The sequence below is a fragment of the Muscardinus avellanarius genome (genome assembly GCF_963383645.1).
Source record: "Muscardinus avellanarius genome assembly, chromosome: 13".
Taxonomy (NCBI): domain Eukaryota; kingdom Metazoa; phylum Chordata; class Mammalia; order Rodentia; family Gliridae; genus Muscardinus; species Muscardinus avellanarius.
This window is the reverse complement of record NC_137799.1, coordinates 6324927-6604954: the sequence shown is the minus strand read 5'-3', so window position 1 is coordinate 6604954 and position 280028 is coordinate 6324927. Positions and strand designations below refer to the sequence as shown.

General features: G+C 56.8%; 3 protein-coding genes across 3 annotated transcripts in view; all 3 read left to right on the top strand.

The window, feature by feature from the left end:
* Positions 1–35379, top strand: part of NCS1 (neuronal calcium sensor 1) — a gene marked incomplete at both ends in the record, with an annotated part of 42504 nt that extends 7125 nt beyond the window's left edge. Inside the window, 6 exons of the mRNA XM_080708681.1 lie at positions 20875–20899; positions 31304–31442; positions 33143–33221; positions 34797–34885; positions 35094–35171; positions 35281–35379. Coding sequence (XP_080564807.1) covers positions 20875–20899; positions 31304–31442; positions 33143–33221; positions 34797–34885; positions 35094–35171; positions 35281–35379 — 509 coding nt within the window. The remainder of the gene's footprint in view (positions 1–20874; positions 20900–31303; positions 31443–33142; positions 33222–34796; positions 34886–35093; positions 35172–35280) is intronic.
* A 36135-nt stretch (positions 35380–71514) lies between these two features.
* Positions 71515–210424, top strand: HMCN2 (hemicentin 2; the record flags this gene model as incomplete). Its single annotated transcript, XM_080708870.1, has 98 exons — positions 71515–71752; positions 88294–88364; positions 89990–90148; positions 90850–90972; positions 101439–101610; positions 101888–101994; positions 102851–102971; positions 105534–105797; positions 109552–109696; positions 110115–110236; positions 111978–112250; positions 113131–113272; positions 113572–113699; positions 114086–114199; positions 115425–115574; positions 120573–120761; positions 121310–121405; positions 121648–121775; positions 124829–124973; positions 127607–127719; positions 127836–127995; positions 129090–129255; positions 138218–138345; positions 140742–140996; positions 141399–141485; positions 142992–143186; positions 143324–143454; positions 143707–143854; positions 144081–144207; positions 145083–145237; positions 146479–146757; positions 148261–148542; positions 149881–149989; positions 150097–150266; positions 151335–151489; positions 151856–151952; positions 152430–152525; positions 153055–153231; positions 156894–157051; positions 158269–158392; positions 160934–161109; positions 161480–161576; positions 161717–161836; positions 162078–162239; positions 163063–163344; positions 163783–163950; positions 164332–164445; positions 164971–165057; positions 166790–166981; positions 168726–168899; positions 169037–169150; positions 169575–169717; positions 170690–170840; positions 172166–172399; positions 173404–173517; positions 173760–173947; positions 174840–174936; positions 175603–175764; positions 175918–176031; positions 176572–176774; positions 177340–177421; positions 179121–179252; positions 180151–180294; positions 180384–180543; positions 180622–180746; positions 180900–181083; positions 181916–182013; positions 182455–182721; positions 183612–183796; positions 184196–184277; positions 184361–184497; positions 184690–184831; positions 184910–185054; positions 186074–186201; positions 187039–187195; positions 188248–188369; positions 188591–188755; positions 189918–190025; positions 190286–190420; positions 190779–190913; positions 192460–192650; positions 193396–193609; positions 194280–194414; positions 195453–195643; positions 196420–196501; positions 198041–198310; positions 202219–202368; positions 204135–204272; positions 204349–204470; positions 204994–205231; positions 206204–206266; positions 206383–206505; positions 207029–207163; positions 207348–207476; positions 207919–208239; positions 208733–208852; positions 209401–209527; positions 210082–210424. The coding sequence occupies 98 exons, from the start codon at positions 71515–71517 to the stop codon at positions 210422–210424; spliced, it is 15216 nt and encodes a 5071-aa protein (XP_080564996.1).
* A 14339-nt stretch (positions 210425–224763) lies between these two features.
* On the top strand, positions 224764–268598 carry ASS1 (argininosuccinate synthase 1; the record flags this gene model as incomplete). The annotated part of the gene is made up of 14 exons (XM_080709662.1): positions 224764–224868; positions 226306–226374; positions 228672–228860; positions 233503–233559; positions 234826–234900; positions 238144–238214; positions 238582–238612; positions 244082–244172; positions 246834–246918; positions 247399–247463; positions 257400–257531; positions 262723–262879; positions 267671–267736; positions 268553–268598. 14 exons carry the CDS (start codon positions 224764–224766, stop codon positions 268596–268598), a joined length of 1239 nt encoding a protein of 412 aa, XP_080565788.1.
* Between the last annotated feature and the right edge of the window lie 11430 nt (positions 268599–280028).

Here is a 280028-nt window from a genome sequence, read left to right as displayed (position 1 = left end):
TGGGGGTCAGATCTTGGCAGAGGAAGGGATCCCAGAGAATTAGGGGCTCCAAGGCGGACTCTGCCATTTGTCAGCTCCGTCATCCTGGAGGGGCGCTCTTGTCTCCGAGGCGAGATGGGGATGGACGGGAGTCCTTGCGCAGGCAGCTGCAGGCCGGGCACACAGTAAGTGCTCACTGCATGTTCTCCCAGGAAGCCGGATGCTGGCTGGCTGCATCATCAGACAGGATCACGTGGCCACCCTGCTGGGCAGTCCCGGGGCGCCCAGGCCTTCAGCTCGTTTGGGGGTGAGTGTAGACAGACATGGAGTGTTTCTGCACTTGGACCTGCGGGGTCAGTGGCTTGGTCCTGCTGCATCAGACTTGAGGAGTGGAACCCCAAAACACTGGGCTTGGGATCCTGTGCATCTGGGCTCAGAGGGGGAGAACAGCCTGCCTGGGCTTCAACCCCAGGTCCATCAGAGCCTGGACAGCGACTGACTCTGGAGTCTCTGCCCCCTCTGGGACTTGTGTCTCTCTCTCTCTTCTTGTACAGTGTTCAGATTGGCAGAGGGCGAGCCTCCATGGGGAAGGTACACCAGGGCCCAGCCCGAGTGTGCTTGGGCCCCGTGTCGGATGACCTGGGCCCTCCCAGCCTCAGACAGAGTTCATAACATCTCGGTTTGCTCATCTCTGAGTTGGGGATAATAACAGCCTTGTAACGCAAGGTCGATGTGAGGTTAGAAATAACAGACCCGAAGCCTGGCATGGCGGCGCACGCTCGGAATCCCCGCGCATGGGAGGCGGAGACAGGAGGGCTGTGTAGGTTTGAAATCAGCCTCGGCTACTTAGTAGGCTCTCAGGAGCTTAGTGAGACCCTGTTTCCAAATACAATATAAAATAGGTCTGAGAGGCGGGGCGTGGTGGGCACGCTTGTAATCCCAGCATTCGGGAGGCGGAGACCAGAGGATCGCGGTTCGCAGACAGCCTCAGCTACTTAGTGAGGCGCTCCGCAACTCAGTGAGACCCTGTTTCAAAATAAAGACTTAAAAATTGGGCAGGGGGTGTAGCTCGGAGGCCAAATGCCCCTGGGTTCCATCCCCAGACCCGCAAGAAAAAATAATAATAATAAATAAGTAAAATAGGTCTGAAAGTGTAGCCTGGAGGTAGAAAGCCCCTGGGTTCCACCCCTGGTATCACATACACACAATAATAATAATAAATAATATTATTACTAATAATAAACCCGAGGGCCAAGTGCAGTGGCACATACCTGTCATCCCAGTACTTGGGAGGCTGAGAAAGGAGGATCACAGGTTGGAGGGCAGCCTCAACAACTTAGCAGACTTTGTTTTAAAATAAAAATAAAAACTAAAAGGGGCTAGGGGTGTAGCTCAGGAGTAGAGTGCCTTGTACCACATACACACAAAGAAAGAAAGAATCGGCGTGGAGCTGGGTGGGGCCTCGTGCTGCTTCTGAGCGGTGACGAAGGGTCCCATATCACCATGCTCTGTGACCCAGGCCCGTCCATGCTTGGGTTTAGGAACTCATGTCACCGACCTTGCCCAGGAACCCCCTGTGGTCCCTGGGTTACGGATGAACCCCGGGAGGCTCCGAGGGGCCAGGGGAGTGGCCCCGCGGGGTTTGAGCCCTGGTCTGTCCGGCCCTGGCCTGGGCAAGGGGCCCTTGCCAGACACCTCTGTGGAGGCATGTGGGTGTCTCGGGCAGGGTGGGCCACGTGTGCACGCTCCAAGGGGAGGGACGGGGTCATGGCATGTGTCAGCAGCAGAAGAGGCGGTACGTCTGGGCATGCACGCACGGCGGTGTGTGAGCAGCTCTGTGCGGGTTGTAGTGTGGATGCCCTGGGGGTGTGGGTGCTGGGAGGGGAACCGGGTGGCACTGGGGCTCGGCACCAGTTCTGGGGCTGGCTGCCACCTCTCAGCTCCTACCCCCTGGCCGCAGTGGTCCCCAGGAGCCCAGGGATGTGGAAGGCCACTAGTGTAAGGAATGAGTGACAGAGACCTCAGTCTGCTAAGTCAGTACTTGGTGCCAGGAGTGCTGAGTACAGGTGCCGTGCCTGTGCGGTCTCCCTGTGGCTGGGAACAGGGTCTCAGGCCCATTTTATTTATTTATTCATTTATTCATTTATTTATTTATTACAGTACTGGGGAGGGAACCCAGGGGCATCCTACCTCTGAGCTACACCCCCTGGCCTATTTTTTATTCTATATTTGGAAACAGGTCTCGCTGAGTTGCAGAGGGCCTCACTAAGTAGCTGAGTCTGTCCGCGAACCGCGATCCTCCTGTCTCCGCCTCCTGAATGCTGGGATGATGAGCGCGCCCACCGCGCCTGGCTAGGCCCATTCTATAGATGCTGCAGAGGAGGCCCCAGCAGGGACACGGCCAGGCCTCCCGGCCGACCAGGCTCAGGGACCAGCATGGGGACACGGCCAGGCCTCCCGGCCGACCAGGCTCAGGGACCAGCATGGGGGCACGGCCAGGCCTCCCGGCCGACCAGGCTCAGGGACCAGCATGGGGGCACGGCCAGGCCTCCCGGCCGACCAGGCTCAGGGACCAGCATGGGGGCACGGCCAGGCCTCCCGGCTGACCAGGAGTCAATGTGGAGCTCGGGCTCTGGTCTTTGAGTGGCCAGAGCCATGCCCTTCCTGCTGAGCCCACCCGCCATGACCTCTGGGAGCCTCCGGACCCTAGAGCTGCCTGAGTGGGGTAGTGAGTGTGCCGCCAGTAGAGGCATGCAAGCAGCTGCCGGAGTGCCAGATGCAGGCCCGGGATGGCTGCACTGAGGTTGGACATGGGTAGGATCCTAGTAGCTGTGATGCGGGCACTCATGTTCTGTCTTCCATGGGGAGCTGTGGAAACCTTTGCCTCCTGGCACGAGGTGGAGCTGGGGCACCATGGGGAGGTGGCCGCAGGGCGGGTATTGGAGGCGTCCCAGGAGCCTTTCCCAGAGGCACTTGGGGTGCTGGCTCTTGTCCCTGTCATCAGAGGCCTTCTCAGGCCCCGCCCATCCCCGCGGGGGCTCAGGTGAGGACCCTGCACTCAGCACCCTCGGCAGCAGTGGGCACAATGGCACAGTGTCACTCTGCCCCTGCTTTGGGGCGCCTGTAGGCTCGGGCTGGGAGGGGTCTGTGCCCCAGGTGGGGGGGTACGAGTGCCCCTGCCCTGCCTGGTGCACCTCAGAAGTATCTGTTTGAAAGCCGAGGCGTGGTGGGCACGCTTGTAATCCCAGCATTCAGGAGGCTGAGACAGGAGGATTACGGTTTGCGGACAGCCTTACCTACTTAGTGAGACCCTGTTTCAAAATAAAGAATAAGTTAGCCTGGCATGGTGGCGTGTGCTTGTAATCCCAGCATTTGGGAGGCTGAGACAGGAGGATCATGGTTTGTGGACAGCCTCAGCTACTTAGTGAGGCCCTTTGCAACTCAGTGAGACTCTGTTTCAAAAAATAAAAAAGAATTTAAAAAATAGGGCAGGGGGTGTAGCTCAAAGGTAAAATGCCTTTGGGTTCCATCAGTACTGCAAAAAGAAAGAAAGAAAGAAAGAAAGAAAGAAAGAAAGAAAGAAAGAAAGAAAGAAAGAAAGAGAGAAAAAAATAGGGCTGGGGTGTAGCTCGGAGGTAGAATGCCTCTGGGTTCCATCCCTAGTACCGCCATAAAATTAAAAAAAAAAAAAAAAAGAAGTGTCAGTTGGACAAGGAGGAGGCCTAGTCTTCCTGGGCACCACGACAGAGGGCCCAGAGTGACTTGTCTTTGAGGTCGGTCACATCCTGTGGCCCTTGGTGGCTGTGTGAGAGCCCAGAGCCACCCCAGGGGCCATCTCCTCCTCCATAGGATGCCTGGAGCTTTCCCAAGTGCCGTCCCAGTCTCTGCCCCCGGGCTTCGCCTCCTCCGCTATGGGGCTACACTTCCCGCACTGACCAGCTTTCCCCGGGGCCACGGCCAGGAGCCTGGAGTCAGGGCCCTGGTCCAGCCGTGCTTGACACCTTAGGATGCTCCTGAAGTCTGGGCCCCCCTTTCTGTAAGGTGGGGTGTCACATTTCCAGCTCTGGGTGCCCCAAGCCAGGCCCGGGGCGCTGGCTGCCACTCCCAGGAGCGCCCAGGCGGGCTCCGTGAGGGCGCAAGGCTGCCCTGGCTCGGCACGCTGGGCTCCCAGGTGGCTCTGGGAAGCTGGCGGGCGGTCCAGCCCCGGAGGAGGGGGAGGGCGGCAGGAATGTGGCTTTGAGGAATGTTTAACCCAAGCAGAAATAGCTCTTGGCTTTTAAATTTCAGCTGGGGTTTTTAGCAGGGTTGCTGCGGGTGCAGGCTCCTCTCTCTCCAGACTGCGGGCCACGGCCACCGGCTCCCCACAGCTCTGGCCTATTGGGGACAGAAAGTGGCCCTTTTTTTTCTTTTTTAAACTAGAACCTGCTGTGTGAACCAGAAAAAGGTCTGGCTTCCAGCGCAGAAGCCTGGAACCTCGCTCCTTCCTCTCTGCATCCCAGTCTCCGATTTCTCTTCTGTGGAACTGGAAGAGGGGCGTTGTTGCACTGAGATGGTCTGTCTGGCTGTCAGTGTCAGAAGCGCCTGGGGCCTCCGGGCCTGGGTTCAAATCCAGCTCTTCTACTTGTGAGCTCAGGGACCTCGGCGGGAGGTGGCCTGGAGTCTTTCCCCGGCTGAGTGGCAGCAACGTGCGTGTTCGTTTATTTATTTTATTATTATTATTTTTTGCTACTTGAGATAGAATCCAGGGCATTTTACCCATGAACTACATCCCTAGCTTCTTGTCACCTATCTATTTTTATTTTTTGTAGTACTGGGGATTGAACTCAGGTGCATTCTGCCTCAAACCTACACCCTCACACCTTATTTTTTTTTTTAATTTTTGCAGCACTGGGGATGGAACCCAGGGGCATTCTACCTCTGAGTTATATACTACCAGCCCTATTTTTTATTCTTTATTTTGAAAGTGTCTCACTAAGTTGCGGAGAGCCTCACTAAGTAGCTGAGGCTGGTTGCAAACCTGCGATCCTCCTGTCTCAGCCTCCCAAATACTGGGATTATACCCAACCCTATTTTTTGTTCCTTATTTTAAAACAGGACCTCACTTAAGTAGCTGAGACTGGCTGTGAACCTGCAGTTCTCCTGTCTCAGCCTCCCAAGGACTGGGTTTACCAATCTACATCACCACACCTGGCTTATTTATTTTTAAATTAAATTTAATTTTTTTAAAACTGGACGTTAAACCCAGGGGCAAAGCTGGGCGTGGTGGCGCACACTTGTAATCCCTGCGCTTGGGAGGCGGAGACAGGAGGATCGCACAGGTTCGAAGCCAGCCTCAGCTACTTAGTGAGGCTCTCAGCAACTTAGTGAGACCCTGTTTCCAAATAAAATAGAAAATAGGTCTGGGAGTATAGCCCAGAGGTAGAAAGCCCCTGGGTTCCACCCCCAGTACCACCAAAAAATAAAAAAATAAAAATAAATAAACCCAGGGGCATTCTACCTCCGAGCTATACCCCCACCCCATTTTTATTTTTAATTTTCAATTTTTAAGATTTTTAAATTTTATTGGTGGTACTGGGGATGGAACCCAGGGGCATTCTACCTCCAAGCTACACCCCCAGTCCTATTTTTTATTCTTTATTTTGAAACAGGGTCTCACTGAGTCGCATAGGGTCCCATTAAGTAGGAGCCGAGGCTGGCCGCGAACGCAGATCCTCCTTATCTGAGCTTCCCAAATGCTGGGATTACAAGCGTGCACCACCGTGCCTGGCTTTATTTTTTATTTTGAAACACAGAGAGTCTTGCTGAGTTGCTGAGGGCCTCTCTGAGGCTGGCTGACAAGCTGGGATCCTCCTGTCTCAGCCTGCGCACCGGGCCAGCCGAGACTCCCTCTCCCCTCGGCCGTGGCGTGGTAAAGACGAGCTTCAGTTCTTGAGAGTCCACTGCTGTGGTCCTGGCTCCTAAGCTAGAGCCCTGGCATGTCTGAAGGACACATGCGTAGCTGGTCAGGCTGCTGACCGGCTGAGTTTCCCTCCCCAGCCCTCGCTTTCTGACCTGCCCAGCCCCTGCTGCCATCTGGGCGGGGGCTGGGTGTTTCTGTGTCTGGGGGATCCTGGGCTTCAGCAGGATCTAGTGGGGAGCTCAGACCCCTTCCACCTGCTGGGGCTGGGGAGACGGGGCCCAGGCGTCCAGCCAGCCAGCAAGGCCCCCTTCCCACTCGGCTTGCACCTACCTCTAGAAGCCAAAGAATCCTGCTCAAAGGCAGGAGATCGGGCTATTTTTGGCACTGTGGGGGAAACGTGAATGCTTTCCTTCTGTTCAAAAATATATGGTGTGTGTGCTGGACCGAGAGGAGCTCCAGAGCGCTCAAAGGCCGGGCCCGCACCGGCTCCTGCCCCGTAGATGGGTGAACACGGTCCCGCTCCCTCTGGGCTCTGCAGCCCACACGGCCACGTGGGGAGACTATTGTCTCCAGACTGCTTGTGACAAGCCCTTGCTGGGCCTGAGCGGAACATGATCTTAATTAAAACTATCAGCAGCCGTCAAAATAAAAGTAGGAACTTGCTTCAGGTGCCCTGGCCTGCATCCCCGTCTCCTCCGCACCCGCCACGGAGCCGGAGGGGCCATGAGAGGCGGTTTGCGTGCATCTGAGAGGAGGGCTGCAGGGGTGGGGAGGCAGTTCTGGCTGAGGGGGTCCCTGGGCTGCCTTGCCACCCCTCACTGTCTGATTCAGAAAGCAGTTCTGGGACGGCTGCCTTGGGCTCGGCCCTGAACCGCTGGAGACACTAGCAGGTTGGACCCTGGATTTCTGGGCCTCCAGGCGTTCACACTGTGATGGGAAGCAGCGGGCGGCAGTGGAAACATCCGGGCAGTGTAATCCCAGTACTCGGGAGGCTGAGACGGGAAGATCACAGGTTCAAGGACAGCCTTGGCATGTAGAGAGGCTCTCAGCGACTTAACAAGACTCTATTTTAAAATAAAAAATAGCCTGGCGTGGTGGCACACGCTTGTAATCCCCGCGCTTGGGAGGCGGAGACAGGAGGATCGCGCAGGTTTGAAGCCAGCCGCGCTGGCTTAAGAGACCCTGTTTCCAAAAATAAAATAGGTCTGGGAGTGTAGCCCGGAGGTAGAAGGGCTTCCAGGAACCCCAGTACCACCAAATAAATAAATAAATAAATAAATATAAAAGTTAAAATAGGGCTGGGGTGTAGCTGAGAGGTAGAATGCCCCTGGGTCCACCCACAAGACGAGGCACTGCGGGATGTAATGGGTGACCCACCTGGGCTGGGCTGTATCTGGAGGGCTTCTGGGAAGCCGTGACCTCAGAGGCTAGAATTACTAAGCACACATTGCTTGTTTTTCTGCAGTTTGAATTTTTTTTTAAGGTGGTATCAGGGATTGAACCCAGGGGTATTCTATACCCCTAGCAGCATATTTTCATTTCTTATTTTGAAACAGGGTCTCACTACGCTGCTGAGGGCCTTACTGAGTTGCTGAGACTAAAGTCTCACACCTGGGATCTTCCTATCTGAGCCTCCCAAGCACAGGGATCACAGGCGTGTGCCAGCGTGCCCAGCTATAATTTGAGTGTCTTGTTTACTAACCTTGACAGCCCCGAGGGAGGAGCAAGCGATAAGAAGGCTGGAAGCCGGGGTGGGAGGGTCTGCGTGGGAAGCTGCGTGTCTCAGGCACAGGGAACTCTCTAGAGCTGGAGGCATCAGTGTGGTCACTCTTGAGAACTTGGACGTTGGGTATAGCGGCCCTGAACCGCTGGAGACACTAGCAGGTTGGACCCTGGATTTCTGGGTCTCCAGGCGTTCACACTGTGAATGCGGGGCTGTGGTCAGGAAGGAGTGCTGATGGTAGAGGAGGTGAGCTGCTCGGGTTAGAATCACGTTCATCCTGCCTCCCCGGGCCCCGCAAGACCGTGGCCTCTCTGAGTGGCAGCCCCTGGCCCACGTGGCGGAGGCTGTGGTCACTGTCTCGGGAGACGCCTGCCTGACAGGGGTGCAGCGGTCAGCAAGGGGGGCACCTGGAGGGCGGCTTGGGGACCAGGTGGTGCCAGGAGGCCACAGGACAGACTCCAGGAGCCGGGGCCTGCAGGCGTCCCTGTCAAGGTCACAGTCCAGCTCTGGCAGCTCCAGCCAGGCTGATGGGCACAAGCCCGGGCCTCTCGGTGCCTGCGACCCTGGGGCAGCCCACCCTCCTGTTGAGCCAGCTCGGGCCCTCCTACGCTGAGTACCATAGCGAGTGGGCGATGAGTCACATCTGTGCCTCCCCCGTGGCGGGCAGGTTGGGGCTGCGCCTCCACCGTCCGCTCTTAGAGAGCTGGAGCTGCACTGCTGGTCTAGGCACCTGGGCTCCCACCCTCCTGGCCGGATGCCCTGGAATCCAGGCCCCAAAACCTTCCGGGGTCCCTGCGGAGCTGTTTCTGTGGTGCGGCTCAGGGACAGGACCTCGGCTGTGCAGGTTCATAGCGCCCTGCGCAGGAGGGGCAGGAGAAGCCCTGGCAGGGGGCGGGGGGGGTCCCTTTGGTCCTGGCTGGGCACCGTGCCTGCTTCCCTGGGGCTCTGGCTCCCTCACCCTCTAATCTGTTGTCTGGGGTTATCTCTCCCTGCTCCTGCCGGGAAGTCTCCATGCTCTGCTAGTCGTGACACTGGGAACCCTGATTGATCGGGCTTCTGGCCCAGCTGTGATGGAGACCAGCCCGGCACCTCCCACCGCCACTGCCTCCCGGGTGGGGGAAGCCGAGGACACAAGCCGGAAGGTGAGGGCTGGGCGGGCCAGAGGGAGGCAGCCAGGCACGACCTGCTTCCCATCGAACACCCATCCTGGGTGCCCGTGGTGCTGGCCCTGGTTATAAGCCTCCCCCTCTGGCTATGGTGACACCTTTATTAATAAAAGCAGCAGCCGGGCGTGGTGGCACATGCTTGTGATCCCAGTACTCTGAGGGAGTGACCAGAGGACCACGGATGGCGGGTGGAGGCCAGCCTTACCTACTGAGGCCCTCTGCAACTCAGTGAGTCTGTTTCAAAATAAAGAAGAAAAAGTAGGGCTGGGGGAGCCGGGTGTGGTAGCGCAGACTTGTAACCCCAGCATTGGGGAGGCTGAAACAGGAGGATCACAGTTCGCAGACAGCCTCAGCTACTTAGTGAGGCCCTTCACAACTCAGTGAGACCCTGTTTCAAAAAAATAAAATAATAATAATAAGGCTGGGGTGTAGCTCGGAGGTACAATACCCTGGGTTCCATCCCCAGTACTGCAAATAAATAAATAATAAAATTAAATAAATAAATAATACAAAATTGGGCTGGGGATGTAGCTCAGAGGTAGAATGTCCCTGGGTTAAATCCCTAGTACCACAAAAACAAAACAAAACAAACAAAATAATAGCAGCAATCATTAACCTTTGGGACCCGCCGCCTCCGGGAGCGCTTTGTTCTGGGGAGATGGGGCCTGAAACTCACACTGCGTGTGGCTCGAGCCAGGGACCCTCTCTCTCCTTTTTTTCTGGGGCAGCCTCTCTGGCCCTTCCCAGGAGGCCGCAGACCCCAGGCCAGGGTGGGTCCTGGCTGAGCTTGCCCTTCCTATGAGGGCGATCGGACACTCTGTGGTCGTCCACCCGATGTCTGTCTTCCCTGTTACAGCGGCGAGCACAAGGACGCATCTGGGTCCCTGCTACGCTGCCAGACCGCCACTGTCCACAGGGCTGACCAGTGAACAGCACTCAGAATTATTTGTTGGCTGGATGAAGGGCTGAAAACTTCCGGTGTCTCCTAACTACCCCACCCGGAAGGTGTCAGCACCCCCATTCTGTAGAAAAGGAAACGGAGGCTCAGGGAGGTCCCATTGCCCCAGGCCACACGGGCCAAAGAATGCTGCCGTGTCTGATGTGGGCAGTATTGGGGAAATCCTTGTGGAATCGGGCTGGAGCCGATCCCCGAGCACCCGGCTGGGCTGTGAGGTGTTGGAGATGGTCCCCAGGCGTCTCTAGGGCATCTCCCTAAGGAGATGGCCCTAAGGAGGCAGAAGATGGGGCACCCTCCCCCCAGCTTCACGACCAGCTCAGGATTCTCTTGGGAGATTCTGAAGTCCACGCATTAAAAGGAATGACTATGCGTTTTTAGAAAATGAGAGGAGAGCCGGGCGTGGTGCGCACGCTTGTCATCCCCGCGCTTGGGAGGCGGAGACAGGAGGATCGCACGGGTTCGAAGCCAGCCTCAGCAGCTTAGTGAGGCTCTCAGCAACTTAGTGAGACGTGTTTCCAAATAAAATATAAAATAGGTCTGGGAGTGTAGCCCGGAGGTAGAAAGCCCCTGGGTTCCACCCCCAGTACCACAAAAAAAAAAAAAAAGAAAAGAAAGAAAGAAAGAAAGGAAGGAAGAAAGGAAGAAGAAAATGAGAGGAACCTATCTACTTTCCAAGTCACCCCCTAAAGCAAACTCAGTCCCCAAATGTGCACATGTTGAGCACCTGCTGTGTACAGTCGTCGCAGCTTAGCTGCGATCGTGTCTGCGGTTCTGCCTCCTGAGCCCAGAGTGGAGGAGGATGGGGTTGGACATTCAGGCGGACACAGAGACGAGGACCTGGCCCTGGCTCCTGCCGCCTCCCGAGGCCACTGTCCCCTGGCGACCCCACCAGGAGGGTGTCACCACCCCATTTCATGTTGTTCCCAGCCACCTGCAGTCTGGGTAACGGGGACAATCAGAGACCTCGTCGCAGTGTCCTCGAGGCACGGGGTGAGATTAGTGCGGGCTAGCAACTTCTTGTTATTCTTGGAAGCCACGAGGCAAAGTACATTTTCCTGCAGTTTTACCTGGGGATGTTTTGGGGAAAGCTATGTAACTTACAGAAAAATGAAATCAATATATTTTATATCTTTCTATATTTATTTTGGTTCTGGGGATTGAACCCAGAAACATTGTACCTCTGCACTACGCACCAAGCCCCATTTTATTTTGTGTTGGGGATTCAATCCAGGGGCATTCTACCTCCAACCCTATTTTATTTTTATTTATTTATTTATTTATTTTTTGGTGGTACTGGGGGTGGAACCCAGAGGTTTTCTACCTCCGGGCTATACTCCCAGACCTATTTTATATTTTATTTGGAAACAGGGTCTCACTAGGTTGCTGAGAGCCTCACTAAGTAGCTGAGGCTGGCTTCGAACCTGTGCAATCCTCCTGTCTCAGCCTCCCAAGCGCGGGGATTACAAGCGTGCGCCACCACGCCCGGCTTTTATTTTTATTTTGAAACAGAGTCTCACTAGGTTGATGAGAGTCAACTTGCTGAGACGCTCCTTGAACCCGAGCTCCTCTGACCTGTCTGAGATTACAGATGTGCGCCACTGTACTTGTCTGAGATTACAGATGTGCGCCACTGTACCTGGCTACTTTTTAAATCTTGAAACAGGGTCTTACTAAGTTGCTGGGGCCTCAGTTGCTGAGCTGGCATTAGACCTGCGACCTCCTGCCTCAGCCTCCCAAATGCTGGGGTCACAGATGTGTAGCACCCCAGCCCAGCTCCTAACTTGATTCTTGGAGTAAAATAAACACTTTATAAATGTTGAGGCTGAATGCAAAACTTACAGAAGGGTTTGAGCCGGCGGGCGGCGGGCACGCTTGTCATCCCGCGCTGGGAGGCGGAAATGGGAGGATGGCGCAGGTTCAGAGCCAGCCACGTGGGCTTAGGAGACCCTGTTTCCAAATAAAAATGTAAAAATAGGTCTGGGAGTATAGCCTGGAGGTAGAAGGGCTTCCAGGAACCCCAGTACCACAAAAAGAAGAAGAAGAAGAAGAAAAAGGAGGAGGAGGAGGAGGAGGAGAGAAGAAGAAGAAGAAGAAGAAGAAGAAGAAGAAGAAGAAGAAGAAGAAGAAGAAGAAGAAGAAGAAGAAGAAGAAATAATAATGTTTGAGCACAAGATTCAAACTAAACCTTGCTTTTGGTGGCTGCTTGGGACACTGCGCCCCAATCCTGGGCGGCAGCACCAGCCCTCTCCCTCGGGGCTCTGTGGCTGCACCTTTCGGGAGGCCTTGAATTCTCTCAGCCACAGGGCCTTCCTCCAGGGATGTCACCTACTTGAGTCAGAAAATAGTACTTCAAAGCCGGGCGTGGTGGGCACGCTTGTCATCCCAGCATTCGGGAGGGTGAGACAGGAGGATCGCGGTTCGCGGACAGCCCCAGCTACTTAGGCCCTCTGCAACTCAGTGAGACCCGGTTTCAAAATATAGAATAAAAATTAGGGCAGGGGGTGTAGCTTGGAGGTTGAATGCCCCTGGATTCCATCCCCAGACCTGCAAAAGAAAGAAAGAAAGAAAGAAAGAAAGAAAGAAAGAAAGAAAGAAAGGAAGAAAGGAAGAAAGAAGGAAGGAAGGAAGGAAGGAGGGAAAAGGAAAGGAAAGGAAAGAAGGAAGGAAGGAAGGAAGGAAATAGTACTTCAAGCCAGGCATGGTGGTGATGTTTATAATCCCAGCATTTGGGAAGCCAAGACAGGAGGATCACGGTTTGAGGCCAGCCTCAACTACTTAGTGAGGCCATTTGCAACTCAGTGAGATCCTATTTCAAAATAAAGAATAAAAAATAAGGTTGGGAGTATAGCTTGGAGGTAGAATGCCCCTGTCTCCTTGGGCTCCATCCCCAGTACCACACACACAAGAAAAGGTAGTACTTTAATGACTCTAAAAGCAGGACGGGGTCAGAGTTTGCAGGAGAAGGGCCCTGGCTCTCCCCAGAAGAGCGTGGCACCCAGCGGGTACTCAGCCGCTCTGGGGCCTCCTTGGTTCTGACTTTCTCTACGTGAAAGCCTTTGAGCCTGGGCTCCCAGTCAGATGAAGCTGCCTCTGATCTCAGCTGCTCCGCCGCTGACCACGTGGTCTCATTGAGCCAATAGGAAACCAGGCCTGGATTTGCAGGCTGAGCAGCTCTGAGTAGCGGCTCCCTCCCTCCCGCCCGGCCTCTTGCAGACAGCAGCAGGAAGCGTCCCCCCCCCCTTGGCATCCGCGACCCCCACAGCCCTGCCAGCTGCACCTCCCACCCGGAGGCTGCCGGGCCCTGGGCATTCTATTCCATCACTGCCGCTCACCAGCGTGACGGCAGCAGGAGCTCCCAGTCTCATATGTGCCAGGCAGGTGCCAGCTCTCTGCCATCTGCACCCGCCCCCCTGGCCCTGATGGCAGCTGGGCAGCAGAACAGGAAAACCAGACCCAGGGGGGGCATGGTACCCGGCCTCGCAGTGGCCAGGTGGCCAGGTTGCAGGCGGCCTGCAGGCCTCCGCGGGGACGGAGAGCGTGGCTTCTGGGGCCCTAGTTGTTCCCCAAGAGCCCAGGCCTGTGGCTGCCCCTGAGGTCAAGGCTTCATCACCCCTCCCCCACCAGGCTGTCGCCTTCCTGCAGCACCAACGCTCAGTCCCTCACCACGGAGGTCAGCAGAGTGTAGGGAGGAGGCAGGGAGGCTGGGGCAGAATGGAGGCCTGGGAGCCAGGTGGCCACGCTTGTCATCCCAGCATTTGGGAGGCTAAGACAGGAGGATCACGGTTCGCAGACAGCCTCAGCTACTTAGTGAGGCCCTTTGCAATTTAGTGAGATCTTGTTTCAAAATAAATAATAAAAAATAGGGCTGGGGGTGTTGCTCGGACATAGAATGCCCCTGGGTTCCATTCCCAGTGCTGCAAAAAACGAAAAAAAATAAAAATAAAAATCAAAGGTCACGTGGGCGGCCTTGGGGCTCCTCCTGACAGCAAAGGCCTGTGACTCCCTGAACTGGAGATGAAATTCCGCAGCTGCAGTGTGGCGGCCTGGGGTCCCCAGCAGGGCAGGTCCCGGCCTTCCTGTTCTCAGGGCAGGCTGGGCTGGCAGGAGACTTGGTGGAGGCCTCTGCCCAGGAGTGTGTGTGGCGGGGGAGGAGCCTGGAGCCCAAAGGGGGCCCCCAGCTCCGTCTTGTGCGTGCTCTCCACCCGGGCAATCGTGGGGCTGGGGTGGGGCAGGTGTTGGTGGCTCCCCCACCCTGGCAGCAGCGTGGGATAATAATCCCCGGTGCCGGGAGCAGGGTGCTGCCGCTTCATGCCCGGCGTCTCGCGGGGGCGTCTGCGAGCTCTGGGCGCTCGGGTTTAGGGGGAGCCAGCCGCCCTGCAGGGACGCAGCCCCGGTTCTCTGGCTTGGATCCGTGCCACCTTCCCATCCCCGGCACCCTCCCGCTGCCCCTCCCGGGTCTGTGGGCTCGGCCTCCCCCGCGGGACTGAACTGGCAGTCCCTGGGGTCCTCCAGGGGCCGGGAGGGTGAGGCCAAGGAGCCGCGCGAGGTCGGGCTCTGAGGGTGACTGTCCGTCCACCCCCAGCAGGAGGAGCCCCTTCCTCTTCACAAACAGGGAAACTGAGGCCCCGGCAGGGGAATGGACTGGCAGACCCCTGCGCTGCAGCCCCAGGGAGACTACCGCTGCCATCTCTGCAGGAGACTGTCCGTCCTTGAAGGACGGGCCTGTCCCCAGGGCAGGGGCAGGGCCAGGGCCAGGCTCTCCTGGGGGCTGGAGTGCATGTGGCACGCCAGTCATCCCCCACCCCTGGGGAGGCGAGGATGAGGCTGGGGGCTTCTGCTGCCTTGATCTTTAGCCCAGGATGGAGGAGCCGCCGAGGAGGCCACCTCTGGAAGGCAGGGGACTGAGGAGCAGTGGCGGGGAGGTGTTGGGGGCATAGTCCCTAGGCCAGCTGTGGCAGGTGTGGTGCTGGAGAGCTTTCCAGGAAGCCAGGGTGGGCAGGTCTTGTTTGCAGCTGGTGTAGGATGGGGGGCAGGACGAGGAGCATTTGGGGACGGGACCCTGGAGGAGGAGGGCAGGGTCCCAGGGCTGGGAGGAGCCAAGGCCCCTGGGCTGTGTCTGAGGAGCACGGAAAGTGGCCAGGTCTGGCGGAGGCGCCTGGGTGCGGGTCCTCCCCTGGGGGGCGGCGGGGCCTGCGTGGAGCCCAGCACTGGGGGCTTGAGTGCAGGGGAGACCCTGGAGTCTCCCTCTGGGGGACAGCGAAGGTGGAGGGCGCCAGGGTGGAAGGGGCTACTTGGTTTAGTGAGGGGGTCACTGGTGGCCACCCACAGATGCCCGATTCCTCCCTCTGTATTTCACAAACCCAGGACTCCTTGATCATGGGGTTTCCCTTCCGCTGCAGTGGGGACCGGATGGGGCAGGCACTGGGTGTCTGGACACTGAGGGCCAAGGGAAGCGGGCCTGCTGGCCATCCACTGGTCATCCCGCTGCGGCAGCTGAGCGCCCGAGCCTCCGCGGGGCTGCCAGCCCGGTGCTCTGTGTCTGAGCTGAGCTTCAATCAGGAGAGAGGTATTTTGCTTTAGGGAAATGAAAATCAGACTCAACGTTGATCCTGGGCTCCTGGGACTGGCTCTGTGTTCCCTCAGGCAGTCAGTCGGGGCTGTGTGCGGGGAGGAGGGCTGGGGAGGAGCCTTGGGAGCCATTGGGGGGCTGGGCTCTCCACTTCTGCAGCCCGGGTTCTCAGTGGCTCCGTGGGGGGGCGTGGCTCTGCCCTTGGGTTCTCAGTGGCTCCGTGGAGGGGCGTGGCTCTGCCCCCACCCCAGGGCTGTCCTGGTAGGAGTTTTACCCTGTCCTGGAGAGGACTCTGAGGTTCAGAGAGGTTGGGTAACTTGACTGGGGCACCCCAGCCTTGCCAGGCCTGCAGGCCTGGGCCGGGTGGAGCGCTATCCTAGTGTGAGAGACCAGTTCGGAAGGTTCTAGCCCCAGCCCAGCGGCTGGCGGAGGGGGAGGGAGCCACAGGGCCCAGTCTCTGCGTCTGCCTGGGGCTCTGGGGACTTGGTTCTCCACTAGACACGCTCCAGGTGCTGAGCACGGAGTCACACGCATCAGGCGTGACTCCTGATAGAGACCTGGAGGATCCGGGCTGTGTCCGTGTATAGCTGAGTACGCCAAGGCTCAGAGGCGTAGGGTCATTTGTCCAAGTGCAAGGATTACAAGCGTGCGCCACCCTGCCCGGCTACTATGTTCTTGTTTGAAACAGGGTCTCATTAAATTGCTGAGGCTGGCCACAAACCTGCGATCCTCCTGTCTCAGCCTCCCAAGTACTGGGATTGCAGGTGTGTGCCACCGCCCAGCTGATAGTTCTGTCTTTATTGTCTATCAAGGAGTAAAGGAGTGGCACAGCCGCGGGCAAAGCTAGATTAGGAAGTAATGAAAACCAAATGCAGCCGGGCATGGTGGGCACGCTTGTGATCCCCGTGCTTGGGAGGCTGAGACAGGAGGATCGCACGGGTTCGAAGCCAGCCTCAGCTGCTTAGTGAGGCTCTCAGCAACTTAGTGAGACCCTGTTTCCAAATAAAATAGAAAATAGGTCTGGGAGTATAGCCCGGAGGTAGAAAAGCCCCTGGGTTCCACCCCCAGTACCACAAAAAAACCCCAAAACAAAACAAAACAAAAAAACCAAATGCAATGATGAGCAACGAAGTTCTCAGTGAGCTGGGTACGGTGGGAGGCTGAGACAGGAGGATCACAGGTTCAAGGCCAGCCTTGGCCACTTAGTGAGGCCCTCTGCAACTTAGGGAAACCCTGTTCCAAAATAAAAAATAAAATAGGACCCGGGCCTGGTGGCGCACGCTTGTAATCCCAGCATGTGGGCGGCTGAGACAGGAGGATCGCAGTTTGAAAACAGCCTCAGCTACTTAGGCCCTCTGCAACCCAGTGATACCCTGTTTCAAAACAAAGAAGAAAAAATAGGGCTGGGGGTGTCCCTCGGAGGTAGAATGCCCCTGGGTTCCATCCCCAGTACCTCAAAATTTAATTAATTACATAAAATAAAATAGGGCTGGTGATGTAGCTCGGAGGTAGAATGCTCCTGGGTACAATCACCAGTACTGTAAAAAACCCAAAAACCCAGCCATCTCCTGCGTGAATCTTAGACAGGTGTGTGTGGGGGAATCTCACAGGTGGTGCAGGAATCGCTTAGACGGGCCACCGTTTGGCAGTCACCTTGGGCCTGCGTCAGGGGTCACCTCCGCTGGGCTCACGCAGCACCGGTCCAGGTGGGCCGGATCGTGAGCCGGGCGGGGCTGCGCGCGGGCCTTCCTGGCTCCCCGAGCTCCCTGGCTGGCAGAAGGCTTGGGGCAGGCAGCCAGGCGGCCGGGCTGGCACCAGGGGTGTCCCTGCCTGTCGCCTCCCAGGCTCCAGGAGAGAAGCAGGTGGGCTTGCTGGCTTGGCGTGCGGCCAGGGGACACCTGAAGGGCGTGGCCAGAGCCTAGCTCCCCCACCCCAGATCCTGAGACTTTCACCGCCTGCTGACCACCCTGTGTTGGGGACCATCTCAGGGGCCAGGGCTGCTGAGGCTCGATGGGGGTGAGGGAGGATGGGGAGACTTGGGGGCAAGAAGGGGACCGCAGGGAGCGCCTCCATGAGCCTCAGCCCAGGCGCTGCTATTTATGTTATACAAGGCCAGCCCTTGCCAAGGTCGTACAAGGTCATGCGTTCATTGGGCAGCTTGAGGTGGGTGGGAGGGCGCCCTACCAGCATCCTTCCTGGGCCCTGGAGGGGCCGTCCCAGGCTGCCCATTTTGGCCCCGCTCTAGAACAAGCAAGCGGACCCAGCAGAACCTCAGTTTCCTGGTTGGAAAACCAGGCTCCACCTACGTGAGGGATTCCTGTGAACGTGGCCAGCAGCCCGCGTTCCTGTCTTCCAGCCAGCCCGAGGGGAAGCCGCCTGCCCGAGGACACACAGCTAGTGAGTTTGAGCTCGGTGACCGAGCGTGGCTCCGGAGCTGGTGGCCCTCAGCTCCCGGCTCCGGTGCAGAGGCGTCGGCATCAGCCCTGGGCCCCAGCGGCCTTCACAGCCGGAGCGGGCAGTGGGTCCAGGACGGCCCAGCCCGGGTTAGACCAGGAACTCCTGCTCTCTCCTCCCCCATCCCCCCCCCCACCCTTTGCCAGAACATTCTCTTGGGAAATCATTCTTTCACGCCAGGTCTGGCCTTCCAGGAAACCAGCATCTCCCAGCATATCTATTTCTCTCTCTATATATATTTGTATTCTTTTTTGTTGTTGTTTTTTGCAGTACTAGGGGTGGAACCCAAGGGCATTCTACCTCCGAGCTACACCCCCAGCCCTATTTTTTTATTCTTTATTTTGAAACAGGGTCTCACTGGGTTGCAAGGAGCCTCACTAAGTAGTAGCTGAGGCTGTTCGCGAACTGCGATCCTCCTGTCTCAGCCTCCTGAATTCTGGGGTTATAAGCGTGCGCCACTGTGCCTGGCTCTTTCTTTTCTTTTTCTTTTCTTTTTCTTTTTTTTTTTTTGGCACTGGAGATTGAACCCAGGGGCATTCAACCTAGGGCCTCACTAAGTAGCTGAGGCTGTCCACAATCGTCCTGTCTCAGCCTCCCAAGTACTGGGATTACATGTGTGCGCCGCCACGCCCGGCCCTATCATGGCTGTAACATGCTCCCCATAGTTCTCTTCCCCTCTCTCTGACGTGGGCTTGTGGGAGGAGGATGGTGCCAATTAGGAGCGGAGCAGAGGCGGACACCCACTCCACGGTCGGACTGTGGGTCTGAGCCCCTGGCCTGGGCTCAGATCCTCTTCTTGGCCCTGCCTGGCTCGTGGGCCCCGGTTTCCTCGGTAATGCCGTCCTCTCTGGGTGCTGCCAAAGGGGCTACTGAGCCGGAGCCCAGAGGTGCCCTGGGCACACACCCAGCTCACAGTGGGTGCTTGGCATTTGGTAAGCAGGCACCTGCTTGCTCTGAGCAGTTATTGTTTTTGTTTTGATACTGGGGATTGAACCTCAGAGCATTCTGCCTCCGAGCTACACTCCCAGCTCGCTCACCCACTCATTTATTTATTTATTTACTTATTTATTTATATTATTTATTTATTTATTTTGCTGTACTAAGGATGGAACCCAAGGAAATTCTGTCTCCGAGATACACCCCTCGCTAGCTTTATTTTTAATTCTTTATTTGAAACAAGGTCTCACTCAGTTGCAAAGGGCCTCACTAAGTAGCCGAGGCTGTCTGCAAACCCGTGATCCTCCTGTCTCAGCCTCCCAAGTACTGGGATTACAAGTGTGCGCCACCATGCCCGGCTTTAATTATTTAATTAATTATTTTGAAACAGGGTCTTGCTAGGTTTCTGAGGCTGGCTTCAAACCGGTGATCTTTTGCTCTCAGCCTCCCAAGTACTGGGATTACTTGCTGAGTGGCTGAGGGCCGTACTAGGTTACCGAGGCTGGCTTTGAACCTGTGATCTCCCCATCTCAGCCTCCTAAGTACTGGGATTACAGGTGTAACTGTAGGATTTCAGCAGTTTCTGTGAAGTGGTCTCCCCAGGTCTGAGCAGGGACAAAGGAATCAGAGACAGCCCTGGGAAGAGTCCAGCTCATTGCTTGGCTGACATCACCTTTTTGTTTGTTTGTTTTTTGGTGGTACTGGGGTTCCTGGAAGCCCTTCTACCTCCGGGCTATACTCCCAGACCTATTTTATATTTTTATTTGTAAACAGAGTCTCTTAAGCCAGCGCAGCTGGCTTCAAACCTGTGCAATCCTCCTGTCTCCGCCTCCCAAGAGCGGGGATTACAAACGTGCGCCACCACGCCCAGCCTGACATCACCTTTCTGTCCCCTCATCCGTTCCTTCTTTCGTTCACCCATTCATCCCGCAGGACTCTCTGAGCTTTCTCTCGTGCCCGGCCCCGCACCTGCGGGCCAGGAGCTTCTGTACCTATTAGGACTGGATTCCTAGACAGCTCTGTGTGACAGGGACTATGCCTGTGCGCCTGCTGTACAAATGGGGAAGTTGAGGCACAGGGAACTCTCCCAAGGCACACAGGCAGGGCAGTGTGGCCCTGGGGTGTTTGCATGTTCTTGTTTGGTGACTTTTAGAGAGAACCTTGGTTTGGTTTCAGCTTGAATGGAGGCAATACTTTTTTTTTTTTTTTGGTGGTTCTGGGGTTCCTGGAAGCCCTTCTACCTCCGGGCTACACTCCCAGACCTGTTTTTACATTTTTATTTGGAAACAGGGTCTCCTAAGCCAGCGCGCGCGGCTGGCTTCGAACCTACGCGATCCTCCTGTCTCCGCCTCCCAAGCGCGGGGATTACAAGCGTGCCCACCACGCCCGGCCTGAGTCAATACTTTTGAGAAAAAAACCCTTGTCTTGTTTATTTCCCGGTTCAGCAAAGAAGAGCTGTTTGTATTTGACTCAAAGTCCAGCCTTGAATGTGGCGTCTCCTAGGTTTGGGTTTAGCGTTCTCATGGTGTCTTGCCACTGAAGGGACCCGGCTGTCCCCGGCGAGGGCCTGGAGGGCAGTGTGGGGCGCTGCTGCGGCAGGCGGCGGTGGCTGAGTGCCAGGAGCCAGCGCCCTCTCCCACCATCCTGTCCACAGGACTGAGGTGTGGAACAGAACGTGTCTAAATGCGGGCTTCAGCCGGGCGTGGTGGCGCACGCTTGCCATCCCAGAACTTAGGAGGCTGGGACAGGAGGATCGCAGTTCAAGCCCAGCCTCAGCTACTTAGTGAGGCCCTTTGCAACTCAGTGAGACCCTGTTTCAAAATAAAGAATAAAAACTAGGGCTGGGGGTGTAGCTCGGAGGTAGAATGCCCCTGGGTTCCATCCCCAGCAACACACACACACAAACACACCAAACAAATAAATGTGGCTTCCAGGGGAAGTGAACCCGGGTGCCTGAGAGCGTCTTGGGGGCCAGCAGCAGCTCATGGGGTGTCATGAGGGGACAGGTGCATGCTGTCCCCCGCCGGGGTGACCAGGCCCTGGCTGGGACTGCTCCGCGGGTGCGCTGTCCCGTGGGAGCGAGCCTGTGGCGTGGGGCGGGCGGGCGCAGGGCGGGGCAGGTGGGGGCCCCCCCCGCAATGTCTGCCTGTGGGGCGCTGAACTCATGACCGCTTTTCTGTTCTCTTGCAGTCACTGAGAAGGAGGTACAGCAGTGGTGAGTAGCTGCTCCCCACTCGGTGGCTGGGGTTCGGCTTCGTGTTGGTGGGGCAACCGCCGGGGGTCCCGGGAGCCCGGGGAGGGGCTCGGAGGACGCCTGTCCGCACCAGGTCGGGCGGCCCTTGCTCAGCGTCTGCCGGTCATGGCGGCCGATGCAGTTTCAGTAGAACCGGGTAGGGGTGGGGGTGCTGGTGACTCTGTGCCTAGCCTGGGCCGCGTCTTTAAGGCCCTCCAGGCCCTGAAGGGTTAAGTCCAGACCCTGCTCACCCAAGGGAGGGGTTAAGTGAGAAACAGGTCAGGAGAGGGCCCCGTTCTGGCTTTGGTCTCCAGTCTCCGCAGCTCTGAGGCCCCGTCACCCTGACTGCTGGCTCAGGAAGGTGAAGAGCTTCCTCTTGGATGCCAGCTCCAGTCAAGCTCTTAGGCTGCCTGGGGTGCTGTGTTAAGAAGGATTCTGAGGTTCTATGTCATGGAGCAAGCAGAAAGTACTCCAGTGAGGGCTCTGGAGGTCGGTGGTGGCCTGGCCTGGGGGGGATTGTGCCGTGTTGTCTGTCCCTGTGCAGTATGGAACAGACGGGAGGCTCCTATATTAGTGAGCTCTTTTTCTTTTATTTGTGGCACTGGGGGTGGAACCCAGGGGCTTTCTGCCTCCGGGCATATCCCCAGCCCTGTTGCCTAATTTACTTGGAAACAAGGTCTCATTAAGTTGCTGAGAGCCTCGCTCAGTAGCTGAGGCTTGCTTCGAACCTGTGATCTTCCCCTCTCAGCCTCCCGAGCGCGGGGACCACGAGCCTGCGCCACCACGGCCTAGTGAGCTCTTGTGTCGCTGCGTCTACAGTGCCTTGCAAGAGCGACTTGAGAAGGAACGTGTGTGTAACTCCTGGGTTTCAGAGGTTCAGTCCAGGGCTGAAGCATCATGGCAGCGGCGTGCGGCGGGGGGAGCCGCTCCGCTTCTGGCAGCCTGAAGCTCGTACTGAGAGTGCAGGAGGGGCCGGGAGAGCGGGTCCCCAGGCCGCCCACCTCAGCCCCAGCCTTCCTGCACCTGGGCTGCGCTCCCAGCCTCCCACCGCTTCAGCTTCCTGGGGAGTGAGGGCGAGCCTGGAGGCCTGCTGGTGCGGCAGGGCACCCGCCCTCCGCCATGCCCCGCGCTGCTGGCTACGGCCGGGTGCCAGGTGGGCAGAGCCTGAGCGAGCGGGGAACACGGCCAGGGAATGGGATGTGGGGTGCAGCCAGCCCACCCCCATCCCAGGACTGAGCCCCGGGCCTCTGCCCCAACCTCATTTCCTGCTCCCACGCCCCCAGGTGGGCGTTGCAGAACATTCTGCCTCTGAGACTCTGTTCCCGCGTCTCTTCCTTCCTGGGACGCCAACCTTTCCTGCCCGGGCTGTCTGAGTTTCACAGCTCCTCCATGAATCTTCCTGGGTTGCCCATGGCTGCCTGGTCCCCGGGCACTGGTCAGTGAGAGGGCGGGACGGGGGCCCAGCACAGAGGTCACCTGGGAGCACCAGAGGCCCAGCGCCTGCGGAGGAGGCCAGGGCGGGGCAGTGCCCAGTCATGGCGGTTGTTAAGACTTAGTTGTAACCTGCTGTGCCCACCGCTGCCCAGGTGTGATAGTGGCTCCTCTCACGGGGGGCCACTGGAGGGGCCCCAGGCCAGAAAGAGGGCAACATGTCCTCAGCGCGCGCTCAGACACAGCCTCAGGCCCCAGGGGAGAAGACCGTCGCACGCCTCATGGACAAGGACACTGGCACCTACCTGCCCGAGCTCCGCGGTTCCCTCCTGCCCATCCTGGAGGGGCCGATGGCCGGGCGAGGGCCCCAGAGCCAGGCGAGCCGGGTGGCATCCCGACTTGCCCACGTCCTGCTGAGCCCCGGACCAAGCAGCTGGAGTTGCTGGGGGCCTCAGTTTCCCCATCTGGAAAGGGAGGGTGATGGTCGCCCTTGATAGTCACGTTATGAGGACGAGTGCTCGGCTTCACGGGAGACGTGGGGAATGGCGCCCAGCCAGTTTCCCCTCAGCGTCCCCTCTGTCAGTCTTCCCGGCAACCGTGCTGGCCTCGGTCTCCTCGCCAGTACAACCGGTAGAGTAAGGCTGAGGTTGAGGATTCCCTCCTGACTGTGTCGACGGGCGGACTGAGACCTAGGGCCACGAAACCAGGATGGCGGCGGGGAGCCGCAGGGAGGCTGGTCCGGGGAGTGCCTGGGGCCCAGGCCTGAGACACCCGTTTGCTGCAGTGGCACTTTTTAAAGCTTATAAAGGAATTAGGTAGCCGGGTGTGGTGGCGCACGCTTGTAATCCCAGCATTTGGGAGGCTGAGACCGGAGGATCGGGAGGATCGCAGTTCAAGGACGGCCTCAGTTACGACTTTAGTGAGGCCCTCTGCAGCTCAGGGAAACCCTGTTTCATAATAATAAAAAAAAAGAATAAAAAATAGGGCTGGGGGTGTAGCTCAGAGGTAAAATGCCCCTGGATTCCAGCCCCAGTACTGAAAAAACAAATTAAGTGATATATATTTTTTTACTAGAAAGTTCCGTGGACTTCCAGTAAGTAGTCTAGGAAGGCCACACTCCATCACAGTGATGCTGGACTCGGTGTTAAACAGTGGCTATCCCCTACCCTGTGTCCGTGGCAGACATGAGTAATGGATCACAGAGCATGGTGCGACCCTCCTAAAGCCCCTTCATGGCCTCCCTTTCCTCTCCTACCGCTCTGGCCCTGGCGGCCCCTTCCTCAGCCTCTCCCTGCTCAGCTGGCATCAGCCACACTTGCTGTCTCACCCAGGCTGAGCTCATTTCCACCTCCAAGCCCTTGGTCACACCCGCGCCCAGGTTCTCTGCACACAGAGGAGGCCCGTCTTTCTTGCGGGCCCTCTTGTTTTGTGTTGGATTTTGGCAGGACCTTGGGCCCTGGGCCGGCCAGGCCCAGGCCAAGTGGGCCCCCTCGGACAACACCTGGCTCCCTGCGGCCCCGCAGCGTCTCTCTCTGCTCCTCTGGCTTGGGGCGCCCGGTGTCGCTGTCTGTGTGTAGCAGAGGGAGAAGCTGTTGGCTTGAGCGGGGGAGCCAGCGTGGGGCCTGGAGCCAGCGTGGGGGACGGGAGGCAGCCGCTCCTGGCCCTCCCCCTTCATCCAGCTGAGGTGGGGAAGCGCAGTGCCGCCTGGCAAGAAACTCCAGGCCTCTAGAGGGGACTGTGGGCATTATAGACAGCTGGCAAGGGGCCAGGGCCATCCTGGGTGGAAGCACAGGCCCACACATCCCACGATGGCCAAGCGTGTGCGCTGAAGAAAGAGGAAAAGAGAGTTGGCCGGGTGCTGGGAGCAGAGTCTTGGGTGCGGATTTTCCTTTTCTCTTTTCTATTTTCCATGTTCTTTTATTTGTTTTATTATTTTTGTTACAATAACCAAATATCCCAGCCGTTGTAACAGAGGCAGTGGGTGGAGGCAGGAGGGATTCTGCCTGTCTCAGCAGGGCCAGGTGGCCGTCCCCGGCGTGGGTGGGGAGCAGCCCCCGCTGTCATCCCCCGGTCCTCGTGGGCTGCACAGGGCTGAGTCTCAGTGCCAGGAGGCGAGGCCCAGCAGTGGCCTTGTTTATGTCTTTATTTGGTACTGGGGATTGAACCCAGGGGTATTCTTTCTCCTGAGCTGCACCCCCAGCCCTTTATTTAAACTTTGAAACAGGGTCTCCCTAAGTTGCTGAGGCTGACCTCGAACCTGCAATCCTCCTGTCTCCACCTCCCAAGTACTGGGCCCACAGGCTTCTGTTTTACAGATGAGTAAACAGAGGCTCGGAGAGGTGGGGGCGCTCGCCCGGGTCACTCAGCTCTGTGTGTGCGTGGAGTGGGAGCCAGCTCACCCCTCCTCCGATGGACGCAGGCGTGGTGGAGGGTCATCCTTGGGAGCGGTCCAGCTCTCCAGGAGTCCGGGAGGGAGGTGCTCTGGGAATCGAGTGAATTCTTTGAAAAGATAATAGAATGTTCAGAGGCTGCAGCGGCCCCTCCCAGCTGCGCGGCTGGTTGCAGTGGGTTGTGCTCTGTGATTTCTCCACCTCAGAGCAGCGGCCTGCTTTCCTGGCGGGGAGGGAGGCGCAGGCTTCCTCTCCTGCCGGCGCTGGGAGACCAGAACCCAGCAGGGCCCGGGGAGGACCGCAGGCCAATCCGGAGCTGGTCCATGTGTCCTGGCAAGTGTGGGCTCATTCATTCATTCATTCATTCCATCTTTGCTGAGCACCTCCTATGTTTTGGGGGCCAGTGCCAACAGCTGGGGCAGCAGGGACCAAGGGGTGAGGTGTTTGGAGCCCCAGGGGGATGCAGGCCTTCGCCCGGGATGGCTGCTGGGAAGGCCCAGCCACGGTGTAATCACACAGGACACACTCAGCCTTTAGTGTTTTTGTTTTTGTTTTGGTTTTTTTTGGTACTGGGGATTGAACCCAGGGGCCTTCTACCTCTGATCCTCCGGTCTCAGCCTCCCGGGCGCTGTGATGACGAGCGTGCGCCACCACGCCCAGCTGGCCTTTAGTAATTTTATACAGCGGCAGGTTTCTTTTCCCCTCGGCCCTTCGGCAGATGTGTAAGCCCACAGTTGTCAGATTGGGGATTTTCTCTCCGCATCCTGACCGGGTGGCAGAGAGCTGGTTCCCAAACTCACGCAGCCGGCTGAGCCCCTGTCCCAGCCATCCGTGTGCCCGTGGCCTGTGGCCTGGCTTGCAACGTGTCCACCCACGGGGTCCCTGGTCCCAGAGACTTCAGAAGCCTGTCCTTGTACAAGGCTTGAGACCTGTGGCCCCTCTTTCACGCCCGGCCCATGTCTGCGGGCCTGGCGTTCCCTGCGAGCTCCTCTTGCCGTAGACCAGGAGGTCAGGCCTCAGGACGGCCCCTGGGCCTCCATGCTGGCATAGGGGAGGTCCTGGGCCCGGGTGTGGCCGGCGCTCGGCTCCCATGTGTCCAGGCTCCCGCTGGATCAGAGGGCAAGCTTCCTCTTTCAGCTGGAATGTCCTTTTTAAAAAATTTTTTGTTTTGATTGACCCCAGAGGCGTCCCATGCTACACCGCCAGCCCTATTTTTTATTTGGAAACAGGGTCTCTCTGAGGTGCTGAGGCTAGCCTCGAACCTGTAATCCCCCTGTCTCAGCCTTCCAAGTACTGGGATTATATAGGTGTGCCATCACTTGAAAGCCCCCCCCCCTTTTTTTGCACTACTGGGGATGGAACTCAGGGGCATCCTACCTCCGAGCTATATACCCAGCCCTATTTTTTATTCTTTCTTTTGAAACAGGGCCTCACTAAGTTTCAGAGACCTTTACCAAGTCGGTGAGACTGGCTGTGAACCTGCAATCCTCCTGTCTCAGCCTCCCAAGTACTGAGATTACCAGCTGCGCCCCACGGCCGGCTCCCAGCCCTCTGAGATATTATGGAATTCTTTCCTGCTTGATGCAACAGTGAGACAGGAAGCCTTCCCCGGCCACCCCGGTGAGACAGGGAGACGGTGAGGGTGACGGTATTACCGAGGCCCCTCTGCTCCTTTCCGCTGTGCGCCAACCGTCAGAAGTGCGGCCTGCGTGGTGGACCCGGGGGACCCTGCTCTGGTGCCTGGAGATTTGGGGCTGGGCCAAGGGCCTGCCCTGGAGTCCTGCCCGGGCCAGTCCCTGCCAGGTGCCTATCTGCAGTGAGCCTGTGATAACAGATGCCCATCTCTGCCCCTCCTCTGCGCCCAACCTGAGCCAGCAGTGGCACCAGGACTCCTGTGCCTCCTGAGTCCAGAACCAAGCAGCAGGAGCTGAAGGAAGCAGGTTTTCAGGGCCTCGGCCCCCGCTGCTCCTGGGCAGGACGTGGGAGGCCCGGCTTCTCTCCCAGCCCAGCCCCATTCTGCAATCTGGGCTCCCGTCCCAGCCACCCTATTTGCTAACCAGGGGACTCTATCCAACATTAACCGAAGCCGGGCATGGTGGTGCATGCCTGTAATCCCAGTAGTTGAGAGGCTGAGACAGGAGGATCGCAGGTTCCAGGCCAGCCTCAGTAACTTAGTGAGGGCCTCAGCAATTTAGCAAGACTCTGTTTCAAAATAAAAAAGTAAAAAGGGCCAGGGGGCCTGGCATGGTGGTGCATGCCTGTAATCCCAGTACTTGGGAGGCTGAGACAGGCGGTTCAAAGACAGCCTTAGAAACTTAACAAGACTCTGTTTACAAATAAAAAGGGCTGGGCGTAGTGGTGCACACTTGTAATCCCAGTACTCAGACGACTGAGACAGGAGGATCATGGGTTCACGGCCAGTCTCAGCTACTTAGGTCCTCTGCAATTTAGTGAGACCCTGTTTCAAAAATAAAAAATAAAGCCAGGTGTGGTGGCGCACGCTTGTAATCCCAGCACTCAGGAGGCTGAGACAGGAGGACCACGGTTTGCAGACAGCCTCAGCTACTTAGTGAGGCCCTTTGCAACTCAGTGAGACCCTGTTTCAAAACAAATAATAGAAAATAGGTGTAGCTCGGAGGTAGAATGCCCCTGGGTTCCACCCTCAGTACTGAAAAAAAAAAAAAAAGGGGGGGTTGGGGCTGGGGTATAGCTCAGGGTATGATGCCCCTGGGTTTCATTGGCAGTACCAGCAATAACAATGATGATAATAATAGCAACAATAATAATTAGCAATGACTCTGCCACGGGCACACACACTGGAGGGCCCTGCAGACTTGGGTTAACCAGGATGGTGCGGCCTCGACCCGTACGGCGGCCTGGCTCGCCATCGCAAGATCCGGGCCCAGCCGGGGCTCGGGTGGCGGAGAGTGTGTGTCCCGGGGTGAGACCCGGGCCAGGAGGGTCCTCCCCAGGAGACGTGCTGCAGCAGGAAGCGGCCGGGGAAGGAGAGGAGACAGCCTCAGGCTTCCTGAGCCGCTGTTTCTTCATCTGTCAGGTGGGCGCCCTGTGGGGATGGAGGATTCCTGCTGGCTCCCCGCAGGTGCTCCCAGGGCACTCACAGGGAGCACGGAGAGGCAGGCACTGGCGGGCAGATCCCTGAGCGGGCTCCCCAGAGCCGCCAGGGCAGCAGTTCTATACTCCCTTCCCCTGTGGTTCCGCCCAGGGGTGTTTGCGTGGAGTGGCTGGGGAGGGGGCACCGCTGCCCCTGTGGGCCAGAGGCTGGATGCAGCTCTCCGCCCTACAAGCGGGCAGGACAGGACAGCCCCAGCACAGAGCCTGCGGGTGGACGATGGTTTTCCCACGGGGTCCCAGGGAGGCATTGCGGGGAAGGGGTTTGCACCAGGGTCCCCTCCCACAGGGTGACAGGTAGGGCCTGGCCACGTGCCCGGGCGCCTGGCAGATGAGGGAGGAGGCCCGGCCTGTTGGAACCTGCCCGGGCCAGGGGTAGGGGTGGGGCCCTGCTCAGTCCTTCCGGGGCTTGATGGGGCTCTCTGGGGGGCCTGGGTGTGGGATGCCCCCTCCTGGCTAGACAGCGGCCCCTGGGCTGCTCCTTAGATTACTCCACACATGGCATGAAGTCTTGGAGCTGAGACCGCAGGGTGACTCAGAGGCCCCGGGAAGGCTCAGCCCGCCCCCATCTCTGCTGTAGCCGAGGCAGGTGCCCTCCTCCACCTCGGAAGATGAACAATGGGTTACATAATGTTTGGGTAGCAGCCGTGCTCCCCATGCGCCGCCTCCCGCTTCCCGGGGCGGGGGCGGCACAGCCTGGCTGGCAGGAGGCACCAGGGAGCGGGGAGGCGGCAGCTGGCGTCTGAGCCGTGGTGCCGCTGGCTTGCTGTGTGACCTTGGGCCGGTCTCTCCCACTCTCTGGGCCCCCCAGGGCTCCATCAACACCCAGAAGTGGGCTTCTCACCCTCCGGGGGCTCTGAGGATCTGGCCAGGGCCTCTGGAGGAGCCGGTCTCTGGGCTCAGGAAGGAGCAGCTGGGTTCTGGGTTCTTGCCTGCCTGGCGGCTTTTATATTCATTCATTTGTTCCACGTCCTGGACAGGCCTTTGCCGGGCCCACATTATGCACCAAGCTACGCACGGCACGGCAGGGTGTGGTGGTGCCGGCGTTGTGTTCCTGCAGAGGTAAAATACAGTCTGGCATGGTCCGCGCCGTGCTGAGGACCCGTGAGGAACATGGGGGAAGAGGCCAGCCCGGCGCAGCTCTGGGGCAGCGCCGACCCACCTGCCTGGCACCGGGGAGGTCGGCTAGCACTGAAGACGTTATCCCAGCCAGGTTCAGTGGCGCATGCCTGTAATCCCAGTCTATGGGAGACTGAGAAAGGAGGATTGCAGATTTAAGGCCAGCCTCAGCAACGTAGCGAGATTTTTAGCAACCTATAGAGACTGTTTCCAAATAGAAAATAAAATAGGGCTGGGAGTGTAGCTCAGATGGAACCCAAGTACCAAAAAACCAAAACACCAATAACAACAACAACAAAAACAACAACAAAAAAGTGATCTAGATATTGTTAAAACTGAAAAAGGGCTTCATTTGGGCCCTGTAGGTGTCAAGACTGTCCTAACAGGAGGCTGACGCTGGCCGGGTCTCAGGACAGCGCGGAGCGGTGTGGATTCCCAGCGGGCGGTGGGGACTCGAGGCTGGGAAATGACCAGGAGGAGCCTTCCAGAAACCCACTTACTCTGGGCGTGGTGGCGCACGCTTGTCATCCCCGTGCTTGGGAGGCTGAGACAGGAGGATCACATGGGTTCGAAACCAGCCTCAGCTACTTAGTGAGGCTCTCGGCAACTTAGTGAGACCCTGTTTCCAAATAAAATATAAAAAAAGGGAGTACAGCCCAGAGGTAGAAAGCCTCTGGGTTCCGCCCCCAGTACCAAAAAAAAAAAAACAAAAAAAAAAACCCCACTTACCAGGACCCCCTGGCCCCAGGCTGGCGAGGCGCTGGGCTGGGCAGGCTGCAGATGGCACAGGTCGAGGCCCAGGGGGTCCGGGGCTCCCGGAGGCGGCCGGCGTGTGGATGTGTGTCGGGCACTGGTGAGGGAAGCTGGAGCCGAGCTGGCATCGCCGTCGTGGGCACCACCTCGTGGGGTGCGCCTCCTGTGCCCGTGGGCGGGCCCCAGCGGCAGGCCCCGAAGGCCCCCACCGAGGCGCGTCCGCCAGCCCCGCAGCGGCTCCCTCCCGACGACCTGCACCGGCTGCAGGGGCAGCTCCCCAGGCGCCGCCGAGCAGCTTTTGTTTTCATCTTCTTATTGTTGTTTATTTTTGTATTTGGGGAACTGGGGATTGAACCTGGGGACTTGGGAACTGAACCCTACCTCAAAGCTATACCCCCAACACTTTTTAAAAAACAGGGTCTAGATAAGTTGCCAAGGGTCTTACTAAATTGTTCAGACTGGCCTTGAGTCTGCGATCCTCCTGTCTCAGCCTCCCCAGTACTGGGATTACAGGTGTGAAACACCATGCCTGGCTCATGCTGGCGACTTATTTTTGGTACTGGTGGTGGAGCCCAGGGGCGTTCTACCTCAAAGCTACACTCCCAGCCCTGTTTTTTATTCTTTTTTTTTTTTTTTTTTTTTTTGGTGGTCCTGGGGTTCCTGGAAGCCCTTCTACCTCCGGGCTACACTCCCAGACCTATTTTTACATTTTTATTTGGAAACAGGGTCTTCTAAGCCAGTGCGCACGGCTGGCTTCGAACCTGCGCGATCCTCCTGTCTGTGCCTCCCAAGCGCGGGGATGACAAGCGTGCGCCACCACACCCGGCCCTGTTTTTTATTCTTTATTTTGAAACAGGGTCTCCCTAAGTTGCAGAGAGCCTCACTAAGAAGCTGGGGCTGGCCACGAATCTGCAATCCTCCTGTCTCAGTCTCCCCAGTACTGGGATTACAGGTGTGCGCCACCACGCCTGGCATGTAGTAACTTCTTGAGTGCCTCGTCCTGGGTGTTTTTGCACCACCTCACCTGATTTCATTGAGAGGAGCGGGCTAACCACAGCTTTTCAGGAGCAGGAAGCCGGGTCTCAGGGAGGTTTGCCCCTACGACATTTTCCCTCGCCGCACAGCAGCGGTTTGGACTGGGCCTCAGACTGCCAGGCTGCACCCTCTGGTGTCTGGAGGGTCGGGCGCCGGGCACGGGGACAAGGGCGGATGAGCCCAGCTGGAGCAAACCAGGGTCCCCTGAGCTGGCCGCACTGCCCCAGCGCCCCCACCCTCCCGTGAGCAGACGCTGGGGGGCTGTGCGCGGGCGCTCTGGGTGCCAGGAGGGAGGGTGGGGCGGGGTGGGGGTGCCCTCGTGCAAGAGCGCCCTGCTGGAGGGTGTCCGTGGCTCTGGAAGCTCGCAGTGGCCCCTCAGTATCTGGGTAATTCCCGTGTCTCCGCTTATCCACCTGTACGGAGGCCATGAGCCTTGCGGGGCGGAGGCGGGAGGGCGTCGGCGCTCCTTCCACCCTGGGGACCCCGAGTGTCACGGGACACAGCCGGGGCCCCCCTGTCCGCCGTCCAGGTACAAGGGCTTCATCAAGGACTGCCCCAGCGGGCAGCTGGACGCCGCGGGCTTCCAGAAGATCTACAAGCAGTTCTTCCCGTTCGGAGACCCCACCAAGTTCGCCACGTTTGTGTTCAACGTCTTCGACGAAAACAAGGTGAGCGGCCCTCTGCGCAGGCGCGCTGGCCGCGGGAGGTGCGGGCAGGTGAAGCACGCCTGTGCACACAGATGCAAGCACACATACACGCCTGCACAGCACACGCAGGTGCACAGATGTGCGCATAATGCACAGGCTCACACAGTGACACCTGTATACATGTAGGTGGAAACTGCATACACACGTGTACACATATACATGTACACACATACATGTGTACACATATGCATGTACACATATACATGTGCACACATATATTTGTATACATATACCTGTACACATACATGTACACACACATGTGTACACATATACACGTACAATATACGTGTACACATATATGTGTACACATATACATGTGTACATGTATATGTATACAAATATATGTGTGTACACATATACGTGTACACATATACGTGTACACATATACATGTGTACATACTCATAAGCCCCAGTACAAGACGTAGGTGCCTCTGCAGAAGATGACAGGTTGATGCCGGCGTGGGGGCACGCGCTTGCTTTCATCCCAGCACCTGGGAGGCTGAGACAGGAGGACCCCGGTGCGTGGTACAGCTACTTACTGAAGCCCTTTGCAACTCATTGAGACCCTGTTTCAAAATAAAGAATAAAGAATAAAAAAAAGGCCGGGCATGGTGGCGCACGCTTGTAGAGGCAGAGACAGGAGGATCGCGCAGGTTCACAGCCGCGCGCGCTGGCTTAGGAGACCCTGTTTCCAAATATAAAATGTAAAAATAGGTCTGGGAGTGTAGCCCGGAGGTAGAAGGGCTTCCGGGAACCCCAGTACCACCAAAAAAAAAAAAAAAAAAAAAAGAATAAAAAAAATAGGGCTGGGGGTATAGCTTGGAGGTTGAATGCCTCTGGGTTCCACCCCCAGTATGGCAAAAAAGGCCAGGCATGGTGGCGCACACTTGTAATCTCAGCATTTGGGAGCCTGAGACAGGAGGCTCGCTCAGGTTCGAAGCCAGCCTCGGCTACTTAGTGAGACCCTGTTTCCAAATAAAGTATAAAATAGTCTGGGAGCATAGCCCAGAGGTAGAAAAGCCCCTGGGTTCCACCCCCAGTAAAACACACACACACACACACACACACACACACACACACACACAAAAGAAAACAAAAGCTGCTGTTTACAAACGACAAGCCCTTGGCAGGGATTATCATTAATGGGCCTTACCAGCCTGGGGGGTGGTCGTTTTGCGGGTGGGGGAGCTGAGGCTCTGGGGTCCATCATGGACCCTTCATGTCTGGCTCATATGTAGCCCCCCACGGTGGCTGTGCCCACAGCTGGGGCGTGTGCAGTGGGGTCCAGTCTCCCAGGTCCCCTCCTGGGCAGCGTGTCCGGGCAGATTCACCGTGGCCCTGGTCCCCGCACTGCCTGCTCCGGGGCACCCCAGTTTTCCCCCAGGCCAGAGTCCCACTCCCTGGCCTCAGTCTCCTCACGTGTGCAGTAGGTCGGCAGAATGGGCTGGGAGAGCGCCCCCTCCAAAAGGCTCCTGCGGGCAGTGGCTGGGTGGGGGCTTGCATCAGCTCCTGGGGTCCCGGCTGCTCCTCCCGCCGCTCCTGCCCACCCCAGCCTCACCCTCTCTTCCCCCGGCCTTCACTCCCACCATGGCTGCGGGTGGAGAGTGCCCCGTCCAGCCTGGAGGTGGCCGGTGCTGACCGAGGCCACCCCTCTCCCGCAGGACGGGCGGATCGAGTTCTCAGAGTTCATCCAGGCGCTGTCCGTGACCTCGCGGGGAACCCTGGACGAGAAGCTTCGGTGTAAGTGGGTACCCCTGCCCTCGGGTAGCCCCCGGCCCAGCCAGAGGGAGGCAGACGGGGGCGCCAGCTGCTGCAGCGACCACAGGAGGTGGCCTGCTCTGGAGGGGAGGGCAGGGCAGGTGGCCACGCATGGCCTCCTCACCAGGCCGGGCCATCCGTGCAAGCCGAGGGCGGCAGACCCTGCCCGGCCGGCCCGGAGGAGATTCCTGGAGGTGGCCGTGTGGATTCCCCTAGGCAGGGTGGACACGGGCGGAGGGGCCGCAGGTGGCTTTGGGACAAGTCTAGCCCCGGGCGGCGGGCAGTGTGGGGTCACCAGGCCCAGCGCTCCATCTCATTCAAACACGGGGTCACTTGTCACTCAACAGATAGGGCCCAACGGGACCGTGTGTTGGTGCCAGGTGGGAAGTCGGGAAGCCGCGGGGGCGGAGACAGACGGGAGTCTGCCCCCAGGGCCGGCAGTCTTACACAGGGACTGGCTCCAAGCTCCCCGATTGCTGCCGCGTGGGGAGGAGCTGGAGCTGGTCGAGGGGCGTGGCCGAGGGCGTGGCCGGCCGAGGGGCGGGGCTCCAGGCAGGGATCCAGGGCGCAGGGAGGCAGAAGCTGTATGTCCTGGGCTCCTAGCGGATGGGGTATGGGGAAGGGTCCGAGGGAGAGGCGAGGGGGCCTCCCTAAGACAGCTTCCATGCACGCGGCGCCTGCTTTCTTCTTTTAGAAATAAAAAAGGATTTTATTCATGCAGAAATTCTTTTCCCCTATGATTATTCTGTTTCCTGATTTTATTTTCCTGCCACTGTGGAAGGGCCCCAGACAGAGGAGATGAGAGTTTGGGGGTGTGGGAGAGGCTGGGGTGGCCCGAGAGCCGTCCTGGGGACCAGATCCCCACACCCCACGCCCACCGCAGCCTGGCTGGCTGACGCCCTCCTTATTTCTTACTTATTTTTAACTCCAGTGATAATGGTGTGTATGTGTCTGTCCTGACGTCCGTGGTTGTCGGGAGCTGTGATGCCGCCTGTAATCCTAGCACTTGGGAGGCTGAGACTAGAGGATCGCAGGTTCGAGGTCGGCCTCAGCAATGTAGCAAGGCCCTCTGCAACTTAGGAAGACCCTGTTTCAAAATACAAAATAAAAGAGCCAGTGTGGTGGCGCATGCTTGTCATCCCAGCATTCGGGAGGCTGAGACAGGAGGACCACGGTTTGCAGACAGCCTCAGCTACTTAGTGAGGCCCCTTGCAACTCAGTGAGACCCTGTTTCAAAATAAAGAATAAAAAATAGGACAGGGGTGTAGCTCGGAGGTGGAATGCCCCTGGGTTCCATCCCCAGTACTGCAAAAATTATAAAAATAAAAGAGGGCTGAGGGTGTATCTCAGATGTAGGACGCCCCTAGGTTCAATCCCCAGCACCACACACACACACACACACACACACACACACATACACACACACACGGCACATACATACTCATGTACAAGTAGTTGGGGCCACGCACCCCCGGGCTTGGTGTTGAGGGGCACAGAGGAGGGGACCCCAGTCTCCTGCTGCCCAGGCTGGGGACTCAGCCGGGCCGGTCGTCACAGGGGCCTTCAAGCTGTACGACCTGGACAACGACGGCTACATCACCAGGAATGAGATGCTGGACATCGTGGACGCCATTTACCAGATGGTGGTGAGGCTGCGGCGGGGCGGGTGCCGGGGGCCACCCTCCCACCCCGGGGCCTCCTGGGGGGCTGGGCAGGGGCCGGTAGACAGCTGGCCAGGTGGGCCGGCAGCGTGGAATGGAGGCCGAGGAGAGGGGGGTCCCTGCCGGAGGGGGGTCCCAGCCCCATCTACTAAGCCCAGAGCCCCGGCCAGCCCCGCGTGCCCGCCCCCCGCAGGGAAACACCGTGGAGCTGCCCGAGGAGGAGAACACGCCCGAGAAGAGGGTTGACCGGATCTTCGCCATGATGGATAAGGTGAGGCTGGGGCCGGGCCTGGGAGACGGAGGGCGGAGGGGGTGATGGCCGGGCGAGTTCGGGGGTCCAGCCTCCCTCCCCGGCTTCAGCCTCCTCTTCCCGCCTCCAGAACGCCGACGGGAAGCTGACGCTGCAGGAATTCCAGGAGGGCTCCAAGGCCGACCCCTCCATCGTACAAGCTCTGTCCCTCTACGACGGGCTGGTATAGTCCCGGCGAGCCGAGGTGAGCGGAGGGACGGGCACGCAGCCCGGGCACGAGCGTGGCCAGCCACCGACCTGGCCGCGGGGTGCTGGGGTCTGCCCGGGGCGGATGGCTGGAGGGGACCTAGGAGGAGATGGGGCTTTGAATCGCACTGAGCCCGGTTTTTATCTGTTTGTTTGTTTGATGGTACCGTGGACTGAATCCAGGGCCTCAGACATGCTGGGCAAACCACTATCACTGAGCTACATTCTCAGCTCAGTTTTGTTATATTTTACCTTATTTTTTGTGGTGCTGGGGATGGAGCCCAGGGGCATTCTACCTCCGAGCTACACCCCTGGCCCAATTTTTATTTCTTTTTGTGTGTGTGTGGTACTGGGGGTGGAACCCAGGGGCTTTCTACCCCTGGGCTATACTCCCAGACCTATTTTATATTTTATTTGGAGACAGGGTCTCGCTAAGTTGCTGAGAGCCTCACTAAGTAGCTGAGGCTGGCCTTGAACCTGCGCGATCCTCCTGTCTCAGCCTCCCAAGTACTGGGATTACAAGCGTGCGCCACCATGCCCAGCTCATTATTTTTTTTATTTTTTGTGGTACTGGGGGTGGAACCCAGGGGCTTTTCTACCTCCGGGCTATACTCCCAGACCTATTTTATACTTTATTTGGAAACAGGGTCTCACTAAGTTGCTGAGAGCCTCACTAAGTACTTGAGGCTGGCTTTGAACCTGTGCGATCCTCCAGGTCTCAGCCTCCCAAGCGCGGGGATTACAAGCGTGCGCCCCCACACCCAGCTCTCATTTTTATTTTTAATAATATTATCTTAGGGCACTCAACCTCCAAGCTATAGCCCCAACCCCTTTTTAATTTTTTTTTTTGTGTGTGTTTGTATGGTACTGGGGATGGAACCCAGGGGCATTCTACCTCCAAGCTATGCCCCGAGCCCTATTTTTTAGTCTTTATTTTGAAACAGGGTCTCACTGAGTTGCAAAGGGCCTCACTAAATAGATGAGGCTAGCTGTGAACCCAGATCCTCCTGTCTCAGCCTCCAGTTGCTGGGATTACAAGCATGTGCCACCATGCCCGGCTCCCTTTTAAAATTTATTATTATTATTATTATTATTATTATTATTATTATTATTATTATTATTATAGACAGGGACTTGCTCAGTTGCCTAGACTCACCTTGGACTTGAGATCCTCCCGCCTCAGTTTCCGAGTTACTGGGATTATAGTTCTGCGATGTGTAGTTGTGCTGCTGTGCCCAACTTTACCTTTTCTGAACTACACCCTCAGCACTCTCAGGAGGTTGCCGAGGCCGGCCTCGAACCTGCGTCCGTCCTGTCTCAGCCTCCCAAGTGCTGGGGTTACAGGTGTGCGCCACCACGCCCGGCTCAGACGTGGACGTTCTGTTGGTGGCTAACAGAAGAATGTCTGGGACAGAGAGTACGTGTATGTTCAGGTCTGATGGGTACTACAGACAGTTTTCGACGTGACTCTGCCATGCACACGCCCACGAGGAGCGTGTGGGGGTCCAGACGCACCCCGTCCTTGCCAGCCTTAGCTATATTTTCACTCTTGGGTTTTTGCATTTTTGGCGGACATGTAGTGATGGCTCATTATATTTTTTTTCTTTGGTTTTTTTTTTTGATACTGGGAATTGAATCTAGGGGCACTCTTGTTTCTGAGCTACACGCCCAGCCCTTTAAAAATTTTTAATATTTATTTATTTTATTTATTTTATAGGACTGGGCGTGGAACCCAGGAGCATCTACCTCCGAGCTATACCCCGAGCCCTATTTTTTATTCTTTATTATTATTATTTTTTTTTTTGGTGGTACTCGGGTTCCTGGAAGCCCTTCTACCTCCGGGCTACACTCCCAGACCTATTTTTACATTTTTATTTGGAAACAGGGTCTCCTAAGCCAGCGCGCGCGGCTGGCTTCGAACCTGCGCGATCCTCCTGTCTCAGCCTCCCAAGCGCGAGGATTACAAGCGTGCACCACCACGCCCGGCTTATTCTTTATTTTGAAACAGGGTCTCACTAAGTTTTGGAGGGCCTCACTAAGTAGCCGAGGCTGGCCGCAAACCTGCGATCCTCCTGTCTCAGCCTCCCCGTCCTAGGATTACAGGTGTGCGCACCACGCCCGGCTACAGCATGACGCTGATACTTGTCTCACTCTGTGATGACCAGGATGACTGGTGTATCCATCACCTTAAACATTTATTATTTCTTTTGTGTTGGGAGAATTTAAAATTTTTACTAGGTACGTGGTGTGTGTGTGTGTGTGTGTGTGTGTGTGTGTGTGTGTTACTGGAGATTGAACTCGGGGGTGTTCTACCTCTGAGCTCCACCCTAGGTCTTTTTTATGTTTTCTTTTGTTTTTAAATAGTTTTATCATAAAGTAGCTCGTTACGCTGACTGGGCGAGCTTGTTTTGCTTGGAAACCAGGTCTTGTTAGGTGCTGCGGGCCTCGCTCAGTTGCCGAGGCCGGCCTCACACTTGTGGTCCTCCTGTCTCAGCCTCCCAAATACTGGGGTTACAGCGTGTGCCGCCAGGGCTGACTGCTGAACGTCTTATCACGAGTGTACCGGTCCCCCCACGCGTTGTACTCAGTGGTTGTAAACGATTTTACCGTGGGGTACATCCTAACTTATTCAACCACTCTCCTGATATCAGGCCCGTGGCTTTCCTTTTTTCCTTTGCTATCAGGGTCCTACTGTGCTGAACTTGTCCTTTATCTTAGGGATAAACATGCAGAATACAGAGAGGCCGGGCGCGGCGGGCGCGTGCTTGTCATCCCAGCCTTGGGGAGGCTGAGACGGGAGGATCGCGGTTCGCGGACAGCCTCAGCTACTTGGCAAGGCCCTCTGCAACCCAGTGAGACCCTGTTTCAAAAATAAGAAAGACTAAAAAATGTGGCTAGGGCTGTAGCTCAGAGGTAGAGTGCCCCTGGGTTCCATAAAAAAAGTAATAATAATAAATAAAAACAAATAAATAAGCCGGGCGTGGTGGCGCACGCTTGTAATCCCCGCTCTTGGGAGGCTGAGACAGGAGGATCGCACGGGTTCGAAGCCAGCCTCAGCTACTTAGTGAGGCTCTCAGCAACTTAGTGAGACCCTGTTTACAAATAAAGTATAAAATAGGTCTGGGGATATAGCCCGGAGGTAGAAAGCCTCTGGGTTCCACCCCCAGTACCACCAAAAAAAAAAAAACAAATAAATAAAATTTAAAAATAAAGGACTAAAAAATAGGGCTGGGGGTGTAGCTCAGAGGTCGAATGCCCCTGGGTTTCATCCCCAGACCTGCAAAAAAAAAAAAAAAAAAAAAAAAAGAAAGAAAGAAAGAAAGAAAGAAAGGAAGAAAAGAAAAGGAAGAATGCAGCGGGGGTGTTCCAGGGCCTGGTACCGCATGCCGCTGCCCTCCCGCTGAGCCTCCGTCCTTGGTCTTCCAGATGCCTGGGAGCCCCCTGCCTCCTCCTGTGCCATGAGGCCACTCAGCCCGACAGCACCCTGTGCCCGCCCGCCCTCCTCTGGCCCCGGGGCCCGAGGCCCGCCGTCCTCGCCCCTGCCCTGCACCCACCGCCGCCTGAACCCCCGGCTCTGATCGCCAGCCACCTCTGCTTGTCCGGAAAACGACACCGCGACACGGAACCGTCCGCAGCCCTCCGCAAAGCCAAGGACTCCGCGCCCGCCGCGGGCGGCCTCCCTTCCTCCTCCGCTCCCCCCGCGCGCTTTGGGTTTTTCTTTCCAACAGACATTTAAGATCAAACACAAAAACACCACCTTCTGCTCTAGAAGGTGCCGATGGCTGGGGAGGCTTCGGGGACTCGGAGGGCGTGGGGTCCCTCGGCGGGTGGCTGGGGTGCGGGCCGCCCGCCTCCCCGCGCCGTCCAGGGCGTCCATCCCGGCGCGGCGGCGTGGTCCACCAGGCTGACGATGATTTTTTTGTGATAACGGTATTGTGCGTTCTGTGAGGACAGTGAGGTGTTTTTATATTCCTAGATAATGATCTCCTTTATTTATTTATTGGTTGTTAACTGCTGCTGCCGCCTTGAGTGCCCGAAGCTTCCAGGCACGCGGGGCTCACGTTTACATGTGCCAGCCCTCAGCCCTGCCCGCCGCGCGGGAGGATGGCGGCCAGCAGTGGCCCAGAAGCCAAAAACGTTTTCCTGTCTTGTTTTTTTTTTTTTCTGGAAACCGTGCTCTATGTGTGGGGAAGGGCGGGGTGGAAATCGCTGACTGGCTCCCGCACCGCGCCCTCCGGCCTCCTCCTTCCCTGGCCTCCTTCCCTGGCCTCGCGCCTGCTGCCTCTCCAGCGTCACCCTTCTCTGTCCTCTGGCTCCATGAATTTATTTTTATTTTTGAGGACAAACAGGGGACATTTTTTTCTTTCTTTTTTGGTGTTGGCAGCAGCGGGAACACGGGGAGCCTGAACTGAGGGCGGAGGCGGGAAGGGCCGGGCGCAGGCCGGGAGCCGGCAGGGGTGGGCCAGGGGACCGCCTGCGTGTGGACGGGGCAGTGGCGGCTTCTTCTGCCGGACACCACCCAGCACCCGCTCTGCTCAGATGTCACCAGTCTCACAGGTCTGCGTGTGCCGGGTCAGGGATGGCCTCGGGACGGTCGCCAGGCCGGCAGGCAGGCCAGAGGTCAGGCGCCCGAGAGCGGGCTGGTTTTGCTCTGTGGCCGCAGGCAGCTGCTGCCCACTCTGGGCCTTGGCTGCTCCGCTTAGCAGAGGCCGGGGACGGTTCATTTTGAAGGCCCTTCTGTGCTAACATTGGGTGGTTGGAAGCCTGGGATTCGGTTCCCGGTGTTTGGGTTTCTGTGGCCAGGTTTGCCAGGACGGCTTGGTTTTGTTGCTTGGCACGAGTCTTCAGACACGCAGGGGTCGCTGGCGCCTGGGGTCAGGTCCAGCGCATCCAACGGCACCCGACATTCCCACCGGAGTCTCGGCTGTGTCTGTACCAAGGGCAAGCTCGGGTGAGAAGCAGCCTCGCATGTGGGCCTGTCCTCGGGAAAGCTCTGTCTGGTTTCTGCTTTGTAAAGGGCACCAGCACATTAGCCAGCCCTCGGCCCGCTCCCGATCGTCCTCGGTGTCTGTCTCACTTCCAGGAGGCCAGAGTCTGCTCTGGAGACCAGAGAGAGGGTGGACACTGCCACGGGCCGCACCGTGTGTCCGCACCTGTCGGGTGAGACACTCGGCCCCCGGGTCCCCTTCTTGCGCGGGCAGAGCTGGGCTGCACTGTGACCCCCGCCCCCCGCAGATCGACAGGGACAGGGCGCATGGTTCCCCACCCAAGGCAGCCTTGAAGGTGGATGTCCAGGGCTCCTGTGGGGCCGCGGGCCCGGCGCTGGGCTCACCCTGGTCTCCGCAGCCGGCCCTCGCCGGGGCCCTCGGTAGGCGATGGGCTTGGGCACTGGTGTGGAAAGTCCGGGAGTGGGGCCTCTCTCGGGCCCCTGCCAGAGCCTCCGGTGGCTTCTGGGTTTGCAGTGGGCTGAGCGTGCGGACGCCTCCAGCGCCTGCCAGAGCAGCCAGAAGGGTCGCCCTCCTTCCCCGCAGGGCCCTGGACGCGGGCTGCTATTGCTCAGGGTCGCCACATAGAGGCAATTCCTCCGTCCTCCCCAGGCCTCCAGCCCCGGAGGCCAGGCCCCCTGAGCGGCCCCAGGGCCGGGGCCTCTCCCAGGGACATTTCCCAGCCCAGGCCCTCCCCACCCCTTGCTGCTGTCTTTGGGGGGTCAGCCCCGAGGCCAGGCCCCTGCTCCCTCTGCAGAGCCACCCTCCGGGGGCCGGGGACGAGCCCCAGCCCCTCACTTCGTGTTGATGGTGACTTTAGAATGTTTCCCAGGGTTTAACAGGCCACGTTTAGGATAACAGCGAGGCGACCGTGTGTCGTCTGTTGACATCGCTCCCCTTAAACGGCTCGGCGGTTTGGTGGCTGATTTCCTAGACAGGAGGGGCGGGGCTTCTGGGTCTCTTCGCTGGAGCTGGGGGTTTGAAAGGCTTGGGGGTTCCTGGCGGTTCTCCAGAGAAATCCCCTGCTGCCCCCTAAACAGAAAGACGCCCTGTTCCTTCCCAAGCGTGCGTCTCAATGCTGGGATCCCGGAGGTATCAGAGCGCCCCCTGGCGGTGAGGATCCACAGAGGCGTCCGTGGCCCCCAGTGCCCACAGCGGGTGGGGGGTGGCTGGAGGCCGGAGCCCGGGAGGCCGGAGCCCGGGAGGCCAGGAGGGGCTGTGACTGCGGAGGCCGTGGGTCGCTGGCCCCACATTTTTGGCGTGTCTCCCAGATGCCCCTCTGCCCGGTTAGAAGTTAATCAGCATAAGGACACCGTCGAGAAGCCCTGGCCTCCTTTATTTTTTTTTTTTTTAAATATCTGCAGAATCAACCCAATGGTTAATTTTTGAATGAATAAAAAGCTTTTGTTGAATAAACAGCTGGTCCCATCTTCTGTCTTGGCACTTTGGCACCGGGGCTCTGACTCCGCCTGGCCCCCTCCCCCCAGGACCGGGGCGCCCCAGCCCCCAGTTACCTGCTCCCTCCAGGACCTGGGTCTCAGCGTGGCCATCGCAGAGATGGGGGCCGGGCTCCCCGCGGGCCACCACGAGGACTGAAGGACACAGGGCAGGGAGCGCCCGCGGCCCCCCGGAACCTGCTTGGGGCAAGGGTCTGCGCTGTTTGTGTTCCCCGCTTGCCTTCCCAGCCCACCGGGGCCTCTCCTGGGCCGCCCTGTCTGTGTCTCTGGGGGCGCGGCCGCAGCATGCCAGGCAGCTCAGGCCCCCACTGTATGTCGTCTGCGTCACGCCAATTAAACGCGCTTCCTGGGCCTGTCCCGCACCCCTGTGTGGCCTGGTGCTTCGTCCGTTTCTGTTTCTCCTCCAGCTTTTCTTCCTTCTCCTCCTGTGACACCTCTGTTCTCCGCTTCTGGCATCACCTGCCCGCCCTGCCCCCTGCAAAGCCAGCGATCAAGCCGCAGGGCAGCCCGCTGCGCACCTGCAGCCTCTCCTGCTCCATACCATGGGCGGGCCTTGAAAGGACCACGCCTGCTCTCAGAGGAGGCCCAGTCAGGAGGATGGCAGGTTCAAGGTCAGCCTCAACAAGTTAGCAAGTTTCAAAATACTAAGTCAAAAGGAGCCAGGCATGGCGGCACAGGCCCGTAGTCCCAGTCCTTGGGAGGCTAAGATAGGATTGCAGGTTTGAGGCCAGCCTCAGCAACTTAGTGAGACCCTGTTTCCAAATAAAATATAAAGGGGTTTAGCTTGGAAGTAGAATTTCCCTGGGTTCAATCCCTAGTACCATAACAAAATAAAACTAAGCCGGGCGTGGTGGCGCACGCTTGTAATCCCAGCATTTGGGAGGCTGAGACGGGAGGATCGCGGTTCGCGGACAGCCTCAGCTACAAGTTAGTGAGGCCCTCTGCAACTCAGTGAGACCCTGTTTCAAAAATTAAGAATAAAAAATAGGGCTGGGGGTGTCGCTTGGAGGTAGAATGCCCCTGGGTTGATCCCCAGTACTGCAAAAAAAAAAAAAAAAAATTAAAAATGGGCTAGAAGCCAGGCGTGATGGGCACGCTTGTAATCCCCGCACTTGGGAGGCGGAGACAGGAGGATCGCGCAGGTTTGAAGCCAGCCGCGCTGGCTTAGGAGACCCTGTTTCAAAAAAAAAAAAAAGTATAAAATAGGTCTGGGAGTGTAGCCCGGAGGTAGAAGGGCTTCCAGGAACCCCAGAACCACCAAAAAAAATGGACTAGGGGTTCAACTTGGAGTTAGAGTTGCCCTTGGGCTGGACCCCCAGTTCCAGAAAGAAAAAAAGGGCTGGGGTACAGTTCCGTGGAAGAGCACCCCTGGGCTCCACCTCCAGAACCCGCCCCCCACACCACCACACGTCCACTGCTCTTTACAGAAGCACTCGAGACAGGCCAGGTTGGGTTGGCCAGGTCAGATTCCCGCAGGACCGCTTTGTGAGAGGGACCATCGACCGCGGCCGCTCGCAGGCCAGCGTCAGCCCGACGGCGCGGAGGGTGGGAGCCCCGGAGGAGGCGCAGCGGCGGCGTCCTCCCAGCGGCGTCCTCCGGCATCGGGCCTCGCTGTTCCAGGGCTGCAGTGAAGATGCCACGGTTTGTCCAGACACGTGGGAGTGACTCCACGGCCATGGGGGCGAGCGGTGAGTGGCTCCGGGTTCCCGCCGCTTGGCTGCAGGTCTGTGTTCTGACCGACAAGGTCTTTGGTAGAAATGTGGGCGCCGAGGCAGGCGTGTTGGCGCACGCTTGTAATTCCAGTACTTGGGAGGCTGAGACGGGAGGATCGCAAGTTCAAAGCCAGCCTCAGCTACTTAGGCCCTCTGCAACTCAGTGAGACCCTGTTTCAAAATAAAGAATGAAAAATAGGGCTGGGGGTGCAGCTCGGAGGTGGAATGCCCCTGGGTTCCATCCCCAGTACCACAAAGAAAGAAGGAAGGAAGGAAGAAGAAAGGAAGAAAGAAGAAAGAAAGGAAGAAAGAAGAAAGAAAGGAAGAAAGAAAGAAAAGGAAGAAAAGAAAAGAGGACCCCAGAGACAGGCAGGGATGGCTCTGCGGCCCCTCCCCACCGCCTCACCACCTGGTGAAATTTTGCAACAAAATTTGCCCTAACATCAAATTCTGCCAAACGCCCAGGGGTTCCCCAGTGAGCAGGTGCAGAAACATCCCAGCACCGAGCCTGTCTGTGCAGGGATGGGGTCCAGGGCCCTGCCCAGAGCACAGCCCAGGCAGCCTCCTGCCCCTGCGGCTGCTTCCCTGAGGGAGGGGAACCTGGGGGTCTTTGCTGCAAAAAAAATTTTTTTTGTTTTTTTTTTGGTGGTACTGGGGTTCCTGGAAGCCCTTCTACCTCCGGGCTACACTCCCAGACTTATTTTATACTTTTTATTTGGAAACGGGGTCTCTTAAGCCAGCGCGATCCTCCTGTCTCCGCCTCCCAAGCGAGGGGGTTACAAGCGTGCCCACCACGCCTGGCTTTTAGTTTTATTTTGAAGCAGTCTCACTGGGTTGATGAGAGTCTCACTACTTGCTGAGGCTGTCCTTGAACCTGCGATCCTCCTGTCTCAGCCTCTCAAGTACTGGGATCATAGGCGTGGGCCACCATGCTGGGGTTTTGGTGTAGATATTAATGCAGATCATACTTAAAGTCCTGCTGGAGTGCCTTCCGGAGAGCTGGTCCTGGGGGGGTGTTTCTGCACCCAGGGATGGTCCCCAGGCGGGGACTGGGGGCCGTTTGCACCACCACCCAACTCTGTTCCATGAGAGCACTGGAAGTAAATCCACAGCGGGCCACGGTGGCACACACCTGTAATCTCAGTACTTGGGAGGCTGAGACAGGAGGATCGCTGGTTTGAGGCTGGCCTCAGCAATATAATGGGACTTTGTTTCAAAATTAAAAAACAACAACAAACTTGAAGAGCTGGGAGCATAGCTTGGAGGTAGAATGCTTCTGGGTTCAATCCCCAGTATCCAACAAAACAAAACAAAACAAAGCAACAACAACAACAAAAAACAAACCAATAAATCTGTGCCTGGTATTTTCTCTGACAGTGCCAGGATCAGCTCGAAGGGCCCCCACGGGGAGCTTGGGTGATGTTTGTAGCATGTGGCCGGGCTCGCCGTGGGGGCTGTCCGTGGCTGGACGCCCCACCGTGACCCCTCCTCCCACCACCTTCCTGGACGGCCGTGGCCACAGTCTCTGGCCCGCATCCATCCCGTCCTCTCCTCTCCCTTCTCGGGAGATTCAAAGGCTGAAACTTTTATTTTATTTTTGTACTGGGAATTGAACCCAGGGACACATTACCACCGAGCTATACCCTTGGCCCTTTCTACATTTTATTTTACTGAATGAATAAATTAATTAGTTTTGCGGTACTGAGGATGGAACACGGGGCCATTCTACCTATGAGCTATATCCCCAGTACCCCCAGCCCTAGCTTGTGATAGGTCGGGTCCCTCCCTTCCCCCACGGTCCCGCAGTGGCTACAGGAGGCGGAACCCAGGAAGCCAGAGCAGAGATGTCGCAAGACTCCAGACATCGCGAGACAGACGTCAGACATCGCGAGACAGACGTCAGATGCCACGAGACTCTGGGTGTCGCGAGAGAACGGCATTCCCACGCTCCTAGCCCCACTCAAGACCCCGCTGTAAATATATGCGTACCTCCTTCCTCTGCTGTGTGACTCTGCGGACCGCGTGGCTCATCGGTCCCTCCCCACAGCCGGCAGATATCGCCTGAAGGTGCCAGTATTTGACTAAAGGGGCCTTTGTTTGTTTGTCTGTTTGTTTGTTTGTTTGTTTGTTTTGTGTGTGGTACTAGGGATGGAACCCAGGGGCATTCTTATCTCTGAGCTACACCCCGGCTCTATTTTTTAGTCTTTTTTTATTTTATTTTTATGGTACTGGGGGTGGAACCCAGGGGCTTTTCTACCTCCGGGCTATACTCCCAGACCTATTTTACACTTTATTTGGAAACAGGGTCTCACTAAGTTGCTGAGAGCCTCACTAAGTAGCTGAGGCTGGCTTCGAACCTGTGCGATCCTCCTGTCTCAGCCTCCCAAGCGCGGGGATTACAAGCGTGCCCACCATGCCCGGCTGCATTCTTTATTTTGAAACAGAGTCTTAATGAGTCGCAAAGGGCCTCACTAAGTAGCCGAGGCTGGCTGCAAACCATGATCCTCCTGTCTCAGCCTCCCAAATGCTGGGGTTACAAGTGTGCGCCACCACGCCCGGCTCTATTTTATTTTGAAACAGGGTCTTGCTAGGGTCCTGTTAGCTTGCTGGCCTGGAACCTGCAATCCTCTTGTCTCGGCCTCTCAAATCCTGGGCTTACAGGAGGTATCACCATGTCTGGCTCAGGGCCGACACTTCTCCCGGTTTTCTGGTCTTGAGTACCTGGTCAGGGAAGTGGGTGTGAGAAGGGCTTTGAAGGCCACTTGAGTTTAGGTCAAGCGAGCTCCTGTAAGTACAACAGAGCCTTCCACTTCTCCCTGGCATCTTTTAGCCTGGTAAGAAGCCAAGCGCAATGGAGGACTACATTTCCCAGCCTCCCTTGGGGCTGAGTGTGGTCATGTGACCAAGTTCTGACCAATGGTGTATGAGGATGAGCACAGTCCCTTCCCTTTCCGGCTGACTGGACCCAGGAATCCAACACCAGCCTTCCTAGAACTGGGTTCCCAAGCCCTGGAAGCCACCACCAGGCCAGTCCTGGGCTGTTTACGCCGGGACTGACAAGAAAGAAAGGCTTCTGGTCTCTGCCAGTAGCTCAGTTTATATTCTCTTAATGGTCTGAGTGACGCTCTGGATCACTCTAAAGAATCTAGCCGGGCGTTGGTGGCACACACTTGTAATCCCAGTACTTGGAAGACTGAAACAGAGGATCGCAGGTTCAAAGCCAGCCTCAGCAGGTAGTGAGCCCCTCCACAATTTAGAGAGACCCTGTTTCTTTCTTTCTGTGTGTGTGTGTGTTTCTGGGGACGGAACCCAGGGGCTTTTCTACCTCCAGGCTATTCTCCCAGACCTATTTTATATTTTTTTTGGGAACAGGGTCACACTAAGTTGCTGAGAGCCTCACTAAGTAGCTGAGGCTGGCTCCGAACCTGCGCGATCCTCCTGTCTCAGCCTCCCAAGCGCGGGGATTACAAATGTGCGTCACCATGCCCGGCTGTGAGACCCTGTTTCAAAATAAAAAATGAAATAGGACTGGGGGTGTAGCTCAGAGGTAGAAGGCCCCTGGGTAGTTCAACCCTCAGTACCAGGGAAAAAAATAAAAAATCTGATGTTGTCACAGGAAGTGCTGATTCCAAGAGGGGTCCGAGGAGTCCCTAAGAGGGAGGCCCGTCTCAGGGCCAGTGGAGCCCTTGCTTGGCACACACCAGTCATAGACATAGGTGAGGCTGTCCTCAAACCTGCTGCAATCCTCCGGTCTCAGCCTCCCAAATACCGGGATTACACGTGTGTGCCGCCACGCCCGGCCTCATTCAGATTCTTTCTGCAAACAAGGGTCCCGCCTCATCACCCCCGAGCCCCCCAGCAGCGCCCCCTTGAGACGACACGAGTATCACACCTTACACTTTACACACATTTCGCAGTAGGCTCCCCAGGCCCGGGGGCAAGGGGCTGGTCCTGTCTCAAGTTCAGTGGAATTGATTTTGGTCAGAGGCAGGGCGTGGGAGGAGGCCACTTCTCTTAAGTCCAAATCTGGGCAGCAGCTGTTTGTCCCCGGCCTCTCCAGATGTCTGTGGGTGGAGGGGCCGAGAGCTGTGCGGGCAGCCCCATCTGTGGGGGCCCGTGTCTGGAGGGCTGGGTGCGGGAAGGAGGGTCCTGCCAGCACCTGCTGGGCACTGGATTCTGACAGTGCTGGAGCCCTAAAGCTCCGTCCCAGCCGGCAGCTGTTCAGGTCTGCGGTGGGGGGCCGAGGGTCTCTGGGCTCACGAGTGGCAGGCGCAGGACTTGAGGTCAGGTCTGCTGGACACGGAGCCCTGACGGCCACTGCGATTCATCACCTTTGGCTTCAGGTCCTCTCCCTCGGGTCTCCTGGAACCGGTACTTCCCATCCTTGGGAATTTCCCACCAGGCCTTGGGGTTGAGTCCTCAGAGGTGAATTCACTATCCTGACGTGGAGACAAGGTGGCCCTCAGCCAGGCACAGGGGCAGCTGGGCATCCCTGGGTACTCGCTGCCCCCCGAGGAGCGCAGGAAGAAGATGGCCAGCCCTCCCCAGCCCTGTGAGATTCAGCCCCGTCCTCCTGCTGTCCTGGGACTGGGCTTCTCCTGCGGGAAGCGAGTCCAGGGGGCACTGGGCAGAATGGGGGCTGGAGCCCCAGGGGCGGGGGGGGGGTCCGGGGTCCACTGGCTTCTTTCTTTGTGTGTGTGCGGTACTGGGATGGAACCCAGGGACATTCTACCTTCGAGCTATACTTCCAGACCTATTTTTTATTCTTTATTTGGAAACAGGGTCTCACTAAGTTGCTGAGAGCCTCACTAAGTAGCTGAGGCTGGCTTCGAACCCGCGCGATCCTCCTGTCTCGGCCTCCCAAGCGCGGGGATGACAAGCGTGCGCCACCACGCCCGGCCCTCTTGGTCTCTCTGGCTGAACCATTTAGCTGTGAATTAAACTGCAGGCCGAGCAAGGGGAGCTGTTTCCCTCTTCCCTCACGGTTTCTTGGTTTCTCGTCTCGCCAGCCGACCTGGTGGTTAGTGTTCCTCCCCTGGGTGCCAGCCGTGGGCTCTGGGGTAATGCTGAGTAGGAACCCCCTGAGCCTCCGTTTCCTCTTCCGCGCAGTGGGTGAGGGGCCCGCTTCTCCCAGGGGTGTTGACAGGTCTCAGTGCAAAGCTGTCTGAAGGCCTTTCAAGCCCAGAGGTTGAAACATCACCACTGCCCATGTCCTCCATCCCAAGGTCACAGCCCTCTGTGCGGTCCAGCTCCGGCCCCTCAGCGTGGCCCCGGCTTCACGTCTCCCCGCTGGCGAGGGTGCATGAGAGACCTTGGTCCAAGTCTATTTCTAGAGAAGAAAATGCCCTGAATCAGAAGCCCACCTGAGCCAGCTAATTGCCAAGGAGGCTCCTTCTTCACCAACGCCCCTGGGCACCCCAAACCTGCCCAGGGAGCTGTCTCCGGAGCGTGCAAAACACTTAGAATTCTCAAGGTGCACAAACAATACTTGTTGCAAGGAAGAGAGAAATTTCCTGCCTCCGGCTCGGGCGTGGTCCAGGGGGTGTGGGGTCTCTGTCCTCACAGGCGGAGAGGCTAAGTGCATTGAGGGGTGTGTTTAGAATTCACCTTGCCGAGGCAGGGTGGTGCTACACGCCTGTAACCCCAGTACTTGGGAGGCTGAGACGGGAGGATTACAAGTTTGAGGCCAGCCTCAGCAGCTTAGTGAGACCCAGTTTCAAAATAAAGAATAAAAAATAGGGCCGGGGTGTCGCTTGGAGGTAGAATGGCCTTGGGTTTCATCCCCAGTACTGCAAAAAGAAAAAAAAAAATAGGCCTAGGGTTGGGGTTCAACCCCCAGTCTGTCTGCCTGTCTGTCTCTCTCCCTGAAGACCCAGACAGCTAGATGAGGGGGAGGGGGACCGCAGCCCCCAGGCCGGGCTGCATACAGTCTCTGCTACTGAGCTATCTGGAATTCCCAGATACAAACCCTGCGCAGAGTGGGCTGAACGTTGCTCAGCACCGGCAGCCACAGAGAGCTTAGGAAGACGCGGGGACGGAGAAGGAAGTTAGGACGGGCTTCACGTACGCTGAGGCGGAATGGTTTGCGGCCGGTCCCTCCATTTCCTCACCAGCGGCTCCTCCAGGCCGCTCAGCTCCTCCGCAGCTCGGGGTCTCTATACCGCCCCGTCTTGATTTCTGGTTCCCCAGAAGCAGGACCTGAGTCAAGGGCAAGGGCCTATCTCAGAGGTAATCCTGGGGAGACTACTGCAGTGAGCAGGAGACGGGCACTGCGCTAGTCAGCCGTCCGTCGCTGTGACAGAATACTCGAGGATATCAGCTTATAAAGAAGAAAGGTTGATTTGTCTCCCAGGTTCAGAGCTCTCAGCCCACGGCCACTTGTCCTATTGCTCTGACCCTGTGGCGGCGCAGCGGGCTGTGGTGAGAGCGTGTGGTAGAGGAGGCTGCCGGTCTCACAGCGGCTGGGGAGGAGGCACAGGAGGGGCTCAGGACCCCCGTCAGGGCCCTCACCGAGCCCCACTCGCCAGAGGTTCCTCCACCTCCCATAGTACCACAGGCCGGGAATAAAACTTGAACACGGAGGCCTTGGGGAACATTCCAGATCAAAAAATATATCACCCTACGGCGAGTCCCGGTTTTGGTATATCCTTGTTAGTAATGTCAGAGTGTGTGAGTGTGTGTGTGTGTGTGTGTTTTCTTAAAATATTTGGTAAAATTCAGCAATAAGACATCTGGGCCTGTCTTCTTTTTGGAAGATTTTTGAAGCTACGAATCCAGTTTTTAAAATAGTAATAGGATGATTCAGATTATTTATTGCGTCTTGGACGAATGTTAGTACTTTGTAGTTTTGAAGGAATTTTCCCACTGCATCTAGATTCTTGGGTGCGCGCAGCGCTGCCGCCCTGGGGCCCCTCGGGAACCCCTCTCGGTTTTGCTAATCTGTCTCTTTTTCTCTTTGTCCGTCTTGCTGAACGTTTATCAGTTTCATCCACAAAGAACCGGCCTGTGCGTCCGTGACTTTCCTCTCTTCCTTCTTCTGACTTCCGTGTTATCAAATGCCGTTATTTTCTTCCTTATTTGGGATCGTTTCGTGCTTCTTTTTCTCTTAAAGTAGAATCTTATATCATGTATTCGAGGCCTTTCTTCTTTTCTAATAGAAGCGCTTTAATGCTATGAATTTCCCGTCAGGGGCCACTTTCCCTCCACCCTTCAGTATATACATTGATTTGGTATTGGGGTCCATCAAGCCCAGGAGCGTTCTACCTCTGCGCTACACCTGCAGCCCTATTTTATGGTATTTATTTATTTATTTATTTTTGCGGGTCTGGGGATGGAACCCAGGGGCATTCGACCTCTGAGCTACACCCTCTGCCCTATTTTTTATTCTTTATTTTGAAACCGGGTCTCACTGAGTTGCGGAGGGCCTCACTAAGTAGCTGAGGCTGGCCGTGAACCGCGATCCTCCAATCTCAGCCTCCCAAATGCTGGGATTACAAGCGTGCGCCACCACGCCGGCTGTCACAGCGCCCCTTCTGAAGACAGACTGCTGGAAACTGAGACGCCGAGACGCCCGGGCAGACGCTGGGTCCTCAGGGTGTCGCTGGCCCCGTTACTCACACGGTCTCAATTGGCAGAAACACATGGGATTCATTTTTTTTGTGTGTGGTACTGGGATGGAACCCAAGGGCATACTACCTCCAATCTATACCTGGGTTTCGTTATTATAATTTATTATTATTATTTATTATAATATTATTAGCGCATTCATAATCTAAATATTCACTGTCTTGCCCTCTCCTGGCTTCCTGATGAGTATTTTGTTATTTTCCCTGAAGCTTTGTGTGTTGATGAGGGGCAATGGGTGAAGGAATTGGACCACGTTTAAGCCGGGCCTGGTGGTCCATGCCTGCAATCCTAGTATTCGGGAGGCTGAGACAGGAGGGTGGAAAGTTTGAGGCCAGCCTCAGCAATTTAGCGGGACCCTCAGTGACCTAGTGCGAAGCAGTTTCAAAATAAGAAATAAAATAGGTCTGGGGCTATAGCTCAGAGGCAGAGTACCCTGAGTTCCACTTCCATTACCCCAAAGCAAAACCAAATGAAAAGAGAACAAGAAGAAAACTGAAAGAAAAGAAGAAAGAAAAGAAGAAAAAGAAACAAGTCGCCAGGCGTGGTGGCGCACGCCTGTAATCCCAGCATTTGGGAGGCTGTGACCGGAGGATCGTGGTTCGCGGACAGCCTCAGCTACTTAATGGGGCCCTCAGCAATTTAGCAAGGCCTTGTTTCAAAATAAAGAATAAAGCAATTGGGTTGGGGGTGTTAGCTCAGAGGTAGAATGCCCCTGGGTTCATTTTGTCCCCAGCACCACACACACACACACACACACACACACACACACACGCACGCACGAAATAGGACTGGGCGTGTAGCTTGGAGGTAGAATGCTCCTGGGCTCAATCTCTAGTACCACAAAAGAAAACAGAGGAGACAGAGAGACAGAGACAGAGAGAGAGAGAGAGGGGGGGGGGGAGCCCTTAATGGACTTGGAAGGGATGCGGAGGCAGCGGGAGGGCTCTGAGGGAGGCGCAGCTGTGAAGAGCCCAGGCCTCCAGGGAGCGGTGTTGAAAGGGGACTCTGGGGAGGGAAGGCTGTGAGATGTAATTCCTCCTTCCCTGCCGATCAGGAGTCTTCAGTGAGACCTGTTTCTTTTGGCGGCGACCCCGCACCGAGGGGGCCTGAGGACACCCTGGGCGCCGGGCCTCCCTCTCTCCCGGGCCTGGCAGCTCAGGGCTGTTCCCACGCCAGGCGGGGTGACTGGGCAAGAACCGTACAAGTTGGAATTAGAGCGCTCTTTAATTATGAAAGGGCTGTATTTAAAGTGAATTGTTTCCTCCAGCAGCCGGTCATCAACTCCCTCAGTGAGCGCTGTTTTCTGATTACATAAAAAATTTTTTTTTTTTTAAATTCTCTTTTTCCAGTTCACAGACCTAGGAGGCGCCACGCCGGGTGGGGCCTTCCTCTGAGCTATTTGGAAAGAAAGGGGACAGAGCCCATCCCGACTCCTGAGCCCCCACGCTGTGAAAGGGAAGGCGCTGTTGGGACGGATGATGACGTGGCTTGCTCTTCCCAGCAATTATGGAGCGCCTGCTGCATGCATCGCAGGGAGCCGAGGCTGGGGCCAGGGCCTCGCAGGAGGGGGGCGTCCACTTCGTGTGTTTTCCTCATGGACCCACGCTAGTGCCGCGGCTCCTCACCTCCCGCTCAGAGCGCGACCTCTGGGTGTCAGTAGCAGGCCTGGGGAGACGGGAGGGGGAGGGGGAACAAGGGCAAAAGTGGGGGGTTTGCGTAGCCCACAGTCTCACCGGACAGCAGGGCCGTAAGTTTGAGGCCAGCTGCGGCAACTTAGCGAGACTCTGTTTCAAAACAACAAATAAAAGAGGGCCGGGTGTGTAGCTCAGAGAGAGAATGTCCCTGGGTTCCATCTCCACTACCAACAACACAAAACAACATCAGCAAAAAAGAAAAAAGGAAAGAAAACCTGCAAAAGTTCAGAGAGAGACAGAAAATGGAGCCAGTCAGGTTAATAAATTAACTTATTTATTTTTGCGGGCCTATGGGTGGAACCCAGGAGCATTCAACCTCTGAGCACCCCTGCCCCTATTTTTTCTTTCTTTTTTTTTTTTTTTTGCGGGTCTGGGGATGGAACCCACGATCATTCGACCCCCGAGCTACACCCCCCTGCCCTATTTTTAAGTCTTTATTTTGAAGCCGGGTCTCACTGAGTTGCAAAGGGCCTCACTAAGTAGCTGAGGCTGTCTACGAACCACGATCCTCCAGTCTCAGCCTCCCAAATGCTGGGATGACAAGCGTGCCCACCATGCCTGGCTGCCAGTCAGGTTAATAACAGTCCCCTTTCACAGAGTGAGTGGCAGACAGCTCCCTCCCCTCCTCTCCCCTCCCCTCCTCCCCCTCCTCCCCCTCCTCCCCCTCCTCCTCCTCCTCCTTCTCCCCCTCCCCTCCTCCTTCTCCCCCTCCTCCCCCTCCTCCCCCTCCTCCTTCTCCCCCTCCCCTCCTCCCCCTCCTCCTCCTCCTCCTCCTCCCTCTCCTTCCTGTCTCTGCAGGCTTGCTTTCCTCCAACTCTCTGAGGTGGGGAGCATGGCTGTAGGCATTCCCCATTCACAGCTTTGAGGCCCAGGAACCTAGAGGTAACAGTCTTTCCTTGAAAAATATCCCAGGGAAGGATGTTGATTGGCTCCAAGTAAGTCACATGACTGTCTCTAGGCCAATCGCTGAAACTGGAGGGATGGAGCACTATGATTGGTTCACCCTGGGTCACATGCCCTTTTTGGTTGGGGAGTGTCTGAATCTATGTCCAGAAGAAATAGAGCAGCGTTCTCTATCTCTCTCGCTCCTTTTTCTCTTTCTTTCTTTCTTTCTTTCTTTCTTTCTTTCTTTCTTTCTTTTTTTCTTTCTTTTTTTCTTCTGGTACTGTGGATTGAACTCTAGGAGTGTTATTCCTCCAAGCTGCATTCCCAGAACTTTTTATTATTATTATTATTATTAAATTATTAGTATTAGTATTAGTATTATGAGTGTGTGTGTGTGTGTGTGTGTGTGTGTGTGTGTGTTACTGGAGGTGGAACCCAGGGGCTTTTCTACCTCTGGCCTACATTCCCAGAACTATTTATTATTATTTATTTATTTATTGTGGTACTGGGGTTCCTGGAAGCCCCTCTACCTCCAGGCTACACTCCCAGACCTATTTTTATATTTTTATTTGGAAACTGTTACCGACGGGCTCAGTCCTGTGGGGGCAAGTCCACTCGCGACCGGGAGCCTCAGAAAGATGGGGCAAAAGGCAGGTGGAGTTCTGCAGAAACTTATCTGCAGCAATTCTTTCCCCTCTATGAATTCCCTAAGTTTTTAGGTACGACGTTTGGGAAAGAATTTGAGGTGGACAAAGGCTTCTTGAGCCAATGACACTTTATTACAAAAACTCCAAGAAATTTATACCTTTCACCAGTAAAGTTAATAATAAGAGAAAAGGGAGGTGGGTGTAATCATTGTGAAGTAATAATGAATGACATGTAAACAAAGGTAATAAAACTAGTCCTTCAGCTGGCTGTTGATCTTCGAGAGATTGACTCCTGACTCCTGATTCTTTTCCAAGGTCTTTGCAGATAAGCAGTCCCAGGGGGCCACTTCCCAAAATAAACAAGCATGGCCAAGGCTTGGGGGTTTCTCGGGGAATCTTCTTTGGCTTTCTTGGAACTTTCCATCTTTTGGGCTCAGTTCATATAGCAAGTGTGGGGAGACGTGGTGATTCAGGTGGATGTGATAAAGTTTCTCCAGGTGTTGGCATTTTATCTCCTAAATCTGAAAGCTTAAGCAAACTCACAACACAGTTTTGCAGACAAAATACCACAAACAACACCACAAAGTTCTTGGTTTTAATTGTCAGATGTATTTCCTTAACTGCTGAACACTCTTCTTTAGACAATAAGCCTATTAAAAGTCTAACCATCTTTAATAATCCATTTCTCTGTCACAAACCCTCTGCAACCTGCTTCTAACTTTCTAATTCCTTTCTTTCCCAGTTGGGACTTTCTTATGATAAGCTCTTCTTCATGCAAAAATGCTTTTCTTACTCTTACACGGTATTTCCTTTCCTTCATACATATATATTTAGAATGTCTGTCCTTTATTTTGTCATATTCATTAACCATGCGGTCAGCCTCTCTGTCTTCAGGAATATTTACACTGGGCATAAAAGTCACCAATCTTTTTCCTTGAGTCTATTGTATTTGGGCAACTAAGTTGTTTATCAACTAAATTGCTTTAAGGTCACACACAAGGTTTTTATCTTCTCTGTCTCTAGGCAGGATCTCAAGGGTAAACAAAATTACCTTAAACTGAACTACCTTACCGGAGTTAATAGCTTAACCTAAGTTAGTGATAGTGAGGGTCAGAGACCCTTTGTGATTGCTGCAGCTGGAATGCTTATCACAGCATCTGAGTTCTGGCCAGTTTTTATTATTGAGCAGAGCCAAGGACGTTTAGGCAAATTATTAGAGATTTTATTTCCACGGACTCAGTTTCTATTTATTGTCCTAATTTCACATCACTGGAGCAATTCGTGTAGAAAGTTAAAAGGAATAATAGTGAAGGGTATCTAAAAGTGGGGGGTACTTTGGCCAGAGACGACCCTCTTTCTCGGGGCGTTCTGCCGATTAACTATGTGGAGTGGGGGGTCTCAACACATAGATGCCGAGGCAGCAGGATGTCTTGGCAGGAAACAGGGTCTCTTAAGCCAGCAAGGCTGGCTTCGAACCTGCACGATCCGCCTCCCAAGCGCAGGGATTACAAGCGTGCGCCACCACGCCCAGCGTCTTTATATTTTATTTGGAAACAGGATCTCACTAGGTTGCTGAGAGCCTCACTAAGTAGCTGAGGCTGACTTAAACCTGCGTGATCCTCCTGTCTCAGCCTCCCAAGTGCTGGGATTACAAACATGCTCCACCACACCTGGCTTTTATTTTTATTTATTTATTTATTTACTTTTTTGTGGTGCTGGGGATGTAACCCAGGGGCATTCTACCTCTGAGCTACACTCCCAGCCCTACTTTTTATTCTTTATTTTGAAATAGGGTCTCACTGAGTCACAAAGGGCCTCAGTAAGTAGTGGTTGAGGCTGGCCGCAAACCTCCATCCTCCTGTCTCAGCCTCCTGAATGCTAGAATTACAAGTGAGTGCCATCATGCCTAGCTTTTATTTTTATTTTTATTTTGTTTGTTTGTTTGTTTGTTTGTTTGTTTTTTGGTGGTACTGGGGTTCCTGGAAGCCCTTTTACCTCCGGACTACACTCCCACGGGCTACACTCCCAGACCTATTTTTTAACTTTTTTATTTGGAAACAGGTTCTCTTAAGCCTGCGTGGCTGACTCCGAACCAGCGCGATCCTCCTGTCTCCGCCTCCCAAGCGCGGGGATGACAAGCGTGCGCCACCACGCCCGGCGCTTATTTTTATTTTGAAACAGGGGCTAAGTTTCTGAGGCTGGCATCGAACCTGTGGTCCTCCCGTTCGAGCCTCCCAAGTACTGGGATTGCAGGTATGCGCCTGTGCCTGGCTGGAGCAGCGTTCTGAGTGTTGCTGATTTGAGCAGGAAGACAGACTCTGATCATACCAAACCTCATAAGGAGACTCCCCGAAGATGGTTTCTAGGCGGCCCAAACTCACAGCCAATGTGCCTCAAGCCGGGTGCGGTGGCGCACGCCTGGAATTCCTGTACTTGGGAGACTGAGACGGGAGGGTCGCAGGTTTGAGGCCAGTCTCAGCAACTTAGAGAGACCCTTGACAGCTTAGCCTGCCCTGTTTCAAAATTTAAAAAAAGGGCTGGGGGTGTAGCTCAGAGGTAAAATGCCCCTGGGTTCCATCCCTGGTACCGAAAAAGAGTACGCTACGCACGCCATGTCCGTCCAGCGTGCAGCAATCCCAGGACACCTCTGCGCTGACACTCCCGCTGACTTTCGGACGAGAGGCGATCAGGTCTCCTATGGCGGCGGCGTCTGTCCCGTCCCTCTCCGCCTGGGCGAACATCTCTCTCTGTGCAGAGGTCCTGGCTGGGTGTCTGGGCTGGAAGCGCCATTTCTCTTTTGGAGAATTTCTGCTTTTCCAAATGGGGCTTCTTGGGAAGCAGTCCCGAGCATTCTGAATCTAAACATCTTTAATCTGATTTCTTCTGCAATTCTCTGCTTTCCTTGGAGGCCAGCTGTCCCCACTGACGGCTGGGGTGGGCGGGACCTGCTCCCTTGATTGACGGTATCTTCGTACACTGAATTCTTTGGGGGAGACTTCCCGGGGGTGAGTTGAACCGGCAGGTTCTTAGAAGCCCAGCGGGGAGGGGCCGGTGGGCAAGAGAGACCCCGGAACCTGCCATCTTCCCGTCTCACCCCCCCGAGTACCGGGACTACAGGCGCGCACCACACAACCGCTGTCGTTATTTTGAAGTGTACAGATCGCGGCCTGTAGTATAGTCACAGGATTGTGCAACCACCGGCAGCTGTCCAGTTCCAGGACGTTTTCCTCACTCTGCAAGGAAACCCCATTCCCATTAAGCAGCCGCTCCCCGGCTCCCGCCCCGGCAACCGCTAATCTGTTTTCTGTCTCTATGGATCCGCCGATTCCAGAGCTGTCCAGATTCTATTTATATGATTTTGCATAAACAGAATCACACAGTACGTGGCCTTCTGTGTCCGGCTGCTCTCACTTAGTATAATGATTTTTTTTTTTGGTCCTGGGGATGGAACCCAGAGGTATTGTACCTTGGACCTATACTACCAGCCATTTTTGTTTTTTCTTTTGAAACAGGGTCTTGCTAGGTTGTTGAGAGTCTTACTAGGTTGCTGAGGCTGGCCTCAAATTTGTGATCCTCCTGTCTCAGCCTCCCAAATATTGGGATTACAGGCATGTGCCGCTATGCCTGGCCCATAAGGAACTTGTGTGTGTGTGTGTGTGTGTGTGTGTGTGTGTGTGTGTGTGGTGGTACTAGGGATGGAACCCAGGGGCATCCTACCTCTGAGCTATACCCCCAGACGTATTCTATTATTTGGAAACGGGGTCTCACTAAATTGCAGATGGCTTCACTAAGTTGCTGAGGCTGGCTTCGAACCTGCGATCCTCCTATCTCAGCCTCCCAAGTACTGGGATGACAGGCGTGCACTGCCGTCTGGCCCATGATGAGCCTTTTTAGAGGTCGCCCACATCGTAGTGAGGGTTGCTGTGTCCGTCTCTTTTATTACTGAGCAGTGTTGGATCATGTGGCAGAACTGCCTTCATCTTGCCGTTCCCTCGATGGTTTTGGGCAGCACCGCCGTGAACATTCAGAACCAGTTTGTGTTTGAACATGTTTTTAATTCTTTGGGACTATTTACCTAAGAGTAAAATTGCTGGTTATTGGGTAATTCCATGTTTAATTTTTGTTTAATATATTGGGTATGAAACTCAGGGGCATTCTACCTCCGAGCTACACCCCCCACCCAGTTCTTTTATTTATTTATTTTTATTATTGAAACAGGGCCTTGCTAAACTGCTGAGGCTGGCCTCGAACCTGTGATCCTCCCACTTAAGTACTGGGATTACAGGCGTGCACCACCACATCCAGCCATGTTAATTTTTTTTTTTTTTTTTTGGTGGTACAGGGGGTGTAACCCAGGGTCATTTCTACCTCTGGGCTATACTCCCAGACCTTTTTTATATTTTATTTGGAAACAGGGTCTCACTAAGTTGCTGAGAGCCTCAGTAAGTAGCTGAGGCTGGCTTCGAACCTGCGCGATCCTCCTGTCTCAGCCTCCCAAGCGCGGGGATTACAAGCGCGCCCACCACGCCCGGCTCTGCCATGGCAAATTTTCTGAGGCCCTGCCGCGCTTGCCGCCGGCCCATCTTGCGCTCCCACGGCCCTGTCCTCCTGACCTAGCAACTTGGAGCGGGTTAACAAGGGCCTGTGTTACCCGCTCATTCTCACGGGGACAGTCTGGGAATCTCCTGGCTGACCAGAGCTCACCCCGGAACAGTCTGCTCTAAGGTGTGAGGTCGTTTCCTGAGCCCAGCACAAGGCCACGGGGCCTCTGGAGTGAGCGCCGTCTTCTTCGCTGTTTAACCAGAGGAAGTGCTGCGCAGGGTGGGCACTTAGGCTGGGTGGGGAGTGTGGCTGCGAGGGGAGGAGCCCTGACTTGGGGCCGCTGGCCTTATGGTTTTGCTGGCTCTCGTGGTCAAGTTCCCCATCCAGGGAACGTGCAATCCTCACCACATCCTACACCCACCTGGGGAATTTATTCACCTAATGGGAGAGTATAAATTAGGAGAGGTCCTTAAAGGAACTGGGGTGCTACTTGTGGAATTGGGGGGATACTGGGGATTGAACTCTGGTGTTCTACCTCTGAGCTACACCCTAGCCCTTATTTTGAAACGGGGTCTTTCTTGCCAAGCTGCCGAGGGTCTCATTAAGTTGCCGAGGCTGGCTTCAACCTGCAATCCTCCTGTCTCAGCCTCCCATGTACTGGGATCATGGGCGTGCGCCACCACACCTGGCTCGGGAGAATTTTTAATCATAAGAAAGAATTCAAGGGGCTTGGCAGCAGACCTCAGCTCACCGTAAGCATTCACGCCAACCACCGATGTCAAAGTTAAAGATGATATCGTGGCCGTGGGTGACAGTCAGTGTCCATACACAGCCCAAAGGGCGAGCCCTGGCCCTGCCTGGCCACAGCCCGGGGCTCAGGGCGCAGGCGCTCCATCCAGGCGGGCGGGCGGCTCTGAGCGCTCAGCTCCGGTTCAAGGATTCTTTCTTTGTTCTTGAAAACAAGGGGATGGGCAGCCATCTCCGAGTCTCCAGAGCTGCTCAGCTATTTCTTGGGATGGCCTCAAGCCATTCCTCACAGCCCATGTGACTTGGAGACGGGTCCCATGGAGGGACGGGGTGAAGGAGTAAATCTCTGAAGCGCCTGGCTGCTGGGAGCCCGCGGCCGCAGACCCCGTCCTCAGTAGCCCATCCTGCCCAGGACGTGTCAGATCCTGGGGCTTCCTCTTCCCCAGGCCCCCACTTCATTCCGCCTGGAGAAAAGGAAGCAGGCTTCGGATAGGCAGCATTCGGGGGGCTCGGGTGGGAGCTGGACCCCTGCAGGGAGACAGATGTGGATGTAGGGTCCAGCCTGGACCCAGGACCCCACCTCTGAGCCGTTTCCTTGCATTGCACCACGGGGAGATGTTGGCTTAGAAGCCCCTCTAAGGGGCGGGAAGGAGGTCCTGTGTCACGAGGGTCTGGCGCTCAGGGGCACTGGGCACTTGCCGGCCCCTGGACGGCTGGCTCAGCAGGATAGAGCAGACACCTGGAAGAGGGCTGGACGCTGCCGTCGGTGCGACCTGGGCCAAGACGCATCTGGAAGTAGGGAAGGACCGAGAGGGGCCGATGGTCAAGCCCAGCCGCTCGCTGGCCTTGGGGCTGCGCAGACACGGGGCCGGGGCCGGGCCAGCTTCAGGAGCCGGGGACGCAGCGCGCGCTTCCTTTAAGTGGAGGGCTGTCGTGCGCAGTGACGACTCTTACACGATCTTCCTCAAGCAGTTTTATTACCCCAGGTTCTTGTACAGTTCCCGCAAATCTTCTTCCCGTAAATCTTCTCTTCTCTCTCTCTTTCCCCCCAGAAATCTTCCCCTTATATAGAGCCCAACAGCCAATCAGCAGACTGTTCACGTGCACAACTCATGGCAACAGCCAGTCCATTGGCTGTTGCCCTATGGCATGCGGTGTTCCCGTGTATCTCATGCTCTTGTCGTCACTTCCTGAAAGCTGTTTACCACCTAAGTGCTCTGGGGAAGATTTCCGCTCAGCGCCATCTTAGCTCTCGGACTTACTGGCTGATGGGCGGGGCCCGTCACAGTTCCCCCTTTTTTGTTTTTTCAGACAGGAGAGGACAGAGGACTCAACCCCTGTATGTTTGGAAGGGGCTTCTAGGCCCACCACCTTTTGCCAGGGACGGGACAAGAATCAGTGGCAACCCGTATGCAGTTGAGCATGCCCTCCTCGGGATGCACCCTCCCGGGGTCCCGAGTGCAGTCCTAGCTGGCATCCTGTCATTAAGACTTTCCCATCGCCGCAAGCCATATTTGAGGGGATTGTCCCAACTCCATGGCTGCAAATGCCTGAGCTATGAGCACTTGATCTGTAGCGCGCTGACGGATTAGTTTTCTAAGACAGTAGAGACATAAGATACACAGTAAGACCAGACAAAGACCAAGAGCACCCAGTCCAGCCCACTCTTTTAAATGACGAGCTGCTTGTTGGATCCAGGACATCAAGGTGCGGGCCATCACCGGGTCAACTTGAGTAGTATTGGTTTTGATGATCTCCAACCGCAACCGTCTTGTCAAATTGTCAAATTTCGATGACCGGTTATCTGTAGGATATGCAGAAAGCTCGCAAGAAAGATTAGCGGCAATAAACGCATTATCATTAATCATGACAAGGGGAGCTAAATCCGTGCAACTGCCATTTATCCCACAAAGAAGCCACAGATCAAATAGGTTAGAATGAAAGGCCATGGTCAGGCTCTAATAAGTAAAATTATAACCTGCAAAAGTAGAATTTGCTCCTGTGCCAATTTTAAGGGGAAAAGGTAAAAGGATTAAGCGGGGAAGAACTTGGGCAGAATGACTCAAAGGCAATAGAAAAGAAAAAGCAGTCAAAAGCCCCCATTGTGGATCACTTCCTATCCTTGGAATTCCACAGTATCATGGTCCCCAAAAGAATCAGTCGATGGCTCATCATCCTTTTGTTTCACCAGACGAGTCAGCCGCTCTGGAACCCAGACAGGATCGGCGCCGTTCTGTGGAAACACACAAACAGAGCCTCTGGCCCATGTGAGCACTGGGTCAGGTCCCCTCCATTGCCCTGTGAGGGCATCCTTCCAACGCACGAAACCCTGGCTCGTACCCGAGGGGGCAAAATGACGATCGGCAGCAGTCTTGCCATTGACATCTAATTGCAAAAAATTCAAAGTAAAAAGGGCTAAGGATAGGCGCTGCTTCGGTTTCATATTGGTTCCAATTCCCTCTTTTTGTTTTATCAAGCATTCTTTAAGAGTACGATGGGCGCGTTCCACAATACCCTGTCCCTGAGGGTTGTACGGAAGGCCATGCTTTAGAGTTATTCCCATCTGTGAACAAAAAGATGTGAATTTTTGGGAAGTATAAGCCGGGCCATTATCAGTTTTTATTTCTTTAGGCATATTCCATGCTGCCCAGGCCTCAAGGCAATGATTGACGACGTCATGTGCCTTTTCCCCGGCATGAGCAGATGCATGAATAATTCCAGAGACAGTATCTATGGAAACATGGATATATTTCAATTTTCCAAATTCAGATATGTGAGTTACATCCATTTGCCAGAGATGTAGAGGGAGCAAGCCTCGTGGGCAAATGCCCACATGTGAGGGGTGTAAAAAAGGGGCACAGGCATTACAGGTTTTTACAATTTCCCGAGCCTGATGTCGAGGGATTTTAAATCGCTGTTGTAATGTTTTAGAATTTACATGATATTGACGGTGAAATGCCTGTGCCTGTTGCATTTGAGTAAGAGAAAAAATCATATGTATCTTGGTGAGTTTATCTACTAGATCATTTCCATATGTAATAGGGCCAGGTAATCCAGTATGTGCCCTAACGTGCTGGATAAAGAATGGTGTCTTTCTTAAATGTATATAAATCTGGATTTGGCTAGCCATAGAATGAATAGGAGTATGTAAAGAGAGTTGACCCGCGCATTCAAGCGATCTAACCAGATTAACCACATATTGTGAATCTGATAATAAATTGAAAGGAGAAGAAACTCTCTTAAAAATTTCTAAAACAATATTTAATTCAACCAGTTGTGGAGAGGTATGTGAATATTGGATGATAACAGGATCGCTTCCCTCTATTAGGTAGGCCCCCACACCAGTTTTGGATCCATCAGTAAAAATGTTAATTGCATTAGCTACAGGTTTGTTTTTAGTGACCAATGGGAAAATGAGAGGATGTTCCAGAACAAAATGTAACAATGGATCTTTGGGAAGATGATTGTCTATTTCACCACTGAAAGAGCACATAAGTATAGCCCAATCATCAATAGTGGCTACCAGCGTTTGTACTTGCAGAGCAGTGTACGGTACCACCAGCTTATCGGGCGTTCTGCCAAAGTGTTGGATGCACTGCTGAATGGCTTTAAGGGCAAGGCTTGCTACACTGGTGGGATAATATTCAACTACCTTTTGAGGGGAGACTTTGGGGTGAATCCAAAGAAGGGGTCCTTGTTGCCAAAGAACACTAGTAGGCTGTTTTTCAGTGGCCAGGATACAAGCCCATAATGGCTGTCCAGGGGTCACTCGACGGAGAGACGCTTTCGTAAGTGCTTGTTCTACTAATTGTAACGCATGGCGGGCCTCATCGGTAAGGACGCGAGGAGAATCTAATTGAGGATTGCCTACGAGCAGATTATATAAAGGTTTCAAGGCATGGTTAGGAATTTGTAAAAAGGGTCGAACCCAATTAATGTCTCCCAACAGTTTTTGGAAATCATTGAGGGTTTTTAGTTGATCAGTGCGGATGATTAATTTTTGAGGCAGGACTGCATGGGGGAGAACAATGTTGCCAAGAAAGTGTATATTTTCTCCTCTTTGTACCTTTTCTGAGGCGATGAATAATTGATGAGTTTCCAAAATCTTTACAAGGTGACAATAAGCCTCCTCAAGTATGGAGGGATTTTTTGTGGTTAACAAAATGTCATCCATGTAATGAATACACCGAATTTCTGGAAATTTGGTTTTTACGGGCTCAAGAGCACTATTTACATATAATTGACAGAGGGTAGGGCTATTGGCCATTCCTTGTGGGAGGACCACCCATTCATATCTACTGTCAATTTCCTCTTGATTAATAGAGGGAACAGTAAAAGCAAAACGAGGAGTATCCGCAGGATTTAAAGGGATGGAGAAAAAACAATCTTTTATATCTATGCTGATAAGTGGCCACTCCTTCGGAATAGCAGAGAGGAGTGGAAGCCCTCGTTGGACTGGCCCCATAATCTGCATTTGGCTATTTATGGCTCGGAGGTCGTGTAATAACCTCCATTTTCCAGATTTTTTCTTTATCACAAAAATCGGGGTATTCCAAGGAGAGGTGGATGGCCGGATATGGCCTAACTGTAATTGCTCTTGTACTAATTTCCTTGTTACTTCAAGCTTTTCACGGGAGAGAGGCCACTGAGGAACCCATACTGGATCTCCCGTCTTCCAGGTAATGGGAATTGCCTCCTCAGTGGCTACTGCACAAAACCCAGTTCCTCGCGACCACTCTTTTCTTTAGTAGGAATTGGGCTTTTACGTCCCTGGAGGTGTTTTCCCAGCCCGTAGGAAGGGTGGTAGCCCTGGCGAAGGAGAATATTATGGGCTTGGGGGAAATAAGATGTATTTTGTAAGGAATATCCCATGTCCACTAATAAATCTCTTCCCCAGAGGGAAACTGGCAGCTCCAGCACATAGGGTTCAAACTGCCCCTTATGTCCCTCCTGATCTTTCCAATGTAAAGCCCTAGCACTGAGGTCAGGGGTTTTAGCATAACCCAAACCTCTAAGTTCTCCGGTAGCCTTTTGAGTGGGCCATGAAGATGACCAATCTTTACAGGCGATGACACTTTTATCTGCCCCAGTATCTAAAAGTCCTAGGATTTGCTTGCCTTCCACGTCCAAGGTTATCAAGGGACGAGTTCCCATATCAAAGGCAAGAGATATTAACTCATTTCCTGAAGAACCGAACCCACCAATACCGCGTCGTCCCTCTGCTGAAGGAAACATACCATGTAGACTGGGAAGCAAAAGTAACTGTGCCACTCTATCCCCAGGGGAAATGGCAACGATACCCCGGGGCGCTGAAACCATCACTTTGATAATACCGGTATAATCCTCATCTATAACCCCCGGATGGACTACAAGTCCTTTCATGGTAGAGGAAGACCTTCCAAAAAGTAAGCCAACAGAATTAGGTGGCAGAGGACCTTGAAAATCTGTTTCAATAATTTGAACCCCCATTTGTGGCGTTAATACCAGCCTGGAGGTGGCACAGAGGTCCAATCCTGCCGAACCTGGAGTGGCTCGCCGGACTGTTCCGGAGGCTGTAAATTGGGCCACTGAGGTGGCTGTGTCTCCATGGCCCCATACACCTGAGGGTTCCCATATTTTTGTGGGCCCTGGGAACGAGGGCCCGCCCTCCCGTTTTTTGTCTGAGTATTTGATGATTGCTTTCCAGTATAGGGCAAGGGGTTGCCATCGATATCTTTAACCGAACGGCACTCAAAAGTAGGATGCCTTCCTTTTCTACATCGACGACAATACTCAGGAGGAGAAGGATAAGATTGGGACGCCCTACACTTAGGACAATCTCGTTTTAAGTGTCCTGTCGCTCCACAGGAAAAACAATTGCCATTTTTGGTACTATTCTTACTTTGTTGTCCGGAGGCCTGTATAATGGCTGCAGCAAGTCCTGAATTGGTTAAGGGTCCTCCGAGTTCCCTGCACACCTTCATCCACACCTCTAGGCCTTTATGTTTGTAAGGAGTGATGGCCTGTCTGCATTCTTTAGTGCATTGCTCATAGACCAATTGTTTAATGAGCGGCATGGCCGCGTCAGAATCCCCAAAAATTCTTCCCGCAGCCTCTACTAGACGGGCAACGAAGTCTGAAAAGGGTTCAGTCAATCCTTGAGTAATCTTTGTAAGGTTACCAGATACCTCTCCTTTGTTAGGGAGGGCCTTCCAGGCCTGGGTAGCGAGTCTGTTGATTTGTTCATACACCTGTTGTGGATACCCAAGCTGTTGATTAGCAAATCGTCCTTGGCCCATCAGCATGTCTATATCCCAGGCTGAATTTCCTGCTGCTCGATTACGTGCAGCTTGTTCAGTGGCATATTCTATATAATAAGCTTTCCAATCCAAATATTGGCCAGGATTTAAGGTGGCCCTAACCAAATTTTGCCAGTCTCCTGGGGTCATGGCATAGCGATGTAAACTCTCTATTATTGCTATAGTGAAAGCAGCTGACGACCCATATGTGCGAACTGACTCTGCGAGATGCTTAACTATTTTAAAGTCCAAAGGCTCATGATAACGATTTCCCCCCTCCTGCAGCTGGAAAACTGGGAAAGCTTGATTTGCTAAAAAAATTCCCGCATCTCTCCACATCTGACTACTAAAAGAGACACCTTCTCCTGCTCTGGGCGCAGAAGGGTTATACGGAGGAGGCGAAATTTCCTCTTTAATCAGTTCAAAAGCTTTCACTTGTTTACAAATGGCCTCTAATTCCTCCTCAGATTCATCCTCCCCCTCTGACTCTGAATCCTCCTCACTGGCCACTTTAGAGGAAGTTGAACGTTCCTCTTTTACACCGTCTAAAGCTGCCTGGCCCTCCTGCACAAATTTTCTAAAGCGCCTTTCTTCCAAACAGGCACGAATCAGCCGACAAAGCGGCCGAGTCCCTCCTGTGACAATACCTTGTTCTTCGGCGCGTTCTACGTCTCTTCCCAATTTATCCCAGCTTGCCAAAGAAAGATTCCCTGATACTGTAAACCATGGCGCTACCCTATCTATTTGTTCGAGAAAATCTTGTATTGTCTTGTCCCTAAGCTTTAGGCCTCTACTTTTCAACAAAGCTTTCAATGCTTTATGCAATGGGTGAGATGGACTATTTCCCATCTTGTCGAATCAGGACCAGCCCGATTCTCTAACTTACTTACACTAAAAAATATCCTCCTTAATGGAGCCCCCTTTGATCGGGGAAAATACAGCGCTGTTCCTCGCTTTTCCGCGAGCCTCGCTTATCCGCGAGCCTTATTTACTAAATATCCTCCTTAATGGAGCCCCCTTTGATCGGGGAAAATAACCCTCCGTAAACGGAGCCTCCTCCTCCCTTTTCGGAGTCAAGGAGTACTTACCAGCCGGCTGCCCTGGACTGCCGAGGTTCTGATCAAAGCGAAGGTCCCCGTACGGGCCACCACTTGTCGTGCGCAGTGACGACTCTTACACGATCTTCCTCAAGCAGTTTTATTACCCCAGGTTCTTGTACAGTTCCCGCAAATCTTCTTCCCGTAAATCTTCTCTTCTCTCTCTCTTTCCCCCCAGAAATCTTCCCCTTATATAGAGCCCAACAGCCAATCAGCAGACTGTTCACGTGCACAACTCATGGCAACAGCCAGTCCATTGGCTGTTGCCCTATGGCATGCGGTGTTCCCGTGTATCTCATGCTCTTGTCGTCACTTCCTGAAAGCTGTTTACCACCTAAGTGCTCTGGGGAAGATTTCCGCTCAGCGCCATCTTAGCTCTCGGACTTACTGGCTGATGGGCGGGGCCCGTCACAGAGGGCGACAGCGGTCTCCATAGCAAACAGTGGCATGTTGGGAAACAACCCCACTGAGACCGACCGCTCCTTCTGGAAATAGAAGAAAAATGTGGATTCTCTTGAGTTCCAAGAGGCGGGCTCCCAGGAGGCCTGGAGAAACCAAGGGCAGGTTGCAAATTGATGGGGTTGGGAGCTGGGTGAAGTGATAATGCCTGGAATCCTAGCGCTTGGGAGGCTGAGACAGGAGGATTGCAGGTTTGAAGCCAGCCTCAGCAACTTAGACTTTTTTGTGTGTGTGGGTCTGGGGACGGAACCCAGGGGCATTTGACCTCCGAGCTACATCCCCTGCCCTATTTTTTATTTATTTTTTATTATTATTATTATTATTATTAGTAGTAGTAGTAGTAGTAGTATTGGTACTGGGGTTCCTGGAAACCCTTCTACCTCTGGGCTATACTCCCAGTCCCATTTTTACATTTTTATTTGGAAACAGGGTCTTTTAAACCAGTGTAATCCTCCTGTCTCCGCCTCCCAAGCGCGGGGATTACAAGCGTGCACCACCACACCCAGATTTTCTTTCTTTCTTTCTTTCTTTCTTTCTTTCTTTCTTTCTTTCTTTCTTTTCAGGTCTGGGGATAGAACCCAGAGGCATTTGACCTCCAAGCTACACCCCCTCCCCTATTTTTTATTCTTTCTTTTGAAACCGGGTCTCACTGAGTTGCAAAAGGCCTCACTAAGTAGCTGAGGCTGTCTGCGAACCACGATCCTCCAGTCTCAGCCTCCCGAATGCTGGGATTACAAGCGTGCGCCACCACGCCCGGCTTTTTTATTCTGTATTTTGAAACAGGGTCTCACTAAGTTGTGGTTCTAGGGCTGCCAGAATCGTTAGGGGTTACCTTGTTAGCCTCCCCTTCACTCTATGAAGGGGGAAACCAGTGCCTGTGGGGGGGGGCTTTGTTCAAGGTCTCCAGGGTCTTGTGTGTGTGTGTGTGTGTGTGTGTGTGTGTGTGTGTGTGTGTGTGTGTGTGTGTTACTGGGGATGAAACCCAGAGCCCAGAGGCTTTCTACCTCCGGGCTACACTCCTAGACCTATTTTATTTGGAAACAGGGTCTCACTAAGTTGCCGAGAGCCTCACTAAGTAGCTGAGGCTGGCTTCAAACCTGCGCGATCCTCCTTTCTCAGCCTCCCAAGCTTGGCAGAAGCCTCATGCTCATTTGGGCACCATTTCTACCCCCGCCCCCTCGGTGAGCAGCTTACGGCTGCCCCGGCCTTCGGGGTTATGGCTGGTAGGAATGAAGACCGGATCCATCTCCTCCTTGCCTGACCTTCCGTAGCCCCCGCCTCGTGCCTTTGGACAAATCTCGGGCCTCTCGCCTTCGCACAGGCTGGTCCCGCTCCTCCAGGGCCCTTCCCTCTGCTCTCGGAGGCTTCTCAGGCTCGCCGCTTGGCCTCCCGTGACCCCGGAGGCTCGGCCAGTTCTTCCACCGGCGCCCAGAGCTCTTGGTGATTCCTGTTAGCACTTATCTCATTGACTTAGAATGATCTGTTGACATGTCTCCCTCCTAGGCGGCTTCTGTGTCTCTCTAGCCCCTGCCTGGTCCCAACGGTGCCGCGCAGAGCGTGGCCTGAGCCCGTGGACTGAGCGACCGAAGGACCAGTGTGTTGGCGAAGGTCTCCCGCGCCGGCTCCTACGTGTTACCACCCGGGCCCTGGCTCCCGCCGGCGCTTGCTCCCCACAGCTGGGGCCGCTCTTCCTTCTCCAACAGCTGGCCCAGCCCTGCTCAGCCCAGGGAGGTTTAAAGAAGTAGCTCTCACACGTGCAAGTGGCAGCTCCCCACGAACCCGAGTCTCAAGTCCACGCCGGGTCCCGGGACCTGGCTTCTGCCGCATCCCCCGAGACGGCGTCACAGGAGCCGCTTCCCTGGGACCCCTGCTCTGGTCTAGAGCTGAGGCCCTGAGGACGTGTGTCACTCCCCCCCCCCCAGGGCCGCACCCAGCTTCTCGGACACCTGCTGCCCTGCGTCGTGGGAACCTTCTTGGGCACCATCCACGTGCCAGGCACTGGCTGGGCGTCTGTCCGGGTGGGAGGAGAAAAATCCAGACACAACATGGTGGTACCACAGCTTAGAGAGACGTAGAAAGCAGGCTGTGGGCTGCAGCGGCCTCCTCCTGGGGCACGCCAGTGAGCGCTGAGATTGAAGGAGGGAGGGGTGCGGGTGGGGTGGGGTGGCCTCCTCCTGGCTGAGGACTGCAGGGGGTATGAAAGCCGGGCTTGGTGGCGCAGGCTTGTAATCCCAGTACTTGGGAGGCTGAGACAGGAGGATCCGGGCTCGAAGCCAGCCTCAGCTACTTAGTGCGGCCCTTTGCAACTTAGTGAGACCCTGTTTTAAAATAAAGAATAAAAAATAGGGCTGGGGATGTATCTTGGAGGTAAAACGCCCCTGGGTTCCATCCCCAGGTCCACCACCACCAAAAAAAAAAAAAAAAAAAAAAAGCCACCGCCATAGACCCAGCGCCATGTCCATGGGCTACTTCTCTCCAACTTGAGACAGTGGGTGCTCAGAGGAGGGGCTAAGGGTCTTCCACTAAGGGACTCTCAAAAATCACGCATGCTCACGAGAACTACAATTTTATTTGTTTATTCCAGAAACATTTAATGTGTTTACACCATGTGCCAGCCAGGGGCTGAGAGGGGATGGGGTGGAGAATCCAGAGCAGCCAAGACACAGCCCTGACCCCCAGGGGCTCCTAGACCAGCAGGGAGAGAAGCCAGACAGCGCAGCTGCGAATGGGCAGGAAGGGCTGTGGCCGGTTGGCAAGAGCCCCCCAACCCCCACCTGGTCAGGGAGCCAGGCTGAACCAGGCGGCAGCTTCCCAGGCCAGCCAGCAATCCACGGGGCTGGTGAGGTGGGTGGCAGAGGGGTCTGCCATCGTCTGGAGTCCCCGATGATCTGTGACAGTGTGACAGTGTCCCTTAGCCTTTGGGCAAGGCAGCAGAGCCCAGGACCTTGGAGCCAGTCCGTCTTCCTTCTCTTCTTTTCTTTTCTTTTCTTCTTTTCTTTTCTTTTCTCTTTTCTTGCAGTACTGAGGATGGACCCCAGGGGCATTCTACCTCTGAACTCCCCCAACCCTATTTTTTTTTTTATTTTGAAACAGGGTCTCACTGAGTTGCAAAGGGCCTAAGCAGCTGAGGCTGTCTGAGAACCGCCATCCTCCTGTCTCAGCCTCCAGAATGCTGGGATGACAAGCTGCACCACCACGCCCGGGCTTCATCTGGTGTCTCTCTATATCTGGCTTCCATTCCATCTGCTCCACTTGAGAGCCGAGTGACCTTGGGCAAATGACCTTGCCTCTCTGAGCCTCTGTTGCTCATCTGTAGAATGGGTTTGGTGGTAGAGCACCCCGTAGGGGTGCAAGCCCCAGCTTTCAAGGCAGTAACTGGAAACGCTGAGCGCAGGGCAGGTGCAGCTCCTGGGCTGCTGATTATAATAATAATTGCATTAACCGGGAGGCACGTGCTCGAGGAAGGGGCGTGGGAGAGGGAGACAGGTTGAGATTGATTACTGGGGAGGGGGAGCCAGTCTCAAAGGCGAGGACCAGCTTCAGCCCCATCTGGGGCTAGGCGGCGCCACCTTGGCCGGCGGGGCGCTGAGGCGCAGGTGCCTGCTCCCCACGCTCGCTTCCCCATCCCTCCATCCCTCCATCCCTCCATCCCCCGCCTCGGCGGCCCCACCTCCTGCCTCCGCCGCGTCCTCCTCTAACCTCGGGTCTGGACGGGCAGCGAGGAGCTCGCGGGGCCGGGAAAGTTTGAGTCACGCGGGGGGAGAGGAGGCGGGCCGTGACCCTGCGGTGGGCTCTAGACGCCTCTGGCTCCCAGCAGAGGGACCCCTGGGCGCGCCCGACGAGCAGACGCCGCGCGGGGCGCTGGGGCCGCGGAGCCGGGCGACCCGCGACCCCCTGACCGCAGGCGGCGGCCGCGACCCCCGGACCGCGGAGCCGGGCGACCCGCGACCCCCACCACCCCGCCGCTCGGCCCGGCCCGGCTCGGCGGCATGGCGCTCGGGCCGCTGCTGGCCGCGCTCTCCGCCCTGGCCGCGGCCGGGGCGCCCGGGACCGCGCTGCCCCCCACGGCGGGGGGCGCCACCCTGGCCTTCGTGTTCGACGTCACCGGCTCCATGTGGGACGACCTGCTGCAGGTGATGGACGGCGCCTCGCGCATCCTGGAGCGGAGCCTGGGCGGCCGCGGCCGGGCGGTCGCCAACTACGCGCTGGTGCCCTTCCACGACCCAGGTAGCGCCCGGCCCGGGAGCGCCCCAAACCCACCCGGGGAGCGTTCCAAACCCACCCGGGAGCGCCCCAAACCCACCCGGGGAGCGCCCCAAACCCACCCGGGGAGCGTTCCAAACCCACCCGGGAGCGCCCCCCAAACCCACTCAGGAGCGCCCCAAACCCGACCCGGGGAGCGCCCCAAACCCACCCGGGAGCGCCCCAAACTCACCCGGGAGCGCCCCCCAAACCCACCCGGGAGCGCCCCAAACCCACCCGGGGAGCGTTCCAAACCCACCCGGGAGCGCCCCCCAAACCCACTCGGGAGCGCCCCAAACCCGACCCGGGGAGCGCCCCAAACCCACCCGGGAGCGCCCCAAACTCACCCGGGAGCGCCCCAAACTCACCCGGGAGCGCCCCAAACCCGACCCGGGAGCGCCCCAAACCCACCCGGGAAGCGCCCCAAACCCACCCGGGAGCACCCCAAACCCACCCGGGGAGCGCCCCACACCCACCCGGGGAGCGTCCCCCAAACCGACCCGGGGAGCGCCCCAAACCGACCTAGGCGGCGCCCCCAAACCGACCCAGGGAGCGTCCCCCAAACCGACCCAGGCGGAGCCCCCAAACCCACCCGGGCAGCGCCCCCCAAACCCGACCCGGGGAGCGTCCCCCCATCCAAGCAGTGTCCCCAGACCCAGGCGGCGCCCCCAAGCCCGGACCCTGGCAGCCCCCCACTTTCCCCAGCAGCGCCCCCGCCCGCCGGGCTGTGCCCATCCGCCTGCCCTGACGCCCTTTTGCGCCCGCGCCTGGACCTCCGCGGGCCACACGGCGGCCTTGGGGCGGCCTCGGGGACACTCGCGCGGGGCGGGACACCTGGCGCAGCCTCGGGGACCCTCCCTCAAGGGAAGCTTTGCTGTGGTTGGGGGAGACGCCGCCAGGGCTGCGGGGTCCTGAACCTCTCTCCCCGATGCCAAAGATCCTTTTGAGGACCCGCTGAGATGTGCAAACGAGGCGGGGCCGCCATTGTACCGTTATTTCTTAGAATTGGGCTTTGGAGGCCAGAACAGCCCCCCTAAGGTGGGCCTGGGGGAGCTGGGCACACCGTGGAACCCACCAGGTGGCCGCAACTGGCCCGCGGAGGCTCGGCCTCTACCTCCTCCTTAGGAAAACAGCCCCTTCCTGGGAGCTGGCAGCCCAGCTGCGGTCCTCACTGTGGTCGGGCCACCCAGCTCCTTGCCCTGCGGCCGCCCCTGCCCACCTGCCCCTGCCGCCAGCTCGGTGTGAGGGTCTCCCTGCCGGGAGGTCCTTGAGGAGCACTTGTGCAGGCTCCCAGCTGATTTCCTCCTGACTGTGTGTGTTGGGGAGGGTACAGGGGTTGTAAGCAGGGAGATTCACTTCTGAATTACATCCCTAGTCCTATTTTATTTTTATTTTGAAACAAGGTCACCTTCAGTCCTCTTAGCTCAGCCTCCCAAGTACTGAGAGTGCAGACGCGTGCCACCATGCCCACCTTCCTCCTCCTCCTCCTCCTTCCTGGGGATTGAACCCGGTCCTTTCCCACTGAGCTACATCCCCACCCCTTTATTACTTTTCATCTCCAGGCAGGGTCTCACTAAGTTGCTAGACTGGCCTAGAGCTTGTGATCCTCTCGTCTCAGACCTCTGAGTGGCTGGGATTACATCAAGCCCCCCACTTTTTTTAAGGTACTGGGGATTGAACCCAGAGGCATTCTACCTCCAAGATACACCCCAGTCCTATTTTATTTTATTTTATTTTTTACTTTGAAACAGGGCCTCACTAAGTAGCTGAGGCTGGCCATGAACCTGCGAACCTCCTGTCTCAGCCTCCCAAGTACTGGATTACAAGTGTGCGCCATCACGCCCAGCTCCCTCCACCTCTTTAGTGAAAAAAATCTCAAATATACAACAAAGTAAGGGGAAAATAGTACACAATCTCTGTATGCCACCCACCTAGACCTTATGATTTATATTTGCTTTATATACCTCTTTTCCACCTCTACTCAGGAGGCTAGCTTTTTAAAAAGAGAGAGAAAATGCCACATATGTTAGCACATGCCTGGCATCCTATACTTGTACTTGGGAGGCTGAGGCAGGAGAATTGCAGATTGGAGACCAGCCGCAGCAATTTAGTGAGACCCTTAGCAACTTAAAATATATTTAAGCCAGGTGTGGTGGTGCACGTTTGTAATCCCAGTAGTTGGGAGGCTGAGACAGGAGGATCACAGGTTCGCAGCCAGCCTCAGCTACTTAGTGAGGCCTCCGCAACTTAGTGAGACCCTGTTTCCAAATAAAAAATAAAATAGGCCTGGGGGTGTAGCTTGGAGGTAGAATGCTGGGTTCAATTCCCAGTACCACACACACGCGTGTGCTGCTCACACACACACATATACACACACACACTTAAAAGGGGGAGGCTGGGGAGTGTAGCATGGAGTTAGAAAGCCCCTGGGTTCAAAACAAACAAACAAACAAACAAACAAAAAACAATCAGAGAGAGGGAGGGAGGGAAGGAGAGAAGAGAGAGAGAGAGAGAGAGAGAGAGAGAGAGAGAGAGAGAGAGAGAAGGATGCAGATCCTTTGCAAATTGCAAAATGTTTTTGTGAGAAACCACACGGTGACCTATGGCTGTATGCACTGCTAAGCCTCATAGAAAAATTTGCATTTAGCTGGTAGAAGGCCCCTGGGTTCAATCCCCAGCACACACACCCCCCTCAGATACACAGGAGGAGGAGGAGGAGGAGGAGGAGGAGGAGGAGGAGGAGGAGGAGGAGGAGGAGGAGGAGGAGGAAGAGAACAACTTGCACTGAGCCGGGCGTGGCGGCGCACGCCTGTAATCCCAGTGCTCGGGAGGCTGAGGCAGGAGAAGGGCAGGTTCGCTGCCAGCCTCAGCAATGAAGCGGAGACCCTGTTTCAAAACCAAAATATTAACAAAAACGGGCTGGAAGTGCAGCTCAGAAGTAGACAGCCCCTGGGTTCAGTCCCCAGCACCACACACACACACACACACACACACACGAATTTGCACTTATTTATGACGGTATCTGGCATCCACGTCATACGCAGTCTGAGGCGGGGAGCGCAGTCTGGGGTGTGGGGCCCCTCTGCTTTCTGGAGTTCGGGGTGTCACAGGGCTCAGCGGTTCAAAGCCCGGACACCAGGGCTCCAGACAAACTTGTGGGCACCTCAGAAGGAGAGCTGCCACCAGGGGCCTCGCGAGGAGGCGCCTGTGAACGGTGTCGCCCACCTCTCCAGCAATCTCAGTCTTTCTGGATTGTTCTTGGGCCGCAGAACATGGCGCTGGAGGACCTCAGAGACCGTCAGACCCACCGTGTTATCTTCCAGTCGAAGAAACCGAGACTCAGACGCCGATGAGAGCCCCCGGCCACCGGCCAGGGTGACCTCATCCTGCTCATAAGCCGCTGTGTCTGCACAGCGCTTGGCTTCGTGTGGGCAGGAGAGCAGAGGTCTCGAGGCCCAGGAGGGGGCTCCCGAGGGCGGTCCTCGCTGCCTCCTCCCTGGCCATCAGCTCCGGCCCCCTCCTCTCCTCTCTGGGCATGAGTGGGGGTGCGGCTTCAGCCTTGCTCAGGCTCAGCCCCCCCCCCCCATCTTCCATGGAGCAAAACTTAGATTCTCCTAACCCGATTTCCCAGATTTCCTCCCTGGAGACACCCCCAGGTTCATTAGCATCAGTTGAGGTCCGGATGGGGTTCTCGGCGGAAGGGGGCAGGGTGCTACCCAGGAGCCAGCAGCCTGGCAGGGCTGGGCGGGGCAGGAGGTGGCCCGCGGGCTCAGGGACCAGCTCCTGGCTGTGGGCGGGTCCTCGAGGAGGGCGCCCAGGAGGCCGGGTCTCCGAGGATGCTGTGGGGACGGGAACAAGGGTTAATGGGGCTCGGGCCCTTTGCCAGCACGGTGCTGGGGACACAGTAGAGATGGAGGACTTCGTGGGGTGCGCGTAGCTGGCTGGCTGGTGGCCAGAGGGACAGCGTGACGTGTAGGACAGGTGTGCGTGGGAGGAATGAGGCCGGGGTGGGAGGGGCCACACTGGACCCCGGCGCCCTGCAGCGCGGGGTGTGGACAGCTTGCATTTCCTTGTATGGCTGTGAGCAGCCGTGGCCACTGCAGAGTTCTGAGCAGGGGCCAGCGCTGAGGATTAGGGGTGTCTTTTCAACAAAAGGAATTCCCTTTAGAGAGCTGGAGAAAAGGGGGTGTAGCCGACTGGCCCCAGGTCTGCACACTGGGCGCCCCGAGCCGGGGAAGAGACTCCGTAAAAAGCAGGCGTTCTAGACGGCACAGGCTGGGCGACCACCAAGGACTTGTGCTCTGGAGATGTTTTAAATCGGTTTCTAAACCCAAAAATGCGGTGTGTTTCCTGAGTGGAAAAGTTAGAAATTTGTTAATGGTGTCATTTGGCTGGAGGTTTCGTTTTTTTTCTTTTTCTTTTTCTTTTTTTTTAAGCTTTCCTCTAGTTAAACATTACAAAAGGCTCCTGGGTCTGAATGTCTGCCTCTTTGATGGTTCCCCCCCCCCCTGCAGGATTAAGTTCCTCTGAGTGCAGTTCCTTAAGGCCATTTTTGTTTTGTTTTTTTTTTTAATTTTAACTTTATTTATTTATTTATTTTTAAATTGGTGCATTGTAGTCATATATCAATCACATTGGAGTACAAGACTTGAGAGGATATACAAGCACACATCATCCAATTAGCCCTCCTCCAGCCCCCATCCCATTCCCTCCCCCTCCCTCCATCCCACACTTCTTTGGTGATTTACTTTGATACATTTGTTTATGTACCTCCTGCGTTTTAAAGAGGCTCCGTCCTCCAGCATTACATACCCTCTGATTGGTCACATTAGTTGCTTCACTATAGGGCCCTTTCTATAGCTCAACCTCTTCCTGTTGCCCTTTTCCTCCTAGTTATTGCTGATTAAGAGAAGCGTCTGATTTATATTTTCTGCGATATTTCTCTGTGCATGCTGCGTTGCAAGTACCGATCCCACTCTTGATGGTCCCAGTAGTGGCCTGGCTACTCAGTGGACTGATCCAGACCTCGCTGGCTCAAGCAGCGGCCTTGCCTCATGGGGGCCCCAGTTCTGGTCTCGCTGGCCCCTGCACCGGTCTAACCCCTAAGCTGGCTTCGGTCCCGGCCTTGGAGGCCGCAGGAGTGGCCTTGTCTCACGGCAGGCTCCAAAGCTGGCCGTTGACCCTGCACCGGCCTAACCCCTTGGCAGGATTCCAATCTTAAGGCCATTTTGAACACACTGAGTGGGTGGGCAGCTCTTCAGATTTTTTCTAGAATGTTCCAGGAGTCCTAGTCCTCCCAGAGCGTCGAGGGTCCTCCTCCCCTCTCGGCGGGGCCACCTCCGACGTGGGAATTGGGATAGAAAACATTGTTTTCTGGAAGCCGGCACCTTCTTGTGTTTAACTGTCCTGGTTTCAGTTTGGCTTCGAGTATTCAGCAGGCCTGTGTGTGACTTTTCTTCTTTCTAAGTAGACTCTGCTGCGTTTCTTGGGGGTTGGGTGCTTTTCTGCCTTGGCGCGAGCACTCTATGCTGATGGTATCGATGATGTTTTATTATTTGGTTTCTGTTTTGCTGGGTCCTTTGCTCTTCAGTATTATTTGTGATTCCTGATCTCAGGTTTTGGATTTATTTTATTATTTTATTTTGCGAGTCTGGGGATGGAACTCAGGGGAATTAAACCTCCAAGCTACACCCTATGCCCTATTTTTTTATTCTTTATTTTTATATTTTTTATTTGGAAACAGGGTCTCTTAAGCCAGCGTGGCTGGCTTCGAACCTTCGCGATCCTCCTGTCTCCGCCTCCCAAGCGCGGGGATCACAAGCGTGCGCCACCACGCCCGGCTTTTGCATCTCTATTTTTTTTTGGTGGTACTGGGGTTGGAACCCAGAGGCTTTCTACCTCTGGGCTACACTCCCAGACCTATTTTCTATTTTATTTGGAAACAGGGTCTCACTAAGTTTCTGAGAGCCTCACTCAGTAGCTGAGGCTGGCTTCGAACCCATGCGATCCTCCTGTCTCAGCCTCCCAAGTGCGGGGATGACAAGCATGCGCCACCACGCCCGGCTAAATCTTTATTTAAAAAAAAATCTATTCGTTTTTTTTTTCTTTTGTGATTTATAGAAAGAAAAGCCATTGTATCATTTATCCTTAGGTATCTTTTATTTTATTTTATTTTTTTGTGGCACTGGAAATTGAACACAGAAGCATTTTACTTCCCAGCTACTCCCTCAGTCCAATTTTATTTTTTATTTGGAAAGAGGGTCTCCCTAAGTTGCCGAGGCTGGCTTTGAACCTGCGATCCTCTGGTCTCAGCCTCCTCAGTACTAGAATTACAAGCATGTGCCACCCTGCCCGGCTCTATCTTTTATTTTTCTGTCGCAAAAGTGGTTAGACAGAGGTTCTGGATTTTTTTGTTTCATCTTGGCACTTAATTCTTTTACCTGAAATTTTTAAAAAATTTGGTAAAATATATAAAAAAGGAATCTAAATTTTCGTATTGGGATAGTCAAATTGTTCAGGTACATTTGTATATTTTATCAAAAATTCCTTTTTATCATTTATTTTTATTTTATTTATTTTATTTTTTGTGGTTTTGGGGATGGAACCCAGGGGCATTTGACCTCTGAACTATACCCCCTGCTGTATTTTTTATTCTTTATTTTGAAACAGGGTCTCACTGAGTTGCAGAGGGCCTCACTAAGTAGCTGAGGCTGTCCGTGAACTGCGATCCTCTGGTCTCAGCCTCCCAAATGCTGGGATTACAAGCGTGCGCCACCATGCCCGGCCTAGCCCTTGTTTAAAAAATTTTTTTATTTAATTAATTAGTTTATTTTTTGTGATATTGGTAATTGAACTCAGGGGCATTTTGTCTCCAAGCTACACCCCCAGATTTATATACCTATGTATGTATGTATGTATGTATAAATACTGGGTACTGGGATGGAACCCAGGGACATTCTACCTCCAATCTACACCTCCAAGCCCTATTTTTTATTCTTTATTTTGAAACAGGGTCTCACTGAGTTGCTGAGGGTCTAGCTATGTGGCTGAGGCTGGCCTTGAACATGCGATCCTCCTGTCTCGGCCTCCTGAGCGCTGGATTACAGGCATGCACCATCCCATTCAGCCATTTCCTTTTAAATTCTGAGCGCTTCCTTACTTCCTGCCGTCTCAAGGTGCTCCAGGCTCATCCTTAATATTCCTGCCCCCGTCTTAGAATTAGTCATTTCTCCAAAGAGCCCTGGCTCCTTTGATTGGAGGAGGGAGTCGCCAGCCAGCCCTGGTGCTCTCTAACCCTGCGGCTGTGCGGGTTCACTGCCTCCTTCCCTGCCACAGCCCCAGGTTCACATATCTGTGGATATGTGAACACATATCCGTGTTGTGCACATTATCTGTGTCTATACCCCATCTGCCGGCACGTACGGATGTAACCGTCGGTGTCTATATTGAGCTAAACACAAGTTCATACCGATGTCTCCAGCCCTAAACGATTACCAGATGGACCATTCCAACCTCTTCCCACGCGTATAGACGAGCCAAACACCTGTGGCTTATCTGCACCCTCCCGTTCCGGCACGGCAGACCTGGCTCCGTCATCCTCCGTCCATTTACTTAATTGTCCGGTTCCAGGATATTTAGATAGGGCTTTAGAATTGTCAACCTGTAACCGTGGGAAACAGCCTTATTAATAGGAGCCTGGTCCTTTCAGGCTCCGTTCCTTTTCACAGTTATATTATATAGACCAGTATCTTATTCCTCTCCTCTCCTCTCTCTCCTCTCCTCTCCTCCCCTCTCCTCTCCTCTCTCTCCTCTCCTCTCTCTCCTCTCTCTCTCTCTCCTCCCTCTCCTCCCTCTCCTCTCCTCTCTCCTCCCTCTCCTCTCTCTCTCCTCTCTCTCTCCTCTCTCTCTCTCTCCTCCCTCTCCTCTCCTCTCTCCTCTCTTCTCTCTCTCTCTCTCTCTCTCTCTCTCTCTCTCTCTCTCTCCTCCCTCTCCTCCCTCTCCTCCCTCTCCTCTCCTCTGTCTTTGCTGAGAGACCAAACCCAGGGCGTCCGGCACGCTAAGCCCACACTCCACCACTGAGTGAGACACACTGCCCTTGGTCCTTGTATCGATGGATTTTATTCTCAGTATATTCTCAAGTACCTGTTCTTTCAGATTTAACATAGAAGAACCTTGTCAACATCCAAACAAAATACAAACAAACAAAACCTTGCTGCAATTTCTCTTGGAATTGTGTGAAATCTTACACGTGTGCGCACGCATATGTGTTACTGGGGACGGAGCCCCGGGCAGTCTACCTCCGAGCCATGCGCCCAACCCTATTTTACGTTTTTACTTTGAAACAGGGTCTTGCTATCTCACCATGCGCTGGCCTCAAACCTGCCATCACTTTGTCTCAGCCTCCCAAGTGCTGGGATTATGGCGAGCGCCACCACGCCCAGCTGAACTGTGTTAAATCTTGACATTGGGAAGAATTATTATTTTTTTAAAAAATTCTCTTATTCCCAAGGAGGCATGCTTCTTCCTCTTTTCACAGATTTATTTCCCTTAGTAAAGATTTATAGCTTTTTTTTTCTTACAAATTCCATCCATTTCTTTTAAAGATCATTTCTAAATTTTTCTTGTTACTATTTTGACCGGGGTATTTTTTTTTTCATTACATTTTTTGCAAATGAGTATTGCTCGTATGTTGGAAAGCAATTTAATCTCATGTGTTTATTTTCTTTCCAACTTTTTTTTTACTGAAGGTTTTGTTTTGTAACTAATCGTTTGGGTAATGTCTCGAGTTTTTTAGGCTGACGGACAGCCCAGCCTGTCCAAATGATTGGTGTCTTTTTTTCCACCCAACTGTTTCACTCATCTTAAATGTCTTCTATTATTTATCAGCTAGGACGTGTAGGGCAGTACCAAGTCACGCTGGTGACTCCTGTCATCCTGTTTCATTCTAGATTTTGCCCCATTCCTGGTGTGATGTTGGTTCTTAGTTTGAGGTCTTTGTCATCAATGAAAGATGAGACTTTTATTCACAACAGCAAAATACCAAAAAAACAGAGAGAGAGAGAGAGAGAGAGAGAGAGAGACAGAGAGACAGACAGACAGACAGACAGACAAAAAACCCACCTGGTGCAGTGGCTCACGTCTGCAATTTTGGTACTCGGGAGGCTGAGACAGGAGGATCACAGTTCACGGCTGGCCTCAGCTACTTAGTGAGGCCCTCTGCAACTCAATGAGATGCTGTTTCAAAATGACAAATAAAAAATATAGGGCCGGGGGTGTAGCTCAGAAGTAGAAGGCCCCTGGGTTCCATCCCCAGTACTGCAATAAATAAATAAACAAATAAATAAGTAAAATAAAAATAAAAAGGTCTGGATGAGCAGCTCAGAGGAATTCTATCCCCAGTACCAATAGCAACAATAATGATAATAATTATTATTTTTAAAAAGCATAAAAACCCAACATAGATGGGTGCTGAGTTTTAGCAAGCGACTTTCTGGCTTTTGTGGAGATGTTCCGAGGCCCTTTCTCCTGCTGACCTATTGACGTGACTTCCTAATCTGAAGCCGTTTCCTTGGCGCAGCCCTGCTGGGTCACGGCGGACTCTGCTGTGGTCCAGCTGTGTTCCGGTCGCAGCGGTCACCGGGGATCTCCGCGCTCCATGTCCTGCGCGGGATCGGCGGCGGCAGCTCCTCTGTGTGATTTTGGTCAGATTTTAGCACCAGCGTTCAGCTCTTCCGGTTAATAGTTTATTTGGTTCAAAAATTGCAAAATTAAAGCTGGGTCCACGGTAGAGCAGGTGCCGACCGCTGGAGGCCTTGGGTTCCATCCCAGCGCCCACAGCCACTACAAGATTAACACATATTTATAAAATACCCTAACAGGCAAGAGAAAAGCCCGAGACTCTGCCCAGGGCCGCCCGGCTGGAGGAGGGGCGTGTGCAAGTCCAGAGCTGGAGCCACAATTGGAGCCTCGCTTTTGAGAAAGAAGGGAAGGGAAGCCAGGCCCTGGGGACAGTCCTCTCTTTTTATAATTTTTAATTTTTAGTTTATTTATTTAAATTTTTGTTTTGTGGGCCTGGGGATGGAACCCAGGGGCATTCGACCTCCGAGCTACACCCCCTGCTGTATTTTTTATTCTTTATTTTGAAACAGGGTCTCACTGAGTTGCCGAGGGCCTCACTGAGTAGCTGAGGCTGGCCGCGAACCGAGATCCTCCTGTCTCAGCCTCCCGGATGCTGGGGTGACGAGCGTGCGCCGCCACGCCCGGCTGACAGCCCTCTCTTTCTGAGGCTGGACTATTTGATCGCCCGGCCGCAGTCGGCTGGGCGGGGGGCTGGCACACCCGGGCGGGGCTGGGGCTCTGCTCATGGCCCTCCCAAGTCCAAGAGCCCACAGGCTCTCCGTGTGCGCCTCTTGCCCAGTGGAAAATCCCTCCTGCAGAGAGATGGTTCTAGGCCAGGCTTCTGGGATGGTTCTAGGCCAGGCTTCTGGGGCTCACATGCCGGAGGGCAGCTTGAAGCTGAGGCCTCCGATCCCTGCGCCGCTGCCCTCACGCAGGGCTGCATGCCACAGCTGCCCAGCTGCCTGGCAAGAGATGCCCTCGGGCACACGGCCATGGGGGTGGGGAGTGAGCACTGTGCAGAGAGTCTGCAGCCTCGCACACATGGTGGACAGCTTGGATCTGGGGTCAGATGGGCCCAGAGCTGAGCCTCGTCTCCACTGCTCCCTGGCTGTAGTTCCTTGGGCAGGTCCCTTGATCTTCCTGGGCATCGATTTTCTTATCAGTACAATGGGGATAATAGATGGCGAAGTTCATAGGTTGCTGTAAGGAGTTTGTGAGCCTGTGCATGTCAGATGCTTAGAAGAAACCCTGGTACTTAATAAATCTCAAAACAGTGGTAGTTAGTTGAGCGTCGTGGCACACTCCTGGAATCCCAGTAGTTGGGAGGCTGAGATAGGAGGATCATAGGTTCGAGGCCAGCCTCAGCTACTTAGTGAGACCCTGTTTCCAAATTAAAATTAAAATATAGCCAGGCGTGGTGGCGCACGCTTGTAATCCCAGCAGTTGGGAGGCTGAGACAGGGGGATCGCGGTTTGAGGACAGCCTCAGCTACATTTAGTGAGGTCCTTTGCAACTCAGTGAGACCCTGTTTCAAAATAAAAAATAGGTCTGGGGGTATAGCTCAGAGGCAGAATGCCTCTGGGTTCCATCCCCAACACCAAAAGATAAATAAAAAACAGCGGTTTCTCAGTCTGTATGTGGGGGTCTACACAAATACCAACTGGAAACAAGCCGGTTGTAGTGGTACATGCCTGTAATTCCAGTACTTGGGAGGTTGAAACAGGAGGATCGCAGGTTTGAGGCCAGCCTCAGCAGCTGAGTGAGGTCCCTCTCCAACTTAGTGATCCCCTGTTTCAACATAAGAATAAAATAGCACTAAGGCTGTAGCTCAGAGGTAGGGGCCCTGGGTTCAACCTCCAGGACCAAAAATTAAAAATAAAAAGATTAGAAGCTAGGCGTGGTGGCGCACGCTTGTAATCCCAGCATTCCGGAGGCTGAGACCGGAGGATCGCGGTTCTCGGACAGCCTCAGCTATTTAATGAGGCCCTCTGCAACTCAGTGAGACCCTGTTTCAAAGAATATAAATAGGGCAGGGGGTATGGCTCAGAGGTCAAATGAGCTCCATCCCCAGACCCGCAGAATAAATAAATAAATAAATTAATTAATTAATTAATTAAAAATGGAAACAAAACAGCATGGGTTTGGGTTAGTACCAGATAAAACAAAATAAAACACACGTGGGGTTGGGCAGGGCCATCATTAGGTATTTGTACAAAGGAGATACTTCATAGCTCTTGAAGATGATGCTACACTGAGCCTTTAACCTAGAAACGTGTTCACATTATGTTATTCTGTGAAAAGAATCAGGTTAAAAATAGTTTGCTGTTTATACTCCAGTGAGACTTCTGCTTACAACAGCAGGCATTTTGTAAGCTCCGCTTATGCATATATTTAGATATATCTGAATGCCCATTTTGAAGGTTATATACAAAAACGCAGTGACTGTCTGCGGTTGTGGAATCAGAGTCCCTCCTCTCCCTCTCTTTCCTGTGCGTCAGGATTTTCTGTGTTCGGCCCCGGGGAGCCGTATTCAAGAAGAGCTCGGTTCCCGGTTCCCGGGGTTGTCGAGAGCCGGCTCAGTGCTCAGCTCTGTCGCTTCCCGGCCGTGTGACTCTGGACAAGGGACTGAACCTCTCTGGGTTTCTGTGCGCTCCCTGGAAAACGTAGGTAATGAAACCTTGAGAAGAAACCCGGCGTTTCCTCACCGGATTCTTGTCGGCGGTGAGCGAAGAATGACGCCCGCAGACGGCAGGAAGGGGAGCGAGAAGTTTATTGGAAACAGCAGGGAATAGGGAAAGTGGCCGAACACCCCTGAGGGCCGTCGGGGCTCTGGTGTCCGGCAGCTGCCTTCAGGTCACTACCCGAGTGTAGCCCGGGCCAAGTGCCTTCAGTTGCAGGCTGCTTTCTCCCAGAGTCCACGCGATCTGCCAGAAAGGAAGTGCGGGTCACCCCTAGGGGCCCTGGTCGGCCTTGATGTCCAGCAGAGGCTTTCAGGTCACTACCGAGCGTAGCCCGGGCCACGTGCCTCCAATTGCACCCCACCTTCTCTCAAAGCTAACGCGACCTGCGAGAGAGAGAAGCTCCCCGGCGGGGAGGGGTTCCCAGAGTGGGTACCTGGTGACTGGTCTAGGGGTTCATATATGTCTGCATGTCCTCTGTTGGTTGGAGTCTGGGAGGCAGTTCTTAATATCTGCATAGGGGATTTGATGTCCTCGAGGGGTCTCCTTTCCGTAGAGGTGTCAGGCTTGCTCCAGGGATGTCTCCTGGGTTTGTTGATTAGTAAACAGATGGTTTTGTGAAGCTTTGGTCATTCTTATCTCTGAACCTTGGAAGAGCTGGTCTCTTTTAGGAGACTTGGAAGTTAATTAGTATCGGTTGCCCCTCAGGAAATTAAGCTTCTCTACTGAGGCCTCTTCCCTACCTGCCTGCTTCTCTTCTACCTCCTCAGTAAGACTCGGACCTCCCAGGTGCCAGGGAGGCTTGAGTGAGCTAATACGCAGGGTCTGTCTCAGCACACAGCAAGACAGTCTTAGCTGGGCCTGGTGGCACACACCTGTGACCTCAGTACTTGGGAGGCTGAGACAGGAGGATAGCAGGATCGAGGCCACCCTCAGAAGCTTAGTGAGACCTTCAGCAATTTAGTGAGACCCTGTTTCAAAATAAAAAAAATAGGGTCGGGGATGTGAACTGGAGATAGCTGCCCCTGAATTTCTCCCTCCTCCTCACCTCCTACCTCTCTCCCTTGTTTGCCTGTTTGTTTATTCTTCGTGTGGTACTAAAGACCGAATCCAGAGACATTCTATCTCTGAGCTGTACCTCCATCCTTTCTTTGTTTTATTTTTAGCTTGAGACAGTCTTGCTGAGTGGCTGAGGCTGACCTCAAACCTTTGATCCTCCTGTTTCAGCCTCCTGAGTGGTGGGACTACAAATTTATGCCACCATGTCCAGCAACATTACTTTTTCTTTTTTTGGTACTAGGAATTGAGCCCAAATGCATTCTACCTCCAAGCCACGCCTATTTTATTTTAATTTGGAAACGGGGTCTCCCTACTTTGATGAGAGTCTCACTGCTTGCTGAGGCTGTCCTCGAACCCGCCATCCTCCTGTCTTAGCCTCCCAAGTGCTGGGATTGCAAGTGAGCACCACCACGCCCGGCTCTCCATTTTTTTGGTACTGAGATTGAACCCAGGGGCATTCTACCTCTGAGCTACACCCCTTGCCCTCTTTATTTTCTACTTCAAAACAGGGTCTCACTGGGTTACCGAGGCTGGCCTCGAACCCTCGATCTCCTGTCTCAGCCTTTCAAATACTGGGATTATAGGCGTGCGCCACCACATCTGGCTGATGATTATCTTACCGTCTTGAATTTTCTAGGGAAACGCGCGCGCACTGCAAATGCACAATCTTAGGTGTACACTTGTGTCAGAGTGCACGACTCTGAGCTCGCTCTCCTGTCCCGGCGTGACACACGTCTGGCCCCTCAGCCAGACAGGGTGGTCTGTCTGACCACGCCAGCCCTCCCAGCCAGGGTCCTGGGTTCAGATTCCTCCCAGAGCTTCTGTGAGCCGACCGTACGTAGCATGTGCTGTGTGTGTGTGTGTGTGTGTGAGAGAGAGAGAGAGAGAGAGAGAGAGAGAGAGAGAGAGAGAGAGAGAGAGGAGAGAGGAGAGAGGAGAGAGAGAGGAGAGAGAGAGAGAGGAGAGAGAGGAGAGAGAGGAGAGAGAGGAGAGAGGAGAGAGAGGAAGGAGAGAGGGAGGAGAGAGAGGAGAGAGAGAGGAGAGAGAGGAGAGAGAGAGGAGAGAGAGAGGAGAGAGAGGGAGAGAGAGGAGAGAGAGAGAGAGGAGAGAGAGGAAGGAGAGAGGGAGGAGAGAGAGGAGAGAGAGAGGAGAGAGAGGAGAGAGAGAGGAGAGAGAGAGGAGAGAGAGAGAGAGGGGAGAGAGAGATTGACTGAGAGGCCTGGCTGCAGCGCTGCCATCTCTGAGTGGGACCAGACTCCAGCAGTCTTCTGCAGCTCACTTTGAACAGTTGGCTGAAATAAGATCTGCAAATGTTGAGGGGAAAATCCCAGAAGAAATTCAAGAGTTTTGAGCTGCGCGCTTTTCTGAGCAGTGCAGTGATACCTCATAAGCGCCCGCGGGCCCGCGCAGGCTTCTGCAGCGTGTCCGTGCCGTATATGCCGCCTGCCCGTCAGTCACTTAATAGGGGTCTTGGGTATCGACCCCTTGGGCTATCAGCCCCGAGACCCACTGACATGATAGCGCAGGGCTTGTGTTCAAAAACAATTTTATAGCCGGGCGTGGTGGCGCACGCTTGTAATCCCAGCATTCAGGAGGCTGAGACCGGAGGTTTAAGATCTGAGGACAGCCTCAGCTACTTAGCGAGGCCCTTTGCAACTTAGCGAGACCCTGTTTCAAAATAAAGAATAAAAAATAGGGCTGGGAGCTGGGCGTGGTGGCGCCCGCTTGTAATCCCAGCATTCGGGAAGGAGAGACCGGAGGATAGCAGTTCTCAGACAGCCTCAGCTACTTAGCGAGGCCCTTCACAACTCAGTGTTTAAAAAAAAAAAGACTAAAAAATAGGGCTGGGAATGTAGCTCAGAGGTACAATGCCCTTGGGTTCCATCCCCGGTACTGCAAAAAAAAAAAAAAAAAAAAAATTGAGCTGGGGGTATAACTTGGAGGTAGAATGCCACTGGGTTCCATCCCCAGAACTGCAAAAATAACCCCCAATTTTTATTTATTATTTATTTATTTATTTATTTTTGCAGGTTTGGGGATGGAACCCAGGGGCATTCAACCTCCAAGATACAACCCCTGCCCTAATTTTTATTCTTTATTTTGAAACCGGGTCTCACTGAGTTGCAGAGGGCCAAATTTTCCCTTATTAATGGCCACACAGCAACAATTTAATTATACCACACTGTTGCTAGTGTTCAATTTTATTGTTAGATCTTGCTGTTACTTCTGTGTCTCACTTGTGAACTAAACTTTATTACAGATATGTACGTATAGGAAAATAAAGTATGTGTAGGGTTTGGTACTGTCCCTGGTTTCGGGCCCACTGGGATTGGTAGGAATCCTGCGGTAGTTCCCGGGAGCTCCTGTGTGTGACACTTTGTTTACCCACCACGAGCTGGCGGGCGTCTGGGTTGGCTCCAGTTTGGGCCCCTCGTGGAGAGGTCCGTGGTGTGGACATGTTTTCCTTTCTCTTGGGCAAATGCCCAGGGGTGGAACGCAGCGCCTACGGTAGCTTCGTGGCCTGTTTGACCTTTTAGAAACGCTGCTGTCTTCCAAAGAGGCTGAACCAGTTGGCACCTGCAGCATCCGACGCGGCCCCTGCTCCTCGCCCGCCCCGTGTGGGGCCATCTGCGGCCTCCTTCTGAACGGCCCCATACCGAGGCGGGTTCCCGGCTTCATTCTTACCCATCAGAGCGGTGCTGGACGCCCGCAGGCGTCTCGGGATGGATTATTTCATTATTTGCTTCTCTGTTCATCTTCCAGAATGGGGGTGGGTGAGATGGTAGCGGGGCCCGGGAGAGTCTTGGTCATAGAGGTTGGGCGCCATCTCTGTGTTTCCCTAAAGCTGGGTGGGACACCACCCCTTCTCCTCTCTCTCTCTCTCCCTTGTCTCTCAATCTCTCTCTCCCTGCTCTCTCTCTATCTCTCTCCCTTCTTTCTCATCTCTCTCTCAATCTCTCTCCCTTCGCTCTCCCTTCTCTCTCTCTCCCTTCTTTCTCAATCTCTCTCTCCCTTCTCTCTCTCTCTCCCTTCTCTCTCTCTACTTTTCTCTCAATCTCTCTCCCTTCTCTCCTATCTATCATCCATCTATCTATCTATCTATCTATCTATCTATCTATCTATCTATCTCCCTCTCCCTCCTCTCTCAATCTCCCTCTCCGTCTCCCACAGATATTGGCCCAGTGACCCTCACGGCAGACCCAGCGGTGTTCCAGAAGGAGCTGAGAGAACTCTCCGTGCAGGTGGCCTCACCCTGACAGCTGACCTCCCTCTGTGTGTCTCTTGATCCCCAACAAGACCCAAGTCTCTGTCCCACCCAGGGGTCAAGATGGCGGCTTCTCCTCAGCCCCCATGGCCTGCCTCCCAGCCCTGCAGGCGGCCCCGGAGAGCTGGGTTTACAGGGTTCCATCCCTCATTCAGTGAACCAAGCACCTCCCAGAGTCCCTGTGCCTGGCACATAGTAGGTGCTTATTATCAAATGAATGAATGAATGAATGGGGTAGGAGAAGTTGAGGGCATATGTGGGGGCTGGGTAGAATGGGACAGGCCGGTTCAGACCCCAGAAACAGGCCCAAGACTGGGTCACGTGCCGCACGCCCCATGGGCTCCTCGGCCACACCCAGCACAGACCACGCGCAGGCAGGGACCCCACCTAGCAATCACCCTCCCTCTCCAGCCCCCCAGCACATTCGGGGGCTCAGGAAGTGTTTGAGGGGCGAAAGGGTGGAGAAGTGTTTACGAAAGGTGCCCAGTGGGCCGCGCTGCTGGGCAGAGGGCAGGAGCGTGGGGTCCATGCCAGGCTGGGTTACAAGGAGGGCCCGGGGCTCAGAATGCCCCCACCCCACCCCATTCCTCCATCCTTTGGGCTGCCCAGTGCCTTCCTGGGGCTGTCTGCTAGATACCCCTCCCCTGCAGGGTAATTAAACACTCATAGTATCTGCCTTCCTCCTTGATTCCTTGGGGGGCACAGATTAATAAATGGATGGATGGATGGATGGATGGATGGATGGGTGGATGGGTGGGTGGATGGATGGGTGGATGGGTGGATGGATGGATGGGTGGATGGATGGATGGATGGGTGGGTGGATGGATGGATGGATGGGTGGGTGGGTGGATGGGTGGATGGATGGATGGGTGGATGGATGGATGGATGGGTGGATAGATGGATGGATGGACGGGTGGGTGGATGGGTGGATGGATGGGTGGATAGATGGGTGATGGATGGATGGATGGATGGATGGGTAGATGGATGGATGGATGGATGGATGGATGGATGGAAGGATGGGTGGGTAGATGGGTGGATGGATGGGTGGATGGATGGATGGATGAATGGGTGGGTGGATGGGTGGATGGGTGGATGGATAGGTGGATGGATGGATGGATGGATGAATGGGTGGGTGGGTAGATGGGTGGATGGATGGGTGGGTGGATGGATGTATGGATGAATGGGTGGGTGGATGGGTGGATGGATGGATGGATGGATGGATGAATGGGTGGGTGGATGGGTGGATGGATGGATGGGTGGATGGATGGATGGATGGATGGATGGATGGATGGATGGATAGATGGATGGATGAATGGATGGATGAATGGATGGGTGGATGGATGGATGGATGGATGGGTAGATGGATGGATGGATGGGTGGATGAATGGGTGGATGGATGGATGGATGGATGGGTAGATGGATGGATGGATAGATGGGTGGATGGATGGATGGTGCAGCCTCTCTGAAGTGTGAACAGGTAATTTGCTCCATGGTGCTTCTAGATGGCAGAGGCCGGGGCAGCTGGAGATGCCCCTGGCTCCTGCTGTTTGGGGAGATGCCTCTGGAGGAGGCAGGGCGGCGCTGACGCGCTCCACCCTCCAGGGGGGCGGCGACTGCCCTGAGATGAGCGTGGGCGCCATCAAGGCCGCCGTGGAGGTGGCCAACCCCGGCTCCTTCATCTACGTCTTCTCGGATGCCCGCGCCAAGGACCACCACAGGACGGAGGAGGTGCTGCGGCTCCTGCAGGTCAAGCAGTCGCAGGTGAGTGGCCGAGGGGCTGCGTGTGGGGTCTCCAGCCACCGGGGAATTCCAGCGTGCTGAGCGTTCCCGTGCGCGGGCCCTGCCGGCTTGTTCTTGGTGACCACACGCCGCCCTCCTTTCTCACCATCCAGAGCCTGCGCCATCCATGGGGGGCTGGCGTCCCCTCCACAGCTGGTCCCCAGTTTGTGTTCCCTTTCCCGTGGTCCCAGGCTTCAAGACTTTGGCGCTTTGCTTTGGCAGCCAGGGCTGGGGAAGCGACGGGGCCGGCTCTTCGGTGCTCCTGGGGAGACCTCCAGGCTAGGCCGGCTTCTCTGCTCTCTGGTCTCAGCACAGTGGGACTCTTCAGGGTCCGTGCAGTCTCCAAGCTGCTCCAGGACGGGGCAGCTTCCGTGCCCTTCTCTGTTGTAGGTTTAATCTCATTTATTGAGCGTCTGCTCTTATTTTTTGGGGGATTCTGGGGATCAAACCCAGGGCCTTGTGTACGCTAGGCGAGCGCTCTACCCCTGAGCTGCACGCCCAGCCTAAACACCCACTCCACTCCGGCCCCGTGGGCGCGCTTGCCCTGCTTCTGCTCGGGTCCCCCTCAGATGGGCACCCCCCGTAGTCCTCTCCTGTATCTGCGTCATCTGCGCTCAGGGAGAGGCAAGGGCGGCCCCCGCCGCGCACACGCAGTCAGGGCCAGGCTGCTTGTCACCTCGCAGGTGGTCTTCGTGCTGACGGGGGACTGTGGCGACCGCACCCATCCCGGCTACCTGGCCTACGAGGAGATCGCGTCCACCAGCTCCGGGCAGGTGTTCCACCTGGACAAGCAGCAGGTGGCAGAGGTGAGTCTGGGGCGGGCGCGCCTCCCTGGGCCTCTGTCCCGGCCCCGCCCGGCTCGCCGAGGACCTGGTTGGTCCCTGAGGCCCCGGGTGGCTCTGCCCGGAGGTTGACGAGCTATAGAAGGGGAACTCTGCTGGGCACTGAGGGCCAGGAGCAGGAGGCTCCGCCCTGGGGCATTAGGACGACACCCCCTCCCCGAATGTAGAACCCCGAAGGGGTTCCCAGGAAAATAAATGTCAGGTAAAGAGGCTGAGGCTTGGAGAGGGCCCCGACCCTGGATTGGGGCCCAGGTTCCAGGGTTAGGCGGGCACACAGGATGGACTTGGATATTTTTTGGCACAACTGTGGGTGTGGGGTTCCCCCTGAGCTGACCCCAGAGTCTGGCAACCACAGGCAGCTGGAAGAAAACCAGGCGGGAACTGGAGGCTGCAGCCACCAGACTTACACTGTGCTGCTGGGAGCTCGGCCCTGCCTGGGCGCCCTCAGAGCCCAGCGTTACCACTTAACCAGGCCTCTGCCCCCCGTCTGGGCTAGGTGCTGCCGCCTCTCCCACCCGGGCACCCCACCCCCTCCCCCAGCAGCAGTCCGTCCTGAGGCCTGCTGGTAAATACATGATCAGCAGCCAGGTGTGGTGTAATCCCAGTACTTGGGAGGCTGAGACAGGAGGATTGCAGGGTTTGAGGCCAGCCTCAGCAACTTAGCGAGAGCCTATTTCAAAATGAAAAATAAACTATTATCAGCCGGGCGTGGTGGCTCACGCTTGTAATCCCAGCAATCGGGAGGCTGAGACGTGGAGGACTGCGGTTTGCTGACAGCCTCAGCTACTTAGTGAGGCCCTCTGCAACTCAGTGAGACCCGGTTTCAAAATAAAGAATAAAAAATAAGGCAGGGGGTGTAGCTCAGAGGTCAAATGCCCCTGGGTTCCATCCCCAGACCCGCAAAAAAAAAATATATATATATATTATCGAGATCCTCTTTCAAAATTTAAACTAAAATGGGGTGGGGGTGTGGCTCAAAGGTAGAATGCCTCTGGGTTCAATCCCCAGTACCAAAAAGAAGAAAAGAATACACGATTATTGACCATCTCTCTGGAAAGGACAAGTATGCCTATTTCTGCAAATTCTCTGACCGTGGCTGAGTTCAAGCTGCCTCCCAGGGCCCCTGAGCAGAGCTGGGGTCGTCCTGGACCTGTCTGAACTGGCTCCACTGTCCCGGCAGAGTCTTCAGTGGCGTCTGTGGCCCCTGTCCACTGTCCCCTGCAGCGTGCCTGCCAGTCGGACCTCAGTGCCTGGGTCCTCCTGTGCCCACCACTCCGTGCCTGCTGGCCTCCTGCCTCCGCTCTGTGCCCTGCTCTTCCTGCCCCAGGGCCTTTGCTCATGCTGCAGACGCTCCAGCTCCTCTTCCCCTGGCTCCTTCTCATCTCCCGTCTTGGCTGAAAGGCTCCTTCTTTGCACGGAGGCCTTCCTTAACTTCTGTCGAGATGCAGTTTCCTTTCATGCCCTGTCCGGGCTCCCTGTGTTATTTTACATAATTGTCATTTTATGCTTGTGTGATGACATAGTGTCCCCAGGCTCTGAGCTCCCGGAGCTGGGCCGCGGGCGCCCCCGACGACCATGGAGTCAGCAGCGCTTTGTGCCCTCCCAGCGCATGGCACCTGCTGGAGAAGCAGCCAGGCAGGGGCGCTGTGGGGTCCCTGGGGTCCGCAGCCCGGGGGAGGGGGTGAGGAGCAGCGTCGGATCAAGCTGTGGCCGGGGGCCAGCCCCGCCGTCGCCTGTGCTGTGTATTTATGAACTGCGGAGGTCCGTCTCCAGGGCCGTGTTTAGATTAGCGTGCCTGAACTCCCGGTTGACAGATGGCGTGTATGTTTCTCTGCGACACCTCAGGCTTTGTTTTCTGGCTCGGCAGCCTTCCCTGGCACCGAGCCCCGTGCAGAGGCTCTGAGGGTCGGCTCGCTCCGAGCTTTTGGTGGGGACTCATCTGGACAGTTGTCTGTGGGCATCTCAGATGCGGGGTGGCCGGGCAACCTGGTCCAGATGTGCCTTTGTCAAGGCAGGGGCTTGGGCCAATCCGCTGGCTCCTGGCGGTGGCACCTGGCATCCGGCTGTGGGAGTTTGGGGGCAGCAGGTGTCTGACTCCAGGGTACCTCCGATGGCCGGGACTGGCTGTGTCCTGCTTGGGCCTGGACCCTTCTCCTTCCTGAACGCAGACAGAGCTCTGCCATTCGTCAGCCTAATTAATACCTTGGACCCAGCCCCGTCCAGATGTTCCCAGACGTTCGGCAAGCCTGAGAAAGTGGCCGGGCAGCCAAGGCTGCCTCTTGCCCCAGAGGCCTCCGGAGCCAGCGGGCTCTGGTGGGGAGGAACCTCCCCGGGAGCGGCAAAGTCCCCGCGCCGCACGTGTGGCTCGCCCTGCAGCGTCTCAGAGACTGTCCAGTGGCCGGAGCGCCCGCCACACGCTCTTCTTCTTTCTGTTTTTAGCGCTGGGGATTGAGCACTGGGGCATTCTACCTCTGAGCTACCCCCCAGTCCTTTTTTATTTTCTATTTTGAAACAGCTAAGCTGCTGTGGCTGGCCTTGAACCTGAGATCCCCCTGACTCAGCCTCCCAAGTCCTAGATTATAGGCTCTGGTCTTCTTTATTAAGCACCTGCTACGTGCCAGGTGCAGCTCTGAGTACCGGGAGGGAGGGGACAACCGAGCCAAGCGCAGGGGCCTCGGCTGCAGAGTATTTTAGCTCCCTGGTGTGGAGCTGGCCCCGGGGCCCCAGAGAGGGAGAGGGAGAGGGAGAGGGAGAGGGGGAGAGAGGGAGGGAGGGAGGGAGGGTGGGAGAGAGAGAGAGAGAGAGAGAGAGAGAGAGAGAGAGAGAGAAGGCATTGCCGAGGCGGAGGCTGGCATCGTGGGCCGTTTGTTCTGTCCCAAAGGTGTGGACTTTTTATTAAATTTGGTTAGGGCCAAATGTGATGGCCAACACCTGAAATCCTGGTACTTGGGGGGCTAAGACAGGAGAATCACAGGTTCCAGGGCAGTCTTAGCAACTTAGCAAGACCCTGTTTCAGAATAATAAAAAAGGTCTGAAGGTGTGGCTTGGAGGTAGAATGCCCTTGGGTTTAATCTCCAGTACCAAAAAAAGAAGGAGGAGGAGGAGGAGGAGGAGGGAAGGAGGAAGAGGAGGAGAAGGGGAGGAGGAGGAGAAGGGGAGGAGGAAGAAGAAGAGGAAGAAGAAGAGGAGGAGGAGGAGGAGGAGGAGGAAGATAGAATCAAGAACTCCCTCACCCCAGCCCAGCACCCTACAGCCCACACTGAACCCAGATACTGTCACTGACCCAACGATGTGGGGAGGCTGGGGAATGGAGAAGAGGCAGAAAGCTGGGTGTGCCCCATTGTCCTGCAGTTTCTCTGGGCCTGGGGAGCCCCCATCTTTTTCCAGGAGGGCACTGGGCCTCTGCTGCCCGCTCCACTTGCAAACACCCACCTTGGGGCCGGGACTGTCCCCTGTCCCGCAGCAGCCGGTAAAAATGCCAAGTTGACCTGCCTCCTGAGATGGTGAGGGCCAGGCTGGGCACGGGGGAGGTTGTGACCAGGTGGTTCTGATTAAGGGATCAGGAGGGCCCCGCCATGACCTCATCCTGGACCCTTCTCAGGGAAGGCGGAGCTTGGGGCTGACGCCTGGCTCCCCGCCGCAGCTCTGCCACCTGCCTGCAGGAGTCTTGAGCTCAGTACTGAACTCTGGGCTTCGGCGTCCCTGGGTACACGGCGGGGCTAACATGAGTTCTGGCCTGGTGTGAGGGTAAAGGATGGAAAAGAGGACCTGGCACCTGGGAGCCTTTGGTGAGACAGAGTGATGGCCGGATTCCCCATGCTTCTGTGTGGAGCCTGGAAGACAACCCCGCTTTCGTCGCTGTACCCTGAAGAGCAGGGGCTCGCTCTCTCTCTCTGAAAAAGCTTCCCAGGAGGGCAGAGCTTGAGGTGGGCGCCTGGGGTACCGGCTGGCAAGGGCAGCGCCCCGGGCTAGGACTCTCCTGGTCACTCCAGTGGACCCTCTCACACAGGGCCCAGCACCCTGCAGCTGACCCCAGTGCTCTGCTCGGGGGCTGCGGCGCGCGGGGCCTCCTGGTCCCCTTGTGCGTCTCCTCAGCCGCCCTGGCTGTCAGGGGCCCTGGGAGGGCCTCTGGGATGATCAATGTGCCACGGAGGGCCGGCCGAGCGGCAGCCATCTGGCCCGGCTAGCGGCGCCAGATCTTCTGGTTCCTTCCCCATTAGTGACAGAGAGCTGGGCCGCCGTGCATCATCGGCCCCGGCCCCTGGTCCCGCTAACATCTGGAAGCCATTGCTTTTGCCAAGTAAACAGCATGTTTGCTTAACTGAGAATCTCTGCTCAAAAGGCTCCCCATAACCCTCTGCAGTCCTGGGGGAGCTGGGGTCCTCTCACTCTTGGTCCTATGGAACATTTGGCCTGGCTGCAGACAGAAGGGCCGGGCCCTGACCCCGGCTCCTGAGTGAGGGGTCGCTGGGGCAGGTGGCCGGGTGCTGGGTCGCCGGGCTGCCATCCCAAGCCCGTCGCTCTGGGATGTCTGAGCTGCATTTTCTCTCCACCGGTTCTAGGAGCGCAGTACAGTTGCAACACAGTAGCGGGTGTGGCTTTTCTGGGTCCTTGTCACAGGCAGCTGCCACCTCCTCCGGTAGCTTTGCTTGGTTATAGGATTCCCCCCTGGCCCCCGGGGCAGGGGAAGTGGCCACGGAGCTGCTGCCAGGGAGTCGCTCAGCCCCCAGCTTCTGCTGCCCCTCCAGCCAGGAGTCCTTGGCTACCGCGTCTCCAGTCCACCCCCACACGATGGTGAGAACCTTGTCCCCATCCCCAGGCCGAGACAGGTGGGACCCTTTTGAGAGACGTGTTACTTAGAAAGCTGGGCAAAAACCAGAAGACGGAAGAAGTTCCAAGTGTGCAAACAGATGAGCTTCCAGAGTTCTGAATTCTTATCCGGTGATAAATCCAGCCACATGTGTTTTAGTTCATTCTGAACAGAACATATCCCTCCTCCAAATCTCAGGCAAATCTTCCAATTCCTTTCTTTTCCCCTTTGCTCCCACGGAAGAACACGTGGTAGGCAGAGCTGAAGGTCTGATCCAGAGCCCGCGTGGCCAATAGGTAGCACACGAACATGGTGGTTCTGCTACACCCGTGGCAGGCATCACTAAACGATCACAGAACTTTTCCCACTTGGGGCTGAATGTGACAGCATTGCAGGAAGCCGCTTCTGCCCCCGGGCTTGGCAGGCCTAGCAGGCACCTCTGTGCTTGACAGGTGTAGATTAAAGTCGGGGCACACTTGTTAGTTTTAAATGATTTTTATTTTAAAATTACTGTAAAAAAAAGTTCAAAGATCTAGAGAAGTAAAAGAGCATATTTGCCAACTAGATTCAACAATTTTTATCTGCCTATACTTTTTTTTTTTTGTACTGGGGATTGAACCCAGGAGCATTCTACCTCTGAGTTGTACCCTCAGCCCTTTTTAGTTTTTACTTTGAAACAGGGTCACACTGAGTTAGCAAGGGCCTTGCTAAGTTGCTAAGGCTGGCCTTGAACCTGATATACTCTTGTTTTAGCCTCTCAAGTAGTGGGATTGCAGGTGTGTACCACCACGCCTGGTTTCCTTTATACTTTTTGCAAATTGTAACACCTTATATATAAATAATTTTATATATTAATATTTATATATTTTTATATATTAATTTTAATATATTAAAATATATAAAATTTTTTGTGTGTGTGCGTGATACTGGGGATGGACTCCAGGGGCTTCCTACACTCCCAGACTTATATTTTATTTGGAAACAGGGTCTCACTAAGTTGCTGAGAGCCTCACTAAGTAGTTGAGGCTGGCTTCGAACCTACGCTATCTTCCTGTCTCAGCCTCCCAAGCGTGGGGATTACAAGCGTGTGCCACCACGCTCGGCATCTTTTTTTTTTTTTTTAATATGAAACTAATTTGTAGAAAAGACGTTGGTTTGTGCCATGTCCCGCGTCCTGCCGGAGTCACCTGACTGCGTCCTTAGGGTGTCAGTAGCTTTTTCCTTTGCCCCGTTATTCTCTGCCTGCTCTGGGTTCGTCTGAAGGCCGGGTCTGACCTTGGGCAGCGAGCGCTTCCACATCCAGAGCCCCGGCATGTCTGCTGTCGTGGCCCCTGATGCTCAGTCTGACTGCTGGGTGACGGTGGGGCGGCCACCCCTGCAGCTTGAGGCCAGCCTCCTCTTCCCTTCGTGACTCAAGGCTCAGGCTCCACGTCACCATCCCGCTCCCTGCCAGCCCTCCATCCCAGGCCTCAGCTCCACGCGGATGCTTGCCCGAAAGCGTCATTTCATTAGAGTTGCAAAATAATGATTTCCTACTTTCATCATCCCATCCACATTGACCAGCGGGCCTTCTGGGAGGAGTTCTGTCACGGGGCTGGCTGGCTTTCTCCGAAGTCTGACAATCCCCGCTGGGCAGGCGGAGGCTCGCTGAGTTCTCTCTTGAATTAGGAAGCCACTCGCAGCGGTGGCGAGCGAGGTTTCACCATGTGGAATTGGCTTTTTCTTTTTATGAGCACCATCAGGACACACGGATTATATAACCCCGCGTGCGGCTATTGTTATGGTTATTCTTTTTTGAGGCATAAGCTGTCCCAAATTTAGCCAGTGGGGGTGCCTGCAGGCTGGTCCCTGTGTCCTGCTCACCGTCCTCATTTGCCTATTTTGGGTACTGGGGATTGAATCCAGGGGCGTTCTACCCCCGAGCTACACCCCCAGCCCTTTTCATTTTGAAACAAGGTCTGGCTAAGTGGCTGCCGGCCTCACTAACTGCTGAGGCTGGCCTCGGACCCGCGCTCGTTGGCCTCGGACCCCCACTCCCTGGCCTCGGACCCGCGCTCGCTGGCCTCGGACCCGCGCTCCTCCTCTTGCAACCAACCAGTACTGGGATGAGAGGCGTGCCCCACGCGCCTGGCTCTCTCTTACCCTTGAGAACGTCTTTGCTTTTTGGAATAACCAATTCTCTCAGATTTACCTTATAAACTGTCTGACCCAGGCCTGAAAATATTACTCATTCTCCAAGGAATACCTAGAGTGGAATTTAGAAACCAAAATTGGGTACTGCTGGTGATCATTTATATTAGAATTTGGATTTGGGGACAACATCACCTCTGATTGATTCTGTCTGTCTGTCTGTCTGTCTAGCTATCTGGTGTGTAGTGATCTCTCTCCCCTCCCCCTTCCCTTTCTTCTCCCTCCCTCCCTCCCTCCTCTCTGTCTGTCTGTCTGTCTCTCTCTCTCTCTCTCTCTGTACTGGGGATTGAACCCAAGGGCATTCGACCTCTGAGCTACACCCCAGCCCTATTTTATTTTTTTATTTTATTTTGAAACAGTCTCTAATTAAGTTTGGGAGGGCATTGCTAAGCTGCTAAGGCTGGCTGCAAGCCTTCCATCCTCCTGTCTCAGCCCCCCAAGTACTGGGATCACACCCCACCCTGCTGATAGTGAGGTTTCATTCTCATACATTGTAGATTTTCTACTTTGACTGAATACTTGTGTCTCTCATATACATACATACATACATACAACATACACACACACATATATATAACATACATACATACATACATATATATATATATATTTTTTTGCAGTACTGGGGATGGAACCCAGGGATATTCTACCTTTGAGCCACACCCCAAACCTATTTTTTATTCTTTTTATGTTTTATTTTTTGGTGGTACTGGGGTTCCTGGAAGCCCTTCTACCTCTGGGCTATACTCCCAGACTTTTTTTTATACTCCTCATTTGGAAACAGGGTCTCTTAAGCCAGTGAGGCTGGCTTCAAACCAGTGCGATCCTTCTGTCTCCGCCTCCCAAGTGCGGGGATTACAAGCATGCGCCACCACGCCCGGCCTGTTTTTTATTCCTTATTTTGAAACAGGGTCTCACTGAGTTGCAAAGGGCCTCACTAAGTAGCTGAGGCTGTCCATGAACCACAATCCTCCTGTCTCCGCCTCCCGAATGCTGGGATTGCAAGCGTGCACCACCATGCCCGGCGTCTCTTATATTTGATGATAAGAGAAAATCTCGATTTGGAAAATGTTGGCGTCTTATTTGCTTCACCCTACAAGATACATAAAGTAGTTCCAAAACCACCACGTGAGGCCGGGCGTGGTGGCGCACGCTTGTCATCCCAGCACTTGGGAGGCTGAGACAGGCGCATCGCTGGTTCGCGGCCAGCCTCGGGAACTTAGTGAGGCCTCTGCAACTTAGTGAGACCCTGTTTCAAAGTTTGCAGCCAGCCTCAGCTACTCAGTGGGGCCTTGTTTCAAAATAAAGAATAAAAAATAGAGCTGGGGGTGTAGCTTGGAGGTAGAACGCCCCTGGGTTCCATCCCTAGTACCGCAGGGGGATGGTGGCGGGAATCATGTGGATCATCCTGCCAGAGTCAACATTCCTTTGTGGTTCCTGACCCAGGCACCTCCCACCAAGAGAGCCCAGTGGGGCGCAGGGCGGGGCCGCAGATACCGGCCTCTCCTTCCCCTCACGGTGATGACGTGGGTGATGACATGGGTCAGGCAGGCTGGTCACTTGCTGTATTTGTTTTAGCTTTAGGGCTTGCACAGCAACTTTTGGAGGTGATCGGCCTGGAAAGAGACCTCCCACCCTCGAGGTGTCCCCTCCCTTCCTCTCTCTTTTCTGGTGTCCTTGCTGGGAGCAGGGAGACTCGGAGATTGTTGGGGCGGAAGCCCGAGCTGCTTGGCGGGAGGTGACTGAGACGGCTGGAGGGTGAACCCCGTGGCTACCCGTGCGGAACGCAGGGTCCTGCCACGCTCTCACAGGTGCTCCCGGCTCGCACTGCGCCAGCCAGCGCGCGGGGAGCTCAGGCACGCACGGGCTCAGCAGAGGGACTCTGCCCCAGGGAGCTCCCAGGTCAACAGGCGAGAGAGGTGCTGTCTTGGTCTGCTCTCTGTTGCTGTAACAAAATGCCCGTGACCAGGTACTTTGCCAAGAATAGAGTCTTCTGTGGCTCATGGCTCTCGAGGCTGGTATGTCCAAGAAATCTGTGATCCTCCTGTCTCAGCATCCTAAGTACTGCAGTTATAGGTGTGTATCAAACACCGCTATTTCTCCTCCTCCTCCTCCTCCTCCTCAACTGTCATGGGGCCCCACCCTCATCCTCATGACCTCACCTAATCCTAATGGCCCAAAGGTCCCACCTGCAGATGTCATCAACCTCTGACTTCAGGGATGAAGTTCCCGACACAGGAGCTTCCGGGGACACTGAGCCGTAGCGATCCCAACTCCAATAAGTCAGAACAGCTGGGATGCAAATGGCCGCCACGAAGTATGTGCCGGGAGCAGACCTGGAGAGGCCAGGTCCAGTCGAGAGGGGGAGAGCAGCCAGGGCTGGGTGGACCAGGAGGACCTGCACTGTGGCAGAGAGAATGGCCGGTGTGTGTGTGGGCTGCCTGTGGAGGCGCAGGGCGTCTGGCGTGGCAGGTACCGGGAGAGTCAGGGACACGGTGACCTGTGTCGGGCTGGAGAGGTGGCTGGGGCCTTGAGGTCCATGGTGAAGATTTGGAGAAACTTAATTTTGTATTCAATGAGATTCTCGCTTAGACTAGACTAAGGGTTCTTGGCACAGATTCTGTGCACTTACGGGCGTGGTGGCGCACTCTTGTCATCCCAGCATTCGGGAGGCCGAGACGAGGATCATAGTTCGTGGACAGCCTCAGCTACTTAGTGAGGCCCTTTGCAACTCAGTGAGACCCTGTTTCAAAATAAAGAATTAAAAATTGGTCTGGGAGTGTAGCTTGGAGGTAGAATGCCCCTGGGTTCCATCCCCAGTATTGCAAAAAAATAATAATAATAATGAATAATAATAATGAATAATAATAATGAATAATAATAATAATAATGAGGTTCTGTGCACTGTGGGAGTTGAGTCCACTAACTCCTGCTCTGTGGACGTGGAGGAGACGTGGTGTCCTTGCAGCAGCCCCTCCGTGTCCTGCTTAGAGGACCCAGGACATGTCCGGGAGCCCAGTCTGAGGTGCTTGGGGCCATCATGGACCGCGTGGGCTGGGAGGATACTCCAGGGCTCCAGGGTCTGTCTGTGCGTCGGAGGCACCGAGAGGGGCCCTGACAGGCGATGGGTCCCATAAGTTGGCCACATGGAGCAGCTGGGGAAGAGTCTCCTTAGCAGAGGGACATGCTCTCACACCTCCCGCTGAGCCGAGTCCTCTGGACGGCTTGATTCAGGCATCACTGTTCAGGGCCTTCTATAGGACAGCGGGGAGGGAGTGGCCTTGGGTCCCTGGACACCTTGGATGCCGCCTGAAACCCATGAGGGGGTGGGGACCAGTGTCTACATACGGCCGGCGGCTGGCCAGGGACCTGCCTCCGGTGAGCCAGACCTGAGCACCTGGCGGCATCGGCTTCTCACCCTTCCTCCCAGGTGCTGAAGTGGGTGGAGTCGGCGATCCAGGCCTCCAAGGTGCACCTGCTGTCCACAGACCACGAGGAGGAAGGCGAGCACACCTGGAAAATCCCTTTTGACCCCAGCCTGAAGGAGGTCACCATCTCGCTGAGTGGGCCAGGGCCAGAGATCGAAGTCCGGGACCCATTGGGTAGGGGCACCCCTGTCGTGGCCCCCTCCTTGGACCTACAGCTGAGCTGGAAATCTAGTCTGGGACAAAGAAAGAGCCTGGGGTGACCAGGTGTTCAGATGCAAGGCTCCAGGAATAAGGATGGGGGTCCCCGAGGGAACGGAGGGTGTCCCTGGGGGCTGATCTCCATTTTGGGGAAGGCTGAGGCTGGTATTTGGTGGGCCGGGGGCTCCTGGAATGGGCTGGAGCCCCTGGCGATTGGGCTTGTGGGGCTGAGCAGCACGCGGGGCTTCCGCAGGGAGGATACTCCAGAAGGACGAGGGCCTCAACATTCTCCTCAACATTCCGGACTCGGCCAAGGTCGTGGCCTTCAAGCCCGAGCACCCTGGGCTGTGGGCCATCAAGGTACGGACCTGGGTTCCCGGGACGGAGGAGACCAGCTCCCCGGAGCCACTGCGGTCTCCCTCTTGCCTCTCTGGGGAGCTCGGGTGCGGGCAGAGAGGTTGACACAGGGTCAAGAACGGAGCAGGAGCGTTCTGTGTTGCTCCAGTCAGAGGAAGTAGAATGGTTTGGGGTGACTTTGGTTACATCTAAGACCGACTTGGGGAAGCGACTTCAGTGTTCAGAGTGGATGGCCAGGCTGCCTGTGGCTCCGAGGTCTGTCCCGTGAGGAAAGTTACAAGCAGCAAGGGTGAATTTGAGTGTGTGGGGTGGGGCTTAGAGGGGCAGGGCGGGCAGGGGACCTACTGTAACGTGCAAGGTGCTGAGAGCCAGGCCCAGGGCAGGGGGCGGGCTCGGGCCCTGGCGGAGCATCCTGGGATGGAGCAGGCTGCTGTCTCAGATGGGCATGAGCTGCCACTGTTTGCACAGACATTCACTGGGCACCTACTGGATTCTGGGCATCGGGGTAGGTAGGCGCTGACGGTAAGGGGCAGCATTGACTACCTACATTTTTGAACAGAGCTCTGTTGAGCTGGGAGCTATAGCACTGACAGGGCAGGCGGGCAGGGAGTTAGACTGCAGGGGACAGACCCGGCCACAAGCATCGGGGAGAGCTGGAAGTCAGACCAGTTACTGGAGTGAGGCTGGGGGCGGGGTGAGCTGGGGTGTCTGCTCCTGCCATTGGAGCAGTAAGTGGCCCACCTGTCTGCACAGGCAGGGGAAAGGTAGCTGCTGTCAGGGGTGGGTTGGTGGCCTCCCGCCCTGGAGCCAGGGTGCTGCGGTCAGACGCTCTGGTGACGCCCCCCGGGACCCGCGCTAGGTCTATAGCAGTGGCCGCCATTCAGTGCGAATCACGGGCATCAGCAACATCAACTTCCGAGCCGGCTTCTCCACGCAGCCCTCCTTGGACCTGAATCACACCATCGAGTGGCCCTTGCAAGGTACCTGTCCTGGCCCCTGGGGGCGCCGCTCAGCTGTCCCCTCAAGAGCTGGGGCGTGGCTTCGGGAAGTGGCGGGAGGCTGGGGCCAGGCCTGGCCACGTGCGGGCCCCCCAAGATGATCCTGGGCCGTTCTCCCAGACAGTGGGGTGTAAACTGAGCCCAGCCAGTTTATCAGAGAAGCAACCTCCCCTCAGCCCAGCCTAGGAGACATGGTAACGCTTGTTTTTACAGCATCTCCCAGCCACCAGAGGCCTCCAGGACCCTCCTGTTGTCCTCTTTCTGAGTGGGTGTCCGGGTTCACCCTTCTTGGAGGCTTACCAAAATGGAAACAGTCTTACTCCAAAGGAGGGACTGTCCTAGTGACATCTGGAGACCCCCAGGGCTGGTGGAGGCTGGAATAGCCTGGGGGACACTGAGGTGAAGACATGGTTTCCTGATCAGAAGCCCCCCCACTGGGGTCGGAGGATGCCCGTGGGTGCCATATAGACCCACACGCAGAAGCCCCGGCCCGGGGGTGATGGGGCGGCTCCTGGCTCAGGCTGCTGAGCTCTGTGCCAGAAAAAAAAAAACAACTATCTGGTGGCCAGATCAGGGCTCCCAACGTTTAGTTTAGAAAATACAGTCCCTTGCCAAGGGGCCATTCAGAGGATTCTGCTGGGGGCAGACCTGGAGCAGGTTAGACCGCTGTGGAACAGTGGCGGGAGACCCGACGTGGCGCGTGCCGGACGCGCGGGCGAGCTTCAGGTCTGCGTCTTCTCCCTGGCGTTGGTAGCTCTTGTCAGCTCTACACGGTCTCCATGCCAGGACCAGCGGGAAATGTGGGCAGAGAGGAGGGAGAAGATCCTTCCTTTTGTCCTTGATTTTCCAGTTTTAGTGGGGGATGCAGGGAAATGGAGCCCCTCCTCTGAATACAGGAGAGAGTGGAAATCCTAAATGCAGGGCTAGCACGGGGACTCAAAAATACCCATCCTCAGGGCCCGTCCCCACTAGAGGTGGGGATGGAAGCCACCCAAGCCTCCCCTTGGGTATCTGCTTTCAATAGATATGGATGCAAGCCATTTTCTTTTCTTTCTTTCTTTCTTTCTTTCTTTCTTTCTTTCTTTCTTTCTTTTTTTTTTTTTTGGTGGTACTGGGGTTCCTGGAAGCCCTTCTACCTCCAGGATACACTCTCACGGGCTACACTCCCAGACCTATTTTTTACTTTTTTTTATGTGGAAACAGGGTCTCTTAAGCCAGTGAGGCTGGCTCCGAACCAGCGTGATCCTCCTGTCTCAGCCTCCCAAGCGTGGGGATTACAAGCGTGCGCCACCACGCCTGGCTAAGCCATTTTCTAAAAGAAAAGAAACAGCAGAGCAGTTGCAAAGGCTAAGTAGTGATCGGCACGTGGCTCAGAGCTGGGGGCGTTAAGACGCTGGGGAGCCTGTGGCTAACTGGACAGTGGGTGTCAACTGGACAGTGATATCTGGGGCAAGGAGCAGCCTCCATACGCCATTGGTTGACTGCTGTGATGGGGAAATGGGTCCAGTGTTGACCTGCTCGACTTTTCAAAGGAGTCAGGACTTCTAGATTCTTATATGCCCTCTGCAGATAGTTCAGTTGAAAAAAAAATAATAAGGCATCCCATGGGCACACCAACCACACAGAAGGCCCCAGTTGATGACAACTGTCCAAAAAAGGAGACTTGACTGAAGTTCTCAAATCAGCCATGGCGATTCTGAAACCTCAGCCCAGCTCTGCATCTTCTGAGATGGTGCAGAAAGTACCACATTCCCATCAAGGTAGAAAAACAAGCCAGGTGTAGTGGCGCATGCCTGTAATTCCAGTACTTGGGAGGCTGAAATAGGAAGATTGCAGGTTTGAGGCCTCCCTCAGCAACTTGGGAAGGCCTTCAGCAACTTAGTGAGACCCTGTTTTAAAATAAAAAAGGCTGGGGATGTAGTTCAGAGATAGAAGAACCCTGAGATTAATCCCCAGAAACACACATATACAGAGAGAGAGAGAAAGAGAAGAACCCTGAGTTTAATCCCCAGAAACACACATATACAGAGAGAGAGAGAGAGAAAGAGAAGAGAGAAAAGAGGGAGGGAGGGAGAGGGAGAGAGAGGCATAGACAGAGACGCACAGAGAGATAGAGACAGAGGGGGCGGGCTAAGCAAGGGGAGAAGGTTGGGCAAGTCGGAGACGCTGAGCCAGTGACTAGTAGGCCACTTTATCTGAGGCCGTTCCCTGTAGCCTGCATGACGACGGCCGACTCCATAGTTAATGGTGTAGGGGCAAGAGATATGTCCTTTCCAGTTCTATTCCAGAAGGTCTAAGTCTGCGGAGGAGGGGATGCAGAGAGAAACGCGGGCAGGATAGCCGGTGGCATTTCAGGACCACGGACAGCAGCAAGGCCAGGGTGTCCCTCTCCCTCTCTCCAGCATGAGTTGCACAGGGGCAGGTGGGGAGCAGAGGAAGAATGGCCACACAGCTGGGTGCCTGAGTTGGGGTCCAAGAGTCCTCGCTCGGAGGGGACCATGAACCCCACCCAGACGCCGGCGTCCCTGCCCTCCTCCCCCACAGGGGTGCCCATTTCCCTGGTGATCAACTCGACTGGCCTGCAGGCACCCGGCCACCTCGACTCAGTGGAGCTCGCTCACCGCTCGGGCCAGCCCCTCCTCACCGTGCCCACGCAGCTCCTCTCCAATGGATCTGCCCACCAGCTGTGGGGCGGGCCGCCCTTCCGTGCTCCCCGGGAGCGCTTCTACCTCAAGGTGAAGGGCAAGGATCATGAAGGAAACGCCCTCCTCCGAGTCTCTGGAGTTTCCTACAGCGGGGTGGCCCCAGGTGAGTGGTCGGCTCTCTTGCCCCCCAGCTCTCTGGCTCACTCAGAGTCCCACTCCTTCCTGGATGCCTTCCTCTTCTCAGTTAGTTTAGAAAACGTTTGTCATTGAGTTTCTGTGAACAGCCTTCTCCTGCAAGGTGTTATGCTAAATACCAAGATGCGTCAGATCTGCCTCTTGGCTAGAAGATTTGGAATAGAGTCACCCATTCATCCACTTATCCACCCATCCACCCATCCATCATCCATCCATCATCCATCCACCCATCCATCATCCATCCATCATCCATCCACCCATCCATCATCTATCCATCATCCATCCATCATCCATCCACCCATCCATCATCCATCCATCATCCATCCACCCATCCATCATCCATCCATCATCCATCCACCCATCCATCATCCATCCATCATCCATCCACCCATCCATCCACCCATCCATCATCCATCCATCATCCATCCACCCATCCATCATCCATCCATCATCCATCCACCCATCCATCATCTATCCATCATCCATCCATCATCCATCCACCCATCCATCATCCATCCATCATCCATCCACCCATCCATCATCCATCCATCCACCCATCCATCATCCATCCATCATCCATCCACCCATCCATCCACCCATCCATCATCCATCCATCATCCATCCACCCATCCATCATCCATCCATCATCCATCCACCCATCCATCATCCATCCATCATCCATCCACCCATCCATCCACCCATCCATCATCCATCCATCATCCATCCACCCATCCATCATCCATCCATCATCCATCCACCCATCCATCATCCATCCATCATCCATCCACCCATCCATCATCCATCCATCATCCATCCACCCATCCATCATCCATCCATCATCCATCCACCCATCCATCATCCATCCATCATCCATCCACCCATCCATCATCCATCCATCATCCATCCACCCATCCATCCACCCATCCATCATCCATCCATCATCCATCCACCCATCCATCATCCATCCATCATCCATCCACCCATCCATCATCCATCCATCATCCATCCACCCATCCATCATCTATCCATCATCCATCCATCATCCATCCACCCATCCATCATCCATCCATCATCCATCCACCCATCCATCATCCATCCATCATCCATCCACCCATCCATCATCCATCCATCATCCATCCACCCATCCATCCACCCATCCATCATCCATCCATCATCCATCCACCCATCCATCATCCATCCATCATCCATCCACCCATCCATCATCCATCCATCATCCATCCACCCATCCATCATCCATCCATCATCCATCCACCCATCCATCCACCCATCCATCATCCATCCATCATCCATCCACCCATCCATCATCCATCCATCATCCATCCACCCATCCATCATCCATCCATCATCCATCCACCCATCCATCATCCATCCATCATCCATCCACCCATCCATCCACCCATCCATCATCCATCCATCATCCATCCACCCATCCATCATCCATCCATCATCCATCCACCCATCCATCATCCATCCATCATCCATCCACCCATCCATCATCCATCCATCATCCATCCACCCATCCATCCACCCATCCATCATCCATCCATCATCCATCCACCCATCCATCATCCATCCACCCATCCATCATCCATCCATCATCCATCCACCCATCCACCCATCCATCATCCATACATCATCCATCTATCATCCATCCACCCATCCATCATCCATCCATCATCCATCCACCCATCCATCATCCATCCATCCATCCTTCATCCCGAGTCTCCTCTGTGTCAGCTGTGGTGCTGGCACCGTAGACACAGGGATGGGGCAGACCTGGGTGTTTGCTCTGATGTAACCACACACTATGATGACCAAACACACAAGAATGCTAATTCTAGTCACCATTTTGAGCACTCTCCCTCAGCCATTTCTGAGCTAAACACTTGGCATCCACTGGCTCTCTGCGTGCTCGCAGCCATTGTGAGGTGCGCCCACATTTTCAAGTGGGCAGGGGCGCTGCCACTCCCTGAGGAACCCCCCAAAGAGGTGCTGGGAGGCCACTGCCACCTACCTCTGTGAATTCTGAATTGTGCCCCCACTTTAGAGAGGCGGGGACTGAGGCCAGCCCTCCCAGGGCTGTTCTGAGGGCTCCGTAGGGAAGGCCTGGGCGAGGGCCATGCTCAGGACCCTGGGAGCTGCCATTACTGTCATGACACAGAAGGAGCCGGTCACCTTATCCTCTTGTGCTGCGCTGGTCCCCACGTGTGGGGCTCTGGGCTGGTTTCCTGTGTGTCCCCGGGGTCTCGCTGTGCAGGTGGGAACCTTCCAGAGGGTGGGGCAGCACCCCCAGCTTTCCAGGGCAGCCATGGTGCCTGGCGCCCGTGGTGGGATGGAGCCAGGACCTGCACGGGGCACCTGGGGGCCTCTTCTCCCAGGATCCAGGCTTCCCAGCCTCTCCGTTCTTGCTGTAGCTCCCGGGCCCCTCTCCCCTGGGCCTGTACAGCTTCAAGGAGAAACTTCCAGAAGGGATTTCAGCAGGGGAGGCACAGCCTGGTCTCCCTTGTTCTTTCCCGGGGATCTGGGGGTTTGGAGTTGAGCTCTGGGATCTGGTCTCCATCTCAGCTTTAGAAGAAAGTGGGGGTAGGAGAGTTATGATTGGGTGTCTTCTCTGCACCCCACCTTCCAGGTCTGGGGGCTGTGAATTGGCCTTGGTGTAGGCAGCTCTGGGTTTGGGGGGAGGGGTGGGCCGGGGTCTCTGGGCCCCCTCAGCTCATGGACGAGTAGCTGAGCTGGCTGGCAGAGGCTCCCAGCCTGGGAGGTGTCTGGGGCTGCGCACGCAGGGCCAGGATGCTGCTGATGGCCCAGCGGCCCTCTCCCCAGGGACATGGCAGGCAGCCTGGAGTATGAGTCACCCGCCGCCTCCGCACCCCCAGCCTGCGCTCCGCGGAGGTCTGGCGCATTGTCTCACCCTTGGAGAGGCTCTCTGGGAAGAGGACAGTTGGAGGGCTGAGCGCGTGCCTGGAACCACCAGTGCCCACGGGCCGCTGCCGCCCCTCCAGCGGGGTTTCTCACACTTACCCATGGCAGCGATCCCAATAGCCGAGGAGAGAGACTGTGTCACCCCAAAGGCCAGGGTCAGGCGAGGGGGCGGTGGTGTCTGGACGGGGCCCCAGGGGCTCATCATGAGCCGTGAGATTTCATTGAAGTCTTGTCTTATCTCAAAGAATGCGTGTGAATTCTGCATTCACAGCCACTTCCCAACTGGGCTTATTTTTAAATGCAAAAATCTTTTCCTCTGACAAATCCGGGCAAGGCTGGCCCTCCAGGCAGAGGCGCCCTACCTGGCCCCCAGGAGCCCGAGCGGGTCTGGGTAGCGTAGCATCAGACCTCAGAACTGGTCCCCGCTCTGAGGTCGAGGCGGGTGTGGAGTGGATGGGGGCTGGCCCCCGGGTGGAAAGCCACCCCAGTTCTCTTTGGGGGAGCTCCGGGGCCACGTGGTGATACAATGCCAAGTGATTCCCCGGCGCCCCTTCTAACCAACTCCTCCCACAATGCCACAATCGCCCCATGTTGCACAGGCAGGAACTGAGTCCGGAGGTCAGGTGTTGAATCTGGTGGCTGCTGAGTGGTGGACCAGGAACTGGATCCCGGCCGCCATTCTAGCTCCTGGGACAGCCGGTGTCTCCATCACTGGTGAGGCCAGGGCTGGCTTCCGGGGGTTAACAGGAGTCGCTCTGAATGCCGGTCCTTGCCCGCAGGTGCCCCCCTGGTCAGCATGCCCCCCAGGATCCACGGCTACCTGCGCCAGCCCCTGCTGGTCTCCTGCTCTGTGTACAGCCCCCTGCCCTTCCGGCTGCAGCTGCTGCGAGACGGAGCCCAGCTGGGCGAGGAGAGGCACTTCCGGTGAGCGTCGGAGCCGGCTGACCGGCCCCTGCCACTTGGTCTCGGCGGTCTGGTCTTTCTGGACAGCCCAGCCTGGAGACCTGCAGGACGGCTGGCTGGGAGAGTGGGTTCCCGGGGACTCCCGCCATCAGCCCAACCAAAGGAGACCTTCCTGGGCTCTTGGAAAACTCAACCCACGTGGGGCCCAGCTACGGTCAGGGCAGGAGGGACGTCCCAGGCCCTTATGGGTGGGAGTCCAAAATCAGAGAGGGGAGGGACTTCCTGAAAGCCGCACAGCCCCCGGAGGAGATTGCCTGTCCTTGCCGCTGCCTCTCCTCACGGAGTGCCAGGGGGGGTCAGGGGCCGAGGTCCTGAGGGCCGGGGGGGCTGGGAGATGCCGAGGGGTCAGTGTGACTGTGCCTCCTGCTCTTCTCCCTAGGGAGTCAGGGAACAGCAGCTGGGAGATCCCCCGGGCCTCCAAGGCAGAGGAGGGCACGTACGAGTGCTCAGCGGTCAGCAGGTCTGGGACCGGACGGGCCACGGCCCAGATTCTCATCACAGGTCTGTCCCTCAGGGCCCCTGCGTGCCCCGGCCGCCCTCTCCCCCAGCCTTTCCCTTGGGAGTTCCTCCCACAGTCTCTAACCTGGGGAGGGGACCAGCTAGCTGGCGGCTGGAAACTGTCCTCACCCAGAGCGTGGCCGCCATCGCCGTCGTCCCTTTGGACCATGTCACCCAGCGCGGGCCTGCAGGTCTGTTGGAGGGAGGGCACCTGCCCCGCCTGCCCCGCTCAGCCTCCGTCCCAGCCTTGACTTCCTGTTCTGGCTGATGGGGCTCAGCCACCCCCGGCCCCTTTCAGACGCCACTGTCCCTCTAGCAGGTCCACCCTCTAATACCTCCCGGTCCCTACCAAGGCAGCACCGTGGAGCCCAGGAGGGGCAGAGATACCATGGACCATCCAGAAATAAAATTGGCCTGCTTTCTTTCTTTTCTTTCTTCTTCTTCTTCTTCTTCTTCTTCTTCTTCTTCTTCTTCTTCTTCTTCTTCTTCTTCTTCTTCTTCTCCTTCTCCTTCTCCTTCTCCTTCTCCTTCTCCTTCTTCTTCTTCTTCCTGTACTGGAAATGGAACCTAGGGCCATTCTACCTCCAAGCTATACCCCCAGCCCTTTTTATTTTTTATTTTGAAACCGGTTCTTGCTAAATGGCTAAGGGTTTTGTCAGATTGCTGAGGATAACCTGCAACCCTCCCATCTCAATCTCCCAAGCACTGGGATGATGGGCCTGCGCCGGCGTGCCGGCTGTGGCCTTATTTCTAAAATCTGGCTGCTGGAACCCGCCCTGCTGTGGGCACTGGCGGGTCTGAGCACGTTGCGCTTTCTGCTGCCTGGCGCTTCCCAGCATTGCAACCCTGGGTGGAATTATCGGCTCGAGGGTGTGAGGATATCGTAGGCTTGTCACGTGCTCAGCTGTTTGGAAAGCACGCGTGTGCCAAAGAGCCCTGGGGGGCGGATGGCGGCGTGCGGGAGCCCTCCCCTGGGGCGTAGCGTGGGCATGGCCAGCACATGCCAGCTAGAAGCTATTTATTTGTTTTTCTTCTGGTACGGGAGGTTGAACCCGGGGTCATTCTATTTCTGAGCTATACCCCCAGCCCTAATTTTTTTTATATTTTTGCAGTACTGGGATAAAATTCAGGGGTGTTCTACCTCCGAGCTCCACCCCCAGCCCTATATTTTATTCTTTTTTTGGGGGGGGGATTACAAGCGTGCGCTACCACACCCGGCCTATTCTTTATTTTTTGAAACAGGGTCTCACTGAGTTGCAAAAGACCTAAGTAGCTAAGGCTCTTCCTTCTTTTCTTTTCTTTTCTTTTCTTTTCTTTTCTTTTCTTTTCTTTTCTTTTCTTTCTCCTAGCTACACCCCCAGCCCTATTTTTTAATTCTTTATTTTGAAACAGCATTTCCCTGAGTTGCAAGGGGCCTCACTAAGTAGCCGAGGCTGTCCGCGAACCTACAATCCTCCTGTCTCAGCCTCCCAAGTCCTGGGATTACAAGTGTGTGCCACCATGCCCAGCTTTTATTATTTTATTTTGGAACAGTCTCACTAAGTCACGGAGGGTCTCTCTAGGTTGCTGAGGCTTTCCTGGAACCTGTGATCCTCCTGATTCAGCCTCCCAAGTACTGGGATCACTGGTGTACGCTGCTGTGCCCAGCTAGGCTAAGAGCTCTGCTGGCCGATGTGCCCCAGGCACAGGGGACCCAAGTCCCCGCCTCAGCCCCTCCACGCTTCCTGTGATCCTGTCCCTGCAGAACCCCCGCCACAGCTGGCCCCAGCCTTCAACGTGACCGTGTCCCCTGGGGAGACCGCCATCCTGTCCTGCCAAGTCCTGGGCGAGGCCTCCTACAACCTGACTTGGGTTCGGGACTGGAGAGTCTTGTTGCCCTCGACGGGCCGAGTCGCCCAGCGGGCCGACCTGTCCCTGGAGGTCAGCAGTGTCATGCCCAGCGACGGTGGGCGGTACCAGTGCGTGGCCAGCAACGCCAACGGGGTCACAAGAGCATCCATCTGGCTCCTGGTGCGAGGTGAGGCTCCTTTCCGCCGTGGCTGTCCTCCTGTCCCACAACATACCTGGCGTTGGACCCCACCAGACCTTCCTCTGCTCAGACCTCATCTCTGGGCAACAGTGGACCTTTCAATGTGCGTCAAACCTTTACAGAAAGGATTCCGTAGCCCCCTTGCCAGAGCCTAGCGGTTCTTGCCGTTGGGAAGTTCATCCTAACGTCTAACCTAAATACCTACTGCCGTCGCCCAGCCAGCCTCACCGTGCCTTGTTCTTTCCCCATGCCAGTGGGTCCCTCGGCTGCCTACCCTCCCGCTACCCCAGGATGTGGGGCAGGAACTGAATACTGGAGCCACGTGAAGTTCAGAGGTCAAAGGGCAGCAGAAAGAGCGTCCCTCTGGGAGTTTAAGGACCTGGGCTGGATTCCCCCCTCTTAGGGGCTATTTCTTTAAGCATAAAAACAGGCAACTGGACAAGTGTTCTTTCTTGTGCTAGCAACTCTTGCTCAGAGTCTGTTGAGCGGGATTCAGAGGCCCGTCGAGACGCTGTAGGAAGGAGATCTATTAGTTATCGAGGCGCTGTAGGAAGGAGATCTATTAGTTATGTCTGCTGTGGGTGTGGGAGGGGCGCAGGTCCTCCGGGCTGTCTAATGTCTGAGGCCTTCCGTGGTGCTGGGCCAGAGTGGGGCTCTGGGGCATGAGGCTCCCGTGCTGGGCACTGGGGGTGTGCTTGGCCACTGCCTGATCGCCCCCGTTCCCAGGAAAGCTGCCGGGGATCCAGGCCTCTCCAGTCTTGGCTTCCTCTGTCTTGCCCTCTGTGGGCGTGGAAGGGGAATGAGCCTGGACCGGGCACCTGGGCAGTTCTGATGGGCTCTCCCCCACCTGTCCACTGTTTGACCACAGAGGCCCCGGAGGTCAGCATTGACACCACGTCTCAGCGCCTCTCCCAGGGCATGGAGGTGAAGGTCAGCTGCTCGGCCTCGGGGTACCCCCCACCTCACATCTCCTGGAGCCGTGAGGGCCTCGCCCTGCAGGAGGACGGCAGGTAAGGGCCCAGGCACAGTGCCCCGGGGCTGGCACGGGGCGGGGGGACAGGACTGCAGGCTCCAGACTCCAGCGGACCTGTTCTCCCATCCTGCCTCTTCCCTTCAGGCTGTGTGAGCCTGGGCAAGTCGCCTTCCCTCTCTGAGCTTCATGACTTTAAAGGGAAAGCAAGGCGTATATAAAGTGCAGAGCGGGTTGTCAGCGTAGCACGGTGCTTCAGTGATGTGACTGTCTTTACTACTTGTGATGACTGGAGCTGCCGCCTGTGTGACCCGCTGTGCTTTTCTGACACGACTCTAGGGTCCGAGTGGATGCCCAGGGCACCCTGATCATCCAGAGGCTAGCCCCCGAGGATGCTGGGAATTACAGCTGCCAGGCGGCTAATGAGGTCGGCAGGGACGAGGAGACGGTCACCCTCTATTACACAGGTACTCGGGCAGGTCACGGTCACGGAGCACCCGCAGTGTGCGAGGCCAGGGGGCTGCCGCTGCGAGCCCAAGTCCCTGTCCCCTGAAACTCGAAGGCGCCACCCAGAGTGGGTGATGTGGGGGCGGCCTGCGGCGGGGGGAGGGGGGGAGAGGCCAAGACCTCCTGTAAGGGGACCCTCGCCATGGGGCCACCGATGGGAATGGCGTTCCAGGCAGGGGTCCAGGGAGGGCGGAGGACCCCTGGGGTGCAGGGGTAGCGCAGGCTGCTTCAGGGCCACAAGGAGGCTGTGGTGGAGTGGACCGGCAGCAGATGGGGAGGGGAGCCCCCCAGCCGTGGGAAGCCTCCCCCGGGACATTCATCCTAGGTCCGCTTCTCCTTCACACAGATGCCCCGTCCATCTCTGCCCTGAACGCCGTGGTGCTGGCTGCGGCCGGGGAGGAAGCTGTGCTGGCGTGTGAGGCATCCGGGGCTCCCCCACCCCGGGTCATCTGGTATCGAGGTGTGTTGATGGGGAGGGGACCCTGGGTTGCAGGTGGGCGAGAGGCTCTAAATGGGGGCCTGGGAGACCAGAGGTTCCACCCCCAACCCCACCCGGTGGCCACCAAGTCGACAGGAGCGAGAAGCCGCCCTGCGTCTCCCAGACTTGAATTCTGCCCCCACCTTGGTGACCTTGGCCAAAGGGCTCAGCACTTCCGAGCCTCAGTTTCCCGCTTGGGAAATGGGGAGAGTCGACAGCGGTTGGTGGTGTGAGGATCACCCAGGTCCCTGTACGAGTGAGTGAGGGGTTAGGACAAGCCAGCGCCCGGGCCAGGCTCGGTGTCCGCGGTGCGGGCGACAGGGTGACAGTGGAGGACGGAGGAGCCACTCCGGGTTCTGAGGGTGGAGCTGCTGCTGGGCCAGGCGCCAGGCCCTGCTCAAGGCCAGCAGGGTCCCCATCTGGCCCTTGCCCTGGGCCCCACGCTTTGAGCTGCGGGCTGGGGTCGCTGCAGAGCCCCAACTCTCTACAAGGCCCACAGGCCGTGGCGGGAGCTCAGGATGTGGCGTCCGGGCCAGGCCGGTGGGTGGCAGAGGCTGCGGGCTCTTAGCTCTGTGTTCTTTGTGATTTCAACCTGACCTTTATAAATGGGGGCTCAGGGGCCTTTTAATGGCGTATTCTTCAGCCTTAAGAAGGAATGAGATTCTGGCACCTTCCATGACACGGATGAACTGTGAGGGCACTATGCCAAGACGAGCCAGCCCCTGAAACTCAGCCATAACAGGCTTCCATTTTTAAATATGCTTTTATTGGGGCATTGTGACTTGTGCATCGTAAAGGGGGTTCAGAGTCGTAGGGACACACACGCACCCAGCACTTGGGTGCTTTTCTCTGGGCCCTGCCTCTCCCTCTCCCTTCCCTGTGCATGTTACTCAGACGAGGCCCCGAGGCCCCGGGAGCAGTCAAGTTCAGAGAGACAGAGAAAGCGTCTGCCAAGGGCCGGGGGCGGCTGGGGAGCGTGCGTCTAAGGGGTGTGGAGTTTCACTGCGTGAAAATGATCGTAAAGAGATCACACTCAACGTGAGCACCCAAGCCCCCCTGCAGGACTGATTTTGGGGGGAATCTGCCTGTGCCCACCCCTGTCAGCCCGTGGAGACTCAGGACCCCGGGGTCCGGTGGCCTAGAGCCCAGGACCCCGTCGCCATGGCAACCAAGGGCCCCTGCTGATGCTCTTCCATCCGTGGTCCAGGGGGTCTGGAGATGATTCTGGCCCCCGAGGGCTCCAGCTCGGGCACACTGCGGATCCCGGTGGCTCAGGAGAGGGACGCGGGCGTCTACACCTGCCGAGCTGTCAACGAGTTGGGTGACGCCTCTGCAGAAATCCAGCTGGAAGTTGGATGTGAGTGAACGCTTGATCCTCAGCCCCTGCCCACCCCAACCAGCCCCTGCCCTGCCTCCAGGCAGGGAGGGGACCCTGCCGCTTTGGAATTTGCATTGGGGATCCATAGCGCACGGGGTGTTGGAGGGAGACGGTGCAGCTGCGTAACAAATAGCCCCAAAGTTTTGTGGCTTGAACAATGCGTTTGTTATCACGCAGGCTGAGGGCTGGGAACCTGGGCGTGACTTTGGTTCAGGGTTGGTCATTGTCTTCACGAGGTGGGACGAGGGCTGGGCCCTCTATTCCAAGGTCACTTGTGGGCTGCTGGTGGGCGCCCCGTCCCATGCCATGTTGGCTTCCCCAGAAAGCTTTTCATATCACGGTTCCCCCCAGAGCAAGTGAGTTGGGGGAGGGAGAGAGGGAGGGAGAGAAAGAAGGAGAACTGCGGATGGAGCATGGCCCTCATCACCAGCCCTCAGAGGTGACAGGCCACATCTGCCATCTTCGGCTAGTGACACAGGCCCACCGTAGGGCAGCCTGGGAGGAGCCCCAGGGCGTGGACCCAGGGGCTGTGGTTTCTGGGGCATCGTGGAGTTTGGTTCGGGCTCCGGCCGAGGCCCGAATTCCAGTCCCATATCCACCACCACCTGCGTGCTTTGGGCGGGCCCTGCAGCCTTGGTTTTCCCACCTGTCTTATGGGCTGACCAGACCGCTGTCCTCACTGGTGCTGGGGATGAAACCAGTGTCATCCTACAGTGATCACCCAAGTGACAGAGGGGTGAAGGCCCTCTGCAGATGGGGAGCTGGATCCTTCAGGCCGGGCCTGGCCTGGACTGTGTTCTCCATGGTGTCCAAGCTCTGCGTCTGGGTTCTGAGCACTGGGACTTGCTTGGGAGCCGTGGGCACAGCTCCCGGGCACACTGGTCTGAGACAGATGGGCCATGAGGTTTTGCCACAGCTGTGGCGGGAGAGACAGGTGCGGGAGTCTCAGGGCAGCGCAGAGGGTGGAGAGAGCTGGGCAGGGGGAGGCACAGCTGGGGGAGGGGAACCAGGACCGAGGCACCTGTTACGAGTCACTTCTGGCCTGAGGAGCTGCGGGGGCTTGGGCTTCATCCTGGGACACAGTGGGTAGTTTGAGAAAGGAAAACCAGACCCTCCCCACTGCGAGCTGGGGTCCTGGATCGGGGAGGGGTGCAGAACCTCAGGAGCTGCCAGCTCTAAGCGGCTTGCATTTGCTATCCTTGGAGGTGGGGCCTTCTTTACCCCCTTTACAGAGGGGGAGCGAAGCGCAGAGAGGGTTCATCGCTTGCCCAGTAATGCCCAGCTGGCAAGGCCGAGCCGGGAGCCCAGCCCAGGCTCTGGGTCTTTGACCCCTGGCCGTGGTCTTGGCGCTGCCCAGCAGGGTGAGCCCGGCCCTGAGCCGGGAGCGAGAGGCGAGAGGGCCCGGGGAAGCCGCTGTCACTGGCACTAGCTGGACGTTCTGGGTGGGCAGAGGGGGTCTGGGGAGCGCGCACCTGGCACGGCTCCGGCGGCCGTCCAGGCTCCACATCTGATTTCCTTTCAGCAGAGCTTCTTTTCTTCTTAGGGGCCCGAGTTACATGCCCCCCTGGCGCTGTTCTTTTGCCTGTTGGCTGTTGGCTCTGAGACCCCTGGCAAGGGCAGAGGGCAGAGACAGCTGGCACCTCAGGGCCCAAGCTTGGGGCGGCAGTGGAGAATGGCCCAGCAGTTGTGGGTCTGGGGTGAGCCCCCTGACATGGTGGGGGGAAGTCAAATTTCCTGCCCATATGGGGGCAGCTGTGGCCTTCCTGGCCAGCCTGGCAGACACTGAGAACAGGTGGCCCCATGCCCACTGCCTGCTGTCCAGCCAAGAGTGGGCTTCCTGGTGGTGTTTGGGGCTCGAAGGAAGAAGCCTCCTTTCTTTTATTTATGGTACTGGGGATGGAGCCCAGGGGCTTTCTGGGGATGGAGCTCAGGGGCTTTCTACCTCCGAGTGACACCCCCTGCCCTATTTTTTATTCTTTATTTTGAAACAGGGTCTCGTTGAGTTGCAAAGGGCCTCACTAAGTAGCTGAGGCTGGCTGTGAACCGTGATCCTCCTGTCTCAGCCTCCCGGATACTGGGATTACAAGCGGGCACCACCATGCCTGGCTTCCTCCCCACTTTTGAGAACAAGCACCTGCGTTCCTGCAAGATATTCCCTTCTTCCCTCCCTCCCTCCCTCCCTCCCTCCTGGTGCTAAGCAGGGACCAGGGACTCCTGTATGAGGCAACCTCTGGGCAGCTGAGCCTCACCCCCAGCCGGGCAGGGCACTTTTGAGTCATGTCTCGGGACCTCAGCGATTTAGGGAGACCTTGTCTCCAAACTAAAGATAAAGTAGGGCTGGGAGTATAGTTCAGAGGTAGAACACCCTGGGTTTAATCCTCAGTCAACACACACACACACACACACACACACACACACACACACACACACTAATAATATAAATAATAAAATCTCAAGAAAAAATGAATAGTGAATAAAGAATCTAGAATAGCATTTGTTTTTGTACCGAGATGGTTGTAAAATATAGTTTTTAATATTCCCTTATGAAGGCAGAGGCCATGACAGTCATCCTAGGCGGGGCTTCAGGCCCGGTTGTAGGATGTGTGTGTGGGAGGACTGTGAGCCAGCGGCGGGTGTCTGTTCCTCCATCTCCGGGCCTCCGGGTGGTGCAGGCCAGCCGCGCTGTCTGGGGCCTGAGGCCGTTCCCTCCTCCTGCCACATCAAGCCCAGGCTGGCCCCTCAGGGCTGCCATGAATAATCAGGCACCCTGGGACTTAAGGGTGAAAATAAAGTTACCTCTTTCCAGAGGGGACAGAGCCCCAGACGGGCCTCACCCACGGGAGCCCAGTGGGGCAGCATGGCGGCCCTGCCCAGGCCTTGGGCTTCCAGGCCAGTGTCCCTCGCTCTGGGGACCCAGAAGGTGGCAGAGGTGCCAGCAGCTGTGTGGTTGTGACTTTACCGTGGCCCTTAGGACCCATGGGGGCTTTTCTTTCTGGAAAATCCCAGGGAAGGGAGGCAGGAGGGGCATGGCTGGCCAGCTGGGTGACCAAACCTCTCTTCTCCCTTCTCTTGTGCTGGGGATTGAACCCAGGAGTGCTCTACCTCCAAGGCGCACCCCCAGCCCTATTTTTTAATTTTTTATTTTGATGCGGGGTCTTACTAAGTCCCTGAGGGTCTCTCTGGGAGGTTGCTGGGCCCTGGGACGTCCCTCCTGTTTCCACAGGGTGAGCTGGGCGTGGGGTAGGGCACAGCGGCCAGGGGATGCCCGCCATGGCTGAACCAGGCGGGAAGTGGACAGGATGCATGAGGGGGCATGGGTGCTGAGAGAGGACCAGGGCCAAGTCGGCTGCCCCTTGCGGATGGCACACGTGTGCATCTGCGGGGGTGCTCAGCGGGAGGGCTGGACTGGGGAAAGGCGTGGCTGGCAGCGTGGCCCGGGGTGTGGCGGAGGCCTGGGGTGCATGGGCGGGGGAGGCAGAGGCCCAGGCTGCCCAGGGACCCAAGAGAGGACCGGGAATCCTTTGAGATGGCCAGACCCTCCTGCCCTGGCCCTGGCTAGGATCTTTGGTGAGCTATTCTGTCTTTGGTGTGTGCCAGGCTCCACACAAGCAGGCTGCCCTGAGTAGGGATGGGTGGGGGGCAAACGCCAGGGCCAGGGCCCCACAGGACAGCGACCCTGTCTGGGCGAGACCAAGCACAGCCCTCTGGTTCTGCGCTCTGGTGGCTGCCTGGCCCCAGGGCGGTGTCTGAGGTCCCAGCACTTTTCCAAGGTTCTCTCTGGAACGTCCCTCTTTCCCAGCGCCAGGAGGCAAACTTGATGTCATGGTTTGGGCCGGGGAGATTTCTGGAGAGAATCGGCAAGAACAGAGAGGTGGCTGCTCCTCCGTGGGTAAAGGAGAGACCTGGAACCGCCCCGCTGGAGGCCTGGGGACAGGGGGCGGGTACAGCGCCCAGGGCTCAGGACAGGGCGGGCGCCGGGGGCTGGATGCTCCTGCCGGGAAGGACAGGATCTCCGGGGTCTGTTTTGGGGAAACCACTTGATTCCCCCCCCCCAGCTGATTATAAAAGTAAAGCATCACTTAGACGTTTGCTTAATACCACAAACTATTAAATATTCTTTTCCCTGGAGGAGGCGTGGGATTGGGGTGTGTGGAGTAAGAATTGAGGAAATTTCCATCCCTCGTGTATTGTTTGAATTATTTTTTATAGATCAGAGGACCTCGGATGGTCCTTGTGCAGGCCCGCGCCCTGATGTAATTATTAATACGCCCTGTTATGTTGTCAAGTGTTCCGTGTTGGGCTGTAAAGTATAAGGCCAAGTTATTTATAAAAAGGAGGTTTTAAAGCCAGGCGTGGAGGCGCGCGCTTGTAATCCCAGCATTTGGGAGGAGGAGACTGGACGATCGCGGTTTGCGGGCACTCTCAGCTACTTAGCGAGGCCCTTTGTAACTCAGTGGGACCTTGTTTCACAAAATAAAAAGACTAAAAAATGGGGCTGGGGGTGTAGCTTGGAAGTACAATGCCCCTGGGTTCCATTCCTAGTACCGAAAAAAAAAAAAAAATAAAAGGTTTTAAGTTTGTGGCGTATTACATGCTGATTCCAAAAAGCTCAGCAAACAAGAAAATGTAGAGAAGGGTACAGGTGATCTGGAGTCCTGGAGGGGGTCTGCCTGGGGGTGCTGCAAAGTGGGCGGGGCCGTGGAAACGCCGAGGAGGGACAGTGCTCTCTGGCCTGTCCTACTGGTACCGGACAGCCTGGCCCAGGCCAGCAGGATCGCCTTCTGGAAGGGGCCCCTGTGACCTGGGGAGGCCAGTTGGAGGGGTCCTGGGAAGCTCCCCCCTTCATCAGCAGTATCCCCATCAGACTCAGCAACAAGCCCCTCCCGGAGGCCGGTGAACGCCAGTTTTGAGAGGGGAGGAGGGGACGGTTTCTGGGGCCCAGCTCCAGGGGCCTCCCGCAGACTTGCCTCCCCGCAGATGCGCCCCGCCTGGCGGAGCTTCCTCAGGACGTCACTGTGGACCTGGGCAGGAGCGCCCTCCTGGCGTGCCGGGCCACCGGCCGGCCGCCCCCGAAAGTCACCTGGCATCGTGGAGACGGCCAGCCCCTGGGGCCCAGGCAGGGCAGCAGGACCGGACAGCGGGATTCAGGAGTGCTATTCCTGGAAAGTACGAGACCGGGGCTGGGCGGGGTGGGCGGGGGCCGGGAGCGGGACCTTGAGCCCCAGCGCTGCCCATGGGTCAGACTGACCGTGATTCAGTGACGCTGGCTGAGTCTTAACTGGTCGTAATTATGATGTGATAAAATCGACCTTGGGCACTGGCCCCCGGCAGGACTGGTCGAGGGTAGTATGCCCAAGGGGCCGAGTGCCCTTGCTGAACTGCGAGGTGCTCCATGGATGCCAGCCATTGCCCTGCCATCTTATGATCCTGGGCACGGCCACCGCCCTCACTACCCAGGGCTGGCTTACCTTGGCACCGTCTCACCGATTCTCCCAATCACGGTCAGGGGCACCGATCAGCTCCGCCCCATTCTCTGGACAAGCAGTGAGGCGGCTCACCTTTCCGAGGTCCAGCTGTGTCCCCGTCCCTCTCCTCTCTGACACCCCAGCCCTGCCCCAGAACCCCATGGGACCAGGCTATCCCAGGGCTCTGTCTGCCTCCAGGGGCTGCAGCCCGGGCGAGCCCCAGCGGCCGGGCCTCTCTCCTCTCCTCAGGTGTGACCCTGGAAGACCAGGCGCCATATGTCTGTGAAGCCCAAAACGTCTTTGGGAAGGTCCAGGCGGAGACCCGGCTCATCGTCACTGGACACGGTTCGCGGGGGGATCTGAGGGTCGAGGGTGGGCAGGCTGTGGGCACCCCAGGAGGCCCCTCTGGCCACCTTGTCCCCTGGGATGGATGCGTCCAAGGGGAGCATCTATCCCTGCTTCCTGGCAGCGTCCCGGGATGATGGCCTCCATCCTGACCCACCTACCTGCTCCCGGGAGGAGGAGAGGGCTGGGCCTCCGCCGCCCAGCTGCCCACTCATGGGGGTCACTCTCTCCTCTCCCCGCAGCCCCCCCTCAGATCGCCAGCAGCGCCTCCGTCGTCCGGGTCCTGGAGGGGCAGCCTGTGTCCCTGCCTTGCGTCCTCCTGGCCGGGAGGCCCCTCCCCGAGAGGCGCTGGCTCAAGGCCGGCCGGCCCGTGAGTGCTGGGAGCTCGGTGCTCTGGGGGCTGAGGGCTGGCACCCGAGACAGGGAGGAGACTGTCACATCCGCACCTCGGCCCCCCATTCTAAAACGTCCTCTTCCCTCCTCCCCTTCTTCCCGGCCTTATTCCTGAACCTTCTCTGATAACGTGCCGACAGCACGTGTTCCCCTCTGAGGTCCTGTCGATGACCGGGCATGCCGTCATGGCCGCTGCCCCCTGGCTCAGCGGCAGGGGTTTAGGGGTGGCCTAGACGCAAGCCCGTATCGCCTCTTTCCTGATGGCCCCGGGGTGGCGACGCGTCCCGTGGCTCCGTGTCCACCGTCGGCACCAGGACACGGCCGGGCGCACCGTGGCCGCTTTATCACACGGCCTCTTAGACCGCCGCGCTTTCTCCGGCCGCCCTGCCCGTCGACTCTGCCTTTTCCTCGACTCCTCTGCCCTGTCCTCGGACACACCAGGGCTTCCTGTGTCCTTGAGGCCAAAGGGGTGCCCTCGCCCCCCATATTCACTTCAAGGACCCACAGGGGCAGCCAGCGGGGGCGCCCGGGGGGCAGAGATGGCGCAGCTGCGTTTCTCTGGTCCTGGCTTTGTGTCCCTACCCAGGATGGCAGAACAGCCCAAAGCAGCTGGCCACCAGCTCAGCAGGGTCCAGCGGCCCCCGCTGGCCGGGCCTGCTCCGGCCTCCTTGACTCCCCCCACTTTTGGGGTGATTACTGGGAATTGAACCCAAGGCCATTCTACCTTCCAGCCATACTCCAGCCCCTTTTTAGTTTTTATTTTGAAACAGGGCCTTGCTATGTTGCTGCGAGTCCTGCTACATTGCTGAGGCTGGCCTCAAACCTGCAATCCTCTTGTCTCAGCCTCCCAAGTACTGGGGTTATAGGTGTGCACCACCACACCCAACATCCATGGCCCATTTGAACTATTTCCTACTTTTCCACCAGGCCGGACGAGTCCCTGGCCCCAGGGAGACCCTGGCTCTGCCACCTGTGTGCTCGGCCCCCGAGTTCCCACAGGAACGCCTTCCCGGGGGCTGTGGCTGGCATCGCCGTCCTGTCCTTCAGGAATGGCAGCCGGCCTGCCCAGGGCAGCACAAACCCGCACTTATATTATCTCCGTCCCTCACACCTAACTGGGGAGGCAAATCTATCATTTTCCTATTGTACAGATAGAGAAACTGAGTCCCAGAGAGGTTTAGTCTCTTGGCCAAGATCACATAGCTAGTAAGAGGCTAAGCCGAGCTTCAGTTCGGGCCTGCCTGACCTCGTGGCCCACGAGACTTCTGAGACGCAGCCTGCTGACCACGTCCGGCCCTCGGCCTGCCTTTTCTAAATAAAGTTTTATTGAAATACAGTCACGCTCACCCATGTAGGATTGGTCTCTGGCTGCTTCTGTAGAATCGAGAGTTGAGACAGACCCTAAGGCCTGAAATATTTAACCTCCTGTTCTTTCCAGAACACATTTCGTGACACTGCTCCGTGTCCCAGGTTAAGTGCCACATCCTCCCCAATTCTTTGCTGCCCTTCCCGGCTCAAGGGGCTCGTTCTGTGTGCGCTAATCGTGGTTTCCAACTTGGGGAGTTTTTAAATATCCTGGTGCTTAGATCAACTTCATCAAGTAAATTAGAGCCTCTGGAATAGAAACCATGTCAGTGTTATTTAAGTTTTTATTTCAAATTCCATAGTTATTTTAAAAAGTCCCTATGGCCGAGTGTGGTGGCGCACGCTTGTAATTCCAGTCCTCGGGAGGCTGAGCTGGGAGATCCGCAAGCTTGAGGCCAGTATTGGCAACTGGGATGTGTTTCAACGTAAACAACAGAGCTGGGTGTGGTGGCGCACGCCTGTCAGTCTTTGGGAGGCTGAGACCGGAGGATCAGAGGCCCGAGGACAGCCTCAGCAAGCAGAGAATCTCAGCGACCTAGCAGGACTTTGTTTCCGAACAAAAACTAAACAGGCCCGGGGGTTTGTGGGTGTAGCTCAGAGGTAGGCTGCCCCTAGCTTCAGTCCCCAGTGCCGCGCAAAAAAGGGGGCTGAGGGTGTAGTTCAGAGGGGAAACATCCCTAAGCCCGGCCCCAGGATAAAACAAACAACTCCCAGGCGTCTCAGCGTGCAGCCTAGTGTGAGAAGTGTGGTCTACGGCTACTTTTAAAACCTTCCTCCTGCTGGGCGAGGTAGTGCACACCTCTGACCCCCAGTACTCGGGAGGCCGAGATTGGAGGATTGCAGGTTCAAGAATGGCCTCAGCAATTTAGCGAGACCGTTTCAAAATTGAAAAAAAAAAAAAATTAAAGGTCTGGGTGTGCCGCCGGTATGATGCTGCACACCTGTAATTCCAGTACTTGGGAGGCTGAGATAGGAAGACCACAGGTTTGAGGCCAGCCTCAGCAATTTGGTGAGGCCCTCAACAACCTAGCAAGACCCTGTCGCTAAATAAAAAAAGAAAATAGGGTTGGAGGTGTAGTTCAGAGGCAGAATGCCCGAGTTCAATCCCCCGTACCACAATAAACAAACCAAACCAAACCAAATCTTCTTTTATTAACGGTGAGCCTCTTGAGGCCAAGGATATGGCTACTTTATCTTTCAGGTAGCCCCGGCACAGTGAGCACGGGTGTGACTTCATTCATTCATTCATTCATTCATTCATTCATTCAGTTGAGCCTGGAACAGGCGCCTGTTTCCCATTGGCTGGTGGCCGTGGTGTGTGGCCGGGGGATGCAGGCTGCCTGCCGCCGCTTCTCCAGCTGTGGCCTGGGAGTGTGGGGAGGGGCTCCCTGGAGGCTGAGGCCTGGGGTCGGACCCAACAGGTGCCTGGGGAGGTGGAGGACGGGGGCGGGGCCTCTGCTTGATTGGTGGGGACCAATCAAATAAAGTAGAACCCGCTGAGCCACCTGGGGGCCGGGCATGACGTCCCTCCCCAGGCCTTCACCCTGCTCTGGAGGCTGGCTCCGGGGGCCAGGCTGCGCCCAGCCTTGCGGCCTGCAGTCCTGGCAGGCAGTGCAGCTCCCGGGGGGCCCTCCGCCTAAGCCGGTGCTCCCTCACCCTCCGTAGCTCCCACCGGGCAGCCGGCACTCGGTCCGGGCCGACGGCAGCCTCCACCTTGACCGCGCACTGCAGGAGGACGCGGGCAGGTACAGCTGCGTGCTCACCAACGTGGCCGGCGCTCAGCACCGGGACGTGGAGCTGGTGGTCCAGGGTGAGGCCCTAAGGCGGTGGGGGCGGGGTGGGGCACAGGGGACAGCTTGGTGTAGACCATTTTAAGAGCGTGCCACAAACGTATTCACTGTGTAGAGATTAGGGATGGTGTGTTTTTAAAACTCCCATAATCGCCGGGCGCGGTGGCGCACGCTTGTCATCCCAGCATTCGGGAGGCTGAGACCGGAGGATCGCGGTTCGAGGACAGCCTCAGCTACTGAGTGAGGCCCTCCGCAACTCAGTGAGACCCATTTTCAAAATAAACAATAAAAATAGGGCAGGGGGTGTAGCTTGGAGGTCGAATGCCCCTGGGTTTCATCCCCAGACCCGCAAAAACAAAAACAAAAACAAAAACAAAAACAAAAACAAAAAAAACCCACATAATCTAGCAAGACCCTATTGCAAAATAAAAAATGGAAACAGAGGGTCAGTGGTGTAGCTCAGAGGTAGAACACTTTTGGGTCTGATCTCCTGTACCACAATAAGCAAAAAAAAAAGCCCCCAAAAACCAAGTCAAATCTTTTCTATCGACCGTGAGCCCCTTGAGGCAAGGACAGGGCGAGTTTCCCCAGGCAGCCGCACGCTCTACGGCGGCTTCTCCGCGTCCGCGGGCACCAGCGCCAGGATGCCCCGCAGGCGGCAAACTCCGAGGACGCCCGGGTTCTTTCCGTAGAGTGGCGTAGCGTGTGCGTGGAAATTATGAATAATTTAGCTGCTCTCTAGATGACGGAGCGCGCCCAGTACGACGTAAACACCTCGTACACAACGCACACTATCGGTTAGTGCAATTGTGTCCCGCCTTTTTCCATCTGAGGTTGGCTGAATCCGTGGGAAATGGAAGGCTCGGCGTGTACCGCCGGCGTGTGTGTACAGCCCCGCGTGTACACGGCAGCGGGGTCCGCAGGCTCCTCTTTACGTCCTCACACGCCCCGTGCTTTCGTCCTTTGAGGCCTGCGTTGTAATCGCACATCCTAGCGAGAGTCCCGGGGACCCACGGACGCCGGCAGGGCGCCTTCGCGCAGGGCCGCGGCGCCAGTTGAGCCCGGTCCTTCCTCCAGCCTCCATTGTCACCCCTCGCCCTCCCAGTCCCCGCCGCTCTCTCCTGGTCTCCGTCTTCATCGGACTGAAATTCCTTTCATTTCCTATTTTCGTTCTGGCTTTTGCACCTGAGAAAATAACACACGAGAATATATACACGGTATGTAAAGCTATCTGTGTCCTTTCTATGGATTATTTATAAATGTTCTTTGTATCTCTCTCTTTATTTGCAAAAAAAAATTTCTTTTAATCCTAGAGATTGAATCTACTAGCATTCTATCTCCAAACTACTCCCCCGGTCCTTTTTTATTTTTTATTTTGAAAATTTGGGTCTTGCTAGGCTGTTGACGGTCTCGCTAAATTGCTGAAGCTGGTCTTGAACCTGTGATCCTCCTGCCTCAGCCTCCCAGGTGTTGGGATTACAAGTGTGTGCCACCTGTCAATAATTTCCTCCTCCTCCTCCTCCTCCTCCTCCTCCTCCTCCTCCTCCTCCTCCTCCTCCTCCTCCTCCTCTTCCTTTTTGTGGTACTGGGGACTGAACCCAGGGTCATTCTATCTCTGAACTATACCCACAGTCTTTTCTATTTAATTAAATTTATTTTATTTTATTTTATTGGTGGTACTGGGGATGGAACCCTTCTACCTCCGGGATACACTCCCAGACCTATTTATTATTATTATTATTTTTTGGTGGTACTGGGGTTCCTGGAAGCCCTTCTATATCCAGGCTATACTCCCAGACCTATTTTTTTATTTTTGGAAACAGGGTCTCTTAAGCCAGCGCAGCTGGCTTCGAACCTACGCGATCCTCCTGTCCTCACCTCCCGAGCGCGGGGGTCACAAGCGTGCGCCACCACGCCCGGCTAGACTAGAATTTTTTTAGAGTGGTTTTACAAAACAAAACAAAACAACAACAACAAAAAAACTGAGTGGAAGATGAAAAGATTTCCCACACGTCTCCTCCCCTGCCGTGGGCGCAGCCTACCCATCCCTGCCATCGCCCTTCCCCAGAGTGGTGCAGCATCACACAGACGCACTGTCACCACCCAAAGCCCCACCCATGGGCGCCACCTTGGTGTTGTGCATTCCGTGAGTTTGAACAAGTGTATAGTGACAGGTGCCACCTCGAGTTACCATGCAGAGCAATATCTATCGCCGCCTTAAAAATCTCACGTTTCAGCCAGGCGTGGTGACACATGCCTGTAATCCTGGCACCTGGGAGGCGGAGACAGGAGGATCACAGGTTTGAGGCCAGCCTCAGCAACTGTATTTTGAAATAAACAATTAAAAAAGGGACGGGCGTGTTGCTGAGAGGTAGGTTCAGTCCTCAGTGCCCAAACCCAAAAGGTTCTGGGTTCCACCTGTGTATCCTCCGCTGATCTTTTTGCCACCTGCATAGTTTTGCCTTTTCCCAAATGTCATGGAGTTGGAATCAATTTCATTCCTTTTTAAGGCCTAGTAATATTCCATACATGTGCAAACCGCCTTTGGCTCATCCAATCACCGTTGACGGGCATTCGGGCTGTTTCTCCTTGTTGGCTGTTGTGACTAACGCTGCTGTGAACACTGGTTTATCAAAGTGTTTGTTTATGAAAGTGCCACCCAGAATCCATTCCACTGCCACCCACCACGTCACCAATGAAGGGGTTCCGGCCTCCCTCCCCTGCGTGGCCTCAGGCGTCCCCACCCCCACCATCACCTGGACCAAGGTAGGGGAGCCGCCGCCCCAGGGGAGCGGGGCGGTGCTCCCGGGGCGGTGCTCCCGGGGTGGTGCTCCCGGGGAGGAGGGCGCGGGCTCCGCTGACCTCACGGCCGCTCTGCCTAGGACACCAACGCGCTGGCCTCCGGGGGTGCCCGTCACAACGTGAGCAAGGGCGGCACCCTGGTCATCGCCCAGCCGTCCCCTCGGGACGCAGGGGCCTACGTGTGCACGGCCACCAACGCCGTGGGCTTCTCCAGCCAGGAGATGCGGCTGTCTGTCAACAGTGAGTGGCGGTGACCCTGCGGGGGAGCACTCGGCGCGGGCGACTGGTCCCGGCTTAGCCTTGTGACCGGAAGGGGGTCCCTGGAAGGACACAGCCCTTGCTGCACCACCCACCGTGGCTGCCCGTCCCACCCTCTGGCCCCAGGGCCCTTGCACATGCCCGCCTTCTGTTTGAACGCCCCTCCCTGCTTCTGCGCTGAGCCCGCTGCCCCGTCCCTCGTCCCTCGTTCTCCCAGTGCGATCGGTCGCCTTGCCGCCGGCTCACCCATCCCAGCTGCGAGTTGATGGCAGTTGGGCTGCTTGGTACCAGGCTCCTCCTGGACCTAAACACCTCGGGGCCGGGGTAGGAGTCGTCTCAGGCTTCATCTCAGACCTGGGCACTCAGAGAACACTTTTGAGCGGATGTGTAGGTGCCCAAGCCGGTCTTTTCCTATCAAATGCTTTTAGAGCCAATATATTATATTGCAAAAAGAAATCTTTCTGATGGGGGTTGGTCTCTGCGCTAAGCTGTGCAGGGGAGCACGGGAGGCCTGGGTGGGTCTCAGGGTCCCAGGAGCCTGCTGGCAGCGGCACCGTCGCTGGGGTGTCCCGGTGACCTCTGGTGAGCACCGGTCGATATCCCAGCAACGGACAAGCTCACCGGTAGAGAAAGGAAGAAAGAAAGGGAGGGGAGGAGCCTGCAGCGGCCCTGGGAAGGCAGCGCAGAGGGGCCTGCGCAGAGGGGCGCGCCAGTAATCCCAGTACTTGGGAGGCTGAGGTGGGAGGATCATAGGTTGGAGGTCAGCCTCAGCAACTTAGCGGGACCCTGTTTCCAAATAAAGAATAAAAATTAGGGCTTGAGGTATATATAGCTCAGAGGTAGAATGCCCCTGGGATCACGCCCCAGCAACACATACACACGCACACACGCATGCACGCAAGCACGCACACACCCTGTATTAGCTCCCAGAGGTGGGGCTGTGGGGAGAGGGGAGGGAGCACCCGCTTCTTTCTGGACCCCCAAAGGTCAGGTCGCAGGTGTCCCTCTGCAGCCTGGGGTGCCATCGCTAGCCCACCTGGTCCTGATCACAGGCTCCGCTCGCTTAACCCCCACAGCCAAGCCCAGGATCCAGGGGACCGGGCCGCAGGACGCAGACTCTCCCCTGAGAGTCACCGCCAAGGTCGGGGAGGAGGTGACCCTGGACTGCGAGGCCCAGGGCTCCCCGCTGCCGCTGGTCACCTGGACCAAAGACTCCGGCCCGCTGCTGCCCGACCCCGACAGGTACGCTGCCCACGCGTGGCCTTGGGTCTGCAGGGGCCAGGGTTTGGGGGTGGAGGGAGACCTGCCCCGGGAGCCTTGCAGACCCTCCAGCGGTGTTCACGGGGCTTCTGCATGTAAGGTTTAGTCCATGGGCCCCCAAGTCTCTGAGGGACCCCTAGAGGGTGTGTGGAAGCCAGGGTCAGACACACCCCGAGATAACGTGGTGGGCGCACCCCGCGGGGTCTCTGGGTGCGTGTGCAGGGGGTCAGCGAGCTGGGGTGAGCGACTCAGAGTCGCCCAGCCGAAGACAGCAAAGTGCTATCCAATGAGTGCCGGGTGTGGAAGAAGCTGCTTGGGGGTCCCTCAAAGCCGAGCTGTCCCCCCAGCGGGGTGCAGAGAATGCCGGTCCGGCAGCCAGCCCCAAGCTGTCGGGGCTGCAGCTCAGGCTGGTGACATCAGCCCTGGCGAGGTCTTTGACACATCCCAGACGCGGGAGGCCTCCCACAGCCCGCCCCGCACCCCCAGCGCCCGCCCACACGTGTCTGCAGCTCAGAACATCTGTCGGCGAGTCCTTCCAAACCTTGCAGCGTGCCCCCCCCCCCGAGTGCGGCCGGGGCTGAGTCTGAGTCCCCCCACCCCGGCTCCGTGGATGGCAGAGCGGCTGAGCATGGGGCAGGAGGGGCCGGCCGGCCGGGGAGCCTGCTCTCTCCCCAGAAAGGCAGGTCCCTGCTCCTCCTGGGCGGGGGCCAGGAGCCCCGGGGCGGCCTGCCGGGCTTGGTTATTTATGGCTTGTTACTGAAACAGGAAGCCTTTTCCAGCATCCACTCCTCCTGCCCAATGCGTTAACAGATCGACCGGGAGCCGTAAATTTGCAAGGGCTGGTTTTGCAATCAGAGTTCTGTTCTCTCTCGCGCCCTCTCTGCCTCTCGCCAGCGAACATTGCTTCTCTAGAGATTTATGACATTTTAGTTTATCGAAAGGAGGAAAATGCACCGGAGCTGGGACCCGGGAGAAGCCTCGGAGCTGGGGGTTCGTCAGACCGAGCGTGGAGCCTCGGGACCCCGTGGCCGCCGGCTGCGCTTGGCTCCGTTCTCCCTCTGTCCAGTGATGGTGTTTACGGTCTCGGGTTTGATGATGGATGTGTGATGTTCATTGTGTCCCAAGTGCTGAAATCATTGTTTTCTTTGATGTGTTGTACATGAATGGTAGCTTTTAAGAAATTAACATCTTAGCCGGGCGTGGTGGCGCACGCTTGTAATCCCCGCGCTTGGGAGGCTGAGACAGGAGGATCGCGCTGGTTCGAAGCCAGCCTCAGCTACTTAGTGAGGCTCTCAGCAATCAAGTGAGACCCTGTTTCCAAGTAAAACATAAAAATAGGTCTGGGAGTGTAGCCTGGAGGTAGAAGGCCCCTGGGTTCCATCCCCAGTACCACAAAAAAAAGAAAGAAAAGAAAAAGAAATTAATATTTTACCACATCCGTTATCTCCTTAAATTCTTTTCCAGTTCTATTTTATTTGTCTATTTGCTTTTTTTGTGTGGTATCTACTTCTGAGCCATACCCGCAGCCCTTTTTATGCTTTTGTCTTGAGACAGGGTCTTGCTAGGTTGCTGAGGTCTGACCAAATTGCTAAGGCTGTCCTTGAACCTGTGATCTTCTGGTCTCAGCCTCCTAAGTACAGAGATTACAGTCACATGCCACCTGGATTGCCCACTTGTTTATAGGATAGCTTTATTTCTTCATTGAGAAATAATTCACATATGACACAATTCATTTATTTTATACATACAATTTTTACTTTTTAGTAAATTCACAATTGCGGTACTGTCACCACAGTCAACCGTACAATGTTTTCATGCCCCCGGAAAGCTCCCCACTCTGTGGCCCCCTGACCTGCTGTCTGTCTCTCTGGGATGACCTCTTTGAGACTTCACAGAAACAGAATCTCATGTGGCTCTTTGTATCTGTCTTCTCTCACGCAATACGAGGTCCTCTAAGTTCAGCCATGGCACACAACTTTCCTCTCTCTTTATTTCTTGTAATGGAAATTGAACCCATGGCCGTTCTGCCTCCAAGCCGTACCCTGAGCCCTATCTACCCATTTATTTAGTTTTGTGGTACTGACGATTGAACCTAGGGGCACTCTGCCTTCAAGCTACATCACCCACGGCCCTATTTTAATATTTTAAATTTTGAAGCAGGGTCTCACTAAGTTGCTAAGGTCTTGCTACGTCGTTGGAGGCTGGCCTCCATCCTGTGATCCCCCTCTCAGCCTTTTTCTGGCTGAATGGTACTCCGCTGAGTGGGTAGGCCACCTTTTGGTCACCTAATTGCCAGTGGACAGCGTGGGGATTCTCTTTATCTATGGGCGAACAACCTCACTTTTGATTCTGTGGCTCCTTGGAGCTCTCTGCAGCCCTAAGACACACACACACACACACACACACACACACACACACATTCTCTCTCTCTCTCTTTCTCTCTCTCTCTCTCTCTCTCTCCAAGCTCAGTCCCCTGGCGACACACACCTACGGCTCCCCTTCAAGACCCACAGGGGTCCAGCCAAAAATAGAGACTTAGAAACCTCACACACAACTGGACGTGGTGGCTCACGCTTGTAATCCCAATACCTGGGAGGCTGAGACAGGAGGGTCGCAGGTTCAGGGACAGCCTCAGCAACTTGTGAGACTCATCAACCTAGGGAGACCCTGTTTCCAAATACAAATTTAAAAATAGGGCTGGGGGTGGAGCTCAGAGGTAGAATGCCCCTGGGTTGACTCCCTAGTGCAACACACACACACACACACACACACACACACACACACACCATGGTGGGTGGGGATGGCCTTGTGTCGCCTGCCCCTCCTCCTCCTCTCCCTTCCCTCCCCTTCTCCTCGGGAGCCCCTAGCCTCTGTCTTGAGGACTGAGAACCCCATGAGCCATAAATGTCCCTCCGCCCCAGGATCCACCCCTCTCCTCTGAGAGGCTCCCTGTCCTCCCTCGGCTGTCCCCCTGCACCTTACACCTAGGTGAGCGGCCTCCAGACCTGGCTCTCTCTCTGATGTGCACACACAGAGCTGTGAGCATGCAGACACCCACACACACAAGACACACACGTGGGCACACAGCGCACACCATGAGATGGGAGCACACACATGAGCACGGCCTGAGGCCGGCAGCGCCTGCTTCCTTGGGAGCACCTGGAGAATATTCTAAACTCGAGGTGTCTTTGACCCTCAGTCGGAAAGTCCGACTGGGAAGGGGCCGCGGGGAGGGAGGAGCGCGGGATCCTGCACCCAGCGCAGGCAGCTGCGCACGGTCAAAATTAGCTCCTCTTCGGCTCCGGCCCATCCTGGGTCTCAATTCTGTCCCCCGGTCCTTTGGGCTCATCCTACACCTGTTTTTTTTTTTTTTTTTCCGGTACTGGGGATGGGACTCAGGGTCATTCTATCTCCGAGCTACATCCCCAGTCCTGTTTTTTTTTTTTTTAAGTCTTTTTATTTTTTGAAACAGGGCCTCTCTGAGTTGCAAAGGGCCTCACTAAGTAGCTGAGGCCATCCTCTAACCCAGCCTCCCCAGCGTGCGCCACATGCCCGGCTCCTCCTATATCTTTGCTCCCGTGGTCTATCTTAAAGCAGAGCCGCGTGCATTCCGGGCTCGCCCTGCCTCGTTGCTAAGCTGCTGTTTGGGGGGCTCCATTGCCAGGTCTCAGCAGTTATAAACGGGGCTGTCTCTTTATCTCCTGGGTCGTTTCCTCAGGGGATCGCCCCAAGAGCACAGGGCTGGATTCAAGGGTGGGAATGGTCACGAGGCGCTGCTTGTCCTGCGGGACTGTTGTTTTTGAAAAAGCATATCTCTGCGTTGCGGATTCAGAACTGAGGTCAGCAGTGTCAACGGGGCGATGCCACGTCCCAGCACTGTGTGGGGACAGAACTGGAGACACAGAGGCCTGGGGGCCCCTCCCCGCATCACCCCGACTTGCTCGGTGAACTTGAGCACGACCCTCAGTCTTCCCATCTGAGGTCCTGAAGGGCTGGGCAGGGGCGGCGGCCACGGAGCATCCCTGGCCCTGCTCCGGGATGCTGGCGAGGCGTGTTGCTAGGCGACTGTGTTTGTTTGGGGTTCTGCTGTGGGGCTGAGACAGCTGTGAGCTCTCCTGGCCCCTGCGGCCGCTCCCAGGGGCAGCCGGCCAGGGTCCCGCACAGGCCAGATCCTGAGGGAGGAGGCTGCGCCGGGGCGGGCGGCTTCTGTCTCCGTGTCCCCAGATTTCCCCGGCTTTGTATTCTCACTGTCTTCTGTCCGCTCCAAGCCCACCTGCCCTTCTCCTGGCTAGGCTAGGACTGTCCCGCTGACCCCAGAGAGCTGCTGGCCAGGGGCAGGCACAGGCTGCTGCCCCGTGCGGGCTCTCCGTCTCGGGCGTCCTCGGAGCCCAGGCCAGTTGCTGGGCTGGGCTCTCAGGTGTGGGCTTGTGAACCCCGCTCTCTCTGGGGAACATGTACGTTAACTAAACATCGGCACTGGGCATCCGATCGCCGCTGTGGGTAGTGCCCGGCGGCGGAGTCTGAGGGCGGAGTCTGAGGGCGGAGTCCTGTCCTTCCCTGACCAGCAGGGTGGCCGTGGCCAGCCGAGCTCCGTCTCCTGGACCCCAGACTTCTCTGCAAAGTGGTTGGCAGCGCGCCTGCCCCTGGCAGGCCTGGCTGTTGGGAGTTTTAGTGAGAATGTGCTCCGAAGGTGCTTAGCTGTGCGTAGGTATACAGGAAGTGCTCCGCAGTGGGCAGCTGTGCATGTGGGGAGTGCCCGCTGGACCTTATGCTCACGAGGCGGCTGGTTCCCTGGACCTGGGCGCCCCTTCCCCAGGCCCTGGGCTTGGCTTCCTCATGAGGCTCTGTGGTGCCAGGAGTGCGCGGCAGTGCATGGAGGGTCGCACCCATGGGGACGTGGGGCGCCCCACCCCAGGGCACACTTCGCACACCCGCACATAGTAGGTGCTGCTGGATGAGGCCTGGCTGTGTGCTTGGTGGTAGTGGTGCGAGGTCCCCGACCGCTGGCCCTCCATGCCGGAGTGTGTGCCCTCCTGTGTGCTAAGGGCGGGACACGCAGGGACTCCGCACGCTGGCTGCATCCTCACGGAGCCCCCCCCGTTGGTGCCAGGCAACCACAGGTGCACTGAATGCCACCCTGGGGGCAGAAGCAGGGCGTGGTCTGGGCCACCCAGGACAAGCGGTGCCCGAGAGCTGGCTGTGGGGAGCTGCTAGGGACAGGAAGGAGCGCAGCCTGGGGACCCCTCGGTCCGGGCTCTCAGGCGCCCTCTGGTGTCCAGGGCAGGTAGGGAGCCTGTCGGTGCCTGGGGGAACTGGCTCCTCTCCGACATCTGTGCCTGTCGCTGCCAGGAGCCAGCTGGTGTCATAAACGGGAGATTCCCCACCTCTGATGCCCCATCTGGCTGCTGGGCGCCCCGCAGCCTGTGGCTGGCGAGACTCTGCCACCTCGCTCCTCCCCGCCCCAGTTTTCCACTGAGCGTCAGGAGCAGGTGGGGTGCCCGGCTGGGGTGCACCTGCCGGCCTGGGGGAGGTGCTGGCTAGGAATTGAGAGATAAGCAGGTGTCCAGGCGGGGAAGTGGGCGCGTGTCCCAGGTAGAAGGAACAGCAGGCGCCTGGAGCAGAGGTGGCGGCCGTGAGTGGCCGGGCGCGGCCGCGGGGCTGCGGGGTGAGGTGTGTGCAGGGCGCTGTGCCCGGGTCTTGTCCAGAGACAGTGGGCAGCCACAGGTGGTTCAAAGCAGGACAACGAGCCGGGCGTGATGGCGTGCACCTGCAATCCTAGCACTTGGGAGGCTGAGACAGGAGGGTCGCAGGGTGAAGGCCAGCCTCTGCAACTTAGTGAGACCCTGCTTTGAAATAAAATATAAAAAGAGCTCGGGGAGAGGTCAGAGGCAGGATGCCCCTGGGTTCAATCCCCAGTACCCCAGATAGAGAGATAGGCAGATAGATGATAGATAGATAATAAATAAGAAAGAAAGAGAAAAGGGAGGGAGGGAGGGAGGCAGACGCGCCAGTCAGTGTTGGAGCAAGCCTTGCTCTGGTGGCCGCAGGCCCCGGGCCCTGTGTGGACCCAGCTTGCACATCTGTGAAAGGAACCCCACTTTCTTCGTTTCTCCCTTGTGATGGGTGGCCTCCGACCGGGGTCTGGTCCTCAAAAAGACAGGATGTCCCTTCTGTCGCTGAGCATCACGTCCACTTCTGGGAGTGCTCATTTTTAATTTCCAGAAGGTTGCACGGTTCCTGTCCTGCTCAGGGCTTGGGGAGGGAGCTGGCGAGGGAGCGAGGGGTCCTATGGTCCCCAAAGTCCCCAGAACCAGAAGGCGGCCCCGGGGGCCTGGGTCTGAGCTGCCTCCTCCAGTGTGAAGAGGCCAGGGCTCGGAGACACCAGCAGCCCTGGCCGAGGCCGCCCAGCACGCGGGACCTCGGACCCACAGCCCAGCCCGCAGCCCACTGCCGGAGCGCGGGGCGCGGCCAGCGCCACCCAGGGGTTAAGCTGAGCCCCGGCCCTTCCCGCCCTGCTGGCCAGGTGGCGACGTGCCCGCATTATCTTAACTTACAGGAGCGCTGTAGCCGGACATGTGTATGTGTGCGTGTGCACATGCGTGTGTACACGTGTGTGTGCACATGTGTGTGTGTGCCCCACACCTGCCGGCGCATGTGACTACAGAAGAGACATGGAGGCCCGGGCCGGGGGCGGGGGGGGGCGCAGTCCTCGCCCAGGTCAGCCTCCAGGAGGCAGCCGGTGTCCCCAGGCGCCGTGACCTCCCCCGCCTGCCCCAGCTCCCGCCTGGGGAGACTTCCTGGTGTCCCCAGGCAGAGTTCCCAGGGGAACTCAGGGCCCTGCTAAAATTCCAGTCCCCTCCCCATCAGAGACTGGGGAGTCTGTGTTTCTCACTGGGGGAGGTTCCGGTGAGACCCGGGGCCTCCGAGGTGTGAGTCGCGGGTTCTCACCTGGGGGAGCTGAGCCTGTGGCCACGAGTCCTCTGACCGTGCATGGAGCCACACATATAGCAGTGTACAGAGAGTCTTTGGGGCAAAAGAAAGGAGTAAAATAGGAAGGAAAAGAGGGAAGGAGAAATGGAGGAAGGAAAGAAAGAAGGAAAGAAGGAAGGAAGGGCATAACAGTCTACCCCATAGGTAGCAAATTAAGAAGTCCAGTTATGATTATGTCATGGAATATTATGTAACAGTGAAAAGGGGTGAAGTAGACCGTAGGCACACACACGATGCCATTATACAAATGTATTTAAGCAAAACAGCATTGTGCATTATTTATGGATGTGCTGTCATCACCATGACAACAGCCGGCCCCGGGCGAGTGCCTCTGTCCCAGGCGCTGTGCTAACGAATTAGATCATTCAGTCAGTCCCCTTGTTGGCCCTGTGAGGGAAAAGTGTGATTGCTGGCTCCATTTTAAAAATCAGGCAACTTGCTGAGAGTGGTGGCGCACGCTTGTCATCCCCGCGCTTGGGAGGCCAAGACAGGAGGATCACGCGGGTTCAAAGCCAGCCTCAGCTACTGAGTGAGGCTCTCGGCAACTTAGTGAGACCCTGTTTCCAAATAAAATATTTTAAAAATAGGCCCGGGAGCATAGCCCGGAGGTAGAAAGTCTCTGGGTTCCACCCCCAGTACCACACACACACACAAGTGGGCAACGGAGGCCCAGGAAAGCGTAGTAACTTGCCCAGCCTTGCACAGCAGGTACACGGCAGAGCAGGTGGGCCCAGTGCTGTAGGGACGTCTCGCGGTGGGACCCGCAGCTACTCACCGTCCTGCTGGATGCTCGGGACGGCGCAGAGCTGGGGCCTGGGCCGCGTGGAGGGACCTCCTGACAGCGGGGACCTTTTTTTTGGGATACTGGGGATGGAACCCAGGGGCATCCTACCTCCAAGCTACACCCCCTGCCCTATTTTTTATTCTCTATTTTGAACCGGTCTCACTGAGTTGCAGAGGGCCTCACTAAGTAGCTGAGGCTGTCCGCGAACCGCGATCCTCCAGTCTCAGCCTCCCGGATGCTGGGATGACAAGCGTGCGCCCCCACGCTTTCTTTTGGTGACCACAGATCCTCACTCGCACACAGGGCCCCAGGCTGCTGGGGTGGCGTGCGGCTGCAGGGCTCCCTGGGTCCCTGTGAGGCCCGTCTTGCAGCGGGGAGCCCAGCAGAAGGGGTTCGGGAACCCAGCCGTTACCCCGGCAGACTCACGGCTGAAGACAGGCCCTGCGCTCGCCGCCCCGTGCGGGCACTTGCTCTTGGGGCTGCCGGCGCCGCTGGCCGCAGCTGCCCTCTCTGTTTTTCGGGGCAGGGGCTACGGGAGCCAGCGCACGTGGCCGGTGACGTCGTGTCTGCCAGTGCCCCTGGGGGCCAGCCCAGCTGCAGGGCCTGGCAGGGGTCTGGATGCCTGTGGGATGGGGGCCAGGGGACTTGGGCAGGTGTGCCAGATGTGGGGGCGTCTCGGCAGCCTCCTCCTGCCGGTCATGTGCACAGCTCCGGACGCCGGACAGCTACAGGCCCTGGGCTCCAGACCTAGCAGAATGCGGTACTAAGACGCGGGGGGGGGGGCTGGTGGCTTCTCCTTAAGGCCCAGGAAGGGGGCTCGCCCCTCGCAGGGAGGGTGTGGGGTACAGGGCAGGTGTGGCATGGGGGATGCCAGGCAGGGAGCCCGCGGCGGAACCCCTTCACCAGCCCAGGCTTCTCGGCACTTGCCTGAGGAGGCACAGTCTCTGAGGCTCTATCTCCGGCAGGTGGACTCCGACCCCAGTGCTCCTTCTCCTGCACTGGGAGAGACTGGCCTTGGCTTGCTGGTCCAGGGCAGGGATGGAATGGAGGACGGGTGCTGGACACTGCTCCAGTCCTGGGAGGCTTCCTGGGGGTGGCGGCTGTTCCTTTGAGGTGGGTCTTGGAGGCTTTTGTGGGGTGAGGCCGTGGGTGAGTGCCCCTCTCTTGCAGGCTCAGCCTCCTCCCATCGGGCTCCCTGCGGCTGGCCCAGGCCCAGGCTGCTGACCACGGCCTCTACGTGTGCACGGCCAGCAACCCCGCGGGCTCCGCCTCCCGGCGCTACGTGCTCGGAGTGCAAGGTAGGGCGGCCTCGGCCTCCCGGCGTCGCGCCTGGGGCCTGCCCCCATCTACTCCCAGCACTCCTCGCTCCCTTTAGAAGCTGCCAAGAGGGGCACAGGGTCCAGGGGGAGGACATTCCTGAGGGCTGCAGCCGGGCTGTGCTGAGGCCCCTTCCTGCTGGGGGAAGCTCAGCCCCCAGAGAGGCTCTTTCAGTCCCAGCCTCCACCCCCAAGGCCCTTTCTATGGCTGTAGCCAGAGCTGTTGGCATGTATTGAGCACATGCTGTATACCAGACCCCGCATGCATCCTCTGCTCTCTGGCCAAGGTTCCTGAACACCCGAGTGTGGTCCCGGGGCTCAGCCCAGCTGGGGGTCCCAGGGGTGGCCAATTACCTGCAAGTCCAGGTCCCACCCAAGGGTGGCCAGTCGGTGCCACTCGCATATCTGAGGAGCAGGGGACCTGTCATCCCCAGGAGCCCTGAGGAGCCGCCTGAGACAGGCCCCTTGGCGCAGGATGGCTTCTCTAGTTTTAAATGGTTTGGGAAAAAAAATCAAAAAGACAAATGACATCTTGTGACATTTGAAAGTTCTGTGAACTAGCCGGGTGCAGTGGGCACGCTTGGAATCCCAGCATTCGGGAGGCTGAGACAGGAGGATCGCAGTTCGCGGACAGCCTCGGCTACTTAGTGAGGCCCTCTGCAACTCAGTGAGATTCTGTTTCAAAATAAAGAATAAAAAATAGGGCTGGGGGTGTAGCTTGGAGGTAGAATGCCCTTGGGTTCTGTCCCAGTACCACAAAAAAAAAAAATATATATATATATATATATGATTATATATATATATATAATAAAGTAGGTCTGGGGTATATTCCAGAGGTAGAAGGCCTCTGGGTTCCATCCCCATACCACAAAAAATAAAAAGAAAAGAAAAGAAAGTTCTATGAAAATCCAGCCCGCGGTGTCCCTAAGACGTGCGTTTTGGGACACTGAGTCACGCTGCTCCCGAGGGCCTGAGATGGCGCACCTGGTCCTTCATGGGAACCTTTGCCCCTCTCAGTACACCCCAGTGTACGGGGGAGGAAGCCGAGGCCCAGGGAGTTCACACAACGTGGTCAGAGTCTCCACTCTTAGCCCTTGAATGGTGTGACAGACAGCGGGGCGGACAGCCTGGGCCGAGCGGCCAGGCCCATGCGGTCTCATCTCTGGACCCTCAGAACCGAGCCCAGGGGTGTCCCCAGCTTCCCCGAGGGCCCAGGACGTGTGTCCCAGCGCCTGGGCGGCACGGGGCAGGTGACCCTGTGTCCTGTCTCCTCACTCGCCTGGCCTGGGCCCTGAAGCCCTGGGGCCCCTGGTCACTCAGACCCAGGGGTGACCAGCTCCCTCCAGCTGAGGGAGGGGCGACTCTGACCACGTCATCTGGCGTTTCTGAGCCTCGTTTTTCTCATCTGCAAAATGGGTATGGCTTCCCTACCCTCAGGGCATATTGATCCAGACAGAGGGCGGCCAGGTGGATTGAAGGACGTCACAGCTCCCCTCGGGCTGGAGGACAACGTCCCACTGTCCTCTGCCGTGGGCAGCCCACTGGCCTCAGTCCTGCCGCCCCTTTTATCCCAGGTGGCTCTGTGACAGAGGACTCCGAGGCTCCGGCCAGCGTGGCGTCCCGTTGCCACGAGGGGCAGAGCTGGGCCGGAAGCTGCCTCTGCAGGCTGTCTCCTAGCCTGGCTACACCGTCCTCAGTCCCGGGCCTCTGCCCCGGGGCCTCAGTTTCCCCACATGTGTACTGAGCGGGTGGCTCTCAGGTGGTGGGGGCGCCCCGGAGGGGCGGGAGATAACGGAGTGGAGAGCGCATGTTCCCAGGTGCTCGTGGCCGTGGCCGATGTCCCTGACAATAACAACTTAGAGGAGAAAGATTTATTCTGCTCAGGGTTTCTGGAGTTCAGTCCAGGGTTGGCCGGCTCCCAGGCAGACGCATCATAGCTACGGGGTGTGGCAGAGGAGAGCGCTCACTCCGGCAGCTGGGGAGGCGAGGGGGGACCAAGGACAGACCAAGGACCACGCCCCCGGTGACTGACCACCTGCCTTCAGTCACCACCCAGTAGATCCATTCAGATTATGAATCCACTGATGGGATCTGAGCCCTGATTCCATTGTTTTCTCTGAACATCTCCGCACTGCCCACACATGAGCTTTTCTGGGCAACACTCCAGATCTAAACCACAGCACTGCGAAGGCCAGACTCTCCCCCCGGGGGCCCTGCGGGGCTCCGCGTGGGGTGTCCCGATGCCCTTTCTAGCCCCAGGTGCCCCACCCCCCCATGAAGATGTCCTGGGTGGTGACGTCAGAGCTGCAGCGAGGGTCTGGGCCCTGGCGTCCCTGCCCGGGTCCCTCCACCTGACGGCCCTCTGGTGGCCCTGTCAGTCCCTCCTCAGGTGCAGCCGGGCCCTCGGGTCCTGAAGGTCCTGGCAGGAGAAGCCCTGGATCTGAACTGCGTGGCCGAGGGCAGCCCGGAGCCCCGGCTGAGCTGGTCCAAGGACGGGGTGGACCTGCAGGGTGGGGGCCCCGAGGCCTCCGTGCACTTTGCATCCATCGAGACCTCTGATGCTGGGACGTACCGCTGCGAGGCCTCCAGCAGTGCCGGGGTGGATGTCTGGGAGCTGGAGCTCAGGGTGCTGGGTGAGTCTCCCTCGAGCCCCAGACCCACCTCCTCCCATCCCCCACCCCGCCGCAGCCAGGGCTCCAGGGGTGCCTGCCTGTGTCCTGGGCTCAAACCCTGCCTGTCCCCTTCCTTCCGGGGACAGAGCCTTTGATCTTCTGGCGTCTGCTCTTCTCAGACTGTCCTGGGTCTGGGAGCCTCGCCAGCCCACGGGACTAACCAGCAGGTCTCAGAGCCACGCCGGGGCTCCTTGTGCCCCATGCCTGGTGTGTGCCCTGGGCTGCCTGCAGGGGGCGCCAACACCGCTGACCCTGATTAGACCGGCTGGGCTCTGGGAGGGACACTTCCCTCTGGCCCTGGGTTTCTGGAGGGAGCACCAGGCTTTGGGCTCCATGCCAGCGTGGTCTGTCCTCTCTCACCAGAGCCTCCGCACTGGGGGGCCAGTGAGGCCAGCAGCCTGCTGGAGCGAGTGGCCGGAGAGAATGTCAGCCTGCCCTGCCCCGCGCAAGGTAAGGCCTGGCCGGGCGGGCTGGACGTGGGCTCCCTGCCCGGGCTGTTCCTCGCACAGTGGCCATGGGCGCCAGGGGCCGGGGGTCCTCACTTCGCGCCAGCACCGGGCATTTCATACCATGGACAGCTCTGTAGAGTGGACATTAGGGGCCGTCATGGCCCAGGGGGAGAGCAGCTGGCTTCCGGTCACTCAGCCAGGATGTGGTTTGCTAGTGCGGTCGCGGGAGCCTGACCTGCCCGCCCTCCGCCACTTGGGGATGTGACAGCTGGGCTGGGGCAGCCCACGGGTCCTGGGGGTTGGGGCTTGGTGGTCCCCCGAGCCCCATTATCATAGAGGATGAATTCACATGGTCCCAGGCAAACCAGCTTTTCTGGGACCCTTGAGGGGCTGCACAGAGTGTGACCGGATAGTGGCCTTTGTGGTCAGCTCCCGGTGCTGAACCGGCTGCGGCACACCCGGCTGCGTAACTGGGCGGCTCCCATCACCTCGCTGAGCCTCGGTTTTCCCATCTGCACAGCGGGGGGCATGCCAGTCCCTCCACGTAGGCTGCTGTGAGGTCTCGGAGGACCACCCGAGTGGGTGCTCTCTGTAGAGTGTCTGGGCAGCAGGGTGGTGCAGGAGCCTGGCCGCAGCCGAGAATCCTCTTCCAGCTGCAGGCTCCAGGGGTCCCAGGCTCAGGACAAGGGAGAGGCCGGCAGGAGGTGCAAGCAGGAAACCCCGGGACAGCCTTAAGCAATCTGAGGAGCTAAGCTCCCAGAAGGGCCAGCCCAGCCCTGGACGGCGGCGCCACCTTGTGTTGGGTCTGGTGACAGCGACCAGCTATTTGGTGCTCCGGGGAGGTGGGGACGAGTGGTGGCCGCAGACAGCAGGTGGGCCGTGCCAGGTGCGGGATGCTCACGTCACCTTGAGTGTGGGGAGATCCCCACCCGCCTCAGCGCGGGTGGGGTACGGAGGGCCGAGGCAGAGCCGCGTGGACTCGTTGTGACCGCTGGGTGGCGCTGCTGCTGTGTGTCTGGGGCTTGCAGGGCTGTCCTGCTCCTGTCACCTGTTCCTCTGAGGACCTGCCCTGGGCCCTGTCCTGGAGCTAGGTGACGTGACAGCTGCACTCGCAGCCCCAGGGCGGCTGTTTTTGCACACCCCACCCGCTGTGGGCCAGGCCCTGGGCACAGCTGCTCTGTGGCAGAGATGGGTATGGGACAGCCCAACATCTGGAGAGTCTGAGTCAGCCACCGGGGCTGGGGCGCGGCCAGCAAAGTGCCAGGCTCTAGCTCAGTCGCACTGTGAAGGGAGTAGCGGCAGGCTTGTGCATTCATTTGGCGCCTACTGTGTATCAGGCACTACTGGGGCCCTGGCAGACTGTGGACAGGCAGCACCGGGTGGGCACAGGGGCAATTCCTCCTGCGTGGGGGGCTTAGGACCACCCAGCAGAGGGTCGGTGCTCTGCAGGGGCTCCGGGAAGGTATAGGGTGGTTTGTGCTAACGACTCACTCCGTGCACTGGCCAGGGACGCCCAAGCCGCAGGTCACGTGGCGGAAGGGGCCGTCCTCAGAGCCCCTGCGTGGCCGGCCGGGGCTGGCTGTGCTGGAGGAAGGGTCTCTGCTCCTGTCCTCCGTCTCGCCCATGGACAGCGGAGACTACGAGTGTCTAGCTACCAACGAGGCGGGCTCTGCATCCAGGAGGGCCAAGCTGGTGGTCTATGGTAAGCGGGACCCCCGGACTAGGGCCAGCTCTCCTGGGACCTGGACAGGCCCCGAGGATCTAGGAAGCAGAGGGGCCGGGGCTGCCTGTCGGGGACCCTGGGAGGCTGCAGCTTCTCGGCTCCGCTTGCTTCCCAAGTGCCCCCCAGCATCCGAGGACATGGGCACAGGACCAACGTGTCGGCCGTGGCCGGGCAGACCCTGGCGCTCGAGTGCGACGCGAGTGGCTCCCCAGCCCCCGAGATCTCGTGGCTCAAGGACGGGCAGCCGGTGGGTGTCCTGGGCGGCCGGCTGCCGGTGGGATTGGGGGGGCCGGTGGGTGTTCCTGCATGCCCTGCAGCGTGGTGGGAGATGTGATGGTGTCTCTGGGGGGGGGTCCACTGGCGTTCAGTGGAGAACTATGGTCCCAAGAAGAAGCCTGGGGGGGGTGCCTGGGGGAGAGTGCAGAGCACTGTTCTGTAGTCAGTCGCTCTCGGGACCAGCCAGCTCCTTGGCCTCAGTTTCCCCCACCTCTCCTCCCAGATCCCCGAGGTGGACAGCCACCGCCTCCTGGACAGGGCGCGGTCCCTCCACTTCTCCAGGATCCAGGAGGACGATGCTGGCGTCTACACCTGCCGAGCGGAGAACCAGGCGGGGACCGCCCACAGGGACTTTGAGCTGCTCGTGCTCAGTGAGTGGGGCCGACCCTGCAACCCCCAGCGTGCACCTGCAGGAAGCAGGCCGCACAGAGGTGGCCCGCGGCGGCCCAGCCCTGTCCTCGGGGGGAGCAGGGGACACTCAGGGTCAGTGGTCTCTGAGTAACCACGTGGGCCGCTGTTGAGAAGCGCGACAGGGCGGCCGGGGCCCTGCGAGGCAGAGGCTGGGGGTTGAGCAGCGGCCCACTCCTCTTCCTCCAGTCCCCCCTTCCGTTCTGGGAGCCGGGGACGCCCAGGAGGTGCAGGTCCTGGCTGGTGCCGAGGTGAAGTTGGAGTGTCGGACTGCGGGGGTCCCCACGCCCCAGGTGGAGTGGACCAAGGACGGGCAGTAAGTGTCTCCTGGCCGATATGTGGAGTGCGCTCAGGCCGTGGCTGTGGGGGCGGCCAAACCCAGCGGGGCAGCTGGACTGTGTGGTGTGTGTCCGCGGGGACACCCAGGAGACCGGCTGGCACTACACCAGGGGCTCCTGTGACCCTGTCATGCTTAAAAACAAACAAACAAAAGCAAACTCAAGCCGGATGAGGTGGCGCACGCTTGCAATCCCAATACTTGGGAGGTTGAGACAGAAGGATCGTGGTTCGCGGACAGCCTCAGCTACTTAGTGAGGCCCTCTGCAACTCAGTGAGACCCTGTTTCAAAATAAAGAATAAAAAATTAGAACTGGGGGTGTGGTTTGAGATAAAATGCCCATAAGTTTAATCTCTAGTTCTGCAAAAGAAAAAAACTCATCTATTTTAAGGTCAAATTCACATAATGTATCACTCACAATTTAAAAATAGACAATGCAGTACATTTAGCATGTTCACAGCACTGGGCAACCATACCCCCATCGAGTTCTGGAACATTCCCTCACCCCAGCAGGAAGCCCCATTAGGTGATCTCTTCCCAGCCCTCTTTTCCTCTGTCCAATCTACTGTCCGTCTGCAAGCTTACCTCTTCTGGCCATCTCGCACACGTAGCTTTTGTGTCTGACTTCTCTGACTCTGTGTAATGTCTTCAAGGTCCATTACAGCAAGTGTCCAAATTTGATTTTTTATGGCTGAATAATATTCCACTGTATGGCCAGGCTATATATGGCTTGTTCGTTGAAGGACATCCGGGTCGTGTCCACTTTTTGGCCCTGGTGAATGCCCACACGTCTTTTCAGAAGCTGTGGTCCCCTCGTGCAGCTTGCCGATGGCTTGTCCTTGACATTTTTCCAGGCCCATCCTTCCGGGAGACCCTCACACCCGGCTCCAGGAGGACGGCCAGGTTCTCCGAATCGCCAGCAGCCACCTGGGAGACGAGGGGCGGTACCAGTGCGTGGCCTTCAGCCCTGCCGGCCAGCAGGCCAAGGACTTCCAGCTCAGAGTCCACTGTGAGCCCCAGCCCTGCTGGGCCCCGCTGCATGGGAAGCCTCCTGCCTGGATGCGCAGCCTTGGAGGGGAGGAGGGCAGGCGGCCACGGGGCCCTCGGGCATGAGCTGCAGGCCAAGAACGGGGTGGGACCGGGGGCTTCTGGCCTGGCAGTTCCCCAGTTCCCTGGCCTCGCGGATTTGCCATTTCTCATACCTCTTGGAACGATGACTTCTTTAATCAGTCGCTTTTCTTCATACTGAGACATATCTACTTAAAAGGGTATTTAACACCTCAGCCATAAATGGGAAACGGGTGTCTGTTAGTAGGAAGAAGAAAAAGGCCACCCTAACCTAAGAGGCGTGCTCGCCGCCTCCGTGGGTGCCAGGCAGAGGGCGTAGTGCCTCCACCTGTAATCCTGGTCCTTGGGACATGAGGGTCACAGGTTTGAGGCCAGCCTCAGCAACTTGGTGAGGCCCTTTGTGAAAAGAAAAAAGAGCCAGGCGTGGTGGCGCACGCTTGTAATCCCCACGCTTGGGAGGCTGAGACAGGAGGATCGCGCAGGTTTGAAGCCAGCCTCAGCTACTGAGTGAGGCTCTCGGCAACTTAGTGAGACCCTGTTTCCAAATAAAATATAAAATAGGTCTGGGAGTATAGCTCCGAGGTAGAAAGTCCCTGGGTTCCACCCCCAGTACCACCAAAAAAAAAAAAGAAAGAAAGAAAAAAAAAGAAAAAAGGGGGGGGGGTAGAGTAGAAAGTTCTGAAAAGATTAGGGACAGAGCAGACCCAGACAGAACCTTCCCTTGCTGAGATCAGGAGGGAAGGAGGTTTGACAAGGGCAGCGCTGTCTCCTTCGGGGATGTGGAGATTTTCTGTGCTGTAGCCACTGTCCCCTGCAGTCATCCTGGGTCCTGGGGAGGGGGTGCCCTGCCCTGAGGAAGCCCCGATCTAGTCCAGCTCCTCATTTCACAGATGGGGAGACTGAGTCCCAGAGAGGGCCCGGGACCTACCTCGGGTCATACAGTGCGTTAGAGACAGAGCGGGGTCCAGAGCCCACACCCGCGGACCCCTCTGGAGCTTGGTCCCAAGCTGGCTTCCCCTCGCCCCCCCTTGTCCCTGTTCACCATGCCATCCCCATCCCCCCCTTCCCCACGCAGCCTGTGACAGGTGCTTGTGGCCCAAGAGCGTGTGTGTGCTGCTCTGCAGGACGGTGCCAGCCCTGGGGGAGGGGGCGGCCTGTGACCAACTCCCCCTGTGTCCTCAGCGCCCCCCACCATCTGGGGCTCTAACGAGACAGGCGAGGTGGCCGTCATGGAGGGCCATCCTGCACGGCTCCTGTGTGAGGCCCGAGGGGCACCCGCCCCCGATATCACCTGGCTCAAGGACGGGGCGCCGCTACCCCCCAGCACGGAGGTGGTCTACACCAGGGGCGGCCGGCAGCTGCACCTGGCCAGGGCCCAGGGCTCGGACGCCGGCGTCTACACCTGCAAGGCCAGCAACCCGGTGGGGGTCGCAGAGAAGGCCACCAGGCTGGAGGTCTACGGTGAGTGGCGGCCGAGGCAGCTGGGGGGCACTGAGGGACGCCGAGGGCAGGAGGGCAGGAGGGGTGGCTGCGCACATGGGTGATAACACCCAGCAGCTCGTCAGGTCAGCTTCCCACATGCTATGGAAGAGACTGAGGCCGGGCAGGTCCACTGCAGAGCCCCGTCTAGAACCCAAGCCCACAGCCGGGCATGGTGGCGCACGCTTGTCATCCCCGCGCTTGGGAGGCGGAGACAGGAGGATCGTGCAGGTTCGAAGTCAGCCGCGCTGGCTTAAGAGACCCTTTTTCCAAATAAAAAGTATAAAATAGGTCTGGGAGTGTAGCCCGGAGGTAGAAGGGCTTCCAGGAACCCCAGTAACACACACACACACACACACACACACACACACACACACACACAGTAGAACCCAAACCCAGGCCTCCCTTGAGGTTTAGGGCTTTGCTAACCTTTCCCGAGCCCACGGAGACCTCTGGCTGAGAGCCTGACCCGGGGCCCTTTGCAGCATGAGCCAGTTTTACAGGGGGCGAAGGGACTCGGGGCCTCCCCAGGTCAGGGAGCGTAGTGAGCTCTGGGCCGAGGTTGCCCACTCACTCCTGGGAGGTGCTGACTACAGAGCTCAGACGCGGGGTCCAGGGCAGCCTCAGCGCACAGGCCCCGGTCAGCTCAGGGACTCGGCTTTTGTCTGCCAAATGGACATCGTCTGTGTGCTCATTACAGTTGCAATGCACCTTGGGAACCGAAGCTGAGAAGCACATTATGCCCTGGTCACAAGTGCCCGGGGCTCCTGGTGATGATTTCATTAGTTCAGCAAATTAGCCCCCCGCCCCCCGAGCCAGAGGGGAGCCACCTGCTCGTCTTGGTGCCAGTGGGCTCTCAGCCTACTTTATTTTTAAATTTTTGTGTTTGTGCGGTCCTGGGGATGGAACCCAGGGGCATTCTACCTCTGAGCGACACCCTCAGTCCTATTTTTTATTCTTTATTTTGAAACGGGGTCTCACTGAGTTGCAGAGGGCCTCACTAAGTAGCCGAGGCTGGCTGCGAACCCCGATCCTCCGGTCTCAGCCTCCCGAGTGCTGGGATGACCAGCGTGCCCACCACGCCCGGCTTTCTCAGACTGTTTTAAATCATGGCTGCCATGGCCACCGCAGGCTGCATCGGGAGTCTTCAAAGCCATGTCCTCTGGGCTCACGTTTATCCTGGCCATCCACTGCCTCATGCCAGGGAGAGGGGATTTGTGGGGAGCAGGGGCCCTGGCCCGGGGCCCCCAGCATTTGGAGTTAGCAGACCTACTGGGCGCAGATATTGGAGATATGCCCACAAACAGCATTCTACTTATGATGAGCGTGCAAGGGGGTAGTGGGGACAGAGAAAAAAGTCAAGAGTCACCCCCGGAGGTGACACCCACTGAGGGTCTGCCAGAGGCTCCCGGGAGGGGCCAGCTAGCGACCCAGGCGGGGGCGTGCCCGGGCTGCCGGGCCCTGAGCCGCCCCACCTCTTCCCAGTCCCACCCACCATCGAGGGCGCTGGCGGAGGGCCATACTTGGTGCAGGCTGTGGCCGGGAGGCCGGTGGCGCTGGAGTGTGTGGCCAGAGGCCGCCCGCCCCCCACCCTCTCCTGGCACCACGAGGGCCGGCCTGTGGCGGAGAGCAACGGGACCCAGCTGGAGGCGGATGGCAGCACTCTGCGGCTCGGGAGCCCCGGGGAGGCGGCCGGAGGCCTGTACAGCTGCGTGGCCAGCAGCCCCGCGGGAGAGGCCGTGCTGCAGTATGCTGTGGACGTACACGGTGAGCTGCGCCCTGGCGCTGCCCCTCCCGGCCCAGCAGCCCCCACGGAGGGGATGGCGGGGAGATTCCTGGGCAGGTGAACTGTGCTGGGCTCAGCAGGGATCGGATGGGATGGGTTTGAGCCCTGGGATCCAGGCTCCCTGCGCTGGCCAGGTGACCCCTGGAACCATTCTGCCTCTGTCTAAGGAATGGACATTTATTGAGAACTTCCGAGCCAGATTACACCTGTAATCCCAGTTATTGGGAGGCTGAGACAGGAGGATGGTAGGTTCAAGGCCAGTCTCAGCAACATAGCAAGACTGCTTCAAAATAAAAAATAAAATAGGGCTCAGGGTATAGCTCAGAGGTAGAATGCTACTGGGCTTAAACCCCAGTACAAATAAATTCATTAATTCATTCTAGGGATCAGGGTATACTCAGAGGGAGAGAGCTTAGTTACTATGCACAAGGCTCTGGGTCCAATTCCCAGCACCAAAAAAGACTTTCCTACATGCCGAGGCTGGATGTGGGCGCTGGACCCTGCTTAGCTGGATTTCTTTCTTTCTTTCTTTCTTTCTTTCTTTCTTTCTTTCTTTCTTCCTTCCTTCCTTCCTTCCTTCCTTCCTTTCCTCCCTCCCTCCTTCCTTCTCTCCCTTCCTCTCTTCCTTCCTTTCTTTATTTTTTTCTTTTTTGTGGTACTGGGGATTGACCCCAAGGACATTCGACCTCCGAGCTATATCCCCAGCCCTAATTTTTTTTTTTTTGAAACAGGGTCTCACTAAGTAGCAGAGGGCCTCACCAAGTAGCTGAGGCTGGCCGTGAACCTGCGATCCTCCTGTCTCAGCCTCCCGAGTCCCGGGATTACAGTGTGTGCCTAGGCCGGCTCTTTCATTCACTGGGCAGTGTGGCCCAGCTTACCCCTGCCAGCCCACACAGCGTTGGAGAGAAAGCGAGGGATGAGACCCACAGGCCTCCTGGGCCCTCGTTCTGGTGGGGAATAGACATTAAATAAAGGGCCCCAAAGCCGGGCCTGTAATCCCAGGACTGGGGAGGCTGAGCCAGGATCACAGGTTTGAAGCCAGCCTCAGCAATTTAGTGAGACCCCATTTCAAAAGAAAAAAGAAAAAAATAGGGCTAGTGATATAGCTCGTTCATAGACTGCCCCCGGGTCCAATCCCCAGGACCAAAATAAATAAATAAATGAGCCCAAGCCAATGGGGAGGCCGGGGGGGCCCTCACTAGCCTCGGACCATTCGTGGGGACACTTGCGGGGAAGGGGAGGCTGGAGCCTTGGGAAGGCCTCCGGCCAGGGCTGAATCTGCTCTGCTCCAACCACCCATCGCCCCGTCCCACCTGCAGTGCCCCCGCAGCTCCTGGTGGCTGAAGGCTTGGGCCAGGTGACCACCCTCGTGGGACAGCCGCTGGACCTTCCCTGCCAAGCCTCGGGCTCTCCGATGCCCACCATCCAGTGCGTACGGCGGCCGAGCCCGGGCTGGGGAAGGCCAGTGCACCTCAGGGAGAGGCGGGGAAGGCGCCGGTCCCTGGCCCACGAGGCTGGCCCTCCCACCGTTGCAGGTGGCTGCAGAACGGCCGCCCCGCCGAGGAGCTGGCTGGGGTTCGGGTGGCCTCTCCGGGGACCACGCTGCACATCGACCGGGTGGAGCCGGGCCACGCGGGCCTCTTCTCCTGCCAGGCCACCAACGAGGCGGGCACCACGGGGGCCGAGGTGGAGGTGTCGGTGCAGGGTGAGCGGTGCCCGGTGAGGGGTGCGGAGGGCGCTGGGCCTGGGAGGCGCGGGCCTGGCGTTTCTGGGCCTCGCGGCTCCCCAGGGACATGGTGCGGGTGGCTGGTCTCGGCTGCTCATCACTGAGTGTGCTCTGGCCCCTGGTGCCCGCTGCCCTTCCCAGCATCCTCTCCTTCACTCTCTTTATACTGACCACATGGAATCCATCCGATTCGTTCAATACAGCAGCACACTCTCCCACCTCCGAGTCAGCCGAGCGCCCCCCTCTCTCTCAGGTCTGTCCCTTCCCTCTAGGAAGGCCCCTCAATTCCACTGCGTCTCTGATCTGCACTGACCACCCTCTCCCAGCCGTAGCCCACCACCCACTGCTTCCAGAGCTCTGGGAGCTCCGAGGGGGCAGCATGGTGGCCCCCTTTCTCTGCCATATCTGGAGGCTCAGAACAGTTCTGGGCACAGGGTAGATGCTCTGTGAACAAAGGGATGGATGGGTGGGGTGTGGAGAAGGTGAAGGGTAGAGGTGGGTGGGTGGGTAGATGGATGGATGGATGGATGGATGCGTGGACGGACAGATGGGTAGGGGAGCAGATGGGTGGGTGGGTGGATGGGTAGATGTAGTAGGATGTAGGTGATAGGTGGGTGAATGGATGGAAAGGGAAGTGGATGGGTGGGTGGTGGATGGGTGGGTGGTTTATTAAATAGATACTTGATTGGATGGATAGGCAAGTAGGTGAATAGGAAACTAGACAGACGGACGGATGGATGGATGGACGGACGGACGGACAGACGGACGATGGGTGGTTGTATGTGTAGAAGGGGGATGGGTAGACGATGGGATGGATGGATGGATGAACAGGTGGGCGATGAGGGGTGAAAGGATGGGTGGATGGGAAACGTCTCAAGGGCCAGGGCTGCTCAGCTGGCCCCCAGCCTGGAGCTCCTTCCCCTAAACCATGCTTGTGGAGAGTGCAGGAAGCGAGAGGCCAGCCCTTTCCCCGGGGCAGAGGGGCTTTCTGGATGCCCCTGCACCGTCTCTGGTCCTGACCCCATCCCTCCTGTCTCCCCCGCCCAGAGCTCCCGTCTGTCAGCATCATGGGGGATGAGAACGTCACAGTCCCTTTCCTGCAGCCCGTGGCCCTCCAGTGTGTGGGGGCTGGGGCACCTCCCCCGAGCCTCCACTGGTGGAAGGATGGGGTGGCCCTGGCAACCTCAGGGGGGAACCTGCAGGTATGTGTAGGGTCCAGGGCTGGCTGTGAAGCTGGCATAGATGGCACCTGCAGGTGGAATTGGCACAGAGCCCCCTCAGCCTGGGGACACTCAGGGGAGCCAGGGGTGCTGGGCTGAAGAGGGGAGGGGCTCTTAGCCTATCCCAGGCCCTAGGAGCTTGGGCCAGCAGAGGGAGAGAGGGAGAGATGGGGACGGGCCCAGAAGTGAGAGGAAGGCCCTGGAATTGGTGCTTTTGCGCTCGCCCTTGGGGTCAGCAGCGCAGTGGCCTCTCACTGCCCCGTCATCACTGTGACTGTCCCCAGCCCTGAGCTCTCTGTGCCTTCCTCACAAAATAACCCCACAGCGCGCACCCTGCCTCTCCCGCAGATTGACAAGGTGGACCTGCGGGACGAAGGCGTCTACACCTGCGTTGCCACCAACCTGGCCGGGGAGAGCAGGAGGGATGTGGTGCTGAAGGTTTTGGGTGAGGACACGGGCACCGGCAGGGCCCGGGCTGGGTGGCGGGTGATCTCTAGAGGGGCTGTGGCTGGTTGTTAAGGCCTTACAGGAGGGCGGCAGCGACCGCTCCGTGGCTCCTCCCACGGCGGGGGTTAGGTGAGGTCTTGTCTGTGTTTAGGCTTATCTGTGCTCAGTGGCTTCATTTGGGGGTTTGTGTGCAGCCTGGCAAGTAGGGGTGGTCCCGGCCCGGGTCCCTTTCAGTGGCTGCGTGGATGTCACCTCCTAGTGCGCTGGCTGGGCGCTGGGGTGCTCCTGCCTGCTTGCAAGGACAATCGAAACCGCTGTTCTCTGTTCCTGGACTTAGTTCCAGGAGTGGGGTTCCCTGGTCACAGGACATGAGCTGTGGTAGAGCCCCTGTTGCCCAGGACTTACTGGGAAGACTGGGATTGGAGATGCCCAGAGCCATACCCATCAAGCTGGGTCCCACCGTGTGTCTCCCCAGTGCCCCCCAACATCGAGCCAGGCCCGGTCAACAAGGCAGTGCTGGAAAACGCGTCAGTGGCCTTGGAGTGCCTGGCTTCTGGTGTGCCCCCTCCTGGTAAGACCCTCCCCACCCTTGGCCAAAGGCTCCCTGCAGCTGGCCGGGGCTCCCCATCTAGAGGCCTGCAGTGCCAGGCACTGTCCTCCTGTGCCCTCCTTAGCGGTCATTGTGTCGGGTCACCACCAGGGCCCAGGGCTTTGTACTGCCGTCTAAAGCGAACCTGTAAGGCTCTGCCCAGAGGGCACTGTCCCGGAGCTGGTACAGGCAGGGGCAGGACCAGGCCCTCAGAGTGTCCTTTGATCTGGGGTTCTTCTCGAGGCGAGCACCTGAGCAAAGGGCTGTGTGCTTGGGGCGACACATGGGGTTCTGCATTCAGACTGGGCTGGGGTTATCGGGGGCCCAGGAGGAGCCCCTGTGCCCCATCTGACCCAGCTCTCCCTCCTCTGTGTGGGGTAGTCACCCCTTGGGCACCTGGTGAGTTCTGGGGTGGGCCTGGCAAGAGGTAAGAAAGCAGGATAAAACAGGAAGCTTCTCTTGGAGTCTGAAGGGCTGGCGGGAACCCTTGCTCCTCTCCTTTCTTTCCCAGATGTCTCCTGGTTCAAGGGCCGCCGGCCCATCTCTGCCCGGATGGGAGTGACAGTGTCAGCGGATGGGAGAGTTCTCCACATCGAGCGAGCCCAGCTGTCTGATGCTGGGAGCTACCGCTGTGTGGCCTCCAATGTGGCGGGCAGCACGGAGCTGTTGTATGGCCTCCGGGTCAACGGTGAGTGGCCTAGGACTGCAGGGGCACTTTGACAAAAATTAAAATTTGCCTTTCCTTTCATGTATCTAATACTCTGCCCATTCATGTACTGATTTTCCTGGTCATATACCCATCCATCCATCCATCCATCCATCCATCCATCCATCCATCTATCCATCCATCCACCCACCTATCCATCCATCCATCCATCCATCCATCCATCCATCCATCCATCCATCCATCTATCCATCCATCCACCCACCTACCAATCCATCCACCCACCTACCCATCCATCCATCCATCCAGCCAGCCAGCCAGCCAGCCAGCCAGCCAGCCATCTATCCATCCATCCACCCACCTACCCATCCATCCATCCATCCATCCATCCATCCATCCACCCACCTACCCATCCACTCATTAGTCTATCCACCATCCACCTACTCATCCATCTCTCCAACTATCCATTTTCCCATTCATCATCTACACACTTACTCACCATCTACCTATCCATCCTTCTATCCATCCACCACCCACCTATCCATCCATTCATCCATTCATTCATCTAATTATCCATCCACCACCTACCTACCCATCCATCCATCTATTCACCCACCATCTACCTATTTACCCTCCATGCATCCATTCACAACATCTACTCAATCATCCACCATCTATCAGTCCATCCATTCATCCATATATCTATCCATCCACTCATCTACCCGCCCACTCATCCATCCACCATCTACCTATTCATCTCTCCACCCATCTAGTCCATTCATCTGTCCATCCAATTATCCATCTCTCCACCCACCCACCATCCACCTACCCATTTATCTGTCAATATATCCACTTTCTATCCATCCATCCATCCATCCATCCATCCATCCATCATCCACCTCCCATCTATCCATCAATCCAGCCATCTATATGCCCATCTGTCTATCCATCCATCCACTCATCTACCCATCTACTCACCCATCTAGCATTCATTCATTCACCTACTCATCTATTCATCAATACATCCATCTACACATCCACCTGCCGCAAACCACTCAGTTGAAATGGGCGTGAACCCACTCGCGATCGAATCAATCTCAGAAAAGATGGGCGAAGAATTAGGGTGCTGTACTGCAGCCGCTTATCTGCAGTGATTCTTTCCCTTCTAGGAAATAAATTTCTTTAAGTTCCTGTTTACAGCGCTTCTAGAAAGAATCTGACATGGACAAAAGCTTCTTGAGCTAATGACACTTTATTACAAGAACCCAGAAAATTTATATCTTTCACCAGTGGGGTTAATAGTAAAAAAAAAAAAAAAAAGGAGTGTAATCACCATAAATCAATAATCAAGGTAAAAAAACAAGTTAGTCCGGCTTTCAAGAGATTAGCTCGGAATCTTCTCCAGATCCGCAGCAGATCCAGCTGTCCTTGCGAAGGGCAAATTCCAGAAGAAACGGCACGCCCAGGGCTTGGAGAATAGGCTTCTCATGGAGTCTTCTTTAACTTTTTGGAACTTTCCGTCTTTAGGGCTTAGACCATATGGCAGGCATGGGGAGATGTGGCGATCCAGGTGGATGTAATGGAGTTCTCCCGGGTGTGTTCGCCTTGCCTTCTGAATTCTGAAAGCCTAAGCAAACTCACAACACACTTGGCAGATAAACACCAAAAGATACCATGAAGTTTTTAGATTTAGTTGTCAGATGTACTTCCTTAGCTGCAGAGCACTTTGCCTCAAACAATAGGCTTATTAGAAGCCTATCCCATCTTTCTGTCCACTCATCCACTACACATACCCATCTACCACTTACCCATCTATCATCCATCAAGCTATCCAATTATTCATTCATCCACTCATCTACCCACCCACTCATCAAGACATCCATCTACCAACCAATCTATCCACCTATTCGGCCATCATCCACCCACCCATCCACCTGCCCACCCACCCATCTATCCACCCATCCACCTGTCCACTCATCCACCTACCCACCTACCCACTCACCCATCTATTGATCCAGCTACCACCCACTATCCATCCATCCTTTCATTCATTCATTCATGCAAATATTCAACTGTCAGCCAGGCATGGTGACACACACTTATAATCCTAGGACTTGGGAGGCCGAGACAGGAGGATCATGGGTTTGAGGACAACCTCAGCAAGTAGTGAGGCTCTCATCAACCTATTGAGATGCTGTTTCAAAATAAATATTTAAAAATAGGGCTGGTTAATCCCAGCATTTGGGAGGCTGAGGCCAGAGGATTGTGGTTCGCGGACAGCCTCAGCTACTTAGTGAGGCCCTCTGCAACTCAGTGAGACCTGGTTTCAAAATAAAGAATAAAAAATTGGGCAGGGGGTGCAGCTCAGAGGTCAAATGCCTCTGGGTTCCATCCCCAGACCTGCAAAAAAATATATATATATGGATGGATGAATAGAAAGATGGATATATTGACAGATAAATGGGTAGGTGGATGGTGGGTGGGTGGAGAGATGGATAATTGGATGGATAGATGAATGGACTAGATGGGTGGACAGATGAATAGGTAGATGGTGGATGGATGGGTGGGCGGGTAGATGAGTGGATGGAATATATATATATATATATATATATATATATATATATATATATATATATATATATATGGAGGTGTAGCTTGGAAAATGCCTCGGAGTTCAATCCCCAGTACCAAAAATAAAAAAATTCAACTGTGCATATAACTAAATTAATCCAACCATCTTTCCATTCCAAACCTGCCCATCCATATACCCATCCACCTACTCACCTGTCAATCCATCCATCCGTTCCTCCATCCCTTCTACCATCCATCCATGTAAGTATCCAACATCTCTCCACCTATCTACCCATCCCATCCTCTGCTCACCATTCAGTCATCCATCAGTCTACCCATCTACCTACCTACCTACCACCTACGTACCTTCTCTCCATCCACACTTATCAAATGCATGCTCTGGGGGAATCCCTGGCACTGCAGCGCTGAACAAGAAAGACCCAGAAACGTTTAGTCTAATGGCAGATCCAGTAATCACATCTCCGTGCCATTGCAGTAAGAGCCAGTAAACGTGCGGCACAGCTTCGGGCAGGCCTCACGAGGTCCAGGAGGAACTCTGACAGCTAGGTGCCTAAACCGAGGCCTCCAAGGCCCGAGGCTGCAGACTGGGGGCTGGAGGGGGAGGGCGGTGGAGACACTGAAAGGAGGCTGGGGGCCAGGTGGTGCTGGAGGCTGGAGGCTGGAGGCTGGGCCTCTCAGGCCTTGGGGGCCTTCATTCTGAAGCGGCAGAGCCTGGCAGGGCCTGGGCCAGTGCCTCATGACTTGGCCTCCAGATGCAATAAAATCTCTGGGACTGCCTGGAGGGTAGTGTCGCCCATGACACCTCCGAGTTGGACCAGCCCCGTGACGAAGGGCTTCTTCTAGCCCAAGTTCGGATGCTGCCTTCTAGCTGGTCGACCTGGGGCAAGTGACATTCCCTCTCTGAGCCACAGTTTCCTTTTGGCGGAAGCCTCTGGTGCTGTGGGAAGGATGAGACCTCAGCGTTGAGAAGTGTGCAGTGGCTGCCGCGTGAGGCCAGCCGGCCGCGCGCTTTGTCCGTGGCCATGCGCCCCCGACGGGTGGCGCGGCCATGCCACCACAGCGGGCTCAGCCTGCATCGTGCCCCCTGCCCGCAGTGCCTCCCCGGATCACGCAGCCACCCAGCCTGCCCGGCCCCGTGCTGCTCGGCGCCCCTGTCCGCCTGACCTGCAACGCCACCGGCGCCCCCAGCCCCACACTGCTGTGGCTCAAAGATGGAAACCCTGTGTCCACCGCGGAGACCCCTGGCCTCCAGGTCAGTAGGGCGGGAGCCCTCTCTGTCCCTCCGCAGGTGCTGGGCAGCAGAACTCGAACCCTGGGACTTGGGGTGAGGGAGAAGCAGAGATGGCCTGAGCCTGGGCTGGAATAGGAAGGAAAGGGGCTGCCCGCCAGAGGGAACACACCTCGCCATGCCAGCCATGCGTGCAGCTAAACTTTTCCTATGTCACGTTAAAGTGAGAAAAGCAGCTGAGGTCTTTTTTTTTATTATTTAGAAAGAAGGTCTAGCTAAGTTGCTGAAAGCCTTGCTAAGTTGCAGAGGCTGGCCTCAAACCTGTGATCCTCCTGTCTCAGCCTCCCAAGAAATGGGATTACAGGTGTCTGCTACCACGCTCAGATAATTAAAAAAATATAATTTTTCGTGATTGTGGTGCTGAGGATTGGATCTAGGGGTGTTCTATCTTTGAGCTACTCTCCCAGCCCTGTGTTGTGGTTATTTATTATTATTGTTTATGTTAATATTATTTAATATTATTATTATTATTATTATTATTATTATTATTATTATTATTATTATTATTATTATGTGGTACTGGGGATGGAATCCAGGGGCATTCTACCTCCGATCTACACCCCAGCCCTATTTTTTATTCTTTATTTTTGAAATGGTCTCACTGAGTTGCAAAGGGCCTCGCTAAGTAGCTGAGGCTGTCCATGAACCTTAATCCTCTTGTCTCAGCCTCCCCAGTGCTGGGATTACAAGCGTGCACCACCACGCCCGGCTATGTTTTTTTTTTTTTTTAATTTGGAAACAGGATCTCACTAAGTTGCTGAGGCTGGCTTTGAACCTATGATCCTCTTATCTCAGCCTCTCAAGTACTGAGATCCCAGGTGTAAGCCACCACGCCCGGCTTAAAAATTATTGAGATATTTTGCTTCTTTTCGCTTTCTTTAAACTCCGTTGAGATGTCACCTTCATGGCCCATCTCAATTTGGAGCCGTATATCAAGGGCTGTTCAGTGAACAGCATGGCTCCAGAGGCCCCCTCAGGAGGAGGTTGATGGGACCCTCCCCAGCCGGCAAAGGTCCAGGTCTGGTACAGTCATGGCTTCCTGCCTCGTGGGCCCCGGGTTCGAGATCAGGCTGTCTGGGTGTGCCTGGACCCAGGCAGGACCAGCCTGTGAAGGTGAAGCCCGTCCCTTGTGGTGGGCAAGAGCAGGACGCTGCCTGAGCCGGGCTTCCCTGGGGGCACAGGTCTTCCCTGGGGGCCGGGTCCTCACCTTGGCCAGCGTCCGGGCCTCCGACTCCGGCAGCTACTCCTGCGTGGCCGTGAGCGCCGTGGGCGAGGACCGCCGGGACGTCCTCCTGCAGGTCCACGGTGAGTCTCGGGCCAGGAGGGCTGCGTGGTCCAGACCAGCGGGGCCAGGGAGGCAGGTGGGGGGTTCAGAGAGTGGTAGGACGAACAGGTGCCCGCCGGGCACGGCTGTCTTTGGTGGGGCGTTCTAACTGGGGTCTCTCCTGGAGTGCCAGCCCCCAGGGGGGGTAGCAGGCGCACAGCCGGAAGGCAGGTGGCCCCCCAGGCCCAGGAGCTGCGTCCAGACACGTCGTAGAAGGAGCCTGAAGCGGCGGAGCGAGTCGCTCAGGGTTTCCATCTTTGAGCCACCGCAGTGTGGGGCTGGGGGCGCCGGTGGCGTTGCAGGTCAGGCAGCCTCAGCTACTTAGCGAGGCCCTTTGCAACTCAGTGAGACCATTTCAAAAATAAAGAATAAAAAATAGGGCTGGGGTGTAGATCGGAGGTAGTGTGGGTCACCAGCCCACGCCTCCCTGGCCTTCAGCTGGTCACTGCTTCCTGGAGCCTCTACTTCTCCATCTGTAAAGTGGGGGAGAAGAGCCCTCCCCGGAAGGCTGCCTAGGGATCCACGAAGCGCCCTCTGCACCATGGCACCCTGCTGGTGCCGAGGTGCAAGTCTCTGAAGCTGGGTGTGGCGGCGCACGCTTGTAATCCCAGTACTTGGGAGACTCAGACAAGAGGATCACAGCTTCAAGGACAGCCTCAGCTACTTAGTGAGACCCTGTTTCAAAATAGAATAGAATAGAAGGCTGAGGGTATAGCTCAGAGGTAGGATGGGTTCAATCCCCAATACCGAAAAAAAAAAAAAAAAGGAGGAGGAGGAAAGAAAAAAGAGAAGAAAAGAAAAGAAAAGGAAAAGACATCACGCGTCCTGTGCCTGAGCGAGCTGCCTGTGCGGGAGTGCTCCAAGTGAGCTGTGCGGGAGTGCTCCAGGCAGGGACTTCCCTCATCCCCAGTTACAGATGGAACCAAGGCCCAGGGCCTCCTAGGGCCAGCGAGTGCAGGACGCGGGTCCCTGCTCAGGGCTCCGACTCTAGACCCTCGTGTTCTTAATTGCTAAGCTGTTTTGGTTATGTTTGTCTCAGAGAGAAACTTGTTTGGGAACTTGATTTTTTTTAAAAAAAGCGTTTTTTAAATTTTTGTTACTGGGCATTGAACCCAGGGACTTTCTACCTCTGCGCTACACCACCAGTCATCTCTTTTTATTTTTTATTTTGAAACAAGGTCTTGCTAAGTTGCCGAGGCTGGCTTCAAACCTACAATCCTGTCTCAGCCTCCCAGTGCTGGGATTACAGGTGTGAGCCACTGTGCCCAGTAATAAAAAACAACAACAACAAAAATTAATGGGAATTTTTTTGTGTGTGTATGATACTGAGATTGAACTCAGAGACATTCTACCTTCAAGCTACACAGCCAGCCTGATTTTTTATTTCTTATTTGGAAACAGGGTCTCGCTAGGTTGATGAGAGTCTTACTACTTGCTGAGGCTGTCCTCAAACCTATGACTTTCCTGTCTCAGCCTCCTAAGTACTGGAATTGTAGGCATGCACCACCATGCCCAGATATATAGAAAACTTTAAAAAATAAAATATGATGGAAGCTGGGCATGATGGCACACACCTGTAATCCTAGAGGTACCATGGAATTTTTTTGTGTGTGTGTGTGGTGGTACTGGGGTTCCTGGAAGCCCTTCTATCTCCAGGCTACACTCCCAGACCTATTTTATATTTTTATTTGGAAACAGGGTCTTCTAAGCCAGCACGCGCAGCTGGCTTCAAACCTGCACCATCCTCCTGTCTCCGCCTCCCAAGCGCGGGAATTACAAGCGTGCGCCACCACGCCCGGCTGGAATTTTTTTTTTTAATTCAGAAATCGTTATAGATCTCTGTGGATTCACAGAGGGGTGATGCAGACACCTGAGCACCCTGCCCCTCCCCTCCACGGTAGTGTAAGGCCCTAGTGACAAGAGAGACCATGTTTGGCCCAGCTGTGTTAAACGTAGACCAATGTCCTGCTCCCCTACGGTAAACGCAGCAAGCATAGCCCATCTTCCACGTTCGGTTGGTACGCTCTTTCTCCGTTCCTGGGACATCGGCCTGGGCACAACAGAAGCATCTTTTTTTTTTTTTTTGTAGTACTGGGGATGGATCCCAGGGACATTCTACCTCCGAGCTACACCCCCAGCCCGATTTTTTATTCTTTATTTTGAAACAGGGTCTCACTGAGTTGCAAAGGACCTCACTAAGTAGCCGAGGCTGTCCACAACCTGCGATCCTCCTGTCTCAGCCTCCCGAATGCTGGGATTACAAGCGTGCGCCACCACGCCCGGCCCATGGTAGCGTTTTAAGAACCTCAGGACAGTGTTGCACAGGGCCGTGCCCACTGTTCCAGTCGCCCCAGCTTACCTAGTGAGGGTCCCCCTCTAGAAGCAGGGCCATGGGGAGTGGAGGAGGGAGCGGCGGGGAGCCAGGGCAGCCGCATCCTAACCATGGCTCCCTGCGGTTTGTTCCCGGCTGCGGGAATGGCCAGACCTGTCCTGAAAGCCCCTCTCTGACCCGCCCTCTGCAGTGCCCCCCAGCATCCTTGGAGAAGAGCTGAATGTGTCCGTCCTGGCCAACCAGTCAGTGACCCTGGAGTGCCTCAGCCACGCTGTGCCCCCTCCTGTGCTGAGCTGGCGAAAGGACGGGAGGCCCCTGGCCCCGCGGCCTGGCGTCCGCCTCTCCGCAGACAAGGCCTTGCTAGAGGTGTGTGGCTGCCCAGCCGACCGACCAGGCCTCCGCCCAGAGAGGAGCTTGTGGGCGACCCAGCCCCCCAAGAGTATCCATTCAGCTCAACGTGACCAGAGAGGCCTCTCGGGAGGCAGGGAAGAGAGCCCCATAACTAGGGTCCTCTCTGATAAACTGGTTGGGTCTTGTGATAGGGCCCTTCCCAAGTTTGAGCACTGGGTCAGGCCCCTGCAGGCTCTGGCTTCCAGAAACTTCCTGGTGCTGTGGACGGCTCCGGTGCCATTGGCCTTGTGTCCAGGCAGGAGGCTGGGGCTCAAGGTCACACAGACCGTGTGGGCCAGCCCTGTCTCTGTGGCCGTCCTGACTGGTGGCCTTTGCTCCCGGCCAGGTGGCCAGGGCAGAGGTGTGGGACGCTGGCCGCTACACCTGCGAGGCTCTGAACCAGGCCGGCCGCTCCGAGAAGCACTTCAGCCTCAACGTGTGGGGTGAGGGTCTCGGCCGTTCCCGCCGGCCCCAGGTCCCAGGGAGAGGCCGCCAGGGGGTTGTGGAGGCAGCCCTCCTCCGCCCTCCCTGGCTCCTGGGCGCGTCTCATCCTGTGCCACTCGCCCTTTCTGTTCTGACCCAGTGGCTCCCGTGTTCCCACCGAGGGAGACCCGCACCCTGACCGTGCGCGAGGGCCACCCCGCCAGGCTGTCCTGCCAATGTCGCGGTGTCCCGTTCCCCAAGATCTCCTGGAAGAAGGACGGTAGGACCACTGCTGCCCCCGCTGGGGCCACCCAGAGCTGCCAAGGGGGCGGGCTTACAGCAGGGGCTGCTGGGCACAGGGCGCCGCTCTCCGCCAGCATTCTGTGGCCCCTGGACAGGGCTGGACAGCGCCTCTCTCTGCCGTCAACATCACCTTCTTTAGTCCCGTTCGGCTCCGCCAGGGATCTCTGAGCCTCGTGGGGCATCTGTGTCTTGCAAAGGCTTTTCTCTGCTGCCCCCAGGTCAGCCCCTGCCAGGGGAGGGGCCTGGCCCGGAGCAGGCGTCGGCCGTGGGGAGGCTTCTGTACCTGAGCCAGGCCCAGCCAGCCCAGGAGGGCACCTACACCTGCGAGTGCAGCAACGTGGCCGGCAACAGCAGCCAGGACCAGCGGCTGGAGGTGCACGGTGAGGCACTGCGGGCAGGGGCGGGCAGGCGAGGGCGGCGGGGCAGACCCTCCCAGGGCCCAGCCAGGCACTGCGCGCACTTCACCGTCCGCCACGGACCAGCAACTCCAGGCTCCTAACTTAAGCACGGCCGAGGCCAGCCTGGGCTCTCCAAGCTCCCTAGAGGCCTAGGGGAGAAAAACACGTCTTGTAAGAAATGTCATTTTTCTATGCGGCCTCTAGATAGGCTGGAGATGATCTCCATTTACCTGTCCGGCAGTGATGGGCTAGCCCAGGCTGGTAAAGATCATGCTGGGAAATAAAGCCAAGGAACACAGTGCTCGGCAGCTCGGGAGAAACCCACTCACGGGATCCCCCGGCTCCTGGCCGGGTGTGTGAGCTCCAGGAGGCCTCTGGGCCAAGGAAGCAAACCTGCACACGTCCCCAAGGGCTGTGCTGTGAGCTTTCTCTGGCCAGATGCCCAGGGCAGGACAGGGGCTGTATTGTCCTGGTCCTGGTATAGAGATAGAAAGCCCAGAGAGGTGCGGATACCTGGCCAAAGCCACACAGCCAGGGAAAGGGAGAACACAACCTGGATGGGGCACCTGTCCCTGGAGGCCTGGCCGCGTGTGTGTGTGTGTGTGTGTGTGTGTGTGTGTGTGTGTGTGTTACTGCGGGTGGAACCCAGAGGCTTTCTACCTCCGGGCTATACTCCCAGACCTTTTTTATATTTTATTTGGAAACAGGGTCTCACTAAGTTGCTGAGAGCCTCAAGTGCGGAGATTACAAGCGTGCGTCACCACGCCTGGCTCTGGCCACTTTGGCTAACGCGCTTCCTCCCCAGTGCCCCCTCAGGTCTCCGGGGCCTGGGAGCCCCTCACACAGGTCTCCGTGGTCCAGGGCGGGGAGGCTGTTCTGGAGTGTAACGCCACAGGGAAGCCCCCGCCCGCGGTGACCTGGGAGCGGGAGGGCCGGCCCCTGGGCACCGAGCCCGGCCTGCGGCTGAGGAACCAGGGCCACAGCCTGCACGTGGAGCTGGCACACGCTGCCCACGCCGGGCACTACAGCTGCACGGCCGAGAACGCGGCTGGCAGGGCCGGGAGGCGGTTCGCGCTTTCTGTGCAGGGTAAGGGCCAGCGGCGGTCCTGGAGTGTGTTTCAGGTGAAGGCAGGGGTGGTGGAGGGTTTCAGGGCCCCAGGACCCGAGTTTGCCAGTTACCCAAGCCATAGAGGGTGGTGATTTCCATCACAAGCAGACCCCTTCCATGCCATGACCACTTCACCCACGATGCTGGGGCTCGCCTCTGTAACCCCAGCTCCCTCTCCCCACTCTTGCCTGCACCAGGCCCCGGACACGCCATCACATTCTTACTGGATCCTCTTGGCGATCCTCTGAGGGGTTGGGGAAACTGAGGCCTGAGTGTCTGCCTGGCCCCACGGCCCAGCCTGCAGCCACAGCCCCTCCCTCCTAGCCTCTCGGCTTCAGAGGCAGCCACTTCATCCAGTCCCCTGTGGGGCCACGGGGCCCCCATCTGCCTCCTGAATGTGGCTTCCGCTTTGGCCAGTGCCTCCGGAGCTTGTCGGAGATTCAGACGCGGTGACCAACGTCACTGCTGTCCTGCACGGCCCCTGGACGCTGCGCTGTGAGGCCACCGGGGTCCCAACCCCCACAGTCCGCTGGTTCCAGGAGGAGGAGCCCATCAGCCCCGGGGAAGACACCTACGTCCTGGCAGGTACCATCTACCCTCTGCACCTGGGCTCCTCTGGGAGGGGCTGGCTTGCCCTAGGGGGCCCTTGGGAGAAGAAGGCCTTTTACTGTCCTGATAGGATGGAACGGGGTCTGAACTGAACCGGGACTCTGTAACCCACGCCTGCGCCCTTAGTCCCAGCTCAGAGCAGTGGTGACCGGGCGCGGACCCCTCCTGCTGGAGCAGGTCCCGGGTTTCAATCCGGCGCGTGTCTGAAGTCCAGATGGCCCGTTAACTTGCTCACCTCTTGGGCCTGGGTGCCCAGCCGAGTACCAAGCACAGCGGGCGTCTATGGATGGTCCTGCTGTGTCTCCGGGCGGCGGGCGACAGGAGGCGCTCAGAGCCTGCGCCCCTCTCCCTCCGCAGGCGGCTGGATGCTGAGGGTGGCCCGGGCACAGGAGCGCCACAGGGGCCTCTACTCCTGCCTGGCGAGCAACCAGGCTGGGGAGGTGCGGAGGAACTTCAGCGTGGACGTCCTGGGTACGTAGCGGCCCCTCCTCCTGGGGGCCCGTGAGTCCCGCCTCTCCTCCCGGAGCTTCCGGGGTCTGGCAGGGATGGAGACATCACGCTTGGGGGTCTTCGCCTCACCCCAAATCTCTGTTCTCGAGCTGGGGTATGGCTCAGTGGTTGAGCACTTGCCTAGCTTGGGGCCTTGGGTTCCATCCGTAGCTCCCCCAAACACAGACAAACCTGTGTTCTGAGGCTGTCATGGAACTTTCCAGATGTGGCACAGACTAACCCAAAATGGAAGGGGGCAGACATTTTTAACATTCTCCACACTGCCGCCTCTTCCTGGAGCCTCATCCTAACAGCTCTGAGGCTTCCCCCAGAGAGCCACAAACATTTATTAGACTCACTGGCCAGCAGAAGCAGGCACAAGGGGTGGGGAAACTGAGGCAGGGGAAACAGAAGAGAGAGCCTGGGCTCCTGGCTTCCTGCTCTGTGATCGCGTGGCCTGGGTGGGCCAGCCCCGATCAGCAGCTGTCTTTTCCCTGCTTCTCCCAGTTCCTCCCAGTATTGAGACTGAGAGCCAGGAGGAGGTGGTCAAGGTGCCCGAGGGGCAGGCTGCCCAGCTGGCATGCAATGCCACAGGTGAGGCTGCACGGCATGGTGGGGCTGGGGGCCACCTGGGAGGGGAGGTGCCCCGGGGTCTGCCCACCAGCCAGCCCTGCCGCTCCCCACTGAGACTCTCCACATCCTGTCTTGGGACCATGTCGCTGCGTCATTGAGCTTGCCAGGACTACCATGGCCTGGCGACGTCTGAGCCCCTTAAGGACACTGCTCCTCATCACCATGGTTTCCCCAGTGTCTGGCAGAGGAGGGGCCCACGGATGCTTATGGGCTGAAGGACACATGAATGGATGATAGATTAATGAATCGATGGATGGATGGATAGATGGATGGATGGATGGATGATGGATGGATAGGCAGGTAAGTGGGTAAGAACCTGGATGGATAGATAGATGGATGAATGGATGATGGATGGGTGGATGGATGGATAACAGATGGATAGATGATGAATGGATGGATGGATAGATGGACGGATGGATGATAGATGGATGGATAGACAGGCAGGTAAGTGGGTAAGAACCTGGATGGATAGATAGATGGATGGATGGATGATGGATGGGTGGATGGATAGGCAGGTAAGTGGGTAAGAACCTGGATGGATAGATAGATGGATGGATGGGTGGATAGATGGATGGATAACAGATGGATAGATGATGAATGGATGGATGGATAGATGGATGGATGGATGATAGATGGATGATGGATGGATGATGGATGGGCAGGTAAGTGGGTAATAAAATGGATGGAACGCCGGGCGTGGTGGCGCACACTTATAATCCCTGCACTTGGGAGGCGGAGACAGGAGGATTGCGCAGGTTTGAAGCCAGCCGCGCTGGCTTAAGAGACCCTGTTTCCAAGTAAAGACGTATAAAAATAGGTCTGGGAGTGTAGCCTGGAGGTAGAAGGGTTTCCAGGAACCCCAGTACCACCACACACACACACAAAAAAATGGATGGATGGATGATGGATGAATGGGTGAATGGATTGGTGGATAGATGGATAGATGGTTGGTGTTTGGACAGATGGTAAGTAGGAAGATGGATGGATGAACAGATATTAGTTGGGTAGGCGGATAGATAGGTAGATGGCTGGGTGGATGGAGAGGCAGGTGAATGAATAGGTGAATGGATGGATGGATAAGTGGATGGATGGATAGATAGGTGGATAGATGGTATATGGACAGATATACAGGTGGATGGGTAGGTGGATGAGTGGGTGGATGATGAGAGGATAGATAGGTAAGTTGATGGGTGGGTGGACAGGTAGGTGGATGGATGGATGGATGAAAGGAATAATTTGCTTTTTTGTGGTACTGGGTATTGAACCCAGGGGCATTCTACCTCTGAGCTATTCCCCAGCCCAATTTTTTATTCTTTGAAATAGAGTCTCACTAGGTTGCAGAGGGCCTCACTAAGTAGCTGCGGTTGGCTGGGAACCTTCAATCCTCCTGTCTCAGCCTCCCAAGTACTAGGATGACAAGCACACGTCCAGCTCTGCCTAGCTCACATAATTCACGACCTTATTTTGCCAGTCTGTGCCATGGATGGATGGATATTTGAAAAGATATCCACTCCTTAGTGAGGAAAGGCACCCTAACCCAGAGCGGAGGCCCCAGCCTGGTGTCCGCTTGTCTCGGGCTGTGCGCTCCAGGCTGGAGCATCCGCGCCCCCTGCCCTGCCTGGGAGCAGCCTCCGGCCCCGAGGTCACCCTGCTCAAATACTGCCGACCTGCCCAGCTCCTCCTCTGCACGCAGGCCGCCCACCGCCCAGGGTCACGTGGTTCAAAGACGGCCAGCCCCTGGCGGGTGGAGATGCCCATCACACGTCCCCCGATGGAGCCCTCCTGTGGGTCCTGCGGGCCAACCTGTCCAGTGCCGGCCACTACTCCTGCGTCGCGGCCAATGCCGTGGGGGAGAAGACCAAGCACTTCCGGCTTAGCGTCCTGGGTGAGTTCGGGTCCCCTGGCCACCGCGGGTGCTGGTGTCTCCTCAGAGACAGAGCGTCTATTTTTTTTTCCTTCTCTTTTCTAAGTTTAAAGACAAAACAATAAAAATAATAGTGCTTCAGCTGAATCTTTATAGTCGCCCTAGGGCTTGGGAGATGTTTTTATCCCTGTGTCACTGATAAATTGTGTGTGTTTGTGTTGCTAGGAATTGAATCTGGGGGCATTCTACCTCCAAGCTATACTTCCAGCCCCTGTTTTTTATTCTATTTATTTATTTACTTACTTATTTGCAGTACTGGGGATGGAACCCAGGGGCATTCTACCTTTGAGCTACACCCCCAGCCCTATTTTTTATTCTTTATTTTGAAACAGGGTCTCACTAAGTTGCAGAGGGTCTCACTAAGTGGATGAGGCTGTCCGCAAACCACGATCCTCCTGTCTCAGCCTCCTGAATGCTGGGATTACAAGCGTGCGCCACCACGCTCTGCTCTATTCTTTATTTTATTTATTTTTATTTTTATTTTGCAGTACTGGGGATGGAACCCAGGGCATTCTCCCTTCAGGTGACACCCCCAGCCCTATTTTATTTTCTTTATTTTGAAATGGTCTCGCTGAGTTGCAAAGGGCCTCACTAAGTAGCTGAGGCTGGCCGCGAACCTGCGATCCTCCTGTCTCAGCCTCCCAAGTACTGGGATTACAAGTGTGGGCCACCACACCTGGCTCACTGATACACTTCTGAGGCTACAGAGATGGTGTGCCTTGTACCCAGGGTGGGGGCTTCACACCAAGTTTGTCTGTCCCTCAGGGAAACCGAGGCAGAAACTATTGAACACATAATCTCTCGTTAAGCTGGAGAAATCGAGAAAGGACCAGGTGAGAGGCTAGCTTCGTAAAGTCAGATGATAAGAAGGTCAGAGTACAAGGGAGAGTTCCCCACAGGGGCTGAAAGAGGAAACTGTAACACCAACGAGCCAGGTGTAGTGGCGCACACCTGTCGTCCCAGTACCTGGGAGGCTGAGACAAGAGGATCACAGGTTTGAGGCCAGCCTCAGCAACTTAGCAAGACCCTGTTTCAAAAAACTAATAATAATAAACCGGGCGTGGTGGCGCACGCTTGTCATCCCCGCGCTTGGGAGGCAGAGACAGGAGGATCGCGCAGGTTCGAAGCCAGCCGCGCGTGCTGGCATAGGAGACCCTGTTTCCAAATAAAAATGTAAAAGTAGGTCTGGGAGTGTAGCCCGGAGGTAGAAGGGCTTCCAGGAACCCCAGTACCACCACAAAAAAAACCCTAATAATAATAAAATAAAAAGGGCTGGGGGTGTAGCTCAGAGGTAGAATGCCCCTGGGTTCAAACCCTAGCACCAAAAAATTAAAAAGGCGAATGAAAACAGCAGAGGTTAAAAGCCCCCACGGGTCTCCCCAGCTCCGGGAGGGCTACAAGCTAAGACACAAGCAGATGGGGAGGCTCTGCTTGAATCCGTAAGACACACTAGGAATTGAATCTGCGCTGAGGAGCTATGGGGGAAACTGAGGCAGCAGTCGTACGGCTCGGCGGCAGAGAGCCTGCGCTCCGGGGCCTGGGCCCGAATGCGAGTCTGGCTGCACTGCGCAGGGGCCTCCCGGAGCCTCTGCCCCCGCCTGCGTAATGTAGGTCACACTAGCATCCAGGCTAAGCCCTGGGCGTCCAGAGTCTCCGCCCTCGGTCCAGGGGATCCCGGCTCACCAGCCCCCCACCCACCCCACAGTGGCTCCCAGCATCCTGGGGGTGACCGAGGACGGTGCAGATGAAGAGGTGACCGTGACCATCAGCAACCCCATCTCTCTGATCTGCGAGGCGCTGGCCTCCCCCTCCCCCAACATCACCTGGATGAAGGACGGGGCCCCGTTTGAGGCCTCCAAGAACATCCAGCTTCTCCCAGGTGCTGCTGTTGGGGGGTGGGGGGAGTGTGGTGACACGGGGCTGGGCCAAAGATCAGGGGAAGGACCCGGCGGCCCGAGGCCGGCAGATTGCAAAGCTGCAGCTGTGGGGTGACCCCGGCCACTGCCCCCCACGCAGGGACCCAGGGGCTGCAGATCCTGAATGCCCAGGAGGAAGACGCCGGCCAGTACACCTGCGTGGTCACCAACGAGCTTGGGGAGGCCGTGAAGAACTACCATGTGGAGGTCCTCAGTGAGTCCGGGCCCCGCAGGACGCCCCCGGCACCTTCCTGGGGCTCGCTTCCTCTGGGTGGCACCACTGTGGGGCCCCCCTCCCCCTCCCCAGGGTAGCGCTGAGGACGCTGGGGGGAGGGGGCAGCGGGTTAGGGTTGGGCCAGGTGTACCCCCAGCATCCCGGCTTCTGCTGAGGAGTGCTCAGCTCCAGCCCTGGACCCCAAAAGGACACCTGGAAGCCACCCCAGGAATCCCTCTGCCTCAGACTTGCCCTGTCCCAGAAGCACAGCACACTGTGCCCTAGGGCACCACCCCGAGTTGGCTTCCAGGGTCCCTGTCTCCACCCTCAGCAGCCGACTCCCGCTTCCGGGGCGGCCCAGGAGCAGGTGAGCGGGGTCTCTGCGCCCCTCCCTGGCCTGCCCCTCAGCCCTGTGGTCTTGTAGTTCCCCCCGCCATCTCCAAAGACGACCCCTCTGGGGAGCTCGGCGTGAAGGAGGTGAGGACCAAAGTCAACAGCACCCTGAGTCTGGAGTGCGAGTGCTGGGCCGTGCCCCCGCCCACCATCAGCTGGTACAAGGATGGGCGGGTGAGTGCCGCCCCGCCCCACCTGCTGTGTTTGGAACCTTCTGGAACAGACAGCCCAGAAAGTGCCTGAACCCCGACTGCCTGGGTCCTGCCCACTCTGTATTTTTAAGTAAGAAATCTAGTTCTCTTGGCCAGGCCCTGGGGTGCACACCTGTGATCTCAGCTGTTTAGGAGGCTGAGCAGGAGGATTGCAGGCTCAAGGTCAGACTGTGCAATTTAGCGAGACCCTGTTTCAAAATAAAAAATAAAAAGGTGGCCCGGTGTGGTGGTGCATGCTTGTAATCCCAGTACTTGGGAGGCTGAGCTACTTAGGCTCTACTTCAAAATAAAGAATAAAAAATAAGGCTGGAGGTGTAGCCCGGAGGTAGAAGGCCCCTGGGTTCCATCCCCAGGATCACAAAAAAAATAAAATAAAAAGGGCCGGGGTGTAGCTCAGTGGTAGCATGCCCCTGGGTCCAATCCCCAGTACAGAAAGAAAGAAATCCAATTCTTAGTAGGCAACAACTCTCACTAGCATCAAACTCTATTTTTACCTATTACTTCTCTTCCAATTTTTAAGTTATATGGATTTGGTTTAACAAAGCTGTCAGGGTGCTGCTATCGTTCCGTGGGGGAGCACTGGACATTGAACCCAGAGACATGCTCCCGCTGAGCTACACCTCCAGCCTTTTGTTTTTAAGAAATGTATTAGCCAGGCATGGTGGCACGCACCTGTAATCCTGGTACTTGGGAGGCTGAGGCAGGAGGATGCAGGTTGAAAACCAAACTCAGCGACTTAGTGAGATGTTTCAAAAAATAAAATAAGGCTGGGAGTGTAGTTGAGGAACAGAACATCCCTGGGTTCCATTCCCGGAAATTAGACAGACAGACAGACAGACAGACCGACGTTTATTAAAGTGTAAGTGCTCTGTCTTGGTGCTTTCTGCCCCTCCTTTCTGACCTCGCTCTCCCTCCTCCCTGCTGTCCTCCCCAGCCTGTGACCCCCAGCCAGCGGCTCCGCGTGCTGGGGGAGGGGCGGCTGCTCCAGATCCAGCCCACGCAGGTCTCCGATTCCGGCCGGTACCTGTGCGTGGCCACCAACCTGGCTGGCGAGGACGACCAGGATTTCAACGTGCTGGTCCAGGGTGCGTGTCTCCAGTGGGCAGGGCGGGTGTCGGGCAGTGCCCGCCAACAGGGTGGAGTGGAGGGGCTCCGCATGGCCACCAGGGGGCGCCACCTGCAGCCACCAGCTGGGGCCCTGGAGCCCAGGCCTGGCAGCCAGGATGCGGCTCCCGTGGTGAGGGCCCTCGCCGCACATGGCAGGGCTAGGCAGCAGAGCCTGGATGTGGTCCAGCTGAGCAGACACCACGCTCTTAAACCCTCGGGCAGGCACCTTTTGCTTTATGGATTTGCTTCCAAATGATCCAGGTTGAGAGCGGGGCGCATAGGGCTCATTATAACCTACTCTGCTTTTGTGAAGGAAGGGGGGCGGGAAATCGGAAGGAAAGAAAAAGGGAGATTGGGAGGCAGGGAGGCTGGGAGGCTGGGAGGCCAAGTTGAACAATTGACAGGCCAGGTGTTCTGCCAGCTGCTGGAGAGTGGCCGGGGGAGCAACGCCCTTTTCCATCTCTGGCACATCTGGCCCCAGACCCATCACCCACCGCGGCTCCGTGCAGGGGGCTCTGGGACCTAGGACGTCCCAGTGTCCTCTGGGCCTTAGTTTCATTCTTTGCAAAATGCAGATGACCTTGGGGCCCTTCCAGTTCTAAAGCAGGTAGTTTGTGCCTGCGCTCCCATCGACAATGCCGGCTCAAGTTTAGCATCCCGTTTCCTCCCGTGGAAAATAATTCCACGTTACATATTTTCCCGTGGGAAATGTTTCCACGTTACTTTGAGCTATCAAGTCCTGAGCCGTGCTGGGCAGGAACCTTCACCTAGGACTCAGCACAGCGTAGGTGCTCAGTAAGCACCAGCTGTGAGAAGGGAGGAAATTTAAAAACACTTCATCATAGCTGCCTCGTCATCCCAGCATCCGGGAGGCGGAGACTGGAGGATCGCGGTTCGCGGACAGACTCAGCGATTTAGTGAGGCCCTCTGCAACTCAGTGAGACCGTTTCAAAATAAAGAATAAAAAATAGGGCGGGGGATGTCGCTTGGAGGTCAAATGCCTCTAGGTTCCATCTCCAGACCTGCAAAAAAAAAAAAAAAAAAAAGAATAAAAAACATAGGGCTGGGCATGAAGCTCAGAGGTAGAATGCCCCTAGGTTCCATCCCCAGTACTACGAGAGAGAGAGAGAGAGAGAGAGAGAGAGAGAGAGAGAGAAGGGAGGAAGGAAGGAAGGAAGGAAGAAAAGAAAAGAAACGCCTCAATCCCAGGGAATCCTCAAAGGGCCGGGCCTCTCCTGGGGGCCCCAGCAGAGGTGCATTCCCAGCTGGCTGCATTTCCTAATGGCGTGGTCTCCCCTCCCAGTGCCCCCCATGTTCCAGAAGGTGGGCGATGCTGACACAGACTTCCAGATCCTGTCCCTCGAGGAGGAGGAGGGGGAGGAGGAGGCCCGCGGCGGTGTGACCCAGTACCGGGAGATCGTGGAGAACAACCCGGCCTACCTGTACTGCGACACTAATGCGGTCCCGCCCCCGGAGCTCACCTGGTACCGGGGAGATCAGCCCCTCTCAGCCGCCGACGGGGCCTCTGTGCTGCAAGGTAGGCCAGGCGGCAAGGGAAGGCCGGGCACCGCAGCTCCCCTGCGTCCTGCCTGCGGTGTGGCCTCGGCAGGGCGCACAGCCCCTCTGGACCGCGGTTGTGGTTTGTAATTGAAATGGTCATAAAAAGAGCACCTGCTCCCCCCAAAGGTAGAATCAGTCATCAGGGAGGTTCTTGCTGAGTTTTGAGGACCAGGTTGTGGTCAAAGCTCATGGCCCTGAGGATTTTTTTTTTTTTCATTTATACCTTTTTTTTTTTTTTTTTTTTTTTTGCGGATCTGGGGATGGAACCCAGGGGCATTCTACCTCTAAGCCACACCCCCTGCCCTATTTTTTTTTTATTCTTTATTTTGAAACCGGGTCTCACTGAGTTGCAGAGGGCCTCACTAAGTAGCTGAGGCTGTCTGTGAACCGCGATCCTCCAGGTCTCAGCCTCCCGAATGCTGGGATTACAAGTGTGCACCACCACGCCCGGCTCATTTATACCATTTTAAATATGTATATGTAGCTGGGTGTAGTGGCACACGCTTGTAATCCCCGCGCTTGGGAGGCGGAGACAGGAGGATCGCGCAGGTTCGAAGCCAGCCACGCTGGCGTAAGAGACCCTGTTTCCAAAAAAAAAAAAAAAATAGGTCTGGGAGTGTAGCCCGGAGGTAGAAGGTCTTCCAAGAACCCTAGTACCACACACACACACACACACACACACACACACACACACACACACCAACACAATACATATACAAATACGGATACATTTTGTGTGTGTGTGTGTGTGTGTGTGTGTGACCAGGGACTGAACCTAGAACTTTTCATTTAGAAATCACTGTCATGGCCGGGTATGGTGGCGCACAGGAGCTGTTGGCAGCATGTGAACTTAGTCTTTCCCTCGACCTAGAGGCCGGGCAGGGAGGCCAGTCCTCTCCACATCCCAGATGAGGCAGGGGGCTGCTGCGACATCCCAGGCCCCCTGCGAAGGAGCTCAGGCCCCTGCCCTTGTTCCCGCAGGCGGCCGGGTCCTGCAGATCCCCCTGGTGCGCGCAGAGGATGCCGGGAGATATTCGTGCAGGGCCTCCAACGAGGTGGGCGAAGACTGGCTGCACTACGAGCTGCGGGTGCTGAGTGAGCGGGCCGGGCTGGGGACAGGGACCCTCAGACCCTCAGGCCCACGAGGGCCTCCCCCGCGGGCCCCGGCCACACTCAGAGCTCCCGCCTGCGGCTCTGTGGCCAGGTTCCAAGTTGGTCCCTTCCCAGCTGTATGACCTGGACCGACGCACCACCCTCTCTGTGCCCCGTTTCTTTAGCTGCATCAGGCCCCAGGAGGGTCTGGATGCTCACCAATGCCCACCCTCTCCCCACCCCAGCCCCACCTGTGATCCCGGGGAACACAGAGGAGCTGGTGGAGGAGGTTACCGTCAACGCCAGCAGCACCGTCAGCCTCCAGTGCCCGGCCCTGGGCAACCCGGCACCCACCCTGTCATGGCTCCAGAATGGGCTGCCCCTCTCTCCGAGCCCGCGGCTGCAGATCCTGGAGGACGGGCAAGTCTTGCAGGTGAGGACGGGACCCCGGGAACCCAGGGCCGGGCATTATCTGGGCCCTGAGGCTCTTGTAGGAAAGCACGCTACGCACCCTGGGTTTCTGTAGCCAGCCAGCCAGTAGCCGGCACTTACCCTTGCGGGGTAAGTTCACAGAACAGAGATATTCAGCTGGGCGTGGTGGCGCACGCTTGTAATTCCAGCATTCGGGAGGCTGAGATGGGAGGATCACGGTTCGTGGACAGCCTCGGCTACTTAGCGAGGCCCTTTGCAACTCAGTGAGACCCTGTTTCAAAAATAAAAAGACTAAGCCGGGCGTGGTGGGCACGCTTGTCATCCCAGCATTCTGGAGGCTAAGACAGGAGGAGCGCAGTTCACTGACAGCCTCAGCTACTTAGTGAGGCCCTCTGCAATTCAGTGAGACCCTACTTCAAAATAAAGAATAAAAAAGGGGGCTGGGGCTGTAGCTTGGAGGTAGAATGCCCCTGGGTTCCATCCCCAGCCCCGCCCCCCCACAAAAAGAACCTAGATAATCAGGCCACCAGCAGGGTGGGTGTGCGCCTCACCCAGGGCCCGGCCTGGCCCAAGGCGGCCTTGCCCAGAGCCATGCCCACACGCAGGACTTAGGGCTCCCCTGACCACCTGTGTCTAGACCCAGGGCCACCTGGGATGCTGGAGGCCAGCACCACCCCATGCCAGCTCCACTTCAGTTTGCTACAGAGAGAATCCCCAGCCTCACCGCCCCCCGGGAATGTCCTGCCATGCCCCCAGATGGAGAGGACTTCCCAGGAGGGGCCCCTCTGGTCTCCAGGAGCTCCTGCTGCCTGCCGTGGGGTGGGAGGGGTCCTCAGCACAGCCGGGGGTGGGGAGCGGCGTCCTGGGGAGCCACCTGGCCTGGCCACCCACAGGTGTCCACGGCAGAGGTGGCTGACGCGGCCAGCTACATGTGCGTGGCTGAGAACCAGGCGGGCTCGGCAGAAAAGCTCTTCACCCTCAGAGTCCAAGGTGAGCGGCTCCTGCCTGGGCCCCGGGCCCTGTCTCTCCCTGAGGCGGCTTTGGGCCCCGTTCAGAGCTCAGGGATCCTAGCTCTGCCCCACCACACCCGGGGCAGAAAGCATCTGGGGTCCGTGATCACCACCGGGCCAATACCAGATGGTTAGAAGCAGCTTCCGAGGCAGCCAGGGAAGCCTTTCAGAGGCTGACAGCACCGTTATTGAGTGCTTACTGAGTACCTAACGTGAAGCTGGGTGCTTTTCCTGGGCCGAGTCCTTGGGCAGAGCTGGGGACACACCGGGTTCACGTCTAGGGTAATGTTCAGAGAGCTCACCCAGCTGGGGGTCTCACCACCCCCAGTCTGCGCCCTCTGCCTTCTTGACACAGATGTGGGGGCACTGTGGTCTCGGGGACGGGGGTCGGGTGGCGTTGAACACACAAAGTTCAACTCCAGCCTGAACTGATGTTTTAGCCGTGTGGCCTCTGGAGAGGCTCCCTCCCTCTCTGATCTCCAAGCCCCCGCGTGTCCCCGTGTGAGGTAGCTAGGTCCCAGAGGCCTCTGCAGAGGCACGGGGCGGAGCTCGGGAGCTCGGCGAAAGCCCACGGTGCGTCCCGGCTCCCCACTCCCCCGGCCCTGTACATTCTCAATCCTCTTCTTCCCCGCGGCCGTGGGGACAGTCCCACCACGAATCACAGGCTGGAACTCGGAGCAGGTCACCGCCGTCCTCAACAGCAGCGTCTCCCTCCCCTGCGACGTCCACGCTCACCCGAGCCCCGAGGTCACGTGGTACAAGGACAGCCAGGCCCTCTCCCTGGGCGAAGAGGTCTTCCTCCTGCCTGGTAGGTAAACTGAGGCCTGGGCCCAGCTCTGGCTCTGAAGCCACGTGGGGAGCCTGAGCTGCTTCCCCGGGGACAGGGTGGTGGGTCTGGGGGGATTTAGGATGGGGGAGGGGTGCGGCCCGGCTGCGGGTGCAAGGGGCTGACTCCCCACAGGCACCCACACGCTGCAGCTGGCCCGGGCACAGCCGTCGGACTCCGGGACGTACCTGTGCGAGGCCCTGAACACCGCCGGCAGAGACCAGAAGGCCGTGCGGCTTAGCGTGCTGGGTGCGTCCCGTCCCCACGCGTGCCCGTCCTTCCTAAGGGGGAGCTCTGGGGGCACCCTCTGGCACAGAGGCTGAGGCTGCAGTCTCGGGAGTTGGCTCCATGGGCATCTGAAACTCAGCTGGTGCTCACCCACCTGCTCTGTGGACTCGGGCAAGTCGCTCTCCTTCTCTGAGCCCCAGATCTGTCACCTGTAAGAATGAAATAATGAAATTGGAGCTCTGAGCCCGGTGTGCGGCTCGTGGTCACTTTGATGATGGCCCTGGTGGGGAGGGGGACAGTCAGGATGAACCCCAAGAACTAGGCCAGGAAGGGGCCCTCCCGAAGCCTGCAGCCTGTATAACCAGCGACCTTCAGAGCCACCGGGAGAGTCTTTGTAGCCCAGGGTCGGTCTATTTGTGCATGCTGGTGGGAGAGGGGGTCTGCATCAGTGAGCCAGTGGTGGGGGGCTGGGGAGACCCCCTTGCAGATCCCCAGGGGCCACTGAGCTGGGGCAGAGCCAGGGAGGACCAGGGAAGGCCTCACCGCCTCTCCTGCCCTCAGTCCCCCCGACCTTCAGTCGGGCCCTGAGCGGCCCCCAGGAGGCGGTCCTGGTGCGGGCCGGGGACACGGCTGTCCTGAGCTGTGAGACGGACTCGTTCCCGGAGCCGACCGTGACCTGGTACAAGGACCGGCAACCCCTGGCCCCGGCGCAGCGGACCCGGGCTCTGCAGGGTGGACAGAGGCTGGAGGTCCTGGCCTCCCAGGTGAGCGGCCCTGGGCATGTCACCTGCAACCCCGTGGGCCCGGGAGGCAGCCGAGTTGCTGCGTGGGGCCACTGCTTCCGTGTTCTGCGTAGCTCGCAGGCAGAGCTCTGGGAAAGATGCAGGACCAGGTTCTGCACCGACCCCCAGGATGCCCTGGAGCTGGTCCATTTCCCCTGCCTGCCTCAGTTTCCCCAGGATCTAGAGGCTTCCTCCAGGTCCTCTGTCTGCCTCTCCACCTTCTCTCTCTGGTATGGGTCAGACTCTCTCAAGAGCTGGTTGAGTGGACATTTGTTCTCCTTGGAAGCCAGTCAGGGCTCCTGCCTCCTGGCCAGTTCTGGCCCACAGGGGGTGGTCAGGCCCCAGAAGGGTGGGGGCTGGAGCTGGGCACTCACCTCCCATGGCCTCCTACTTCTCTTGTGAAAACCAGAGGCTTCCATCTCCATTGGCCCCCAGGCGGGCCGGGCTGACTTGGGGAGTCCCTGATCTGGAGGCTCCTGGAGCCTGGATGTTTTAGGCAGCCCAGGTACCCCATAAACACTGTCACCAAATGCTCTCCCTGTCCCAGGTGTCGGATAAAGGTATATACAGCTGTCAAGTCAGCAATGCAGCTGGGGAGGCCACGCGAACCTTCGTCCTCACTGTCCAGGGTAAGCTGAGCCCCGCCTGGCCAGTGGGGCTGGGAGCCTCCTGCACCCCTGGGGGCTGCCGGGGATGAGAACAGCAGTGTCTGGAAGAGGCGATGTCTCTGGGTGTTACGGGCTCAAGATCTGGAACTTAAAGACCAGGATTAGAGCTGGGCGTGGTGGTGCATGCCTGCATTCCCAGTACAGGGGAGGCTGAGACAGGAGGATCACAGGTTTGAGATCAGTCTCAACAATGTAGTGAGGCTCTCGGCAACCTAGCAAGATCATGTTTCAAAAAACAATAGGGCTTAGAATGTAGCTCAAAGTTAGAATGCACCTGGGTTTAATCCCTAGTACCACAAAAGAAAAAAAAAGTATTATTAGTAGGATTCAAATAGAGTCTGCCAGTGATCTGCTTTGTGAATCTTAATGGAGTGGCTTTGTACCTTTGAGCTCAGGCCTGTCTTCAGCACAAGGATCTGGGGAGGCACCTACCTGCTATAAGGTGCTGGGCACCTGAAAACTGGGGTGAAAGATCAGACCCTTGGGGGCCCAGGGCCATGTCACCTCCGTCCTGAGCCCTGCTGGTGCCCGTCCTGCCAGCCCAAGGATGGAACGTAGATAATACTTAATAGGACTCAATCAAGCTCAAGCTGGGCTGAAGAGAAACCTGTCTGGGAAGCTTGGCCAGGTTTCCTCGGAGTCAGATGTATATGTCAGAGAATACTCTTAGCTGTGTAACAAAGAGACCCCAAAATACAGTAGATTGAATGAGCGAGGTTTCCATCTGCGATGTGATAGCCCAGAAGTGAGCGGCGAAGTCGGTAGTCGCAAAACCCCATGTAGCTTCTCAGGGACCCAGGCTCCTTCCCTCTCCTTGCACCTCCGGCCTTGATCACATGGTTGAAGTGGGAACACACTGCATCCTATCCCCACCTGCAGGAAGCAGAAAAAAAAGCAGAAAGCAGAGGGCTAACACTTAGGCCAGCACACGTTGTATCTGTCCCTCCGGCTTGCCTTCCACAAGTGAGAGTCCAGGCGGCTGGCTGCAGCAGATGCAGGGGAAGGCTGGGAAGGGTAGCGGCTCCTGGCCCAGCCAGGTGCTCAGCTAAAACATGTCATGATAAGAAGGACAGGGTGCGGGGACACCAGGTGTGTGGGACGGATGGCAAAACCAGCAGCCTCCTGACCAGGTAAGCAACGGGTATACCCCATCCTGAGCCATACAGAACACAGTTCTTGAAAACCCCTATCAGGCTTGCTGCTCTAAGCTCACAGCCCCTTCTGACAGCCCTCTGTGAGTGGTGAAAAGTAGGGATGTCTGGTCTATGAAGACAAAGATGCTTCACCTGGAACCCGCTCCATGTTCCACTCTATGAAGGGCCTGCTCAGGTGCATGACTTCAGCCTGGTTGGACAGGAGTGCAGGGATTGATTGGTGATGTCTGTCCCGGCATAGGTGAGGAACAGCTAGTCCGTGAGCCATGCGTCCACCATCCTCAGGCCACGTGGACCCCTCCTAGGCTCTGCTTTGTCCATACTTTGAAATGTTGTTGCCTTTAGTTGCATTTGTGGATAAAGGAATCCCTGATTCACCAATGGCAGCAGAGCAGAAAAGTGAACTCCTAAGGACACGGAGGGGCTTCCCGGGCCCCCTGACCTGCCTGGGAGGAGGAAACTGGGAAGGGTGTCACGGGTCTGGGAATCTGACTTCTGTCTTGTAGTGCCCCCCACGTTTGAGAACCCCAAGACAGAGACAGTGAGCCAGGTGGCTGGGAGCCCCCTGGTCTTGACCTGCGACGTGTCAGGGGTCCCTGCACCCACCGTTACTTGGCTGAAGGACAGGATGCCCGTGGGTGAGTAGACGTGCCCTTCTCATCGTAGTGCAAAGTATTCCTTTATTCCATGCCACAACCACGCAGCAGAAGGAAGTCGTTGGTTCACGCTCTTTTAAAAGACTGAAGACTGAGCAGGGGTGTGCTGGTGCACACCTGTGACCCCAGTGTTTGGGAGGCTGAGACAGGAGGATCACAGGTCGGTGTCCAGCCTCAGCCACTCAGCGAGGCCCAACGCAACTTAGACCCTGTTTCAAAATAAAGAATAAAATAGGGCTGGGGGTGGAGCTCAGAGGTTCATCTTGGGCTCAATCCCCCGTACAAAGAAAAAAAAAAATCAAAGGCTGGCTTCCAGGGCGGCCTCTCCCCTGCTGTCCTTTAAGGTGACTCGCTGGTCCCTGGACTCCAAATGTCAGGACCTGCCCCTGCAGGGCCCTTGGAGCCCCCCTGGTGCCTGTGCCCTGGGTCACCCCACTACTTTGTGCAGGGCAGGGGGGGGGGCTCCCAAGCTCACAGCAAGACACAGGTGTCACTGAAAGGCAGCGGAGAACGCTGTGTGGGCGGCTGGCTGGTGTGGACAGATGGCCTGGGGGCAGGGGTGTGGTTGGAGAGAGTGGAGGGGCGCTCTCTGGGCAGCGACAGAGGTCCGGAGAGCCCCTGGTGACCCTGTGAGGTCAGTGAATGGCCGCTCACCTGGCCAGAGGTCATGATGGATGAGGGGTTGCTAAGAGCAGCAGGCCCAGGGCCCTAACGGGAATGGAGCCCTGGGGAGAGAGAGCCGTCCCCTGGGGAAGGAAATAGGAAGAGGGTGTCCACGGGACGGGCTGAGATGTATAGGAAGGGGCACCTGCCCCTCTGGGCCCAGTATCCCTGTGGGTGCAAGGCGGGTGGGACTCAAGGGCCCCCCTCCGTCCCGCAGAGAGCAATGCGGCGCTTGGCGTGGTCTCCCGGGGCAGCCGCCTCCAGCTGAGCCGCCTGCAGCCGGCGCAGGCGGGCACCTACTCGTGCGTGGCTGAGAATGCCCAGGCCGAGGCCCGCAAGGACTTCGCAGTGGCCGTGCTGGGTATGTCTGCGCCTCGCCACCCTCCCTGTTGCCCGGCCCCCAGCGCACCCCTCCCACCATCCGGGCCTCACCGCAGCCCCCCATGGCAGTGCCCCCCCGGATTTGGAGCTCGGGTACCGCGCAGGAGCACAGCGTGCTGGAAGGCCAGGAGCTGCGGCTGGACTGTGAGGCCAAGGGCCAGCCGCTGCCCGACGTGGCCTGGCTGAAGGACGGCGGCCCCCTGGGCCAGGGCGCGGGCCCCCACCTCCGGTAAGGCCGGGCTGTGCCCTCCCCGGCCGCGGGGCTGCTGTCCGCACGCAACTGCCTTCGGCAATTCCTCGCCTGCAGGTTCTACCTGGACGGTGGCTCCCTGGTGCTGAAGGGCCTGAAGGCCTCTGACTCGGGCGCCTACACCTGCGTGGCCCACAACCCGGCCGGCGAGGACGCCCAGCTGCACACGGTGAATGTGCTGGGTGAGTGGCGGGCACCTGGCAGCCCCGGAGCCAGGCCTGGGACGAGGCTCCTGGAAAACAAGACTCCTGGAGCCCGCAACTGTGATGGGTCCAGGTCTGGGGCCTCCTTCCCCAGGCCCCTTGTCACCTCTCCTTTCTCTCCGCCACCCTCAGTTCCTCCCACCATTGAGCAGGGGGCAGGCAGCACAGGAACCCTGCTGAGCAGGCCTGGGGAGCTGGTGACCATGGCGTGTCCTGTGCGGGGTTCCCCGCCCATCCACATGAGCTGGCTCAAGGATGGCCTGCCCCTTCCGCTGTCCCAGCGCACCCACCTCCATGGCTCTGGCCGCACCCTCAGGTAAGGGAGCACTGGCCACTGGGCAGCCCCTCGCAGGCCTCAGCATCCTCCCCCAGAGCTCTGGCTTAAAACGCTTCTGCAAGCTAATACACCTGTAACCCTAGTACTCAGGAGGCTGAGACAGGAGGATCATAGGTTCAGGGCCAACCTCAGCAACTTAGCAAGACCCTGTTTCAAGGGTGTGTGTGTATGTGTATATATGGAACCCAGGGGCATTCTACCTCCAAGCTATACCCCCTGTCCTATTTTTTTATTCTTTATTTTGAAACAGGATCTCACTAAGTTGCAGAGGGCCTCACTAAGTAGCTGAGGCTGTCCGCGGACCGCGGTCCTCCGGTCTCAGCCTCCCAAATGCTGGGATTACAAGTGTGTGTCACCATGTCCAACTAGTTTAAAAAAAAAAAAAGATTGAGGGTGTATCTCAGAGGTGGAACACCCCTGAATTCAATCACTAGTACCAGAAAAAGAAAGGAAAAGAGGAGAGAGGAAAAGAGAAAGGAAGGAAGGAGGGTAATCCCAGTACTTGGGAGGCTAATACAGGAGGATCACAGGATCGAGGCTAGTCTCAGCAACTTAGTGAAACTCTGTTTCAAAATTTAAAAAAATAAAATAGAGCTGAGGGTATAGTTTAGAGGTAGAATGCCCCTGGGTTCAATCCCAGAGGAAGGGAGGGAGAGAGGAAGGAAGGAAAGAAGGAAGAAAAAGAAAAAAAGAAAAAAAGGGGAGCTTTTCTACTCAGCTGGCCTCCTTTCTCTGCCTCCCCTCTCTTCTCCTCTCTCTCCTCCCTTCTTTCTCTCCCTCCCCCTCTGCCCTCGGGGGAGGATGGTCTCAGGATCTCCCAGGTGCAGCTGGCAGATTCGGGCACCTTCACGTGCGTGGCCGCGAGCCCCGCCGGCGTGGCCACCAGGAACGTCACCTTGCAGGTGCTCGGTATGAATCATGGCTGGCGCGTGGGCCCTTTGGCCTTGGTGGGTGGCCACCAAGGTCTGGGTGGACCAATGGCCGGCCACGGGGCCACAGTGCCGTCTTAGATCCCATGGTCACACCTTCATTTACCCCACAAGTGTGGCCGGGCACCCCCATGTGCCAGGGCCCTGCCAGGCGCCAGGGCAATCACCAAGCAGAGGGACCCTGACCCCAACTGTACAGGGGAAGGGGGGATGCTGTGGGCGTTCAGAGGAGGGCACCCTACCTGGCCTTGGGGGCCTGAGGAGGTGTCTGGCGCCCGTGAGGTCGAAGCCAAGTACTGGAGGTAAGAAATTGTCCAAGACAAGGTACCTGGTTACAGGAGCGGCCTGTGCGAAGGTCCTGGGGTGAGGGCTGCCTGTCATGGGCTGAAACGGTTCCTGCACACCCCTTGGCCGTCCACAGTGCCCCCAGTCCTGGAGCCGGCGGAGTTCCAGAGCGACATGGCGGTGGTCCGTGGCTCCCCAGTGGTCCTCCCCTGTGAGGCCCGGGGCAGCCCCCTGCCACTTGTGTCCTGGATGAAGAATGGGGAGCCCTTGTTGACCCAGAGCCTTGAGCAGGGGCCTGGCCTGCGGCTGGAGGCCGTGGGATCTGGCGATGTGGGGACCTATACCTGCGTGGCCGTGAGCGAGGCCGGGGAGGCCAGGCGGCGTTTCCAGCTGACCGTGATGGGTGAGTCCGCGGCCCTCTGTGCAGCTCCTCTGGGCTGGAGCGCTGTCCTGCAGAGGTTTGGGGCGATGCCTGGGAGCGGGGAAGGGCCAAGTTCTGGAGGGGTGATCCTTGTGCCGTCCTGCAGGGCTTAGTGGCGGGCACGTTTAATTCTCCCAGGCTGGGTTCCGCTCTCGTCCACCAAACCCTGCTGGACGAAGCCAAAACAAGAGTCACCAAAATAGGGAGCCCAAGGCCCAGCACAGCCTTGTGCAGCACTGGGCTGTATTCGAAAGATTTGCCTCACTGTGTGTCCCCAGGGTACCCCTGTGGGCTTGGGATTTTTGTTTTTTTTTTTTTGTTGTTTTTTCGCAGTATTGGGGACGGAACCCAGGGGCATTGTATCTCCAAGCTACATCCTCAGCCCCATTTTTTAGTCTTTTTTATTTTTACTTATTGTGGTGGTGCTAGGGATTGAACCCAGGGGCCTTCTACCTCCAAACTACACCCCCCCAGCCCTATTTTTTATTCTTTATTTTGAAGCAGGGTCTCACTGAGTTGCAAAGGGTCTAAGTAGCTGAGGCTGGCTGCGAACCACAATCCTCCAGGCTCAGACTCCCAAATGCTGGGAGTATAAGCGTGCGCCAACACGCCCTGCTCCTTATTGGTTTTAAGGCCCAAGTAATTGTGCCAAGAACACAGACTATTGCTGTTTCCAGACCTTCAGCATCCCTACACGCACGCACGCACGCACGCACGCACGCACGCACGCACGCACACGCACACACACTCTCTCTCTCTCCCTCTCTCTCTTTCTCTCTCTCCTCACCCCCTCTGCTGGTGCAGGAGGATGGGAAAGAGGAACCCAGCCTCCAGCACCCAGACCCCAGCTGACAGGGTGGGGTGTCTTGCAGATCCCCCCCACATTGAGGACGCGGGCCAGCCTGCAGCGCTGTCACTGACGGCCGGCACCCCCATGGAGCTCCTGTGCGATGCCCGTGGCCTCCCCCCGCCCACCATCACCTGGCACAAGGACGGGCAGGCCCTGGGCACGCAGGACGGCGGCCGCGGGCGGGTGCTCCGCGTGGAGGATGTGCAGGTGCTGGTACCCCACCCGCTGGGGGATGAGGCTGGGGGGCCCAGGGGAGGGGGCCGCAGCTTCCCCAGGGCCAGCAGAAGCTGGTGTGTGTGTGTGTGTGTGTGTGTGTGTGTGTGTGTGTAGGGGGAGGACTCATAGCACACAGCTCCTGTCCTGGCCAGAGGAGGGGCATGGCGCAGTCAGGGGGTCTTCCCAGAAGAGGCAGGCCTTGCACCAGCCCTAAAGCCAGAGTGAGATGGAAAGGGAGGTGGGCAGGAAATCCAGAGAGGGGCGCCTGGGCGGTGAGTGCCCTCTGCAGAGGCCAGAGTGTGAATTCTGGGTGCGTTGGAAGGAGCCCAGACCGGGAGGTGGGCGGCGGGCGGCGGGGGCCTGAGGCTGCTCGCCCCGCTCCCTGCACAGGTGGCCGACGCTGGGCTGTACACCTGCCTGGCCCAGAGCCCTGCGGGGGAAGCTGAGAAGACCTTCCGGGTCAAGGTGCAAGGTAGGGGCTCTGGGATGGAGGCCGGTGGAGGCAGATGGGGCCGGGTATGGACCCACCTCTCCTGGTGTCCTCCTGCACCCCAGCCCCTCCCAGCATTGTCGGGCCCCGCGGGCCCCGCTCCGTGGTGGGGCTGGCGCCGGGGCAGCTGGTGCTGGAGTGCTCGGTGGAAGCGGAGCCGGCGCCCGAGATCGAGTGGCACCGAGACGGCGTCCTGATGCAGGTGCGTGATGGGCTGCGGCCCAGGGCGCCGCCTGTCCCCAGTGGGTCCGTCCTCCAGGGCCAGGTTGCTCGCTCCCTTCAGAAATCTGGGTGAGGGTCTGGCCCGAAGGGGACAGAGCCCACCGTCCAGCCTCACAGGCTCCTTGACCCTCCTTGCCCGGTGCCCGCTCAGCGTCTCTCTGCCTGTCCGCAGGAGGACGCTCACACGCAGTTCCCAGAGCGGGGCAGGTTCCTCCAGCTGCAGGCCCTGAGCCCGGCCGACGGCGGGGACTACAGCTGCACAGCCCGCAACGCGGCGGGCAGCACCAGCGTGGCCTTCCGGGTGCAGATTCACAGTGAGTGTGGCCGCCCCGCCCGCCCACCCACCCGCCCGCAGAGCCACAGGCTCCCAGCCGCCCCCTCTGTGCCCCCAGCCGTGCCCACCATCCAGCCCGGACCGCCCGCCGTGAACGCCTCGGTGAACCAGACGGTCTTGCTGCCCTGCAGGGCCGACGGCGTGCCCCCGCCCCTCGTGAGCTGGCGGAAAGACGGGGCACCCCTGGATCCTGGGAACTCCAGGTTGGAGCTGAAAGGGCGGGTGTCCGGGAAAGTCTGGGGTATGGCTTTCCAAAAGAGAAATACCCCTCGGGTGGTTGGAGCAGAAGGGAGACTCTGTCCAGAGGACGTGGGAAGGCTCCATGGCCCCTCTTGCCCATCTCTGCTTCTTTGCTCTAAAAATAGGCTGTTGCTGCTGCTTTACAGTCCTACATCTTTTTGAGGCTGAGTGTGATAGACACGCACTGGCCCGCAGCACCCTGTAGGTTTCCCGCCAGATCCCACCCCACTCCCGCCTCCGCCCCGTTCATAAAGTTGAAATCAGTGTCGAGAGCTTCCCGAAAGCACACGGGAGAGTTTGGATTGTTACTTCATCACTCTCACTTCCCCTCTTCACTCCCTCCCCAGGCCCTTCCCCCTGCCCCACTGTCCCCCTCCTCATTTTTCTGAAGCCCCTGTGTCTCCTAATTTCTCTCTAGCTTCCACACAATGGGATTTTACTGTAAAGAATAAAATCATCTGTGCTTCCTGGGTATAAGGTTTCTTTCTCTCTCCCCTGCCGACGCGCTCCCCACACACCCCTGCGCTCCCCAACTTTTCAGCTCCTGGGCGCACACAGTCTGCAAAACCAGAAAAGCTCTCCGGGAATACCAAGTCCAGATCCCAGGGCAGAGAATGCCATTGGCCCAGCCTGAATGATGTGTCCATCCTCGGTCCAATCAACTGTGACTGGGGGCGGGATTATATAGGACAGCCAGGCCTATGGGGAGGCCGCTTCTCAGATCTGAGCCGTTCTGGAAGGCGTAGGGGGCCTCCAGCAGCCCCTCTCTCCATCTTTCTGATGATGGATTGGGTATGGGGAGCTGCACAGGACCGTGACCCCTAACCTCGGCCTCATGGGTGCCAGACTCTGGGTCCAGTAGCATTCTCTTGCTGGGAGAACCCGGGCAGAGAGGATGGTCTTGCTGGTGACACTCGGTGGTCCAGCCCCTCTCAGGGGTCCATGGCTGTGGTCTCCATGGCAATCCCTCTCTTGGTTCCAGGTTGGAGGTTCTGCCCGAGGGTTCCCTGCGGATCCAGCCAGTTATCGCCCAGGACGCCGGCCACTACCTCTGCCTGGCTGCCAACTCTGCCGGCTCCGATCGGCAAGGCCGCGACCTCGGGGTCTTCGGTAGGCAGACCGGGGAAGGGCACGCTCACCGCCTGGCACCCAGCCCTGTGCCGTCTAGTCTGTCTCTGCCCTCCCCGCTGCCAGGACCCAAGGCTGACAGTCTTCACATACTTTCTATCAATAGTGAAAAGTTTTGCTTGTGTGCGCTCAAAAATGCATATTTATTTCCACCTTTATATCATGTACACACTACCATACTTTTTTATTAAGTGGGTGATAAAGCATTCGGAGGGAAAATAAAATCATCAGACTCAGAATTATCAGAATCAGCTGCTTTGATTAAACTTCTCTTCTGAGCTGGACATGGTGGCCCACGCCTGTAATCCCAGTCCTTGGGAGGCTGAGACAGGAGGATCACAGGTTCGAAGCCAGCCTCAACAACTCAGCGAGGCTCATATCAGCGTAGCGAGACCCTAAATAAATAAAAAATAAAATAGGGCAGGAGGTATAGCTTGGAGGTAGAATGCCCCTGGGTCCAATCCCCAGCACCACACACACACACACACACACACACACCTCTCCCAAGTCCAAACACTTTGTAGATCAGGGGCCCGGGCCCGGGGTGGGGGATTGATGGGGAGTCGAGACCTGGAGACCCCATTTAAGAAGACAGGACCAGGGATGCCAGGCTGAGGGGTGAGGAAGGGCCCAGCCCCTCCCCAGCTTGGGCAGCCTGTGGGGTTCTCCCTGGGGCGTGTCCCCTGCCCCTCCCCCTGCTCCTGTAGGGTGGTCAAAGATGGCCATGCTGCCCCAAACCTGGGCGCTGCCCTGGGCCCAGCCTCAGACTGCCCTGGGCCCTGGCCCGCACCAGTCTCCTGTCGCCCGCTCTCTCACCAGAGCCTCCAGCCATCGCCCCTGGCCCCTCCGATGTGACCCTGACCGCCCACAGCCCGGCTTCACTGCCCTGTGAGGCCCGCGGCTCCCCCAAGCCCTTGGTGGCCTGGCAGAAGGACGGACAGAAGCTGGACCTCCACGCGCAGCAGGGCGCCTACCGGTAAGGAGCGGGGCCGCGGGAGTGTCTGGGGCGCACGCGTGGGGCGGGAGGGCGCACCCATCTCACAGAGCGGGGCTGGCCAGTGTGTGCCGGGGTCCCCGACCGGAGAGCCAGGGGTCTTCACACTAGAGCAGACAGGACGTTTGGGACACACAGCCAAGTGGGAAAATGGATGCCTCTCAGCTCCCTGAAGCACGGAGAGGCTGGGGCCACCGCTCGGTGGTAGAGCACTTACCCAGCGTGCTCAAGGCCCTGGGTTCAATTCCCAGTACCACAAAAACAAAAACAAGCCCGCGTGATGGCGCACACTCGTCACCCCAGCATTTGGGAGGCTCGAAACAGGAGGATCACGGTTTAAGGACAGCCTCACCTACTTAGGCCCTTTGCAACTCAGACCCTGTTTCAAAATAAAGAATAAAAAACAGGGCTGGGGGTAGCTCGGAGGTAGAATGCCCCTGGGTCCCATCCCCAGTACTGAAAAAAAAAAAAAAAAGAATAAAAAATAGGGCTGGGGCTGTAGCTCAGCGGTAGAATGCCTCTGGGTTCCATCCTCAGAACCAAAAAAAAAAAAACCGCGGAGAGTGGAGCTGGCTGGGCCTAGACAGTCCCTGCGCCAGAGCCTCAGTCTCCCTGTTTGCCACGCGTGGGGCCGCAGTGGTCATTGGGAGCATCCGAGGAGTCCCTTTGCCAGTCCATCCGCTGAGTACTTGTGCTGGGTGCTGGGTCCTGGTGGCTCAGTACAGCTAAAGCAGGCTTGGTCAGCCTGGACCTGCTCGTGGGGATTTACGTGAGGTGCTCACAGAAATCATCCTCGGTGCTTCGGTGGCTAATACTCAGGGCTACAGAGGACACAGGCCGGACGTAAAAACCGCCCCCAGGGCCCCGCGGCTCGAGCGCTGGGGGTAGAAACTTCTAGAAGACATGTCTAGAGCCAGGGCTGGGGATGGGTGCAGGAGGGAGGAGAGGCCACGGGACCCCGCATCCAGACACAGCGGCGGGAGGTCACCGCCGGCTCATCTGGAGTCCCCTGGCCGTCTGGCTGTCTGTCCCAGGCTCCTGCCCTCCAACGCCCTGCTCCTGGCCGCCCCGGGCCCCCAGGACTCGGCCCAGTTTGAGTGTGTGGTGAGCAACGAGGCGGGCGAGGCCCGCAGGCTGTACCAGGTGACCGTGCAGGGTGAGTGAGCGCGGAGGGCGCAGGGGCCTGGAGCTGGCACACCGCCTCCTCCAGGAAGCACTCCTGGATCCCGCCCACCCTCGCCACAGGGCCCCCTCCCCTGCACAGTTGCTGACACACAGCCGCCTGGTGTCCCAGCCCGTTCACCCCCGCCCCGTCCCGATGGCGGAGGGGTGCCCGCTGCCCCTTGGCGGGGTCCCGAGCTTTCCCTTGTGTTTCAGTGCCTCCGACCATCGCGGATGACCAGACGGACTTCACGGTGACCAGGATGGCACCCGTGGTCCTCACGTGCCACAGCGCAGGGGTGCCCGCCCCGACCGTGTCCTGGAGCAAGGCGGGCGCCCAGCTGGGGGCGCGCGGGAGCGGCTATCGCGTTCTGCCTTCGGGTGAGTAAGGGTGAGCCGCGGGGAGGGCGGCTGGGGGCCACAGAACGGGGTGGGGGCTCAGCAGTGGAGCAGGTGGAAAGCTCCATCCTGGCGGCGTGATGGGGAGAAGCCCCGCCTCCTCTCAGCCTCCCCCCTCCACGCTCAGGTACTGAGGCCTATCAGCCGCGCCCTGAGGCTCGGGCAAGTCAGTGATGTTTCATATCAAAAGGGCAAAACAAGGCACGCCTGTCATCCCAGTATGTGGGAGGCTGAGACAGGAGGATCGCAGGTTCAAGGCCAGCCTCAGCTACTTAGCGAAGCCCTCTGCAACTCAGTGAGACCTGTTTAAAAATAATAAGAAATAGGGCTGGGGTGCAGCTCGGAGGTAGAATGCCCCTGGGTTCCATCCCCGCAAGACAGGAGAAAACAAAGGACCAAGCAACAGCCTCGGGGTTTGCATCAAGCCACTTTACTCCGAGGGCGCGTCCTTCGTCCTGAAAGTCTGCTCGTAATCTTTTGGTATGAAAGTTCTCTTCCTTCGTGAAGTTCTGAACCGAACCGCAGGTAGTGATTTCTAGAACCTCTTTGCTGAGCGAGGCGTGGTGGCGCACGCCTGTAATCCCTGTACTCTGGAGCTTGGGAGAGGAGGATCGCAGGCTCGAGGCCAGCCTCAGCAACATAGCGAGACCCTGTTTCAAAATAAATAAATGAGAAGGGCTGGGGGTGTAGCTCGGCGGTAGAATGCCTCTGGGTTCCATCCCCAGCACCGAAATAAATAAATCAAAGGAGGAAGGAAGGAGCTCATTTGCTCGACTGCCAGGGTGCCGCCCACAGTCTGGGAAAGTTAGCGCGATGTTCACTGGGTGCCCAGGACCAAGAGAGGAAGGTCAGAGGAGGCTGAATCCGGGAGGCTTCCTGGAGGAGGTGGGCTTTTGCAGGGCATAGTGTGTGAACTCTGGCCAGGGATTGCAGGCAGGGCAGTGGCTGGCCTTGGAACTCCATGACCAGAAGGCTCTAGAGACCATCTTGTCTGATTCTTCGTTGTTTACCTGGGGAAACTGAGGCCCAGGGAGTAGAAGGGACAGGCTCGGGACCCGGGTGCCTTCTGTCCCCTGTGCTGTTTGTAAGTGGGGGAGCTCGGCCTGCCCCAGAGGCAGCAGGGCGTGCGGGTCCCCACCCACAGGTGCGCTGGAGATCGGGCAGGCCCTCCCCGTCCACGCTGGCCGCTACACCTGCACCGCCCGCAACGCCGCCGGCGTGGCGCGCAAGCACGTGGCCCTCGCCGTGCAGGGTAAGGAGCCTCGGCGCGGGCCGGGCAGGTGGAGAGCCAACCGGGAAGGAGGGGAGGCCCCGGACGCCGGGACCTGTCTAGGGTCCGACTCCCTGTGGGAATCCTCGGGAGCAAAGCATCGGCCCCGCCGCCACCCTGTGGACTCGGGGGGGTCTCGGAACCCCGGTTCCCTTTAGCAACCTCTCCTGGTTCTCAGAGGCGCCTGGGTTGGCGGGGCTGGGGGAGGCCTCCCCAGGGACCTCTGTCCCCTGCCTTCACAGCCTCGCCCGTGGTGAAGCCGCTGCCCAGCGTGGTGTGGGCGCTGGCCGGGGAGGAGGTGGTCCTGCCCTGCGAGGCCTCCGGCGTCCCCCGGCCCACCGTCACCTGGCAGAAGGAGGGGCGCAGCATCCCTGCGGGTGAGACCCTTAGCACCCACCACAAGGGCGGAAAGGCCTCCTGCCAGGGTCTCTGGGTCCTCCTTCCTGCCGTGGGATACCGTGTGGCCCTGCCAAGAGGCTCCGCAAGCCCCCTTGCCCCTGTCCCCTGCCCCTTGCCCTCTGCCCCCTGCCCCTTGCCCCCTGCCCTGGTGTCACCCCCACCCGGCTCCTCTCTCCTGTCACCGCAGCCCGAGGCTCACCCTGGGCCCCTGGCTGAGCTGCCCCGGCGGGGCTCTGGACCAGGCTCCCCTGCTCATGCCGCCACCCCAACAAGTCCTCCCTGCTTGGGGTCCCCTGCCCCAGTCACTGGCCCCTGACTGCCTCCCACCGCATCCAGGGGCGAGTGCCCAGGTCCTACCTGGTGGCCAGCTGCAGGTCCTCCGTGCCAGCCCAGAGAATGCTGGGAACTACTTCTGCATCGCCCAGAACAGCGCAGGCAGCGCCATGGGGAAGACGCGGCTGGCCGTGCAAGGTGCGTGGGCCGCAGGCGGGAAAAACACCTCTGTCCTCTTCTGGACGCGACATGGCTTCAGATAAATGCCCGCCACTGCCTTTCCCCGGCCCCTCCCAGGTCACTAGTCCAAATATCCCTCTTCTACGCAGATTTTGGTAGCAGGCGCCATGGCTGTCCCTTCTGCACAGACACAATTAGATGTGCCTTTCCAGCCGGGTGCGCTGGCACACACCTGTCATCCCAGGCCTTGGGAGGCTGAGGCAGGATGATCGCAGGTTAGAGGCCAGCCTCAGGAACATAGTGAGCTTCTCAGCAATATATCAAGACTTTGTTTCAAAATAAAAAGGGGCTGGGTGTGGTGGTGCATGCTTGTAATCCCAGTACTTGGGAGGCTGAGACAGGAGGATCTGGGTTCGTGGCCAGCCTCAGCTACTTAGTGAGGCTTTCAGCAACTCAGTGAGACCCTGCTTCAAAATAAAGAATAGGCTCCGGGCATGGTGGCGCACGCTTGTAATCCCTGCACTTGGGAGGCAGAAACAGGAGGATCGCGCAGGTTCGAAGGTCTGGGAGTGTAGCCCAGAGGTAGAAGGGCTTCCAGGAACCCCAGTACCACCAAATAAATAAATAATAGAAAATCAGGCTGGGGAGCCGGGCGCGGTGGCACAAGCTTGTAGTCCCAGCATTCAGGAGGCTGAGAACGGACGATCGTGGTTCGCAGACAGCCTCAGCTACTTAGTGAGGCCCTTTGCAACTCAGTGAGACCCGGTTTCAAAATAAAGAATAAAAAATAGGGCAGGGGGTGTAGCTCGGAGGTCGAATGCCCCTGGGTTCCATCCCCAGACCCCCCAAAAAAGATCAGGCTGGGGGTATAGCTTGGAGATAGAATGTGGTAACTTGGAGGTAGAATGGCTTCGGGTTCAATCCCCAATACAAAAAAAAAGTCCTTAGTGGGCATTGTTGGTGGCAACTTTACCCAGTGCACTGCCACCGCCCACAGGGAGGGGTCACCCGGCCCGGGGCCTGCTCAGCGGGTGGCCTGGCAGCTGCCCCGTGGACAGCGTGAGAGCGGAGGTCGGGCCTCGCTGTGAACTCGGAGGGGCTGTGCTCCTCGTCTCCTCCCAGGGCCTCCTCGTCCGGCTTGCCTCTGTGACCCAGGCACCAGATGCGCCTGACACCGCGGGCGCCAGCGGCGACCTCTGCTCTGCTCCGCTCCTCCCTGAGAGCTGCCTGGCTCTGCTTGAATCCTGGAGGCCGCCCCTAGCGAGGGCTCTGCGCTCCAGTGGCTCCCACAGCCTCTGTCCTAACACCGTGTGTGTGTGTGTGTGTGTGTGTGTGTGTGTGTGTGTGTGTGCGCGCGCGCGCACGCACCCAGGAACAATGGAGTCACCCTGGCACAGCCTCGCCAAACTCATTCCCTGGCTCTTCCAGTCCATGGACGATGTCCTACAGCTGGGAAATTCCAGGGGCAGCTGCCGGGGTGCTGCGGGGCCGTGCCAAGGCCCAGGGACCCTAGGCCAGGGCGGTCCACCCCCATCAGCTCCAGCGGGCCTCCCTCTCCCCACAGTCCCGCCCACAATCGAGAGCGGCCTCCCGGACCTGTCTGCCACCGAGGGCTCCCACGCCCTCCTGCCCTGCGCGGCCAGGGGCAGCCCCGAGCCCAGCATCACCTGGGAAAAGGACGGCCGGCCTGTGTCTGCGGCGGGCGGCAGGTTCCGCATCCAGCCTTCGGGGGAGCTGCTGGTGAGGAACGCAGAGGTGAGGACCCCAGCCCGAGGGGCCGAGGGACCGTTGTGACCACCCAGGGCAGCAGGCACCTGTGGGTGCCACCATTTGCCAGCCCTTCAGTCCTGCCACACCCTGCCAGGGATGGCAGACTCCTGCTCCGGACGCGCCTGCGGGCCCCAAGACACCAAGGGCACAGTCGGGATCTGAACCTGGGGCTCCGTGGCCCGCTCCTGGGGCCCAGGGCACTGGCAGAGGGGCCAGGGTGACAAATTTGAGTGCCCCAAAGCGCACGGGTTGATTTCAGCCTCACCTTGGCGTTTCTCGTCCCTTGTGGTCTGGGGGGGGGGTGCTGAGCCAGGGCTATGGGGTGGAGGGACCCCAGCCCACCAGCTCTCACGACCTCGCACCTGCAGAATGGGCGGTTCCCCAGTGACTATGCGGCACAGCGCAGGCGCCTGCTGGGACTCCCTGGCCCTCAGACCCTGGCACACGGAGAGTGCGGTGGGGCACACGCCGGCCCGCTCCAGTGCACCCCAGAACTCCCCACCCCAGAGCCTCTCTGGGCCGCCTCTGTATAGGTGCCAAAATAGGGCCTGGCTCAGCACGGCTGGTGGTCAGGATGGGCGGGCAGGGCAGGGCTGGTCACACCTGCCAGCCCGCGGGTGGCCCTCAGGGGTCACCTCACACCTCCCCTGGCTGCTCATGGGAACCTGCCGGGGTCTCTTCTCCAGGGTCAGTGTGGCCCATGCCAGGCACCTCTTCCCTTTGCCCACAGAGCCAGGATGCGGGCACGTACACCTGTACCGCCGAGAACACCGTGGGCCGGGCCCACCGCCGCCTGCACCTCACCATCCTGGCACTGCCGGTCTTCACCACCCTGCCCGGGGACCGCAGCCTGCGCCTCGGGGACCGGCTGTGGCTGCGCTGCGCGGCCCGCGGCAGCCCACCCCCTCGGCTGGGCTGGACTATCAACGACCAGCCGGTCACAGGTCTGGGCCAGCAGGGGACCAGGGGACAGAACCCAGGACCCGGGGAGGGGGAGGAAGGGCCTGTCAGAGACCCAGCCCAGAGGGAAGAGGCTGCCGGCAGCCTCGTGGGTTCTGGGTCTCCAGACTCCGCCCTATTTGGAGAAACAGGAAAAACCTATGTTTTATGTGTAAGATGAGCCATATATCGGAGCTGGGGAGGCGCCACCAAGGAGAGTCAGCCCAGACCTCGGCCTGGACCGGGGAGGCTGTGTGCGAGCCCAGGCCTGCTGTGCCCATGGGGACCCTTGGGAAGCCCCTCTCCCCAGCAGGGAGGCTCTGTCCTCCCACACGGCACCTAAGTAAGATGCAAGGAGACGCAGGCCTGTGGAGCACATAGTAGGTGCTCAGTAAATCTCTGCTGAACAATGAACTGCCGAATCCCCCCGCAGCAGAAGGATGCTTCTGTCTTAGGACCCAGCGTCTCACGTTCTAAGCCAGGGCCAGGTGCAGTCAGATCTGGCCACCGACAAGTCTGACCGAGTCAACCCCTCCAGGAAGGAGGGGCGGCGCCCCCTTCTGTTTCTGTATCCTTTTAAGCACCTGCTGGGTACCCAGGTCTGATGGGAATGTCCAGGGCAAGGGTTCCGGCACTTGAACTCAGAGCCCCTGGGTGCCTCTTCCTCCGCCACAGAGGGGGTGTCCGAACAGGATGGGGGCAGCACGCTGCAGAGAGTGGCCGTCACCAGGAAGGACAGCGGAGCCTACGCCTGCTGGGCTGAGAACAGAGTGGGCCGTGTGCACGCAGTCAGCTTCGTGCACGTGAAGGGTAAGGTGCCGGCCGTGTCCCTCCCCTCCTGGCCCCGTGCAGCCTGGTTTATTACTTTACCAAGAAACCCAGCTAGCTGGCCCTCCAGCCTGGCTGCACTTTGAGGTCCCCTGGGGGACTATATAAAATAAAGAGGTTAGGCCGGGCGTGGTGGCGCACGCTTGTAATCCCCGCGCTTGGGAGGCAGAGACAGGAGGATCGCACAGGTTTGAAGCCAGCCTCAGCTACTTAGGCTCTCAGCAACTTAGTGAGACCCTGTTTCCAAATAAAGTATAAAATAGGTCTGGAAGTGTAGCCCGGAGGTAGAAAAGCCCCTGGGTTCCATTCCCAGTACACTAAATTAATTAATTAATTAATTAATTAATTAAGAGGTTAATGAACTAACCTCTCTGGGATAGACCCTCAGCACTGATTTATTTTACACCCCACCCGTGACCCCACCTGCAGCTGGACGGTGCCAGGGAGAGAGGAGAGCATGGTGGCCAGGGTCCATGAATTCTTTTGCTCAAGCTCAGGATGGGTGGGGCTGGGTCGACCCAGGACACCAGGACACAGCTGCAGCTCCGGGGATAGATTCAAAGTCATAACTCCACAAAGGATGGAAACCCGCACTGGGAGCGCACAGAGTTAGGAGGCTCCTATGAATCTCTCTCAGTGTTGCTGTGTACGGCAGGTGGCCCGAGGCGCTGGTTTTCTGAAGTACCTGGCAGCTACTCTGCAGCAGGTGGCGTGATCTGTCTGTGGGAGCGAGTACTGTAGACACACAGACACTTTGGTCTCTCCTGTGCCCGTCCCAGGCATCACCAATCAATCACAGCACAGTTCGCACACGGCTTCAGACTCTTGGCACAGTTCCTGGTAGCCAGTGCCTGTCTCTGTGACAGGAGACACAACACAGAAGCCCTTTGTCCTCGCAACACGTTGACTATGTACAGACATGCTGGGTTAGCAGGACCCCCGGACGCGGCGCTGGGTAGGCCTTTGGGGACAGACGTGTGGGAGGGGAGCCTCTCTGACATATGATGTCATCCCACGCAGAAGCTCCAGTCCTAGAAGGAGAGGCCTTCTCCTACCTGGTAGAGCCCGTAGGCGGCAGCATCCGGCTAGACTGTGTGGTCCGTGGAGACCCAGCACCCGACATCCACTGGACCAAAGATGGCCTCCCGCTGGCAGGCAGCCGTCTCCGCCACCAGCTGCTGAACGGCTCGCTGACCTTCCGCAGGACTGAGGCAAGCGGGGGCCGGCACCCTGGGCAGGGACAGCCCTGGGCACGGCCTTCTATAATCTACAAAGCACTTCCCCGCCTGTTTATATCCTCCTATCACCTTCTAGGGTGACCTCCAAGCTAGGACGTGAGCTGTCTGCTGCGGTCACCCCACCCGCTCAAGGGAGCTAAGAATTGTCTTATAGACTAGTGAGAAATTAGCATAACGACCTATACCAGGATGTAAGAGTGGCCCGTGATAATGCCCCCCAAATATTATTATTAACAATATCATGGCAGAGGAGAGGGACATAATAACGCCCCATTTTACAAATAAAGATACGGAAGCTTAGAGAGGCCCACGGCAGGAAGTGTGGAGGCAGGACCGCCCCGGGTCTCCTGATCCGGCTTCCCGCTGCTTCCCCAGTCCCCCGGCCCGGGGCGGCCCCCACCCACCTTCCACTCTGTGTCCCAACGTCCAGCAATGGTGCTGAAACCCGCGAGGCAGTCCCCTTCCAGTTCATCCTCAGCCTTGGTCTGAGCTCGGCAGCCTCTCTGCACACTGGTAGTAACAGCGTCCGTCGTGGGAGCAGTGACCACCTGGCCGAGGGCAGCCCCTGCCTCCGGCCTCACGGGCGTCGTTTCATTTAGTCCTGGCACTTTGGGGATGGGGGGACTGGGGCTCCGGAGGCACGAGAATGCCCAGCAGCGGGCTCCGTACAGGAGGCAGCAGGCTGGGGTTCGGCCCCAGGTTGGCTCGGCCTCCAAACCCTCGCGCTCTCTCCCTCCCGCGCCCTGCAGATGGAGGACGCAGGGCAGTACCAGTGCCTGGCCGAGAACGAGTTGGGCACCGTGAGGAAAGTCGTGACCCTCGTGCTGCAGAGTGAGTCTCGGCCCTCGCCTAGCCGGGGTCCTGGGGACAGGGACGGCTTGGGAGCAGATATTCATGTTGAAGTCCTGTGAGACGTTTCCCGGCGTCGGGTGGCACTCTGGGTCAGGCTACTGAGCCCGGGACCCGACCGCTAGGCCTGGGGAAACCCGTTGATCTTGACTCCAGACTACCAAGACCCCAGCAGCGACTCCTACAATTTGCCCAGCAGCTTAGAGCTCGCAGAGCGCTCTCCAAACCCCAAAATAAGCAATACGCTTAACACTGAAGGAATGCTTACTTAAAAAGTTAAGGTGTTTTGGGGTGTGGTAGCGCGCACGCCTATAATTCCAGTACTTGGGAGGCTGAGACGGGAGGATCACAGGTTTGAGGACAGCCTCAACGACACAGCTAAACCCTCGGCAACCTAGCAAGACACTATTTTCATACCACAAATAAAAAGGACTGGGGGTGTAGTAATGCCCCTGTGTTCAGTTCCCAGTACCACCAAAATACAACCAGTTAATGTTAACTTCTACACTGTGTTTTATGGCACCATTTTTTGCATGGGGGTGGTGTTAGGGATGGAAACCAGGGCCCCCGTATGCTAAGCAAGCACTCTACCTCTGAGCCACACTCCAGCCCCCCCTCCCACATTTGTTTAATGGAACTGGAGTTGACCCCAGGTGCATTCTACCTCTGAGTTACACCCCCAGCCCATTTTATTTTATATTTTGAGACAGGGTCTCCCTAAGTTGTCTTATTTTTAAGAATAAGTAAGCGCTGGTAGTGGTGGCGCACGCTTGTAATCCCTGCGCTTGGGAGGCAGAGACAGAAGGATCACACTGGTTCGGAGCCAGCCGCGGTGGCTTAAGAGACCCTGTTTCCAAATAAAAAAATATAAAGTAGGTCTGGGAGTGTAGCCCAGCGGTAGAAGGGCTTCCAGGAACCCCAGTACCACAAATAAAAAATAAATTAATAATAAAATAAATAATAAAATAAAAATAAAAATAAGTAAGCTTATTTTTAAGAGATGCACAGTTATATAATGATATAGGTATGATCATACTATATTGGTAATTGGTAAATTTTTTTTCTCACTTCAAAAAATGTGGTAGGTACTGGGCGTGATGGCGCACACTTGTAATCCTAGTATTTGGGAGGCTGAGACAGGAGGATTGAAGGTTCTCCACCAGCCTCAGCTACTTAGTGAGGCCCTCCACAACTTAGACTTTGTTTCAAAATAAAGAATAAAAAATAGGGCTGGGGATATAACGCATAGGTAGGATGCCTCTGGCTCCATCCCTAGTACTGAAAAAAATGTGGTAGAGCTGGGTATGGTGCTGCACACCTGTTACCCCAGTGCTTGGGATTGCAAGTTCAAGGCCAGCCGAGGCAGCCTGGTGAGATTCTGTTTCAAAATAAAAATAATAAAATAGGGCTGAGTATGTCCCTTAGAAGTAGAATGCCCCTCGGTTCAGTCCCTAGTAAAAAAAAACTAAAAATGGACACCAAGAATTCAGTGTTCTCACAGCCTCCCTGGACCTCCCACAGGTGCCCCCGTGTTCCAGGTGGAGCCCCAAGACACGACAGTACAACCCGGGAAGGACGTGCTGATTCGATGCCAGGCCACCGGGGAGCCAGCACCTACCGTGGAGTGGCTGCGGGCAGGGCGACCCCTGCGTGCCGGCCGCCGGCTCCGGGCCCTGCCAGACGGCAGCCTGTGGCTGGAGCAGGCAGAGGCGGGGGATGCCGGAGCGTATGAGTGCGTTGCTCACAACCTCCTGGGCTCCGCCACAGCCCGGGTGTTCCTGGCAGTGAGAGGTACGGGTGCCCCTGCCCAGACCTCTGTGGGCAGAGGCAGGGCTCTTGTTACAGGGGTATGCTTTGCCTACAGGGGTCTGGCCCACTGCCCTGCCGGCCCAGTTGCAAACTCATAATGAGCCAGCTGGGAATGCATTATGGGTCATCTTGTCAACCCTAACTATTTGCAGTTGGGGAAACTGAGTCTCAGGAGGGCCAAGTGTTTGCCACTCACCTGGGACAGGGAATCCGGATTATTCCAGTTCCTCTTGCTTGGACAAATGTCCTCTGGATGCCCCACAGCCCCATGAAGTAGGCAGAGTTAAATGAGTGTCCATCACCAATCTATCACCACACAACATCAGAATCCTGCTCCACAGAACCCTCCTCCAGCTCTGTCCATGGCAAACATCACCAATCCATCACCATATGCAATGTTAGACTCTCTCTATAGAACCCTCCTCCAGCTCTGTCCATGGCAGACATCACCAATCCATCACCATATGCAATGTTAGACTCTCTCTTTAGAACCCTCCTCCAGCTCTGTCCATGGCAGACATCACCAATCCATCACCATATGCAATGTTAGACTCTCTCTTTAGACCCCTCCTCCAGCTCTGTTCATGGCAGACATCACCAATCCATCACTATATGCAACGTTAGACTCTCTCTTTAGAACCCTCCTCCAGCTCTGTCCATGGCAGACATCACCAATCCATCACCATATGCAATGTTAGACTCTCTCTATAGAACCCTCCTCCAGCTCTGTCCATGGCAGACATCACCAATCCATCACCATATGCAATGTTAGACTCTCTCTTTAGAACCCTCCTCCAGCTCTGTCCATGGCAGACATCACCAATCCATCACCATATGCAATGTTAGACACTCTCTATAGAACCCTCCTCCAGCTCTGTCCATGGCAGACATCACCAATCCATACCACACACAACATCAGAATCTCTCTCCATAGATCCCTCTCCCACTTTTGTTCGTGGCAGACATCATCAATCTATCACCATATGCAATGTCAGACTCCTTCTCCATAGGCCCCTCCTCCACCTCTCTCCACGGCAGACATCTCCAATCTATCACCACATACATACAACATCAGAATCTTTCTACACAAAACCCTCCTCCAACTCTGTTCATGGCAGACATCAACAATCTTTCACTGCACACAGTATCAGAATCTTTCTCCATAGAACCTTCTCCAGGCAGCACCTCTCAACTAATCAGAACTGGGGCTTGACGCTTTGCCACTTGGAACCCACAGCTCATCAAATGCGGCACCCCTTCTGGCCCCAGTCTCCTTGTCTCCCGTAAGCAGGGTCAAGGTGCCTTCAAATGCAGCTCAGAATGCTGAGTGGCTTTGACACCAGATGGGGATGCTGTCTCGCTGGCGTCAGGCCCCAGGGCCGCCCTGCTTCAGGGCTTGGTCCCAGCGCTTCCCTCTGCTGTGAACAGAGCTCTGCCGTGGCCTCTGCACTGGCCCCTGGGGCGGGCATGACAGAGTCCTGCAAGCTGGGGCTCAAGCAGCAGCCGGGAAGGATGCTGTCCCCCAGAGTGGGGGCTGGAAGTGCAAGGGCAGGGAGCGGGCAGGGCTGGCTCCTCCCAGGGCTGTGTGAGAGTCTTCTAGGCTCTTCCCTGGCTTCCCGGCCTCCCATGCAGGGTTCGCCTTATTGTGTCTTGGCACTCTCCCTGCCAGTCTATCTCTAAGTCCTCCCTTTCTATACGGACACCAGTCCTGTTGAACTAGGGACTGACCTAGTGCCTCACTGTCCCTTGGCCTCCTCTGCTAAGACCCTATCTTCAAATAAGGCTACATTCTGAGATCCTGGGGTTAAGGTTCCAACATATGGATCTGAAGGGGGCACAATTCAACCCGTGATCAGCTCTTTTTATTTGTTTGTTTGTTTGTTTACTACAGTACTGGGGATGGAACCCAAGGGCATTCGACCTCCGAACTACACCCCCAGCCCTATTTTTTATTCTTTAATCTGAAACAGGATCTCACTGAGTTGCAAAGGCACTCACTAAGTAGCCGAGGCTGTCCGTGAACCGTGATTTTTCTCTTAGCCTCCCGAATGCTGGGATTACAAGCATGTGCCGTCGCACCCAGTTTTTCTCCTCATTTTTTAATCAAAATATCAAATTTCCTTCCTCCATGCTAACTGCAGAAAGACCAGATAATAGAGAAATCTGAAAAGAAAAAGTAATTACATCCCATAATTTAATTATCAGCAGTAGCTTGGGCGATTCTTTGGGGCGTATTTTTCCAGGGCCTTTTCCCTCTCTGAACGTAAAGAGGTAATCCTTTTGTTACGTGAGGCTGAATGCACAGGTGGCCTTTACTGCCTGCCCTTTGGACTTACTCTGCCCCGGATGGCATCCCGTAATAATCAGCCTGCCTCCCCATCTTCTTCCCTGGCGTCCTGGCACTGCGTGAGAGTGCCCTCCATCTTCAGTTCTATTGGCTTTGTCTTAAAGAAGCATTGGTTTCTTTTTCCAGTTTCCCCTCCCCACACCACACTGTGGCCTGTTTCTATAGGATAAATGTCTCCAAGGGGCTTTGCCAGGTGAAGGCAAAGGCCTCAGAAAGTCCACAATGGCCATGCCTCAGCTCCAAGTACCTGTCCCCTTCCCAAACGGCTGGCTCGTGTTCTCTCTATCTATCTGAGACTTCTTACTATAGGGCCAGGGTTAAGCCAAGGTGTGGTGCCTCATGCCTGTAACCCCAATACTTAGGAGGCCAAGACGGGAGGATCGCAGGTTCAAGGCCAGCCTCAGCAACTTAGAAGACCTCTTCAACTTAGCGAGACCCTGATTCAAAATTTAAAAAAAATTAAGCTGAGCATAGGGGCACACGCTTATAATCCCAGTACTTGGGAGGCTGAGACAGGAGGATCGCAGGTTCACAGCCAGCCTCAGCTACTCGGTGAGGTCCTCCACAACGTAGTGAGACCCTGTTTCAAAATTTAAAAAATATAAGATAAAATAGGGCTTAGGGTATAAACCAGAGGTAGAATGCCTCTAGATTCAACCCCTAGTAACACACACACACACACACACACGCACGCACGCACACACGCACACGCACACGCACACTTAAAAAGGGCTGAAGGTATTAGTACAAGAAAAGAGAAGTCCAGGGTGGGTTCATGGCCCCTCCTGTGCCCGGCGCCCACCCCAGAGCAGCGGATTCCGACGAGAGACATCCCAGATGGGCACCAGATCTCACCAAGCGCAGGCCGTGGGCTGCAGGAAATGGCCGTGCACTGGAATCAGCCCCTGATTTAGCTACTTAGGATCCTGGCCCTTGAGTGTTTTATGTTATTTTTTGACAGATCATGGGCAATTTTGAGGCTAATTTTCCCCTGAGAGCTGGTGAGAGGGGAGGCAGGCTGCCTTCTGCGTCTTGCCTGCTGGAATGCCGTGTGCCCAAGGAGACAGCTGGCCCATGAGTCAGAGGAAGCGCCCTGTGCCTGCCCCGTCCATTCGATTAGCACTGAGAGCGTCTGCTCGCAGACCGCCTGGCGGCTGCTCAGCACCCAGCCCACCCGGGCGGGCAGCCGCAGGGCTCTGGACCAGGGCCACCGATGGAGTGGGGGATGTCCGGGCGGGCCTGCCCTGCCATCTTGGGCTCCTGGCCGCCTTCTGTGTGTCTCGGGGCCCACTGCCTCGCTTTTTAGATAAGCCGACTCCTGTGGCTTGGAGGCCTGGCTCGCCTGGGCTCCTCCTCACGGCCTCCCTTCTCATTCGAGCCAGGATCCCATGTGCGAGTCCATCACCATTTGCCGTGTGTCACTGGGCAAGTGGCTTGGCCTCTCTGAGCCTCGCCGTACTCCTTCATGACATGGGATCCACCCCGCGTGTTCCGAGCGAATGCGCGTGGACAGTGTCACTCTTGTTTATTCCCCTCATCACAGGGGCGCCCCGGGGGAGCCGGGGCAGCATGATCGGGGTGATCAATGGCCAGGAACTTGGCGTGGCCGCTCTCAACACCAGTGTGCAGCAGGAGACGCGCTCTGGAGGCACCACCATCCGGGGCAGCATCAGCCACATGCCTGCAAATGTGGGTAAGTAGAGGCCGGAGCGGCACCTGCGTCTCGGCCCCAAGGCTGCTGCGCCTGGTGCCTGGAGGAGGGCCAGCCGCCTGGGGCCTGGTCCGTGCCACGTGCGCAGCTTCCTCTCCAGCCCCCCCACCCAGCAAAGTAACTGCATTAAAAGCAGGGAGCCCGGCGAGGTGGCGGACGCTTGTAATCCCAGCACGGGGGAGGCTGAGACAGGATGGCCGGTTCGCGGCCAGCCTCAGCTACTGAGGCCCTTTGCAACTCACTGGGACCCCGTTTCAAAATAAAGAATACAAAATAGGGCAGGAGGTGTAGCTTGGAGGTCGAATGCCCCTGGGTTCCATCCCCAGACCCATAAATAAATAAATAAATAGGGCTGGGGGTGTAGCTCAGAGGTAGAATTCCCCTGGGTTCCATTCCCCAGTACCACAATAAATAAATAAATAAATAAATAAATAAATAAATAAATAAATAAATAAATAATAAAAAGCCAGGCGTGGTGGCTCACACTTGTAATCCCAGCATTTGGGAGGCTGAGTCAGGAGAATCCAGGTCCTCGGCCAGCCTCGGCTACTTAAGTGAGGCCCTTTGCAACTCAGTGAGACCCTGTTTCAAAATAAAGAATCAAAAGTAGGGCTGGGGGTGTTGCTCAGAGGTAGATTGCCCCTGGGTTCCACCCCCAGTACCGCAAAAAGTGTGTGGGGGGTTGTAGCTCAGCAGTAGAATGCCCCCGGGTTCCATCCCCAGTCCCCCCCCCCTCTCTCTCTCTCTCTCACACACACACACACACACACACACACACACACACACACACAGAATGTGAGGTGGTCAGGATTCTGGGGTTGCAGGAGCTCAGAGAACTCTGCTTGAAGCCGCAGATTGCTCTGGTGGTGGTGGGGTCACCGTTAAGTCCAAGGCAGATGAAAATGAAGTTGGACCAGAAATGACTAAGGAAGGCAGGCTGGACGGGCAGGGTGGGGGCGGGGGGGACGTGGAGAATCGAATTAGCTAGAAAACCCAGGAACTGGGAAACAGCCACTTGGGATGTCCTGGCGAGACGCGCGGCCCTGACCTCACGGATGTGGCCGGCCGCACTTCCTGGAGGCCAGAGGCCCTCATGGCACCCAGGGCAGGGGAGCGCAGCCCCCGTGGAGAGCGCAGGTGGGGTTAGGAGGCTCTGGCCGGGGTCACTGAGCTGGCTGTCAGCAGAGACCAGATGAAGCCAGGGCCTGGGTAGCGTTCCCCTGGTCCTGTGTGGCATCACCCGGCTCTGAGAAGGCCGGGCATCACCGGAAGGTCTGCGAGTCCAGGCCCAGGGCAATTTTTTTGACTCTTGTTTCAAAGTCAACGGTTTGGAACAATTTCCCTCCTCCTGGGCTCTTCCGGAAGGTATCTGCAAGTTGGGAAACTTAGTTGATGTTCAACCCGGCCAGGGAAATGTATAATGATACCCTCCCTGTAGAGTCTCAGGCTCCGTGGTGACCCGGTGGCCCTGAATCTATATTTGTTGAACTGGATTGAATATGGACAAGTTATAGAACTTTGTTTATAAAGGCCTGTTTTATCAAATTCCACAGTTGTTCCGTGAATATATATTTACCTTTGCTGCGTCCCAGGTTAGGGTTCTGTTAGCTGCACTGGTGGTCAGAAGGCTGAGCGTGGGCAGGGAAGGAAAGGGCTGAGCTCTCCTGGGGGTAGTAGGGAGCCATGGAGGGGCCTAGAGCAGAAGAGTGGCCCAGCCCTGACCTGGCTCCGCCTCCTGCCCTGTCCAGGGCCTCTGATGCGGGTGCTGGTGGCTGCCTTTGCCCCCATCTATTGGGCCTTGGCTGGAGAGAGCGGAGAGGCCCTGAATGGCCACTCTCTGACTGGCGGCAGCTTCCGGCAGGAATCACACGTAGCGTTTGCTACAGGTGAGCAGGGCCTCCCGTGCGGGGGGGCTGGGGCCCGAGCCCAGGACCCCTCCCCGATGTGACTCTGGGTCCGCAGGGGAGCTGCTCACAATGACGCAGGTGGCCCGGGGCCTGGATCCCCACGGACTCCTCCTCCTCGACGTGGTGGTCCATGGCGTCATCCCCGAAAGCCTGGCTGATGCGGATCTTCAGGTGCAGGTGTGGCCAGGGCCTGCGCCACGCAGGCTCCCAGGCGAGAGAGCGCACGCTGCCCCCGCCACCCCGGAGCCAGGCCCCATTGCTTTCCTGACACCCAGCCATAGGGCTAGGCCGGGGTCTGGGCCTGGATTCGGAGAGGACTGTAAAAACCCAGGCATGGTGCTTATGCTTGTCATCCCAGCATTTGGGAGGCTGAGACAGGAGGATCGCGGTTTGCAGACAGCCTCAGCTACTTAGTGAGGCCCTTTGCAACTCAATGAGACCCTGTTTCAAAATAAAGAATCAAAAATAGGGCTGGGGGGTGTAGCTTGGAGGTGGAATGCCCCTGGGTTCCATCCCCAGTACCACACACACAAAAAATGAGGTTGGATTGTGTGTCTGGGGGACAGAGCATTAGGGCTGGGAGCTGCCCCAGGCTGCCCCGCTGCAGGGAGGAAGACAGAGGCCTGCCAGGCTCTTCCCAGCCCCCCGCCCAGGACGCTAGGGAGCTGGAATCCCAGGCGATCTCCTCCCCTGCCCCCAGGACTTCCAGGAACGTTATGTGCAGACCGGGCCGGGCCAGCTGTTTGTGGACTCTACCCAGCGGTTCCTGCAAGACACCCGCCCCGCGTCCCTGCACTGCAATCATAGCATCCAGTACGACCCAGCGCGGGGCGTCCAGCCCCAGCTGGTGCAGCACCTGAAGGCCTCGGCGATCAGCTCGGCCTTTGACCCCGAGGCTGAGGCCCTGCGTTTCCAGCTCACCGCGGCCCTGCAAGCCGGTGAGGCTCCGTCCTCCTCTCTGGCTCGGTCCTCCTCTGCCCCCACTGCTCTCGCTAAAACCTGCCAGGGGCTCAGCTGGCGGAATTGCACGCTGAGCTCGGGCGGGAGACGGGCCTGGGAGCAGCTTCTCTGCTGCTCTGTAACTCCGCCAGCCTCCTCCCAGCACCCAGCTCTTTAGGATTCTCCCCAAGCCCCTGCCGTCCTTTCCTCTGGCCCCAAGGTTCAGACTCCACCCCACCCTCTTCTCCAAAGACGCGTGCACCCCCACGCCCCACCCATGGGAGCTGCTGCTGGAACCCCTGCAGACCCAGGGGAACATGCTTTATAGTCCCACCCAGGGGTGCTAACAGCACACATATTATCATCTGAGGCCCTGAAAAGTTTTACCATCCTCACTGAATAAGGACGGGAGCAGGAGCCGCAGGCAGACTTGGTTCGAGTCCCATCTGCACCCCTTTCTGGCTCCAGGGCCTCGGGAGCAGCACCCGGCCCTTCCCAGCCCCGGGTTCCCGTCTACATGGTGGGCACAGCGTGGCTGGCTCCCAAGGTGCTGGCGTGGAGGTCCTGACTCCAGAACCCTCTCCGGGCCCCCAGTGGCTGCGTTGAAAGCGTGGCCGTCCTCACAGTTGCTTGGGCAGCCTGGTCTCTGTCCTGTCTCCACCTGCCCACTCCACTTTGGTTCTCGCTGCCCCCGGGGGAGACCGTGGTCCCAGGGAACCTTCCATCACCAGGTGCCTGGTGCAGCTTTGCACACGTGCTCTGCTGTTTCTCCTCTTCAGTGGTTTCTTCTGGGTAGCTCGGACTCTCTGGAAGCCCATGGGGCACGTTTCCATGACTGGGCATGTCCTACAGCTACCACCTCCGACAGGCCTGGGCTTGGGCACGGAATGAGCTCCCTGGCTCTGGGGGTCACCGCCTGGACCAGCCCCAGGAGGGAGCCTCGAGCCTGGGCGCTTCCCTTGTCTTTACAGAAGAGAACGATGCCGGCTGCCCCGAGGGCTTTGAGCTGGACACCCAGGGAGCCTTCTGTGCTGGTGAGCACTCCCTTCCCCTGGCCTGGGCTAGGGAGGACTCCCAGACTAGGATGCACCATCCACACCAGCTGGCAGGAGGGCTAGGAGTGTAGACTACCGGCTCCATTCCCGCCCAGACAGGGACGAGTGCTCGGACGGCCCCGGCCCCTGCTCCCACGCCTGCCTCAATGCACCCGGCCGCTTCTCCTGCTCCTGCCCAGCAGGCTTTGCTCTGGCTTGGGATGACAGGAACTGCAGGGGTGAGTGGCCGCGAGGGAGAGGCGGGCCCTGGCCAGGTGCACCTGCCTCCAGCGATGGCTGTTCCTGAAGGCATTGCTACCTGCCTGGGGATCCCAGGGCCCTGTCCCCACCAGGTCCCTGTACAGCCACAGATGGGAGAGGCCCTGTGGGGTCAGGGGTCATGGACCTCCCTAGAGAGGCGCGTGCTGAGCCCGGCACGGCCCCGGAAGCTCTCCCACGCCAGCATCAGGGTGCTCCCCAGCCTGGCTCGCTCTGCCTGTCCCAGAACAAAGTAGCTACTCCGAGCATCCTGATACTGACCCCCAGCTGTGCCCTCCCCCTGCTCCACCTGCTGAGCCTCCAGCTGGCTGCCTGAAGGGACACAGTCTGCATCCTAACAGCCATCCTTGCAGGGACCCCGACGGGCCGGGCTGGGGGTAACGGCTGCAGGCCTTCATGCCGGGACCCGGGGCCAGGAGGAAGCCCATGTGGGTAGGGTGGCCGGGGCCTGCGCTCACACAGCCGCCTGCCCTCTCTGCCCAGACGTGGATGAGTGTGCTTGGGATGCCCACCTCTGTCCTGACGGGCAGCGCTGCGTGAACCTGCCTGGCTCCTACAGTTGCCTGCCCGACTGCGGGCCCGGCTTCCGGGCGGCTCCCGACGGGGCCGGCTGCGAAGGTGAGGCCTGGCCTGGCCCGGCTCTCGAGAACCCAGAGATTAGCCGGAGCCCTGCTGACCGCCGGGAGGGGGAGCACGCCGGTTGGCACCGCCACTGGAGAAGGGTATCGGGATGAGGCCCAGATAGAGCAGGGGACGGAGCACCCGGGGAAGTGGCTCCGGCTAAGCCCCGCCCCTGCCCCAGATGTGGACGAATGTCTGGACCAGCTGGACCCATGTCACTACAACCAGCTCTGTGAGAACACCCCGGGTGGCCACCGCTGCAGCTGCCCCCGGGGGTACCGGGTCCAGGGCCCCGGCCTGCCCTGCCTAGGTAGGAGGAGCTCGCCCACTGCCGGGGCCCTGCTTGGCACCCCTGCTCACAGCACTGCAGTGGGTCATGGTGGTGACCGCACCCGTGAGTTCTGAGCACCAGGCAAGCGGCGGCAGTGCTGAGTGTGCTCAGGGTCCCGGATCCACGCTTCCCACCAACCAGCCCCTCAGGGTCACCCTCCCCTGAGGCCCGAGGCAGAGGAGGACAGGGACAGGGGTGGGCCTCGGAGGGGCTTAGCAGGAAGCGTGGACCCAACCGGCACCGCCAGCCGTGGGGCACGGGGAGCTGGGACAGGGCTGGTGGTGCTCAGAGCCAGGGAGGGGGCTTGGGGCTGGAGGGGAGGCGGTGGTGGTGGAGGCCGGGAGGCAGGCCAGCGCGCAGCATGGGAAGGGCCGGGCAAGCTGCAGCCTCTCCCCACGCCCCGCCGGGCTCCCCTCTGCAGATGTCAACGAGTGTCTGCGGCTGCCCGGGCCCTGTGCCCACAAGTGCCAGAACCTCCAGGGTAGCTTCCGCTGCCTGTGCCCGCCCGGCCAGGCCCTCCTCCACGACGGCAAGGCCTGCGCCCCCCTGGAGCGGAGTGGACACAACGTGACCACTGTCAGCCACCCGGGCCCCTCTGTGCCCTGGTTGCGGCCCCGGGCCCCGGGCTCTGGTGGCTCCTATCACGCCTGGGTGTCCCTCCGGCCAGGTCCTGCGGCCGTGAGCGGCGGGGGCCGGGCCTGGTGCCCCCCGGGCTACATCAGACAGAACGGCGTCTGCACAGGTAAGGCTGGGCCCAGCCAGCCGGGGAGCATTCTCCTGTTATGTTGGACTTTGGGGGGGGTCCCGCAGGCCAGCGGGGTGGGCGGGGCAGGGGCGCACCCATTTGGGTCCACAGAGTAAAGCAGCCAGGCAGACAGAGAGACTCAGGAGTGAAGGGTGGTGCCAGGTAGACAGGAGCACGTGGAGTGGGGCTGGGGGTACACGGGTGGGCAAGGGTGGCCCCGGAGGCTGGCACTGGACAGAGAGACAAAGCGGGTAAGATAGCCTGAGGCTCTGCCCGGGCACAGGGGTCTGTGTGCGTGTAACGACGCCTCTCGTGCCTCGGAGGGCAGGGCAGGACCCCCCATTCTCCCAAGCCCAGGGAGTCCTGCAAGCCCGGCAGGTGGGGCGGGCGAGCGTGGGCACCGGGGGCAGGGGCTTCCCTGTTCAGCCCCAGAGCTAGGGCAGGCCTGTGAGGCAGCCTCTCCCTGCCTGCCCCCCGCCATGCCCGGCAGACCTGGACGAGTGCCGGGTGAGGAGCCTGTGCCAGCATGCCTGCCGTAACACCGAGGGCAGCTACTTGTGCCTCTGCCCCTCCGGCTACCGCCTCCTCCCCAGCGGGAAGAACTGCCAGGGTGAGCGGCGCCCTGCAGACAGGGCAGGGGCCTCCGTTCCCTCTGCCCCTTCAGACACTCAGAGGGGCCGTGAGCACCCCAGGCTGGGCACAGGAGCCCACCCCCCAGAGGCTCGCGGGCAGACCTGAGGCATTCCCCCGGGCCACTCCCAGGTCCATGGTGTGTCTGGGGAACTCTCCAAGCCTCTCTGAGCTTCCGCCTTGTGGGGGACAGGCTCACACAAAGCCCCCATAGCTGGGGTGACACCTGAGGAGGGGGCACCACTAAAGGGGAAGGTCCTAATGGCCTCTGACCCAAGTCAGGTGCCCATTCTCTGGTGAACCCCCTCAGAGAGTCCCCGGGGGGCCCTCCATCATGTGCTGCCAAACCCCAACCCCCGGGGAGATGGGGGCACTAGGGGCCGGGCTGTCTGGGGACACGGGGAGACACAGGGTTGGTCCTCTAAAGGATTCCTGGCCCCTGACCCCCTTCCTGCCTTCTCTGGCCCGCCTGCACCTCCTGTTCTCCCTTCTCCCCTCGCCCCCCACCCATTGTGCTCCCCAACCCAGACATCAACGAGTGTGAGGAAGCCGGCGTGGAGTGCGGGCCTGGCCAGATGTGCTTCAATACCCGAGGAAGCTACCAGTGTGTGGACACGCCCTGCCCCGCCAACTACAGGCAGGGCGCCAGCCCAGGGTAAGGGCGGAGCCGGGGTGTAAGGGATGGGCCGGAGGGGCAGCCGCGGCCGGAGGGGAGCTGGGCACTCTGGCTGCAGTGGGGCTGGACAGCCCTCTCCAGCTCAGCACCCAGGGCCAGGGTGGCGGCCTATGACAACTCCCGCCAGGCACTGGCCCGTGGCACCACCTGCCGCTGACCAGGGCCAGCTCGCCTGTGCCCCCCACACACACACACCAGGAATGTGGGGTGCGTGTGGAGCCCGGAAGCAGGGACAGTGGAAGGACCCAGCAAACACACACAAACTCCACGCACGAAACACACACCCAGATGCATGGGCCAGCAACACACGCCCAACCCCAGGGCTGGGACTCGGCACCCAGGGCTCCTCATTCACAGGGCCAGGGCTCCACAGAGGCGGGCAGGGAGACAGGACGGCGCTCCGGGTTTATCCTGCCTGGGCCTTGGGCAGGCCCAGCTGGGAGGGGAAGGCCCAGCTCTGGCTCTTTGGGCCTCAGGTGTTGGGGGCCGGGGGTCCCTCGATGGCCCCCAGCCGGCTCCTCTGCGGCCCGCAGGACCTGCTTCGGCCGCTGCTCGCGGGACTGCGGCGCCGGGCCGGCCACGCTGCAGTACCGGCTGCTGCCGCTGCCCTTGGGCGTGCGTGCCCACCGCGACGTGGCGCGCCTGGCCGCCTTCTCCGAGGCCGGCGTCCCCGCCAACCGCACGGAGCTCACCGTGCTGGAGCCCGACCCGCGCAGCCCGTTCGCCCTGCGCCCGCTGCGCCCCGGCCACGGCGCCGTCTACACCCGCCGCGCGCTCACCCGCGCGGGCCTCTACCGGCTGACCGTGCGCGCCGCGGCGCCGCGCCACCAAAACCTCTACGTCCTGCTCATCGCCGTGTCCCCCTACCCCTACTGAGCCGGCCCAGGGCACTGGCCGCGGCCCGGGCCAGCGTGACCCCCGGGGCGGGGCGGGAGGAGCCGCCAGCTGGACAGGGTGGCCTTGCCGGGGACACCTGCGGTGACACCACAGTGTCCTCTTCTCCCGCCCCGTGCGTCAGCCGGGTGTCAGTAAACAGGGCTGTGAACACAGCCTTGACCCCAGACCCCGCTGCCCTGAGCCAGCGGGAGGGCGGGCAGGCCTGGGACCCAAGCCTGGGGTGGGGGGCTGGCCAGGACCCTGGGTGGGGTCGTGCCCTGCAGGGGCAGCAGCGTCACCCGCCAGGCCTGGAACTGCCCTCCTGCACCCGGTGTAAGTGTAATATAAACACAGTTGTTTTTAACTCGCTTGATTTCTTTGTCCTGTCATTTTGCTTCCGTACGGAGGGTTTTAGATGCAAGGGAGACCGCCTCACGATTCCAGTAGATCCTGCTCCTTATGAGTAGGGGGCCTCAACCTTTCTGGGCTGTTTGCTGTGAAATCTAAACATTTCAGGAGGGCCTCCCCTTACCCTATAGGGCTGTGGGGAGAATTCATGGAAATTTAATGTGCTACGCAGAAGTAATAAATGATAGCAAAAGAAAATTATTTTTTAAAAATGAAGGCTGGGCACGGTGGGCCATGCCTACAATCCCAGCACTTGGGAGGCAGAGACAGTGCATGTCTGAGGCCAGCCTCAGCAGCTTAGACCCTCAGCAAGCTAGCAAGAGCCTGTTTTGAAATAAATAATAAAATAGGTCAGAGGTAGAATGCCCCCTGGGTTCAATTCCAGTGCCACAAAAATATTTAAATTATTTTAAGTTAAAGTTGTTTTTGATTTAAGATGTACAACGTGACATTTTGATTTACATTTGTCTCCCAGTATCCTCCCGGGTCGGGTTCCGAGCCCCTCGTGGGGTACCAGAATCTGTGGAGTTTTGTAGCCCCTTATATTAAATGGTGAAATGTTTGCACGTAACCTATGCACATCCTCTTAGTGCTTTAACTGTCATTACTTACAGTACCTGTTACATGGAAACGTGGTCATGACAAATGCTTAGGGAGTAATGGCAGAAAATAAAGTCAGCTATAGGCTCAGTACAAACACCCCTAACTTCATAGTTCACATAAGCAACTATGTAAAATAGCCCTCCCCATAAGCAAAAGTGAAATGGTTAGTGTTAGCTTGTAAGCAACAATGTAACCATTAGTCTCCCCCACAAGCAACAATGTAACCATTTAGTCTCCCGCATAAGCAACAATGTAATGGTTAGTCTGCCTATAAAGCAATAATGTAACAGTCAGCCCTCCTATAAACAACAACATAATAATCCTCCCCAGGGACGCTCAGCCTGGGGACAAGGTTGGCCCAGTTGAGAAAGAATCTGGGCCATAAAATCTGTAGATACGGAGGCCCACTCTGCTGCTTGTAACCGTCAGACAAAGCTGGTGGCGCACACCTGTAATGCCAGTACTTGCGAGCCTGAGACAGGAGGACCACAGGTTCAAGGACAGCCTCAACAAGTAATAAGACTCTCATCAACCTAGTGAGACCCTGTTTCAAAATAAAAACAGGGCTGGGGATGTAGCTTAGAGGTAGAATGCTTCTGAGACCCTTGACTCCCAACTAAGAGCCCCACTGGGATCTTCCTCAGTGCACCTCTCCTCAAGCTGGTTCCCTTAAAGCAGGAGTCTACAACTGTCTTCCATAAAGGGCCAGAGAGTAAATATTTTTGGTTTTGCAGAATGTGCAATCTTTCTCCACCAACAGAGCTGCAAGGGGGTGTGGTGTGTTCCAATAAAACTTTATTTGTGCAGGCTTCAAGTCTTTGGCTTACATGTTCAAATCATCTTCACTTTTCATTTCTTTTCAGCCTCTTACCACATAACCTCCATTCTTAGTTTGTCTTGGGCTTTACAGAAACATGTACAGACCAGAGTTTGCTGACCCCTGCTCTGAGCCAAACTATTGGCGCAACTGCGGGCTGAGAAGGAGCTGAGGTTGGAGGAGGAGGGAGGCGGGGGAGGGGCTCCCAGCCCTCCAAGCCCCATTTGTCCGGGCCCCGCCTGTGAGCACCTTCGCAGGCTGAACGCCCCTCGTGTCCAACCCCAGGGGCCACAGGTCCAAACTTGGGGCCTGCTCTCTGCTGGGCTGTTAATTTTTTATGGAGTCAGGGACTTTGCAGCCAGGAGAGGAGAGATAAGAGCAGCCCTGGGGGTGGAGGCGAAGGGAAGTAAAGATGGTTGGGGGAAGGTGCCTACTCCTCCCTCACCCCACCTCTCCCGCCAGCTCCCCCAGCCACCCAGCCCTTGGTGTTTACAAGTCTCTGTCCAGTGGCTTAGAAGCTTGAGTTTATTTTTTATTCTCCCAAGATCTCCAGAGGCAAGAAAACAGTGTGCCCATTTCACAGATGAGGGGGGCTCAGGGAAGGTAAGCCGCTTTGTCTAGACTCACACCGCCTAGAAGGCAGATGGAAGGCTCACCCAGGCCCCTCTGACTCCAGAGCCCGAGGCGCTGACCACCTGATCAGCTCATCAGCCCATCACCCCCACGCTCCTTTTCCAGCTGAGGTTCTGAAACAGCCTGATGGAAAGGGGTGACTCTCCTAGACCATGGCTGGACCCAGCCCTCTCCCCACCCACCGCGACTGTCACCCAGGGGAGGCGGCGCCTCCTACAAGCCACCGCCAGAGCGGGCGCCGGAGGGGTGTTTTCCGCTTCCGATTTTGCAGCTGTCATTGGCGGAGGCCCCGGTCCTGCCCAGCCCTGTGGTGCCACCTGACCACAGAGGCTCCCCTGCACCCGCGGGGCCCTGGAAAACAACCTGTGGGTCACTCATTAAACTCCCTGATGCAGCGTTTCCAAGAATCCCACAGCTGGACTCGGCGTTCCTCCAGCTGGGGGAGGTCATTCTTAGTTCCTGGGGCCACTGCCCAAGCCAGGGTGGTGGCTTCTGGTGCCAACCACAAGATGGTTATGGGGTGAGGTCTTGAAGTCGGACACCTTCATGCCCCTCCTCGGGTGGCAGAGGCCTGGAGAAGTTACGAGCCCTGGGGACTCGGTAAGACCAACGTAGGAAGACTCTTTCAAAATAAAAGATAGAGTTGGGCTAGGGGTAAAGCTCAGAGGTAGAATGTTCTAGGATTCAGTCCTCCCACCACTAAAAAAAAAATGAGTCAATAAACACTAATCAGACCCAGTCACAGTGGTGCATGTCATCCCGGTCCTTGGGAAGCTGAGACAGGAGGATCACAGGTTCAAGCACAACCTCAGCAACTTAGTGAGACTCTCAGTAACCAAGGGAGACTCTGGTTCAAAATAAAAAATAAGAAGGGCTGGAGGTGCAGCTCAGAGGTAGAACTCCCATGGGTCAATCCCCACTACAAGAAAGAAAGACAGAGAAAGACAGAAAGAAAGAAAGAAAGAAAGAAAGAAAGAAAGAAAGAAAGAGAAAGAAGGAAAGAAAGAGAAAGAGGAAGAAAGAGAGAGAGAAAGAAAGAAAGAAAGAAAGGAAGGAAGGAAGGAAGGAAGACTATTAATCAGAGCCAGGCATAGTGGGACATGCTTGTCACCTTAGTACTTGGGAGGCTGAGACAGAAGGACCATAGGCCCAAAGCCAGCCTCAGCAATTTAACAAATCTCTCAGCAATGCTGTGAGACCTTGTTTAAAAATTAAAAATAAGCCGGGCGTGGTGGCGCACGCTTGTAATCCCAGTACCTGGGAGGCTGGGACAGGAGGATCGCACAGGTTCGAAGCCAGCCTCAGCTACTTAGTGAGGCTCTCGGCAACTTAGTGAGACCCTGTTTCCAAATAAAGTATAAAATAGGTCTGGGAGTATAGCCCGGAGGTAGAAAGCCCCTGGGTTCCACCACAAAATAAATAAATAAATTAATTAATTAATTAATTAATTAAAAAATAAAAAAGGCTGATGGTGTAGCTCAGAGGTAGAACCCCCATAACACACACACACACTCACACACACACACACTCACACTCACACACTCCATGTAAGAACTAGTATCACCCTCAATAGTAAAAGACTGAACGAATGCTCCCCTAAGATCAGGAGCAAGGCCAGGGCAGCTGCTCTCACACATCGATTCCAGCAGTGGACTGGGTGTCCTCGCCATTGCAATAAAGCAAGAAAAAGAGAAGGCACAAAAAGAAAGGTAAAAGATCTCTATTCCAGACAGCAGTACTGCCTACATAGACAATCGCGGCATTTACAAAAATTCACCAGAATTAGTGAATTTAGCCGAGTTGCGGAATACAAAAATCAACTGTGTATGTTAGCAACAAACAGTTAAGACAATTACAGTATCACTGGCAACCGCATCAAAAAAGGTGAAATGCTTAGAAGCACGTTTGATGAAAGGCAAGACCTGTACCCTGAGAAACCAGGAGACTTGGCTCAGTCAGACCTCTGCGCCGTGACGGGGGTTTCCGCCTCTCCACTGAAGCTGAGGTCTTTCACACCACCCATCAGCGATGCCCCAACATGCCAGGCCTTTCTCTTCTCTAAATGGGAGGCTCGGGCCTTCGCCTAAGGACAGGCCTCCACCTGGCAAGCCATCTAACGTATCCAATAAAACAGTCATCTCAGAGTTGGGCCCTGGAGCAACCGTACCGGTAACCACAGAGGCTGTACCTCCTTTAACCCAAGAGCCGGTTCACGCCGATGCCGCAGAGCCCAGGCCTTCCCCAGGGCAGTTACATCCGATTTCCCACCCACCTCAGTCCATTTGGAAGCTCATCAGCTGAACAGACCTGAAACCCCAGCTTTAGGTCCTGCCGGTGTATATGTTTAAAAAGGTTCTTACCTGAGAGTTCACATCAAGGGAGCGGCCATCTGATACCCTCGGGTATATACCACTATCGTAAAGAATCACCTCTGGTTTTAACTAAAAACTGAGTTCACAACAAGTGAAGGCTGTCTCAAGATGTTGCCCCTACAGATTGACTTTATTTTCATACGGCAATACAGTTTGCTCATGGATACAGCGTTTAATAGTTTGGGATAAATTACTGGGCATGGTGGTGCACGCTTGTAGTCCCAGCATTTGGGAGGCTGAGACAGGAGGATTGTGGTTTGCGGACAGCCTCAGCTACTCAGTGAGGACCTCTGCAACTTAGTGAGACCCTGTTTCAAAATAAAAATACAAAATAGGGCGGGAGGTGTAGCTTGGAGGTCAAATGCCCCTGGGTTCCATCCCCAGACCCACATACACAAAAGTAAAATAAAATAAATTACTGGGTATTTTTTCTTTTTTCTTTTTCTTTTTTTGGTGGTACTGGGGTTCCTGGAAACCCTTCTACCTCTGGGTTACACTCCCAGACCTATTTTATATTTTTGAAACAGGGTCTCTTACGCCAGCGCGGCTGGCTTCGATCCTGCGCAATCCTCCTGTCTCCGCCTCCCAAGCGCAGGGATTACAAGCGTGCGCCACCACGCCCGGCTACTGGGTATTTTTTCATACTGGGAAAATTTAAAAAGTTATACATAAATAGGAGATATACCATGTTAATGGATTGGAAATGTCCACTTTCTATTTTTTTTTTTTTTCGGGTCTGGGGATGAAACCCAGGGGCATTCGACCTCCGAGCTACACCCCCTGCCCTATTTTTTATTCTTTATATTGAAACCCGGTCTCACTGAGTTGCAGAGGGCCTCACTAAGTAGCTGAGGCTGTCCGCGAACCGCGATCCTCCTGTCTCAGCCTCCCGAGTGCTGGGATTACAAGCGTGCGCCACCACGCCCGGCTGGTACATCCACTTTTCTCAAGCTGACAAACAGATTTATTGCAATCTTCAATCAAAATCCCAGCAGAATTTTTATATAAGCTAACAAGTTGTTTCTGGTATTTATATGGAAATAAAAAGAACACAGAATAGCAGAAACAGATTTTAAAAAGACCAAAGTTGATGAATATATACTAGGTGACTTCAAGATTTTCTATAAGGCTACAGTAATCAAGGTGACATAGTATTGGCATAAGATAACTACATGAAACAGGATAGGGAGTCCAGAAACAGACCCACGTTTATATGGTTAATTATTTTCAACGAAGGTGTTCATTTGAGTCAATAGGGAAAGAAATATCTTCAGCCAGGATTGTTAGAACAACTAGAAATTGCTATGGGGGGAAATGACCCATCAAAGAGTTCCAAGGAGTTATATGAGCCGTTCTGATTAGTGGGGGTTTTGTTGTTGTTTGTTTGATACTAGGGATTGAACCCAGGGGCGTTCTACCTTCCAACGACATCCCCGGCCCTTTTTACTTTTTATTCTTAAACAGAGTCTCCCTGAGTTGCTGAGGGCCTCACTAAGTGCCAAAGCTGGCCTCAAACGGGCAATCCTCCTGTCTCTGCCTCCCAAGCACAAGGATGGCAGGCCGGCGGCACTGCACTTGGTTTTATTAGTTTTTGTTTGTTTTTATGGTACTGAGAATTGAGCTCAGGGGCGTCTGAGCTAAACCCCAGCCCTATTTTATTTTTTATTTGGAAACAAGGTCTTACTAAATTGCTGAGGTTGGCCTCCAACTTGCAATCCTCCTGCCTCAGTCTCCCAAGTACCGAGACTAGAGCTGTGTACCATCATGTCCTGCTGATTATAGTTTTTTTTTTTTTTTTTAAGAACTCTCTGGCTGTTGGATGGAGAAAAGGCTGGAGTAGCAATGGGGATGAGCAAGAAATCAGAAAGTTTTGAGTAAGACATTATAATGGTCTGAGTGGTAGACTAGTGTGGAGGAGCTGCATGTGGAGAGAAAAAGGCAGCTTGATAACGAATATCTCAGATCCCAGGGGCTCAGTTTCTCCACCTGCCCAGGCCTCGGTACTCCTGTGCCCTTAGAAACATCACTTAGGCTCCCTTGCCTAGAAGGCTCAACCTTGGAGAGCCCCGACCTGGCGTGGGAGGGGCCAGGCGAAGGTCAAGGGTCACGGGGCCCAGCTTCCCCTGGGGGGAAGGACCAGGGCAGGGTTGAATGTCCACCTGGAGGTGGGGTTGTAGAGGGAACACGGGCACCCAGGCATGCCCGGCCCACCCACCCTTGACCTCCGCTGCTGGACGGTCGTCCGCCCGGGGACTCAGCTCTGTTCTCTCCTCCAGAGAGTGACCTCACTGCCGCTCACGTCACCGGTGTCTGTGCCTTGGTGACAGACAGTCCCCTGGGCTGCAGCCATTTCTGCAGGAGGGAGTAAAGGTCCCTGCCTGTAACCCTGGGACGGTGCAAATTCAGGAAGACAATGCAAGCCCCCCCAGACTCTACGAGGGGAAACTGAGGCCACCTGTGGGGAGTGGCTGCCCCGGCCGCAGACTGCTGCTAGCTGGCCCTGTGGACTCAGCTCACTTCCTGCCAGCGCAGAAGGCCAGAGGACCCACTGGGTCCCGAGCTGGGCCCAGGGACCCTGCCAGACAGTGCCCAGCAGGAGGTTCCCCAGTTCACCCCTGGGCACCCCATCATGGGCACAACTTGGGTTTGGGTTCCAGAGGGCCAGAGGGCTTTGTTTTTAAATTGGTCAGATGGCCGGGCGCCGTGGGCACGCTTGTAATCCCCGCGCTTGGGAGGCAGAGACAGGAGGATCGTGCAGGTTCAAAGCCAGGTTTAGCTGGTTTAAGAGACCTTGTTTCCAAATAAAATATAAAACAGGTCTGGGAGTGTAGCCCAGGGGTAGAAGGGTTCTATCCCTGGTACCATAAAAAATAAATAGATAAATAAATCGGTCAGATCACCTTTCCCTCCTGGAAGGACTCATAGCCGCTCTTCCCGGCCATGACCAAAGTACCTGGGCCGACCCAAAGCAAACACCAAGGGAAACAGCCAGATGGCAATTCAGGGCGGCAGTGTGGCGAGGCTGCGCCCCAACTGCCCAGACTCAGAAGTAGCCCAGAGCCAGGGGGGGGTCCCCTCCTGGGGCCAGTCCTGACTAGCCCCTTGGCTGGGACCCTTGGGGCGGACGTTGGGGCTGCGGCCTTGGCTGGACGCTGGGACCTGCCTGTCACTGGGGCTGCGGCTGCAGGACCTGGAAGACCAAGTTGGGAAACCTGGGGTGCAGGGTGCCTTGGGCAGGAAGGCCCGCGTTACAAGCGGAGGCGACACCTCCGCAGCCTCAGCCTTCCCTGCTGTGGGATGGGTCGGCGCGGGCCCATCTTTATAGCCGTTTTTACTGGGTGCCCCGGGGGATTGGGCCAGGAGCCAGGCTCTGGGGAGACAGCCAAGAACTGCCGTCCCCGGCCCGAGGGGCGCCATCCGGGCCTCGAGTACCAGCTTCGCCCGGGTCCACGCGGGTTTTCTCCTCCGCACGCGGGCTCCGCTCGGGGTAGAAAGGGGCTTGGTGGACCGGGGAGGGAGGGCTCGGCAGGGCCGCAGGAGAAGCGGGGTGAAAGCGGGCCGGGGGCCCCAGCCACGCGCGTCCCGCCCGCACGGAGCGCGTGGATGGCTTCCCAGGAGCCGCCAGCCCCTCCCCCTTCCCCGCCCTCCCCCGCCCCTCCCCCCGGGCCCGCCCCCCCCGCCCCGCGGCTCTGAGAGGCTCCCGGCGGGGGCCCGGCGCGGGCGGGGCTGCGCGTCCCCACGTGTCCCCGCCCGGCCCCGCCCCGGCCGCGCTTAAAGCCCGGGCTGCGCGCCCTCCCAGCCCCGCTCCGCCGCCGCCGCCGCCCGGGCCTGGTAAGGACCCCGCCCTCCCCCCCCCAGCCGCCCCCTCCCCGGGCCCCGCGGGCCGGCCGAGGCCCGGTCCATTCCCCTGGTCGGCTCTGGCTCGCTCGGTGCCGCGCAGCCCCCGAATGGAGACCTTGGGAGCCCCGAGGGCGGGGGGCTCCGACTCCCACCGCCGGGGGCACCCCCAGCTCGCTCCACCTCTTTCAATCCGCGTGAAATCCGAGCTCCAGCCTCCACCTCAGCCCTGGCCCTCTGGGGCGTGACTGTACTGCTTCCCCCTGAGCCTCAGTTTACCCTGAGCAGAGGACGACTACCCCGGCGCGGTGTGACTGGGGCCGGTGTGTGCGGGGACGCAGACACAGGGCGGGGCTCCTCCCGGCCGGGTTTCCTGCTGCCTCTTGGCTGGGGCCTGTGGGAGGGGCCCCTCCGGAGGAAATGTCTGCCCTCTGGGCTACGCCTTTGGCCCCTGGACGGCTGGGCCCTCCTCGGAGATGGGACTGTTGTGAAATGGAGGAAAATCTTCTCCCATCCTGCGGCGGGGCTCATCCTGAGCAGGGCCGAGCGCCCTCGATGTTCCCCTCTGGGAAATGGGCTGCCTCTCCAGACCTGGGCAGGAACAGACCTGTCCTTCCTCCAGGGGCAGGCCAGGAGAGCCCTGGGCTTTACTCCCTCCCCACCTCCCCCACCCGGCCAGCGGAGGGGAGGTCAGGGCCTGTGCCAGGTCCATGTACAAGCTTACCCGCGCCTGGAAGTGCAGATTGTAAGCCAGGGGACAGTCCCTGCCCTCCCTGCTGAGACAGGGACAGGGAGAGGCAGATATGGCCCCCACTAGATGGGCGTGTCTGTGCTGGCTAGGACCTGAGGACTGTCCATTCCAAGGCCCGCCCTCTCCAGCCCCCTCCTCCCAGGCCTTCCTTCCAGCACATTCCAGCGGAGCAGGGGAATCTGGGGTTGGAACTTGAATGAGGCCTGTCCCTGGAGGGGCCTCTTGCACGGCACACAGAAGTAATTCTGGCTGTGCTCAAGCAGGTGGACCCAGAGAGCTCGTGGTCTAGGGGCCCCCACCCACCCGCAGCAGCCTCCGCACCCCGCCCTGCCCGCCCTGGCCTTGAAGCCAGGTGCCCCAGAGCCTTGGGGTGGAGCCAGGCCCAGCCCACCTGCTGAGCTGGCACTTTCCCATGGCCCACCCCTCTCAGTGGCCAGAGCCGTCAGATGTCTTCACTGAGCATAGAGCATGCAGGCCCTGGAGTGAGCAGCTTGCCTGTGGGCACCCATGTGGAAAGCGAATTCCTCGCTGGAATTCAGGCTCTAATGCTCTGATTTCTGCTTGGGTACCATGGATCTTCCAGGCTCTGGCTCCTCTCCAGACTTAGGGCAGGCCTGGCACCCAGAAGGACTGGTAGAACACATGAACAACTACATCAGATGGGTCCTTTCCTCTAAGCCAGCGTTCCTAGCCGAGGGTTTGGGCCTCTCTCACCAGAGTCTGGTGGACCTAGTTAATCTCTGCCTGATACCTTCGAGTATTTTCATCGAAAACTTATTGGACGTGACCTGGGTCTGTCAAGTTTAGACAGCGCGCCACCTTCAGGTCGATTTGGGGAATTGCAGCCCAGCTCTATGAGGCACGGTGAGGGCTACAGCTGAAGTCCTAGATTAAGAAAACCTAAGGTGGAGTCTGCTGGCTCCGGTGGGGTCGTGTTTTTAAATACAATTATAACAAACCCAGGTTGGCCGAGTTAGGACGTCAGGGGGCTGTGGAGGAGTAGGCCAGGCCGCGGTAGTCCTGAGCTGTGGTGAGGGAGACCTAGGGAGATTGCTCACTGGTGAGTGAGGGAATTGGCCGTGTGGAAGATTCTCGAAGTGTGTGTAGGGGAGGATGGGGGTCTCCTCGGGGCCGGGGAGCACAGGGCGGAGCAGCAGTCCGCAGTCGCCTGGGCTGGAAGCCGCAGGCCTGGGACCAGGCTCTGCCGTGGGTGGCGGGAGTGGCAGCTGGCACTTGGAAGTGACACGCAGGTGTCTCTGAACCCAGCCCCGCTCCAGCCCTGACATTTTAGATCGGCACGAGTTTTCCTCCGTGCAGAAGAAGTGCCCAGGCTGGCTGGCCTGGCACGCGTCCCCTGGGTGCTGGCCAGATGGCTCTGGCCAAGGCCACAGAGAATGCCCCCACCCTGCCAAGGAAGGCCCGGCTGCTTGACACGAGGTCACGGCTCTTTCCAGGCATCTCCCTGGCAAAGGCCGCCTGCGCTGGCCTTGGGAGCCGCGAGGCAGCGGGCACGTGTCCGGGAGCTGGAGGAACCTGCCCGGGGCCTCCTTGGGGGCGGGGAAGCCCAGCTTCTGCCAGGATCTGCCAAGTATTTCCCCAGGGAAAGAAGTCTGAACCTAAGGGGCTTTTAGGTTGTGCAAATAGGGACCTAGAGAGAGAGGGACTGCCCGAGGGTCACCCGAGGCAGTGGTACAGAGTTCAGCGGACCTGTGTGTGGGGCCCTGCACCGGGCTCCTTCCCCAGGACCCCAGAATCCTTACAGCCGCCCAGTGGGGGATGGGCCTCCATGCTCAAAGAGCCGACACAACCTAGCCCAGGTCTGGAGGGCGGGGCCAGGCCTCTGCCTGCAGGGGGTCCTCACTGTCTCTCCCTCCCCATCTCAAGGCCCCAGGCCGCAGCCTCCTCACAAGCCCGGGCACCTTGGTGGCTGGGCGGGGAGGGGCTGCTTCACCAGGCGCCCGGGGCTGGGGCAATGCTAGTGTCCCAGCCTACCTGTCCAGCTTGTCTGTGCATGCACCCACACACACACACACACACGTGCATGTGCAAACCCACAGACATGCCACAGGCACACACATGCTCTCTGGGGTGCACTGCACACACGCCCGTGCACTCTCAGGAGCATGCTCCGGGTGTGCACGTTCCCTCACGAGGTTCCACCTGAAGCTGGAGCCTCAGCGCCAGTAAATCTGGGTAAATCTCGGCCAGCATCCATTCTCCCTGACTCCGCCCCGGGCTCTCTGACCTTTCCCTGTCCGCCTCCCTTCCCGAGTGGGCCAGGGAGGCTGGAGGGTTGGCGTCCTGTTGCTGGGGGCTTGAGCCCTGGCTCTGCTGCTCACCAGCCGAGCAAGGCCTCGGGCAAGTTCCCTTACCCGAGCCTCAGTTTCCCTGTCTCTGAAATGGGATCGCCACAGACGTGAGGGCTCCACCTCGGATGGCTGTGTTTAACTAAACACATCTGGATTGTGGCAACAGGTCTATGAGCACACACGCTGAAACTTGCTAAACTGGGTGCTTTAGATACGTGCAGGTTAGTATGCGGATGCAATCACATCCCAACAGAGCTACTGAAAAACATGTAATAGAACCATCAGGAACCCAGCTCGGTGGCACGAGCCTGTCATTCCACTAAGGTTCACAGGTTCAAGGCCAGTCTCTGCAGCCTAGGGAGACATTCAACAATTTAGTGAGACTTTCTCAGAATAAAAAATAAAAAAGGCTGGGGGTGTAGCCCAGAGGTAGAATGCCCCTAGGTTCAATCCCCAGTATTGAAAATAAAAAGAACAAAGAACAAAAATATGCAAGGGGGTATAGTCAGCCAGCCACACCAGCAGGACTATCACACAAAGGGTTAGGGGGCCGGCCTTGTAATCCTAGTACTTGGGAGGCTGAGACAGGAGGACCGCAGGTTGTGGCCAGCCTCCGCTACTTAATGAGGTCCTTGGTAACATAGTGAGACCCTGTCTCAAAATAAAGAATGAAAAAAAAAAATAGTGCTGGGGGTATAGCTGCGAGGTAGAATGCCCCTGGGTTCAATCCCTAGTACTAAATAAAATAAAATAAAGGGTGAAGGAGCGGGAGAACACGCACGCTCCGGGCGCCTCCTGAGGCCCACCCTGGGCGGGTGGCTCTGGGCTCCCCACTCAGCCGGGCTGCTCCTGGGATCTGATGGTTGCGGGGACCGGCCAGGGCTTCGGGTCCCCTGGGCCGCCGCATCAGGCGGCTGAACAGCTTTTTCTTTTGCAGAGTGTTTCAGACCGTGAAAACAGATTACGGACGCAGGAACCCGCACCTCCAGTCCCAGGTACCTCCTGGCCCTTCCCTTCCTCCCGCCTCTCCTCCATCTTCTGGGGCCCGTTGCCTGGCTGCGGTTGCCATGGTACTACCTGCCAGCTCCGGGGTCAGGGCCTGCGGAGTCACCAGCAGCCCAGGTCCAGGGCAGTCCAGGACAGGGCCTGGCAGGTGGTCGAAGGCCCAGTGGAGGCTGAAGTCACCATTAGAACCACCCTGCCCCCGCCGCCCTCCTCCTCGAGGGGTTTCCCCTCCTAAGTCCAGAGGGCAGCAGGGCCTGGGGCGGCTGGCCGGTGGGCCATGGGCCATGTCCAGAATTCCTTGTTCACCATGCTTGGGCTCCCAAGTCCACCTTGGTGTGAGTCCAACCCCCACACGAGACTGGGCAGCCTAGGAAGGCTCCTTCGTGCCAGGCCAGCACACAGCCATGTCAGCAATGGCGGCCGTGGGTACTGAGCCCTCTGGGCTCCTGTGGGGCCCTGGAGGGACTTCAGTGCCACTAACAGTAGTGTCTAGCGAGGCCCCCAGCTGACTCTGCCCTCGGTCAGATGTAGTCCAGTGGAGACGCTCCAGGCCAGACAAAATGCCCCGCTGGGCAGGCTGCTGGGCCTGGGTCTAAGTCTGTCCCTGCTGTCCGCTGACCATCATAAACTCTGGGCGGGTGAGCTGGCCTCTCTGACCCTCGGTTCCTCTTCAGCAAAGTGGGTACGATAGCGCCTGCCCTCGGGGCCACAGGGTGAGCACTGGGCACAGGGAGGGGGTGCTGCGGCCTAGCCAGGGGTTCGAGAGAGCCTTCTGGTAGAAGAACCAGGGCTTCGGACGTCGGGAGAGCCAGCTGTGGTGCCTCCGGGGAGCTCCTCTGCAGCTGAGGAGTGGGACGGGGCCGGCAGCCGGACGTTTGTCCCTGCTGCGGGGGGACAGCTCCTGGGAAGGACCCCAGGTTACAGAGGTGGATTCTGCCCCCACCTAGCTCCTTCCCCCTCCCAGCCTCAGTTTCCCCACCGGCACAGTTCCAAGCATCTCCAGAATTGAATTTGCAGAGGTGGTTTGGGCCCCTCCTCTCAACACCAAGCCTAAATTCCAATGTGTGCAGGCTCCCTGTGCTCGGGTGGAGCGCTCCCAGGGTGCCTCCCCAACCCCAGGATCCCCTTCCTCCTGCAGGTGGGAGGCCCCATTACATGCTGGGAAAAGCCCAGGCTCCGGAGCCAGACCCACATCCACCCTGTGACCCTGTCCGGGCACCCCTCTGAGCCCTACTGTCTGCCTTACCGGTGGGAATGACAGCACCCACGTCATGGGGTCATGACTGGGGTCCAGGGGACCCACGAGGCCCCAGGGCCTCACCCGTACTGTCCTACCCAGCAGCTGCCAGGGCCGGGCCCCTCCCTGCCCTGCGGCCTCAGCAGTGGGGCCAGCCCCCCAGAGCAGCCGCCCCCACCAGCCGCAAGGGCTGCCGTCAGCTTTTTCAGGCTGCGCTGCGTGTGCAGGGTCAGAGTCCCAGGCGGGCGGACGCAGGGAGGTGTCCTGCCCCCACCCCCTGAGAGGAGGTCACTGAGGCGGAGGTGAGGCTGGGCCCCCTCCTCGCTGGCTGGTTCCGGGGTGCTCAGATCCTCCTGTCCTTTCAGACATGTCCAGCAAAGGCTCCGTGGTTCTGGCCTACAGCGGCGGCCTGGACACCTCCTGCATCCTCGTGTGGCTGAAGGAGCAAGGTTACGATGTCATCGCCTACCTGGTGAGGCCCCGCCCACCCGCCCGCCCGCTCGGCCTCCCTGTCCGCTCCCACGCACGCGCCCCGGCCGGGATGCCCCTCTCTAAGCCGCCCTCGAGCCAGAGCTGCCAAAACAGCTCCTTGCTGGATCGAAAGTGAACACCCATGGGACTGCCTCCCACAGCCCAAGGAGGCCAAGGAGGGAGTGACCTTGGTTGTGCTGCCCAAGGTCAGGGTCAGGGCACAGGGCCCTCCCCTCCACAGGTCCACCATCAGCCTCGGGTAATGGAGCCGAGGTTGTAGATCCTTAAGATTGTACGAATTCTCTTACTTTTGGGACGGCAGACAGGTTGTGGGTAAGAGGTTACTGTGAAGCCTCCATCCCGGGTCTGTACCCAGCACGCTCCTGAGACCGGCTCCACTTCTGATGAGCTCGTGCGCTCCCTGTGTGTCTGCGTTTGAGAAATCCACGGGTATGGTGGCTTCAGGCAAGGCTGGATCTAGGTGCTTATCCAAATCTGTTTCTAGTTTGACTTGGCTACATTCTTGGCTACAGGGCAGGCAAGGATGCCCATAGGTGCTATTATAGCTTAGCTCTCCCGGCAAAGGAGGGCTTGCCCCAGAGCCAGACAGTTGGCCCAAGGGTGCTCTGGCCTGCGCCATGGCCCTCCAAGCACCAGTCACTATGGCTGCACCTTGAGGGGCTAGGCATAGGTCACGGGCCCGCTCCTGCAGTGAGCGGGAGACGTGATTTTCTCCCCTCCGCCCTGAGGAAAGGGGTTCTCCCAGGAAAAAGATGGTTCTGTTCTCAGAAGGGAAGCTGGTGCTCTGAGTGGTCAGAAGTTAACAGTGGTGGTCACAGCACCATAGCTAACCCCGGGACGGGAAGATGAGGCCCGGCGAGGAAGGGCTTTGCCTGTGGCCCTGTGGAGAGCTGCAGTCCTGGTGCTGAGTGGACACAGGGGCCTGGGGTGTGTGTTTTGTCCCAGCCGATTGGAAAGCTGAGTGTGACCTCGGGCAAACACCTGCAGCTGGGCTCTAGGAAGATTCCAGAATCCTTGAGAATTAGAGAGCATTCAGGCCAGCACCTGGGCCGCAGGCCAGGGTCCAGCCCATGTCTAAATGGGGCGGTGGGAGGCAGAGGCGGGGCCCAGGCTGCAGGGACAGCACAGGCTCCTGCCTCTGGGCTGCCCAGAAGGCAGGAGGACAGAGCTGGGTGTCAGGGAGCCTTAGACCAGGTAAGAACAGCCACAGCCCATGCCAGCGCCCATCAGCATGGGCAGAGGCCAGCTCAGCACCTCAGCCCCCACACCGGGGCTGCGTCCTCTCCTGCCCACCCTCGCCTTGGCTGTCCAGGGAAGTCACCTCTGCCTGAGAGTGGCTGCGAGTGGACAGCCCCGGGGCAGGCAGCACCTCCTTCCCTGTCCCCCCACTCACTGGGCCTCTGCCTCTGCCCCCCAGGCCAACATCGGCCAGAAGGAGGACTTCGAGGAGGCCAGGAAGAAGGCGCTGAAGCTCGGGGCCAAAAAGGTACCAAGTGCGGGCAGGGCGGGGCCGGGGGCACAGGGCAGCGGTGCCACTCCTGACCCTGCGGCCCGCCACCTGGTCCTCTCGCTCCAGGAGCAGAGGCCGAGGCCGGCGCTCAGGTGTGTGCGCCTTCCCGCCTCCCGTGGCCTCAGCGCCCACCCACTTGCCATCCTAGGTCTTCCCCGCCCGCCTCCCAGCTCCTCCACCTGCCCGCCCTTACGTCCTCGTCCACCCATTCACACGCACACCTACACATCGTCTGCCAGCCAGCTGGCCGGACCTCCATCCACCCCTCTGCCCACCCACTAGCCACCATCTATCCATTTGTCTATTGTCTATCCTCTGCCCATCTACCCATCTACCCATCCATCCATCCACCCATCCATCCATCCATCCATCCTCCATCCACCCATCCATTTATCCATCCACTCACTATCCATCTATCCTTTATCCATCTATCCTCCATCCATCCATCGGTCCATCCACTATCACCCATCTACCCTTTATCCATCTATTTATTCATCGTCCATCCATCCATCCACCATCACCTTCCATCTACCTACCTATTCTCCATCCGCCTATCCTTCACCCATCCACCCATCCTCCCTCTGCCATATGCAGCGTCGTCTACCCACCCTCCCTCGATTCTTTCGAGGTCCGTCACTCGCCTTTCCCTCCCCTCACCAGGATCAGGACGCTCCACGCGCATGTCCTGATCGTGCAGTGATCACGTGCTGTCCCCATGTTGGGTGAATACTGTGGCTGGGCCCATCTTGGCCCCTTCTCACATGTACTCAGGGCAGCGTCTGGGGGGGCACGGCAGGGTGTGAAAGGTCACCAGCCCGTCCCACTCACCCCTGCCCGATCAGAACCCACGCCCCACGCCCCGCGCTCCGCAGGACCCTAGGGACAGCGCCCGACGAACATAAAAAATGAGACACGGAGAGCAGAACGCCGCAGTCACCCTGGCCGCAGCCGGGAATTCGACGATCCCTCCTTGGTGTCCCCCAAGTCCCAGAGAGGAGGGAGGAGGGAGGAAGGGGGAAGGTGGGTACAGGGAAGGGTCAGCCCAGCTGTTGCAGGCTTGACGCGAGGTCGGGCTCAACTCCGTTACTCTAGAGAAGCGATTCTCCGTCCTTAGGGTCCAGAACCTCTCTCCTCTCTTATTTATTATTTTGCAATTTTTGTTTTTCTACCTCTGAGTTACATTCTCGGCCCTATTTTATTTTTTATTTTGACTTACTAAGTTGCAGAGGGCCTCACTAAGTGGCTGAGGCTGGCTGCCAACCTGCGATCCTCCTGTCTCAGCCTCCCAAGTACTGAGATTACAGGCGTGCACCAGCATGCCCAGGTATTTGCAAATTTTTTTTTTTTGGGTGGTACTGAGGTTCCTGGAAGCCCTTGTACCTCCGGGTTACACTTCCAGACCTATTTTTTTTTTTTTTTAATTTGGAAACAGGGTCTCTTAAGCCAGCGCGGCTGGCTTCGAACCTGCGCGATCCTCCTGTCTCCGCCTCCCAAGCGCGGGGATTACAAGCGTGCGCCACCACGCCCGGTTATTTGCAATTTTTGATATTAATTTTCTTGCAGATGAACATTAGAATCAGCATTGCTTTTTCACCATTTGTGTGCATGTCCCCATGGAGACCCCCCTCACCACGCCCAGTCTCTGTCGTGAGAACCATTCCTCCTCAAGACCCCAGGTTCTTTTCGTTTGTAATACTGGGGATTAAACCAAGGACGTTCTACTTCTGAGCTGCACCTCAGCCTGATTTTATTTTTTGTTTGGAAACAGGGTCTCGCTAGGTTGATGAGAGGCTCACTACTTGCTGAGGCTGTCCTCGAACCGTGATCCTCCTGGCTCAGCCTCCCAAGTACTGAGATTACAGGCGTGCACCACGGCCCCTGCCTCAGGACCCTGGTTTCTCAGCCCAGCCCCATCCCCAGTTCTAACCCTCTGGGTGTCAGAAACCCTCCCCTCCCCTGACCTGGCAAGGTGACAACCCAAACCATCTCCAGCCGAGGCTCAGGTCCTTGGCTGAGTTGAGACGTTCTGCTCTACAACTAAAGTGGCAACAAAGTCTCATCTTGGCCTAAGGGTGGCCAGTTTCAGCTGAGTGGCGTCTCCAGATGGATTAGCAATGTCTGCCGTGGGTGTGGTATGGACCCTGCTGGATGCGAGGGCAGAGGGCAGAGCTGGGACCCGGCTCGCCTGACCTGCGGTAGGCATCGGCCATCGCGCGGCCGCCTGAGGCTCCAGGGCCCCGCGTGCGGCTCCTCCTCACGGGCCCCTCCCGCAGGTGTTCATCGAGGATGTAAGCAAGGAGTTCGTGGAGGAGTTCATCTGGCCCGCCGTGCAGTCCAGCGCGCTGTACGAGGACCGCTACCTCCTGGGCACCTCTCTCGCCAGGCCCTGCATCGCCCGCAAGCAGGTGGAGATCGCCCAGCGGGAGGGGGCCAAGTACGTGTCCCACGGCGCCACGGGCAAGGTGAGACGTGGACCGGCGGGGCCAGAGGGGCCAGAGGGCGGGCAGAGGAGGACACTGGGGCCAGGTGATGGCTGCACCTCCCTCACGAGAGGGGCTGAGGCCGCCGATCCCTGTGCTCTGCGTGCTGCCAGCGCTGTCTGCCTATCCTGAGCCTTGTGTGTGTGTGAGGGGCTTCTCTCCACTGTGCCTGTTTCTCATTTGAAAAATAGGAAGGGTGAGGCTTAAGCCACAGAATGCATTGCTCAGGGTTCTGGAGGGCTGAACAGGTGAATGAGTGACGGTACGGGAAGTGTGCCGGGCAGAGGGAACAGCCGAGGCAAAGCCCAGAGACGAGAGGCCCCGGTGACGGTTTTCCTGGGAGCATAGAGCAGAAGCTGTAGTCATGGGAGAAGCAGTAGGTTCGGGGCTGGGGCCACAGTAAGGGTATTTGGCTGCAGCCTGAGGGCGACAAATGAGGTGAGGTGGTGTGGAGGGTCCCTGGTTGCATGGGGGATGGCTGGCGACTCCCCGGGGGGCACTGGGGAACTGCTGGGTGGATGGCAGAAGGCAGAGGCTGGTGGACATTACACACACACACACACACACACACACACACACACACACGGCCATAGGTCTCATGAACGCCCCGGATAGTCAGATGCTGGCAAATCTGACAAGGAGAGGGGAGGTTCCTGGGCACGGACCTCTGTGCCACCGCCCATGCCAGGGCCACATACAGGGGGTGCAGGAGACTGATCAGGGTCAGGAGAGATCAGAGGCCCAGGGCCCGCACCGCTGGATTCAAATCCAAGCTCCACTCTCCCCATGTCCTGTGAGTCACCCCCAGGAGTCTCTGCTTCCTCATCTGTAAGAGAGAAATAAAAATAGGAAGCCGGACATGGTGGCGCACACTTGTAATCCCAGGACTTGGGAGGCTGAGACAGGAGGATCGCACGTTCCAGACCAGCCTCAGCTACTTAGTGAGGCTCTCCACAACCTAGTGAGACCCTGATTCAAAGTAAAGAATAAAAAGTAGGGCTTGGGGTGTAGCTCTGAGGAAGAATGCCCCTGGGTTCCATCCCCAGTACTGCAAGAGAGAGAGAGAGAGAGAGAGAGAGAGAGAGAGAGAGAGAGAGGAAGGAAAGATAGGACCCCGCTCGTGAGGCGCTCTGGAGCAAGGGGTGGGATAATTTCATGGTCTGGGGCTGGGCACTTAAGGCTCAGGAAGGGCCCTGGTCCTGCTGAATCTGCCACAGGAAGCAGGTGGCAGCAAAAGTCAGCGCAGAATTAAGGAGCGCCAGCCAGCTCATCTGCCGATGGAATGAGCCGGACAGGGAGCTCCCTGTCCTGGGAGGCATTTGGGCTGAGATGGGGGTGAACAGCGTCCAGCCTGGTAGGGGGCGTTGGCAGATGTCCCCGTGGATCTGGCTGGGCTTGACCAGCTCCTGGCGTCCAGGTAGCCCCCCCCCAACATACACACACTAGCTCACAGCTCCTGGGAGAAGCCTGCTATGCTTCCATGTGGCCACCAGAGGGCAGCAGAGGCCAGGGTTTGAGGAAGCCAGGAGCACCGGGGTCTTGCTCCCCAGGAGGGTCGGCGGGCGCGGGTTCTGAGAAGAGCCTGCAGCATGCTGGGACTGCTCGGGACCCTGAGGTGTCCCTGCCATCCACACTCGGGCCACAGGGGAGATGATCAGAAACATGGGGCTCTGGGGCATCCTGAGGGATGATCATGGGGGCTACGAAGGGAGCCCGTGCCAACCTGGCCTGGCAAAATATACGCCCGTGCCTCAGTCTCCCCTCTGTGCAGCACCTGGGAAGCCCCCATTAGTCTCTGGAGGTCGTTTCTGAGGATGGGGCGTGAAGGTGGGGAGCCGGGCTGGTGGGGCTGAGCCCTCGGGCATGGCTCCTAGCCAGCTGGGGTGGGCACTATGACCTTGTCTAGCAAGAAGCAGATGTCCAAGAGAATGGCCGAGTGAGGGACACGGAAGGCCATGTGGCTGTGTGCAGAGCAGTGGCCGGCACCATGGCTCAGCTTCGCCCGGGGCCTCTGAGCCCTGGCCTGGCCCAGCTCTAACTCCAGACCCGGGGACACAGTGGACTCGGGGGTCCTCATCCCAGGCTCCCAGATGTCCATCCTCCTCAGATATTTATCAAGCGCCCTCTTTGCTCTGAGCACCGAGGGGCACCCCAGGGTGGGCTGGCTGGATGCCCTGAGGTCTTAGGGACACTAACCCTGCAGGAGCTACAGGGTGAGGCTGGAATAGGAGGAGCCAGAGGCCCCAAGGCGAGGGGCAGCTGCCCCCCAGCCCTGCCCAGGCGGTACCTGGTAGCCAAGGAGCCATTTCCGCCCTTCCTTGCCCCGCCGTGAGCACGCCCGGGTCTCTGGTTCCCTGCCCCTGCACAGATGCTGGGCAGACCCGCCCCCTGCGGTTTCGGAGGAAGGGCCTGGAAATTTGAGCCCCCACTCTGGTGGGGTGAGGGGTCCGTAAGAGACACCATCTGCAGGCCTGTCCCGGGACAGATGGGGGTCCCCTCAGCCCTGTGGTCCCAGCGGGCTCCCAGCACCCCTCCCTGAGAATCCCCTGGAGCTGGGCCCGGGAGGGACTGCACAGCCCTGGCGCTGCCCAGGGCACTCGACCAAGGACACCTGTTTCTTCAGCCTCTTAGCCAGTCTCGGGCTCCTGAGCAGATGGGGGTCCCCTGGAGGTGTCTGGATGGGCAGGCGCGGCCGTGGGCCTGGCCTTTGTGTTGGGGAACATGAAGCCGGAGCGAGGTAGAGAGGCATCTGCTCTGCGCGGGGGGCTGCCGCCGCTCCAAGAGCCGGGCTGGCCATGGACCTTGGGTGTCCCTGCCGGCCTCACCTCTGTTCCCATCCAGACGGGGATGCTAATGCCGTGGGGCACCAGAGGATTCCGTGGGCTCCTCATCTGAGGGCACAGTACTAGGAGGGGCACGCTTGCTGTGTGTCCCCTGGCACCTCGCTCCACCTCGCTGGCCTTCCTTCTTCTTCTCTGTAAAATGAAGGTGAAAGTCCTGCTGATAACCGGGCGTGCTGGCACGCGGCTGTACTCCCGGTACCTGAGAGGCGGGGACAGGAGGATTGTAGATTCGAGGCCAGACTTAGCAACTTCATTTGACCCTGTTTCAAATAAAGAATAAAAAATAGGGCTGGGGGTATAGCTTGAAGGTATACTGTCCCAGGGTTTCATACCCAGTACCCCCCCAAACACACACACACTCAAACAACTTTTAAAAAAGCCCTCCTGGTCCCTGGCTGCTGCTGCGTGACGGCACACAGTAGGTCTGCGCTTGGGGACTGAGTTGGTGCGGGGCTGGCTGGTGGGGAGGGAGCGCCCGGCTCCACACGGCGCCCGGGCTCTGCAGAGAGGGCTGGGAGCTGGGTTTCCACGTCGCCTGACAAGGCTCTGGAAAAATAACATGTTATTCCCGCCGCGGCCTGGCTGCGCCATGCAGTTTTCACAGTAGGCGAAAGGTCCCTCTGTTATTCCATAGCGTTTAAGCCTCTCCGAGCTCGGCGGCGAGGCGGGCAGGCGCGCGCAGTGGCCATCTTCCCTTGGCTGCACCGTGGCCGCCTGCACCCACCCTGACCCACTCTTCCGTGGCCCCGGGCATGTCTGGGAGAGTGTGCACCCCCAGCCGGGCATGGTGGCCCACGCCTGTAATCGGGGGATTGGGAGGCTGAGACAGGAGGATTACAGGTTCAAGGCCAGCCTTGACAATTTAGCAAGACCCTCAACCATTTAGTGAAACCCTATTTCCAAATAAAAAATAAAATAGGGCTGGGGTGTAGCCCTGAGGTCAAGGCCCTGGGTTCAGTCTCTAGCACCGAGGTTGGGAGGCTTGACTGATTTGGCGGCAGAGGGAGCAGACCGGGCCTCCCGTGCCAGGGGGTGGGGTGCTGCCCGGCTGTCCATTGCCTCTCTGGGCCTCAGTTTCCCTGTCTGCGTAGAACGGAGCTGAGAAGCAAGAGGTTCTCCGTGGTCACTTGGTCCTATCTCCTCCCCTGATCGGACAGACGTGTACAGTTGGGTAAACTGAGGCTCAGAGGAGTGGCAAGGTTGCCCTCTCTATGGGTATTAGGAGCCACAGTGCCAGGGCGGGGTGGGCAGGTAGGGTGCCTTTGGGGAGAGGCTGCGGTGTGGGCAGCCTGGCGGGGGGACGCCTGGGGAAGGGCCTCCCTGTTCGTTCCTGTACCTGGAGCATGTCCAGCTGAGCCCCCAGCCCCGAGGGGCCTGCACGCTCAGGCAGGCGCCCTGGAACTGTGCACGGGCGTGACAACACGGGTGTGTTCCCTTCAGCCTGCCCTGTTCCCAGAAGTGTGCGCTCTGCACACGTTCTCACACGTGACACCTCTGCACGTCTCTGTGTACACGCTCTACCCACCAGGCCCCGACGGTGCGCACTCCACCCTCACCTGCCGCTGTACACTCTCCCCACACACACACGGCCTTCACAACTCAGCACACAGCACTGGGATGTGGAGGCGTGCATCCTGGATCCCCACCGCCCACAGCACCAGGGGGCAAGAGGCGTGAGGGCGGGGTGGGCACACTCGAGAAGGGCGCCCTCTGCCGGCGCCGCCTGTCGGAACACCCTCCCCGGCCCTGAGGCCTCTGACAGCCCTCTGTTCTGTGTCCAGGGGAACGACCAGGTGCGGTTTGAGCTCACCTGCTACTCGCTGGCCCCCCAGATTAAGGTAAGGCTTTGCTCTGCCCTCGGGGAGGGGCACGGGGGGGCTGGGACAGTGCTGGGGGCGGGTGCCCGGGGCGGGGTGCCTAGACACCTGGCGGCGTCCGTGGTGGCCTCATCTCCCTGGCTACTCATGGTTCCCGGAGGTGCAGTCAACTGCGGTGGACCCTTCAGCCCAGGATCTCCAGCACTCCCTGGATATCTCGCTGTAACTTGGGGGCTGTCCCCCATGTCTAGGCTGCGGGGGCCCTCCCAGCCCTCGGGAGGCCACCCACTGCCTCTGGCAGACCCCTAGTGTCTCAGATCCCTCCCGGGAACTAGAATCCTCAGGATCTCGGGAACCTCCTGCCAGTGTGAGGACACAGGTGGCGAGTGTCTACCTGCTCCTGCCCCGCCCGACCTGGGCCTGGGCTCCATCCATCCATCCGTCCATCTGTCCATCCGTCCACTCACTCCTTCCTCCAACCCTTCAGGACATAGCGTGTGCCTCTTCAGTCCTGGCCTCGGGCAGGTCTGGATTTGAGCTCTTTTTTGGTCGCTTTGGCTAAAACCACAGGAGACCTGCCCCTTCCCCAGACCCCAGGCCCCACTAAGGAGTCTCCATTTTCCTCTCCGTGGCACCTCTCCCTGTGTCCCTGTAGCCGGCAGCTGTCAGGGGCTGAGCTCCGGGCCTGAGCTGTAAGGATGCATCGTGACCCAGGTGCCTAGTGCTGACTGGCCCTGGACAGAGCTGTCTGTTGACGTGCTGTGAGCGAGGCGGCCGCCACCAGCCTCCAGCAGCTGCGTGGGGACCAGCGAGCCTAGTTTCTGGGTCTTTGTCCACAGAGGCCAAGCCCAGGGATTGCGCCGGGCTGGGGCCCTGCCCCGCCTGTCACCACAGCAGCTTCGCCTGGCCCCCCAAGTCTGGGGCTCTGCACTCAGAGGCGCAGGCTTGGTGACTTCAGGGTGAAAGCGGCTGCCCCTGGACCTTGCGGCCAGTCTAGTTCAGACCTGCAGGGTTTAGTTGGGGAGACCGAGGCCTGCTCTGGGGCAGAGGAGGGGGAAACAGCCATTCTGCCGAGCTCACGACTCCCAGGGCACCCCTAAGGTGGCGGGCGGTGCCTTCACACTGCTTAGCAGGGTCTCCCCGCCCACCTGCACGGAAGCATCCTCTGTGGGGACGCGGGGGGGCGTGGCCCTTCCCAGAAGGCCAGCCTGCCACCTGCGGGCCAGGAGAAGCCAGCACATGGCTCGGGCCTGGCCCCCCAGCCCTGACCCCAGGTCCTGTGTCCAGGTCATTGCTCCCTGGAGGATGCCCGAGTTCTACAACCGCTTCAAGGGCCGCAATGACCTTATGGAATACGCCAAGGTAAGCAGAAAGCCCCACCCTCGGCCATCCTTTGCCCGCTCCCAGGCCCCTCCCTCCCGCAGGGCCCTGCAGGCCAGTGGCCTAAGGCCAACCAGGTCCTCAGCCCATGAGCAACTGAATCTTCCTGGGCCCATCACGCCCCGCGGACAGGCAGCGCCTCTCCCCTGGGCCGTGTCCAGCTCCTGGGTAGGCATCTCAGAGGGGCGTCCTCCGTCCAGCGGGCAGCTGGCTCCTGCCCGTTCCCAGGGAGACCAGAGCCCTGCTCACCGACTCTGCGGTATGTGTCAGTCGGTGCGGTGTGGGTGGGTTCCTCGGCCGCTCTGTGCACCTTAATTACCTGGCTGCTAATTGTCCCTAGAGCTCTCCCAGGACCAGGTAAGTCTCCGAGGGGGCAGCGGCAGACAAAGGCTTTTGTGACGCCAGCCCTTTTTGAAGTACAAGTTGCAATAAAACATATTAGAAGTTTTACATCAAGAACGTTAGCCTCTCCCCAGGGTACCTTTCTTTCTAGCGACTCGATGGCAGCCCTTGACAAACAGCGTCAATCAGTCAGACGGGGGGGGAAAGCCACTAGATGCACACCAGAAAATTGCTCAGGTTTTAAATAGCAGTCGCCAGGGCTGGCTGTGCATGCTCGCGACAGCCAAGGTGCTGCGTGGTAGGGGACGCGGCGGGGCTGCCCAGCCCAGCCCCTGCCGCCAGCATCCCATTAAGACCTGGAGTGCCGGGAGGAAGACCCCTCCACCATCTGTTGTTTTATTATTAAGAGGGAAATTTACTAGAGTAAACCCATATGTTGCCAAACAAATCGTCAAATAGCGGCCTATTAAGGGAGCGGAGGTTAGCTAGGCCTCTCCTCGCCGCGATACAGAATATGAGGTCTCGTCTTTAAGAATAATGAATCGCAAGCCCCCAGCCCCCGCCGCCTCGCCACGCTCAGGGCTTGAGCCTCGGTAGGAGGAGGGGCAGGGCTGACCCGCACGGTGCCTGTTTCCTACAAGCCGCCTCCCCCCTCCAGATTTTGGGGAGAAGGCACTCAGCTTCGCGCCCATCCCAGACAATCTTTGGAACAGGAAAAGTTGGTCAGGGAGAGGTGAACACGGTCCCCACGCCCACCCACCCACCTGCTCTCTGGGAGCTGGGAACCCCGAGCGCCCGCCAGAAGGGAGACGGAGCCACCCAGAGAACCGTCAGAATAGCTGAGCAGCCACGAGGCTTTGTCCAAAACTCAGAGCCAGGCAGGATCCGAGACAGAGGAGACGAAAATCAATGGGGCTTTGAAAGTCTCGGTTTTCAAGACCCGTTAGCAGCCAAGGCCAAAAGGTGCTCTGTGGACTCGGAAACCCCGCTGTTTGCTTCTCCCCGTCTCCCCCGAATCCCTCGTCCGGGAGAGAAACGCTCAGAGCCGGCCAAACCCATACTTGGTTTTAAGTGGTAATGAGGCAGGGTGTGGGGTGGGACACTGAGAGCCCCTCCTGCCCCCTATGTGGAAGGCGGCTTTGTTTTTCATCCTCAGCTACCACGAGAGATTCGGGGTGGGGTCGGACTGCAGGACAGAAAGGGACCCAGAAATAAAGGTCTCTAGGGTCTAGGAGAGCTTGCTGGCAGCTGGGTCTCCGCTGAGTTGGGGCCACCTGTCCTTCTCCCCCAGCCCCTTCCTTCTCTCCTCGCTGCTTGATGGAGGCCCGGTGAGAAAGCGAGGGCTAGGGGTCCCACATCACCCCCAAAACAAAGGCTTCGGGGACCAGGGCTGGCACCCTTCTCAGCCCCAGCCCCCACGATGGGCAGAGGACAGCCCAGCGGGCCGGCAGCACAGGGCCGCCCAGCGCGTCCTGCACACGCAGGCCCACGCCCCACGCCGGGCAGCTTTGACTGTGGGCAGTTTGGGGGGATGCATGCCTCCCCCCAACATTGAACAACCTGGAAATGAGGTGTGCATTTATAGTTTAAACCAAGGAGCACCCAAACTCGAGGGTAGGTTGTAGTCTTTTTTTTTTTTTTTTTAAGTAAGTTAAAAACAAGCCGGGCGTGGTGGCGCACGCTTGGAATCCCAGCATTTGGGCGGCTGAGACAGGAGGATTTTTCTATGGTTTGCGGCCAGCCCCAGCTACTTAGGCCCTCTGCAACTCAGTGAGACCCTGTTTCAAAAATAAAGTATAAGAAATAGGGCTGGGGGTATAGCTTGAGGTAGAATTCCCCTGGGTTCCATCCCCAGTACTGGGGGTGGGGGATCCAGGGGGTATTACCCTTTTTTTTTTTTAAGCTTTATTTTAAGTTTAAAGGGGCCTAAAGGAAACAGCAGCTCCCCGGGGAGATTTCTAGACACAGTGATGGCAGCAGAGCCCTCAGCAGAGATGACCCCGGGATGCTGATTCTGAGGGCTGCCTTGGCCGTGGTCCCACTCAGACCACTGGGCCCGAGGTGCTGCCCGGGGCCTGGGGCAGAGCGCCCGTCTCATGGCTCCCGGGGCCTCATGGCTCCCGGGCCGCTGGCCTGGGCTCTTCCCTTCCCTGCGAAGGGGAAATCAGCGCTGCGGGAGGCTGCGGGAGGCTGGAGAGCCGAGCAGGTTTCAGGCAGGTGAGCGAGGGCAGCAAGGGTCGCTAAGGCAACCAGCTCACCCCCCAGCGCTGAGCCAGGCCGGCCCTCCAAGTGGCAGCCAGCTGGGAAGGGGGGGTCTCCTATAACGATGGGTTAGACCATTTAGAAAGTAAAACTCACCACCAGGGCCGAGCCGCGTGGAGATGTGGGCGTCTCCCCGGGTGTCCCGCCCAGGGTCCGCAGAGCGAGGCCGGGACTCTCACCCCGGGCTTGGAGAGCAGGGGCCCCGGAAGCTGCCGAGCCCCACCTTATCAGTAAGGGCCCGGAGCCGGGTGGCCTCATACACACCTCTCCTTTTCGGTGGACTTTGGGGACAGGTGGGCATTCAGGCCGCTCTAGCCCCCACCCATGGGGTTAGTGGGGGTCAGTGAGCCAGGCCTGGGAGACCCCCGGAGTGTGGACTCACAGAACCCTCTAGAAGGTCAGCATCCCCTGCGCAAAGTCCCAACCACACCGTCCTGCGGCTCATGCTGGCCAGTCCTGCCACGGAGCCCTCGCTCTCTCCTTGAGGATGCCAGGGCCCGGCAGGGGCCAGGAGGGGGCCCAAGGTCTGCCCGCCCCCTCGAGGAGGTGGGGCCGGCGAGCCTGGGCCTGGTGCCCCCTCCAGCAGCCTCAAGCCTGCCCTCTGTGGTGTCTTCTCTGCAGCAACACGGGATCCCCATCCCTGTCACCCCCAAGAGCCCGTGGAGCATGGATGAAAACCTCATGCACATCAGGTGAGGCCCGGCCGGCGGGGCCCGGGAGGTGTGTCCAGGCCTTGTCTGGGGGCTGGGGGAGGCCATCTCGGAGGTAGTGACCTTTGAAGCCTCCTGACCGGCCACAGTGGAAAAGCAGGGGCCCCGCCTGTGAAGGCGCTTGGAGCAGCGCCCCCCTGTGCCGATCCCTGGGACTGCACCCCAAAGACCCGAACGCAGCTTCCACAGGCAACTGGGGTGGCCCCAGAATGTTCCAGGCAGGCCTGGCAGCAGAGAGAAAGAGGCAGACCAGACTTGTGGGCACAACGGGAGGGCGATGGAGAGGGTGGGGTGTGTGGCTGGCCGTGTCCCTCTCCAGCTCAGCCCTCTTTCCCTCTCCCCCTAACAGCTACGAGGCTGGAATCCTGGAGAACCCCAAGGTAATCCCCCTCTGCCTGGGACGTGGGAGCGGCCGCCTCCGGTGGTAGCGCTCCGTGCCGATGCTGTGTGATGTGCTTGTAGCCTAATTTGAAATTTCACGGGGGGCCGGGCGTGGGGCCGGAGCTGTGTCCCACCGGCCGGTCGGCCTGCCCTCTCCGCGCTGAGACTGCAGGACCCCCCCCCCTTTCCTGGTGTCTTTTTCTAATTGCTGTCAAGATGAATAGAGGAAGGAAATATTTCAAGGCGGCATGGAGAGAGAGGGTCCGATTGTGAGATGGTAAAGAACTAATTATGCAGATGAGCCGATCGTGGGCGGGCCGGCCTGCGCCCACCAGCCCCTGCCTGCCCAGGGGGTGGGGTTCGAGCCCCGGACACATTTGTCTGGGTCTCTGTTCCGCACCTGTCCTGGCCACCCTGATCCTCAGACTCCGAGGCAGGCCAGGCTGGGCCTTCGAGCCCTGTTTGAAGTTTAGGGTGTCTGACCTTGGCTGGGGGCATGTTTGTGTCCCCCCCTCCCATCATGGAAGTGGGGGGCAGGGTGGAATCTCTCATTGGAAGAGAAGAATCTTTGTGGGGGGGGAGTGTGTCTCCAGCCAGCCCCTGGGCGGCTGCTCGGAGGGTGGGGTGCTTGGCTGAGGGCGTGAGTTTGGAGGGGGGGGAGACGATGAGGCTCTGGCAGCTGGGTCTGGGGGATCCAGGAAGGCCAGCTGGAGGGGAGGGTGCCAGGTGGCTTGGCTGAGAAGGGAGTGAGCAGGAGCCCCACTCGGGGGCTGGGATGGCTCCCCCAGGCCCAGGGTGCCTGTCTTGCTGATCCCGGCAGCACCAGACGGCTTTGCTCTGAGAGAAGCCTTGGCATCCGGCTGGCTTTGGGGTTCTTTATCCTGCCTTGATTGCCCTGTATACTGGCCATGGGCACCCTCATTTTATGGGTGAGGAAACCGAGACCCAGCGCAGTGACCCCCTCCCCCAGGACTCTGGCTGCTGGCGCCCACTGCCCACTCTCAGCCCCCTAGGGTCATGCCTGTCACTCCGGAGAGCCCGCACCCTTGCCCCCTGGGAGCTGATGGGCCCCGCGGGGCCGCTGCCTGCTGGCCACGGGTTTTTCCAGTTCATGCTCTGTTGACCCCACGACGCTCAGGCCAGCCACCTCTAATTAGCCAGTCAGTCAGCGCCGAGGGGGGCCCCCGGGAGGCTGGGCCGCAGAGAGCGGCTTCCAGGCAGGGTGTCCTGCCCAGCCCAGAGCACGCTGGGAAACTCTCCACGCCTCTCAGCAGCCCATCAGAGAGGAGGAACCCCAAGAATAGACCACCTCAGGATTGAGGAGCAGAACACTGAGGCCAGAGGGAGACCGCCCTCAGGCAGCTGGCGCTGAGACCCCCGCGGGGGTTGTCATTTAGTGTGCCAGGCCCATCCCCTCTCAGGGAGGTGGGTGGATGAGCAAGTCCTAAAGTGTCTATCTTTTTTTTTTTTTTCTACTTGGGATTAAACCTAGGTATGTTCTACTTCTAAGCCATACCCCAGCCCCTTATTTTTTTTTTAATTTGGAAACAAGGTTTAACCTGTGAGGGTCTCGTTAAGTTGCCGAGGCTGGCCTCCACCCCACCCTCCCAAGCACTTTTGTTGAGGATGCTGCCATCCATCGAGACGAGGCGGGAAGGGGAAAGCTGGGTGCGAATCTCACGTCCCTGTTTCAAAATAAAGAGTAAAAAATAGGGATGGGGTGGAGCTCGGACGTAGAATACCCTTGGATCCAATCTCTGCTACTGCAAAAAAATAAAAAGAAATAAAATCAAGAAAGCACCCACCTCCTCCCAACCCCCTGGGCCTGCATCCTGCCCTCCCTGCTCAGGATAACATGGCATAGAGCCCGGCATGGTGCTGGATGCCTATAATAATCCCAGCATTTGAGAGGCAGAGGATTTCGGGTTCAAGGCCAGCCCCTGCAACTTACTAAGATTCTCAACTTAGCAAGGCTTTGTTAAAAAAAAAAAAAAAAAAAAAAAAAAAAAAAGCTCAGTGTGGCGGTTCACACCTGTAAACACACCTGTAATCCCAGGATTTGGGAGGCTGAGACAAGAGGATCACAGGATGAAGGCCAGCCTCAGCAAATTAGCGAGACTCTGCCTCAAAATTAAAAATAAAGTAGTTCTAGGGGTGACTCAGAGGTAGAATGCTCTGGGTTCAATCCCTAGTACCCACAGGAAAGGCCGGGCTGAGCTGGGGCGGGTCCGGGAGAGCGATGCTCGCCCATGGTCACGGTTCTGGCAGAGGCGCCCGGTCCAGTGCGGTCCCCTCTGGTTGACCTGTCCGCGGGGCATGGATTCCATGCTGGGGGAGCTGAACCCCAGGACCTCGGCTTGCTCTGATCTGGACTTCCTGGAGCAGCCCGGGCCCCCCGGGGAGGAGCTCTGGGAGCCTAAGGGAACCCGGCCCCTCCCCCTCCCCCCCCAAAGCCGGAGACCTACGGAAGGAGGGTCTGCAGGCAGATGGCTGAGCCATTTTCTGCCTCCGTGAGGGCTGATTGAAGGGCAATGAGGCAGCTAATGCGAAGAAAGATAGAAATCTACTTGCTTTAACTTCATAGAGCCCACAGTGAAAGGGCTCATTCAGCCCGGCCGCCGGAGCTGATGGGTGAATAAACCATGTGCGGCATCGATCAGGCTCTACATCGCGGCTTAGCTCATGGGCCATTTGCTTCCAATTCCTCCTGTTTCGTGCTTTCTTTCGCCCTCTCCCCTCCCTCCCTTCCTCCCTCTCTCCCTCCCTCTCTCCCTCTCTCTCCCCCTCTCTTTCTCTGCACTCTCTTCCCTCCTTCCAGTCCCCCCAAGGATGACATGGGAAGTGAGCCCTCCTGCTGGGATGGATAAAGAGATGGCATTGATACTCAGCAACAAACTATTTGTCATTTGAACTGGGCTTTTAGGAGGGAGAGTAAAAGGAGGCAGACGCCCCTGCCACCTCGATGCAAAGCCGGGCCATTCGTTTCTATTTAGTTAGGGGCCATTCGTTTCTATTTAGTTATTTTATTTAATCGGGGCCTTAGGTGGCTGCCCCGCCGCCACCGCCGCCGCCTCCTCCTCCTCCTCTTCTTCTTCCTCTTCTTCTTCTTCTTCTTCTTCTTCTTCTTCTTCTTCTTCTTCTTCTTCTTCTTCTCCTCTCCTTCCAAATGTAAGCGCGGCAGCCTCTGCTTTGCAGCGTAGGCAGGAGAGAGTGGCGACTTCCCAGTTGAAGATGGCCGCAGGCGGGCAGGAGCAGGGGTGGTGGGCTAGGCCCTGGGTGCTGGCATCCTGGTTTAAGTTCCACCTAGGGAGGGTCCTGGGCAGGTGGGCGAGGGGCCAGGAGCCCCGGTGGTCACCCTGAGGTCAACCCTGTTCATTTTACCTCTGGGCCGAGAGTGGCATTAGGGGGGAGCCTGGCTTGTCCCTGAGCAGCCTGGGGGCCTCCAGTGGCCAACGACACTCACCCCTGGCATGGACCAGGCCACCGCAGCCACCGGGATGCCGGAAAGAGCCGTGGGCTGGCTTCCGAGATGTGGTTTGGACACCCCGTGTCTTCTGTGGCCTGTGGCCTCCGCTCTGGTCTGGGGGATCATCAGGCCGGGAGGTCTGTCTCTAAGGTCGGTTCTGGGTCCCTGTATCTGCCACACAAATAAAAGCAGGTGCAGGGAGGCCGCCCCGAGCCACCTGCACTCGGGTGGGGCCGGGTTCAGTCACAGGCCTCTGCCTGAGCTCGGGGACAGGGCCGGAAGGATGCGCCGTCCCGGTTTGCCCAGGATGGAGAGATTCCTTGGGACGTGGTACTTTCCATGGCTGGTCGAGGTAGTGTAGGGCTAGCGCGCAGAAGGCCCACGGGCGCTGCCGTGGCCCCGCCGGAGGCCACTCTCAGGAAGAAGGCCCGCGGCCTGTCCCAGCCCCTCTCCCTGCGCAGTGTGTTACCATTTGTACCAGGCCTTGCTCGGCATTTTCCTTTATTTGGGGGAACCTCCAACCCAAGGGCATTGTACCTCTGGGCTCCACCCCCCATCCCTTTTTATTTTTTATTTGGAAACCATCTTGCTAATTGTGAGGCTGGTTGGGAAACCTGCGATCCTCCTGTCTCATCCTCCCAAGTACTGATGTTACTGGCGTGGCGACCGCGTGCTTGCGTCCTGCCGTTTGTGTGATTTCATGCCCAGTTTAAGGAAAAAAAAACAGTCTACACGCTTTGATTTTTAATTTTCTTTTTAATACTGGGGATTGAACCCAGCGTATTCTACCTCTGAGCTATACCCCCAGTCCTATTTTTTATTTATTTAGAGACAGGGTCTCACTAAGTTGCGGAGGGCCTCACTAAGTAGCTGAGACTGGCCTCGAACTTGCAATCCTCCTGTCTCAGCCTCCCAAATGCTGGGATTACAAGGGTGCGCCAGGCCGCCAGGCCTGAGGCCTTGGCTCGGGGCTTGGGTGTTTTCTACTATCCTAAAGTGCACCACATACCTGCTGAGGGCCGCGGGGCTCTCTGCCACGTGCTGGGTACCTCCTGCCCAGGGCTCACACCGGCAACTCCGGCGCTGCCCCATAGCCTCCGTTTCTTCCTCTGTTGATGAGGCAGCCATGTTTGGCCTCTTACCAAACAAGACTGCCAAGGACACCTAAGCCGTTGGGAACGGAAAGTAAATATGAGGCAGGTTTGGAAAAGAATTTAAAGAACCACAGTTCCCCGGACAGCAGCCCGTGGGCCCCACAGTCCTTGAGCAGTAGGCCCCCTCGTCCTGCCCCGCGGCGGCCAGTGTCCAGGCCACAGCCCGGGGGAGCCGGGGGCCCGGAGACTGGAGGGAGTTCCCAGAGTCCCCGGCGGCCCGCAGTCCCTCCGCAGCCCCGCCACCTCCCCATCAAGACCGGTTTCCAACGCGCCCGAGAACAAATATACATAAAGGTTGATGTGTTTTCAAATGGGCTTCGCCTGGCGCGCTCCACTCTCCCTGGGAGTATTAACCCCGGGGACCCCAGGGACGGCTCGGCGCGTCGGAGCACCTGCTGGGGTCACACGCAGTCATTAGTTTTGCGGTCCGCGCAGAATAAGCCCCAATTCCCGGCGTGCGCGCGGGATGCGTCTCACTTCTCCCCAGTCACACTTTTTTTTTTCTTTCTCTATTTTTTTCTTTTTTCGTGTGTGTGCCCGAGTTGTTTCTCTCCTGCTATTCTACCTCCAGCTGTGGGGGCGTCGAAGAAAGAGATGAGATCAAGTTGAGGGGAAAAATTGTCTGATTTCCCGAGCCCTTTGTCTCCCAGGCCCCCGGCAGCAGGGCCCGCTCTGGGCTGGGGGCTGGGGAGCCTGCTAGACTTGGGGGGCAACTGAGGCAGAAGTGGCAGAGGCCCCCCAGTTCTGGAGCCGAGCAAGAGGGGCAGAGGCTGGGAGTTGGGGTGCAGGTGTCCGGGCTGTGGGTGGCCCCGGATCCCCCCTCTTCTAACCTCTTTCTCCTTTATCAGAACCAAGCGCCTCCGGGACTCTACACCAAGACCCAGGACCCGGCCAAGGCCCCCAATAGCCCAGACACCCTGGAGATCGAATTCAAAAAAGGTGCGTGTGTGCCCCCGCCGAGCTCCAGAGTGTCGCCTCGGTGGCACTTCGCGGGGCCCGGCTCCTTTCCTTCCTGCCGAGGGCCTCTGCACCCTTCCGGTGTTGCTGGGAGCCAGGGTTCAGGCAGGGGCTTCCAGGTTCCCGACAGCCCTTGCGCCTAGACAGTGACACTCCTGCAAACCCAAGAACCTTCCAGCCTCTGAGCAGCCACTCGCCGGGCTGTCTGGAGACTGAGAAAGTCACTCAACGTTCCTGGGCTTCAGTTTCCTCCTGTGTAAACCAGAGGCCTAAGAGCGCCTGCTTCCTGCCTGGCTTGGGATGAGACCTGTAGGGGAAGCGCCCACGTCAGCTGCTCAGTGCCAGCCCTGTAACCCTTCTGGGCTCAGAGCTGCCACTCGGGAGCCAGGCCTGGTGGCGCATACCTGTGACCCTAGTTCTTGGAGGCTGAGACTGGAGAATTGCACGTTTGAGTCCAGCCTCAGCAACTCGGTGAGACTCTTTCAAAAATGAAAAGAGGGGAGGGGCTGGGTAGAGCTCAGAGGTAGAATGCCTAGTGCTGAAACAAAGCCCACTGCCATGCTGGCCCCCTGGAGCAGCAGCGGGTGTCCTGGTCTCCCCACATCATCCTTGCTTTCAGCAGGAGATTTGCTGGTCTGGCCTGTGTGCCCAACCCTGAGCTGGGAGCTGGGGGCGTCTCTTGCCCTGGAGGAAGCAGGAGAGGCAAGGCTTGCCTGGGTTGGAATGACAGCTCAGGGGTCCAGGAGGTTGTAGAGACTGGGGGGCTTCCTGGAGGAGGTGGTGAGCAGGAGCTAGAGGCGTCCCCAGCACAGGCAGGGAGGCTCGCCCTGCACTCCACAGCAGCGCTGCCAGGCTGGAGCAAGGGGCAGAGGGAGGGGGCTTGTGAAGTTCAGTGTTTCCCCAAGGGCACCTCCACGATGCAGGGTCGGGGGAGAGAAGCGACTGGTGGCAGAGAAAGCGGAGGTTCAGACCCCGCCTGCTCGCCGCTGTGCCCTTCACACGTGGCCTCACCTGTCACACCGGCCACAGACGCGACACTCGGAGGTGTTGAGCATGGCCGGCTGGTGCGGAGATCTCAGGCTGTTGGACTTGAGCGGTCCACTCTTCTAGGCCTTTCCCAGAGCCGGGCCACGCCTGTGGGCGCCCCTCGCTCCCCCGCAGCTGTCCTAACCCTGAGTTTCATACCCTGCCCCCCAAGGGCCAAGGGTTTTTTTTGGGGGGGCCTAAAGGCTGCTGTAGGTACATCGCAGACCTGGCTCTCAGGCCCAGGGCCCCCTCTGAGCAACTTCCCCGAGAAAATGGTGGGATGGACCAAGCGGCAGCTCCCTGCGTCCTGGGGAGGGAGGTCCCGCCCGGGCGCCAGGCTGTGGCAGCCCATCCCGGAGGGTCAGGGCATCCCTGTGGGCAGAGCTGCGGAAGAAATGTGGCCCATTCTAATGATTTGGGGACTGTCTGGAAGGAGGGAGGGAGGAAGAGAGAGGGAGTCCCCATTCACTCGCTAGTTAATTTATTTGAAGTTTTAATCTAATTATTAACTATTTTCAAGGCTAAGAGGCTTTCTACAGCAGCAGCCCCAACAATGTCAGCTCCTCTCCCAGGCAGGCCCCATCCACGGCCCCAGAGAAGGCCATAATAGGGCCAGAGAGGGGGGAGGGAGAGGGAGGGGGAGGGGGGTGGCGAGAGGGGCTTAAGGTTCATTATTGGGCCGACTTACATTTAATAGCAATTTACAACCAAGTTATAAAACCCCTGCAAATGGGGGTTAAGAATGGCGGCGCTGACAGGGCCTTGAGCAGAGCCCCTCCGAGCGGCGCCCGGCTAATAAAGAGTGGAAAGGCCCTATTGAGGGCTGATTGGCACCCGAAGGCTGGCTACATGGTAATGAGCTGGCCAGATGGGTGGGGGATTAGCGCCAACTTTGAACAGCTTTTCTTTGTCACTGTTACAGCTCTCTTGTTAGCCCCTTATACATTTATTGCTCATTTCACACCGCTCCAGAAAGTGCCCTCGCTATTCAGAGTCAACCCCGAGCCCACCCGGCCCCCTCCCCGCCGCCGCCACCCCCCTCGACATGGCGGGGCGGGTCCGGCAGCGCCTCCTGCCACCCCAGACCCCGCTTCTCAGGCTCCCCGGCCGCGCCTCGACACCCCGCCTGCTGCCTGCGCGGCACCGGCTCACCCCATCAATCAGATGGCTGCGGGCGGGTCTGGGGTGCAGGGTCGGGGCGCGGGGTCCGCCTGACAGCCGTGTGCGTGTGCGCGTGCGCGGCGCGCCGAGCCGGGCTGCACCTCGGCCAGGCGGCCCCGGGCAACTGGTGGGACAGAAGGTCCTCTCCCCGTAGACAATGGTGGAGTGTGAAATTCAATTAGTTCAGGGCCTGGTTCCAGTTTCACAGACCCTAAATGCAAAGCGGCCGGAGAGAATGGGAGGGTGGGAGAGAGCATTTTTTATTGCATTTGTTCTTTCGTTCCGGGGGGCTTTCTCGCCCCTTCTCTCCCCCCCTCCCCAGCGGGCCTCACCCTGCACTGGGCTTTGAAGGACTCATTTGGACTCTATATCTGTCAAATGTATTTAAGGCGTTGCGGGCAGAGGGAGAGGGCGGGGTGGCGGGCGCGAGCTCACCGCGCTCTCCTCCTGCCCCAGGGGTCCCTGTGAAGGTGACTAACGTCAAGGATGGCACCACCCACCACACCTCCCTGGAGCTCTTCCTGTACCTGAACGAAATCGCGTGAGTGCCCCGGGGTCCGCCGCCGCCGCCCATGGTGCCTGATGGCCACAGCCGGGGGCCGGGGGCCGAGGAGGGCAGGCTGTGTCCCAGCCCCAGGGGCACGGCGTCTCGTGGACTAAGGAGATGGTTTGCCAGGGGAGTCCCTGCAGTTCCTTCCCAGCCTGTGGAGACAGCCGTCCGCCTCCCGGAGTCGGCCAGAACAGGGCTCCCGGGCTCTGCGTTAGGGGCAGACCCCGGGACAGTGTGACACAAGCAGCACATGGAACTCAGTGTGACCAGGCGATGCCTCTGCACCCGGGCCTCAGTTTACCCATCTGTACTCGGGGCACGTGGACCAGTGCCCCGGCTCAGATGTCCTGGGTCTCCGAGGCTGAGACGGAGCCTTACGCCCTGCGTGTGGCTCTGAGGAGCCGCCCTCGGCGGGTGGCGCCTGTGCCCAGACCTCGGCTCTGAGCCCGTCTCCTGCCCTCCCTCCCACAGGGGCAAGCACGGTGTGGGCCGCATCGACATCGTGGAGAACCGCTTCATCGGGATGAAGTCCCGAGGTGAGTGGCTCCGGCACCCGCGGCCCATGCCTCGTGCTCCGCCAGGCTGTTACTACCCCAGGCCACGTGGATGGACTCGGGAAAGCAGAGTTCTTCCTCCCCGCCCTACAGTGGTTTGTCTCTGCCGAAGCGAGCCTAACAGCCTTTGCCACACACTCCTGGGGGAATTACGAGATATGTGTCCCGAGGGTCTGGGAGAGGCCCGCAGAGAGGGGCGGCCAGGCCAGGCCGGCAGGTTGGGCTATCTTGTGTCCGGGTTTGGAGGCTGACTGTGCAGGGCCGATTTCGTGGTCATTAGGCCGGCCAGGCGCACCCCAGGCAGCGGGGCCCACGTCCTGCCAGGGGTGGGCGCTGTGAGCCAGCCTGGACGGAGCCCTTTCTCCTGGACGGCGGGCTCCACCTCGGTGTGCAGTTGTGCCCGGCTCCGCTGGGCCCTGGGGAGGACGCGGTCCCCGTCTGGTCCCTCTGCGGCCCTGAGTAGCTGCGCCTGTCGATCTCCTTGTTGTTCACTAGTGTTTCTTGGGCGGTACCCTCCTCTCCAAGCCTCAGTTTCCCCATCCGTCCAACAAGGGGATCTCAGGCCCCTCCAGGTCTGCCCGTGGGTGATGAAGCCATTGTGTAGTATTCTTGGGGCGGCTCTAGGAGGTCGGGGGCCAGGTCCAGGCAAATTGGAGCCCCCAAAGTGGGCACCTGAATTTTTTAATACTGGTGGTGTTTCTGGGGAGGCGTTTAAATTGCTTTACCTAAGGTCTCTTTGAAAAGATGCACTGAGCCGGGCGTGGTGGCGCATGTTAGTACTCTCGGTCCTTGGGAGGCTGAGATAGGAGGATCGCAGGTTCGAGGACAGCCTCAGCAAGTAGTGAGGCTCTTATCAACCTAGGAAGACCTCTTTCAAAATAAATATGAAATAGGGCTAGGGAGTGTAGTTCAGAGGTACAATATCCCTGCATTCAATCCCCGGTGCCAGAGGGGAAAGGGGAGGGGGAGGAGAAAAAGAAAAGAAAGAAAAATTACTCAACTCAACTAAACAGAACCAGGCCAAGGTCTCCTCCAAGGTCCTTCTTTTTGGCTTTTGTCGTTGTGGTGGTGGTGGTGGTGGTTACTGGGATTGAACCCAGGAGCATTCTACCTCTGAGCTACACCCCTAGCCCTTCTGATTTTATTATTATTATTATTTTTTATATTTTGCAGTACTAGATATTGAACCCAGGGGCATTCTACCTCTGAGCTACATCCCCAGCCCTATTTTTTTAGTCTTTATTTGGAAACAGGGCCTCACTAAGTTGCTGAGGCTGGCCACGAACCAAGATCCTCCTGTCTTAGCCTCCCAAGTGCTGGGATTACAGGCGTACACCACCACACCCGGCTCCTTTGGGACATTTTAACCAAGACCCTAAAGTCCAAGCGTGCAGAGGGCCATGTTACAGCTGATGGCCGAGCTCTCACCCCAGGTTTGCCTGCCTTTCCGGGCGGCCATGTGTAAAGCAACCAGCCTGAGGGTGGGAGTGGGTTTCCACAGGGCGGAGCCTCTAGCTTCTTTCCCTGGTTCTCCCTCCTCCCCACACTTGTTACCCAGGAGAAGCCACCTAATTGAAACTCTCCTGGGAAGGCCTTGTGGAGAACAATGTCACTAATTAGCTTCTCCATTTTATCTGGGTTCACCTTTGTCTCTTACCTATTTAATATCTGATTAAATGTTCCTTTGTCTTCCCTGCCCTTGGGAGTCGGCACAATGGGCCTCCTCCTAAGCAGAGCCGGGGGACCTTGGAGAACAGAGGCCAGATGGGGAAACGAGGGTCCAGGAGGAGTGGCTCCTTGTCCCAGGCCTTTAGATGGCAGGACCAGGAAGGAGGCCCTGCCTAGGCAGGCATGGGAAGGGGGGCTAATAGCACAGCGGAGGGGTCCCCAAAAGGGTGGCCAGTCCCCAGGGTCGGCACAGCGCAGTCCCTCTGGGAGTGACTGGTGTGCAGCTCGGGGCTCCAGTATAATGCCTGTCACCGTGCCCAGCCCATTCCCGTGGCAGGCATCACTAATCGATTGTGGCACGGTCCTGCTGACTCCAGATAGGTTCGATGGTGCTGCCAGGCACTGCAAATTGGTCAGGACTGTTATGATCACTGTTATTGTCTGTGCTGACAAGGCAGATAAGGAGGTCACCGATGGAAAAGGCATGCTGCTGGGTGGGGGAGAGTGAGGACCAAGCCTGGCCTGCACCATGCTGGAAAGACATCCTAGAAGAGGCACCGGCTGAAGCTTCAGCTGGTTGAGTGAAGTGAAGAGAGTGGAGCCAGAGCGTCCGGGAGGGGTGGGGGGCCGGAGGCACTCCGGGTGGCCTGTTGGGTAGGATGTGGTGTCTGGAGGCCGGGGGCCTCACAGAAGAGCTGGTGCGGAAGGTCAAGGCTTTGGTGCCAGATCCAGGTCCTGATCTTGGCTGCGTCATCAATTTAGCCTCCCCAAGCCTCGACTTCCTCGTCTGTGAAGTGGGTTGAGGTGCCGGGTCTGGGTCTGGGTTGGAGACTCACCCCCTGTATCCCAGCAGGGCCGTGAGCTCAGCAGTGTGTCTGGACCCCCGGGTCTCCTGATCACCCCCAGAGCCCAGTCCTCACTGCCTCCTTGCATGGGTCCCTCTGGGGGCTGTTTGTCAAAGCACAGAACTTAGCCCAAGGGTCACACAGTCTTTTTAGCAAGGAAATCAGGATTCCGGCCCCAAGAAGCTGTGTGACCTTTTTCAATCTGCCTTCAGTCTCTGGGACGCCAGCCTTCAAAGAAAGGACCGGTCGAGGAGAACGTATCACGTCCCTCCAGAACTTGTAACTTGTCGGACATTTTCTTACTTGGTATTTTTTAGGGTGGTCTCCTGCTTTTATTTCTCCACTCCAAATATTTCTCTGCGAGGAAGCCAGAACGGAGACGATAAATTAGGGTGTCGTGGATTTCCCCCACGAAGGAGTTGACTGCGTGTACAGTAATGGGATTGGCTGTTAATCGTCAATTACCACGAGGGCAGAGCAGGGCGACGCTATTGTCCGCATCTCAGTGTACAGGGGGAAATGTCATTTGTATTGATTTTACAAAGCTTGTAATTGAACTTCGTTAAGGGCTGGTTTCTTCCCGGGGGTGGGGCGGGAGGAGAGGAGGGAGTCGCGCGGCCTGGGTCTGGGTGGCCGCGGGGTCAGGGCCGGCGGCCTGGGAAGCTGCAGATGGAGCGAGCGTCTCTGCTGTATTGTGGCTGGCCCCATCGTCATTACCACATCAGCGCTTTAACTCCAGAGGGGGGCTAATTAAGTGAAGTAAATGAAATCAGTGGGGAGGAGAAGGGGGGCCGGGCAGGCAGAAAAGCCAGGGAGCCCAGCCTGTCCTTGGCCTCACCTTCTCCCTCCTCCGGGCCCTGCCCCTCAGCCCCCTGCTCCCTCCTCCCCGCCCTCCTCCCTCCGCTGGCTCCCCACTTCCCTCTTCCCTCCGCCCTCTCCCACTCCCCATCCCCGGCCCACCCGCCTGCCCACCTGTCCGGCCCTCTCAGAGGCTCTGCTCACATGGAACATTCCAGATGGACAGTGTAGGGAGATGTCTTAGTCTCATAAGCCTGGGGTGCCCAGCCTCAGAAACCCACCCTGATTTCCAGGTCAGGCCCGCGGGGCACCAGGAGCCCAGAGGATGGCTGGAGGACCACCCTGACTGGCCTCCCGTCACCATGGCAACCACCTCCAGCCTTGGCCCTGGTACCCGAGAGGGGAGGGCCCCAGCCAGCCTCCCTCACCCCCCAGTCTTTCCAAATCCCTTCCTCTGGATCTGCTTTCCCAAGGGCCGGAGCCTCTGGTCCAGGTGCCCTAACCCCCACCCCGACCCCCAGCTGTCTTGGCAGACCCCCCACTCAATTTGGCCAAATTGCTCAGCGCAGGCTAACCTGGCGGCCCCGGGGAACAGATGAGAATTGAAGCCGCCGCAGCTGCGCGGTCCCCACCTCTTCCTCCTGGTCCAGTCTCCCCCTCCCGCCACCCCAGCTCCCCGTCCCCCTTCCTCGCCTCCCCCACCTCCGTGGCAGTAATTACGGCGTGACTGAAGCTGCTCTCCAGCGCCGCTGACACCTCTGTCTTCCCTGTAAACACGGGGAGATGAAAATAGACACTTGGAGCCGCTGTGCGTGTCACTCGGAGATGTCTGTTCCTCTCCCACGGCAGCCGAGGCTCAGCTGTCATGTCCTCCCTCTCTGCGCAGTGGTTTGTATGCCGACTGTCAAAAGCCCCAAATCCACAGTCTTTTAACTTCAGGTTGCTGTCAGCGATTTTTTTTTAAGTCATTTTTTTTCCCCCGGTAGAAATACACAGAAATCATCTGTACCCCCTGCTCCTGGGGAGAGAGGGAAGATTCTTAAAATCTACTCATGTACACACACACACACACACACACACACACACACACACACACACACAGCAGCAGCAGCAACAGCAACCTGAAAACCAGTGTTTTGATTAGTCACAATTAACTTTAACACCTAAGGAAGGGAACAAGAATCTTTATGGGGCGAGGGTACTGGGGATTGAATCCAGTGGCATTCTACCTCTGAGCTACACGCTTATTTATTTTCTATTTTTTATTTTATTTTTTTATTTTTTATTTATTTATTTTTTATTTTTGGTGGTACTGGGGTTCCTGGAAGCCCTTCTACCTCCGGGCTACACTCCCAGACCTATTTTTTTTTTTACATTATTTGGAAACAGGGTCTCTTAAGCCAGCGCGGCTGGCTTTGAACCTGCGCGATCCTCCTGTCTCCGCCTCCCAAGTACTGGGATTACCGGTGTGCACCAGCACGCCGGGCTAGGAGCAAGAACATTAATTGTGCTGGTGTGTTTTGTGTCTGTGGCTTTCCCATGAGCCCAGGAGCTTGCTGGGCTGTCTCAGAGGGCAGGCCCTGAGGCCCGTTCCAAGGGACGGGAGCAGGCGGACGCTGCCCGTGCTCCGCCCACCAGGTGCTGTTTGCTTCTTGAGGCTGTGGTTTGTCCGGGGTGGTTTGGGGGGGGGGGGGATGCTTTTCCTGGGCCAGTAGCTGGGAGGGCGTGGCTGTATCACCACTCCTCCTTGAATCCTGGGCCCCGGCTACATTCTCCCCTCACACACTGTCCTAGAGGGGAATTTGGTATTTCTAGAGATAGCGCCCTTGGCATGCGGGACACAGGGGGACGACTGTGGGTCCCAAAGGAAGCTGGTGTTTGAGCGTAGCAGGAGCTCGCCCGCCTCCTTGGTTTGCAGACAGGTTGCCCGCCTGGGGCTCGAGAGCGCGCTCCCAGGGGCCGAGGTCACACAGCAAAGCCAAGCGGGGCCTCTCTGGAAAGGTGGCAAAGCCGTGCGGCTCCTGGTTCCAGCGTGGCCTGTGCCTGCCTGCTGGGCTGGCCGAGGAGCGAGGCGCGGGGCGGGCCAGGGTCCCCCGCGTTGGCCCTGTGGCAGGCTCCTGCCTTTGGCCAGCTGGGGATGGTGACGTCGCCACTACCTGTGGCCGGGACAAGGATGGGCCATGCACGCTTTGGGGGTTTTTTCCAAAATGCACAGAAATGACCACTAGACGGCCCGATTCTGGCCCTTTTGTTTTGAGCTCGTATTTTGTGCTCGGATGAGATCAACGGGCCTTTGCAGGTGTTTTGCTCGCAGTGGCTCACGGGAAATGCCTTTGTTCGTGGTGGCGAAGGCGCTGGGGTAATGGAGAATCTGCCCTTGAGTCTTGTCATTATTTCTACTGTTTTGGAGGCAGATGTTTCCAAACTTTTCTTGCACGTGTTTTTTGTTTTGTTTTGTTTTGTTTTTGCAGTACTGGGGATGGAACCCAGGGACATTTGACCTCCAAGCTACACCCCCTGCCCTATTTTTTATGCCTTATTTTGAAACAGGGTCTCACTGAGTTGCAGAGGGCCTCACTAAGTAGCTGAGGCTGTCCGTGAACCGAGATCCTCCTGTTTCCGCCTCCCGAATGCTGGGATGACAAGTGTGCGCCACCGCGCCCGGCTACGTGCCTGGCTTTCTGAACGTGCTGCTTGGACCTCTGGGCCTCTCTCAGGAGCCACGTGAGTTTGGAGCTACCCTGCCCCCAAGGAGCAGCCCCGGCTCCTGCTGAGTTCTCAGGCTGCGGGCGGTGGCTTTTCTTGACCATCCGTCTACCTCCTCTCTCCATCTGTCTCTACCTCCTCTCTCTAGCACGTAGCTCTGAGCCACTGTCTCCAGGCAGATAGATGATGGAATCTGTTGGAACTGTGTTTATTAGGTTAAAGATGAGGCCCGAGGGAGGCCAGGGCTTGGGCCTTTGTGTAACCTTGGGGACGCTCAAAGGTCACAAGTAGGTTCAGGATGGTAGAGCTCACCCAAGAGCTGCAGTCCCTCAAAAGTAAAATGGGATGGGCTTAGCCAGGCGTGGCGGCACACCCTTCTAATCCCAGTACTTGAGGGGCTGAGGCAGGAGGATCGCAGGTTCAAGGCCAGCAGCCAGTACCTAAGTGAGACTCTGTTTCAAAATTAAAACAATAGTCAAGCATGGTAGCGCACGCTTGTAATCCCAGCACTTGGGAGGCTGAGACAGGAGGATCGCGTGGGTTCAAAGCCAGCCTCAGCTACTTAGTGAGGCTCTCAGCAACTTAGTGAGACTCTGTTTTCAAATAAAATATAAAATGGGTCTGAGAGTGTAGTCTGGAGGTAGAAAGCCCCTGGGTTCCATCTCCATTACCATAATTAATAATAATAATAATAATAATAATAATAATAACAACAACAACAACAATGAGGAGGAGAAGGAAGGGGAAGAAGAGAAGGATATAGGGCTAGGGGTGTAGCTCAAAAGTAGATGCCTCTGGGTTCAATCTCTATTGCCAGAAAAAAATAAAACAGACTTTCCTGGCACGTGGTAATCATATTAGCGCCTGGCGTCTGTGAGATTTTACATACGTGTTTCCTGAGAGTCCTGCATGCTCTGGATGCTGAATCATTTGATAAAGACCTGAGAACCTGGGGCCAGGTTGAGGCCTGGGATGCTGGTTCCTGTTCCCCCCTGGTTGGCCTGGCGTGGCCTGGGCCAAGTCACTGCCCTCCTGGGACCTCTGTCTCCTCTGTGAAATTGGGGCGTTGGACTGCAGAGGGGCCGTGGCTTCCCCGCAGGGCCCAGCTGGGGCTCTGGCCGGCCTGGCGTGCTCTTGTACTAGGTCAGGAGAACTCAGCACAGGGCTGATCCTGAAGGGCCTCTAGTTCTTGAGATCCCAGACTCACACACGGGCGCCTGGCAGCGTTCTGCAAGGAGGAACCGTGTGGCCGGTGACAGAGGGGCTCCCCGGACAGCCTTTCCCCGTGTTACATCCTCCCTTCTGGTGTGGTTCAGTTTGGCAAAGCACTGTGTAAACTACAGTAAGGTAGCCACAGCATGGAACGTACATTTTCGCTATTTGTGAGCGTGCGGGCCGGCGGCATTACCCACAGGACGGTCTCATCTCGCAAGACCAGAACCCTGTCCCCAGTCAGCCCTCGCTCCTCGCCAACCCCCCGGCAGCCGCTGTCTCCGAATTTGACTGCTCTGCAGACCCCACGGGCCCCGGCCCGCTGTGGCTGGCCCGTTTCACTAGCACAGTGCCCTCGGGCTTCGGCTGTAGCAGCAGGTGTGAGAACGCCCTTCCAGAAGGCTGAAGAGTACTCCGTCTCGCCGTTCCTCTGGCAGTAGACGCTGAATCGCTGCTTCTTTGGGCTCTGGTGAATCGTGCCATTACGAATGTAGATGTGAAATCCTTTCTGGATTTTTTTGTTTGTTTTGTTTACATGATTAGGGGTTTGGCCCGAAGGTACTATACCACTGGGCTATACCCCTAGCACTTTTTGGGGGGACTTAGTGGGGTTGAACCCAGGGGCATTCTATCTCCCCCCACCCACAGCCCTATTTTTTTTTTCTTTTTCTTTTTTTTTTTTTTTGTTATACTGGGGTTCCTGGAAGCCCTTCTACCTCCGGGCTACACTCCCAGACCTATTTTATATTTTTATTTGGAAACAGGGTCTCCTAAGCCAGCGCGTGCGGCTGGCTTCGAACCTGCGCGATCCTCCTGTCTCTGCCTCCCAAGTGCAGGGATTACAAACGTGCGCCACCACGCCCAGCCTATTTTCCTATTTTTTACTTACTTATTTATTTGTGTTTTTTTGTGGTAGGGATGGAACCCAGGGCCATTCCATCTCCTCCAAACTACACCCTTAGTGCTATTTTATATTTTTATTTTGAAACAGGGCCTCACTAAGTAGCTGAGGCTGTGAACCATGACCCTCCTGAATATTTTATTTATTTATTTATTTATTTATTTATTTATTTTGCAGTACTGGGGGTAGAACCCAGGGCATTTTACCTCTGAGCTACAATCTCAGCCCTCTTTTTTTATTCTCTGTGTGTGTGTGTGTGTAACTAGGAATGGAACCCTGGGGCATTCTACCTCTGAACTATACCCAAGCCTCGACCTGCACCCCCAGCCTTATTTTGTATTCTTTATTTGGAAACAGGGTCTCACTGAGTTGCAGAGGGCCTCACTAAGTAGCTGAGGCTGGCCGCAAACAGCGATCCTCTTGTCTCAGCCTCCTGAATGCCGAGATTAATAGCATGTGCCACCACACCCAGCTTTTATATTTGGAAACAGGGTCTCCTGGCTATAAACCTGGATGCTCCTGTCTCCATCTCCCAAGTACTGGGATGACAAGCGTGCGCCACCACGCCCGGCTCCTTTTTTTTTTTTTTTTTTTTTTTGAAACAGGGCCTAAGTTTCTGCAGCTGGTCTTGAACCTGTGATCCTACTGTCTCAGCCTCCCGAGTACTGGGATCACAGGTGTGCACCAGCGCACCAGGCTAGGTTGTTCGTTTAAAGCAGCCACTTGAAGGATGATGGTGGTGAATTTTCAGGACAGTGGAGCGCTTGCCTCTCTTTTAACGCTCTAATGTTGCGTAGCGGCGGAGGGGGGCTTTGGGGGGAACCTGGGGTGTGGGACAGTGGACACTGGATAGGCTTGTCCAAGGCAGAGGCCACGCGTCTAGCTCCAGAATACACATGGGCCCAGTGAGCATGGGCAGAGTCGCCTCTCAGTGCTTCTGTGTCCCCAGATGTAGCCTGGCACTACTGGGGGGGGTCCTCTGGGGCCCAGCTCAGCCCAGCCAGGGCCGAGCAACTCCTCTCACTTCAGAGACCGTCAAATGGAAGCAGCTTGTTTTGCTAGTGGGAGAACTGGGTGAGATGACGGGAGGGGACTTGAGCAAGGTCCTCGTCCCCCTGAACTTCAGGGTTTGGGCCTCCCCGGCCACTTGACCACAGAGCAGCTGACGGCACCGGTCAGGGACTTGGCGGCTGGATTGAGCTCCCCACGCCGCCCCTTCGCTCTGAAGCCTCGGTCTCCCCATCTGTACTGCGGGGTCCGCCCGGGCGATCGCCGAAGCCCTGCGCCAACCCCAGCGGTCTCTGGAGAGACGCCGGCTGCAGACGGCCTGCGTGTGCACCCGTGTGCATGTGTGTGCAAGTGTGCACACAGCGTCCCCCTCCCCGGCTTCCAGCGGAAGGGAGGAAGGGATATTTGGGGCCCTGGGCTCAGCGTAGTTGGTTTAATTACAGGTTTTCAGCTGCAGGCCGGTGGGCATGCGTCGGGAGGGGGGGGAGCCGTTCCGAAACCCTGTCATTTTCCAGCGTCTGAGGGCCTCTTCAAAGGGGGGCATCTAGACATTTTCTCCACAAGCCTCGGAGTGGACTGTCGTGGCCCCAGCAGGAACATAATGACAGATACGTTTTGTAGCAAGCTGGGAGTGAATGGGTCCCACCGGCTTGTCTCCTGTCAGATGAATCATTATTATTTTTTCTTTTTTTTTTTTTTTTTTGTCATTTGCTGACAGTTTGGGTTTCATGTGTTTCTTGCTTTTTTTCTCCTTTTCCCCCTGCCTGGAAAAATGGCTAGGTATCTACGAGACCCCAGCAGGGACCATCCTTTACCACGCTCATTTAGACATCGAGGCCTTCACCATGGATCGAGAAGTGCGTAAAATCAAACAGGGCCTGGGCCTGAAATTCGCCGAGCTGGTGTACACCGGTGCGTGCCCCCTCCCCTGGGGATCCCCGCCCCTCCCCTCCCCTCCCCCAGACTTGCCCGCCACTGCCCGCGCCTAAGACACCCCAAAAGGTGCAGGCCGAAGGGGGGAATGGAAGAGAGGGAGAAGTGTTACATCTCACCCATGGCAGGGCAGCCCACCTGTACCCAGCCTGTGCCAGGTGCTGGCTTTTGCACGGGGCATGAAACATCTCATAGGGTGCTCACAAGTCTTCAGGCTTTTTTTTCAGGGATACTCCACCACTAAGCTACACCCTCAGACCCTTTGAGTTTTCATTTTGAGACAGGGTCTCGCTAAGTTGCTGAGGCTGCCCTAGAACCTGTGACCTTTCCTGTCTCAGCTTCTCAAGTTACTGGGATCATATAGGAACCTGATCTCGACCGTGAAACCCCTGGTGGCCACAGCCTGGGCCAGGTGTGGGGTAATCAATGGCTGGCCTCAGCGGCCCCTGTGGGTGGACGCGCCTTCCAGGCAAGCCCCCCACACCCTGCCTCGCCTGTGGTCACTGAGTTGGAATCCAGGGATCCCTACACGACAGTCCCTGGGCCGGATCCAGCCCCTTTCTGCTTCTGTTGAGCCCGTGAGCTAACAATAGTTTTTACTTTTTTTTTTTTTTTTTTTTTTTGGTGGTACTAGGGGTGGAATCCAGAGGCTTTCTACCTCCGGGCTATACTCCCAGACCTATTTTATATTTTATTTGGAAACAGGGTCTCACTGAGTAGCCGAGGCTGGCTTCAAACCTGTGCGATCCTCCCGTCTCAGCCTCCCAAGCGCAAGGATTACATGCGTGCGCCACCACGCCCGGCTAGTTTTTACATTTTTAAATAGTGGCGGTGGTGTGGGGGGTTCCTGACATGTGAAAATTATATGAAATTCAAATTCCAGTTCATAAATAGCCCTAGTGGGGCCTGGCCGCACTCCTTCGTGGCCGAGTGGCTGGTATCTGCTACACGGTGATAGCCGCAGAGCTGAGGCGCTTGGAGAGAGACTGCAAGACCCGCGGGGCCTGAGAGCTGGGCCGCCCGGCCACCGATGGGCAGTGTCTCCTGACACCCCATCAGTAGCTGTCACACGTCACTGCTTTGTGGAGTCGCACCGAGCAGCTCCCTGAGCTGTGAGCCGCACCTGTGCGGTGCTGTGCCCAGGGCCTCTGGGCAAAGGTGCTGTTACTAACGGTGCCCGGGCTAAGCCTTCTCCCTCCCCCACCCCTGCTAAGGTCCACTGTTACCCCAGAGTTTCAGGGGGGCAGGGGTGAGGGACCATTTTCTGGCCTTATTTCTGGCTGCTATTGTTCCCAGCTGAAGCGAGTCGTCCCCCGCCCCCCCCCCGCCAGGGACAGACAGGTGTTTAAATACCATTGTTTGCAGTGGGCTCTGGAGCGCCACAGGATTTCAGTGCTGAAAGGTGGATTTTGGTTGCAAAGTGGGGATGGCATTAAGACCTGGCGAGAGAGGGGAGAGCACCTGGCCCTCCTGTTGGGGGAAGGAACGACTAAGGAGGCGAGGGGTGGGGGCAGGAGGCGGCCTCATCCCAGGACGGCTGCAGTGGGCTCTTCGCTGCGGGCCCTGAACTGGGCACCTGGCTGGGGTGACCGCAGCTGCACGGAGGTGCAAAGCTGAGGCCCACGCAGTAGAAGACAGTTGTCCCAGTTCTTGGCACATGAGCCCAGGGCAGACCCGCTCAGGTGCCACGTTCTCGGTCCCTCCAGCAGATCCCAGGGAGTCTGTAGTGAGGAGCCATTGCAGAAGGGTCTGGGGCTTGGTCCCTGGCCACAGGCACTGTGCCTGTCCACCACACACACACGCACACACACACACACACACACACACACACGCACACGCGCGCTGTCAGCCAGCAACCAGAGCTCTAAATCCCCAAATGAGGTCCAGCAATTACGAGCTTTAAAAGGAAACAAAACCTCAGGTTGAGCAGAGGGAGGGCGAGGCCGATCCAGAGTTGGTGCTCACAGGGACTTGGCCCGGGGCCCGTGATATCAGGCCCCCGCAGACATCCCAGCAGCCTCCAGCAGCACCCATAGCCCGGCCCACCGCGGGGCACAGCGGGCACAGCCCAGCACGAGCGTGCCCCGTTACTCCGCGCCTCGCCATCTCACCTGAGCGCCACCTGCTCCGCGGGAGGGCTGAGGACGTGGAGTTGTCAGGGCTCTGGAGCAGCCCTGGGAGCAGAGTGCCGCCAGCCGCACTGAGCACCCGCGCCCGGCACGGTTTCTGAAACTGCAGGCAGGAAGCCAGGCATCTCGCCTCTGGCTGGGTTTATGATTTGGGGGAGTTCTGCTCCCCCACCCCAGCCTCACTCTCTTCACTTATAAATTAAAGGTCACGGTCATGTTGGGTCTCCTCCCAGTCCTAGCTAGCACTCATGGCCTCAGGGCACAGATGGGGAGACTGAGGCACACGGAAGCCCTCCCACCTGTCTCGGCTCCGATCCTAGATGCCCCGGTTTCTGTGAACGCAGCCTCCCTCTCTCTGCATTCCTTCCTGCTTGCTGGCTCTCCCCAGTCCCAGATTTCCTGGCCCGGCTATATGGGGGTCCAGGCAGACCCCTTCCCTGCAGGAGCATGTCCAAGAGCTGCCTGGCAGGACCCTAGAGGGGACCGATGACGCAGGAAATGGGTACAGTGCAGGATTTGCACACATTTCCAGGTAAAAAGGGGTGCGTGCAAAAGCCTGGCGTGGTGGCGCACGCTTATAATCTCAGCACTCGGGAGGCTGAGACTGGAGGATCGTGGTTCACAGACATCCTCAGCTACTTAGCAAGCCCCTTGGCAACTCAGTGAGGCCCTGTTTCAAAATTAAAAGACTAAAAAATAGGGCTGGGGGTGTCGTTCAGAGGTAGAATGCCCCTGGGTCCCATCCCCACTACTGCAAAAAAGAAAGAAAGGGGGGTGTGTGTTGAGAGCTTGGCAGCGGGGGGGGGGGCCTCTGCAGCCCCCCCAAGCCTGCCCACAGTGCATCACAGGCCTGGACATGCAGGGTCTCCCCCCTGGCAGCCTGGGACAGGCTCAGCATCCCCATCCCAGCCCGGGTCCACTGGGTAAAGAAACCTGACCCCAGGACCTCTGTGGGCGGAGGCCACCGGCTCCCACTCCCTCCTTATCGCTAGCCCCATCTCCACCTGCCTTCCAGCCTGGGAATTTAATGGGCTAATTATCCCAACTAAAAAAGACAGAGCAGCAAGGATGGCAGTATCCCCCTGCGGGGTCCACTGGGAGCTGGACTTCAGAGTGCTCGGTTCTCCCCTGGCCTTACTGGGTGGCTTTGAGCAGCCTCTTTCCCTCTCTGGGCCTCTGTCTCCTGCATACACTTAGGGAAGAGCTGGCAGAGTTCCTGGAGGTCAGACCACAAAGCAAAGCTTTGAAAAGCTGTAAGCAACAGTGTCTTGTGTAAATAAGGAAACCAAGTCACGGGAGGCTGTCCCTTGGGGCCGGGAGGTGATCTCAAGTGTAAGGCACTGGAGAGCGAGGACCCAAGCTCTTCTCTCCCTGCCTGGCCCTCCCACACTTCTGCAAGCCAGGGACCCCATCGCACAGAAGGCACCACTGAGCTCCCGCGGGTGCCCCCAGGTCTGGGCTTCCAACAATAGGCGCAGACCCTGGGCTGACCCAGCCCCTTATCGGGCTGGGGGATCAGGTACCATCTGGCCCCACAGCTGCCCCCAGGTAGGCTCACCTTCCCGGCTCCCTTTCAGAGAAATCCTACGCCTGGTGCTGTCCTTCCCCCAACCCTGGCTGTGGCCACCTGCCTACCCCTTGGTCTTAGCCTCCCTCAGCAGAGACTAGACCGGGGGCAGTGGCCAGCCACAGGTCTGAGCCTGCCGCCAAGGCCCAGGACAGATGGAACAGAGCACCTAAGGCTGGGGGAGGGGACAAGGAATGGGGAGAGGAGAGAAAGGTTTCTCAAGCAGCTCCTGCCCCATCTACAAATAGAGGCTCCGAGATTATCACAGGAAGCAGAGTTGTTCAAAAGCAGTTATCCCGGTCCTTGCTTCCAGCCTGTGCAGATTTGGAGGCGTCTCAAATCTCCCCGACATGGAGGGGGAGCGGGTTCAAATTGTGTGTGGTAGCACACACCTCTCATCCTGGTACTTGAAAGGCTAAGACAGGATCCCCAAAGAAAGGACCCCAAGTTTGAAGCCATCCTGAGGAACTGAAGGAGACCCCAGCCACTTAGCAAGACCCTGGGTTTTTGTTTGTTTGTTTGTTTGTTTGTTTTGCCGTACTGGGGATGGAACCCAGGGGCATTCTATCTCCAAGCTACACCCCCAGCCCTATTTTTTATTCTTTATTTTGAAACTGGGTCTCATTGAGTTGCAAAGGGCCTCACTAAGTAGCTGAGGCTGTCCTCGAACTGTGATCCTCTGGTCTCAGCCTCCCAAATGCTGGGATTACAAGAGTGCGCCACCACGCCTGGCTTAAGACCCTGTTTTGAAATAATAAAAAGAGCCGAGGGTATAGCTCAGAGGTAGAACGTCGCTGGGTCCAATGCCCGGTACCAAAATTATAATAAAGGAGCAGGTCCAGGTGAGGAGCTTGTTGCAGGGCCTCTGCTTATGTACGTAAAAATATCTGCTGGACACATGAAAACACTAGCAATGCAGAGAGCAGTTTGGTGGTTCCCGGGGCCTGCCTGGCCCGAGGGCTGGTGCTTCCCACCTCTGTCCAGTACCACGGGGCAGGTATGAGGTCCTACCTCCAACAGCACTGTGTCATCCCAGTCGGCAGGCAGGGAGATGAAGGCCTTGCATACCTTAGTCTGTCTGGCCCCTCTCCACCCCCAGCTGCCTGTCCTGGGCACTGACGTTGCTCTGGGTCCTGGCTGAGGTCTCCTGCCTTCCCCAACAAGAGTAGAGCCCCTACCAGGCCAGAGCCAGACCAACTTTTGTGACCACCATGCCAAGCCGAGCCATGGCCACTCTCCTCCTAGTCCTTAGGAAGGGACTGCGTTACTGGGGCAAGGAGGTTACCTCCTCACCCTCGTTCTTTGCAAGGGTACATTCTTCTTGGTCATTACAGGTATATGTTGTGCCAGAGCCCCCAGGACACTGTGGGCTGAAGCCTTGGGGCACCCTTCCCACACACCGTCCTCTCATGCTCTGACCTGTGAGGCAGGCGGTAGTGGCCTTCCCTAACACCCTCTTGTGTTTTCCCTACAGGTTTCTGGCACAGCCCTGAGTGTGAATTTGTTCGCCACTGCATCGCCAAGTCTCAGGAGCGGGTCGAAGGGAAAGTGCAGGTGTCCGTCTTCAAGGGCCAGGTGTACATCCTTGGCCGGGAGTCCCCGCTGTCTCTCTACAATGAGGAGCTGGTGAGGTAGGTGCCACCCACCTCGTCCAGCCCCACGACTGGGCATGGAACCTCCTGTCCACTGACTGTCTTTCTCAACAATTGGTACCTGAGCGTGTGTCAGGGGCTATGCTGAGTGCCCTTGTGGAACTTACGAACCAGCTGGGAAGGATATTAATGAAATGACCGCCTGGAGGTAGAATGAGAAAGGGTGGCAAGGAACCATAAGCAACTGCAAGATTCCTTGGGATACTTTGGCTGGGTATAATAATTGTGGCTATGGTCCTGGGATACTTCAGCTGGGTATGGTAACGTTTTCTGGCATTGCCTCTATGCCGCTGAAATCACAGCAGAAAGCATTAACCTGGAGGGGGCTGTTTCAGAAGTTCTGAGCCTGGGAAGAACCCAGAATAGCCCGGGCACTACAAGAACACGAGAAGGGAAGGACACCTAGGAGTCAAGGCTGGGTGTGAGATACGAGGCCAAATCCTAAAGGAAAGGTTGAGATCAGATCTGTTTTTAGGGGGTCCGCCTGGCTGCTCCAGAGAACAGATTCAAGTGGGGTGGGAGCCAGCAAGAGTGACTAGAGGGTCACTCCATTGGAAGTGATGGCAGAGTGGGGACCGAGCTGATGGTTCTGGGACAAGAGAGGCAGGTCGCTTTGACAGATCTGTAGGCAGTGGCATTGACAGGACATGGATGTGGAGGGAGAGGAAAGGCTGAGGATCCTCCTGGCTGGGGTGGGGGCGTGCGTGAGCATCTGGGCACCTAGTGGTGGTGATCGCTGTGTCGAGGGGATGTTCTCGGGGAAGGACCGTGCGTGTGGGTTTAAAGCTCTTGAGCACAGGTCTTGTTTGACACAGCCCAACAGAACCTTCTAGACAGCCACTCCAGGACACACCTGACTGAAAGACGCCAGAGCGGGGAGGATGTCAGTGTTGTAGCGTCTCCCCTGACCGAGGAGGCAGGGGTCCCCTTTGGAGGTCACCTGGCCAAACCAGGTGGGGGCCGAGCCCTGAGGGCCAGGCCGGAGCCCGGCTCAGGCTGGCGCTGGCCCTTCCCTTCCGGAGGCCAGGTGGGAATTAAAGTACGAGTTTTGTTTGGCAGTCAATATTTTTTTTTCCTTTCCCTTCTCTGCCACGTTGAGTCGCTCCCCCCCCCCCCGCTTCAATCTTTCTAAACACTTTATAAGCCATAAATATAACCGAATCAGTTTAGATCAGTCGGGGTAAATGTCAAATTATCTTCTCTCTTTCTCTCTCTGGTTTTTTCTTCCCTCCCCCTCCCAATCAGCAGCCTCTAATAATCTGTCCAACCCTTCATTAAGCTTACAGTCTCACTCAGGGAGATTAAACGTATGAAGTAAAAAGGGAAAGGGGGGAAAAAAGAGAAAAAAGCAGAAGCATTTATTCTCACTGTGTCTCCGACCATTTCCCTTTTCTTTCTGATTTCTACATCGCTGCCTTGAAAGCCCTTGAGTGACAGCGTCACAGGGACCAGCGAGGAAGCCGTGAGAGGCGGCAGGGCTGGAAATGCCGCGGCACAGTAGGTAGAAAGTAACGTAATTATAGAGCAGGTCAGAGCCACTCGAATGAGCAAAAATAAAAGCGTGGAGGTTTTCTGTAGACCGTCAGGGGAGGTAAAAAAAATCATTGTAAACTCTTTCCGCCTCCCCCCAACACACCCCAGACCACGATTTGAAAAGGAGGATTTTCGTTCCCGAGAAACACCTCTTGGGAGTCAGAGCAGCGTCGTGGGACAGGTCTGTTCCCAATAGGTCCTCTTTGTAGGAGCTGCCGAGGCAGTCTGCAAGGGCGCCCGCCGGCTCTGGGATGGGGACAGGAGAGTTCGTTTTGACTCGGAGAGATGGAGGTAGAAGGACAGACGGACATCGTGGACGGGGAGCGTCGAGGGGCCCGCAGCCGGCTTAGACTCCCCGACCTCGTCCCCAAGCAAGGGCTGTTAGAGGGGACCAAGGAGGCTGCCGGGCTGGATCGGGCCTTCTCTCCCAAGCACCTGCTCTTCACAGTGAGGGCTGTGATAAAGCTTGGCGCCCCCTCCCCTGCAGGGAGCCGGTCCTGGTGGCCTCGGCCCTGGAGTTCGGGAGATGGGGAGGAGGGTGGAGGCAGCAAGGTCAAGGGGGCACAGCGTGGGGCAGCTTCTAGGCTGGTGAAGGTCAGAGTCCGAGGCCTGGACTAGTCGCCAGGTAGGTAGGTACGGCAGACACAGAAGCCCCGTTAATTCTTATAAAGGGCCCGCCAAAAGCAGACAGAGGTACAGCCTCTGCATCACACAGAGGGGCAGATTCTCTCCCCTTCTCCCCTGCAGTCACATCTCTCTAAAGAGGGGTCCTAAGGAAACGGGCCATCTTTTTGCCATCCAGAACCTCAAGACCGAGGTGCGTGGTGGCACACGCCTGAACCCCAGTGCCTGGGAGGCTGAGACAGGAGGATTGAAGGCTTGAGGCTAGCTTCAGGAATTTAGCGAGACCCTCCACAACTTAGTGAGACCCTGTGTTTCAAAATAAACAACAGCATAGAGCTGAGGAGTAGCTTAGAGGTAGAATGCCCCTGGGGTCAATCCCCAGTGCCACACGCACCAAAAAAAAAGTCTTGACGTGGTGGCGCGTACTTGTCATCAGTACTTGGGAACGGGAGGATCACAGGTTTGCAGCCAGCCTCAGAAACTTGGGGTCTCCACAAGTTAGTGAGACCCTGCTTCAAAACTAAAACGATAAAATTAAAAATAGGAATTTAGCGTGGAGGTAGAAGGCCCCTGGGGTCAATCCCCTGCACCACACACACACACAAAAGAACCTTAAGACCTCTGTCCTGAGGCTGGAGTTCCGCGGATATGAAGACGGAGGCTGATTCAGAGCAGGATGTGACAGGGAACCCCACCACACCCTGGTGGAGTGTGGCATCTGACACCAAGGTGCCCCAAGTGGTACAGTGACTGAAGGTGATGGGCAATCGATTGCGTATGTCTGTGTCCATGGTAACCGCCGCCCTTGTCAAGTTCTTGTTTTATCTGCACCTGGCAGATAGTAGGTGCTTAATAAATGTCTGAATGGAGCCGGGCGTGGTGGCGCACGCTTGTGATCCCAGCATCCGGGAGGCTGAGACAGGAGGATCGCGGTTCATGGCCAGCCTCAGCGACTTAGTGAGGTCCTTTACAGCTCAGTGAGATCCTGTTTCCAAATTAAGAATAAAAAATAGGGCTGCGGGTGTCACTCAGAGGCAGAACGCCCCTCGGTTCCATCCGCAGTGCCCCCCACACAGAATAAATGCCTGGGTAAATGAATGAGCCGCCGCACGGTTGCTGTCAGGAACGGTGCGCACTTACCGCGCACTGGTTGCCAGCTACGTGCGGAGCCAATGAGGCCGCCGAGAGCAGCCACCGTCAGCCGCGTGCACCAGGAGCCGACCGCGGCTCCGCGAGCCCGGGTACCTGCGGAGCCGACGTGCACCACTCAAGCACCAGGCTCAAATGCAGGCACCGAGGGGAGCTGAGGGCTGATGCTGTCGAGTCTGGAAGATGGCCACCTTTCCCTGTAGAAGGGAAAGGGCAGCTCTGGAGCCTGGCACAGCAGAGCAGGGGCGGTCCTCGGGGACCTGCTTGGATGCAGGATGGATTGGCGGGGGACATGCAAGGGCTGGGGCCCCGGTGGGACAGTTGTGCTGTTAATGCTGGTGGCCTCCCTGTAGTTTGAGAGATGCCATCAGCGCGCTTCCATGAGTGTCCTGTTCCCAGCGTGTCCTCTGCCTCGTAGGGGGGGTTCGGAGACGACTGCTGGCCGCGCCGGGTCCTCCAGCCGCTTTGTGCATGGGGAGGAGGCTGCTGGTGCACTGCGGGGCCCTCCGGCTTCTGGCACGGTGTCCAGCCCAGAATAAGGCTCCTGGAGTCAGATTAAAAGTCAGGAAAGAGCTCAGTACAGTAGGCACCTGTAAGGCCAGGACTCGGGACACTGAGGCAGGAGGACCGCAGGTTCAAGGCCAGCTTCGACAACTCGGTGAGGCCCTCTGCAGCTTAGTGAGGCCTTGCTTCAAAATAAAGAACAAAACATAGGGCTGCAGGTATATATCGGAAGTAGAATGCCCTTGGGTTTTTTAATCCCTGGTATGGCAAAAAATTAACAGTAAAAAGGGGTGAGACACTGGACACAGTGGCCCGTGCTTGTGATCCCAGTATTTGAGAGGCCGAGACAGGAGGATCGCAGGTTTGTGGCCAGCCTCAGCAACTTAGCGAGGCCCTCCACAACTTAGTGAGACCTTGTTTCAAAATTAAAAATAAAATAGATCCGGGGTATATCTCAGAGGTAGAATGCCCCTAAGTTCAATCCCAGCACCAAAAAAAAAAAAAAAAAAAAAAGGGCAGGGTGGGGATATAGCTCAGTCGTAAAACACCCCTGGTTCAATTTTTACTACTACAAAAAAAAAAAAAAAAAAATCAAAGGCACCAAGTGTGTTGGCGCACGCTTGTAATCCCAGCATCTGGGAGGCTGAGACAGGAAGATCGCGGTTCGCGGACAGCCTCAGCTACTTAGGCCCTTTGCAACTCAGCAAGACCCTGTTTCAAAATAAAGAATAAAAAATAGGGCTGGGGGTGTGGCTTGGAGGTAGAATGCCCCTGGGTATCATCCCCAGACTCGCCAAAAAAAAAAAAAAAGAGAAAAAGAAAAATCAAATGAGAAGCCAAAGTGCGGAATGTTTGCCCCGCCTGTGGGAAGCGGCCTGGCTGCCGTGGGTGGTGTTGGTCCTGGCCCCAGTGGCCACGGAGGCCCCAGGCCAGCTAACGGACCTACCTCTCTCCTTGCAGCATGAACGTCCAGGGCGACTACGAGCCCATCGATGCGACCGGCTTCATCAACATCAACTCCCTCAGGTGAGTGCCGCCGGCCCCGCCGGGTCCTCAGAGCCCCCAGGCGCCTCTGACAGCTGACCTGCCCTGGACAGGCCCCACCGCCGCGGCCCCCTGCCCCAGTCTGCTCCCACTGGCCGGGCCGCACGCCCCTGTGTGCCATGGCTCCACTGTGAGCTCCTTCCTGGACCGGTCAGACAAGGAAATCGCCTACAGGTGTCCATAGCCTACAGGGGTCCGGTAGCCTTTAAGTCGCTGGGCCTGAGCAGAAGCACAGCTGGAAGCCACCATAGCCACGTGGCCCCAGGGCGCGGCACCCCGCGGTGGACGCTCGGGAAGGTGTAGGGTGTAACCCACCCGCCTCGCAGGTGCAGCCGGGCCGGCACCAGAGTGGTCGAGTAACTCACCCTGGGTAGAGAAAGCTCGTCTGTCCAGTTCTGGGCTCCGATCACCTGCCCCTTCCCTTCCCGGAGCCACCGAGCCGCCACCTTCTCTCGGATTCCAGCCGCCTCCCCCGCCCCGCGCCCTCCGCGTTCGCTGACTCTGTAAACTCTTTTAAATTGCCCAGAGCACACGGGGATTTCATAATGGCCTCTTCACGTCTCCCAGCGCCAGTTAAACGTTTCGTCCTCAACAATGACAAACAGTGTTTCCCCCCCACGATAAATTAATTGCATTATCCCAACTGGAGGGCAGGAGGAGACAGAAGGAAGCCAACTTCGTGCTCATCTTAAGAAACAGCTGCCCCCGCCCGGCCCGCCGCCAGCCGGCCTTAATTGAACGGAGCGCATGTTGTTATTGTGAATTTACATTTTTCTTTGTTTCAAATCTGGTGTACAGGCTAAAGGAATATCATCGGCTCCAGAGCAAGGTCACCGCCAAATAGAGCCTCTGACAATGAGGAGCCCGCCCGGCCTCCCCACTCGCCTCCGCCACTCGCCTCCGCATACAGGCGCTGATTGTTGTGGTAATTTGTCATCGTGGCTTGTTCTCCCCGCCTAGCAGCTAGTGGGGCTGCCAGGGGGGCCCCAGCTTTGTCCCCTGGTCCCCCGAAGCCTGTAGAAGTGGTCATCCTTCCAAGGGACGAGGGCGGCTGCGAGGTGGAGCCATAAATGACAATTTAAGAAAAAGATACGTTAGTCTTTGTGTATTTATTTCTACCGGTGTGTGTGTGTGTGTGTGTGTGTGTGTGTGTGTGTGTGTGTGTCCATGCTTTTCTTATCACACCTTTGTGTTTTCTAACAGAAGTACTGTCTCAGGGCGTGATTTTCCAGAGCTCCTGTTTATTAGGGAGAATCCACTTGCTCTGTCCTCCAGCAAAAACCGGAGACCCCAAAGCAGCCCCACACGGGGCGACCAAGCCAGCAGGCAGCCTGGGGACTTTGTCAGCAGCTGTGGCTCTCCGGCGTGTACCAGCGAGGTCAGAGCTCAGGTGCTTTGCCTGTGAACGGCCCCAGCCCATGGCATGGACCCCGGGGAATCGCCTTTCCCCACAGCCCACAGGGATGTCCTGCATATGGTGGCTGTGGCTGACCACGTCACAGGTCCACACCACACCTGAGGGGCTCAAGAGAAACCTAAAGCAGCCAGACGCAGTGATGCACGCCTGTAATTCCAGCACTTGGGGGGCTGGGGTAGAAGGATTGCAGGTTGGAGGCCAGCCTCCACAACTTAGGGAAGCCCTGTTTCCAAACAAAATAAAAAAGGGTAGGGTATAGCTCAGAGGTAGAGAGCCTCTAGGTTCAATCCCCAGTACCAAAAAAGGGAGGGTGGGCTAAAGCAGCCTGAATTGTGGTGGAGGAAGAATGTGCCATGGGGAGGACCCAGCCCAAAGGATGGGCCAGGGAGCTAAATCCTCAACGCAGGATCTAGAGCCGCGTTGGTAATGCTCCACTACCCCACCCCCCGCTCTCATCTGATTGGGCCAGTGCTGAACACCTTTTCTGGGCTGGGCCAATCAGAACCTCACCTCCAGGTGAGGGCCTCAGGACAGGGCCAGAAGTCTAGAGAAGCCATTGTTGGCTTGGTAGGTGCCAAGCAGAGGGAGGAAGCCAGAGGGGAGGGTGGGAAGAGGGTCAAAGGTTTGTGCCCTCTCTTCCCCCAGCACGGCACCAAAGCTGGTAACATCTGTTTATTTATTTATTTATTTATTTGTGTGTGTGTGTGGTCTAGGGAGGGAATCCAGGGACATTCTACCTTCCAGCTACACCCCTAGCCCTATTATATATATATACATATTTTTTTTTTTAATTTTTGAAACAAGGTCTCACTAAGTTGCTGAGGCTGGCCTCAAACCTGCAATCCTCTTCTCTCGGCCTTTCAAGTACTGGGATTACAAGCATGTGTCCCCACGCCCGGCTAGAATCTCACTGCTTGCTGAGGCTGTCCTCGAGCCTGCGATCCTTCTACCTCAGCCTCCCAAGTGCTGGGATTACAGGCGAGCATCAGGCCCGGCTGTACTGGTGGCATTTCTTGGCCTGGCTTCCCTGAGACACTCTGGGGTTCTCCTAACGAATTCAGGACTCAAGCTTAGGGGAGTGTCTCCTCTTGCAACCAAAGCCATCTTGGTCGGTGCTGTGGGGCCTCCTCTGCCTCTGGACGTGGAGCCGGACCTCGGGGACCTCCACGCTGCCTCCTGGCTCCATTAGAGTTGCTTTCTTTCAAAAGAACTCTTGTTTCTAGAGCTTCATTTTCTCTGATTGCAAAAGCCTGTGGTAATAATGAGTGGTTCTGTGAATATTAGCTCTCTGCCAAATCATTGGCCACACGCTTTCTTCCCACTATCTTGCTGAATTTTCAAAACAGCGCTAAGAGGCCGACGCTGTTCCCAGCTTGGTAGAGGAGGTGACTGCGGTATGGAGAAAGTGGCCAAGAACCAAGTCCAGGCCTGGCCGGCCCCGGGCCTGCGTGTCTGTATTCCCCCATGGAGAGGCGCTGCGTCAGGCAGGCAGGCAGGCAGGCAGGAAGTTACAGAAATGGAAGGAAGGAAGGAAGGAAGGAAGGAAGGAAGGAAGGAAGGAAGGAAGGAAGGACTTCTGAAAATAGGAAGGAAGAGCTGGGTGTGATGGCGTAGGCTTGTAAATTTAGTGCTTGGGAGGCTGAGACAGGAGGATCTCAAGTTCACGGACAGCCTCAGCTACTTAGCGAGGCCCTGTGTAATTTAGTGAGACCCTTTTTCAAAATAAAGAATAAAAATAGGGCTGGGATGTAGCTCAGAGGTAGAATGCCCCTAGGTGCCATATCCAGTAACTAAATAAATAACAAACAAACAAACAAATAAATAAATAAATAAATAAGAAAGAAATAGAAGGAAGAAAGGAAGGACGGACTTATAAAAATACTTAGAGTCCCACTCAGTTACAAACACTGCTTATAGTAGGTCTATTTTCAGTCATATTTTTTTCTGTGCTTACATTTTTGTAGTTATTTAAAGTATAAATGCTTTTTTTTTTTTTATTCCATGCTGGGAATTGAACCCAGGACCTTGTACATGTTATAAACACATGCTCAGTTTGCCTGGTGGCGCACACTTATGATCCCAGTACTTGGGAGGTTGAGACCAGAGGATCGTGGCTCGTGGCCAGACTCGGCTACTTAGTGAGGCCCTCTGCAACTTAGTGAGACCCTGTTTCAGAATAAAGAATTAAAAATAGGGCAGGGGGTTTAGCTCAGAGGTAGAATGGCCCTGGGTTCCATCCCCAGACCCGCAAAAAAAAAAAAAAAAAAAAAGAATAAAAATAGGGCTGGGGGTTTAGCACAGAGGTAGAATGGCCCTGGGCTCAATCCCTAACTACTGAAAAAATGAAACGAAACAAAACAAAAAAACCTCACTCTACTCTCAGCCCCCAATATTTTATATTCTATATTATATAAATGTATCGTTTTGCCGGGCGTGGTGGCGCACACTTGGAATCCCCACGCTTGGGAGCCGGAGTCGGGAGGATCGCGCTGGTTTGAAGCCAGGGGCGCTGGCTTAAGAGACCATCACCCATTTAGCCCCAACCCAATTCCCACCCCATTCCCTCCCCGTCCCTCCCTCCCTTGCTCGGCTTAGTGACTGACTTCGATATGTTTAAGTACATTGTGTGTTTTAGAGATTTTCCTCTTCCCCCTCCTTTCTCCTCCTTTAGGTTGTCTTGTTTGCTCCTCTATAGGATTTTCCTTTTTCATCTAGAGTTCCTCCTATGACCCATTTCTCCCTAACTGTCACATATTAGGGAAAGCATCTGATTTCTTATTTTTTGTGACTGACTAATCTCACTTAGCATAATGTCCTCCAGTTCCATCCATTTCCCTGAAAATGATGTAATTGAGGTTTTTTAATGGCTGAGTAAAATTCCATTGTGTACATATCCCACAGTTTTGTAATCCAGTCATCTGTTGACGGACATCTTGGCTGGTTCCATAGTTTGGCTATGGTGAATTGTGCAGCTATGAACATAGATACACATGCGTTAGTTTGGTAGTTTGGTTTCTTTTCTTTTGGGTAGATACCCAGAAGTGGTATTGCTGGATCAAATGGTAGATTTGTTCCCATTCTTCTGAGGATTCTCCATACTGTTTTCCAAAGTGGTTGCACTAATTTGCAATCCCACCAACAATGTCTTAGAGTTCCCACTTCTCCACGTCCTCGCCAGCATCTGTTGTTTGTGTTTTGAATGATGGCCATTCTAGTTGGAGCTAAGGTGGTTTTGATTTGCATCTCTCTGATTGCCAGTGATGTTGAGCATTTTTTCATGCGTTTATTGGCCATTTGAATTTCTTCTTTCGTGAAGTGTCTATTTAGTTCACTTTAGTTCACTTGCCCATTGGATGCTTTGTTTTCTTAGTGTTGAGTTTCTTGAGTTCTCTGTATATTCTAGATATTAGTCCTCTATCAGTGGTGTAGGTGGCAAGAATCTTCTCCCATTCTGTTGGCTCTCGGTTGAGGTTCTTGACCGTTTCCTTTGCTGAACAGAAGCTCTTCAGTTTCATGCAGTCCCACGTATTGATTCTCCTTTTAATTTGTTGTGCCCTTGGGGTCTTGTTGAGAAAGTGTTTATCTGTGCCTATGTGTTGCAGTGTTGGACCTACGCCCTCTTCAAGGAGCTTCTAGGTCTCTGGTTTGATTTTCAAGTCTTTGATCCATCTTGAATTGACTCTTGTGCAGGGTGAGAAAGTGGAATTAATTTCAAATTTTCTGCATATTGTTAACCAGTTTTTCCAACACCATTTGTTGAACTGGCTATCTTTTTCCAGTGTATGTTTTTGGCCCCTTTGTCAAAAATCAATTGGCTGAAAGTGTGTGAACTTGTTTCTGGGTCTTCTATTCTGCTCCATTGGTCTATGTATCTGTTTTTGTGCCAGTACCATGCTGTTTTTATTACAATGGCTTTGTAGTATAGTTTAAAGTCAGGTATTATGATTCCTCCTGCATGGGTTTTTTGTTGCTGAGAACTACTTTGGCTATTCTGGGATTTTTGTTATTCCAAATAAATTTAATGACTAATTTTTCTGTCTGTGAGGAATGACCTTGGTAGTTTAATGGGCATTGCATTGAATCTATAAATCACTTTTGGAAGGATGGCCATTTTAATGATATTTATTCTGCCTATCCATGAACATGGAAGATCTTTCCATCTTCTAAGATATTCGATTTCCTTTTTCAATGTTTTATAATTTTCTTTGTAGAGATCTTTTACCTCCTTAGTTAAGTTTATTCCTAAGTATTTTTTTTGTGTGTGGGAGATCCTGAGTGGAAGTGTTTTCTGAATTTCTTTTTCAGTGGATTTACGGTTGGTGTCCAGGAAAGCTTCTGATTTTTTAAGATTGATTTTGTATCCAGATACTTTGCTGAATTTGTTGATCAGTTCTATAAGCCTTTTGGTTGAGTTTGTTGGGTTTTCTAAATATAGTATCATGTCATCTGCAAATAGTGAAAGTTTGAGTTCTTCTTTCCCTATTTGTGTTCCTTTGATTTCCTTTTCTTGCCTTATTGCTCTGGCTAGAGTCTCTAGAACTATATTGAAGAGAAGTGATGATAACGGACATCCTTGTCTTGTTCCTGTTTTTAGAGGGAATTCTTTAAGTTTTTCCCCATTTAATATGATGTTGGCGGTGGGCTTTTGTAGATTGCCTTTATGATGTGGAGATATGTTCCTTCTATTCCAATTCTCTACAGTGTTTTTATCATAAATGGATGATGGATTTTATCAAATGCTTTTTCAGAATCTATTGAAATGATCATGTGATTGTTGTCTTTAATTCTGTTTGTATGATTAATTACATGGATTGATTTTCATATACTGAACCAGCCTTGCATCCCTGGTAGCACACACTTGTAATCCCATTGTCTGAGACAGGAGAATCACAGGTTTGAAGCCAGTCTCAGCCACTTAGTGAGACCCTGTTTCAAAAAAAAAAAAAAAAAAAAAAGGAAGAGAGAAAGGAAGGAAAGAAGGAAAGAAGAGAAAGGAGAAAAAATGAAAGAAGGGAGAAAGGGAGGGAAAGAATAAAAAGGGCTGGAGGTGTCACTCATAGAAAGAACCACTATAAACACTTGTCCACACCATCAAAAACTCTCCTTAAGCTGGGCGTGGTGACATAGACTTGTAATCCCCGCGCTTGGGAGGCGGAGACAGGAGGATCACGCAGGTTCAAAGCCAGCGAGGCTGGCTTAAGAGACCCTGTTTCCAAATAAAAATATAAAATAGGTCTGGGAGTGTAGCCTGGAGGTAGAAGGGCTTCCAGGAACCTCAGTACCACCAAAAAAACAAACAAACAAAAACAATAAAACTCTCCTTTAAGAATCTTCAATGATGGCATAATATTTCATCTTGCCGACACTTTCCAATACAATCTTTCCCCATTTACAGATTTAGTTTTTGCCACATTTTTTTGGAGGGTGGTACTGGGGTTCCTGGAAGCCCTTCTACCTCCGGTCTACACTCCCAGACCTATTTTATATTTTTGAAACAGGGTCTCTTACGCCAGCGCGGCTGGCTTCGAACCTGCGCGATCGTCCTGTCTCTGCCTCCCAAACGCGGGGATGACAAGCGTGCGCCCCCATGCCTGGCTAGTTTTTGCCACATTCTAAAATTTTTTTTCTGCCGGGCGTGGTGGCGCACGCCTGTAATCCCCGCGCTTGGGAGGCGGAGACAGGAGGATCGCGCAGGTTCGAAGCCAGCCGCGCTGGCTTAGGAGACCCTGTTTCAAAAATATAAAATAGGTCTGGGAGTGTAGCCCGGAAGTAGAAGGACTTCCAGGAACCCCAGTACCACCAAAAATAAAAAATAAAAAATAAAATAAATAAAATAAAATTTTTTTCTGCTGGGTGTGGGGGCATAAGTTTGTAATCCCAGCATTTGGGAGGCTGAGACAGGAGGATCACAGGTTCACGAACAGCCTCAGCTACTTAGTGAGGATCTTTTCAACATCTATTTCAGTAGACCCTGTTTCAAAATAAAGAATAAAAATATAGGGCTGAGGGCGTAGCTCAGAGAGGTAAAATGCCCTGGGTTCTATCCCTAATACTGTAAAATAATAAATAAATAAATAAATAAATAAATAAATAAATAAATAAATATTTGTGAGGCTGAGACAGGAGGATCATGGACACGCTCAGCTACTTAGTGAGGTCAATTGCAACCCAATGAGACCCTGTTTCAAAATAAAGGATAAAAAATAATGCTGGACGTGCAGCTCAGAGATAGAATACCCCTGGGTTCCACCCCCAGTACCAAATAGATAAATAAATAAATAAATAAATATATTTTTTCCTGCCTTTTGTTGGGTTTATTTATTCATGTGCTAGGGGTTGAACTCAGGGGAATCCTACCTTCGAGCTAGACCCTTAGCCCTTTTTATTTATTATTTTGAAGCAGGGTCTGGCTAAGGTACTGAGGCTGGCCTCAAACCTGCCGTCCTCTTCAGTATCCCAAATGCTGACATTCCGGGCATGTCCCACCACACCCAGCCCTTTTGTTGGATTTAATGGGATATTTTTAGGAATTAGTTTATGTCTGGGGCTATACCCCTAGCCTTTCTACTTTCACTTTGTTTTTTAATTTATTTGGTTTTATTTTGGTACCTGAACACAGAGTCATTCTAAACCTTTGAGCTATACCCCATCCCTTTTTATTTTATTTTTTATGGCACTGGGAATGACATTCAGGACCACTGTGCCTCTGAGCTACACCCCCAGCCCACTTTTATTTCTTATTAGCAAAAGGGTCTCACTAAGTTGCGGAGGGCCTGCTAAATTGTTGAGGCCGGCTTCCAACCTGTGATGCTCCTGTCTCAGTCTCTCAAGTACTAGGATTACAAGTATGCGCCGCCATTCCCAGCTCCCTCATCCCTTTCTATTTTTTGTTTGAAACGGTCTTGCTAGGTTGCTAAGAGTCCATAAGTAGCTGGGGCTGGCTTTGAACCTGTGATCCTCCTGTCTCAGCTTCCCAAGTACTGAGATAACAGGCGTGGACCACTGTGTCTGAGTAGTAATTGGTGTGCTAACTATAGTTTTTCTGTTTTGTTTTGCTTTCCCTTTCTAGTGGTTTTTCTAGGGCTTGTGATATGCATCTTTAATTCGCTCCAGGCTACCTTCAGTTAAGATCATCCCACCTCAGTCGTGCCCTCAGACCGCACAACCGTAGAAGATCTCACTTGTATTTTTCCATCGTGTATATTACTTCTGCAAAACCCTGCGGGCACTGGGAGAGCGTACGCTTAGTATGCACGAGGCCCCAGGTTCAAAACAACTCAATAGTACACTGCTACTAATTTTTCTTTAGCCGGTCAAATATCATCTTCAAAAGATTAAACACAGCCGGGCGTGGTGGCGCACGCTTGTAATCCTCGCGTCTGGGAGGCTGAGACAGGAGGATCGCACAGGTTCGAAGCCAGCCTCAGCTACTTAGTGAGGCTCTCAGCAACTCAGTGAGACCCTGTTTCCAAATAAAATATTTAAAAAAAGGTCTGGGAGTATAGCCCGGAGGTAGAAAGCCTCTGGGTTCCACCCCTAGTACCACCCCCCCAAAAAAAAAGATTAAACATAAGAAAAGGAGAGGCACACACTTGTAATCCTAGGACTTAGGAGGTTGAGACAGGGGGATCGCAGGTTCATAGCCAGCCTCAACCACTTAGTGAGACCCTGTTTCAACATTAAAAGATAGAAAAGAGGAGGGCTGGGTGTAGCTGAGGTAGAATGCCACACCCCACACACACAAACAGAAAAGAATGTTTTATATTTATCCATTTATATTTTCTTTTTTCTTTCTTTCTTTTTTTTTTTTTTTAACAGTGCCAGAGATGGAATCCAGGGGCATTCTACCTTTGAGTTACACCCCCAGGCCTATTGTTTTATTCTTCATTTTGAAATAGGATGTCACTAAATTGTGGAGGGCCTCAGTAGCTGAGGCCGGCTGCAAACCTGTTGCCCTCCTATCTTGGCCTCCCAAGTCTTAGGGTTACAAGCGTGCACCACCAAGCCCAGCTCTATTTCCATTTCTGGTGTTCTTCATTCCATTATGTAGATCAAAACTTCTGTACACATATATGTTTTCTTTCCACTGAAGAACTTTTGAGTATTTCTTACAGTGCGTCTTTTGTGATAAGAGTTCCACTACTCCCGCTTCTGTGGACACAGTCGCTCAGTTTGTGTAACTCAGCCCTCGACCCATCTGGAGTCCACTGTGTGCTGGTTGTGATAAGAGCCAAACTGCATTTTTTAAAATACTGAGGTTGAGCCGGGCGTGGTGGCGCACGCTTGTAATCCCAGCATTCGGGAGGCTGAGACAGGAGGATCACGGTTCGCGGACAGCCTCAGCCTCTTAGTGAGGCCCTCTGCAACTCAGTGAGACCCTGTTTCAAAATAAAGAATAAAAAACAGGACAGGGGGTGTAGCTCAGAGGTTGAATGCCCCTGGGTTCCAGACCCAAACCTGAAAAAAAAAATCAATTTAGTACAAGTAAGTTTGAGTAAAAACATATTTCTGGACTCTCTCCTTTGTTTCCTTGAGCTACATGGCTGTCTTTACATAAAAAACACTCTGATTTTATTATTGTAGCCCTATGGCAGGCCTTGAAATTAGGCAGCATAAGATTTTCAACTTTATTTCTATTTTTCAATATTTTTTCATTCTGAATCCTTTTTCTTTCTATATAAATGTCAAACATACACACACACACACACACACACACACACACACACACACGAGATTGCCAATTTCTTCAAAAACCCTGCAGGGCTCTTTTTTGTTTGTTTGTTTGTTTGTTTGTTTGTTTGTTTTGGTGGTACTGGGGGTGAAACCCAGAGGCTTTCTACCTCCGGGCTGTACTCCCAGACCTTTTTTATATTTTATTTGGAAACAGGGTCTCACTAAGTTGCTGAGAGCCTCACTAAGTAGCTGAGGCTGGCTTCGAACCTGTGTGATCCTCCTGTCTCAGTCTCCCAAGCTCAGGGATTACAAGCGTGTGCCACCACACTCGGCTGGGCTTTTTTTTTTTTTTTTTTTTTTTTTTTTTTTAACGGTACTGGGGATTGAACCCTGGAGCACTCTACCTCTGAGGTACACCTCCAGGCCTATTTTTTATTCCTTATTTTAAAACAGGGTCTCACCAAGTTGAAGAGGACTTCACTAAGTAGCTGAGGCTGTCTGTGAACCTGTAATCCTGTCTCAGCCTCCCAAGTACTGGAATTACAAGTGTGTGCCACCATGCTCAGCTCCTGCAAAACTTTTGATTGACATTTCACTAATTAGCTATCTATACCAATAGATAATCTGAGGAGAGTTACCATCGTAATACCAAATTTCCAATCCATGAACATGGTATGTCTTGTTATTTATTTGAGTTTTATTCAATTTCTCTTTGCAAGGCTTTATAATATCAAAAGTGCAAATCTTGCATATCTTTTGTTAAATTTGTTCCAATAACTTTAATTTTATGCTACTTAAATGATGGTTTTCCTTTATTTTCTGTTTTTTCTAAATGCAGGTGCATAGAAACTCAGTTGAGTAATAATGATCTTGTGTAATGCAGCATTGCTAAATTCACCCACTTTCTCTAGTAGCTACTTTGTAGATTCCTTTGGGCATTCTACATACATAATCATATAATTACAAATACAGGTAAATTTACTTCTTTTCAGATATTTATCTTTTCTATTTATTTTTATTATCTTAGGCATTCTACATACATAATCATATAATTACAAATACAGGTAAATTTACTTCTTTTCAGATATTTATTTTTCCTATTTATTTTTATTATCTTAGGCATTGGCTAGGAATGCCAGTAATATGGTTTTGTTTTGTTTTGTTTTGTTTGGTGGTACTGGGGTTCCTGGAAACCCTTCTACCTCCAGGCTATACTCCCAGACCTATTTTATTTATTTATTTATTTATTTATTTATTTATTATTTATTTATTTATTTATTTATTTTTGGTGGTACTGGGTGGAACCCAGAGGCTTTCTACATCCAGGCTATACTCCCAGACCTATTTTTTTTTATGTGTACTTTATTTGGAAACAGGGTCTCACTAAGTTGCTGAGAGCCTTACTAAGTAGCTGAGGCTGGCTTCGAACCTGTGCGATCCTCCTGTCTCAGCCTCCCAAGCACGGGGATTACAAGTGTGCGCCACCACGCCCAGCCCAGACCTATTTTATATATATATATATATATATTTTTTTGAAATAGGGTCTCTTAAGCCAGCGAGGCTGGCTTCGAGCCAGCGCAATCCTCCTTTCTCCGCCTCCCAAGTGCGAGGATTACAAGTGTGCGCCATCACGCCCGGCCCAGTAATATGTTTTTTTTTTTTAATTATTTTTATTGGTGCATTGTAATCATACATCACATTGGAATATAAGACTTGAGAGGATATACAAGCACACATCATCCAATTAGCCCTCATCCAGCCCCCATCCCATTCCCTCCCCCTCCCTTGATCCCATGCTTGTTTGGTGATTAACTTTGATACATGTGTTCATGTACCTCCTGTGTTTTAAAGAGGCTCCATCCTCCCCTATTCCATACCCTCTGATTGGTCACCTTAATTGCTTCACTATAGGGCCCTTTCTATAGCTCGACCACTTCCTGTTGCCCATTTCCTCCTAGTTATTGCTGATTAGGGGAAGCATCTGGTTTTAATTTTATGCGATATTTCTCTGTGCATGCTGTGTTACAAATACCAATCCCACTCTTGACGGCCCCAGTTGTGGCCTGGCTATCCAGTGGACTGATCCAGACCTCGCTGGCTCAAGCAGTGGCCTTGCCTCACAGAAGGCCCTGGTTCTGGCCTCGCTGGCCCCAACACTGGCCTAACCCCTCAGCTGGCTCCGAT